This window comes from Coffea eugenioides, chromosome 2 (genome assembly GCF_003713205.1).
Source record: "Coffea eugenioides isolate CCC68of chromosome 2, Ceug_1.0, whole genome shotgun sequence".
Taxonomy (NCBI): Eukaryota; Viridiplantae; Streptophyta; class Magnoliopsida; order Gentianales; family Rubiaceae; genus Coffea; species Coffea eugenioides.
The window spans coordinates 79154669-79433070 of record NC_040036.1 but is presented as its reverse complement, the minus strand read 5'-3'; the positions used below and the strand labels follow the sequence as shown (position 1 = coordinate 79433070).

Sequence of the window (278402 nt, the reverse complement as noted above, 5' to 3'; positions counted from 1 at the left end):
TTCGAAACCTTTGTAACGTTGAAGTAAAGGTGTAAATTTGTGGAAGAAGAAAGTAAAGTCCGTTCAGCATCTGTCTCCTCGGGATTAAGCTGTTGTCTGCAGCAACTTGTGCTGCTATTTGCGGCTCATACGCACCAACTGCTGCAGCAACAGTGGTGCGGTGCATATCTGGATGCAGTTCCAGCGCCAGTGCAAGTGCCAGTGCGCTGCTGCTGGCGGACGAATATTTAAGTATATATATATATATTTTATCGATACGATAACTTGGCGGACGAATATTTAAGTACTTAAACCGATTGCTTTCATGACTTTGCTTTGCATATTGCGCCGTATTATCTTTTGAGTTTCCTAACGAGCACAAAAAGGGACTATTAAGGAAACACCTTTTTTTTTTTGGCATTTAGATTCCTAAATTCGCAATCACTAAACGCCTTTCCCGGACCATTGAACCGCAATTCTGTCTCTATCTTTGACTTTGCTTGTTGAGAATGTATGGTGCGATGCCAATTGCCATGCAATCTTCTTCCTTTTTCCTTCGGCTTGGTCCCATTTCTGGGCTTTTCAAGATGCCCCTCAGAGGGATTCCTCTACCATCCCACCATCTCTACCTTCCTGAAGGGACTACTACTTTTTGCCTTTTTAATGCAGCTATCTCTTTTTGTTTCTGTCGTCTCATTTGGCAATGGTATCACGAATTATTGATTAGTAACTGATTGAAATTTGATTTATTTGTTATGCCGACGTGCTTTCTTCCCTTGTCAGTTTCTTGGATGCCCTCCTAGTCCTAGCCAGCCGTTAGCCAATGCAAGGCCAAGAATATTGTACGACTGAAGAGGCTAACCTCTTGAAGACAGATGCTGCGTTCAGCCCTTCCGGTGCATTCTTTTACCTGAGAAGGCAACCGTCGTAAAAATTGCATACAGGACATTTCATAAATCAAGTTTATTTAGCAAGAGAATATCATCGAAATACTAACCCTTTTCCTCGTTATTACCATATCTTTTACAAATCCGAGTGAAGGATAGATTTGGGTTCAGCTCTTTACAGCCTAAAACTCTTTTTGTTTCTTTTCTTTTTAATTATGGACCTAGTACAATAGGTGCAGAAATTCTTGTTCAAACTTCCAAGCCCCCATGTCCTCACCTCCCTCCCTGCCCTTCCAATCTTATTTACTTTTCTCCTGATCTTACTGATAAAACAAAAATCACCTTGTGCATCACCATTAGCTGGTAAGGTGGATCGAGGCCTGTAGCTTGACAGCAAATTCAAACAGCACATGCAATTTAAATCCTCATTCAACCAACCATTCTACGCTGTCCTACAATCTTCTTGTACATGTATGCATACTATCAGTACTACTCGATGAGAAATGTGTACGGAGAGCAAGCTTTGTTGTTCAGCTCTCAGATACTTCAATTTGTAGACCATCTATTGCGGCCTGCAAACACTAGAACTACGGAGGGCACAGTTCCCTTTTCATTCTAAGAGGAAGGAGCTGTCAGACTGGTTGATTATAGTATTAACAGCTTTCGGTTTTATCTTATACCGTTTCATTCCAAAGCCAAATTCTAACAACCTGAATCGCATCACGTCAGAATTTCTTGTACCATAGGAATTAGTTGTTGTAATATCTCCTGTCCTCCTCCTTTTGTACTTTGATAGTAGGGGTTTGTATGCTCAACCGCAACATCAAGCGCAAATCCGTTGCTGCTAAAACAATAGGATAGAGTTGCGATCAGATGGAGATTAATCATTGCCTTGCCAAGTCAGCTCCAGTTTCTCAGCATAGCTTGATTAACATGGAGATTAATCACCCATCTGTCTAACATTCTCTGGTTTCGCAAAACTTTCCAGAGAATATGAGGTTGCGATCAGATGATAACTACAAAATCATACCAGCTTTCCTTTGATAACATGTATTCCAATAAAGGAAACACCAAGTGAGTCAAACTGGATGAGAGTTGGAGGACTCCTCCAGTCGATAAGAGAGCAAGACTAGTTCAATCAAACAGTTGGAGCTTGAGATGACAAACTGATTGCTTGATTTACACTATGCATCCAGTTCAAAGGATGACACTTACTGAGAAGCAAAATCCCAACTCGAAGCATTCATTTTTACAGACCGAATCATATACTACTAGAAGACTTCACTCCTAATAACGTCAACATACCTGAATTGGAATAACATTAGATTATATGGGCATATAAGTTGTGATACTAGATGGTGCTAGATATAACTCAGCAAGACCAAATAGTTCAAGGCCAGTTGGTGAACTCAACCGCTCTGAAGAGAATGTCAATTCCAGTGGGAATCTGCCAAATGAAGAGGATAACATTTAGGGAGTTGAGCGCAATATGAAGATTTCTGGCAGTTTCGTTCCCCTTCTGCATTGCAGGTACAAGGGATGCAGCTGCTGCCCATAGCACAGTTATCCCTATTGCAAGACAAAATCAAAACCCAAAGAGCTCAACTCTTGCAGCAGGAAACTTTTGAGCAAGTGCCCAGAAATGAAAAAAAAAAAAAAGGGTAAAGAGTGAAAGAATATGTTTTATCTGCACGAAAGCGCAAAGTTGAAGCTTTTTTTTTTTTTTTTTTGGGCAATTTACACCAAGTAGAAGATAGGTCACCGTTTTTACCTGCCCCTGCAAATAAATGGGGTCCCGGAAATAGCTTTCCAGTCCGAAACCAGGTGTTGACTGCTCCAAAAACCGACCCAAACACCCCAAATCCGAGTAGAAGGGAACCGGCATCGTAGTGCTTATCCCTGTATTGGCCTTTAATCAACTGCTTCCTTTCCTGAATTCAGAAAATGAACATTAATTAATACTATTTCCAATGACAAGCGAGTTGGCCCTTTGGTCGGTAGTCGTATCGCATATACTATACGCTTTGTGGTTTAGTAATCATACGATGACTAAATTGTGTGCGTGTGTGTGTTTCTTTAAAAAAAATAAATAAATAAAGAGAAGAAAGGGTTGGTGGGAGGCAGTAGTGTTTTTGATGGACCTCGGTGAGTTGCTGAATTTGGAGCTCAACAGGGGACGGCTGCGGGGGTTGAGGAGGAGGGGTGCCAGCCGGGGAGACTGGAACCTGCTGCACTTGCTTCTTGAGCTCGTTAATCTCAGTTTGTATGGTGCGGACTCGGCGCCATTGCCAGCCAAGATAACCGGCGTATAAGGTGTAAAGAAACAAACTAGCCATGACAAGGGGATGAACGAGAGCCATTGTCCTGCCTTCAAGAAGTCCAAAGTTCCCGTCAACTGCAACTGCATCCTGCAGTTCAACCCTCATCAAAGTCAGTTCAAGAAATGCTACCAAATTTGAAATTAATTACTACTGCAACAATTGTACTCCCTCCACTAGTATGCAGGTAAGCAGTAAACTCCTTCATTGTTTTTTTTTTTTTGGGGGTTTAAATCCATAAAATATAAAAGAAACGAATAAACTGATTGTAGCGCCGCCAATTCCTTTAGCCAAATGAAATCTGAAAGTTGTTTTAAATTGGGCTTACATGCCTTGAGGTCAAGAAAGAAAGGGAATGCAAGTGGGAGGAGAGGAAGGGCAGCTGATTTTAAAGTAGAAAGAACAGTTTGATGCAGGAGTTTTTGCGGGGAATGTTGTTGTTGAGAGAGTTGCGATGTTGTATTAGTAGTAGAAGTAGTGGTAATTGGGTCGGTGGCTGTGAGGGTGAATCTCAAGGAGGAGGATGGTCGGTGGTGGTGGTGGTGGTGGTTTGGTGCAGGAGGAAGCAGAGGGAGTTGAAGGAAGCAGAGTGTGGCTGCCATTCCCCAACGCCGGCCGGCCCCCAAATGCTGCTATTTGCCAGAGACCACTTCAATGCTAGAGCAGGAGACAAGAACGCAGAGGAGAAAGGATCCGTTCCGGAAGGGAGTGAGCGATCCACAGCACGACAGCACCACCATCATCCATATCCATGGATAAGCCACTACTCTTTTGCTATTGGCTGCCCAGCCAGACCCCCGCAGTTTGGTTGTAGCAGGCCCGCTCCTTTGGGTTTTCCCTGGGATTTGGGCCGATTTCTTGTCCTTATCGTATGGGTGTGAATTTGATTTAGATGAATGACATGACATCTAAGAGACAGTCAAATGAACGATAATAACTTTGCAAAGCAATTTGTATCATGACGTTAACTTTCCAGTCATGTTGCAGGGAGTTGAATAGCGATTTGGCGGCCCATTTCATTCAACATGTGTGTATTGGGACCGACCGATAGCAATTAATGGCCCAAATTGGCCTATATCAAATTTGACTTGAACAAGATGATTGCAAAATTTAAGTACGTCCTCAATTGCAGCAAGCAAGCAGAGCAACTTTAAGTATGAAATTCTGGGTTCAAGCTTCTCGTTTATATATATGTATCAGCTGTGGTCCGAGCATAATTAATTATATGCGAGATTCTAATTTTAATGGAGATCTCTTGACAGGCGGCTCGGCTGCAAGTGCAACGGAACACTTGAATAATCAACTACAGAAAGAACACTTGAAACGATCGAGCAATGCATCAAATGATCTCTCCTTTTCCCTCCAATATTCCCTTGTGAAGTAGTAGCAGTAGTAGAATCAATATACACAGACAGTTAAGTACAGCAACATGAAATTATTTAGCAAGAGCAAGAGGACGATTTCTTCATCTCACTGACTTCAAATTCTGCACTAGAAATGACATCAATTTTCAAACCCTTGAAGGAACCTTGGTCGGTGGCATTGGCTCTGATTCCGCCGGCGCCGCGGCTATCCAAACACTTCTTGGACACCGCGTTGTGTATCTCCTCGAGGAGCTTAAAGAATGCAGCGTCCACATTGTCACCGTTGAGTGCTGATGTCTCAAAGAATAACAGGCCCTGGTTTTCTGCGAACTCCACGGCGTCCTCCGCCGGCACGGTCCTCAAGTCCACGAGATCAGCTTTGTTTCCGACCAGCACGATGACGATGGAGTTATCTGCATGAGCCCTCAGTTCCTCCACCCATCTGGCTACATGATCAAATGACTGCCTTTTGGTAATGTCGTACACCAACATGGCCCCCAGCGCACCTCTGTAGTATGCACTCGTCACAGCTCGGTACCTGCAGTGTAGTGTAAATACTTACTATTGATTCAACTTCCTTCCCCGCTATTTAATTTACTTATACTGTGTTAATCTCTCGCTGCATTCGTCTATTGTTCAACTTCCATGAAAGCAGTATCCTCCACACAAGTTATACGTTCTTGATGGTTGATAAATGAGAGCGAAACCACCTTAATTAATTGCCAATTGCAAAGCACTGTCATCTCATGTAGTACTAGTAGTTGATTTTATAAAAATGGTTGTTGAAAGCATATAAGACTTCTCATAAGTAATAACTTCGTTAAGAAAGCAACCTAAATAATCAATTGCAGGGGTCTTTAAAAGAAAAAGGAAGCTGCAATCACAATCCACAAGCAACCTAGGACTTCTTTTGATTGATTTTCTAGCTTTTCTGAAGCAACTTAGAGTATGATGCTCGTGGATAAACTAATAATCACTATAGTTTAAGGGGATAAAACGATAATAACAATATAGTCGCATTATAAGAGAGAATGATATTTTTGTCCAAAATTTGTCAAACTGAGTTGATTTAACTATGGACGATAAAGTGACTAGTAAATTGAAAGCGGCACTGGTATCATAGTTTGAGTGGGTAAATTGATAATAACATGGTGATTTAATAAGGGGGTAAAGTGATAACAACCCATAAAACTATAGACTTTGAATGGCTTTCCATATCCCAACGTCTGGCATTCTTTGTTGCGTCAACAAAATAGCAGCTTTGATTGTTTGTTTTTCAGTAAAGAGGATATTATCAGATTATTTTTCTTTGTTTGGTAAAAGTTAAATTTTCATTGACATTGGAAATTGGGACAAGTAAAAATCTCTTGAGACAAATATGCAATCCATTGCATGTATGCTGTTTCACAGGTGAAACAAAATTTTCTTGTTTTCTTAGTTGGAGTGGAGATTGGGATAAAAGTATGCATTTCTCTAGAGAGCTCCAAACATATTATTATGTTGTACAGCAAAATGATTGAGGTTTGAGAGGGGGGAGGAATAAAATAGCGTTCTCGCGAGATTTAAAGTAAAGAAACAAACGCTCGAAATAAAATAAGCTGGTTTCTACTTTCTACCAGCAGCATATGATTTCACTGCTACGCTAGCTAGGATGTAGGATGAGATGCATGGTGAGCAATAATGGAGGCCAACCAATTTATGTACAGCCGTGGAGTCAATAATGTTGCCGAGTTAGGTGAAGGAGCAATTGGGATTTTTGTACAGAAAGCTTTTCTGTGACTAGTTGGATTCATAATTCTCATTTTGGGACCCAACTTTGGCTGGATTTATTTTAGTCGATTCACGCATTCATATATGTGCACATGTATAAGCTTGCTATATTACTACTCACCACAACATATATGATACTATATACAATTTTCCAGGGACATCACCAGCCATGATTTTGAATCCACAAGGAAGAAAACTACTACTACTCAGTAACCAAATCTTAATAAAAATATACTAACAGAGAAAAAATATGCTCTGTATCATAGCATAAAGCCATAAACTTGAAGTGATGATCATAGAAACAGAGAGATGAGAGAGGACTGTTAATTACATGTGGAGGGTAGGTAGTGATGGGGTACCTTTCTTGGCCAGCAGTATCCCAGATCTGGGCCTTGACGACTTTGGAGTTGATGTTGACAGTCCTGGTCTGGAACTCGACTCCAATGGTGGATTTGGAATCGAAGCAGAACTCATTCTTGGTAAACCTGGACAGTATCTGAGACTTGCCCACCGCAGAGTCTCCGATCACCACCACCTTGAACACATAGTCTACCTTTTCATTGATCTGATCTCCAACATTGTCGTCCTTCTTCACATGATCATGGCCACCCCTGCTACCTTCCGCGCCATTCTTCACCTCTTCCATTTTTCCCAATTCGCCTCTGCCGCACAGGACTCAACTGCAGTGGCAAGTCCTAATCAAGAGAGAGGCTGATGGACAAAATTAAGCTAGCTTCTGATCGAGTATTATATATATTTATATACGGAGTACCGTCTACTCGCTGGTCTTTTTTGCAGCGACTGCTAAGTGCTACCTACAATTATCTGAGCTTGGACGACAAGTACTGAGCCTGGTCACTATTGATCTCCGATCCTGGAGGAGGAGGAGGGGGTCAAGCTAGAACAAGTGAAGGTGAAGAAAGCTCTTTTATATGATGGACAATGAGCAAACTGACTTGAGAGTGAGTTTGGTAAGTTTCCATCATTATTATTAGTTGGAAAATGCACGTACGTGCCCAACCCACAAATAGCATGTGGGAGGAGGAGGATCAGAAGATAAATGATTGTCGTGATGCTGCTGTTTCTGTGTATCTTCTATCTAATAATAATAGAACTCCCAAAACTTCCTATTGATCAGTGCCCGGTGGCATATGGTAGTATTAGTACTAGGCTACTACTCTTTCTCTTATGGAGGGAATTAATTAAAAGTCGGGAGTTGGGAGTTGGGGCAAAGCATAAAGCAATGCATGGCCAAAGAGAAGAAGTACTACTACGCTACAACTACCTTTAAGTCCTTGACTAGGGACATATCCATGCCCTACGAGGCTGAAAAGTCGATTCGCTGTTACTTTGTGTATGGTAGGGAGCCCTACCTTAATTCCAGGCGAAATGCAAGGGAAAAATGATCATACCATAAAAGTACTCGCTCACACTAGATGTTATCATTCATGGATGGGGCTGTGCCCCCAAACATGTTCATGTTCACCTCATCTTTATCATTATTGAAGTTTAAAAAAAGAAGAAAGAAAGAAAGAGAGGTTGGTCGTCCACCAAGACCAGACATGGGACAGCCTGAGATGGACCCCCTTCTACTACTCTTTCCTTAAAGGGAGCCCTCTGGGATTGTTTTCTCGGGGTCCATCTTTATGCTACTCCATCTGCATACAAACGAGCTTGGAGGGAAAATCAAATACTCCAGTAGCAATGGCCAGTCAAAACGATCTGGTGATATTTATGCCTTTTTAGATTCATAAGCATTTGTTAGGCCTCTGGTTACAAGTACAATATACTCTATATATATATATATATATATATATATGTCTTTTTAGGTCAGTCGATATGTAATATGTGCATATAGCAACTCTGTTTACTAGTATCAGATCTCATCGCAAGTCTCTTTGATTATTAAAACATTCCACATTCGTCATGGCCGCTTGAAATAATTTTCTTAAAAGTCACCTGTTTCACAAAATGTGCTGAGACGGCCAGCAACCTTTGCACGCCTGCAAGGCAAGAACCGAGAAAAACATGCATTGTAGCACCAGGGAAAGCTAACAAGATTCGTTTCCCTTTCACACATTTTGCCGTCTGTGAATAAATTTCAACAAATCGGATTCAGTAGGAATTTGAACTCCCTTATCACATTCTCAGGCTGCAATTCCTTTAGTCTAAATCCGTGTTACCATTCTTCTGAAGAACTACATACTAATATCCTTCTTGCCTTCAATCTCTCTGTCTCGATCTCTGGTTGTAACAACTAACAAGATGAGCTTTTTTGTTTCTGTCACCCCCTCTGTTTCTGATTAAAATGATTAATTGAGCCCTCGGTTGGTGCTCGTAGACGCTTTCAGTCCCATACCCTTGTAAGAGGTGCCAGGTACATAGGCTCCTCCCATAGCCCCTTTCCAAATGAACCTAAAACTGGTCTAGCACTGTTGCCCTAGCTAAGACTATTTTGGTGAGAAGATCACACTACTGCCGTCCATTTCACCCAAATTTAAATTCTGTGATCGTTCTATGCTGGATGTCCTCCATCCCCGCAGCTCACGAGATGTGTCATCCTCAAGTCTTGGATGTGATCATTTTGCAAGTATCTTCAGATTATCCCGACAAGTAATCCTTCCTCTTTGCTCCCTCAGTAAAGAAAGTGTTACTACTAGGCTTATAGAAAAGTTCTGTTCTTGTACGATTTTCTTCGTAATCCATGACATAATTAATAGTGGTAGACTTTGTTGTCTAATCCAAGGGCTGGGGAACAGAATATTTATTTTTTTTTAAAAAAAATATTAGATTATATTTATTTTTCAATAAAGTTAATTAATTTTTTACAAATTATGTGTGGAAAAAAAATCAAAACCATTGAAGCTGGACGGAGGGAACAGAGAATTTTGTGGGTATACGAGTATGACCGTTGTTGTGGCTTTCTGCCTTGGTAAAACGCGGTTGGACGCTGTTATTAGCGGTTCGTTCGGACTTTGGACGTGATCAACTGACCATGGTAGGGTGAGTGCGGGGCCATGACTGAGGAGAGGGGTATTTTTCTGGGCAAAAACTTGGACAGATCTAGTTTTATAGATCATGTGATTCAAATTTTATCATACTATCAGTTCATGAATTGGCGAGATGATGCGGCAAAATTTGGACTACTAGCGGGTCTACTCAAGTATTTGCCATTTTCCTGTTTTTGCAGTGTTTAAAAGAGTTGAAAAGTATGTGCCCAGTAACCAAGGCGCATTTGCTGGGCTGTGTACTAAGAAATTCGTGGTTTGATAGCATTAAACAGGGGAGATAATTGCACTTTTGCTCCCAAATGTTTAGAACATGAATGCTTTTGGTTCCTAAAGCTTTAAAGAAAGTAAATGTAGTCTCAAATATTTTAATCTCTAAGCACATTTAGTCCTATTTATTGACACCTGCTGGAATCTTGTTTAGTGTTTAGTCCAGAAGTGTAAAAATTCGGTTGACTCAAAAAAAAGTAAGTTAAGGACTAATTACTCTCATAACTAGCATATGAGTTGTTAGTCATCTTTTATTACAGTTTAAGGCTAGCAATATTTTATTAATTTTTATTAATAAAATATTGTTATACATAAAAATTAATAAAAATATTTTATTAATTTTTTATATTATTGGAAACTCTGGCGATGAACATTGAAATTCGATCAAAACTTAAGTTAATTCGTCAAATATAACTTGAAATGATCATGTAAATGGTACTCCAATTGAATTACATCTCTCAAAAATCTAGAGTTTGAAAAGTGTATTAAATTATTTCAACTTTATATTATTGCATAAAAATAAAAGGGACTTAATTTCAAAAACGGAAAAAATATTTAAAATTGTTATAATATATTTGCACACGACACTCAACTCATAAACAATCTTTCATCAGTATGACCGTCCCTGCACGGTTGAGGGCCAATCTTGGCCCTGAGGCTGAGATTACACCATGTAACTCGATTTCCGCGCCAAGTGTGGGACCCACCACTATCTGTTGTGAAAATACATCCTGTGAAAAAAAAGTTACACGATGTACAAAGAAAGTTACATGGTGTTGATAATGACCAAAATTGACACGGACGGTTGCAGGTGCAACCGTCCGTGCCCCGAGTCCCACTCAAAGTCTCAAACATGACTTCCTACCCAAACCTCTCCTGCATTTTCCACTATCACAGGTTTAACCCCTTTTATTGGTAAATATACCGTTAGTCTAACCACGAGGACTTTCTTTTAGTAGTTTTAAGATCAAATTTTTTTTCCTAATTTTTCTAAACAATTAATGTGCAAATAGAATAGTCAAAATCTGAGACAATCTTATCAAAAACAAGACCTTTATAGGTTGTAGATTAGGAGTTCAAACTCAGTACTCTATAGTTAAAATAATTCATTTATATAACCCATTCAAGTTTCTCCTTTCCATTAGACTAAGATATATATAGTTGCTTTTGTTTGTTAAAAAAATTGCAAAACAAAGACCAAAAAAAAAAGAAGGACAAGTGACCAACTTCAGAAGTTTGAGTGTGATTACTTAGCTTTTAGTTAATTGACATTTAGATGGCATGAGAAATAGACCAATCCCATGAAGATTATTCAGACACTCCTTTTATTTTCTACACTACTGTTAAGAGGTAAGAATCACTTTATAGTTTTGGAGAATTTTAGACTATTTTCTCAAATTGTTTCCCTCAATGATAGCAGTGATTCATATATTAAATAATTCAAATTATTGTTAAATGTACGTATTTTACAATCTAACAGTAACTTTAATTTGAGAATATAAAACCAAAAAAATAGGAGAGCCTTCCATATTTTTTATGAGCATTTATGCGTCCTTTGTACATGCTTATCATTTGATCTATCAAATACTTAAAAAGAGGGGCTGTCTTCCTTCTAACTCTTTTATACAAGTCAATTCGATTCTCTCTTCCCTGTAGTTACTCCCATATCTCAATCCAACTATTAATATATAAAAAAAAAAAAAAAGCTTTATAAAAGAAGCAAGACAAAGTAGTACTAATCCATAATTTGCAGAGTTTCATATAAGTAGGAAAATTCGTCATTTTCGTCCTTAAAACTTTTTTACTATCAATTTATACAACTCAATTCGATTTTTTTTCTCTCTCTCTCTCGCTCTCCCGTAGTTTCTCCCATATCTCAATCCGACTATTAATATTTAAAAAAAAAAAAACTTTATGAAAGAAGCGAAACAAAGTAATACTAATTCATAATTCGTCATTTTTGTTCTTAAAACTTTTTCACTAGAACCAATTTAGTCCATAATAATTTTGTTGACTATTGCAGTCCTTCAAGTTTTATTTAGTGTCCAATCAAATCCTTTTGTGGCGGGGCTACGTATTTCGATATTTCCGTCACAAAAAGTAGGGGTATTATATATAGCTCCGTAAAAATTAAGAATATAAAAATAATGAACTAAGTTGGGGAGAAAAATCAAAGCTTCATTAAAATGGGGTGAAAATAAAAATTAACAATTTTTCAGACATCCCTGCAACAAAGCTTCTTCTTCCATTGATCTCTATTTCAGGCCTGTGGGCTAGCCGAAATTTTCCCACTTCTTCCCAGAAACAATGTCCAACGAACACGCCGTGCGATTTCCCTTGGTTGGAAGTGCAATGCTATTGTCACTGTTCTTACTTTTTTAAGGCCCCTTCGAAAGACTTCAAAGTTTCTGATTTCTTTTCGCAAATGATTGCTGCTATTTGCCCGGGAAGAAAATGGTGGTTGTAAACACTACCTACGCCATCCAAAAGATTTTGAAGTTTTTTGGATATTTTGAGATTATTGTAGTTAAAATTTTTTAAAAATTTGTTGCGGATAAACTTGACAAAAAATTTCGCTTCCGGTCATAGTTTAGAAGTTAAGAAGTGTTGGATACGGATTCGGATTTGGGAGAGATGTCCTTTTGGGTTTAATCCATCAAGGCGTCCTGCTCCGAATGTAGCTTTGCGGACTGATTCTTCTATCAGAAGACGAAGAACGGACCAAGTCTTGTTGCGCTTTTTTGGCTTTGATAGTAGAAAAAAAGCAGCGTGGCCGATTTCTGTCCTTAAGGTCTGTAACTTTGTTGGTACACTGTGAATTTGCGAGGATATAAAAGTATACTTTTAAAAGGTGAAGAATGAAAAAATTATTTTATAAATTGTGATCGATGTTTTAAACATTTTTCCTATCCTTTTTCTACATTACAGTTTTAAGCGCTTATCTGCCAGAATACCCTTAATTGGTGTTGGAAAGGAGATACAATGTGGTGACGAATGCCTACATTGAAACAGAAGATATAATTGGATTGAAATGTTTTGAAATAAAATAATTTGTTTCATAAATTCTAATTACCTTTTTATCTTCCCAATCATCTTTTTATCTCATATATATCACATCACAAAAAATGTTACAGTAATTATCTCAAATAAATCATCCAAACAAACTACTATCCAAACAAACTCTGATAATAAAAAATCATTAAGGGTGAAATTAATTTTAATGCAAAAGTTCAAGGACCAAATTGGCAAATTTCTCGCAGAAGTATTTGCAATTACTAGTACTAGAATAGACTGCCTGGAGGCCGGAGTACTGAGTTTCAGAGTAACTCTGTGTATTTAATGGAGTATTTGCATTACAATCTCAAGTCTGGTCCTGCCTCCCGGCAAATTAAAAGAAAAGGAAGACGAGGTTCTCTCCTTTGTTAGAGTTGGAAATTGGAGCACCACTTTCTACTCTTTTATATACCAAGTCTTGCTTCCTACTAGTTTCAGGAACAAATATATGCATATCCCATAAAAAAAAAAAAAAAACCTCCAGCGGGCATTCTTTTTCATGTATGTACTTTCTTGTAACCTTGTTTCAAGCAGATAATTGCTGGAGTTTTTGAGTACTAGCCCTGGAATTCTTGTTTAGGAGTTTCAAAGATCTGATCTTTCAGCCCTTAATAGCAAATGTTATCTTGTTAAGCCGTTTACTTCTGTTGACTATTTCTGCCGTGTGCTTACTCTGTTTTGCTTTGCTTGGTCCTTTATGTTTCTGCCTCTTGAGTAAATGCTTATTTTTCTGAATTTGCTTTCTTTTTGTACTTTCTTGATGCCCTGTTGTAGCTTTGTAATCTTTATTAGATGTTGTTGAATTCTCTTTCGTGGAGAGACAGAGAGAGAAACATGTACAAAAAAGGTTTTGAATTTGGCTGCACATAGAAATGGTCCTCTGTTTTCTCATCTGCAACGTAAACATGCATGTTATTGCATAAACAAATGCTATTTGTCTGATGGGCGTTTCTGAAAACTGGAATATAGGTTCTCCTAACAAAAAGAGTTGGGAATCGAGCTTTTAGATTCAGCTATCGACCAACTGGATGTAGTATAATGGTTTCCTGGAAACTTTGATTCTAAAGGGTGTTTAGTTGGTTGAAGGATGGTTCTTAATGCCATAACTATTACTCCATTTAGTTTTATTGGTTCAATCCAAATTTTGATTCTTGAGGGTCTTTAGTCTTTCTAAAGATGGTTCTTGATGCCATATCGAGTCCTCCTTTTGCTGATGTCCTATCTCAGACCATAGAGGGCATCATCGAGGTAGTACACACATCCAGATATGTTCTCATTGAGAACAAGAGTTTTGCTCAACTTTCATCTTACTTAGATCGGCTAATTCCCCTCCTTAAGGAGTTGAATCAGAAGGATGCCAGAGATTCTGAAGCATTGAAAATTTTGATTGAGGTTCTTAACCGTGAGACAAAGCTTGCACAGGAACTGATTACCGAGTGCAGCGAAAAAAACAAATTTTATCTCCTAATGAACTGCCGTTTGATAGCTAAGAGGATGCAAAATATTACTAGGGAGATAGGCCAAGCATTGTGCTGCATTCCCTTGGCCTCTCTTGATATCTCATCAGGAATTGAGGCAGAGATTACTCAACTAGTCAACAGTATGCATGCTGCAGAGTTTAGGGCTGCCGTAGTTGAAGAAAAGATTTTGGAGAGAATTGAGTTGGGTATACAGGAAAGGAATGTGGACCGCTCATATGCCAATAATTTATTGGTTTCCATAGCAGAGGCCATTGGAATTTCAACAGAACAAGCTGTATTGAAGAAGGAATTTGAGGAATTTAAAAAGGAGATAGAAAATGAAAGGTTGAGGAAAGATCATGCTGAAGCCATGCAGATGGAACAAATAATTGCTCTATTAGAAAGGGCAGATGCTGCAAGTACTCGTGAGGACAAAGAAAAGAAGTACTTCACAATAAGGAAATCCTTAGCTAGTCATCCATTTGAACCTCTCGAGGCATTTTGTTGCCCAATTACAAAAGAAGTAATGAAAGATCCGGTAGAGACTCCTTCTGGACATACATTTGAGAGGAGTGCAATAGAGAAGTGGTTGGCTGAAAAAAATTTCTGTCCCCTAACCTCAACTCCTTTAGACACCTCAATGTTGCGGCCTAACAAAACTTTGAGACAGTCCATTGAGGAATGGAGAGATAGAAATACCATGATCACTATAGCCTCTATGAAATCAAGACTGTCATCAGAAGAGGAAGGTGAGGTGCTTGATTGCCTGCAAGAGCTAAAGGACCTCTGTGAAAAAAGAGAAATACATCGGGAATGGGTTGTACTGGAGGACCATATACCAATGCTTGTTAAGCTTCTCAGTGCAAAAAGTCGAGAGATCATAAGTCGTTCTCTTCTCGTCCTTCATATCCTGGCAAAGGATAGTGATGAATGTAAGGTACTTTTTACTCTCTTTCTCATGAATCTGAATATCTGATGATGTTTTAGGATCATTACCTAGAAAATAGAACATTCATTTGTCTCTTCCAGTAGAGCATAGGTGTACTATTGTATCACTTGACTTCTTTATAATACTGTGTAGCTGTTTTAGCTCCTAAGAATTTGACCTGGACAGCCCATACTTGCTATTAGGAAACTTCTGTGCAACTCTGTATTGAAATGAATTTGTTATTAAACTAATAGTGGTTAGGATGTGCACTTAAATTTATCAAACTTATTGTGAGATAAAGCCTTGCACTCCGTAGTCAATATCATGACTTTGCATCAGTGATGTCTGTATTTTACTGGCTGGAATAATGTGTTTCTGTTTCAAACAACGCCCAATCAACGAGCTCTAGGTTGGATATATTGTACAGAACGTTATACATGGATTCCAATGGAATGTTATGCAGGAAAGTATAGTTAAAGTTGACAATGCAATGGAATCTATTGTTCGCTCCCTTGGACGTCGTATTGGGGTAGGGAAGTTGGCCGTGGGATTACTACTAGAACTGGCAAAGAGCGAGTCAATACGTGACTGCATTGGAGAGGTGCAGGGCTGCATATTTTATTTGGTGAATCTGACAAGAAGTGATGACAATCAAGCTTCCAGAGATGCAAGGGATGTGTTAAAAAATCTGTCATTCTCTGATGACAATGTTATACAAATGGTCAAGGCTAATTATTTCAAGTATCTGCTGCAACGTCTTTCTTCAGGTTCTTCTTTCACATAAGACCAGTCATTTTATGTTTGAAATTTTCTACAGCTATAGGACTGCTAGATATTTGTTCTGCTATTATTTGCAGTCACCGTGACGTTGCTTTTGCACAATTAGCTACTTTTTGACAAGTGAATATAGTCCAGATAACTAAAAGCAAGAGTAGCTTCAGCTTCTAAATAGTATTGTCATGAATCCTGAACCTTTACTGCAGTAGCCTTGTGTTTATGATCAACCTCATTTACAGCAGATTATTAACTAGGAAATATAGAAAATTGTATCCATCTGTCCAATGCAGAGGTCGTCTTCACCTGAGAGTTTAAAGAGTTAATCTGCCAGATTTGCCATTCTCTCAGCAGCAGGCAGACAGTATTTGGGTAATTTCAAAATCACAATTTGCAAGATATGTGCAAAAATACCAGAAGAGCAGGATTAGATCTTTAAAATAAAAATACCAGCAAAAATAATCAATTTAATTCATCCCGCGATAAAATGGATTGACGCTAGGAAGAAGACACAATGAAGAATATTTATTTTATTACTTCATGCATACTTCAAAATTGAGAAGAAATACATTACACTAAGAGGGAATAGTACCCCTGTGTTCACAACCTTAGCTCTATGTCTAGTTCTAAAGTCCAGTTAATTTGCTTAAGATGGATAAACAGTCAGCTGTTACTCTTGGGCCTTTTGAGCTGTTTAGGGAGTCCTTGTTTATGTTAACATTACCCTAATTAGGTTCTGGTTCTTGAATTAAGGTTGTTCGTGTAGCTTAAATGTTGACAATTGGTACATGTAGAACTGCAAGTTAATAATGTCTATGGATGTGGAACCAACAATTTTGGCACATAATAAGGAGGTCGTGCAGAAATATTAGCATGTGATCTTTGCCTGTCTTCTTTGTAACGCATGAAGCCCTTTCTCTGGGGGTTATGTGGTCATTATCTCCAATAGTGTACGTACTAAGAGAAGTCTCATATATTGTAGTTATAGCAATTATCACTGACTTAAGATCGCAAACTCAAACATCCTCCCCACCCTGGCCCCCCTCTACAGGATCAGATTATGTCAAGATGAGAATGGCAGCAACTCTTGGAGAGATGGAGTTTACTGATCATAACAAATCATCTCTGTTTGAGGAAGGTGTTTTGGATTCGCTACTTAACTTGGTTTCGCATGGTAATCTTGAAATGAAAATGGTAGCCGTTAAAGCCATTTTGAACCTCTCGAGCTTAACAAAGAATGGCCAGGAGATGATAAGACAAGGTGCAGTACGTCCACTGCTTGATATTCTTTATTGTCACACATCCCAACGAAACTTGTGTGAACTTGTAGCTGAAACTATCGTGCATCTTGCTCTATCAACTGTACGTCAAGATTCTTCAGAAATGGAGCTTTCCTTATTGGAATCCAACAAGGATATCCGCCAATTGTTTTCCTTGATTAACTTGACATGGCCTGCTGTACAACAGAGACTTCTCCAGGCCTTTTACACCATTTGCCAGTCTCCATCAGCAACTGCAGTCCAGGAACTGCTGAACGAGGTTAAGTTTGCTCTCAAAATCCTTTCACTGCATTCTCAGACTACTAAAAGACTTTAATGACAACATCATAAGTCAGAATCTATGTTTAGTGAATAGTTTTTAAACTTGCTTGTTCAAGTGGATAGTTTTCAAAGCTCTATACTTGGTCAACACTCACTAGTCTTGATAAAAACTGGCATTTATTTCCCCAGAATAGTATATCATCAGTTACATGAGAAATGAGCATTTGTAGACTGATTAATGAATGAAATATTTACAATTTGCTTGACGCGTTCTTAAATAAGATTTTGGAGAACAACTGCAGATAGTGTTAGATGCATTACAGTAAGTAGCAAAAGACATGGCTTGGGCATGTTTAACTGTTGTGTTTCTGATCATATAGTTTGCACTCACCAGATTTGGTGTGGTTTAGAGGGCTTAGCTTGAGTTTTAGGACACAGTATAGTATAAAATTGATCTATTCCTTCCAAGGAAATGAATTCCCTTAACACTAGAGTGCTTGGCAGATTTATGGGAGTTACATTGGAGGATGAGAATGATATCAGAATGTTTATGCACATGTCGTACTACTAACTTGATACATTTAGTTATGGTGTATCATGTCTTTTCGTGATGAGACACAGTTTCTCTTTTCAGGTATTCATATAGACATGTCTTTTGGTGAATTGATATATCTATGGATTTAATTTACACGACCACCAAGTGCTTTTTTATGAGAAATTCTTTCTTTGCGGTTTTGAAATGATATGTCTACTGATCAAAAGTTGTACGTTTAGGTGTCTTTTATCGACATCTTCCAGTAAAGATACTTCAATTAAAGACATAAGAATACGTAGGAATTGCTTCATATAAAAGACACGAGCAAACATACACTATAACATTCTTTACTTTGAAAAATCTTCCCACATGAAATTTCTCTGTAAGCTCATGTGTAAAACGTGATTTCGCTGATCTATAGTTTCTAAATACTTGGCAATGATCTTTTAAAGAAACTGACACACATAACCTCCGAAGTCTAACTTGTGATGAGTGAACCCATGCACAAGGTTTTTATTTTTTGCTTTGATGATCAAGGAATAACCTGCATAAAAAAATCTTTCCTGTATATTCTTTCGATTGCCCTCTTGAGAAGCAAAAATTTTTGGCACTCCAAACTTCTGGATATTTGATATTGGATGACTCTGCATTCTGTTTCTGTGATCCCATTGGCTTCATGCTATGTTTGTTGTCATGCACTATTACTCACAGTTATTAGCTATTAGTAACAACATTGGGTAATTTCTGCGTCTACTTTTAAGTGCAGAAGATTTAATGTATTTCATTACAGTAACAGCTACAAACATCATTTTATGGATGGTGGGTTTGAGCCTTCGAAATCCTAGAACCTTGTTAAGTTTCTACAAGGATTAATTCATTATCCAACCAACACTCGTCATCCCACTTCTCCTCGTCCTTCTCTTGCAGAAGTTAGTTTTAATAAGTTTGCATGTGATGATACCTGGGAAGAAGAGTCTTGTTACTTCTTGATCAACTGGTGTGGATTGGAGTCTCAATATTTTTATTTCTATACAGTGAATGGAGATTTGGACTTGTGATAGACTGCCAATCCTATATATGCTAATATTTCTCTTAATAATTTTCAGTGCTGTGCTGTGCAAATACTTGTTCAATTGTGTGAGCTCGATAATCATGAAGTGCGGGTGAACGTGGTTAAGCTATTATGTTGCCTGATCGAAAAATGTAATGAAGCTACAATTACTGAGCACGTGGGGCAGAAGACAGTTCAAACCTTGCTTAGAATCATTGAGGATTCTGAGAATGAAGAAGAAGTTGCTTCTGCATTGGGTATTATAGCTAACCTTCCCATGTCTACCCTGGTGTCTGATTGGCTGTTGGAGGGAGATGGTCTTCGTATAATGTTAAGATTCCTTCGTAGCAAAAAGCCAAATGGTCCCTGCAAGGATCAATTAATAGAGAATGCTGTGGGAGCCTTGTGTCATTTCACTGTTCCAGCAAATAGGATGTCACAGCAGAAAGCAGCTGAAGCTGATGTCATTCCGCTGTTGGTACAGTTGCTGGAGTCAGGAACCAGCTTGACAAAAAGACGAGCTGCCATTTCTCTTTCACAACTTTCTGAGAGCTCTAGTGATCTATGTCGGCCAATCCCAAAGCATCGCATGTTCTGGTGCTTCTCAGCTTTGCCAGAGGCAGGCTGCCCTGTTCATCGGGGAATATGTGCTGTAAGAACCTCATTTTGCCTTTTGGAGGCTGGTGCGGTGGGCCATTTGGTGAAGGTTCTTGGGGAGCCAGATCCTGGAGCATGTGAAGCTTCCTTGGATGCTCTACTTACTTTGGTTGAAGGTGATAGGCTACAAGGTGGTAGTAAGGTGCTGGATGAAGAGAGAGCCATACCCTCTATGATAAAATTACTGGGGAGTTCTTCTCCCAGATTGCAAGAAAAAATTCTCACTTCTTTGGAAAAGATTTTTCAAGTACTGGAGATCAAACAGAAGTATGGGCCCTCAGTTCAGATGTCTTTAGTTGATTTGACACAAAGGGGGAGTACCCAAATAAGGCCTTTGGCAGCCAGGATACTAGCTCAACTGAATGTGCTACACGAACTGCCCTCTTATTTCTAGCAGGAGCATAACCTACTTATCCTGATGAGTACAAAAGGTTTAGGAAATCAATCATCCCTAGCAAATTGCTTCATAACCAGGCAGAGGTTTCTGAAGTTGGTAGCAGGTCAGGCCACCACTCGTCATCTCTAGATAAAGATGGTCTTTTATTCATTTAGCAATAAGCGAGAGCAGCCATGGTTTGTTACGTTGGTTACCACCATTTAATCAGGCACAGAGAGTTGACGGGCATCTTATGTTTGATAGTTTAGTGTAAGCTAAGGCGGCTTTTCAGTCGTGGATGTATGCCGGCTATATATAACCGCTGACCTGAATGTCTCTTTCATGGCATCACAAGATATGAGTTGGGTCTAGTTTAACAGCTACCTCTGCTTGTTCCGTGCTTGAATTGTCAATAGAGAAAGTTCCCAAATTCCTGGAGTTCCCAAATTCCTGGAGGCCTTGAAGGAGATACTAGTAGTCATTTGTCAAGCTGGGGACTTTGGAAAATCTTGCCAACATTCTTTTACAATTGATCAAGTGCGTACGTGATTCTGTTGTATGGTGTATAGGTAACCAGTTAGTAGTTTAAAGAATACACTTCCTTCTTGTAGATTTTCGCAGAACCTGATAAAAAGGATACGTTTTATACTAGTGGAGACATGCCCAAAGACAAAAAAACAAATAGCAGTTGAAGTACCTGTGCTTTGATCATAAAGGAATAACGCCTGGCCTGCATACAAATCTCTTTCCTATTTTTTCTATCCTGTGCCCTCTTGGGCTGGTTTCAGAGATTGCTTACGTTTAGGGAGAAAAAGAAGAAGAAGAAAAAGGAAAAAAGGGCGCTCCTTTTATCGAACAGAATAGCAGCAAAAAGAAAATAACTTACAAGTAGAAGCTGTAAAGCCCAGCGCTCCAAAAGCCAACAGATACTTGTAAACTTTATAACCTCGATTCTTTGTCAATACTGCATTTTGTCCCGACTTTCTTATGAACCAGTTGAGATTGAGAGAAATACACGCCAACACTCTCCGAAACGGCACAGACTTCACCGCTTTTCTTGTAACCAAACTCGCAGAAACTCTCGATTTTTCCTACGCTCACAAACTGCTCGATACTATTCCCAACCCAACCGTGTTTCATTATAACAAGCTCATTCAAGCCTACTCCTCTCATGGCTCTCCTCGCCAATGCTTGTCTGTCTACGTCGCCATGCTACTCAGAGGCTTCATACCCAACGCCCACTCCTTCAATTTCCTCTTTAACGCCTGTACCAGTCTCTCTAATCCATTCCATCCCCAAGCGCTTCACGCCCATTTTGTCAAATGGGGTTTCGAATCGGATATTTACGCCTCAACCGCATTGGTGGACATGTATGCTAAACTGGGCCTGCTCAATTTAGCGCGAAAACAGTTTGATGGGATGCCCACAAGAGATGTGCCCACTTGGAACGCCTTGATCGCTGGTTACGCAAAGAGTGGGGATATGAGGGAAGCTTCTCGCTTGTTTTCTAATATGCCTTCCAGGAATGTGATTTCTTGGACGGCAATGATATCGGGCTACTCGCAGAATGGCGAGTACGCAGATGCATTGGCGTTGTATCTGGAAATGGAGAAAGAGAAAGGAGTGAAGCCCAACCAAGTGACCATAGCTAGTGTTCTTCCAGCTTGTGCAAATCTTGGAGCATTGGAAGTTGGGCAGAGGATTGAGGCCTATGCCAAGTCTAACGGTTACTTAAACAACATGTTTGTGTGCAATGCCATATTGGAAATGTATGCGAGGTGTGGTAGAATAGATTCAGCGATGAGATTATTTCATGAGATTGGGAGAAGAAGAGATTTGTGCTCTTGGAATACTATGATTATGGGTCTAGCTATCCATGGTAAATGCAGCGAGGCTCTGGACCTTTTCAACCAAATGTTGGTAAGTAAGAAGCTTTCTCTGAACCTTATACCTGGTCATCACCACATTTCCTGGTTTTTAATGATAGCATCTTGCTTATAACCAGCGACGAATATAGCTTTTTAACTGAGTTCAAGGCCGATCATTTTATCAAATGCACAAGAAATATTTCTTGTGCCCCAAAATCAATTACAGAGACATACTCGGTTATAGGACCAACTGCTACTTCCGAATCTTTCAGGCGGATATTCACATCTTTCCTGCCCTAATTGTAATTGCTGATGCAGGGGGAAGGCATTTCACCCGATGACGTCACATTTGTTGGGGCAATCTTGGCGTGCACACATGGCGGCATGGTTGCTAAAGGACGAGAACTCTTCGAGTCAATGGAGCAAAAATTTTCTGTCACTCCTAGACTGGAACATTATGGATGTATGGTTGATCTTTTAGGTCGTGCAGGAGAATTGCAAGAGGCTTATCATCTTATACGGAGCATGCCCATGAGGCCAGACTCTGTTATTTGGGGGACAATGCTGGGGGCATGCAGCTTTTACGGCAATGTGGAGCTGGGTGAGAAAGCAGCAGAGTCTCTCTTCGAGTTAGAACCTTGTAATCCAGGAAACTATGTGATTCTTTCTAATATTTATGCATCAGCAGGCAGATGGGATGGAGTTGCTAAGTTGAGGAAGCTAATGAAGAGCTCCCAAGTAACGAAAGCAGCAGGATACAGCTTCATGGAGGAAGGAGGCCAGCTCCATAGGTTCATTGTTGACGATAGATCTCATCCAAAGTGTGGTCAGATATATGCATTGTTGGATGATGTCCATGTAAAAATTAAGCTTCTTGGGCATACAACTGATATTGATTCTATTACTGAAGATACAGACGTAACACTATGACAGACGTTATTTGATATGTTTACGTACACCATGTTGAGAAATTGTGAAACCATGTTAGGTACAAAGTTAAGAGGAAATGCTGCAACGCATTATTGCCCATGGGGAGGGGATGAAATTTGTTGCTGATTGGTTCAGTGTAAACTACTGATATTTCTTGCCGTACTTCTACAACTACTGATATTTTTCATTCTAAAATTGAAGGGCGGAATCTGAAAATAGTCAAAGAAATATTTCTTCACTTGTAAACATGATTGTATACAGTTACCCTTGCCCCAAAATTTTTTTTTTAAAAAAAAGGCATTCAATACTTCTAACCCAGACTGTCATGCAGCCTTGACCTTTCTTCTCTGCGTTTTTCTCCTTCCCGCAAATTTGAGGAGTTCATCAATAAGGATTACAGGAGCTGATACCAAGAGAACAAGAAGCCATTCGTTAAAAGTCAGGGGAACTATTCCAAAAACGTCTGCCAACAAAGGAACATAGAGTATCAGGCAGTGTAGACCAAATGAGACTGACATGGCAAGCAGCAGCCAACAGTTTCTCCATGGAGGCATTTTGATCAAACTAGTATCTTCGGAGAGAGCGTTCAGAGAATTAAACATCTCAATTGCCACCAACACAGATAGGGACAAAGTCATGGCCTTCACTTTACCGACAGAGAAATAGTCACAAGGGTTTGAAAAAGTTATAACACGACCTCCAGCAACTGTAAATGGAGCAGCAACAAAATTTGACCATCCTGGGCACTCTCCCCAGTTGCGAAGCTGAGATAGTTCAACAAGCGTGTGCCCATCACTTACGAGGTTGATGCCCAAAAAGGAAGCACGAGTGTACCACAAAATGAAAATGCCGACAGTAGCTAATCCAACGTAAGACCCAATTACCTGCCAGTGAGAGGTGATTAATGAAATGCAGGTAACTTTCAATAATCTTTCTTTCCTTGCATGCAGATAATTTTGCAGACAGAATCTTGTCATACATCAGACACCACAGAACAATGTAAAATTAGATTATGCAAAAGAGGATAAGAGTTGCACAGAGGACAATTCAACCACTTCCTTTCAAACAGTGGCAACCCAGTTTAGCAGCATAACACTCTTTATCTCTTTCCTGTCTGCTTGAAGGGAAAATATACTGCATCGAGAGGGAAAAAATGTTAAAGAGGATAATGGCGAATACTAACCATGTAGCGGAACAACACCCAAGAGCTTATTAGAGCATCATTGCTCCTCCGCGGTGGTTTCTGCATTATGTCAACTTCAGCTGGGTTAAATCCAAGTGCTGTAGCAGGTGGACCGTCAGTAACCAAATTTACCCACAGCAACTGTACAGGTATCATACATTCTGGTATGCCAAGAGCAGCAGTCAAGAATATGGCTATCACCTCCCCAAAATTAGATGATATCATGTATCTGCAGTGAGAATTCGTTAAAATTCAACATTCAATATATTTAAACAGCTGATGTAAAAATGCGAATAACCTGATGAAAGCTTTCATATTGTTGTAAATTGAGCGACCCTCTGCAATGGCTGATACTATGGTACTGAAATTATCATCAGCAAGAACCATGTCCGATGCTTCTTTTGCAACCTAAAAGATCAATGATTTAGGCAGAACAAGAAAAAGGGCTAGTTACACTACTTCGACTTGCAGTAACTCAGAAATGTCTTAAGCATCCTCTTCTATCATTCAACCAAAAGTAATAACAGGTGAACCTGAGAACTTTGGAATAATACATGCTTAGCATGAAAATAATTAACTTGACAAGTGCATTAATGCAACAAGTGGGAAAAGTCAGCAGACGGAAAGTTAGTTAGAAGCTGTCAACAGTTATTCCATTGGTGACTAACCACACAGTTACTTGAAAATCAGAGTAAGTAGAGAGGGAAGGAAAGAAAAAATTATCTTTCCCGCTGTAAAAAAATGACCTCGTTCTCAATACAACACCTTATTGACCTATTCTCTCATTTTCTTATTTTTATTATACTCTTTATTGTCCTAATTCTTATTATTCTGTTGTCAGTCTTTTCTCTGATCTTTATTGTTCTTAACAGTTCACAATATTTTCTAAATCATTAAATGCATAAAAACAAGCAATACTAATTTACCTTTGACTAGATAATTAAATTTTTAGGATATGGATTGATGAATACAATAGAACTCTATAGTGGGAAAGAGCAATTACAAGTAGAAGTATAATCACTTACCTCTGTTCCGGTAACGCCCATTGCTATTCCAATATCTGCAAGTTTCAGCGCAGGAGCATCATTAACACCATCTCCAGTCATTGCAACAATCTCACCAATCTCTTTTAGCATCCGCACTATTTCTTGCTTGTGTCTAGGTTCTGCTCTAGAAAAAACCTTTCCTCCAGGTTCATTTAATATCTTCATTTGTTCCACAGATGAAAGTTCCATAAATTCTTTCCCACTAAAACTCCTCCCTGCAAGGTCATCATCCTCACTAAACAAGTGAATCTCGCGACAGATTGCCTCAGCAGTGGACTTGTTATCTCCAGTTATTACCATCACCTTGATACCAGCTCCTCGACAATCTTCAATTGCTTGGTGAACCTCCTCACGAGGAGGGTCCTGAAGATATACTTCTATTTAGAGGTACTAGCAAAAAAATCTGGGTTTTCCTTAAGCTGAAATTGCCTAAAGAATATTGAATCTACAAACAAGAGTCTTACCCTTAAACCAACAACTCCAACAAAAACTAGATTACTTTCTATCAAGGAGAAGCAGGAAGGATCGAGTAATTTCTTATATGCAGGATGACCCTCAGCATAATAGTCTGAAAGCTCTCCTAAGTCATCCTTGTATGCCATACCCAAGCACCGCAATCCCTTTGAACTCATCTCTGAGTGTCTCGAGAGCAGCAGTTGCCGACAAGGCTCATCAATTGGAACAATTGATCCATCTGCCAGCTGGATGTACAAGGTGCGTTCTAACAGACTCTCAACAGCACCCTATGTAAAGAATGTAGTTAATTGTAGAAGCATGAGACTATTATGATACCATGCAGAAGACATGAAGGGGAAAATAACAAAATAGCCTAGGAGATATGTTCTAAATGCTGAATGAATTGCATTACCATTGTAGTGAACCTGGTTGGGTCATATATTGAAAAACAGACAGCAGTTTTTGTTTATTCTTTGGTTGCTTCTCACAGGAAATGACACCGATAGCTGAAATTGATTTTTCTTGTTGCTTGTTAAACTATTAACTAATTGCTTAAACTGTTTCTCACACAGAGAAATGATGGCTGCAACTTAAAATTTCACATTTAGTCTACTCAACCATATGAAAGGTTTTGTCGATTGACTTAACCAATTATGCACAGCATTCAGTGCTTTCTTATGCTAAGTAGTTCAACGATGCAGAATGTAAAGATAAAATGATTGATGCCACAATGCAAATTGACAACAGATGGCTTAGAAAAAGTGCTGTAAATGAGTCTATCAAAACTCCAGCAGATGCCTAACTAGGAAAAAAGTTTGTAAGCAACTCTAACAATTTTTGAAGTTGTTATTATGAAGAACCAACTCCAGCAGACACGATGTTACCTTGACAAGAAGCCGATTACGCCCACATGGCTCCCGCACAATAACACTCATTGACTTACGTACACGATCGAACTCCAGAGTTGCAACTCTCTTTGATCTTCTTGTCCACCATTCACAGCAACCTGAGATTAACAGATATGTTACATTCACAGCTGCACATCACACTAAAATACTCAGTGGTAAATAAGAATTTGATTACCTAGCTTAACTGTGTTGTGATCAATCAAATAATTTGCTGCAAGCTGAGCATCGCGGATTTTGTTCCTTGCCTTACTGTCTGGGACTCCCATCTTTTCAACCAAGACTTTAAGAGCTGCCTCAGTTGGCAGCCCTGTCATTCTGTATAGCTGGCCATCAGAGTATATTCCTGCATCATTGCACAGTGCACAGACTTCTGCCAAGGCCTGCAAGTTCGCGTCCATATTATAGCAGTTCCAGTCAACTATTCCACCATCTTTAGGATCATAGGTTGTGCCTTCAACACTAAATATTCGAGAAATTGTAGTTTTTCCTCCAAGTGTGAAGAATTCTGTCACAGACATCTGGTTAGTAGTCAATGTGCCAGTTTTATCTGAACAAATCACAGTAGTGCATCCTAAAGTCTCCACGCTTGGAAGCTTCCGCACTATTGCATTCTTTTGTGCCATTTTTCTTGTACCAAGAGCAAGACAAGTAGTTATTACTGCTGGGAGACCTTCTGGGATAGCTGCGACTGCAAGGACAACAGCTATTTTGAAATAGTAGGTGCACTTCTCAAAAGAAAACCGGAAATTAGTAGGCCATCCATGCTTAATCTCCCATGTGAGAAAATATTTATAATTGACAGCCCACACAATGAGGCATACAATGCCAATTGCAGTTGTAAGCCTGTTCCCAAATTCGTCGAGCTTCTTCTTCAGAGGAGTGTCACTCTCTTCCAGTGAGGCCTCATGAATTTGTTTCTGTATCTTCCCGATTTCTGTGTGCATCCCAGTGTTAACCACAAGACAGATGCAGCTACCATTCACCACTGTTGTTCCAGCAAATACCATGTTCTCTTTGGCCTGCAGCTCACAGTCATCTAAGAATATAGGATCAGTGCCTTTCAGGACAGGCATTGCCTCCCCTGTCAAGGAGCTTTGCTCAACTCTTACTGTTGAGGTTTTCAAAGCTGCAACTCTCATGTCAGCAGGCACTTTATCACCAACTCGCAGTTCTACGATATCCCCTGGCACAAGTTCTTTAGCCGGCAAACCTGGCACTAGGTGTCCATCTCTGCGCACTTTGCACGAGTCGCATTGCATCTCCTTGAGGGCATCAAGAGCCCTTTCAGCATTGTTCTCTTGCCACACCCCTACAATGGCATTAAGAACTAAGATCAAGATAATCACAATTGGCTCTACATAGACCTCCAAGCCAGAATCTCCAGCCTCACTTCCATGCAGATAAGCCAGAATAAATGAAATGAAGGCTGCAATCAGTAGAATCTTGACAAGCGTATCATCAAACTGCTCCAGAACACACAACCATAGGGGCTTCCTCCTCTCCTTCTGGAGCTCATTCCAACCGTACTTCTCTAGCCGCTTCTCCACCTCATAAGTGCTCAATCCCTTGTCTATTTTCACTGAATACTCTTTCAGACATTGTTCAACAGGCCATGACCATGCATGAAATGGTTTCTCGTCTTCTGATGGATCCATCTAATTTCACTGGTCGTACCCGAGACAATTTAGACCAAATTCATGTCAATCCCACTGCAAAAGTTCTGAGTAAAGCACGTATTCAGCAAAAGAAAAGATGAAAATCCAATTCTGAATCTAATAAAACGAAGAGTTGCATTTAAATTCTGCTCGATCCGCTTTAGATAGCTAACTCCTAACGTGGGCCAGACAAATAAATACGCAAAATAGTAGTATCACTGGCCCAAACAAGTACACACTACACACTCAAAATGCAAGAATGAGTATGAATGCTCAAGCCAAACCACTGGAACTAATAAATGTGTCTCCATCTAAAATACTAGTATGAATCTACAACTGGAACTAATAAATTTGTCTCCATCTAAATTATGAATCTCAATAACTATTTATGACAAGCCCAACAAACTCTGTAACCGGAAATCCTCTCCAAAACAACACCCAAGGGAAAAAAAAAAAAAAAAAAGAGTAGCACTTTTAAAGTGCATGACTTTAACGTGTGATCTTACCGATATGATATGCAGAAAAGATTAAATTTTCAAAACACCCACATGAAGAAAGCTTGAAGTTCATTGGCAAAACCCAGTCATAATCTAAAAATAAGCCAGACAGTTAAGTGAGAATGAGGAAATGTAGCTTAAATGGGACAAAAAGTACATGGCTTTAAGACGAAGCAAGGAAGCACACTAGTTGAAAGACTCTTGGCAGTACCTAATTCCAAAGGAAAGACGAAAATTCCTGCTTAAAAAAGAGGGGCGACTGGGGAAAATTCCTGGTAAAAAGTTTTTGGTTCTTGACTGAGGCAAGGGACTTGGGAATCCTTCCAACATCAAAGGGGTCGTAGGAATTTTCCGCCAGTCTTGTCACTCCTGTTTTCGGGTTGTTTGTTTAATGTTTCTGCAGTTTTGCTTTTGACGGTTTACTATGAAGTAGAGATAACGGCCTTTTTTTTTCACTTTTAAATTTAAAGGAGGCAATCAGAGAACTTCTGCGAAAGCCCCCAAAACTATTTTTAAATAGCTAATTGCCTCGTTGACTCTTTGCTTTCTTTAACTAAAATTCTTATATTGGTTGACAGGATTTGGTTGATCCAATTCCAATCTCGTTCTCTCTTTAATTTTTTTTTTTTAAGTTCCATAATTATCCCCATTCCCCGGTTGTTTGGTTGTGTGTTGAAAACGCGTTTGCAGGAATAAACTTTTGCTTTGTGTGCTTTTAATATGTTTTGCTTTCTGTGTTGGGATTGTAATCATGGTTCAAAGTTGCGGTCGCGGTCTGGACCGTTCCACATCGATCTCGGCATATCGATCGCGGTCTCGACGAGACGCGAATTTTTGAAATATTTAATATTCTAAAAATTATAAAAAATATGATAAATAAAAATAATTAAAAAATTAGTAAAAATAATAAAAATTCGAGTTGACTCGGGATGACTCGGTAAGATTCGGCCGTTTCAACCCTTCACGGTGACGTCTCGGCGAGTCACGTATCTCGATATCGTTTCGTCGTAGTCTCGTCTCGGACTAGACCGAGACGGTGACGACTCGGCCGAGTCTTCGAACCATGATTGTAATTTGAAGGAATAAGCTTTTGATATAGGTTCTTTAATAATTTATTTTTAAAAAGAAAAAAAAAAGGTATGTTTGAACATGAAACAGGCTATAGTTTCTTTGGCAAAGTTAGAGTTTGAAAATTTTAAAGAGCATGATGGATGATCCCTTGAAATGTAAAAGGTGCATAAAGAGATTATAATGTGGGGCGTTCTACGGAATAATTTTTGGTATTATGATCATAAATATCAATTCACCACCGTTGAATATGTAAAAAGAAATAGCAATTCTTAGATGATTTTAGAAATTGAAATTATTGGTTGATATGGCAAGAATATATTGAATTATAATTATGAGTACGATATTCAAAGGGGATGATAGAAATTCCCTACGGTGGTATGTATAACATGTCCAGCAATTCTAACGAATTAAGGTGCAACTAATGCATCAATATCCTAATCAAACACGACAAATACTTGGATAGATTCAATCTATGTAAGTCATGTGGAGCAAATTTTACCGCATCATTTCACCAACCCAATAACTGAAGAAGATGTGGTAAAATTTAGTTCATTAGGTCTACCCAAATTTTTGTTCATTAGGTTTACCCAAGTTTTTGTCATCAAGTACCCATTTTATGAAGTCGTAGGTTTCCTTTCTTCTTTCTGGAAAGAATATAACAACAAAGTAAGAAAAGAAGAAAGAAAATGCATTATTTTTCCCCTGAATTGCTCCACGCTTACGGCTTACCATATAGTTTCCCAAAACAGCTCTCTAATTTTTGAGGGCGTCCTCCGATTAGGATCAACCCAAGAGACCAAAAAAAAACTGCGACGGACCTGCTCCCCACGGCTTCACAATTACTACTACTACTACTACCCTGCTTGGATTCCTATTTTTAGGATTTTTTTATAAAAAAAAATATATATTATAGTGATTTGATATATGTAAGGTAAAAATGTGATTGACAAATGTATTCACGAAAAGAGTAAAAAATTTTTAACAAAAAATCACAATCCAAGTAAAGCACTGATACCCAAAAAAGGAAAGAGACTGCACAAGAACTAGGAGCAAATTATTAGGCGAACTCTCCATAAAAAGGGATAATTCCAAAAACCTCATAATTTCACTAACCCCTCCTGAGATCTGGAAAAATACACTACTGATCTCCCCTGGCAGAAGAAGAGGCTTATTTGCTGACATCACCTAGCTTGAAATTACTCATGACCCCAACACATTATCTGAGATTAGAAATTAAAATATGAAAATTAAGTAATTATGGCACAAATAAACTAATTAACAGAATTATCTATCAATAGCATAAACAGTAATGTGAAAGATACAAAATGATGCCAATTTACTACACCAATTGGTGCTATTTCATGATTGATAGAACTTGACATGACCAGATTTCAACTGTATATAAGAAAGGCTCGAATAGAGTAAAGGAAGCACGGAGAAAGGAAATTAAAAGTATGTTCTTCTCGAGGGATTTTCCCGTCGGGTTAGAAACTAAAGAGATGACTTTTTGTATCAGAGTAATTTCACGAAAGTAAGTGGCTGAGAAAAGAGGTTGGAAAAATGCAAAATTGGAAGTTCTTTTTTGTGCAAAATTACAAAAGGCATACCTTAAATTGATGATTACGTCAAAATTATTCTAATCAAGTGTAATAAAAATTATATAAATTAGTTTGAACAGGATATGACGCAATTAGCAGGGTTTGGATCGATATGAATGCATATATAAGCATTTTGAACAATTGAAATTTGTTTACGTATAAACATATCCTCATACGTAAATTTTTTATTTTTCAAACGCATAGTCATATCATAACAATTTTTTTTTTTCGGTTGGGGGTGAGGGCGCTTCTTGGTGAGAATAAAGGATACCTACTAGCACAAGTGTATCTCTGACAAATTAAAGACACACTAGTGTGTCGGGATTCTTTTCTAACCTGTGCCTTTCCTTTCATTCGCGGTGGCCTTTAGTGCCCCAACAAATCTTTTGTGGAAGCAACAAAGACCTGCTACTCACTTAATTGCCTTTTCAAATTGTATGTTCACTACCAAAGTTCCAGGAAGGTTCCTCGCACCAGCCTCACCCGGCACCTGCACGCTCTGGCTCTCACCTGACTGACACCCCCTCACCTTCCCTTCCATACAGGGATTCGGCCCCAACACGCCCAAATCCCAATCGATTATAATTTAAAAAATTCGGTCCCTCTCAAACCAAAACATCATACACTTTACCCAATTTATATTGTCTGACCCACCCTACTAATTTCTAACTAATATACAGGAACCAGTTGGTTCTTACCGTAACTTGGGTACGCTAGAAGGAGAATTTCAATAATAAATGTTTTCTTCTGCCTTCAAATGGCAGCAGTGCAAGTTGAATTCCTCTCCAGTATATTTACTTGAAATTTGGCCCATGCGAATGATTTTTGGATCATGGAGTGTAATGACATGTGACCTCGGTCATGGACTGCAAAGTTGCTCAAATAAGTTGGTAATCATATGAGTGTAGCATTGTGAGAATTTGTGCTTTGGTTTTTTTTTTTTTTTTTTTTTAGATTTTTCTGCTGTTTGTGATTTAGAGAACAAGAAAAAACACCAGAAAATTATATGTCTTTATAATAACAAAAGAGATTCTAGATTAAAGATAATTTATTTCATGCTATCATATATATGCAAAAACACTAGCAAGAAATGTAAAGATTTTCTTCATCAGCTTATAAAAGACTTTAGCACCAAGCAAATTTATAAATTTATATATTACTCGCAATTTTAATAATTCTACAATTACCCATCTATATATAGGTATGGAAGAAAAATAATAAAAAAATCATTTTGATGATTTTATCTTTTTTCTTCATGTATCTACGTTATTCTATTAAAATTATAACCTTCTGATTATTTCATTTCTTCACAATGTAATCCAATAGTGCAACCATATTAAAAAAAAAAAAAGGAATATACTATTCCAACTTAACAGGAAAAAAAATTTATCGTATAATTTAATAGTTTTATACTATAAAAATTACATAGCTCAACAATCAATAAGTACTTCTTCAAAATTTAATAAAGCAGTTACATTTTTTAAACAACCATGTACATTTTTCCTTTTGACTACTAAAAACTAACAATAAATATAATATTTATGAAAAGATATACACATTGTTCTTTTTACTTTTAGACAGTAAATATATTGTCAACTCCAAAATTAGAAAACAATTTATACGCTAAACGTAGAAGCAAATGGGCACAAACAATTCGTTAAATTCTCTCAAAAATATGATTGCAATTAAATGCTTTCAGGTGGGTCGCACAGCCAATCTCAACTAGTATTAATTTAGAAAAACCACTATTTACCATAAACCCCAGGTGATGGCCTAAGCATCAGTAGGGGTGTTAATTGGATTTTTTGAGTCAGGATTTAACAAGTCCAAATTCGACTTACAAATTATGTGGATTTTTTGGGTTTCAAGCTCATATTAAAAGGTTCAAAATCAACTCACACTATTATATATGAGTTTTAAATTCAAATCAGGTTTAGCCAAAACTCATAATTAAATACATAATTATATTTAATATATATTTAAAAATGTCATTTGCATTCCATTTTTTGTTATTTGCACTCCCACACTTTGTTTTATCATATAATCCAATAAATGAAAACTATATAGTTAGAATGATAGTGGGAGGGAGATTAACAAAAATAGGAGTGCAAATGACATTTTCTTATATATTTTATAATTATGAATTAATACACATTTGTATATAAATTATTAATATTTTATGTCTTAATGTGTATAATTATAGATCATAGATATTATTATACATATTATATATATATAATTATACTTATATATGGGCTGAACTTTAATCGGGCCTAGGTCTAGTATCCCAAATTGGACTTATATTTAGCTCAAGCCCAATATTTAGGCCTAACCATTGTACATCCCAATTAAAATTTAACCTCAATAAACTTTTTTTCTAGCCGAATGGGCTGAGATCTGGCTGGTCTAACCCTATTGATTTAAGCACTAGCTTAATTGATGACACTCTGCACGCATGCCTCATCCTTAGTAACATATATACTAGGGGTGTGGACAAGTCAAACCGCTCACGTGTGGTTTGTGAGAGGCTTGGTCAAAAGTTTGGTTCGTACTCGATTTGATCGAGTTTGACCTCAAGTTCGAGTTTAAGTTACTCGTTCTGTGTAACAAGTTGAGTTTGAGTATCAGTAATGACTACTCGAATGCTCGACGAGCTTAATCGAGTATTTATATTATATATTTTAAGTATAAAATGACTATTATAGGTTTGTAGTTTAATAAATTTACATAAAGTAATGTTCAATAAAAAAAATGTGATAGATGGCAAAATGGTAATCTGATAAATCTAAAGTGTAAAAAATTTAAAACAAGAAAAGAAAAACTCGAGTCGAAACTCGAGTAACTTGAATTTGATAAGGCTTGCAGTTTACTCGATTTCAAACGAGTCGAGTTCGAACTTAATCTCCATTATGTTAAGTCAAGTTCAAACTCAAATTTATATGCTTGTTCGAATTTGAGCTCGACCTTGAGTAGCACTAATAATTATCGAATTCAAATTTGAGTTCGAGCATAGTGCTATTCAAGTTCGACTCGACTTGACAGTATCCCTAACATATACATTGCCACAATTCACACGCATTTGTAGTGTATAAAGGACCAGGACTTCGCAATTTTCCAATCTCACGAATTGCAGTTTGCAAAAAATGATATGTAAACACTAAAATAAAATTTAAAAAATGAAACAAAAATGTGTAGAAGAAGCACAACATGTTTTGGCACTATTTGAAAATTATATCCTACGATCAAGTTTACCCTTCAACTATCAAATCAAATTCATCCTTACAATTAACTACACCTTAAGATTCAAATCATGACTGTATAGGCCTGCTATCGATATAAAAGACAATTTGATAATCCTCATTTTTATCTAGTCGTATTTGGTGAGTGCCGAGTGGTGACTCTTAAATTATTTGCAATACTTAATTACTTTCGAATTTGTATACATATTAATCTGTAAAGGAATGTACATTCAATTTCCTTGTATCTTAATAATTAGGGATAATTTCAGATACCTCCCCTGAGGTTTCTGACAGTTTCACTCCCCTCCCCTGTGGTTTCAATAATACCACAAACCTCCATTGTCAGATTGTGAGGTCCCATTTCTTACATCATTGGCGCCAAAAAGACTTAAATACCCTCACAAGTTTGCTAATATTTCGTGATTATCTGGAAAAATTTAGTTAAGTTAGTTATAAACACAATTAATGTAATTAACAAAAAATTAGAGTCCTAACAACCAATATAGAAAGGGGCCTTCAGCAAAATGGCGCCAAACTTAGGCGCCATGGTCTGATTGACATAACAGCTTGATAGGCACGGTACATATAGAAGCAAGAAACTTACTTTGTTCCCGCCATTGTTGAGATATAGCAACTGAGGTTGATGGTTGGCAAACAAAGCTCTTGATTCTCGTTAAGAAAGGTCTTGGCAAACAAACTGAAGAGTCTCTTAGCTCATTAAGAAAAATTTACCAGGTAAGTGTTTAAGATATCGTACTCTGTTTCAATATGATATTGGCAGCTTATGATGATTTGGTTGTTGTTTGTGTAAGCTTGATACATGTTTGCTTATGATTTTCTGGTTTGTCATGTGACTTGGTTTGCTAAGCCTCTACCAGATTATGCTTACTTGATTCTAAATTTCTCGTCTGACTTGGGTTGTTTGATATAGTTAGATGCCAAACATCAGTACTTAGAAAACTTATGCTTGCTCTGTAACTTCAGCAACCAATGTTGCAAGATGGTTAATATTGTAGCTAATATTTTCTGTAACTTCAATAACTAATATTGTAACTTCAGTAACTTCAGTAGCTTATGATTGTCTATTGTAGGATGGTTATCACTGATGTTCATGATATTGTGCTCCATTTTATGGGAAGAAAAGTAAGAGTGGCTAAGGTAGATCCCAAGAGTTACTTGTAACTTTTTATGATTGTCTTACCGGAGGAAGGCAAATTGTCTCACAGTTCATGGCTGCTTGATACATTGCAGAGTTATTGTCGCTTTCTTGAATATTTTATCAATTCTTCTTTGCTGTTGTCTCCAACCTCAGCATCCCAGGCACAGCTGCTTGTGAAACCTGTTGCAGTTTGTCTGTCTATTGGGTTGTTTCCTGTTCCTAAGGACCCTGAAGTGTTTGTTCGTATGCTGCAGTCTCAGGCTTTGGATGCTATAGTTCCCATCTGGAATCACCCTTTGTTTCCAAATTGTAATCCAGTTTTTATAACTTCTATTATTTCACTAATCACTCATGCATATTCTGGTGTTGGTGATGTTAAACAAAATCGTAGTGGGTTGTTCGGGAATACAAACCAACGTTTGGTGGCTCCACCACCTGATGAAGCTACCATTGCTACCATTGTTGAGATGCAGTTCTCAAGAGCAAGAGCTGAGGAGGCATTAAGAAGAGTGGAAACTAATAGTGTCGAAATGGCTATGGAATGGTTATTTAGTCATGCTGAAGATCCTGTGCTGGAGGATGATGAATTGGCTCGTGCACTTGCTTTATCTCTAGGAAATTCCTCAGAAGCTTCTAAAGTCGATAACACTGAAAAATCAGTGGATGTTTTGGCAGAAGAGGAACAAATTAAGACCCCTTCTGTTGATGACATCCTTGCTGCAACAATGAAGTTGTTTCACAGTAGTGATTCAATGGCTTTCCAGTTGACAGATTTGCTTGTGACTCTTTGCAATAGGAACAAAGGAGAAGACCGTGATCGGGTGATTCCTTATCTTGTAAAGCAGGTAAAGCAGTGCCCCATGGAATTCTCAAAGGATAATAGTGCATTGTGCATGTTTCACATACTTTAGCATTGATTTTATCTGAAGATGAAAATGCTCGACAAATTGCTGTGCAGAGTGGCATTGTCCCATTGGCAATTGATATCTTGATGAACTTCAAAGCAAGGACTACTGCAGGAAATGAGATTTTGAGCCCGAAATGTATTAGTGCCTTATTTCTAATCCTGGATAATTTGTTGCAATCCAGGCCCTGAATCTCTCGTGAAAGTACAGAAGAGACTGCAGCAGGACTAATACCTGACTCATCAGAGGAACATGTTGCATCTCCAGTTCTGGAAGATGTTGCTGAGAAAAAATCCACTCCTCTTTTGCAGGATAAAGAAAGTAGCACCATCTTTGAGAAAACATTTGGAAAACCTACAGGCTTTTTGACGATGGAAGATTGTGGTAATGTATTGATTATTGCTTTTGACTTGATAAAACAACATGTACCAACTTTGGTTATGCAGGCCGTTCTTCAGTTATGTGCTCGCTTGACAAAACAACATGCTCTGCCAGAAAGAGCCGTAGCCTTCCATTTTGTTCACTACTGATGTTCAGACCTTAATGAATGCATTGGTCTCACTTACACCCCCTCAAGTTTCTTTCTCCTTAAATTCCCTGTTTTTTCTTCACATGAGATTAGTTCATTAATGCAAGATAATGAGGGCATTTGTGGTATACACTTGTTTCTCTCTCCAGCTACTAATTTTTTATTGTTTGTATTTTTAAATTGGGTCTATTTTGGCATTGCCTATCTAGTTTTAAGGGAGGTTTGTGATATTATTGAAACCACAGGGGAGGGGAGTGAAACTGTCAGAAACCTCAGGGGAGGTATCTGAAATTATCCCTAATAATTATACATTTCTATTTGCCTAAATTTGGATAGAAGATTATTTGAAAATTTTTTGAATAATATTCGAATATTTTTTTATATGATACATGTGAGCTAAAAAAGTAACTTCTTACTGACTTCACATTTTTGTTGCTGTATTCGTGATTAGGTTTCCAATGGTGTAGGTAAGGACTTTTTGACTTGCAAATATTCTAGGCCGGGGACGTTCTCTTCTTGATTTTCTTGGTAGAGATAATTGAGGACAATTATCTCGGTATTATTTACCTTCCCTTATCACGTTTATGAGGCAATTGAACACTTTATGTCTAGCTAGGCCTGAGCCAATGTTGAATATTCATGCAAAATAGTTGGGTATGCCAAGTTGTGATAAAATAGTTCACATGTCATCTAAGTAAAACGTGGATTTGTGGTTGATTTTGTTTATGTGTTATTTTGATGCTTTTAATGTACTTGATTACACTTAAACTATGTAAACAACAAGTCAAACGTGAAGAAAATCTTAATCCATTATAGTAGTCTAAAGATTGATTGGGGGAAAATAATTTGAATTTTAAGGAAAATAGTCGAACTTTGAATTTGTGGATGCAAGTCAAATACTACAAATTCAGAGAAGAACATACAGCTGCAACTTGCAAAATTAAGGCAAAAACGATAGGACTATTAATGGGTTGGACTAGCTTGAAGTTGACTCGTTCGGCCCTAAAGAAAAATAGTTGAGCCTACTATAATTCTGTGACGGGTAGAGTCTGGGTTTAAATTTGAAACCCAATTAAAACGTGAGTCAAACTTGAGTTTCTACAGGCTTAACTCGATTAAAGCCCGACCGATTATTATATATATTATTTATAGTTTGACATGATTATATATGTGCGTGTACACACACATATATATAGTTATATGTATATACATATACATAAGTATATAGTTATATGTATATACATATACATAGATATATATGTACACACATATACATACCCACATCCTGTAATGTATATAACTATAACTATATTATTTTTAAATATGTAATATACAATTAGACAATTAGTAATTAGTATTGGTTTTGAAGAGACTTAAATTCACTAAATAAATATGTTTAAAAAGAAAAAACTTTTGGTAGTTTATTAACTAATGAAGATTCAGTACGGTGAACAAATCCTTCTAGGAGCAAATTGAGAAGGCTATTGAGAAGTTCTAACATCTGTTGATCATGTTTTATTATTACTATTTTTCATGTGATTAAAAGAATTAGACATAATTATTGTTGGAAAACTTTTGATTGATGTACATTTAGTGATTTTTTTACTAATTTATGTGTAATTTTAATATTGTATATTACAAATTAACTTTACTACAAAATCATTATAGAAATTCTATCAAGAAAATTAAAGAGTAATAAATGAATTTATACTAAACTCGTATTAAACTCCAAGCCACGAATGTATTGTAAATAAAGTATGAGTTTCACATATATTAACTTAAGACTCATAGTTTGAAATCCAAGTGTCATACTAATTAGGTGAACAGAATCTAGACTCGTTAAAATCCGACTCTGATGGCACAATTGACAACCCTAAAAAACTGTTGTATTTGAAGGTTTTTTTTTTTGGTTGCCTGCCACGGTATCCAGAGCTTTGCCCTGACTAATCCGTTGGTCGACCCGGGTCGCACACCTGGCTGTGGTGGGTGAGTCTCCCAACAAGGGTAGCTGCATACGCCAGGTTTCGAACCCGAGACTTGTATTTGAAGGTTGATAGCTATATAATTGGTCAAAAAAATTTTAAGGCTCAAATCACTATACACTAGCATACAATGGGTTTTTTAAACGCAATATGCGAGACTCAAATAGACACGCTCTTCCGGGAGGATTGATATGAATTTGATAACTGTCCTAGCCCCTAACCTACACTTGCAAGTCTAAAGATAGGGCTTGCTGATGGCAGTAGAACGTTCTTGACCCGATCCCTTTGGTGTTGTTCAGTGGGTTGATTCTGAGGCATTTGGGCTTATGCTGTTCAGTTGGAGTCGGCCCATGCCTGCCAGTCCTGGCTATAAAATGGCCTCCCGTATACCCGTTTACCCCTTGGAAAGATTGTAATTGGTGAGGACCCTCTTCGATTCGGGAGGCTAGGGTTCTTTTTGGTTCCTCCTGTCCTCCATACCCCAAGCTCAAGGGTACTCTCTCTCTCTCTCTCTCTCTCTCTCTCGTTTTTTTTTTGCTGTTAAGAAAAAAGGGGAAAGAGTGATTTCTAATTCGTTCTTTGTTCTGAAGGAAAAAGGTAAATCTGGTCGGGAAAAAAAAAGGAAAAGGAAGATGAGGCCAGTGTTCTGTGGGAATTTTGAGTACGAGACTCGCCAGTCTGACTTGGAACGACTCTTCTCTAAATACGGAAGGGTTGAGCGCGTTGACATGAAATCTGGTAACTATTCTATATTCATCACCGATGTTTAGATATACATGTACTCAAGTGCGTTTTTTCCTCTAGTTTCAGTTGCTGCGCTAGTTCTCACATGACGTTGTTGATGTTCCTAGGATAGTATTTCATTTTCCAGAGTGGGTTGGTCGATTGTTTACAAGTATAAAACACATATGACCTTAGCTTTCCCCACGAGGGAGGATATCAATGGCTCGCATAAATGATGAGTTTGATTCCATGTAGTTAGATATTGAGGTTTATTTTTGTCCTTTTGCTCATTTGTTAAATACTAATCTCTAAATCCTTTTTCTCCTCCTCCATTTTAATTGGGGTGGCCGTGTTGCTGGGATTTTTTTTAGGTCATAAATGAATGCTTGAATATTTTTTTTTTCATTTTCAACGTTGCAGTAAATGATTAGTAATCAGCATGCTTTTTGGCCATTCTTGTCTTAAGGAAGGTTCACACTTGATTTATAGGTCAGCTCTTATTAGAGGGCAGCTCTTTGTTGCAATTGTTTGTTTGACCATTGATTATATGTAGTTGGAATGGATAACAAAGCCACAATAATCAAGTGAAGAGGGGAAAGAACAAGCTGCTTATGTTATATGCATATTAAAAAGATTTACAACTTTAGTGCAACCCGAACAGGAAAGCTAATAGTTCAGTCAACGTCACTTGAGTAGAATAATCAAACTGTCAAAAAAAAAAATAATTGGCAAAGGTATCCATGTTTAAGTGTTTGTTTTGACGCAGGAACGTCTACTAAGGAAAAGTGAGCTTCTTTCTTGGCTCGCCAACTTCTGTGCAATAACATTTCTAATGCAATGGAAACCTATCTACCTGCCTGCTCTCCTGATACTCAAGATGGAATCGTTGTATTTATTTCACTCCGATCACCTGTTACTCACTTACCTCTCTGCCTAAGTTGCCATTTTACAAGAATGGTCGTCATGGTGTCATCTATCAGTTCTTCATGCCTTGTCTACCACCACTATCATAAGGGGATCACTGAATTCTATCATGCCATGAGTCCCATATACTGATTTCGTGCTGTGAAAATGGTGAAGCATGCTTAGCAATCAGTACTCAGCCATGATACTATGGATATAAAATTTATTTTGCCCCCTTCTCACACCTTCATCATCATCATGATTTAGTTCTTCATGCAAGGCCTCTACATCCTTACTTTCATCAGCCCTTCACATATCTGCAGGTGTTGTACTAAATTTAATTCTTTTCCCAGGGAAAAGATCCCTGATTTTGCTGATGTAGCATTTTGTAAATGGGCCTATAAACATCGCAATTTATAATATTTTTACCTCTGAGTAATTTAATTTTATAATGTAGGGTTTGCATTTGTTTATTTTGAGGATGAGCGTGATGCTGAAGATGCTATCCGTGGCCTTGACAATGCGCCCTTTGGGTATGACAGACGCAGGCTTTCAGTGGAATGGGCTAAGGTGTTTCCCTATTTCCCCCCTCCTCCCCCCCCCCCCCCCAAAAAAAAAAGGGAAAAAGTTCGTCTCTGTGTGCATGCGCACATGTGTGCCAGCTATTCTTAGGCTAAGTGAGTGCCATATTGTGTATGTCATTTATGAATATGATCATGTTTATGCTTGGGCAGGGTGAACGTGGCAGACACCGAGATAGCTCTAGGCCAATGGTTAACCAGAGACCAACAAAAACCTTGTTTGTCATAAACTTTGATCCCATCCGCACTAGGATCCGTGACATTGAAAGGCACTTTGAACCTTATGGTAAGGTTCTTAACGTTCGCATCCGTCGCAACTTTGCATTTGTGCAGTTTGAGACTCAAGAAGATGCTACCAAAGCCTTGGAGTGTACACATATGAGGTTTGTGATATATGCATATTTACTTTTTTACCTTCACACCGGATGGTCTGGAAAATGAATTGGTTATAATTGATAGTTGGTTGTTTTTGTTGCCTGACAATCTGCATTGCCTTTGAATCTGCAGCAAGATATTGGACAGGGTGGTATCTGTTGAGTATGCTCTAAGGGATGATGGGGAGAGGGGTGACAGATATGACAGTCCTAGAAGAGACTATGGAGGGCGTGGGGGCAGTCCCTATAGGAGGTCACCAAGTCCTGTGTACCGAAGGGGTCGAGCAAGTCCTGATTATGGGCGTGTTCGCAGCCCTGTCTATGACAAGTACAATGGCCCTTATGAAAGGCGAAGGAGTCCCGAGCATGATAGGCACCGCAGGTTGGGTCCTTTCTGTTTTGCAATTTTCCCTTGGGTCAGTTTATGTGTTCTTTGATTTCATTGCAATTGTTGCTGGAATTCTTTTTTTATTCCTCAATTTTTTTGAACAGCAGGTCGCCTGTTCGGAGGTCAAGAACTTGAAAGGTATGAAGATGAGTGAGGGAGGGAAGACTTGAAAGTTTTTGTTTTTTGTAAATGCTGCCGTAGTTTCAGTTGCAACATGCAGGAGGATAGGCGTACTGAATTGGTGTATTTGGTTTAGAGCGTAGTTCACTCTGTCACTCTTTTTAAAATTTGCATTGGTTTGGATGGGATGATTTTGATATTTTAAAATTGGCTGTTATATGTGCTTTGCATTATCCTTTTCTTTGTGTATATCTAGCACATGATGTTTAGTCTAAAGATTATGTGTTGGAAATCTATAGTTTGGAATCGATCTGTTCCTAATGGTTGTGTATTTATGAAGAACTTGGTTGCGAATTTGATTTCGTAAGCGTGTCTTTTATTCATGAACAATGTCGACCGAGCTTGCCTGGCGTTTTTTTTTAAAAAAAAAAAAAAAATTTTGAGTTCTAATGCGAAAGAATATGCAACGGTGTAAGTTCAGTAGAATCGTACATTGTCGAATTATGAAACTTTGGAAGGGCCATCAACTCCAATTCGTCCAAAGGTGCACAAATCCGTTGGAATATGGCGGCATCTGAGCGGCCTAGCGACTCTAGTCTCCAATCAATCAGGAAGCCAAACCTACATAGCAACTGCAGTTATTTTTGTTTTAGTTTTAAAAAAAAATGCATCCACGCTGCGTCGTCTATGCAGTGCTATTGACTTTACCAATTACCATGTGTGAACGTCAATTAGTTAACACCATCAGGCATCATCTGGACTGGATTGTGAAGGAAGGAGGGACAAATTATGGAAATTACTAAACATTGCAAACCTGGATGGACAATTGTTTTTCATTTTTTCGACATCCGCTCTCCGCATTCGATATCACAATCATTTGTTACTCTCTTCGTCCCATTTTAATAATCTTGTATTTTTTTTTCATCTGTCCCAAATTGTAGTCCACTCTCCAATTGAAGAATGTAGTTGTATTTTAATTTTTCTAAAATATCCTTTATTCAATGTAAGTAGTTGTTACTATAGACCTACTCCATTTAATGAGAATTGATTCTTTTTTTACCATCAATTCAAGTTTTCATAAAGTTGTACCATATTTAATGTGAGAATATTTTAAAAAAATAGCAATCTAAATTTACTTTTCCAACAAAATTAACTACTTTTTCTTAAACTGTGTAAAAAAAGAAACAAATTATCAAAGTGGGACGGAGGGAGTATTAAAAAGAAAGAAAAAGAAAAGAAGACCTTTTTAAATAGAAGAAATTCAGAAAGTTGTTAAATTATCATGAACAACACAAGCTTCTGTTGTGAATGATTAAGGTGCATCATCATCATGGCGTATATAGTATAGGCCAAGGCAAATAGTACATACATGGAAGCAGCAGTAGCCAGTAGTAGGTAAATTAATCAAGTAAATGAATTTGAGTAGTTTGGAAGTTGCAGGAGACTAAGCGGAGGCGTGTCCCAGCTCTTGAGCAATTGCCTTGTCAAGCCAGGCCTCAGCATCTTGCATCATCCCCGGGCTAAGTCTGACCATGAGGATGCAGAACTCTGTCTGATTGAGGGCTCCATCTCCATCCAGGTCTCCTTCTTTCACCATAGCCTCTGCGTCCTCTCTGCTCAGTCCTTCCATGCCCAGGAGGGCACAGTTGTTGCGCAGGCTGGCCGATGTGATCAGGCCGCTTGTTGTGTCTGCCAGAAGCCCGAACCCTCCACAAAGTTCCCCCACAAACGTATCCACGTCTAGCTTTTCCGCCATCACAGGCAACAAGTCTTCATATTCGGTTGACTCCGTTATTCCCGAGTTGGTATTATTTTCCATTCCTCCTCTCGAAAGCCCTTCTTCAGTTTCTTCTTTCTTCAACGCATACAAAAAAAAAAAAAAAATCTTAGTTATTTTAGTTTGGTGACCCCCCCCCCCCCCACCACAAGTGTTGGACAATACTGCTGGCGGATAGCCTGAGGAAGAAGGGGAGTTTGTTGGAACTATTTAGTACTAGTACTACTTTATACTAGCAACATTTACAAAGAAAAAGGGGGAGGAGTTTGTCAAGGAATGGAGGAAAATTGGTGGAGGTGCTACGCAATCCAACTACTGTTGAGTTGAGCCTAAACAAATGACAGCAATGCGACTTCCACACACACACTGGTGGTTACTAGTAGTAACTAGTAAGGGGGCGGGGGAGGGACTGGGGAGGGGAGGACCATTCATTTATTCCAGTCGTTTTACTGAGAGGCTGCTGCTTGTGCTTGCGTGGACCGGGGCCACCGTCCAAAGTACTAGACTACTAGTTTTGTTTGTTTCGTACGTACGCTTTTTTTTTTTTTTTTTTTTTTTTTGCATAATTTCACAGTTTTAAGAGCAAAATTTTCTAAGAACGCTCCGAAAAGTAATAATAATTTCAATTGAAGTTGCTTGGTAAAATGATTTTTTATCATGGAGTAGTATGATTTTCCATAGCAGCAGCAGCAGTAGTTTAGCAGCGTATGATTTTATAGGTTTTCTGGGTTGGGGGTTGGCATTTTGTTCCCATTATGGTTTGTTTGGATTGTGAATTATTAGAGATATTTTTACCGTAGCATTTTTTGTGATGTGATGTATGTGAGATAAAAAAATAATTGAGAAGATAAAAATGTGTGTTGGAAATTGTAATGATGATGTAAGCAAATATATTTTAGCAAATAAATCGCAGTCCAAACAAACCTATTATTGTTTCTTTGTAGTATTGTATTTGTATGTACGTATGGCTGGGTTTCGAGGAAGGTGCTTTGGATTTTTGGAGTTTCCGGTAATTTGTCATCACTCAAAATGTGGAGTCGGAGTCAGGAGTCATGTGTCATGACGACAGCGTTTGCTTAATCAATCAATCAGGCGGCCGGAGTCGACTTTCGTGGAAGGTTCCTTTTTCTTCTCCCCAAACAGCCCGCACCAGATTCTTTGCAGCTTGCTTGTGTGCCAACCATCTACTATTAATGATATGCTCCTTGTTTTCCTCCTCGGAGCTGCCTGCTAAAATGTCATGGACGAGAAATTTACCCCATTGCTATTGAATATTATTGATTGTACCCCTCTATCTCTACCCCATCCGTACATATTTCATCCATCAAAGTTGGATACTACTGGTACTGTTTGGTTATCAAGATTTATTTTAAAATATATATATATATATCATACTTTGTTCTGCTTACATTTTATCGTTAGTTTCTTCCACTATTGACCAACATTTAATTTTGTCCAAAATAAATTCATGTTTTGGCGTTAAAATAAACTTAAAAGAGCTCCTTGTGGTATTCTAATCACACAAGTTCTACGGGCCTCGGTCCCTTTTCCTTGGAAATGAGAAATCAGAGAAGTAATTTTACGTCAAGTCAAAATTTAGGCAAGCACACACAGGTCAATAATACTCCAATAATTGATGGAAAAAAAAGAAATAAATAAAACTATTTCCACAAATAAAACACTCCATCATGTTGAAGGCAATTGTCATATAAAACTTGTACATTTGAGCAAAAAAACTCAATAATAGATGAAATTCAACCTCAATATCATATAGAGAATTTACTCGAAATGGATCGATTTTTTCATGGACGTGAAACATAAAAATTTTATTATAAAAAGAAAAAAGTCCAAATTTGAAAAACTATGGTGTCCGAAGTTCCAATTACGTCGGGTTTGTTTAGATTGTAAATTATTTGAGATATTTTTACTGTAACACTTTTTATGATGTGATGTATGTGAGATAAAAAGATAATTGGGAAGATAAAAATTGTATTGAAAATTGTAATGGTGATATAAGCAAATATATTTGGAAAAATAACCCACTATCCAAGCAAACCTATCATTTCTCTGGCGTTTTATATGAATAGGAACAAACAAATAAACAGATAGATAAATTTAGGGTTTATTTGGATTGAGATTATTTCAAATAAAATAATTTGCTTCACAAATTCTAATCACCTTTTTATTTTTTCAATCATTTTTTTATCTCACATACATCACATCACAAAAAGTGTTACAGTAATTATCTCAAATAAATCATTCAAATAAACTCCTATCCAAACAAACCCTTAGTTATGAAACACAAAAAAAAAGGGGAAAAAAAACCTACAGCTTGATCTTCTTCTCCCAATGCGTTGACTATTTCATTGATTAAATCCTATATTTCATGGACATTTGTAATTCAACTATATATATGTATGTGTGTGTGTGTGTGTATTGACATTATTAAAGAAAAGCAAGAAATTTACAGAAAAAAAAAGTTTAGGAAATTTAAATATGAGGATATTATTGATAATTTTTCACCTTTGATATTGACATATAGTCTCACTATTACTTTAAGGGTGTTAAGTGAGATTTTAAAAATTCAAGGAAGTTAAGTGATATTTTATAAAACTTTTGGGGAGGTTTCTGAAACTATCCCTTTTTTAAGAAAAACTTTGGTTAGCTTGCCGGCCAAGACTTTTTTTTTGGGTTATCCCGCCGGCTAAGACTTGACCGACATTGCCTTTAAAATATTTACTTGTAACAGCAATGCCATGGGGTTTGTTTGGATAGGGTATTATTTGAAATATTATTTGGAATAATTACTGTAACACTTTTTGTGATGTGATGTATGTGAAATAAAAAGGTGATTGGGAATATAAAAAGGTGGGTTGAAAAATGTGTTTATGATGCAAGCGAAATATTATTTGGGATAAATTTTGTATCCAAACACTCCCATTGCAGTCATGTGAGGTGATGTTTTCTGTTTGTTGCATGGTGACGGACGAGATTGACAGCACAATCAAAATTGCAGGACAATTACCCATTACCCATTCCCCACAATCAAAACGGTTCGAGTCAAACTCGAATCGAGCTCGAGCCGGCTCGAGTCAAACTCGAGTTCGAACTTGAGCTTAAAATATTAAGCTCGTTACGCTCGCAAGCTTGAGTATATATATATATATATATATATTTTTTATTTAATAATAAAAAGGGTTAAATGCAGAAAACACCCACGAACTTTCATGGAAGTTGCACAAAACACCCAGAAATATGTTTATAGGCATTTTGCACCCTGAAAAAATGACCGTTCATCCATTTCACGGTAAAACAAAACGCGTGGAAGCCACTTTCTGTCCGTTGAATTTGCTGACAGAATTGCCCTCTTTCCAGTGAATATAAATGAGAACAACCTACCATCCCTTCTCATTTTCCCCACTTGTATTTTCTCTTCTTCACAGATACACAATTTCTACTCATATGGAACACAGTCCAAATAGTTGCAGCTCAAGCAATGCACACCATGTAACAAACTTCAACTCAAGATGCAGGTGTGGAAAAAAAGCACCCGTACGCACTTCATGGACCATTCAAAATCCAGGAAGAAAATTCATAGGATGTTCCAATTATTCGGTAAATCCAAATCTCACATACAATTTCAGTGAACCAAAGGCAATAACAGCCACTTATTTTGGAATTTTGTTTTAAACAGAATAGTAATGCATGCGGGTATTTTAAATGGGTGGAACCTGAAACATGCAAAAAAGGAATGGAAATTGAGGAATATTTTCATGGCCGAATGGAAGAAATGCAAGCAAGGATTAACCATCTACAGCAACAGCATGAGCAATTACAAAGAGCATCTGAAAGAGTGAATGATGCAAGAGTTGCTACTATGCTTCAAAATGACCAGCTAGTGACCAAATGTGAAGAATTCAAAACTATAATCCGGTCATTGCAAGAAAAAATGGCCAAGTATAAAGGGGCTCTTAAAGAAAGGAGGAGGACTGACTCCAAAGGGAGGAAGCTGATATATGTAATTGTAGTGGTGCTTGTTGTAGTAGTAATTGCTATAATGAAAGAAAAGAAAAAGGAACAAATGTATTTTCTGCCATGAACACCATGTAACATGAATCATTCAAGTTAGTATAAAATTATGGTTTGTCATATAAGCTGGTTATATGAGAGAGAAAAAAAAAAGCAATGTGAAAAACATAATCAGCATAACAATGGAAACAGCAAAGGTAGTAACTTCATAAACTAGTCCATAGTTCATTGCATAAACTACCAGGAAGATCATCTTCCACTTTACTAATACAAAGTATGAAAATAGCATATCCTAGTGTTCAACCAAACAAAAAAAGACAATATCTGTTTTCTAAACCCTTCAAAAGCATGTTTCCATTACAAAAGAGGAACATATCCTTTACGGGCTATATTATCATCCTAACAGTTAGATGAACCTTCATTAGGTGGTATCCGAGAGTCTTGATGCACACGAGTCCTAGTGCTGGAAGATTGACTGGAGAACAATACATCACCAAATCTTGTTGAATGCCTTTGGATCTGGTACAAATAAAACAAGTTATTGGTGATGTATATTTACTTTATCTTGCCTATGAATTGTATATGAATTGCAGAACAATATATACCTGAGTAGTGGGTATACTACCCTCATTAGCATTGGTATTAGTGCTCAATTGTGAGCCTCCGGTCAGGGGGTCATTTGTCCACTAGTTACACATGACATTAGTTAGTTCAAATGCAGCTGAAATTAAGCAAAAGTGTTAAAAATACAGTTGAAATACTTACCATTTGAACTGTCCGGGTTTCAGAAGTGTTATGAGATTGCATGGCCATCCTTGCCACCTGTCATTAATGAGAAAGACATTAATACAAGTTAAAAATGAACCAGTTTGGAAATATATACATAATGTCTAAGATAATATTGAATCACCATATCAGATGGGATGAAATTTCTGCCATCAGACATGCCAATACCATTCCAATTTCCAAATCCAGAAAGCGGTGGAGGACATCCTGAAAATTCACCTCTCCCTCTTTTCCCTCTTGCCCCACCTCTAATTGAGGATTCCACTCCCCTACCATTACCTCTTCCCCTACCATTACCTCTGCCCCTTCTATTACCCCTTCCATTGCCACCAGTCATATTGACATTAGCATTCTGTGTGTCCACATTAACCGTTCTCGGTCTTCCACCAATATTTTTTGGAGGGGCTGTACCTCCTCCCCTTCTTGTTTGAGTGGCACTTTCATCCTACAAAAGTAACTAAATTAGTAAATAAACTAAGGAAGGAAATTATTAAACACAATTTAAGGCATCATACACAACCTGTCTTGGTTGCTTGCATGTCTTCTTATTATGACCAGGCATATTACAGTTGCTGCAGTGGGCTATAGTACCCTTTCTGGTTACCACATCATTATTCACAAGCTCATCTGCACTTTTTCTTCGTAGCTTTCTTGGTCTACCAGGTCTTCTCCTTAGTTTTGGTGGTTGAATAGGCAGGCCACTTGTTTGAACCCATAGACCCTCTTCTGGAATAGGAACTATCATACCCTTATAAGCTCTACAATAGTACTCTATACTATAATATGGATGGATAAGGTCTGCTGGTTCTCGATCAGAATCTATAATTGCTGCACATGCATGTACACAAGGAACACCAGTTATATCCCATTCTCTACAAGTACACGTTCTTGCATTCAGATTAACAACTTTGTGCCTTGCATAGCCTGTGATCTCCCATATGCCTTGACCAGCTTGAACAGCTTCATATTCCATTGCTCGTGCCTTAATTTCCTCCACTTTATCATGGATTCTTGGACAAATTTTTCCTTTGACCTTAGATATGAACTCTCTCTTTTCTTGGTAGCTACACATAATCAGTCTTCTAATTGCTTCAAACATAGATAAAATTGGCTCCTCCCTTGCCTCTTTAATATACTGGTTGAAGGATTCACTAACGTTGTTACTCAAAAGATCACATTTTGATCTTGGATTGAACATGCACCTTGACCAAAGATTAGCTGGAATAGCACTCAACCAGTCATAAGCTTCCCTATTAGCAACCTGGAGTTCTCTCATCTTTTGTGACCATCCATCTGTCTCATATGCTCGTGCAGCAGCCCACATGATATCCCTAAGTGCCTTGTCCTTAAACCTCAGTTTGAAATTGGCATACATATGCCTAACACAGAACCTATGTTCCACCCCAGGAAACAGCACATCAAATGTCTCAACCAGACCCTACAAAATAGCAACATCATCAATCAGATTTGGTTTAATTATAGCAGTAATAAACTCATATATGAATGTTGGAAAAATTTAATGGCAAGTTTACCTTTTGTCTGTCAGAAATGAACACCCAATTCATGTCAACTGGTGATCCAATATGAGTAGTCAGAAGTTCTAGAAACCAATGCCAGCTTTCCTTACATTCAGATTCCACGCATGCCATTGCTATAGGATACATCTGATTATTTCCATCCCTCCCAACAGCATGCATTAGATGTCCCCCAAGTCTTCCTTTGAGATGGCAAGCATCTAAACCTATAACTGGTCTGCAGCCACTTATAAAACCATCCTTTTGTGCCCCAAACATAACAAACATTCTCTGAAATATGGGATTGACAGATGTTGGAACAACTTCTGTCATAACATAGGCTGCAGAACCAGGATTTTTCAGCATAATAGTTGCACAATAATCTCTTAGTCTGGCATATTGTTTCTTATGATCCCCAAACATTTCAGATTGTGCATGTTTCTTGGCCCTATACACCTTCCATCTAGAAACTCTTAATTTGAACTTTCTTTTAATTGTCTTTCGAAATCCCTTAAGTTTCCAGTCAGGATCATCAGCCAATTCCTTTTTGAAGTGTTCAGCCAACCATCTTGAATTTGCACTAACATTCTTATAAGACCAAGGACATCTATGAGGGGTGCCTTTCAAGCTCTTCACCTGCATTGCTTTAGTTTTCCTATAATAACTCGCATATATTCTCCAACCACATTCTCTATTGCATATTGCAATGATTTTGTTACTATCATTCTTTTGGAACTTCAACTCAAAACCTATAAGGATGGAATACATTCGAATTGCCTTTCTAAACACATGTGTGGTTGGGAAAATGAGGCCTACCACAATTTTAGGATCAACCATGTCTCTTTCCTCATTAAATTCAGGAAATTGTTCTCTATTTTCATCATCAGAGGACTGAATGGCAGTTTCAAGTACTTCAGCATCAACAATATTTTCATGCTCAACAAACTTACCCTCTTTCCTAGCCTCAACAAAGGCTCTATAATCACCACTAATTAATTCAACATATTGTTGGTACTGTCCTAAGTTAATATTGCTATCCAGCCCACTAGTTACCTCAGTAGTATCATCACCAATATCACAGTTATCACTTAATGTGTCCCCATCTAAGAAATAATCAAAATCTGAGTCATATTCAGAAGATTGCTCACTTTCAGGTGTGTATGAGTTATCAGATTCTGTTTCTGATTCATTCACATCATGATCAACCTCTGGTTCAACATTATCATTCACCCCACCAACCCCTAAACCATCATTACCAGTCCCAACTCCCTGATTAGCATTTATATTGCTATTACCTACAGCTTCAACACCATCTTGCTGATTCCCATTATTATTTTCTACATCCCCATTATCATTTACCTCTCCAACATAGATATGAATGTATGGTTCATCCCTAAACATCCCAAACATATACATGACTGCTGCTTCACTATTGAGTAAGGAAAATTCATCATCCGGCATTTTAAAGCAAATTTGAGTGTTTATGGGCACGTTCAGTCCTTTTAGCAGCCCCCAGATCTCAAATCTCGACATATAATCTGGGTCAATATTATTGAAATGTTTTATATCCCCACCCACGTATGTTAGTCCTGGATTTTTTACAAAATGGCCCCCATAATGGACTTCGAATGAGAACATACTTTCCAACGGTGATGACCACACTGGTACGCGACAAAAAAACAATAAATCTGAGTGAGGGACCACAAAACCACCTTTATTGAACTTAATTAACATACTGTAATTAGCAATAATAAACTTAAAAGACACTACCAACACCGACCCATGCTCAACAGACTAGAATCTTGTAAAGAAACCTATAAACAACACAATTATTGCATGAAAATGACAGATAAGAAAATTTGGTCGCAATCAGCCCGACATGGAACGAACATAACGAGCACATGCAATATATATATTCCATCACAACCATACAAATACCCATTCTAAAACTAAAGCCCACTGCTTTGGGCATCCAGATCCATACAAAAAAGGGTAAAAAGTCGATTAAATACAGAAAAAATTAGGGCTTTGCATATTACCTGATTTGCTGAGATACTCTAAATATTCTACTTGTTTTTGGATTCTTCAGACCATTTTTTGCTTTTGCCCACTTCTAGTTACCCTCTGTAGTCATTCGGCTTTGGTTCTTCCTCGATCGCAAGAAAAAGGCAAAAAATTTGGCAAACTCAAGATCAGCTTTGCCTTGTACTTTCTGCCCGACACAATGGGTTTGGAGGAGAAGAAGGGTGATTTTGTCCGTTCAGTTATTATTTGAGGATAAAATTGTCATTTGAGTCCTAAAATAAACGGTGTGTAAATATCCGTTACTTTTCAGTGGACCTTGGGTGCGTTCTGCCTATAAACATATTTAGGGGTGTATTGTGCAACTCATATGAGAGTTCAGGTGGTTTTCTGCATTTAACCCAAATAAAAATACGTATATTATATTTATTTTTTTATTTTTTATTTTTATAGTAAAATTACGTATATATCCTTAATATTTTATTATTTATTAAAAAAAATATTATTTTATTTATTTTTTTAAAAATAAAATAATTATTTTTTATTTTTTTCGAGCTCGAGCTCGGCTCGACTTGATTCGAGTCGAGCTCGAGCTTGAAAATTGCCGGCAATCAAGTCGAGCTCGAGCTTGAAAATTGCCGGCTCGTCGAGCTCGAGCTCGAACTTGGTAAAATTCAGTCGAGACTCGGCTCGATTAGGTCAAAGCTCGGCTCGACTCGACTCGTTTGCAACCCTATCCACAACCAATCAACAGATGGTGGCTACTATTAATCACGTCACCTTGTACTATAACACTTACGTATACTGAATCCAAATGGATTGGTGGTAAAACAAAAAAAAATTAAAAAGGAGGAGAATCAACAAGCTCGGTAATCTTGGACTTGACAAGAACGGTTTTACCTAACTTGTACAAGTGGGGTTGCAACTCGTCTTCGCAATCCGAGCAATAAACGTCGCAAACCATATGATTGCCGGTGATCAGATGCCGATCTTGTGTAGGCCCTTCTTTTTTTTTCCGGAACGATTCTCATTAAATAGTAATCATAAACTGAGCTTTAAGTTTGGAGCAAAGGCCCCCAATTCTATACAAAGTGCTTAATAGCACATAGGATTGATTCATTCCTCATCATGTAAAATGCCTAAAGTATAATTACTAATTTTATTACTAACATGGTTAACATTTTTAGTCAAAAAACAAAAAAAAAAACACATGTGAAACAAAGCTTTCAAACTAAGTATATCCTCAACTAGAGTGTGCAGTTTGATGTTTGATGCACTTCTAGAATGGATTTGCTGGAGCAGTTGCTTATTGCAGCTCTGTACGATGATCTTCCTCCATCCTTTCACTGCTAGTTTTACTCATGGCTAACTTGATTGCCTCGGCTTCATCCAATTGTGGACAATTGTAACTTCTTTCATGCATTGTCCAAACTGCCACTATAACATCTCCTTCAATCATAACAGTCACTCCTATACCAACCTTATTGCTATCCGATCTCCTGTGTGTAGCAATATTCACTTTAACCACCTCTACATTCTCCACTCTTGTTTGTGCAGGCCCTTCCACTACGTTCTTAACATGCGAAAATAAGAATGCTTGACCTCCACCTCCTTATCCACGTCCACTGCCTACACACCTCGTATTGCGTCTAGAGAATTTCCTAATTGTTTCAAAGAGAAAGATAATTTTTAACTAGAAAGAATTTGGTTCATGATAGAGTCATGATCGAGGCTCTTGAGAAGACTGGAGATCGACAAACTCTAGTTCTAATTTCTTGTACGAGATCAAAAACAAAAGCGGGGCTATTCCCCTAGTTTGATTCCAATGCATAATTTAATAAGAGTGACAGTTCGGAAATAAGTTACCGAGTAGGAGAGTTAGGAAGTAGTTATCTCTAGGATTCAAGAAGTAGAGTATTTATAATAGAACATGAGAGGCGACTTTGGGGTTCGGATTGCATTATAGGTCTGTCGGTGCAGAAGTATAAGTCTCAAAAGCTTGTAAGGTGTCGTGTCAATTACTTCTTGTCGTAGTGTTCTTGGCTGACAAGACCTTTAAGCCACACGACCACTCCTCAGATTAGGAAATGTCCAGAAACGGTGATCATCTCAGGAAGATGGTCCTCCGTACTACAGTTCACATGTAGGATATCTATCCAGAAGTTTTCGCAATTCAATCATAGCTAATGGAATTATCAAAGATGTGATCTTTTCGAATTCTGTCGGCAACTCACCAGAGACCCGAGAAATAAAAAGAAAATATGTGTCAACAACAAGAATTTGGGAATTCCAGATGTGTTGATATCAATGATGACTCAAATCCATTTTAGTATCACGGCAATTTATCACACACTCTAACTCGACTACCTTATTATTAATCCAATTCCAACCCAAATCTTTTACTTACCCCAAGATGAGATGAATTTATCTCAATCAATCGAGAAAGAAGAGCCTCACTACTCTCACACAACACCAACTCATCAATTCAACAATTAACGAATCAACTGATCCTGGTGACACCCAACAAAATGAAAAGAAAAAAAAAAGAAAGAATAGAAAAGACTTTACCACGAAACTTTTGGAAACCCAAAAAAAATCTTGAAGTGCTAGGACGTTTCTATATTTGAAGCAGCAGTAGAGTGGTGATTCAACCAATGAGATGAGGTCATTTTTCTGATCCCTGGTTGTTGGACTGGACAGCAAAGCAAGGATGATAAAGAAAGAGAGTCTCTTCTCTTTTCGATGTGATTTTTTCGAAGTTATAGTACTAACCTTTGAAACTGCCCTAAACCCTGCCGCATCCTTCCACCATTATTCATCCTACATAATTCCGCTTGCGAAATTGGAGCTGAATGACCCTTCAAATTCTTTTCCAAATGGACATGCTCGTATCTTTTCCTTCCTTTCTTCCTTCCTTAAAATCTTAGAAAACAAATTTGGGTGGTGCATACTTAATATGAAAGGCGGAGAACTCCATTGCTATTAAACAGACTTAATAAAGACTCGACGGAATTAATATTTAATGGTAACTGCAGGATAGATTTTGGTGACGATCTTTGATGACGATGAATTGGGCAATCGGGCTGCCAATCTTCCTCGACTATCTTAAACTTTTCAAGAACGACTTTTCTTTCCTTGTTGCCCTTTCGTACTTCCATCCCAACACCTCTCCACAATCGGAGCAGCTAACATCGTCCACCGTGTGGAGGCTGGTGATCAGGTGTCAATCCTCTGTAGGCCCTGCAACAACGTTCCTAGCATGGGAAAACAAGAAAGCTCTGCCTTTCTTTGCCTGATTTATTAATGTACAATAATAAGAGGAGGAAAAAACCAATAACTAGCAATCATGTAGGCATGAATTAATAATCTGCACTGAAGCTCATCTACATCAAAAGCCTAAAATCCCCATCAAGAGGACTAACTATAAACTAATTACCTGAAAACATTTATACACATTAATATCATCGTGAAGAGCAGAGTCAACCTATTATAATATAGAATAGAATTAACAAAATCAAATATACATTATAATTAGAATTAACAGAGTCAACCTATGTGATGATATCCGCAATCTCCACATGCCAAAATAAACAGTATTGAGGATGCTCACCTCGGCGGTCCCTCTACAGCCGAGGTGACCTCATTTCATCCCTCACCCGAGCGCAGTCATGTCCTGAACATGACTCCGGAGCTCGGGCAGGTCCCTGGTCTGCTGCTCAGGTGACCTGTGCACCTCGGGCTTCCACCTCGGCTGCACGCTGATGATGTCAACGCACCTGACATCATCCGGGACCAATGCTTTATCTGAAAAGCACATTATGCTCTTAATGGCTACTGCGCAAGGTTCCCCGTCATCATGTCCAGGCGGCTACAGTGTCAAAGTCAGACCTCCTGGCAGGGAACAGAGTCGTAATGACCAGGACATGGGTCCCACCAGCGTGAGCCCTCCGTCCTACCTTCCGCTCACGCTCTATAAATACCCCTCATGTACTCCACACAAGTAAGCATACTGTTCATTCACATATACTATTGCTTTTCTCTCGTTCTCATACTAACTTGATCGTCGGAGTGATTCCAGGGGAGAAGTCCCGCCATCCACTTCGGATAAGCAAACACACTTCACTTCATCTGAGAAGTGATTGATTTAGGTCGGTCCAATTACCCACCAAAAATCACCTCTTTAAGAATCAAGTACCATATACGTACAAACAAAATCAGCTCAGCCGATGAACCCCATTCCTCGTGGTGGCACAGGTTCGAGTCTGGTTTCACATATCGCCTGGGTGCTCTTGGGGGCGGGGTACACAGGTACAGAGGGATTAGTCAGGTCCTTTACGGATTGACCCAGACACCCTCTGTGTTGATAAAAAAAAAAAAAAAAAAAGTACCATACACGCACAAAATACAAATATATCCTCTAGTTTTATTTATAGCCAGGACAGGATGCAAAAATGAATAGAATCGAGGACTGTACACGCATAAAGATATAAGTTCTTGAAGGAGGCGAGATCTAAATTCTAATGTAGGAGGTTCCAGTCCGCATATTCACAAGCCTGTGGAGATGGCTTTTCTCGGTACTGAAAACCACAATAAAAGAATTGAAAATACAAATTAAATGCATTCATTTTTTTTTTCCTTCAATGAACTTCTAATTTCTATTTTGTCGTCCATCTCTTCATGGTGGCTTCAATTGCCTCCTCCCTCATTTTAGATAGTTGTTGAAACCACTGCTGATGTTGCGCGTCGATTGCATCCAACTCTGTCTTTAACTTAGTCTCTTGACTCTTCTCCAGCAAGGACAAGGATGAAGAACAGCTTGTCAGATATGTATCTTCAGAAACTCTATTTACATCTGTGAAACTCATTCCAAGATTCTTTACAACTTCATTCCAAGCTACGTGTTTTAGACCATCCCAATCATTTTCCTGGATCTTACATTCGTCATAATACAATTCCGCAAAATCCATCTCAGAGGCCGGAGTGCTATAACCTTTAAAGGCCTCCTCACTAATATTATTGTAATCAAGAGATTCAGCAAAGTTCTCATTCTTATCTGAGGCATTCTCTCCCATTACCTCCGAAGTTATTGATCCACTGGATTCTTCACCATATAAGGCTGCAGGTTGTAGAAAGTCAAGTGCAGCGCCAGGTGACATATCACTTGGATTTGGATTGGTACACGAATTACCTTTATTAGCCATTGTACTCATTCGAATATTATCCATAGTATGATCGTCTGGCTTGAGTCCCACCTCGGCAGGAGAACCATTAGGAGTCGAAAACCTTTTACTTGCTGCGAAGTTGCGGCCAACCATTGAAATGCCTTCGTACGTGCTTCTTTCCCCGCTTGAATAATCATCAGACGAGGGTATCCAACTAGGTAAAATTCTCGAAATTAGATAGTCAATAAAGTCAGCAATAAAAGCTACATCATGATCTGCCAATGATAGTTGCTCCGCCATCTCTCCGGCGACAGAGAGCGCAGTGTCAGTATCAAGGTAGAAAAGAAAGTGTATGTTCTTGACCGGGCCTGTAGCTAAAAAAAAAAATAATAATAATAATGGAATCAAATAAATCGATTATATTGTACAAAACTAATACTACTAGTATAAAGCACTGGAAACAATAGTTAGGCAGGCAGTTAGTTACCATGCTGGTCTGCTATTCGCAAAGTCAACGAGATTGAGTTATCATCATTTTTCTTCCCCTTCAACCTGAATTCCTTGTTTTGATGCACCCGCTGAAATTCTAAAATAGCACCGTGCGGACTCTCAGCATTGGATTGAGTATACTCGGCATCCACATCCATAGAATGAGGTTCACAGCTCAATAAACCTGGTGATCTAGGAGTTTGGTTAGTTAACTTTATTGGATGCCGAAGGGGTTCTTTCATATTATCAGCTTCGAGAAATGGATCTTTAAGAAGCTCCTTAGCAGGCAACCTCCTAGACGCTGGAAGCAAGCATTTCTCAATGAACTCTTTGGCTTTGGTATCACTCACATTACCAAGAGAAGCTGGCTTAACGCCCTGAATTGAGCAAATTCCCATGGATGATTAAACTCACACACACACACGCACGTAAGACCTGATAATGGTATATACAAGACATCAAGTTGAATTGAACTTACAGAGGTAACTCTTTTAAAAATTTGAGCTGGATTTTTGCACTCAGCGTACGGATATTCCACAGTGACCATTTCCAGCATGCACATTCCGAATGAATATACATCAACTAACTCATTGTATTCCTCTTCGTAAACTTCTGGGGCCATAAATTCAGGGGTTCCTAATGAAAAAAAAAAAAAAAAACATAAAATGAGCTCGTTGAGAAGTTTAGGTTCTACTATTACAGAATATGTAGATGAAAGAGGTTGTCAGAATCAAACCTATAACACTCTTAGCAGTACCCCGCTGCAAAACAGTTGCCAGCCCAAGGTCACCAATTTTGACTTGCCCCTGATTTCCATTTACAAAAATGTTATCGCATTTCAAGTCTCGGTGAATGATTGGTGGATTCTGGCTGTGAAGATAGTCTAAACCTCGTAGAATCTGTCTTGCCCAATTCTTTATGGCCTTCGTATCAACACTTTTATGCCTCTTTCGATATCTATTAGCCAAAACACGTACAAATAACTAAAAGCGGCATCAATGTAGGAACAAATAAGCTAAAGTCATTCAAATAACTCACTGTCTCAGGCTCCCAGATGTGAACAATTCGGTGATCATGTTTACCGTCTTCTTCTTATCATCAATCCATGAATCATAAAACTTCATAATATTTTCATGTTTCAATTGTCTAAGTAGATGAACCTCAGAATATAGTTTCTCCAAATCTTCTGGAGATCTTAATACATCAGCAATCTTGATTCGGTTCCATGCAACTTCTATTCCATCTAGTTGGTCAAAGGCCTTGTAACTACAACAAAAAAAAAAAAAAAACATACAGAAATAGGCGCAATTAGAGAGTTCAGCTAATCAAAATTTTGTAAAACAAAAATAGTGTGCTTTATTTACAGTTTTTTGGTCAAGCAACAAATTGAGAGAAAGTTGCAAGATCATACACAGTCTTGAATGCCCCCTTGCCCAAGACCTCATTGTACTGCACAATAAGGTTAATAAAAACATAAATGTTTGATTAATTAAATAAGCAGACAAACTTAAAACTTTCATGTTTGTCACTAAAAATTATATGCAGCATCTTCCAAACAAGAACAAATAGATAAACTCGAATATAACAATTAATAATTTTTACTCGTTCCAAATCCATGTCCCCCAAATATTTGTGATAGAGTTTGTAATTACAAGAAGATCATTTCTTTTGAAAACAAATAAAAGTGTACTCAATCAACAGTTTACAAATTGCAGATGGCATGTTACAGATTTAAAATTAGTACAGACAAATGGCATATCAAAGGGAATGTATGGCACAAGAATCAGCATAAATTTCCGCATATCAGAGGAACATACGCCTACATTTTATACTAGTATAAAAATGTACCCGAAGGTATCGACCCCTAGGGTCTTTCTCCACATAGTCATGGAACTCAAGGTCAGGCAGCTCGTAGACGGTGTTGCCATTGGCTTTCTCGACATGGTGAAGGAGCTCAGGATTGGGCGCCTCATTAACGTTATTGCCATTGGCTTTGTCGACGTAATCAAGGAGAAGCTCATCAACGTTGCCATTGCCGTTTATATCCCAAAACAACTGATCATCTTCGTCAACAACACAAGACCCAATCACGGTCCCGTTCCTCCGTTCATTTTTATGCCCAGAAAGAGGTAATCCCAATCCAACAGCACCAGAACAACTCATCACAAACACCAAACAGACGGAAGACAAACAGACAACTAGAATAAACTGAAACTGAAAGAAGAAGAACGAAAAGCACGAGAACAACAGCATGAACGCGAACAGGAATAAGGAATACAGCCAACTAAACTTAGAACGAAAGATTAAAGAATGAGGCCTCCCTCCAGGGCGCCATTGCATTGGGTTACGTCGGAAAAGAATGCCGATTGCATGTGATTGAGTCGTCGTAGGTGGCAGCATCGACATCCGATATCCAAAACAGCATTAACTACTTCCGTAGCATCCGCAACACATACAAAATCAACAACATAAGACGACCTAGACAACCATGCATGTGTTGAGAAGATCTTCTTAAAGGAACACGAAGATTGTTTCCTTCCCAAAAACCCACTTTCCATTATCCTCTTCTTCTACTAATAATCTTGATTGACCCTTCTCTATAGCAACCAACGAACCTTTCATTTATGGTTTATCCTCTCTCCTACCATAATTGTACAACATATGTTACTTTTGTAGAAACAGTCAGTTCACACCCCCTTTAAAAGGAATGATAAAAGGGCTGTAGGGATATATGGATGGAGAAGATGAAGAAAGGAGGAGGGAAAAAAAAAGGAAGAAGAAAGGGGAAAAAAGGGATAATGTGTAAAGGTTGGGGTCCCGGGGGGGGGGGTGTGGGTTTGGAAGGTAGAGTGGAAAGGGGATTTCTTTTTTCTTTTTGTTATTTTTTGCTTTTTAGATGGGAAAGGGTAAGAAAAGGGGATGAGAAGGGGAGGAGGTTGATTTATTGGGAGGAAACCAAATGGAATGGTGCGATAGAGAAGGGTTGAACACACACTTGTGCGATGAGGTTTGTTAAATTCAAGCATTCAACGTGGATTTGATAGATAGACTAACAGAAACAAAAAAAACTTTGCTAGAAAAACAGGTAGAAGCATTTCTGAAGTTTCTGATTTGCATGGGAGGAAACTGTGATAAACTAACAAATCCAATCTCAGCTCAAGATTTGGGGCATCATCTCTTTTTCGGGTTTTATGGGTGACTTATCATTTAATCTTATTTGGGCATGGCAAGCGAATATACGCTGGTTATTTGCTTACGCGTGGCTGCTTAATGCTATAAAAGAAATTTAGGTGTACTCTAATTTACCTAAAAAAGAAAATGTGATACATAAAATAATTTTTTAATACGGGTATGCATAGGAAGTAAAAGAAGAATGATTTGGATCGCTTTCTATTTCTATAATCGTAATGTATTTATAATAAGTTTAGTCGATTAATCGTTTATTATTGTCAATGGTCAGGAAAAAGCATTTAAAATTAAGAAAGAAATGATGTTGGCAACATAAAGATGATAATTTGCAATTCAAGAAAAAAATGGCGTTGAAGTTGAGATGCCGTGTTAAAATAATAAAATACAGGAAAATAAGGAGATACCTCTCATTAGATGTTTAAAAAGAAGAAAAATGGACAGAGATATGCGGTGAGCGTGGATCGAACACGCGACCTTCAGATCTTCAGTCTGACGCTCTCCCAACTGAGCTATCCCCGCTCGATGCCTCTTCTAATAGGAGATCTCTTATTTAGAATAGAAGGCCCTCCTATGCCGGCGATGGTGTCGTCCCGTACGAGGTTATAACGTGAGTCTAACACAGTGAAGGTCTCCAGTTCAAGTCCGGGCGACGCTATATGTCGGGTCGGGACCACCTTTTGCTCTGTATTTTTTGGATTATCCATTCGTGTGTCGGGATTGGGATTATCCATTCACAAGTGAAGATGGTTCTGACTTCTGAGTTCTGACTTCTGATGTTGTAATAATTTATGAGAGTTTGTTTGTACTTGTGATATGGGCGGCGGCCAGAGAGAGCGCGGACGCCTGGGGAATCGCAGGTGGTTTCGAGTTCCACTCTCACCAACCGGCTAACTTTGGATCCGCTGTAGAAATCACAGGCAATAGTAGTTCCCTCCGCCTGGGATTAAATGATGGAAAGCAGGAGGGATGGGACTCAGACTAAGCGGAGGAGTAGAGGCAAAGCCAATCTGGAGACAACCTTGAGGAAGGCATGGTACCATCTCCGCCTCTCCGTCCGCCATCCCACCAGGGTTCCCACCTGGGACGCCATCGTCCTCACCGCCGCTAGCCCCCACCAGGCCCACCTCTACCATTGGCATCTCAATCGTGCCAAGCGCATTGGCCGCATTGCTCCCTCTACTCTCACCCTCGCCGTCCCCGACCCCCATGGCCACCGCATTGGCTCCGGCGCCGCCACCCTTCATGCCCTTCTCGCCCTCGCTCAACACTATTACACCCTCAATTCTCCGGTACTACTACTGCCCCAACTTCCACTCCCTGCATTATCAATATTTACTTGCTTAGTGTATCTTTCCAATTTCTGCTTACTCTTCTTCTGAGGTCTTTGTGTACCCGCTTCTGGATTTCGTAAACAACTCCGTCTTGCTGCTTTTTTTTTTTTTTTTTTAACTAATCCAATCCTATTTCTCAACAATCTTTGCTTTTTTGTTTTCCTTGCACGAGTTCTATGACACTGAAGTCGTGATCATAATGACTGATCCAATCTTTTCTGAATTTGCTCCAAAGAAATCATATTCCCACATTTTGCAAAGATGAAATCGTTCAGATTACTGGAAATTGGAAAAAATAGTGTTCATGGTTTGTTTTTTGGGGTTCGAAGTAGCAAGTTCCCCTATTACAGTACAATAAGCGGAAGATACATTACGCAAAAGCAGAGGCAAGGTAGTTGGTAGAAGTTTTTACTTATATTTCATATATTGCTGACTTTGTTTTGTCCCCATTGCAATATGCTCCTCCCGGAGTTATGTACCAAGATGTTTAGATTGGCACACTTGAATTTTAGAAAATTAGATTTTGTGTTTTGTGATGTGTCCTTGCAGCTGCACTTACCTATCTTTTGAGAGAGGATAGATTATGGAGAGGAAAACAAGATACCCTGATAAATTTGCTTGTGTAATACATGGATATGATATTGAAGAATTCTGTACAGTTATGATAGTTTATCTTTCAGAGAGAAGATGTCTTTTAGGACATTGTTGTGATCCTTAGTAGTATTTTCGCTGCTTTCTTGATTAAGTATATCAGGTGACGTCTGCAGGTAGAAATTACAACGAGCTCCAATTCTATATCCACTGAAACCAATGTAGGCTTAAAAGACGGAGTTCCTTCCTTGGCATTTGTTGAGTTGCTTGCCAAGAAGCATATCTTGTTGCTTCATGCTGGAGGTGACTCTAAAAGAGTCCCATGGGCGAATCCCATGGGAAAAATTTTCCTGCCACTTCCTTACCTGGCATCAGATGACCAGGACGGGCCAGTACCTCTGCTTTTTGATCATATACTTGCAATTGCTTCTTGTGCCAGACAAGCTTTCAAGAATGAAGGTTACTTTCTCATGTTTGTCATTATCACATAATCATTTAATGTGTGTCCTTGCTTGGAATCTGTATGGTTCTTGATGTTTGTTCCTTCTTGCTTCTATTAGAGCTTGATGTAGCCATGCTGACCATACCATTCTTTCAGGTGGATTACTCACCATGACAGGAGATGTTCTTCCTTGTTTTGATGCCAGCTCATTGGTTCTTCCTGATGATGCCTCCTGCATAGTCACTGTCCCCAATACTCTTGACATAGCATCCAACCATGGTGTTGTTGTAGCATCAAAATCTGTGATATCAGATGAAAACTTTGCCATCAGTTTAGTGGAGAATCTGCTTCAGAAACCTAGCTTAAAGGAGCTTGTTGACCATCAGGCAATTCTAGATGATGGCAGAACATTGCTGGATACAGGAATAATTGCAGTTCGTGGTAAAGCATGGATGGATCTTGTAAGACTTGCCTATTCCTCCCAACCAATGATCTCGGAGCTTTTGGAAAGCAAGAAAGAGGCAAGCCATGTCATTCATTAGCTGTGAAGATTTGATGGTTGCACCAACTTTTGCGCATAGCTGAGATGATTGCTTTTAATATTTTACAACTCTGTTTGCTGGATGTTTTATTTTGGCTAAAATCTTATCAGAACATTTTCCATTACTTGTCAAGTTGCTGACTTGTTATGCATACATAATTCTCAAAACATCATTTATTCTTCCACCACTGATACTCTGTCTGTTGTATGACATCGCTTCATTCTATTTTTACAATCCTTTTCTCTTCAAATTTTGATTGCTAAGTTTTGTTGCCAAATACAAGCAGCATCTAAAGAACACAATATCAGAGCCGACAGGCATTTATGTTGTTACGCAAAGTACTCCTCTCTGTGATACTTAGCTTGAGTGCTTCTATCATTCTAGTAGAGACACTTCATTATACGTTTCTCGTGAAGCTACTGCTCCAATTGTAATTCTTGGTTCTTTTTGCAGTCTAGCAAGTTCAACTTCTTAACTCTTGGTGTTTTAAATTTTGTTTACGTGTGCAGATGAGCTTATATGAAGATCTTGTGGCAGCTTGGGTACCGGGAAAGCATAAATGGTTGCAGATGCGCCCTCTTGGCGAAGAGCTTGTCCGCAAATTGGGAAAACAAAGCATGTTCAGCTACTGTGCTTGTAGGTTGAATCTTATTGAATATATCATGATGTTTGTAATGTTGTTAGTAATATACCAATATATTGTTCTTTATCATGTCACCTAACTTGTTTGAGTTTGAGAATTTGTCTTTAAAACATCTTGTTTGTGTTCATAGTGTATTTATTTAATGAAAGTGATGCATATCGGTCCTTTGGTGAAGCTCTTTGCATATTTTATTGTAGATGACCTCTTATTCCTGCATTTTGGAACTTCCAATGAAGTTTTGGATCACCTTAGTGAAACTGGTTCAAGGCTTGTTGGTCGAAGGCATTTAAGTTCCATCCCAGCAACCACAGTATCTGATATTGCTGCCTCGGCAATAATCCTTTCTACCCAAATAGCATCTGGTGTCTCTATAGGGGAAGATTCTATGGTATATGATTCCTGCATTTCACATGGGGTGCAGATTGGTTCACAATGTATAGTTGTTGGTGTGCATTTGCCAGCAGCTGACAGTCTGGTGGCAGAAGATTCATCCAAATTCTGTCTTCCAGATCGTCATTGCCTCTGGGAGGTTCCCTTGATAGGGTACACTGAAAAGGTTATTGTTTACTGTGGTCTCCATGATAACCCTAAAAATTCATTTCAAAAGGATGGGACTTTTTGTGGGAAACCCTGGAACAAGGTCTTAGGTGATTTAGGCCTTCAAGATACTGATCTCTGGAGCTCAGAAGGAACCCAGGAAAAATGTTTGTGGAATGCTAAAATATTCCCTATTCTTCCGTACTCTGGGATGCTCAAAATGGCAACATGGTTAATGGGCTTGGGCAACCCGGAAGATGAATCTTTGGAGTCACACTGGAGAAGGTCATCCCGTATCAGTTTGGAGGAGTTGCATAAATTAATTGACTTTTCATCTATGTGCTTAAGTTCTAGCAAACATCAAGCAGATATTGCAGCTGGAATTGTTACTGCTTGCCTTAATTTTGGCTTGCTTGGGCGCAATGTATCTCAGTTGTTTGAAGAAGTTCTGCAAAATGAAGGAGGTGGAGGGGATATGTGCAGAGAATTTCTTTCTTTGAGTCCCAATCTTCAGGCTCAAAATTCTCAGACCCTTCCCAAAAGCAGGGCATATCAGGTCCATGTCGATCTTCTCCGAGCATGCAATGATGAAAAGAAAGCATTAGAAGTGGAGAACGAAATTTGGGCTGCAGTTGCTGAAGAAACTGCTTCAGCAGTAAGATATGGCTTTAAAGGTAAAAGTAATCTTTTGACAAGTTAATTAGTGGAATTCAAATCAAATAATTATAGGTAAACCTGCAGTCAATTATACATTGTCCTGATCCACCGAGCAATGATCTGTAAGTGATCTAATAACTTCCAACAAAAAGACTGCTTACAAGAATTGCAATTGTATGTGTATGATCTGACTTTTTGTCTTTTTCTACCCAGAAAATCTCTTCGAATCCTCCAGTCAGTCCTCTAAGGAGGGGCAATGGGCTGATAACTTAAATGGTCATCCAGATCATTCTTTCTGCTCCAGGATAGTGAAGGTGGAGTTACCAGTCCGTGTGGATTTTGTTGGAGGTTGGAGTGATACACCTCCATGGAGTTTAGAACGTTCTGGTTGTGTCTTGAACATGGCAATTACATTGGAGGGATCTCTTCCTATTGGTACGGTCATAGAGACCACTAAAACAACAGGGATATCAATTACTGATGACTCTGGACACCACATACATATTGAAGAATTGTCCTCCATTGCACCACCTTTCGATAACAGCGATCGCTTTCGCCTTGTCAAATCGGCATTGCTTGTAACGAATATCATCAGTGGAAAAATCCCTCTCTGTACTGGCTTGAGAATCAGAACATGGGCAAATGTTCCTCGTGGTAGCGGTTTGGGGACTTCCAGCATCTTAGCAGCTGCTGTTGTTAAAGGACTTCTCCGAATAACTGATGAAGATGAAAGCAATGAAAATGTTGCCAGACTTGTTTTAGTGTTGGAACAGCTTATGGGCACAGGAGGTGGCTGGCAAGATCAAATTGGTGGACTATATCCTGGAATTAAGTGTACTTCCAGTTTTCCTGGAATACCATTGCGGCTTCAAGTCATTTCCCTCTTGCCTTCTCCTCAAATGATAGTAGAGTTGCAGCAACGACTTCTTGTGGTATTTACTGGTCAAGTAAGCAAACTGCTTCTTTCCTCTTTCTCTCTCTCTCTTTCTCTCTGTGATAGATATGATAGATATTTCTCGTGCAACTAAATTGCTGGTTCAGAATCTAGTTTAACCCTTTAACTAGAAGAACTGTAAGAATCTTTCAAGATTAGAGGAGAAAGTTATTGAGATTTCAATACTGTAGGGATCAATAATGCTTGGTCTGTGATTGTACTCTTAGTTTCAGTTGAGAAGTGCTTTAACATGATGTATCTTTTTCAGATGCAGCTGAAAGTCCTGATAAGTATAGAGGAAGAGATGAACCTATAATTTGGCATTTATTTTATCTGCTGTATGTTTTGCGAATTAAGTCATGGCTTGGTATTAATAATCTGCCACCTAATTATTGCTCTTGGATCTCAAGAAGATTGTGCTGTTACTGAGGATCGTTATTTTTCTGTCTCGCTGTACATGTCTAGTTCATTTTTGTGGGTTAGGACAACTTGCTCGTCAGTATTCCTTTGTAGATTATTTTCCATGCAAGAAATTTTTCACAACCTATGATTCCGATGGTGCTTTTCTAAGGTTACAGTTCACTGCCATGGATGTGCAGGTCCGACTTGCACACCAAGTGCTTCACAAAGTTGTGGCTCGGTACCTCAGACGGGATAATTTGCTAGTATCTAGCATCAAGCGCCTTGCTGAACTGGCAAAAATTGGGAGGGAAGCTCTGATGAACTGTGACATAGATGAGCTTGGAGATGTAATGATGGAAGCTTGGAGATTGCATCAGGAACTTGATCCATATTGCAGCAATGAACTCGTTGACAGGCTCTTTACATTTTCTGACCGCTATTGCCGTGGGTACAAGCTTATTGGTGCTGGAGGTGGTGGCTTTGCCTTGTTGCTGGCTAGAAATGCTGAATCTGCCAAGGAGCTCCGACGTACACTAGCTGAAGACTCCAGCTTCGATGTGAAGGTATACGATTGGGACATATTCTTACAAAGCTAATGGGAATGTAGCCTTATCTTCGTCTAAATTTTTTTTTTTTAAAGTTTTTGTATATGTGTAAATCGAGAGTGTATACACAGCCGTTGCACATCAATGGGGATATTTTGCCAAATGGCAAGTGATAGGAAGATTCACCCAAAAACTCCTCTATTTGCTTATCTTGTAGCAGTATAAATCGTACTTCGTAGCTTCATTTCAAGGTTAATGGAAGCATATCCTAGTGTTTGATTTCGAAAGCTTGCAGAACGATAATTTATTTTGGTCATTTATGTCCAAAACTGGATTTGCACATGGGAGCAGCTGAACCTTCAAGTTAGTGTGTGTTTACAAACTTGTAACAATTGAACCAAGTGAAGAATTACATTTTTTCTTGTGGAAACTTGTATGAGTGAAATGCTGTAAACAAAAATATGTTTGTTCATACTACAGCCTGCTACATAAATGACCATGAGTTGTCTACCACACTTCCAGAGCATGAAAATATGGGTTGGTAGGAATCATAAATATTACTAATGAGTAGCGACTTTGTAAGTTTTGGAACTGCAGATACGGTGTTCAGGAGGTAAGGCATGACTTTTCCAACCGGGGGGTACCGCAAGTTGGGGGCCAAGTTGCAAGTGAATTAAAGTTGCTTGCGAGCGCTTATGAGCCGGTCAATATTGAACTAGAGTTGAACTCAAACTAATTAAGTTGAGCTTGAACACAAAGAAATTCAGCTCGTTAGCTCGTGAGTCGTTCATTTATATATTCCTAATATTCTTAATAAAAATAATTATTTGTTAAGAAAAAATTACTATTTTATTTATTTTAAAAATATATATATAATTATTTTTATTTTTTTTAAGATCGAGTAGGTTTGAACTATATATAATAATTATTGAACCTGATTCGAATTTAAGGTCGAGTTCGAATTCAAATTTTTACATTAAGAGTTCATCGACTTTGAGCATAATAAAATTAAGTTGAGATTCAGCTCACTTAGATTAAAACTCGATTAGTTTGCTCCTCTGTCCTTCCCCCATTTTCCTCGGATACCTATCCATTGGACCATTGCCAAAGCAAGGAATCAAAGTCGGGGCATGCTGTTTGGGAAGGAAAAGAATTTTCTTTTTTGGGTGTTTTGGGGTTGGGAGGAAAGAAAAAGATGATGCTGAAAGCAAAGAAGTTGAAGAGACCAGACCAAACCAGCCAACCAAAGTACCAAAATTTTCTTAAACGCTCCCTGAACTCTTGAAAACGGTCGCATCCTCCTCTATAATACAATAGTCAAAAAAAAAAAAAGAAAAGAGAGATAATCAGTACTAGTACTCGTTGCACATTAAAAAAAAAAAAAGTGAACAAGCATGCACAGCACAAACGCCATCGTCATCATAATCATCATCACCAATGATTATTGATTTTATATGTTTCCAGCGGTACTGGTAACGGCAGTTGAGCAGATGCAGTGGTAGCCGAATCGTTGTCTTCCACGTCCAAAATTTCTTCTTCTTTGTCATTGTGGCATAAAAAGAAGCGGTTATTATTGTGTCACTTTGCCTCTTTTTTTTATTGTTTTTCTTTTCTTTTTTCCCCGGTTAATTTTCCCAGAGTGAAATTGACTTTTGCCCCAACAACTAGTAGCAGATTGCAAAACAGAGAGAGATGGGGTTGCTCACAAATAGAGTGGAGAGGACTGATATTAGGCCAGGTGATCATATCTACACTTACAGAGCTGTCTTTGCTTACTCCCATCATGGTAAGAAACAATGCATGTCCTCCTTCCTTCTTCTGCTTTTTTTTTTTTTTTTTGAAAAACAAAAAAATGTTTGAAAAAGGCACTCTGGAATCTCCTTGGGGGATGTTATAATTTGATTGGCCTTTTCTTTCGATTAATGCTTTTTGTTGTTAATCTGTTATTTTGGAAGTGGAATTTGTATTTTCAGTTCTGACTCCGTTGCTTGAATTTCCAAGGAACCAGAAAGGGGCAATCTTTGTATTAAAGATTGAAGCTTGGGTAGGACTGTCGTTTTGAAAAAAAGAAAAAAGAAAAAAAGGAATGTTTCCAACTTACAGCGGCTCAGGAATGCAAAAATTTATACTGGACCTTTCTTTCGAATATTTGGACAAATTAAATATTTTGTTGCTACGTTCTTATTCCTCCACTTTGACCAAGTTGTTATTCGTCCCAATTTCTCTACTTGAAGGAAGTTGTCGTAATTTGAACGTCTTCTTGTAGTTCAAAAATCTGACGATTTAAACTGAATAATCAAGATCAGGAATTTGGTTTTGGACATACGTTTTTGACTACGAGTCCTTGATGTGATGTGATTTCCCTTTCTGCTCTGCAGTTGACGAAAAGTTTTTTTTTTTTTGATGACGACGAAAAGCCAACTCAACGTTGAATTCTTGCCTAATACCTTTCCTCTGCAGGCATTTTCTAGTAGTTTTCCATTTTTACTGATTCGAGCTGAAATTAAGCGTTACTTGATTCTTATTTTTACCTGATAAAATCTACTTGAAAAAAAAAAGGAGATAAAATCAACTTCATTCCTGCAAAAAAGTTGAATAGGGCAGTACTTTAAGTCATATGCATATGTACACAGAACCTCATTTTTGAAGTTTTATCATGTGCTCTGAGTGCGAGTAGCGTCCTTTCGATGGTTGAGAATTTGAAATAAGTGGAGTAGTTCCCCTAAAATGAGCTAATTAGTTCCAGAGTGCTAATGATTAAATAACAGAAATGCAGATCAACAGCAGTACTGTCATCTCCTTTACCACGAATTCTTCGAAGCCTGAATTTGCAGCACGCTAATGATTAACAAGACAGAGACAGTACTGAGTCTAAAATCTTGTTGCGACTAAAGCAGTTTAAAATCTTGTTTCCTCGTGGGATCTATTTCCCTTGGTATGTGCAACAATGTGCTTTCTCTAGACATATCAATGCTAAATCCAGGTAATGGAGAGGCATGAAAGTATAGCTCGTTTATTCTCAACCTTAGTTTGTGATAAGCACCTTTGAGACATAAACCAAAAACAATTAATTTGTCACCACTTAGGGAATAGTTGCTTAAGGTGGAAATGCATTCCAGAAAGTAAGTGATAAACTTTGACACACTTGACGAGTTTTATGTTATTTTTGGAATGTTTCCCTCCTCAATGTGAGCTGCCATCTAAAAGCAGTAGCAATAGTGTCTTCAAAGAGCTGTGTGGCAAAGGGAATACAGGTTGTAGATTTTTGTGCCCATATTTGTGCGGTGTTCTGAGATACGTCGGGTTATCGAGCTAAACTGGGAGATCAAGAACTTCAAGAATCTCGAATTTCTCTTGATGCTGAGACCATCTATCTATTCTGCATGCTATATTCAATGTAGTGACATCATGTATTGTGGTCTTCTAAGCATATATCATAATGCAGGTATCTTTGTTGGTGGAAGCAAAGTGGTTCATTTTACCCGTGTCGAAACCTCTGACCATTCTGATGATGAAATGATAGCCCTCCCTTCATCCTGTCCAACATTTCCTGACTGTGGATTTAGGCAGCCAAAGAGTGGGGTAGTACTTACATGCCTTGATTGTTTCCTGCAGAATGGTTCCCTCTACTCCTTTGAGTATGGAGTAACTCCGTCTGTTTTTTTTGCCAAAGTAAGAGGAGGCACTTGCACAACTGCAGCATCTGACCCACCTGAAACGGTCATTCATCGGGCAATGTATCTTCTGCAGAATGGATTTGGGAATTATGACGTGTTTCAAAACAACTGTGAGGACTTTGCTCTATATTGCAAAACAGGCCTTCTGACAGTTGACAGTCTGGGGGTTGGAAGAAGTGGGCAAGCTTCTTCTGTTATTGGTGCTCCACTAGCGGCGCTGCTTTCCTCTCCTCTGAAACTGCTAATGCCAAGTCCTGTTGGTGTGGCGACAGTAACAGCTGGGATGTATTGTATGAGCAGGTATGCTACTGATATTGGTGTTCGCACAGATGTCATCAAGGTGGCAGTTGAGGACCTGGCTGTAAACCTTGGCTGGCCGGGCAGTAGGGCAGAGGTAGGAGCAGAAAGTGAGTTGTCTATTGAGCAAATTGCCCAGTGACTGCATTCTTCTCCTTTCACGTGCGATTTCAAGTAGAAACGTTGTGGTTGGGGCTAAATAGGATTTAAGGAACAAGATGAGTAGGAAGAATGTCGTGCTTCACTTCTTTCAAGTAGAAGTCTGTTTCAGAACTACCATATGCACGTTGGGATGTTAATGAATAATTCTTGCACTCTGAAGCAAAAGAACTTCTTGGTATTGGTTTGATTTGTCATCTTATTTTATTTTGATGAAAGCTTTATTTTCTGGAAAATTTCATCACTTTCTGAGACAGTATAGGAAATTGAGTTCGTGCTTCCATCTGGAAGTTACATGGCTAAGAGTTCAAAATTTAAGAGAAAATGACCTTAGTGGAGGATTTTCTGTTTGGAAGAACTCACAGAGATAGCAGCAGAGATATGCCTTATTAGTGAAGTCTTATCCCAAGTCTACTTGAGCTGAAGTCGATTGACAGTATACAACCAAGACAAACAAACTGTAGTAATCTCTGCATTCTAGTGTAATGTGCTCATGCCCGATTTTCACGTTGTCCTTCCTAGCTGCTCTGCTACTGCACTGTTATCTATATATCCTTCCTCCTTTATAGTACCTCCAATAGGGGTAGGACTATACTTAGATGACGATAACATAGTTGAAATTGAGGTTGTGAGGCAACGATATTTCTTAGAGTGGCAAACGTACATCATAAGTTCGTGCATTCTGATATAGGGTGTGAGAGAGAAAAGAAACAGTGAAGAAGGGAGGATGAGGATGGATCGACGACGCTGATGTATGTTGTATTATTGAATGTATATGTCTCTAGGTTACGTGCATGTCATTGCATGTTGTAGAATTTTTTGTGTCGAGACGTGGAAAAATATCAACCTTCAATGCCTCCAAAGTTAGAGTTGGGAAGACCCGATTAGGGTTATAAACTAATCGAATCGAATTCAACTTTAAGTTATCGGACTCTGATTTTAATCTTTTGAATTCGAACTTGAACTTGATTCGATTTAGTCAATAGGCTGGAGTTTGTTTTGATAGTTCAAAATTTTTATGTAAATTTTAATTTTTAATACTATTTTATATTAGTATTACATATATAATATTTATATAACAAAATAATAAATGTATGATCTTATATAAAATATTAATAAATATATTGAATGAAGATAAGTAGTAGCAATACCGAAAAAGAATGTGAAATTCATATATCGGGAATTGTGAATGATGGGCACTCTGCATGAATTAGACAAAATATTATTTTCCTTTTTCTTTAGTGGGAGGTTTTTTTTCATTGGGAAGGGGGGGGGGGGGAGAGACACAGAATGTAATCAGAATAGACACGTTGAAAAGTTAAGAAAAATATTACTCCCTCCGTCCCACTTTGATAGTTCTGTTTTCCTTTTTCATTTGTCCCAAATTGTAGTCCACTTTCCAATTAAAAAATGTAATTGTATTTTAATTTTTCTAAAATACCCTTATTCAATGTAAGTTGTTGTTACTATAAACCTATCTCATTTAATGAGAGTTGATTCCTTTTTTACCATCGATTCAAGTTCTCATAAAGTTGTACTATAATTAATGTGAGGGTATTTTAGAAAAATAGTTACCTAAATTGATCGTTCTAACAAAATTAACTACTTTTTCTTAAACTGTGTGAAAAAAAATCAGAACTATCAAAGTGGGACAGGAGAAGTATTAATGTTTCTCTCAGATCGAGCCACGCTCTAATCTATCGGCCCGGTTTTGGACAGATCACTGTTCGGTCCAAATGCACCTTCAACGATAAATGTCTCGGATCGTGCAAGATCGTGTCGTGGGAATTCCAACCGTAAAGGCCCAATTCCAGCTCATTTTAAAAAGATATAATTTGGCTTCATATGAATTATGGTCAAGATGAGCTTATGCCTAACTCTGAAGCTCAATTAAATTATGGGCTGCACTGGGTCCATGCTAGGCTTGATTTGAGTAAGGCCCACCTTTTAATACACAAATATTCTAATTACATTTATATAACACACATTTATTTTTTTAATTCTTACTAAAGCACACAAGAAATACAAAGGCATATTTTCGCGAAAAAAATTCGAGTTGGCAGATCCCAAGTATAACGTATAGCAACCAACATCAATAATTGGGCAAATATCACGCTGCTGGTCTCGGGCTCACATAAATGTTTCTTGGGCTGACCTCGTATTGTTGAAACCCAACTCATTGGACCAATTGACAGGCATAACTAAAAATCAATCTTTTTGTTTTTTTTTTTGTGGAATAAAATTGTTGAGGATATTATTTGAAACTCCTACATGGTTTAATTAGGAGTGGATACGGACTGGGTATCCGCTTTATATATCATTTGATTGACTTAACTCGCACTTTACGGGTCAGCTATTTTTTGATCCTTATCCATCCTGCATATAAGCAGGTATCCCGCTACCAGATATAGTTGAAAGACTATCAAGATTCAGGTCAATGGGCACTTGCCTCACTTTGCTTATCATTTTAATTTTTTAATATTAATTTATACTAATTCTATTTTGTATTTTACATACTCATATTTTATACTTATTTTTTTAATTTTGTATTTTATCTAAAGTCTAAACAAAATATACTTTTATTGATAAAGGGATTTAGCTAACAAGAAGAGTGTTTATATTTTACAAATGTGACAATAATTTAGAAAAGTGTCTAAAAATAGAAGGTGGCACAAATGTGAATGTATTTATTCACACAGTAATTTTGGTATAATTTAGACATATTAACTAGTGTTCATTAGGACTACTCGCTAAAGAAATGTTAAGTACTAGTTGTTTGAAGTGAAGGGAAAGTGAGTAGAATTTAGGGTGTAGCCATAAAAATTATTACATTGTCTTGAGAATTTTTATTTGCTTTTTCAATACAACAATTACAACTGCTCCTACATCAGATAAAGGGGAATGAGGATCAAATGAAGCCAAGAAATTGGCAAATGATGCATTTAGCGGACCGCCTGCCCAACTCTCGCCAGGACTCACTCACTCACTTCAAATATAATAGGTTATAATTTCAAGAGTAAAAGAAATACCAGTTTCCAACCTTGGAACATACATGTACTTTCATTTCTATTTCAAACATTCGTACAATTCCACATATATCAAAAGATATGAGTTTCAGATACATTCAGTTCTAATCGAGCACTAGCGTGAGTACAATCGTAAAATTCAAAACTACTAAACTACACTAACCTGTACCAGTCTCACGTCTCGCTCGTACCCCCTGTAAGGAAAACAAATGGCGTGGAATGAGCTAAAAGCCCAGTGAGGTTCCAAATAGCAAGTTGACCAATATTGAAAAGTACAAATATCACGTAGCAAAATAGCGAGCATATCAAGTTCATGAAAGTGAGCAATAACATTTCGAATAACAATCAATGTATAAGGATACAGATGGCTCTCAGGAGCCATTCTCCACGAACTTGATCAAAATTAACTGCAGTTGACCCTCCGTCAACTTTCACTATCTAAAGTCCAAGTAGATCCTTTTTTTTTTCTCAACACACTCCGACCAACTTACTCCCACCGGGCCCGTTCTTCTCACGAGAGGGTTTGGTATTACTCGAGTATACCTTTTTATAGCCTAGTCGAGGGATTCACCCAACGACGTCACAACAAGTGGTCACCAAGTCAGGATAAGAGGCCCTCCCACCCTAAGGTGTGGTACATTCCCCTGCCTGGTGGTTTAGTTGACGAGTCCACGCTCCAGTCAACAGTTGCAAGGTTTTGGTACTTGAGTTAGGATAAGAGGCCCTCCCACCCTCAGGTGTGGTACATTCCCCCACTTAGTACTTAGCTGGGGTTTCAGGGTTTTAGGTATTTGAGTTAGGATAAGAGGCCCTCCCACCCTCAGGTGTGGTACATTCCCCCACTCAATACTTAACTAGTGCAAGCAAGATATTTGAGGAAACATTTCAAGCAAATCATCACTCGAAAGGGCTAGTGCGATAAAGTACACACTGCCCACTTCGATGGATCAGAAAAATCACTTTTCAATTATCACATAACAAGTCAAGAAAGCACTTTAACAAGATAAACATAGAACAAGCAAGGACACTCACCAAAGATTTAGTGCTTGTCAAAATCACGTTCAGGTGTAACTCCTTGGTTGTAGTCCAAATCTGCGATACAATATCATTTAAAAGCTTGAAATCACTAGAGTTCGGAACTTCAGAGTTTCGCTTTAAACAGATCAAGTAAATGAAACTCGTTTAGATAGGATTCACGTTATGTATCAAACACTAGAAAATTCATGCTCGCTCTTTTGGTGTTGCTAAAGAAGCAACTAAAACTTTGGAATTCGCATTTGAGTCTAAAAGACGAAGAAAATATATTCCAAGTGGTCACCACTTTCATTTTTTCCAAAGGTATGAGTTTCGGCCAAATTTTAGCTTATATACCTTGACGAAAGAAGACTCGAATACCATAGACAATCCAAGTTCAATTCGACCTCAAATCTTCACTCAAACCGCGAGTACACACGCCTAACCTTCGAGTGAAAATGTGGGCAGCATGCCCTTTGTATTTAGCTATTTTCCAGTCATTTATGGCTTCATTAGTTTCCTCAACTCACCCCAATTCAGCATACAAGCAAGCTCAAAACAATAGCTATTCAACTAGACTCAATATTATCCACTTACAAGTCAATTCGAGCAGTGCAACCATCCAAATCAAAGCTAGAAGTTAGAAACTAGTTTTAAAGACAACTAGCCACACAGTAGGTTTGACATCTCTCGGCAGTCACAACTGAAGCTATGCTTATCGAATTGGGGTAAATTTTATGGCGTTTCGAAACTAAAACAGAGGCCTATATTTCCTATGAAAACACCAACACCCAGTTCTTGCATCTTCAAGGTCAAAATCGCAATCTCAGAGAAAACAGAAGACTGTCAGCTAATCTGGGTATTTGGGTAGTCAAGGGTATTTTAGTTATTTCATTAAATAAAGTGCTCCAATTGAGTTGAAATTTTACAGGTAACTAGCTAACTCAATTCCCTAAAACTTTCATGTTTTTAGCAAGAACTGATTTGTTCTTTATCATGGACGAATATGCAGTTCCAGTTGGGTCCAAAAACTGGGCAGAGTCACTAACCCTAGCTGAAATTCGTTAATCTTCACCAAAACTAGAGTATCATCCAATATAATTCAAGATTCAAGTCATCTATCCAATAAAATGTAACATAAGAGAGAGAATAAGAGTTTCTTAGCTTAATACCTTCAAGCTCAAACTAAGTCGAGTGCGATGAAGTACACTCTAGACTTAGAAGGCGAGGGACAATTGAAAACACTTCACAATGAATCACTTAGCAATATTCATAATACATACACATAAATAGTTAACACATAATTCGGAAAACACTCACCAAGGATTCAAATGACTACTCTCGAGTCTCAAGTTGATTTCCTGGTTCACGGCTACTTCCTAGTACAAGTTAATAAGTTCAAAGTAAATATATAATTTGTAGTCGATTATTTGTTATTCTTTTATTTAAACTTATTAAAATCAAGTTTGACCTTAAAATACAACCATAACATTCCCAATATTTATTTATCATTTTATTTTCGAAACTTATTGACTTTATTATTTTTAAACCATGAAATACCTATCTTCAAGTTTATAAACTTGTATAATGTTTAAACTAATATACTTTCTCAATCCAGTATTAATTATGGCTTATAGATACTCCATTTTCCCTTTTAAGACTAACTAAGCTCTAGGTTGTTTGTGAATTAAATTTTGTTTCACAACCTTAACTTCTCAAGTTTTATAGTCTCTTAAATATTATAAAAACTAATTTAAGTGATTAGGAGCTATTTCGTGTATATAGCTATAACAAATTACCTTAGAGTTTCTAAAACATTATATGAGTCTTAATCTCATTACCAATTCAACCATTCAACATAATTCAGCAATATTACTTTCAAATCCATTAGGTTTGGTAGCTCTAAAACAAGGTTAACGTACATATATAAATTTTAAGATCTTATAAAACATGTGAGCTAAGATTAAATCATTTCATTCTAATCTTAATAATTGAAGCTGATGGAACTTTTATTTCTTCCCTTTTAGACTGAACTAGACTCTAGTTTGCATGTTATTCCTATTTGTTCCACTTCACTAGCCCTTCGAGTTTTAAATTCCTTAAAGTATTCAAAACAAGGTTAAGATGCTACAATCGGATATATATATATATATATATTTATATGAATAGTTACAACAAACTATCTTAGAATTTTGTGCAAAAACTTCAAGGAAAGTTCATCTCTTCCCTGTTTTGGCCAACAAGTATAATTTCCAGCAATATCATTCAGATTGTTCAATAAATCTCCATCTTTTACTTGCTTGAAACACTAAACACGTAGCTCATAATTTGCCCACCCAAACTAGAACAAATAACACACAATTCCAGAACATAATCCCACCAAAAGTCTCAACTAATTCGGCCAGCAACACATTACAATTTCCAGCAGATAGCAATTTAACATATGGTGCTTTCTCCATAATTTTCTTCAGTTTTAACTCCAACTCATCATGCAAAAGATGATTCTCCAACTACAGAGTAAACTTGATCATTAACATAAAATTTTACAGCCAGAATGTCAAAGGAAAAACTGATCTGAAGTCTCTTTCTCTCTCTCGGTCAAGCTGTGACTGTTTTGGACAGCAATCAGTTTTTAAACAAGAAATTTCTCCATTAACTACTTCAGTTCCCATTCAACTCCAACATGCATGCTAAAACTAAAAAAAATTATGCAAGGTATTCAGCTTCAACGTAGGAATTTGGAACCCAAAATTCTGTCAAGAAAATTGGAAAATTTCCTTACTTCATCTCTTGGCTAGCTAGACAGAACCACCGGTTAATTCTTGCAAATTTTTCACTCAAGCTAACAACTCTGCACTAGTTACTCAGATAAGACAAGGAAATAACACATGGTTTGAGCTTCTAGCAGAAAGTTACTCCATACATTCGGTTACTAAGCTGCAAATTTCAGTTTCTTCCTCTCGGGTGAAGCTAGAAAAATTCCAGCATGTTTCGTCATGCGGTCTCAACCCAAAGTTCCACCTTTTCCCCAAGTTTTCTTCAACTAAACTTCCCAAAACATCAGAAGCCAACGTATTACATGAAAAACCTATCATTAGTTTCCAGTTTTACAATAATAACAGGCTGTAACTCAACATGCAAGCTCACGGTTCCCCAACTTCAGTCCAACTCCTATTTTACTTCCATATCAGAATTCCGCTCAGCTAAATCTTGTTATTCCTGGCTAAAACCCAACATGCAGCCCCTATTCTCAGTTATATTCAAGAAATAAAAGGGTGGTTACAGATTCTAACCTTTTCTCTCCTAAAGCTCGATAATTACAGATCACTTTCCTCTCCCTCAGCTCTGGCTCCTCCAACTCTTGCACCTGCTATTTTTTTTTCCCCCACTGATGTAGCTGATACGCGAAGTTGCCGACTGTTTTTCTCTTCTTACTCACTCGGTTATGGCTGGAAGGAACCAGAGATGCTCCTTCACTCTCACACTCTCTCACAGTTTCGGGTATGAAGAAAAAAGAAAGCTTCGTTCTCTGTTTTCTTTCTTTTGTTTCCTCTCGGTTGATGATACCAGAGTAGCTGATCACTCAAACTTCCTCTTCAGTCGGTGGTGATAATTCCAAAGCTCTCCACTCAGCTTCTACTTAGTTCTAGAACTCAGGTATCCAACTGGTCGCACGGTAAATTAGCTAGGATGAAGGGTTAGTTAGGTCATTTGATATCCACTTATTTGCTTACTAATGGCTGTGATTTTATTAACTCACACATTAACTCCCAACCTCATTTGTATTTCCTTAATCCATTAGATTCTCACACATTTGGTTTTATAGGAAATTCACTAGACATGCAACTCGTTCAACTATAATATATTCAAATCACACAAATTACGGTATGCATATCATATGTTTATTTGATTCATATAATTTTTTAATTTTAATTTTAATTTTAATTTTTTGACATCATTCTAGGATATTTCTAAATTCTCAATTTCTAGAATAATTAAATTTAGTCATTGAATTTGATCAATTATTTGTTATCTATAATATTTCAAATGACGAAATAAGCGCAATAATGGCTAAGTCTATTCAAGATTTTCTCGAGTTATCACATTCTTCCCTCCTTAAGAAAATTTCGTCCTCGAAATTTTACACTGTTAATCGTAAAAAGTTCCGAGTATTCTTTCCTTATTTTATCTTCCAATTTCCACGTCACTTCGTCTAATCATTCATGTTTCCACCAAAATCTTAACCAAAGAGATTTGTTTCTTAGCGTTTTCTCTTTCCAATTTAAGTGTTGTATCGGTTGTTTTCCCAAGTGTATAAAATTCAACTACTTTAGTTTACAATCCAACTGAGCGTTATACCGAATTAAACAATCTATAAGTAAGATAACATCATAACCTGACGTTTTCACTTAACGTTATCACTCCTTAAACTCTATAACTCTCACAACTAGTCTATGTACAAATGTGTAATAATCAATTATATGTGATTAATCATAACCCAGAAACACATTCATTCGATTTATATTATTACTACAAAATAGATTCATGATCAATTAAGTTACATCATATAACAAAGTCAATTACCACATATATGAAGCTCAGGTACCCTTAAGAAGTCAAACAAGTATTTTTAAGTACATTCAATATCCAAACATGGCAAAGTTCCGACTCAATCATCCCAACCTATTGGTTTCTATCCATAATAGAGCTGGTAGATCCCTGAAATTCCTACCTCTATTCACAACAGTTCAATTTTTTTTTATGCTCAAATATCCCAACATAGTCAAGATGACAATTGTTCAAGTGCATTTACTAATCCAATTACCCCATTAGTAACACTAATCAAAATTTCTTAGTAAATTATAGATCTACTGCGTCTAATATCAAATCAAATAATATGATCATTACTTAAGTACATCAATGGCTCTTAAGTATTCTAAATGATCTCAAACATTTCATACATTGGCTTTTCTAATAACCTAACAACTAGTTATCTTTATCCGATTGGACATTGCCCCAAATAATCCTCCAATAAAATTTAAGAAGCTACAATGTCATCGAGAACTCATCTCACATGGCAAATTCGTCAAACTTATCTCACCTCAATTTTGAAAACTCTCCTCAAGGTTTAGAGCTGTTCACAACTGCATAGTTCTTACTTAAACTACGATTTCACTCAAATTTTAAGTCTAAACCTATATTTTGGGCAAGAGATGGCATATATTCCATTTACCATTGAACGATTAGTAAAATTATTCATCTTAAAAACAGAATTGGCACTAATCTTCAAGATCTCACTATTGGCTCTTCACTTTTAACTTTCAAAAGCTAGACTTAGAATTTAGTTGAAGAAAACTTGGGGAAAAGGTGGAACTTTGGGTTGAGACCGTATGACGAAACATGCTGGAATTTTTTCAGCTTCACCCGAGAGGAAGAAACTGAAATTTGCAGCTTAGTAACCGAATGTATGGAGTAACTTTCTTCTAGAAGCTCAAACCATGTGTTATTTCCTTGTCTTATCTGAGTAACTAGTGCAGAGTTGTTAGCTTGAGTGAAAAATTTGCAAGAATTAACCGGTGGTTCTGTCTAGCTAGCCAAGAGATGAAGTAAGGAAATTTTCCAATTTTCTTGACAGAATTTTGGGTTCCAAATTCCTACGTTGAAGCTGAGTACCTTGCATAATTTTTTTTAGTTTTAGCATGCATGTTGGAGTTGAATGGGAACTGAAGTAGTTAATGGAGAAATTTCTTGTTTAAAAACTGATTGCTGTCCAAAACAGTCACAGCTTGACCGAGAGAGAGAAAGAGACTTCAGATCAGTTTTTCCTTTGACATTCTGGCTGTAAAATTTTATGTTAATGATCAAGTTTACTCTGTAGTTGGAGAATCATCTTTTGCATGATGAGTTGGAGTTAAAACTGAAGAAAATTATGGAGAAAGCACCATATGTTAAATTGCTATCTGCTGGAAATTGTAATGTGTTGCTGGCCGAATTAGTTGAGACTTTTGGTGGGATTATGTTCTGGAATTGTGTGTTATTTGTTCTAGTTTGGGTGGGCAAATTATGAGCTACGTGTTTAGTGTTTCAAGCAAGTAAAAGATGGAGATTTATTGAACAATCTGAATGATATTGCTGGAAATTATACTTGTTGGCCAAAACAGGGAAGAGATGAACTTTCCTTGAAGTTTTTGCACAAAATTCTAAGATAGTTTGTTGTAACTATTCATATAAATATATATATATATATATATCCGATTGTAGCATCTTAACCTTGTTTTGAATATTTTAAGGAATTTAAAACTCGAAGGGCTAGTGAAGTGGAACAAATAGGAATAACATGCAAACTAGAGTCTAGTTCAGTCTAAAAGGGAAGAAATAAAAGTTCCATCAGCTTCAATTATTAAGATTAGAATGAAATGATTTAATCTTAGCTCACATGTTTTATAAGATCTTAAAATTTATATATGTACGTTAACCTTGTTTTAGAGCTACCAAACCTAATGGATTTGAAAGTAATATTGCTGAATTATGTTGAATGGTTGAATTGGTAATGAGATTAAGACTCATATAATGTTTTAGAAACTCTAAGGTAATTTGTTATAGCTATATACACGAAATAGCTCCTAATCACTTAAATTAGTTTTTATAATATTTAAGAGACTATAAAACTTGAGAAGTTAAGGTTGTGAAACAAAATTTAATTCACAAACAACCTAGAGCTTAGTTAGTCTTAAAAGGGAAAATGGAGTATCTATAAGCCATAATTAATACTGGATTGAGAAAGTATATTAGTTTAAACATTATACAAGTTTATAAACTTGAAGATAGGTATTTCATGGTTTAAAAATAATAAAGTCAATAAGTTTCGAAAATAAAATGATAAATAAATATTGGGAATGTTATGGTTGTATTTTAAGGTCAAACTTGATTTTAATAAGTTTAAATAAAAGAATAACAAATAATCGACTACAAATTATATATTTACTTTGAACTTATTAACTTGTACTAGGAAGTAGCCGTGAACCAGGAAATCAACTTGAGACTCGAGAGTAGTCATTTGAATCCTTGGTGAGTGTTTTCCGAATTATGTGTTAACTATTTATGTGTATGTATTATGAATATTGCTAAGTGATTCATTGTGAAGTGTTTTCAATTGTCCCTCGCCTTCTAAGTCTAGAGTGTACTTCATCGCACTCGACTTAGTTTGAGCTTGAAGGTATTAAGCTAAGAAACTCTTATTCTCTCTCTTATGTTACATTTTATTGGATAGATGACTTGAATCTTGAATTATATTGGATGATACTCTAGTTTTGGTGAAGATTAACGAATTTCAGCTAGGGTTAGTGACTCTGCCCAGTTTTTGGACCCAACTGGAACTGCATATTCGTCCATGATAAAGAACAAATCAGTTCTTGCTAAAAACATGAAAGTTTTAGGGAATTGAGTTAGCTAGTTACCTGTAAAATTTCAACTCAATTGGAGCACTTTATTTAATGAAATAACTAAAATACCCTTGACTACCCAAATACCCAGATTAGCTGACAGTCTTCTGTTTTCTCTGAGATTGCGATTTTGACCTTGAAGATGCAAGAACTGGGTGTTGGTGTTTTCATAGGAAATATAGGCCTCTGTTTTAGTTTCGAAACGCCATAAAATTTACCCCAATTCGATAAGCATAGCTTCAGTTGTGACTGCCGAGAGATGTCAAACCTACTGTGTGGCTAGTTGTCTTTAAAACTAGTTTCTAACTTCTAGCTTTGATTTGGATGGTTGCACTGCTCGAATTGACTTGTAAGTGGATAATATTGAGTCTAGTTGAATAGCTATTGTTTTGAGCTTGCTTGTATGCTGAATTGGGGTGAGTTGAGGAAACTAATGAAGCCATAAATGACTGGAAAATAGCTAAATACAAAGGGCATGCTGCCCACATTTTCACTCGAAGGTTAGGCGTGTGTACTCGCGGTTTGAGTGAAGATTTGAGGTCGAATTGAACTTGGATTGTCTATGGTATTCGAGTCTTCTTTCGTCAAGGTATATAAGCTAAAATTTGGCCGAAACTCATACCTTTGGAAAAAATGAAAGTGGTGACCACTTGGAATATATTTTCTTCGTCTTTTAGACTCAAATGCGAATTCCAAAGTTTTAGTTGCTTCTTTAGCAACACCAAAAGAGCGAGCATGAATTTTCTAGTGTTTGATACATAACGTGAATCCTATCTAAACGAGTTTCATTTACTTGATCTGTTTAAAGCGAAACTCTGAAGTTCCGAACTCTAGTGATTTCAAGCTTTTAAATGATATTGTATCGCAGATTTGGACTACAACCAAGGAGTTACACCTGAACGTGATTTTGACAAGCACTAAATCTTTGGTGAGTGTCCTTGCTTGTTCTATGTTTATCTTGTTAAAGTGCTTTCTTGACTTGTTATGTGATAATTGAAAAGTGATTTTTCTGATCCATCGAAGTGGGCAGTGTGTACTTTATCGCACTAGCCCTTTCGAGTGATGATTTGCTTGAAATGTTTCCTCAAATATCTTGCTTGCACTAGTTAAGTATTGAGTGGGGGAATGTACCACACCTGAGGGTGGGAGGGCCTCTTATCCTAACTCAAATACCTAAAACCCTGAAACCCCAGCTAAGTACTAAGTGGGGGAATGTACCACACCTGAGGGTGGGAGGGCCTCTTATCCTAACTCAAGTACCAAAACCTTGCAACTGTTGACTGGAGCGTGGACTCGTCAACTAAACCACCAGGCAGGGGAATGTACCACACCTTAGGGTGGGAGGGCCTCTTATCCTGACTTGGTGACCACTTATTGTGACGTCGTTGGGTGAATCCCTCGACTAGGCTATAAAAAGGTATACTCGAGTAATACCAAACCCTCTCGTGAGAAGAACGGGCCCGGTGGGAGTAAGTTGGTCGGAGTGTGTTGAGAAAAAAAAAAGGATCTACTTGGACTTTAGATAGTGAAAGTTGACGGAGGGTCAACTGCAGTTAATTTTGATCAAGTTCGTGGAGAATGGCTCCTGAGAGCCATCTGTATCCTTATACATTGATTGTTATTCGAAGTGTTATTGCTCACTTTCAACTTAAATCTGAAAGAGAAAACGCTAAGAAACAAATCTCTTTGGTTAAGATTTTGGTGGAAACATGAATGATTAGACGAAGTGACGTGGAAATTGGAAGATAAAATAAGGAAAGAATACCCGTAACTTTTTACGATTAACAGTGTAAAATTTCGAGAACGAAATTTTCTTAAGGGGGGAAGAATGTGATAACTCGAGAAAATCTTGAATAGATTTAGCCATTATTGCGCTTATTTCGTCATTTGAAATATTATAGATAACAAATAATTGATCAAATTCAATGACTAAATTTAATTATTCTAGAAATTGAGAATTTAGAAATATCCTAGAATGATGTCAAAAAATTAAAATTAAAATTAAAATTAAAAAATTATATGAATCAAATAAACATATGATATGCATACCGTAATTTGTGTGATTTGAATATATTATAGTTGAACGAGTTGCATGTCTAGTGAATTTCCTATAAAACCAAATGTGTGAGAATCTAATGGATTAAGGAAATACAAATGAGGTTGGGAGTTAATGTGTGAGTTAATAAAATCACAGCCATTAGTAAGCAAATAAGTGGATATCAAATGACCTAACTAACCCTTCATCCTAGCTAATTTACCGTGCGACCAGTTGGATACCTGAGTTCTAGAACTAAGTAGAAGCTGAGTGGAGAGCTTTGGAATTATCACCACCGACTGAAGAGGAAGTTTGAGTGATCAGCTACTCTGGTATCATCAACCGAGAGGAAACAAAAGAAAGAAAACAGAGAACGAAGCTTTCTTTTTTCTTCATACCTGAAACTGTAAAAGAGAGTGAGAGTGAATGAGCATCTCTGGTTCCTTCCAGCCATAACCGAGTGAGTAAGAAGAGAAAAACAGTCGGCAACTTCGCGTATCAGCTACATCAGTGGGGGAAAAAAAAATAGCAGGTGCAAGAGTTGGAGGAGCCAGAGCTGAGGGAGAGGAAAGTGATCTGTAATTATCAAGCTTTAGGAGAGAAAAGATTTGGACTCCAACCAAGGAGTTACACCTGAACGTGATTTTGACAAGCACTAAATCTTTGGTGAGTGTCCTTGCTTGTTCTATATTTATCTTGTTAAAGTGCTTTCTTGACTTGTTATGTGATAATTGGAAAGTGGTTTTTCTGATCCATCGAAGAGGGCAGTGTGTACTTTATCGCACTAACCCTTTCGAGTGGTGATTTGCTTGAAATATTTCCTCGAATATCTTGCTTGCACTAGTTAAGTACTGAGTGGGGGAATGTACCACACCTGAGGGTGGGAGGGCCTCTTATCCTAACTCAAGTACCAAAAACCCTGAAACCCCAGCTAAGTACTGAGTGGGGGAATGTACCACACCTGAGGGTGGGAGGGCCTCTTATCTTAACTCAAGTACCAAAACCTTGCAACTGTTGACTGGAGCGTGGACTCGTCAACTAAACCACCAGGCAGGGGAATGTACCACACCTTAGGGTGGGAGGGCCTCTTATCCTGACTTGGTGACCACTTGTTGTGACGTCGTTGGGTGAATCCCTCGACTAGGCTATAAAAAGGTATACTCGAGTAATACCAAACCCTCTCATGAGAAGAACGGGCCCGGTGGGAGTAAGTTGGTCGGAGTGTGTTGAGAAAAAAAAAAAGGATCTATTTGGACTTTAGATAGTGAAAGTTGACGGAGGGTCAACTGCAGTTAATTTTGATCAAGTTCGTGGAGAATGGCTCCTGAGAGCCATCTGTATCCTTATACATTGATTGTTATTCGAAATGTTATTGCTCACTTTCATGAACTTGATATGCTCGCTATTTTGCTACGTGATATTTGTATTTTTCAATATTGATCAACTTGCTATTTGGAACCTCACTGGATTTTTAACTCATTCCACGCCATTTATTTTCCTTACAGGGGGTACGAGCGAGACGTGAGACTGGTACAAGCTAGCGTAGTATAGTAGTTTTGAATTTTACGATTGTACTCGCGCTAGTGCTCCATTAGAACTGAATGTATCTGAAACTCATATCTTTTGATATATGTGGAATTGTACGAATGTTTGAAATAGAAATGAAAGTACATGTATGTTCCAAGGTTGGAAACTGGTATTTCTTTTACTCTTGAGATTATAACCTATTATATTTGAAGTGAGTGAGTGAGTCCTGGCGAGAATTGGGCAGGCGATCCGCTAAACCCTGGGGTACGCCCTAGCACTTGACATGCATGCCGGGGATCTACACCTAGGAAGGGATTAATTAAGGGTGGCAATAGGGCGGTTCCCTCGTCCCATTGTCAAATAACTTCCCCCGACCCTACCCCATTTTTCTCGCGGAAAGTAATAAATCTATCATATTTAACAATTTACTCATCTACAGGGACAATTTTATCATTCATTCTATCTCAAAATATTCAATAAAGACACGCTTAAATGCTCAACCTTAGACCATTCAACAAGTTGCAAATACTAATAACTAAAGAAAATTAGTAACCTATCAATACCATGAAAATGACATTAAAATATTTGATTGAGATGTAATAGAATCAAGTCATGATTGTATACTCGTGATTATGTTATTAATTATATTATTAAATATAAAGAATTGAGTTATAACTAAATTATTATATTATGTATATATATATATGTATTATATATATCTATAAATTTAAACATATATATATATATATTTGTATGCGTGGGACAGGACGTAGGATGGAACGGGTGTATGTTGCCCCGCCCCGTCCAGGGGAGAATTTTCTCCCCCACCCCATTTCTACGTTGTGGGCACCTGCCCATATTGCCACCCTTGGGATTAATCCCTTTTCTTGGTGGTTATTAGGCTAGAACCCAATGGTTAGAGAATTTTTGTTTGCTGCGTCATTGACCAAACTAACACTCAACCCCCCATAAAAAAGCTTGATAGGAAATTCCCCATTTTGAATTTTACAAGCAAATACTTGGGGACAATGGCCAATTTCACTCCTAAACCATTTCGTTAATATCGATTTAGTTCCTAACTTTTAGCTCTAACTAATTTGATACTTGAACTTATCTTGAAGTTCTAATTAAGGATCTTCACCGTGGTATCATTATTTATAATCGTTTTGTTTCCTAATTGATCAACTAAAAAAAAGTATTATGAAAACGTTACTCATGGGATGGTAATAAAATAAATAAATCGTGAAAAAAATCAAGAGATAAAACTTTTAAATTGTGGGCATCCCTTTATAGTAAAAAAAAATGTCAAAGATGAATATGCAATCAAGTACAAGAAAATTGTCAAGGTATTCCCTCATACACTATATATATATAATAAACATGAAAAAAAAACAAAGGCATTTATTCCTTTGTATTTGCAATGCTAATTAAATTATTTTTAAAACAATAAATATTATCAAATTACTCTACGAACTTTTTGCAATTATCATCTATAACATAAAGGGACATAATATGACAAAGGAGAAGGAAATATCTAAGCCTTACATTTAGGGAGCCATAACATTCATTACGTCAGGCGCAGAAAAAGAAGAAAGGGAGAAAGCGAGAGAAGGTTAAGATGCCCACAAATCAGTTTAGAGGGTAGATGGCTCATCCTAACCATCCTTTCGTTCTAATTCTATAGCTTGGATTGATTGCAAGATTAGCCATAATATAGTGGGTCTTAGAAGACTAATTATAGCAGTATTACCCCAAAAGCGAAAATTGATCTGGGTTGCGGGGTCTGAGTAAAGAAGAAGAAAAAGAAGAAGAGGAGGGGTTGGTTTCGATGGCGAAGCTATACGTGAAGGCAGTGCCACCGGCGGATCTGAACCGGAATACGGAGTGGTTCACCTACCCGGGTGTATGGACCACCTACATATTGATCCTATTCTTCGCGTGGCTGCTGGTTCTCTCCATCTTCGGCTGCACTCCTGGCATGGCTTGGACTGTCGTCAATCTTTCCCACTTCGTCGTACGTTCTCTTTAGCATAATCATATATCTTATTTTATGCTCAAAGCCCACGTTAAAGATTCTCTCTCTTTTCCCTCTCGCATGTTTGTTTGATTGTTTTGTTTTTTTGGCTTATTTATTCAGGGCTTCTCCAGGTTCTTTATCGATTAATTGATCTGGTTGATCAAATATGTATGTATCTACTATATGTATTTAGAGTGTTGTATTTAATTGATATCAAACTTGCGTTGCTGTTGGACTGGTGTTAATTGATTAGGGCAGCTTCAGATTGACATCAGTATGGCCTTTGTTGCTGTTGGATTGGTGTTATTTGCTTATTGGTGACTTTATTACAGAAGAAATTATGCGCTTACCTTTTAGGATTCTCTTGAGCTGTTCATCGATTGATTAAAGGAAAGGGCTTTTTCCCCTTTTGGGAGGAGGGGAAGGGATCAATTGAGCTAATTTTAAGAATTTTGACACTATCGTAGCCATAAGACGGTTAGGAAAGTTCATTTTTTGGTGAAGCCAAAAGCTTGAGGATGGATACTAGCATTTCACTAGATGGGTTGCTGCATCTATAAGTGTTACGAAGCTTTTGATTGAGTGAAAAATGAGGCTTTGCTCCTTTCTTTCCAGTTCATGAGAACGTGCACATCTTTAATTGGGTCTATTTGGTACTCTTTGACTCTTGATTTCTTAGTTAGTTTTCACATTTTACTTGTGTGGATGGTGTAGAATTTGTGGCTGCAAGCAGTAAAACTACTTTACCACTCCCAGTACGTCACTTTGCCAATGTCTGAGGAGATATTCTTTGTTTAAATTTCACACAAAATATATGGTAGCTTGCAGTTTTTTGTACAATGCCCTCTTCTTATTTCTCACATCTATGTTTTCGTCTTCTGTTGCTTGTGGATTAACCTTATTTCCCCCATATCTACTGCTAAGATTGGTTTTCTCCCAATTTCTATGAATTTTGAACCCAAGAGTTGACTTGTTTTTCTTCCTGGTGTTGAGGTTCATGCACATCATTTTTTCTCTTCCAAAAGAAGAGAGGGGGGGGGGGGGGGGGCGTGAATTGTCACTAGTGTTTTCCATTTGCTTTTTTGTTGTGGTTCATTAATAATCTACGCATTAATATGCATGCCAATATGTTTCCCAATTCAGGTCACCTATCACTTTTTTCACTGGAAGAAAGGAACTCCATTTGCTGATGACCAGGGGATCTATAATGCATTGACTTGGTGGGAGCAGATTGACAATGGAAAACAGCTCACTCGGAATAGGAAGTTCCTAACAGTTGTACCAGTTGTCCTGTAAGTTCTCCTCCCCTCATTGTCTGGGTGTGTATGTATATGCATGGGAGTGGGTGGGTAATGTTGTCTGTTACTTGTCAATATGTCCAAATTGTTTTTTATGGCAGCATATATTTGGTTTGTAATGCACTTATCGAATTTCACTCTTGATTTCTGAAAACACGGGAAATTTATGATCTAACTGATTTGTAACCTATCAAAATTTGAACTAATAAACCACATATAGATGAACATGGAAAAGATGAACCAAAACTTTTGCCTCTTCTTATTGGCAATGTGGAGAGGAAGCATACCTAAGTAGTTGGAAAAAGATTGCAATTAAGGCTTCTTAGATCCCTTTACTGGATGATATTGTACACTGGATTTCTTTTATAGACTGAAAAGTTCTTTACGACTGTCCTGGACAACCTTTACCCTGATCTTCTAGCTTGTGGATTTTTTTTTGTTGGTAAATAATTACAAGTGCATATGGTCCAAGATGTTTTCTTTCAAATTTTTTTTCAAAAACTTAAACACCAATGGAGGAATTTATTCTACCGTGATTACTTGCTAACTTGTCTCACATAGGTGACTATATTTTTTAAGAGCAAAAAATTTTCCATTCTTGAGATAAAAACCCTCCATTCTGTGGTAAAAAAAAAAAAAAAGGAGTAGCAAAACAGGATACATGTATGCATGCATGCCTTATCAGTGTTATGCACAATAAATGTCAACAGTCCTTAATCTGTGCATGCATAGGGCAAGATGTAATATAAAAAAGATAAAAAGATAAACTTAATTTAAATTAGTTTGACTCTCTATGAGGGAAAGGATTCTGTAGGAAATGAGTATCTCAAGCTATATCTGTGCAGGCATCTATTGTGCATATACATAGGGAGGTATTAACAGAAATGAGAAGGCAGCAAAGGGGGCAGTCAATTGCATGTGTATTTTTTGATGTCTTCTGTTTTTCATAAAAACACAATTAGTCTGACATTTTAATTTTATCTTTTTATCTTCATCTTTTGCTTCCTCTTTTTTTCTTTTTCCTCTTCAACCCCTCTCTTTCTTTCCTGCAGATAAAAGTTCTCTTCTCTATGCCCCGTCTCTCCCTTGCTTGTTTCTTCTTCTCCTTCCCAAATGAACTACTTAATCCAAGTAAATCACCAGAAGATCCTAGAGTTGATCACCAACCACTCTCGATTAACCAATAAATTTAACAAAATTAAGATACAAACTGAATCAAGCCTGTATACACCAAAGATGTTATATCTTTCAAAATCACCAAACAGTCTAGGAGAGCAATATAGTGTTCAGTTAATCTATATTAGTGAGTGCCTCATATTTTAAGTCCTAAATTTGATGGTGCTATACAGATGTTGCAACATGCTAAATTGAGCAAGCATGGGGGTGAAGCTGGGTTTAAATTTAGGGTTTAGGGAGAAGAAGAGAGAAGGGGGGGGGGGGGGTGTTGAAGGACCAGGATGGGAGGAGAAGGATTGAGAGGAAGTGGGGAAAGGGGGGGAGAGTATTGAATGGGATGGTGTTTGGGAGCTATGGGGGAGGTTGCTGCGCTGTATATTTTACAGTGGAGGGGGACAGGTTGAGGATGGAGGGTGGGGATGAGCTATGGTTCCTGGGTGTTCAATGCAGAGGGGGGACCAGAGTGGAGTGGCAGTGAGTAGGTCATGTGGATTCTCTAGGTGTTGGAGTTGCCATTCTTCTTCTCAGTTATTTTGTTCATAGGAGTTGCATGTGCACAACCAAATGTTGTCAAAACAAGTAACACACTCACATTCTCTCTCTGTCTCTCTCTCACACACACAAAAAGGCACACATTCATTTTTCTGGTTTTGTTCTTGGCATCGCGTATCTGAAAATTTTGCAATAAATAGCACAAACTGAATATGTATGTCCTTTGGTTGTCACATTTTGTAAAGCAATACAAAAGTAAATAAAGAAACACATGAGACAGCTCTTTGTTATGCGGGTTTAAATTTACTCTGCAATATGAAGTCATAAGATTATAAGCTTTATGTTGGGCAACTAGACTTTGGCAATACCTAACTTCTGTTGAATGGTATGTGGTCATACTTGCTGAGTTCTTCTGGAAATTTTATTTTTTCTTTTAATGAGGATGGTAAATGTTTAGGAAATGTATGAATTTGTAGATTGGGATAAGAAGGGACTGGAGTCTTCACTATTTCCTGGTTAGAAAGTGCAAATCCTTTTATTTATTTATTTATTCAATTTTTTGAGACAGTCCATGTCAACTTTGTAGCACAGATTTTGTGTATTCCTTCTGGTGGTTTGAACCAGATTCATGATCTGGCTTGTGATGATGCTGTTGCTCTCCTTCTTGTTTAGTTTATTTGGTTTTTTAGATTATATGGATTGCAGCTTATGAGCATGGATTTGGTATGGTATGCAGGTACTTGATAGCTTCACACACAACTGACTACCAGAATCCAATGCTTTTCTTCAACACTGTTGCGGTGCTTGTGCTAGTGGTTGCCAAGTTCCCCAACATGCACAAGGTTCGTATATTTGGAATCAATGGGGAGGAGTGAGATGGGAAAACAAACTAAAAGAACTGCTTGGATTACACTGAATATAAGCCCGTGTTCCTTCCTCGTCCTGCAGAAGGGTTCTTGATGTACAGAGGTCAGAACTGGAAAGGATATTTTGCTCATGTAGCATTTTTTGTGTCTTAAACTGCTTTTGTATGCCTTTGGAGATTGAAGCAATAAATGTATCGAGTAATCTCTGTATAGCAGTAGTGTTATTGTGATGTCCAAGAGTACAATATTTTGTTTGTATTTCATATGGTTCTCTCGATAATTATGTCTCTTTCAATCTCTTTGACTTATAGCTGGAAAATGAATGGACAAGCAAGTGAAAATATGAATCCTTGCTGGGTCTGACGTCTGAGGTAAGACGAAGGTTTTTAAATTAGCTCTGCCCTGCCTTTACTAGCATATTTAAATTGATCCATGCATAATGTTACTGTGAAATTTCCATCAGAACTACGCGGTACTCTCAATCTGTGGTTGTATGTATTGTATCGCGGGCACTTATGGAAGAGTCTAAGCTGCTAAAACATTAGCGTATTCAATCGACAGACGAAAGCAGGGTCATTCTCACAGAATGAATTTATCCTGGTACTAGACTACCAACAGGATATATATATATATATATGTATATATAGACACACACACACACAAAATAACCAAATGGCTGGGCTCAAGAGTCATTCGTGGAGATGGTGATATTCCTCAGCCCCAGCCCCAGACTACCTGCACACCAATGTTTGAGGTCCCCTCCCCCCCCAAAAAGTCCCATCACCACCGCAAGGCGCAAGAATTGTCAGACTTTTCTATGCGTTTCTTTGAATAATAATAATGGGTGCTGGATGGATAACATGCAAAGTTATGATTAGTAGTCATGCCGCGGCTCTCACTGCTATTTTTTTATATGTACTCCCCCCCATCCCCCTCCCCGGGTCTTTTAAATGGATTTTGATGACCCGACACTGTCAATTCAACTCGGAAAAAAATACTACTACTACTTGTGAATCTACGTTTCATTTCACAGGTAGCATTCGTAGGTTGATGGATTTTAACTACGTACGTATGTATGTATGTATGTATTTTGGGGTAAGTAATATGGCATGCAATGATCATGATTAACTTTCGCCATCAATACAAGAAAGAGCCTTAATTGACCTCCTCCGTACTTAGGTGGACATGGAGACGGATTAGGTGGATTTGGTAGAGTTGAGGCAGGTAAAATGTTATTTCTTTTTTATTTTTTTTAATATTCGCAATTTGTTAATGATAATCATCATCGTTAATTAAGCTCTGTGAAATTTATCCGCAGTCGTCTCACTACTGTTTACTAGGTACTAGCAGGCACAGGAGTTAACGTGTCAACCAGCTTAGCATTTTATTCAAACTGATTTGAAAGCAGGATCCAGAGTACGGGCGTCCCTATCCCTATCCCTATCATCAGCGCCGTAGCCTCTTTGAACAAATTACTCAGCAGCTTGTACAAACAAACAAGAAGAGTTTAATTTCCTAGTTGTGGCAGTAATTAATTTCCTGCCTCATGATAAATATACACAAAATTTGCGAAGACCGACGCTCTGGGATACAAATCTGAAGCCTGCTAATGACTGTATATATAACAGCTTTCAAAAAATCACTGCTCTAATCAACATATATTGCAGTTTATGTTCTTTTTTAGTTAGTTTGCATCTTTGCTTGTGAATGAATCGTATTTTGCAGCCCTTATACATATGCATGTATCATCTCATTCAACGATTAGCACAGCAATTAAGCAAATGTTGGTGTCACTCCTCCTCTACAATAATGCGTCTACACAAAATAGCTCTGGAAACTCTTCTTGACTGTCATATTATTCAACAAATCACAGAGACAAATGTCTCCTGCTGTGAGTGGTAGGTACGGTCAACTGCTTGAACAGCTTGGTGCCCTGCCCCCCCCTCTTCTTCTGGAGAGAATTCACAGCATCAGGACAAATGGCATTGGCTACCCCGTAGGCCCTGGATAGAATTCTGGTTCATTCCTTCTTACCTGCTCACCAAAAGAAAGATATTACAATGTGTGAACTCTCCTTCATGAATATCCGCATTTTCGACCGAACCCCGGGACGGGACCCTAATTGATTAAATGATCACAAACCAATTATCGAGGTGCTACATAAATCATTGTGCCCTATAAATAAAGCTGTCTATAGCAAGTGTTCAATGATCACTTAATAGTAGCATTTACGACATTAAACTTGTCATTTAAATGTATAAACTCACATTTATTATTATTATTTTTTGTTTAATGCTGCTATTTTTCAGAAAAATTAACATCTAATATCTCACTTGGTGCATGAGTGTCAAATGAACAATTCAATTGTTAGGCAAACCCTATAACTTACCGTGAGAGAATTAATGCAACAACGTCGTATGAAGTAGCAATCCCTAGAATCCAATCTAGTCAAGCTAACGCTTCAATCAGCTTGTTTCATTTACATTTTATAAAAAAAAAAAAAAAAATTCCTGATAGCTTAACACAGCCGGAAGGGTCACATTAAGTACATTACATTGAAATGAGAAGAAGAAATTGCATAGGTGAATATGTTAGTTCTGAACAACTCCAAATTCGTAACTAAACCAAAAGAAAAGGGAAAGTACCAAAAAGAAAGGAAAAAAAAAAGGGAGGATCAAAAAAAAAAAAATCTTGTTACTAAAGAGAAAGTATTAGTAGCCCCAGATGGAAGAAGGAAGAGACTCCGCATCTGATTTGTCCTTGGATCACTACCTTTACATCCATGATCCCCCACCCAACATTCCATTCCAATATCCACTTGAATCTGATTGTCCCTTATTCTGATCGACTGCACTTGTGCTTGTACCTTGTTTGACTGCTCCAAAAGGAAACATTAGTCGCCCACCATTTTCTTGGATCCCGCTAGGAGCATTAACAAACCTATTTCCAAGCCCATGATGATCAACAGAAAAACTGACGCCAGCTGCTGGCTTCAAATCTTGGAATTGAAACCCTTGAGCGTTATAGAGAGCATTTAGGTCCACAGCTGGGATCGTACTTGTGATGAAGGAATTCATCCCCCTCGAAACAATTCCTGTCCTTAGAAACTCTAGGGCGGCGAATGGAGCTGAGGATGCAGAAGATGAAGACTTTAGCTGATTGCAGCCGCTGACATCAACTTTGGGTAGTTCAAATATTTTAGAAGCATGACCATGATAATCTTGTGAAGCTGGGAAACCTAGGTTAAGGTCTTGGCCTTGAGGATGGATCTTAGGGTTTTGAGAAGCGAAGTGAGTGATGGTCGGAGGGTTCAGATCAGGATGTTTGTGGGATGAAGTATTAGTAGTAGTAGATCTTTTGTTTTTCCTTGAGCCTCCTCCAACTGGAACATTCCTCAGAGTTCCACCTTCAGTCCAATACCTTCTGCAGGTCTTACAGAAGTATCTTGGTTGAGTAAGGCTATAGTTGTTGTAATAGCAGAACTTGGTATTAGTTGAATGACACCGTGGACAATTCAGGGCTTGATCCTTTTGTGGCCTAACCTTTCTTTCCTGCACCACTGGCCTGGAGCATGGACTGGAAGCTATCTCACCCATACTTTTCAACCCTCCAATCTCCTAACAAAAGCATGAAAGCCAGAGATTTACAAGATCAAATTTGGTGCTAGAGGATCAATCAACAGTTTGGAAAAAAAATAAAAAATTTAAACTAGCTGACAAATTAAAATAAACAAACTTTCACTTTGGAAAGTTATTTGAATCAAAGGAGAAACAAGCAATAATAACGAAGAATAACTTTTCCCAGTTCCCTTTTATCGGTTAGCACACATGCAAAAAGGAGAAGAAAGAAAAAGTGCAGTCCTTTCATGTATAAAGAACATAATTAATCTTCAATCTCAGCAGAAAAGCTAGCAAAGTTTAAAATGAAAAAATTGGTCCTGTTGCAACCGTCATTTGTGATCTTGAACATCATTTCAACAAAGCGTAATCCACTAAGGCTCTCAAAAAAAAAAAAAAAAAAGTGGGAAACCTTCCAAGTGAACCCTAAAACTCATAATACTGGATTTGAAAGTATTTACATACTTATTCGGAGCAAGTAAACATGGAGATCAAGTGCTTCTACCAACCTGAGTCCATTGATTAGTTGTATCCATGAATTGAGAGGAAAAAAAAAGGTCACCAATAAAAAAGCAACCTTATGAGATGGAGAAAATTTCAGCCCCTTTGTCTGCAGCTGTCCTTGATGATACAAGAAAGAATGTTTTAGAGCTGTTTGTGTGTTGGTCCTTTTAGTGTTGGCTTACTTTATGCGATGATGGAAGGAAAAGAGGGATGATGGATGTGTGTTTGTTTTGACTATACTCATATTAAAAGCAGGATATTTTAGTGTCATTTCCCTGTTTGAACTTTTGTCTGATATTCAATTAGAAAGCTCTGTGTATCTAATCTTTTTTTAAACTTCGTGAGTGGAATTCTGAATTGTCTCTCCGATGGTGGGTTTCGCCTTTTTGACCCTATAATGGGGGAACTCTCGATTCTAATTGCTCTCTCGTCGACAGTAGTTCAATTGCATTCTTACAATCCTTTCATTTGAGTCTTGAGTTGGTTGGCTTTCTGGAATTTATATGATCATCTACTCATATGATGAACTGGTTTTTTAAACTCCAGACGATCCTCCGAATTTGCTGAAATGACATGGACCAACAAATATTTTACTTGCCTGCTGGAATATATGTGCACCTTTTGCATGAATCTCGACAATTTAGAAGATGTCGTTCAATCTTGCAAAATAATTCAAGCAGAATTTTTTTTTCTTTTTTTTGGGGGGGGGAGTAGAATGATATGTCACCAACAAACTTCACCAACTGGGATTGTTTGCATGTGTACCATTGTCGTCCATGTTTCTAGTTTGTGATGTTAGCCCTCTATAAGTACGTAGGAAAACCTTTTTAGGGTCACCAAAGATTTGCTTTTTCTGGTTTCTTTCGAATCTATGTTGCTTAATTCTCAAGAACAATTTTGCCTTTTGGTCTTTCTTTCTCCCCTAAAGCTAGCCGTCTTCAACTCCTCAGGGAATTATTCGGAAAAAGACAATGGACTTCTCACCAACCACATCCTTCCACCATCATTATGCCATTCTTCGTATCTGATTGCCTGTAATTAACCGTGGCATTCTGCCTGAGGTACAACTGGGTAGACTGTGCTCGTCCAAACTCCACACGTATACAATCTCTTTTTTGCTTGCAGATTGATGCTATGTCTTCGTACATTTCTAGGTTCAAACTAACTTTGAACGTACGATGCAGCAGCATAGTATTAATTCCACCCCACCCTACCATAAAAATTAAAAAAAAAAAAAAAACCCCCATCCCAAGCTAAGTACTAGTATATTCCACACTTTGTCAGGTTAGCTAGCTTTTTTGTGCTATTTAATACATGACATGAGGCTTTCATGCAGGAATTAGTACATTATTTTACAGTTACACAAATGCCTGAAGTAAAGTAATCAAGAGAAGGAAAGGGCAAGGTTTATGCCCCATATACATATATATATATATATATATTTACCATATATGCTTGACCTCTAAAGCTCCTAAACCTTCTTTAGTTATAATTAATAGTACCTTCTTTAGTTTCAAGAAAACCTTCTACACAGAAGCGGAATGAAGATAGATTGAAGTTAGACAGGTCTGCTCCCAATAAAATGCTTCCAAATTCATCCCTTTTTCTTTCTTCCCTCCGGCCTCCACCACCCTCGTTCCTTTGTGCCCTATTTTAAGTTTTTGAGATTAACGAGGAAAAAATCCGATGAGCTGACTATATATCTTGTTGCCTCAATTTGTCTTAGTCAATAATCAATATTGATGTTGTTAATATTAGTCCTTTTTTTTTTGTTGACTTAATGTACTTGTAGTCGGATTCACTTAAAAAGTAGATGTAGATATGTTTAAATTCTCAGCATGTTAGCCTGTCACTGATGTATTTTTTGTCCGCGGTAACTAATGGATTTTTTTTTTGTTTTTTTTGGGGAGGAGGGGGGGTGTGCGAAGTTATATATTTACCCCTTCCATTGTGTAATAATCTTTGCAACATACCTTGAGTTTTATGTCAAAAGAAAAAAGAGGGAACAAAAATCTTTCCTCAACTGTAAGAAGTTTAGTTTTTTGTAAAGGGAAAAGTGTAATAGTTATTATTATTTTTTAAAGTAAGGAAATGGTGAATTTAAAAAATAGGAAGGGGGAGAAAATGTGAATTCAGGATTTTCAATTTCTGGAGCCTCCACTCTAATAACTAGATCAAGGCATTCATTCTCTACAAAAGTGTAATGAGTTTATAATGAACTGAGCGTTTGGATAGCAAATTATCTCAAATAATATTTCGCTTGCATCATAAACGCATTTTTCAACTCACTTTTTTATATTTCCAACTCACTTTTTTATCTCACATACATCACATCATAAAAAGTGTTACGGTAATTATTTCAAATGATATTTCAAATAATACTCTATCCAAAGGTTTAATTGATGAGGCCTTAGACGAGGAACATGGGTTAGCCATGTCATAGCTGGATCAATAGCCATGCATGTAAAAAGTCAGGCAGTGACTCCATTTTTCATTATTTGCACTTTCATCATTTACTTTAACATATAATCTAATAAATGAAAATTATATGAATAAAATGAAAGTAAGAACGTGATTAATTGATAAAAAAAAAAGGAGAAATGCAAATAGAATTTCTCAAAAAAAAAAAAAGCGGATAAATATTACTCATAATGGATGCAGAACTTTTTGAAGAAACGACCACAGGGACCCCTCGCATAGATGCCAATTAGGATGAACTGAAGAAGACTTGTAAACAGAAGAAAATTTTAGTGCGTGATAGGGAGACTAGAGAGAGAGAGAGGCCGACAACGGGATTTATGGTAGGACCCAAAAGAGTTGCTAAATCCTAAATGGAGGGGAGAAATTGTCTTCCTTTTCTATGATTGAGATTTGAGACCTCCTCTTGTCTATATCCCCTGCTAAAACAAAAAAAATTTATTTTTTTTCGGTAGAAAGAAGTCTTCCAGGAAATAGCCAAAAGTCCTCCCCATATCTCAGTGGCATTCATTGATTAGTACTTTTAGTACAAAGTAGGAATGAAGGAATTCCACGTTTTCTGCTACACTACAGTCTACACTTCTAAGCTCCGGTGCGCGTAACGCTTGCTTTCTAGTTACCGCCTGGCCCCAACTGCTGGGGAACCCAAAAAAAAAATTAAATAAATAAATAACTCGTAGCTTGGAAAATGTATACCCCACGAGATTGGTATTTTTGAGATTTTTTTTCCCCATAGGAAACCAGCAACAGCGCAACTCTTTTTTTTATTTATTTTGACATGTACTATGTGTGAAATAAAGGTGTTTGAGAGATATAAAGAGAATACTTCTAATTTTTTTTTTTTTAAAAAAAACCCAACAAAATTTTGTTTTCCGAAAGAGTAGCAATTCAAACGAGGCCTTACAAATGTTTTATCCATTTTTTTTGGGGTCAAATCTTCCGTTGCTATATCTCAAGATTGGGCTGCAAATCAGGAAACAAAATGTATTTCCGATTTACTACTAACAAGCATGGAATCCAAAGAAGCATGTTTCACTATGCTCTCTGCCCACCAAAACTGCATTTTTTTTTGTCGCAACGATAATATTTGTATAACCTATTGTAACCTAATCTAAAAGGAAGGAAGCAGACGGAATTTTTCTGTCGAAAAAAGCCACAATTAAGTGGCAAAGTGAAACCCACCTAGACTTAAATGTCTCGGTGACCACCAAGAAACTGCATATTAGTAGCATTAATAGATAGATCAAAGGTGCCATACTATCTAAGCCCTTTGCTCCAAAGTCATGGCAATTACAGCTGGCCACTAGTTTAATTACAAGCAAATTTAAATTGGTTGATAAAATGGAATTCGCCCACATTCTTTTTCGGAAAAGAAGTTCAATACGGTGAGCTTTGCAGAAGCCGAGTCCGGCTCGGTAATTCATTGGATCAAATTTACTAGCACCAAGTTTTACAAGTCCAAATCGTTGTAGACCAGCCCATATCAGACACCTGACCTCAAGTTTCCATTGCGACGTAGTCGCGATATCATATATGCATAATCCATGCAAGTTTGTTAACTCGCTTTCTCTACATATGCTTTTTTCAGAATAGTTTCATGGAACCTAACACTAGGGTCCGCCCCGTTCACGAAAACGAAAATTTCTTTCTACTACTTAGTTTTTTTTTTGGGGGGGGGGGGGGGGGGGGGAGGGGGGGTTGGGGGTTGTTAATTTTATATTTTATATAATTTTAAGGGTTAAATACAGTAAACCTCCTTATGTATTCGCTGGAAAAAAAAAAACAAATATTGTCTGTATTGTACCTTAATTCATTCCTCTGCTAACTTTACATATTGAATTCCTTTTTTTTGGGTTCAAGAGAAGACTCCTAACTTTACAAATGGAAAGGCAAAGCATTGAGAGTTGAATCATAAATATCAAACATCATAGGTACTGTAATTCTAAAAGTTATGCACATACAGATGCTCGATCTTTAATTTGTATATTATGAGGAATTAGAATAAAAATACCTTCAAATATAAGGTTAAAGAGATATAATAATGATGATCATAGCAACAAAAAAAAAAAAAGTGGCTAAGTATCGTCCGTAAGTGTAACATTCCTATTTTCCATCTAGTATATCAAAGAAAATCGAATTGGAATAAAAAAATTTTTTTGTTTTTTTTGGATAACTTCCACGACTAACAGAAGGAAAAGCCCAATGCAAAATATTGGCCCAATGAAGTAGATTCTAGGTGTCTGTGAGACGGAAGCTTCCTAATTCATTGGTATGGGCTTATGCTTGTGGGAAGCGGTGTCGTTTTCAGGATGTCCCTCCGTTCCGGTTCCGGTTCCGGTTTCCTGGTTTTAGCTAAAGCGGCCAGCCCGTCTTTTTCTTGGCCACGGGGCCAACCGGGCTCTCCTCCGTTTACGTGTTCTCATGTCCCTAGTACGCAAACGCATGATTTAGAAGCGATGCATCAAAATAATCAGAGCAAAAACAGCCAGAGCCAGCCTGTGTAAATCCTGTAAAGTTGCCGCCGGAGAATGGGAAGCTCAGCAACGGCTCCATGGAAGCAGCTTCTTTTAAATGCCCTCCAATCAAATTCCCACCTCAAGCACTCCTCCTATTTTCAACTTGTATGGCTCAGCAGCAGCAGCTTATGATTCCCCCTTTTCCTCTTTATTTTTGGTTTCTCGGGTTATCTGTATTGGTGAAAGGTTTTCACTACTCTCTCTTCTTTTTGACGTAAATTCAGGCAACAGTAGGGAATAACGGCAGGCCCTCAAATCGAACTGTTGTTTTCAGAGGATTCCAAGACGACAGTGATAAGATTCAGATGAACACTGATTCCCGAACTCGAAAGGTTCTCTCTCTCTCTCTCATTAGCTTTCTTTTTAGTGATTTCCTCTTCCTTTCTCTCTCTCTCTCTGTATTGTATCCGTGCGTTTTAGGTGGATTGGGTGAAATTGCGCTGTTTTTGAATCACCTCTTTCTAGCTTCCCAAATGACATTTACCAAGTAAAGACAGTAACTTTGGATAATCTGCTGTTCCTTCAATATCTTTTTTTTTTTTTTTTTGGGGTGCGTTTTCCGTGGGCTGGGTGAAATGGGCGGTTTTGCCTAATCCTGCTTCTTCATGACATTTTTGAAGTTATAACCAGATGTTCGTTTTTGGAATACTACTTATGTTGCTCTTTACTTAAAAGTAATGCAGATTGAAGATCTCAAGCATTGCCCTTTTGCTGAGGTATCGTTGGACTACTTATTTACTGCTAGTAGTATTTGCTCTGAAGGCAAATAGGTTTGTTATTTATAAGAAGATTTACCTTGGCTCAGTAATTTGGAAGAAGTGCTGAAATTGGAGTGCTACGAAGAGTTTGTTTCTTCTTTTTAAAGCTTTATACCACAAAAAGCTCTTTTTACCAATATAAATGAAAAGAATTAAAGAAAAAATTGCTGGCAGTCCAGATTTTTTTTGTTGTTTTATTATGTTTTCTGGAGATTGGATGATTCTGATTGTTGGTAAACTGGATAGATTTGCTGGTATTTCACTGACACCTGGGAGCAATTCCGCATTAACGGGAAAGTGGATATTATTGATGGAAATAGTGCTGACCCTCTAAAATTACAGGTACTGTTGAGTAGTCTCCTGGTCTCATGTGCCTTTTAGCTTGCTCTCACTTGCTGTTGCTGGTCTGTGAATTCGTGAATGTTCTAACTTTGTGTCTGTAATTTGTAGTTTTGTTTCCTGAAGAATGAATTATACAACCGGAAACCAATGAGATGACATTATGACTTAAAGGATGCATAAATACGTGGGATGATAGATATTTTCAATTCTGATTGACAAACTTTGAACATATTGTGAAATCTATGAAAGGTGTTTGTTTTGTGTTGTTGGGGTGGGGGGGGGGGGGAAGCTTTACCAAGTACCAGTACCTATGATGCTTCAGAAGCCTGATTTTGTCTGGAATCCTTGCCACTGTCGTTTGGTTTTAGCAACTGGTTAGGTATGAAAGTTCAAGTCAAGTATTCTCATGGCCAATGATGGCATCCCCTTCAAGATGTATGTCTTTTTGGTTTTTGTTTTTCATGTTAAGGATTTCATTTTTTGTCAATTCACCCAAATTCCAGTTTAATTTAGACAAACACATTTCCCTTGCTGGTGAGCAGTTGTCTGTTTAACGTGCTCAATATGTGCAGCTAATGTCTATATTTTCTGTTTTGGTACTTCTGAGACTTATTGTGCTTACAGTTTCAGAGTATTACATTACAAGTTGTTTAGAGAGCTTTTTCTGTGTTATTGAAAATACAAGTTGTTTAGAGAGCTTTTTCTGTGTTATTGATGTTAGCTTTCTCAATAAACAAATGGATTTCTTGGTAAAGTGGGTGCATCAGCAATACATTTCTCTATATTACTAAACTTGGAGAATTATATTGTTCCTGAGATTTCAATATAAACAATGCAGCACAGAGAGAAAGCTTGGTTTGCTAGTTCGCTTAGATCAAGACTTCAGTATTTGGGACCTACTCCTGGACTTCCTTCTCTCAATGAAGAATTATCTGAAAAAACCTCTTTAGACCCTTCTACTGGTCCTGTTGGTGCATTTTGCTTACTTCTTCTGGACCCTGACCAGGTTTAAATCTTCTTGGGACTGTCCCTCATCTTAAGACAAATTACTGCCCTCCCTAAATTTGTGATGTTGGTCTTGCTTACAGGTTGATTATCTAAATTTAAAGAGTAATGAAAGGCAATCTTTTACATCTACAAGGACTGGGAGTGGGGAAAAGTTCTGGACTTCAGATAAAGTCAATCCATAGTGTCGTCTTGTGATTCCATGGTTTATGCTGAACCTTAGCTAATTTCAAAGCTTATTATTTGTAATAAAATTTCATCCATCCACAGTTGTGAACCCCTTGTGAATTTTGCTAGTTTTCTTGAAGATAAATAAAAGAGGATCATCACTCGTTGTATATGATTTATAAGTTATGTCAGAACTCTTGCCCGCAAACTATAAAATTTGACCTTGCGTACCTTTATCTGGTGAAAGCCACTGGAAGTCCCTTGTTGTTAGAAGTCTTTTGCTCTTGACTCAGGCATTGATAAAAAAGCAACTGGGAGTTTCGCTGATGCTAGTCAAAGAAATGTAGCAGTAGTTGGAACCCTCCCGTGGAAAGCATCTTGTTCAAATGAGTATCTCAACCATTTTCCAACAATGGGCTGGAACAACCCAGGCATATTCATTCCTCGAAGTTTAGGAACATTTTTAGTTTCTCTAGCGATGCCGTGGAATACTCATTTGAGCAAGAGGCCTTACCAAGGAAGGGATTGCATCACGGCTCTGTTTCTGTGCGTCTCTTTGGGGGCTGAGCAGGGACAAAGGGTATATTTATGCCCAGCCTTTTTTGTGCATCTCATATAGTGGAACCTGATGCCATCTTGATAGTTGGTTGTACCAGACTTTGGTCTCCTTCAAGTTGTTAGATGCCACTCTTTCTGAAGTCTGTCTATTTTCAGTTTTGAAAGTAAAATTTGCCCGATAGTTGAACAAGTGTTTTATTAATATAACTAAGGTTTTGACAACTTATTTAATGCCTGTTTTGTCTTAAACTAATATCTAATAAACAATTTGTTGTACTATCACTGTGTTGATGATGAGCGTTGCACAGTAAAGCTTATAGTAACTCTTAGTCAGCGCTTCTCTAAATTCTCAATCTCATGACCACAAAATATAGATGCCATCAGTCTGAATGCTGACTTACTAGTATCCTTCTATCTGCTGGCTTTTATGTTAATGACTCCTAAAGTTGTGTAGTATCGGCCATCTGTCACAAAAAAGCTTTGGGAACTAGAGGAGTTGCAGGTCTCAAAATTCTTGAGGTAAGTCCATATCCACATCCTTGAATGAGCTACGTCAATTCTGTTTGTGGTGCATGTCATAGGGATGTCAACATCTTGTCTGTTAAAATTTTCCCTGATATTGTTCAAGTTGAAAATATAAACCAGCTAACTGGTAGCTAATGTGATGAGATTCTACCCACCATTCAAAATAAGCAGCCTTCTTGGAATGATGGTGGGAAGTGGGATTGAAAGCATTGAACCTTTCTGACACGGCCCCCCTCCCCCCCCCCCCCAAAACAACAAAAAAAGGGGTTGTTAGGAAGCAGTATTAGCAATTCTCTTTTATCAATGTTGAGGTGGATGTGTTTTGTCGCTAGCTATGAGTCATTATGGTGTCTTCTCGAATTTGCAATTCAGGAAAGAAATGGTCCCTAGATGGACTGTTTGGTCTGCCCATAATCTTGAATTAACGAAATTAGAGTTAGCAGTATGAGTGAACCTTGTGCGTAGCACAAGACGATGAATCAGACCCTCGCCGCTTTTCTTTCTTTTTTGTTGGTTTCATATTTGTGTTAATTAAGAATTTAAGATCTCACGCCCCAGGTCAAACCTTGCTTTGTAAAATCCAAAACAAAAACAACTCTAAATACCCAAAAATATCCAGACGTGTTTGCAAGATTAATCCAATTCAACATTTAAAATTAATGGATTCAAATTTTAACATATTTACACGTGTTTGATAATCAAAATTTGAACATCTGAATTAATGAGCACTGAATTTTTTAGATAAAATTTGGTTCTAAAAATAATTGATAAGTTCACTTAATGTGATATTACTCAAATATATTAGATTTAGTACATAATAATTCAATAAGTTAATAGATTTAAACTTCTATTCGCATTGGGTGATAAGGGTCGGAGAAGGGTAATTACTCATGCTTAAAATCAACGTTCTTAAGATCGACCAAAGAGTCGGGCGGAAGGGGGGAGCTCTCCATTCCTGGTTCTCCGGTAGCTGGATCCTCCGAAACCACAAGAATCCTTAGTTAGAATGAGATTCCAAGTTAACACAGCACCTTTTTGAATGATATTTTGAGAAGAGTTGCTCTTTGGAGAGCACGGTGAGATGAAAGTCGTAACGCACCCTTAGACCAGACTTGAATTCGCTAACGAAAAGAAAAGAAATCACCTTTACATTGTATGGTCTCTTACCATGAAAAATAATAGTAATTCAGTAATTGGAGTGTCATTATTATAAATGCAGCTTGCTTTGACATTTTCCTTTTCTAAGGTTACTTTCCAACTGCTTTTGTAAAATCTGAGTTATAATGCACGAGGCAAGGACATCCCTGGGTTCTACCTACTTTAGTACAGACGGCACTGGGTATCTAATCTTATTGGAAGAGAAAACGCAGATTTGGCCAAGGTTTTTTTGGGGGGCATATTGGAACGTTCCAAATAAAGGCTGCCGCATGCTACAATGATTCTTGCACAGCTGATACCAGAGCACATGCCCCATATTACATGCAAAAGGCAACAAAATCTAAGGATTTTGACAAAAGCAACGGTGATGAGTTTTTATTTCGTCAAACTGTTTCTTTACACCAAATTATGATGTCCCGAAAAAGGAAAAAGGAAAAAAAAAAAAAAACCCACGTCTATGGCACACTTGCATGGATCAAAAGAATCTCCTCAGTAGTTCTGGCTGGAAAATAAGATCAGAGAAAGCATCCAATGTTTTATGATCTATCACGGCTTTGCTTAAATCAGCCTCTTTTCACTAGCACCGGGGCAGGTCTGCCGGAGGATGGGGGAGGGTCTGCAGCGGTCCTTGCCCGTTTTTCACGATAAACACCACAGACAAGCCCCATGACAAATGTATCTCCAAATGGCAATGCATGAACCAAACCCCTGCAGTAACATTTTAGTATCCAAATTTAATATCCAAATTCTTTAGGCTTTTTTTTATTTTTAAGAAATGAAAAACTAAAAAGGTACACGAGTTGTTAATCAATGCCCTGATGCCATTCTATTGTTAGTAATAACGTGCAGAGACATACCTGGATTGTCTGCAAGGAATCTAACAGCGGCCCAGCCACCCACTGGAACTCCTATCGTGTTCAAGTACGGCGGATCCACCAAATTGAAATTTGCTGTGTCTGGATTATAGTTTCCGGTGCCATATCCTATAACGTGGAAGCTAAAGCCATGAAGGTGAATTGGGTGGTTTTCAGTGGTGACCGTTCCTGTGTCCTGCAAGATCAGTTGAACTCGAGTCCCGTATTCAAGGACATAAGTCCTACTTCCATTCAATGAGTTAGTATCCACGGGGGCATTATTAGGAGCTCCATTCACAAAATCATAGAATTTAAAGGGCGCCCCGGGAAAATCTTCGGTGAAATAGCCATTAATCTTCCTGTAGTAAGCTTCCAAAAGCGAAATGTTAGGCTTAATAAAACTTATGTTGTTCATGGAAGCAGCCATAACGCCACCGTTGAGGCCTTGGCAATTCTGCTGTGGATTCCTTGAAGTGCACTTTTGGACGTTCAATCCAATTGTAATGAACAGATTCTGGTCAATCTCCTTAGGAACGCTCGGGGTTCCGCTCAAGCTCCTCAGCCCATCCATGACCGTTTTAACAGCAAGGTTGTCGTTAAACGTTGGGACGGGAGCCGGTGACGAGAGGCTATTGGGCAGGGCACCCAGGTACTGGAAGTAGGCGGTTGAGGTTATAGTTTGAAATGGGACGTTTCTTGCAGACATATAAGGGCCCATGGCCATGGAGTACTTCGCTATAGGTTGATTAGCGGTGACCAGAACGTTAAGGGTCTGGCCAGGTCCAAGCATAACGTGGTCGGTGGTGAAGGGCTTTGTGTACTCAGCATCGGCTTCGACTATTGTTAATTTGTGATTTGCAATGGCAAAGAAGTGCTCCGTGTTCAGTGATGCGCTGATTAACCTCAACAGGTACGTCTTCCCAGGAACCACGTCAATTTTGTAAACATCTGCTAAAAAAAAAAAATATCATGACCCCCCCCCCCCTCTCCATCATTAATATAATTACATTAATTACGTATGATCAGAAGATTAGATAGCCTCAAATCTTGACTTTCTCCAAGATCATGCATGCAGAGGAAAATTTCAATGATAGTAATAGTTTGCCTATATCATGACAGCACGGGTGTTTATGTTTTTTTTATTTTTTATTTTCATTTCCTGGAAGACTTAATAATAGTTATTTTACAAGGGGGGCGACTAAGGCTAGTGCCAATTAATTAGAGTAGGATATTTTAATCGCAGTCCATTGGTAACAGCTGTTGGTGATGCAGTGTGTGTGTGTATATATATATATATATGTATAATGTATGTATGCATTCCTCTTCCTCTACATATCTACATATGTTGCTCCTTCAAATATCATTTGAGCTTTTTACCAAGTCCATCGCATGCAATGTTCACAGAATTTGGTGCGACACTGTCGCTACGGGTTATCATATGGTGTAGCAAAATACCAGAAAAGTATTCCCCAAAGCTAATGAATGCCTTTTATTCTTTTATTTTTCCATTTTAGGGATCATACATAATTGCATATGCATAATTACCATTGGTGGAGCAATTATAGTTAGGCCCCGGATGGCCATTGATCGTGTAGGCATCCGCTGGTGGTGGGCCTCCCCCGCTTGCGATAACCGACTGCTCCAGTTGCACCAAGTCTCTCAGCCAAAACTCCCCTGAACATTTTCATGACAAAAGCCTCTGATCATCACACAGAACTCTGCGTGTGTGTGTCTGTGTGTATATATATATATATATGGTTTAAGTAAAACAATAATTAGGATATATATACATATTGTACGTACCCAGGAGAATGATGTGCTCTTCGTAAGGGTAGATGAAAGGATAGGGTACCCCAGTCTTAGGGTAGACCACAATGGCACCATAGACGGTGCCCCGGAGCCAAGAGACGTGAGCATGCCATAATAAGGTGCCCTTTTGCTGCACCAGAGTGAACTCGTACGTGAATGTCTGTCCTGATTGAATGGGGCACTGTGTTATGTAAGAAGGGCCATCTGACCAACATGATAACCTTTGCCGGACACCATGCCTGAAATCAAGAAACCAGGTAATAGCTTAATACGTATGACTTAATGCATGCATGATTGGTGATTACATTAATCCAATCATCAACTACAACAGCTAACACATGTATACTATCATCATTCGGATTTATAATCACAACGTTAAGGATCAGTTGATAATATGAAGCTCAGCCAATCTCGTACGTGCTTATAAGCAATTAATCGGGTCTGTTAATGATGCATGGATAGCACATGATGATGAAGAATATATATTACCAGTGTATTGTGGCATTATAGGGTGTTTCGTTGGTAACCCTGACGATTACTCTATCATCTTCTTGTGCATAAATAACCGGTCCAGGAAACATTCCGTTTATTGTCACTATATCCCAAGTGTTACACAACTTCTCGATTTTTGTTGTTTGGACCTGATTCATTATAGGGAGGGAGAAAACAAAAAAAAGACAATAAATTCACTGAAAACATCATCAAGAAATGAATCAGCGATTGATTGAACATGCATGATCAAAGATTTCGTAAAAAAACACAAAAGAAAGAGAGAGCAATATATAACCTTGAAGTCATAGGACCTTGTTGATCTGCCTCCCGGCCATCGTGCGATAAAGCCCATAACACTCATTCTATGAGCATTCATGATCAGCAAGTTTAGCCATAGGTACAAAATGCCTGAAGTAGCCAGCTGGTTTGCCATCTGTGAGTAGAGTTACTAGATACTCACTTGTTCTTATGTTTGTGTGGGAGCTAGCTAGCTAGGAAGAAGTGCGGAGTAGAAGTGGTCGAGAACGGTCTTTTAAATGTAGTTATTGATAGACAGAAAATTGTTTAATGGCCCAAGAAGAAGAAGGAGAAGGAGAAGGAAGTTAGAAAAGCCTTGTCAAGGCCTTCCATACATATTGTGTTTGTCAGCTTCCATGATTCATTGATTCCTCTAACACGGATTTGTAATAATAAGTTGTTGGGGGGGCGTGTTTGTAGAATATTGTGGTCGAACCAATGTAGGGTACCGATTGGCACAGTAGCTAGCTTTCTTTCTTTCTTTCTTTATCTCTGTGATTCAAAATCTTCAACGCTTTCCCTATTACATGAAATCATGTAATCTTGACCTGTGCATGCTCCCGCTGGCATAAACAAAAACCCAAAAAGAAAAAAAAGGAGATAGAGACCGGCAATGGCACGGTAGTATTAAAAAGGTGGATTTGGAACGCATGTAGCACCTGCTTTTGAAGACTACAACATTGTCTTCGACCCACTCCCAACAACTTCTTGCCCTACTCCTCCATGCAAATACTACGCAACTTGCACGTACTTGTCAGTGTGGATTATACTATATATATCCTGCAAAGTTCATAGATCATGACTGAGTCAGTATTCTTGAAATAATTTTAGTGCTTTTTTCGTAGATCATGACTTTAAAATGTTGAACTTTTTAACTGGCAATACTTATGATATACTTGACTACTTCAGGACGCTGTTCAAGAAAGCATGCAAGAGGAGAATTTAGGTTATGGCAAATGTGAAACATTCAGCTAGTTGATTTAGCTGGCGGTTATGCTGCTCCAAAAGAACATCACTGTGTGCTACTGTCATTTATGACAAAGGGGATACCCAAAAAGAAGAAGAAATAAAAAGTGTGGCCTTTGTTTTGCTTTTGTTCAACACCCTTTTACTCCATGCACAAACAGAGAGATGTGCACGCCTTGGCAATTCCCTACCTTTTCCAGGGCCATAATAAGCTAGGAAAGACCTATTCATTCTGTCCACCGGAACATCACAGGTGGTGGTAGCCAGTACTTAACTGCTAGAATCCGTTTATTGTTACTTTTGTTCATTTGGTACCCTGTGCTTAAATTAAAGCAGCAGCCTACTTGACTATTAATGAACAATTTAATCCGTGGTGATCAGGATGGAATGTCAATTTTTTTTTTTCAGTAATGCCAACTACAGAATAAAATTTCAATTGGGAACCATCAGCGTCAGTGGACTTTTACAAACTCTAGATAGCAAATAAATTACAGGTTTTTCCACCGTCAACTTTTAGTGTAGTTTGGAAAGTGCAGGCCTATTGAGTTTTACGTTCCCTGCGAAGAAGTCTATGCAAGTCTGGTATGAAAATTTTTAAATTTTAATCCAGACTCCAGAAAAAGGGAAATTTTTAACCAGACATAAAATTAACAATTGTTCCCATTACATGATATGCAGTGTGGGATTTCATGGTTACTTCAGGAAAAAGAGTTAGAAACAGCTAATCCTCTTCACGCATGAGAAAGAGTTATTCCAAGTTGAGATCAGAACAAGTCTAACAAATGTCTATCTAATCATTACAAAATAGCAAGTGCAGATGACGCTTTCTAGATAAGCTTTTCTCCAGATTTGACTTGAGCTAATTTTATTCTCTCAATACTTACTTCCACAGTTCTTTAAATTTTAATCCTGTCAATTTGTGCAAGGTGATATTAATTTATTGTCACTTTGCAAACTCAATAACTTCTTTCCATTTAAGTAATCAAGAAGAACAACAAATTAACACAATAAAGCTCTTTCAAAAGGTCAGTTGATATGCGATTCACAGACCAACAAAAACGATAGATAGATACAGTATGAGCTGAGTTTATGCCGGCCGCCATATACAACAAATTTCAGGTATTCTATTTCACAAGCAAAGACTGAAGTCTATATCTATCAGTATCAGAATCTCAGACTCTGATGCCATGCGTTTTTTTTGTTTTTTTTTTTCAATTCAGGTTTGGCGTGCGATTTTCTCAAGCTCAAATGACACTCACTATACATATACCTACCTATACTATACTATACATGCAGACACACACATTTATATATTTGCATGTCTACGAGGAGTACTGAAACTTCAGCTAGAAAGATTGACCTGTGTGCAATTTAAATACTGCAAAGATTGCTAAACAATAACTAACTCGTTTGAATTTTGATACTTAAGAACCAAAAAAAGTATATAAATACAGAGTAAGGGCTTTGACTTCTTCAAAATTAATTGGGATTTTGTTTATATTGAACCGCAAGACGAATAGTAGTGTTACACTCAACGAATTTATCTTAGGGTTAATTATGCCTTTTCACGCAAAAACAATTGATTTCTAATTAATTTGAAAAAAATGTGCCACAAATTGACAGTATAAGGTACATAATGCAATTTACAGGCTTAAAAGAATTAGCCAAGTTTTAAAAAAAAAAATTTAAAAATTTGATGCATGCCCAAATAGTTTCGAGTCTAATGAGCAATCTACAAATTACAATAGCTCAAAAATTGTGGATTTGGGAACATAGGCCGTTGGACTGAGCTCAAACCACTTAGATCCATCCAGTGGTTCAACTACAATTGGAATACTCATACTTACTGTTGCGATTGGGGATGTAATTGAATCGAATTGCTCGGAAGCAACTTGGTCGACAACTTGACGATAGAGTTCAAGTCAAGTTTGAGCAACTCAATAAGGGGCCGTGAATCGAGTTCGAGTCTTGTATTCTAAGGCTCGTTGAGCCTTATCGAATATTTGATTGTTTTATCGAGTACGTCGGCAAGTTCTGTTTTATAGCATAGATTCTCAATTCGGTCTTCCTCATAGATTTGTTACTGTTAGGAGCGGGTAATTGGGTCAGGAATTGGGAGATCGAGTCAGCAATTAAGGGAAATTGGGAGCATGGAACGATGTCGTTCCAATTAATAGGGTTTGAATTAGGTATGGCGGTTAGTGGTTGAGTCAGAGGAATGTATTAAAGGTGGGGCCCACTTGTGTACAGTCAGACAAGAATAACGGAATTAGTTGCTTCCCTCTCATTTCTGATTTCTCTCTCTCTCTCTCTCTCTCTCTCTCTCGCATTCCCTCTCAGTCATCTTCTTTCCTTCGCCCTGTATACAATCCAAATTGCATGATTACTACTTCAGATCTTAACAATTGGTATCAGAGCCTTAGATCCTTGGAGCGCGAGCAAAATCCATGGCAGAAGGTACGAGATTCAGGACATTGGAAAAACAAGTAAAGAGGCAGGAAATCAAGCTCCAAGAACTGATGGAATCTCTACTTTCGCATCAATCAGAACAACAACAGCTTAAGAACAATTTGAAAATGGAATTGGAAGAAAACAACAAGAGAATGGAGGATCTGCTGTCAGGAATGGAACAGAATTTCAGCAAGTCACTGGATCAGACGTTCAATGCGCTGCTATCCAGGATGACTCCTGCGAAGGACAAGATTGCAGACAGAGGGGAAGGAATTATGGTGGATCAGACGCCAATTCTTCCTACACCGCCAGCTTATTAGAGATTGCAACCTGAAGGAGAACAATAGAATGCCTGCAAAAGAGATTGGAGTAAGTACCAACTTCCTAAACCACCTAAGATAGACTTGCAACTGTTTAGTGGGGAAAATCCTAGGGAGTGGTTGCGCAAATGTGACAAATACTTCATGAACTAACAAATTCTGGATAACCAAAAGGTTGAAATCATAGAAATGTACCTAGATAGGAAGGCTGATAAGTGGTTCCAAGGTATTAAACTTGAAAGACCTGGATTGAGTTGGACAGAATTTGGAGATCTGTTATGCAAAAGATTCACAGACAATATTTGCAAGGATATAGTGGAGGAATTTAATAAGTTGCAACAGGAAGACAGTGTGAAAGAATATTAGGAGAAGTTCGAAGAATTGAAACCATTGATATAGGTTAAGAATAGGAATTTGGATGAGAATTACTTCATTTCTAGCTTCATTAGTGGCTTAAAAGAGGAGATCAAACCTATGATTCGAATGCTGAAACCTGCTACATTGACTGAGGCTTTTGAGTTGTCTCAGTGACAAGAGTACTCACTCAAAGTGCAGAATAATAACTCCAAACAATCTGGAGAGAATAGATTTGGATTGTCAAGGGAAATTACATCAGCTATAGACAGCAACACCTACAAGGTTCCTGTCAATAATACCCCTAAGACCCCTAGGTTCAGTAACAGGTTGTAGGAGGACACTAAGGACATGAAGAAGATTTCAGCACAAGAACTGCAGTTTAGAAGAAGTAAGGGACTGTGTTTCAAGTGTGGAGAAAAATATGGCATAGACCACCAGTGTAAGTTAAGGCATGTAAACTGTATGATACTAGAGGATGAAAAGGATGCGACTTTTGAAAATGCAATAGGTGAGCAGGATGAACAGACAGGGAATCCAAGACAAACTATGGAACTGTCCTTGCATGCATTGTCTGAATCCCTGAGAAGGAAAACAATTACATTGACAGGCATCCTAGATGGTGAGAAAGTTTTTATTCTGGTAGACACTGAAAGTTCAGACAGTTATATCAACAGTGAGATGGTAATTGGGATGGATATTACTTACAGACAGATTGAGCAGCCATTTTCTGTCATAATGGGAAATGGAAGCACTGTGACCAGCAATGCTATCTATCCTAATGTGCACTGAAAAATCAATCAACATAGTTTCAGATTCGATTTGAAGGTGATGGAGTTAGAAGGATGGGACATAATTTTGGGGGTAGACTGGATGACATACTTTAGCCGTATCACATTTGACTTCCAACAACTCAGGATATCCCTGCACAGTGAAGGAAATGAAATCCACTTGCATGGACAAGCAGAGGACTGTGATATGGATTTAATCAGAGGAAAGGATCTGAGAACTTTCATAGAGTATAAAAAGCAAATGTGCATGGCATTGAATTGTAAAAATGAGACAGAAGAATAGGCAGCGGCTATTCTACAGGAAGTCATGAAATTGCTTCAAGACTATGATGATGTGTTTCAAACTCCAAACTCTTTGCCCCCTAACAGAAGTGTTGATCATAAGATCCACCTCAAAAATGAGGCACAGCCTTTCAAATTGAAGCCTTACAAGTGCCCCCACTGTCACAAGGAGGAAACAGAGAAACAGGTGACAGAAATGCTTCAAAAATGAATAGTCAAGTACAGCAACAACCCTTTTGTCTTCCCTGTATTGTTGGTTAAAAAGAAAGAAGGGACTTGACGTTTTTGTGTGGATTACAGAAAGTTAAATGAAATGACCATCAAGGACAGGTTTCCAATTCCCAACGTAGATGAACTGCTGGATGAGTTAGTTGGTTCTGTCTACAAAAAAAAATTGGATCTCACAGCAGGGTACCATCAGATCAGAGTTAAGCCTCAAGACACTTTCAAGACAACTTTTCAGACTCACTGTGGACATTTCGAATTCCTGGTCATGCCCTTTGGACTCACTAATGCACCAGCAACCTTCCAATCACTAATGAATCAGGTGTTCCAACCCTCTATGAGAAGGTTTGTATTGGTCTTCTTTGACGATATTCTGGTATATAGTCCTACCATGGATACTCATATCCAACACTTAAGGGTTGTATTTGAGGTTCTGAGGAAGCATCAACTTTATGTGAAGAGATCTAAGTGTGCATTTGCTCAGAAGAAGGTTGACTACTTAGGGCATACTATCACAGATAGGGGTGTTAGCATGGACTATTCAAAAATCAGTAGCATTCTACAGTGGCCTATACCTCAGTCAGTAAAGGAGTGGAGGGGTTTCCTTGGGCTTACAGGATACTACAGGAGGTTTATCAAGCACTATGGTCTGGTGTGTAAACCACTCACTGAGTTATTAAAGAAGGACAACTTCAAATGGAGCAGTCAAGCTCAAGATTCATTTGAACACTTAAAAAGGTTGATGTGCTCAGCTCCAGTTCTCCAATTACCAGACTTTAAAAAGCCTTTTGTTGTGAAGACAGATGTTAGTGGGGGAGGGATTGGAGCTGTCTTAATGCAAGAAGGACACCCCCATTGCCTTCCTGAGTAAAGCATTTTCAATCAAAAACTTGGGACTCTCAGTTTATGAAAAGGAGCTCCTAGCTCTAGTAATGGCTGTCACTAAATGGAGGCATTATCTAGTGTGGAATCATTTCATTATAAGAACTAATCATCAGTCACTGAAGTATCTTTTGGATTAGAAGCTTAACACTGCTATTCAGCATAAATGGATGACTAAGCTCTTGGGGTTGGACTATAAGATAGAATATAAGAAAGGAGCTGAAAATTTGGTAGCAGATGCCTTGTCCAGGAGGCATGAACCTGCACACCAGAAGGAGCTGGGATCCTGCTTAGCTGTCATATCTGTTAAACCTGGTTGGATGGAGGAATTGCAGAAGAGCTATGAAGGTGACTCGCAATGCCAAGATATTATGAGCCAACTAGTATTAGACCCCAATGCACATGCTGAATACAGCCTGCTTGATGGAATTCTGAAGTATCAAGGAATGATCTATGTAGGAGGTGCCAACAACATTAGGAGCCAACTGATTCAGACCTTGCATGACTCTGCCATAGGAAGGCACTCAGGTCAGAGGAACTGCTGGCAGAAGCTCAAGTCCTTGTTCTATTGGCCTGGAATGAAGCAGGAAGTAATTGCACATGTGCAGAACTGTGATATTTGCCAAACGAATAAAACTGAGCATGTTCCTTATCCTGGATTGTTACAACCAATTCCTATTCCTAAACAAGTATGGCTTCACATTACTATGGACTTTATTGAGAAACTGCCTAAGTCTCAAGGGTATGATACTGTCCTGGTAGTGATTAACAGATTTACCAAGTTTGGACACTTCATCAGGCTCACTCATCCCTTCACAGCTAAGACAGTTGCTCAGATTTTCCTAGACCATATCTACAGGATGCATGGGTTACCAGAGTCTATCATCACTGATAGAGACAAAGTGTTCACCAGTGTGTTCTGGAAGGAGCTCTTCAAATTAGTGGGAGTGGACCTTCACTATTCATCATCTTATCACCCTCAAACTGACGGTCAGAGTAAAAGGTTAAACCAATGTGTAGAAAGTTATCTGAGATGCATGACTGGTGAACTACCCTCACAGTGGAGTAAGTGGCTATCACTAGCAGAATGGTGGTACAATTTCACTTACCATTCTAGCCTGAACATGACCACTTTTGAAGCTGTGTTTGGATACAAACCTACACCACTGCCATTAGGTCCATATCTAGACTCAGTGGTACCTACAGTGTCTGATATGGTCCAAGAGAGAAGTCAGATTTCAAGTTGCATCAAATAACATCTTGCAAAGGCTTAACAGAGAATAAAACACTATGCGGATTAGCACAGAACTGAGAGGAGTTTTTTTGAAGGGGATTGGGTGTTCTTGAAATTGCAACCTTATAGACAGCAAACTGTAGCTGTAAGGAAATGTCTCAAATTGGCTGCCAAGTATTACGAACCATTCCAGGTAGAGGAGAAAGTTGGTACAGTAGCCTAAAACTACCAGCAGATGCAAGAATCCACCATGTGTTCCATGTCTCTCTACTTAAAAAAAAGCTTGGACCACTGCAATGCAGCTCTCCTAAGTTACCAGAGTTGAACGAATGTGATCAATGTCCATTGAAACCAGAGGCTATATTGAAGCGAAGAGCCATCATGCGTGAAAGAAGGTCTGTCATCCAATTCCTGATCAAATGGAATCACTTGAGTTATGATGAAGCTTCGTGGGAGGACAAGACATTCATTGAGAACCAGTTTCCTGAATTCCAGACTTGAGGACAAGTCTATTTTCGCGGGGAAGGAATTGTCAGAAGCGGGTAATTGGGAAATCGGGTCAGCAATTAAGGGAAATTGGGAGCATGGAATGATGTCGTTCCAATTAATAGGGTTTGAATTAGGTATGGCGGTTAGTGGCTGAGTCAGAGGAATGTATTAAATGTGGGGCCCACTTGTGTACAGTTAGACAAGAATAACAGAATTAGTTGCTTCCCTCTCATTTCTGATTTCTCTCTCTCTCTCTCTCTCTCAGTCATCTTCTTTCCTTCGCCCTGTTTACAATCCAAATTGCATGATTACTGCTTCAGATCTTAACAGTTACATACCCTTTATGTCGCAAGTCCGCGACCAATGATGACACGGAAGGCGACAATTCATGCTTTGGGAGTTCATGACAGAAGAAAGAAACAGAAAGATCATCTTGGCATTAAGTTTCTTCTTCCAGGGCAATCATGACGTTTCATTCTTGTTTTTCTTTCAACAGCAGCAAGAAACACACACACACTAATTAAGAATGACGTTTCATTCTTGTGTAAACATCAATTATGAAGACGGATTTCAAAGCTGTGGAAGCACTTTGAGATTTACAGAAGGTGAAATGTTCTCTGCAGTTAACTACACACTCCTCTTAAGAGGAACAGGCACCGTAGTCTTCCATTTCTCCGCAATATTCACCTTTTGCTTAAAAACCAAATTAAGGTGACATGAACCTTGATGTTTAGGCTTGGCTTTAGTTCAATCTATCGGCCACTTATCCATTTTCTCAAACCACCTCCTATGATCAGGACTCAGGAGGAGTTGGGAATGCTTACACATTAGCCAAAATATATGCAATACTTCACTCAACATGTGACTCTTGATTTGAGAATGAGAAATGCAATGTGGAAACATCGAAGAATTGAGACATCATTTTCTCCAGATGAGATATCTAAATTACGTCCAAAACTCACAGCCACAGGCATGCCTTGAACTACAACTGATTCTCAACAACTTAATCGCCAACATCAAGAAGCTCCAAGGTGAGCAGGAGAAACTTCTCTAGCCAAACTAAGAAGTGGGAAACACAAATTTACGTGTAATCAACATCTCTACTAAACCCATCATGGCAATCAGAACCAGAGAAGGTAGAAGGCAAGAGGGTTAAAATGCGCAAATATTCCTAATCAATTTTTGGTAACATCACGAATGTAAGAGTAATCGGAACAATCTTGTGGCTAAAAAGTGACACAGTAGAAGCTTTTATTCACAGAATTCTGAATTTTCTCAAGTATATATAATGAACAAAAAATGGAAATGCATCAGGCAACCCAATAGCAAACACGCAAGTTGATGAATCTTTCATGTGTTGATGTTTAACTTATATCTAGCCCCGCACTTGATCCAGCCTCCCAAAAAAGCATTGTGTCCAATATTCCCTCTGGGTTATTTTAAGCGGTTTCAGTTCAGCCCATTCTATTAAGTTCTGAAAAATATTTCAACTTTGTTGGCAGTCCTTCAACTGTAGAGTGAAAGAATCTAAAGTTCACTACATTTGGCTGCATGCTGTTCTCTAGGTCCATGTCATCCAAACTTCAAGAGCAAGATAGAAGATTGTGCAAAATGCCTTCTAAAATAGAAGACTGTAATGAATGCATCACCACATTCATTAAACATCAAGTGAAGGAAACAAGAAAAGAGTCACCATTGACATTAATACATTCACAGCAGAAGGATTAAAATGAGTTGACATTTCAATACATTCTGATCCAGTTTTAAATTATGTAAACTTTGCTTCAGAAAATGAAGAAGGCAAAAGTTATGTGCAGAAGCTTAGACCACTAGAAACGATCAAGAATGTTCCATATCTATCAGTGGACTAGTAGAATGAGAATGGAAGAATTATATCTCAGATGAAGAATTGAATCTCAGTTTCATACTAATGTACAATCCAATGAGCACTTTTTCTTCAAATAGCATCAGAGAACCATCATACCAGAGCATTGTTGACAGAAATTTTTAAGTAAGGAATTGAGAATGCTGAAATGCATTAGGGATACTTCTCCGCAATCACAATTTGCATTCTTAACACTGTTCTCAGCGAACAGGCTAACATACTTATCTAAACTGAGAGGTTTTGTATTTTCTGAGGGAACCTGAATGGTTCTTTATTTATTTATTCCTGTCATAAGGACTGAATAAGCTAGCACGTCATTCATAACGAAGCTGAATTCAACCACAGGAGTAAAAGAGCTTGAAAGCAATTAAAATAAAGAGCAATAAGGGCTCCATAAATTGCTGCTCCAGACAACCTTAATAAAGCAACTTTTGAAGAAGGCGAACCAAACAAAGCTCGACTGCTAAGATGTAACTTTAATTCTTTACATCTTGTATGACATCTGTATGCATATAATATGGCCTTTCTTCTCAAAACAACAATTAAGCAAATATTAGAAAAAGGGGCGGATGTTCTCATCTGTTCATCTTAACACTAACAAGGACTAAGACAAAATTATGCAGACAATAAGCCAAGCCAAATCATCCGCAAGCTTAATGTCATCTATTATCAACAGCTTATAGAGATTAGATTATAGAGACATAAAGAACCATCATTAGTAAGTAGTTGATTAAATGGATATGTATAATAAAAAAAAAAAAAGTAAAAGGTAATAACAGGAACAATGGGCAAAAGGTCTGAACTTTTATTGAGCAGAAATTACATGTTGCAGGCATGATCATTACCAATATTAACAGAAAGCCACATCCTTCTAAGCTCGTAGTCCTCTCAGAGCAAAAAGAAAAAGAGCAGAGGGGTCCGAATCCCACTGATGATGAACGGAAAAGAAAATTTTAAAAAAAAAAAGGATTTTTTTCTTCTACCTTTTTACAATCGAAACAAAAGCATTAAACGCTTTGGTACAAGGCAATGGATTTTCCGGGTTTGTTGGCCCAAATAGTCAAGCGGCGGTGGAGGTAGGGTGGTGGTGGTGGAGAGAAGCAGGATCGTCGAAGGAGATGGGTTTTGTGAGGATGAGGGGGCGGTCCTTGGCCTCTTCAAAATCGTCATCATCGCCGTCGTCATGGGAGGTGCTGAGGTTGATGCAGGAGCAGCGTTCCAGTGATGCGAAGAACGCCGAGGCTACGCTGTTCCCGACCCAATTCGCCATCCTATCCAGCTTTTCGCAATTCATAAACCCGCAATTGCTTTGCACCGTTGGATTCGCCGACATTCTACTACCTTGAAATTTGAGTATTTTTCCACCAAAATAACACTTCTTTTACTTGAATTTTTTCTTCCTGTAACCAGAGGAGAGAGTGGTAAAAAGGATGTTTCCTGGGGAGCCGGGAAGAATAAAGGAAAAGGCAGAGATGACTGGCTGTTGTAAGTTAATGATCTTTAGGTTATCGAAGGAAGGAAAGAGGGAGATTTTATGAGGAGGTGAAGGAGACAAAGGTGGGAATCCAATTCTCTCTTTATGCTCTGTAACGGAATGTATTTGGAGGACGTTTCCCGTAAAATAATACGAGTAGTACGCTCTTTCTCGTTTGAAAAATATAAAAAATAATTAACGATTTTTAAAAAAAAAAAAAAATCTTTTTCAGGAAAACAAAAGTGCTGCTTTTTAAGTTTCCTTCAAAATTTTATGTACACCGTGTATAAAGAGGATAAAGAAAATATTTAACAGCTGAACACAACCGAATGATCAGGGGATATGCCCTGCATTTGGAGCTAGGATTCCAACAGTAAAGGAAACATGCGTTGCTTGATTATGCTCTTTTCCTTTCAACGGATGATAGAGGTAGGATAAAGGATATGGCCCCTTCTCCACTTCGTCTTCAGTGTTTCCTTCTCCTCAATACCCCTCTATCATAACGTCGGTGGCCTGGAATACTTGGAAGGAGTGTGTTGCCGCCTAGTTCCAGTAATTTGCTTGATACCTCCCTGTCTTTGCATCTTTTGCAAGTGGTTGGCTAAGTTGATTCATGACTAATCCAACGACATTCACACACAATTTTCACGCCACAAATCCATGATTCATGCAACTGTTTTTATTTTTATTTTTTAACCCACTTGGATACCTGTCTGTTAGGGCAAAACATAAAAAAGTCCAGTGAACACCAACCAAGGAATAATATAACCTACAACAAACAACCGTGTTAGGCACGGGTACTAGATAGTCATATATATATATATATATATATAGAATAGACATGGCATGGAATCAAACACTACTAGATACAGATTATACTGAACATAAACGACTGCTAAAATTCATGTGAAAGCAGCAAATTCTAAAGCCAAAGATGTAGTTTCTGAAACACTCCTGTGAGTTTTTCAGAAAGCATTAGCAAAACTGCAGAAGTTTCAGATGCAGCAAATAGGCTCATGCTCTTCTTCATTCAAAATTCAAGCACGCTACTACATTTAACCCCCGTAGACGGGGTCAGAATTCAATTGTATGCCAAATTCTACAGCTCTGCGTTCTAAGTTCGCAAAATAGTAAAAACAAGCCTCTCGTACCCCATTCCAAAACTCTGCTGAGCGAAACAATAACTATCCAAAGAGATGCAGATAGTTGACAATTTAAGAAGACCATGAGGCAGACCGATTGAGACTTGGTTGAGCAATTTTTCTGCGAAACAATAACTATCCAAAGAGATGCAGATAGTTGACAATCTAAGAGGACCATGAGGCAGACCGATTGAGCCTTGGTTGAGCAATTTTTTTGTCTTCCTCTAAAGAGATAAATCGGAGATTGGAAGGGTTCTCTATCATAAGCTTCGCCACCAGGTACCCAGAAATGCTCCAAGTTTGGTACTTTCTTGCCTGTTTACCAACAAAGTGCCCAGTCTTACCATCATAGTACTCGGGCCAGCCATCCCTGGCAAGGCGCTGTTCTGCCAGCTCTATTGCCTTTTTGGCAATTTGAGGCCTTCCTGTTTTGATGCATGCTGCTGTAAGTAGCCATAGCAGAACTGCACAAAAGCATATCAGTGGTTAAGAAAAAATACAAGTAATTCCAATTACTATGTTCTCCAGTGTCATGCCTCTCAAGTTGACCAAATGTGTGTAATCTACATATTCAGTCTTTTCACATACTTCAACAATTGTAAGATTGTCTTACCACCCTCAATTGTAAGAACTGAACCAAATGCAAATAGTAACCATCACACTCCATTGTTGGAGATGAGTTAAATCTAGGGAACGAGTTTCACTGACATATAAACCATGAAAATAATACTCTCAACCAAGTGACTTTTATGATTTATCATCATCTCAGGATTTGGAGAGACCGTGGACAACTGACTAACCTGGCCAAGATCCACCATTGTGGTAACTCCAACGCGTGTTCTTGGGATCACATCCAGTAACAATCTTCCACTGGTGGCCCTCGAGTGCAGGATATGAAATTTTCAGAGGCATATCACCGATCAATTCACTCCAGCGCTCTTCAATTAAGTCCATGATAGCTGTTGCCTGTGCTGGGGTTGCTAAAGAGCTTAAAATAGCAATACAGTTTCCAACTAGGAACCACCTGAAGTCCATGCGTGATGGGCTGAGATTACCAATGAAATAGCCTCCTCGAAGTGGCATGAAATCAAACACCCAGTCTGGGATAGATTCAGGAATGACATTAAATTTGTTGACAGCAGTGTGGGAATACTCCTCAGTCTTGTAACGATAAATGTTATTCAGCTGTATGAAGTCAAGCCAATAATACTTTTGGATATGGTAGCTCAAAGCAGTGATACGCTTGTCTATGCGTTCGATCAATTCCTTGTTACCATGTTCCGGGATAAGCAACTGTCGAGCACACCTCAGCGCAAAAAAGAAAAGCGCCTGGATCTCGATTGGATATCCGTACATCCCCTAGTCCAAAAGCAATTGACGCATGTTGGATTACCGAGGCAACATAAGAAACTATGTGAAATTTAAAACTGAATTTGAGTAATAAGCAAGCAGTGGATTACAAAACTCCTGAGTAACCTCTTCAAAGTTGAAAGTAAATTACTAACTTGATGGTGAAGCAGTCTGGTAAACTGAATGTATCAACCAGCACAATTTTATACTTGGACATTCACATGACCGGCAGTACAAACTGAGACAGCGTCAAATTAATCCAGTACACGAGCTAAACTAATCATCATTAACTCTATAGGGCATGTCACAAGCGTGAAGGCACTAGAATTAATTCAAACAAGATTGGAGCAATATATATTATGGAAACTCCATAATATATACAGCATCAGACGATTCCGATAAAAAGTTAGTAAAGACAGCAAAATATATGGGAATGCAAGCTTACCATCCTTCTATCAATCATGCAGCATCCATCAGCGCATAAGAGTGTTGGGAATGTATCAAAGCCATCAGCAAGGCAAAGGTTGAGAATCAATTTCATTCCTCTCTGGGCAGCAGGCGATTCAGCAAGGCTATGATTGCCTGTGCATTTTGTGTATGACTTCAACAATATGATCCACCAAAACCCAGAATCTACGGGTGCCACCCTTCCAATTGCAGTGCCACCGAAGTCTGGTTCCAAAACATCCTTTTGGAGACCTGGCTTGTACTGAACTTTGAAGCTGGCGGGCATGACTCCCTGTCCAAGAGTAAAGTTGTCAATCCTTTTCTCCCAGTTACCTTGCAGGTGGAGAGTCTTTAGCAGGAAATTCTTCACCATATCTAAACCTTCCTTTGACGGTTTCATCAGGCATGCCAACCCACTGGGAATAAAATCTCTGACAAAAACCTGCAGTTAGAAAAAAAAAAAAACAAAAACAAAAACCCAACCACCGAGAATGAATTAAATTAGAAATGTACACGTCAACAAACATTAATCAGATCTCTGTGCGTTGCTTTCTTGAGGACCGATTTCTTACATACACATATGGTACCTTTGTACGACTAAAATTTTGAACGCACTGGATAAAAAAATAAAATTGAACACATTTTGACTACTATCGATTGTACAGAGTTATTTATGCATGACGTGTTCATGAAAATATATAGAGCTAGTCAATTATATCCCTAAAGATAAATGTTAAAAAGATAAAAGTGAATATATACTAATATACACAGAGACAGAAATCTGTGTCTACATCTAAACCATTGTGTACTAGAACTCTGAATAATTCTAGCTAATACAACAAGATATGAAAGGCAAATAATCAAGAAACATATTTATGATGTAAATATTTTCATATGGAAACGGAGAATGTCATCATCATGATAAACATATTTGCGATCTCATTGGATGCATTACATCTCAAAATTATGATGTTATTTTTCGCTACACTAAAGAACATACATACATATATATAAACACAGAGATATTTACATTGACTAAAAGAAAAAAAGGAAAAGGAAAAAAGCTTGTATATGGAGAAATGTATTCGTGTAAAACCTGATTGTAGTTCAAGGCATCCGCACTAGGATCGAGAGCAGCGAGAGTGCCAACGGGCTTGTCCTTGTAGTAAACGAAGGACTTGTAAAATCTCTCCCACGCTTCTCCCATTATCCACGGCGAAACGTTATCATTCTGATCAGCCTCCGACTTGGCAAGGCTCTCCAGGCTTGATCCTACACTTGGCGACGGCTTTAACCCCGACGTCGGCCTTCCATTCCCAGCGCTCATCATAACGACTGTAGAAGTGAACTGGTTGGCGTCACCTCCAGCTGTAGCATTCTCAGGACTACTTCCGCCCTGCATCTTCACCTTCTTCTTCACTTTCTCCTTTGCTTGACCGCCGAAAACAACTGCCGCAGAAAGTGGCTGTTCGTCGGGCTCGGAAGTTACATCGTCGATAGCGTCAGTAACGGCGTCTTCGAAGGACATTGCGGCGTTAGTCTGGATGAAGTTGAGTTGTTTAATATCCGGCCGGGTAACATCGTCGGAGAGTAAAGGCGTGCTCGTCGTTGAAGTTGAATATCTCATTTCAGAGAGCGAAATCAATTTTGCGCGCTGTCTCTGTGTGAAGCGAGAGAGAGCAAGGGGGGGGAAGTTTTTATACCATATGGGAATGGGGGTAGCGCGTTAGTGAGCGAGGAGCGAGGACAGCTGTGCCACTGTGTGTCTGTGTGAGGCGGGAGGGGAATATGTGTGTTTTTCTGGTTTTCGGTTAAGCAGGGAATCTGAGTGGGGACTGAGATACGAATTGACTATACTATCCACCAGAGGTACTGGTATTAACGACTACACCACGGCCACTTATAGCTGTAGTGAAAACGACAAAAAAGGATACATTCGGGAATGAAAGCAAGCATGCATACTTTTGGCATTTCCGTTTGAAAATAAGTACTGTAGTGCGGAGTAGCTCAGTAGCAGGGCAGGTGCACGGTGGAGTGGTGGCGCTGCTGACTGATACAAGTTGCTTAGTAGGGATTGGAAATGGAAATTGGATTCGATACGACAAGCGCAACTTTGAACAACCAACAAATACTACAAAGTCTCCATACAACTCAACTCTACTTTGAGAGAGTTTGTAATTAGCCATTTTTAAAAAGCTTTCATCCCTTTTATGATTTTTTTTGATCAATTTGTTCACTCTAACATACGTGAGATTGTTTGCGTCCAAAAATTGTTCTCGAACGCCATATGAGGCAAGTGATATTGCGTACGGTTTGCCTTGGATACAATTTGTGATGTGGTGGTTTTTTTTATTAATTTAATATACATTCACATAATTTTATTATGTTTCATGACAATTTTATTATATTTTATGATTACAAAAATCATGTAAGTATACATCAAATTATAAAAAAAGATACAATAATCATATTAATCGCTGCCAAATCCAACCATATCTCCTCCAAAGCTAAATATAGGAGAGTGGAGATGTTTACAAGCTGGCCCTCTATTACTGCTAAGGGTGCTATCGAGTTAAGTTGAACTCAAGTGGTACCATGCTCGAATTCGAATTCGATCACTATCAGTGTCACCCGAGTTAGATCGAGTATATAAATTTGAGGCCGAACTCGATTTAATATAATGGAAATCAAGTTCAAACTCGACTCATTTAATTTCGAGTAAATTGCAAGCCTTATCAAACTCGAGCTATTCAATCTTGAGCTCATTTTTCTTTTCTTTTTTTTATTTTTTATATTTTAGATTTATTAGATAACCATTTTGCCATCCATTACTTTTTTTACTGAACATTACTTCATGTAAATTTATTAAAAAACAAATCCATAATAGTCATTCCATAATTAAAATATATAATATATAAATAACATAAATACTCGATTAAGCTCATCGAGTACTTGAGTATTTACTTTTGATGCTCGAATTCGACTCGTTACACGTAACGAGCAGTAGCAACTTGAGCTCGAGTCAAGTTTTTTATCAAGCCGCTCAGCAATTACTCACGAGTGACTTGGCTTGATAGCATCCCTATTTACTACTACATGGCAATACGCTAACTCAATGCGTTAACGAGCAGATTATTCCACTGACATATGCCACCTGTAACCATGCAACTTCATCCACCAATTAAGAGCCTGAATTGTTGTCCACCTGAAATTGAGCAAAAATAGTAAGTGACATTATTATGAAGGAGAAAAGAAATACTTCCCTCATGCCATTCAAATAATGTTAAACTTTCTATTTTTGGAAGAAAGTCAAAACATTTTTTAATTTCTCCTTCCAATATAGGGCCTGTTTGGAACCTGAGTTTTTTGGAAGTTTGTCTAAAACTTTACTATAGTGCACTGTAGAAGTTTTTGAAAAAATTTTGTAGAAATTTTTTGTAAGATGAAAAACATTTTTGTAGAAATTTTTGTAAGGTGAAAAATTTTGGAGAAGTTTTTGTGAAGTGAAAAACTTTTTTTTCCTTTTCTTTTTTTTCTTTCTTTTTCTCTTTCTCTTTCTTTTTCTTTTTCTTTCTTTCCTTTTTCTTTTCTTTCCTCTCTTCTTCTTCCTCTTCCTTTTTCTTCTTCTTCTTTCTTTCTTTCTTTCCTCCCCGTTACCTCCCAGTAGCCGCCACCTCCCGCCACCCCTCTCCTCCCTTTCTCCTTCTCCTCCCTTCTGCCCTTCGCCCGCCACTGATCCCTTTCCACCATCCCTTTCCTCCCTCCTCTGCGCCACCCCCTTGGGCCGCCACCTTCCCACTCCCTCCCGCCCCCCCCCTCTGCCCCGCCCCCTCCCCCTGCCACCCCATGCCTTTCCCCATGCACCCCTCCCCCGCCACCCCCTGCCTTTTCCCCAGCTTCTCCCTAGCGTGACCTCTCCCCGCCCCCTGCCCTTTCCCCAATGTGCGCCTTCTCCACAACCATCAACAAGCCAAGCGCATCTCCGCAGGATGGGAGACGAAACGGCGGTGGTGGTTGAGACCGGCGGTGGTGGTGGGTTGGGATGGGGGGTGGAAGAAGAAAAAAAGGGAAGAGAAATTTTTTTGTGTGTTTTGGATATTTTTTGTGTGTAGGTAAAAAACTTTGAGAAATTTTTTGGGGTTCCTGTAGCAAAAGTTGTTAAAAAACTAGTAGCTAAAAAACTTGGTAAAAAACTAGGGTGCCAAACAGGCCCTTATATAGTCTCTTCCTTTAATCACATGTATGTTACCATTCAAATTCAAATTTTGACATTGTGAGGATAATATTAGAAAGAGAGACGTAAATATCACAATTAAACCATTATTTTTAATAAATTAGATTTTCAAAATAATTGGGACGAAAGGAATACCTTCAAGCATATATTTGTTTAACGTGTTAAGGAATTTATAAGAGATGAAAAGAAAAGCTGACAAACCTAAAGTTATTCAAAGTTTAACGGGTAAAACAAAAAATACAGTAGTAAGATTTACTTCCAGTGAAATGGATTTGTAAGTATATAAGTTTATTGTCAAAATAACTATTCTTTCAAAATATATATCCAAAGTAACATAATTTTAAAATTTATTACCTTTATAATTATTTTTTTGCCACTTAGACTGCATATGTGCTGTGATGGATATAGAAGCACCCTCCATTTTTCTTTTCCATTTAATATCTTCACCATTTTTCTCTCCAGGTATTCTTGCATTTCTTTCTTTCATTATCTTTCTCTTATCAAACGGCCCCATTTGGAACCTGAGTTTTTTGAAAATTTATCTAAAATTTTACTGTAGTGCACTGTAAAAGTTTTTGGAAAAATTTTTTAAGATGAAAAACTTTTTTTTTCCTTTTCTTTTTTTTTTCTTTTTCTTTCTTTCCTTTTTCTTTTCTTTCCTCTCTTCTTCCTTCCCCCTCCCCCTTCTCCATTACCTCTGCCACCCCAGCAGCCATGGTCCTATCAATTTTTTTTTTCTTTCTTTTTCTCTTTCTTTCCTCTCTTCTTCTTCCTTCCCCCTCCCTCTTCCCTCCTCCGTCACCTCTGCCTCGATGAAGAACTAGCAACCTGCATGCCCAAATTTTTTTTTTCTTTTTTTCTTCTCCTCTTCTCCCTCTTTGCTCCCCCTTTACTCTCCTTCACCCTCCCCTCTCCCTCCCGAAGCTAGAGAACCAGCAGTGGAAGTTTTTTCATTTTTTTTTTTTGTTTTCTCTCCCTCTCTTCTCCATCTCCCTCTCCCCCATCTCCCTCTCCCCCTTTGCTCAATCTGGTCGCGAACCAATCGCGGACCAAATTGCAGTTAGGGAAGGGGGAGGTGGCCAGGAGAGAGGGGGAGAGAGAAGGGAAAGAGAGAGAGAGAGGGAGAGAGAGAAAGAAAGGAAAAAAAAAAAGGGGAACGCCGGCGCGGGAATAGGTGGCCGGCGCCGAAAGCGGCGGTGGAGGTGGTGGCCGGCGATGAATATGTGGTGGGGGAGAAAGAAGAAGAAAAGATGAAGTTTTTTGTGTATTAGATATTTTGAAGTGTGTATGTTAAAAAATTTGTTAAGTTTTTTTGGGTTCCCGTAGTTAAAATTGTTAAATAACTAGTAGCTAAAAAACTTGGTCAAAAAACTCGATTCCAAACCGGCCCTACGTAAGTCTAAGAAGCCAATATTTATATTAACAACATCTAAAAAGTATTCTTCTTGAGTTGATAATTTCAAGACAATTGAAGATTATTCTCTTGTCTTTTCAAGAAGTAGGAAAGATAACATAAACAAATATAATAGTTTTGAAGTTTTTGTAATTGCATAAAATTTTCGTTGCAATATTTGTATTGTTAAAATTTATTTGTTGAAAAATTATATGTAATAGGTTTGATACATTTAGAAAAATTCAGAGACCAATGATAGCAAGATCAATAATGTTAGAATTTATTTTAAATAATTATATAAAAGTTATGCAATTTTCTTGTGCCTCTATAATAAAAAATTTTGAAGATTATTCTCTTGTCTTTTCAAGAAGTAGGAAAGATAACATAAACAAATATAATAGTTTTGAAGTTTTTGTAATTGCATAAAATTTTCGTTGCAATATTTGTATTGTTAAAATTTATTTGTTGAAAAATTATATGTAATAGGTTTGATACATTTAGAAAAATTCAGAGACCAATGATAGCAAGATCAATAATGTTAGAATTTATTTTAAATAATTATATAAAAGTTATGCAATTTTCTTGTGCCTCTATAATAAAAAATTTTAAAATTTTAATTCATGTTAGAAACTATAAAACTAGATTAGAATTTTTCTTTCTTGTTATCCTACATGGCAATCAGAATAACTATATGTCAACAATAACATCATTATGGGAATAAAATTTGAAAGTGAATCATATTGAGAATATTTTTTAGTAAGAGCATTATTTTTGCCAAAAACTCGTAAGTACACGATCTATATTAATTTAAATATTTCAATACATTTAACTACACATGCTTGTTCATTAAAATTGCATACTTTTACTCAATAAAGAATGCTCGTTGATACAAGAGTAATCTAGTCAATTAACAATAAATTCATTAACTATTTTATTAAGTAAATAGTGACCATTCTTCATTCATAAACCTTTCAAAACTCACACCCTCTTATGAATACTGACCCATTCAATTGGAGTTTTTGAAGAAATGTCGATATAATGTATGCGAGATAAAAAGATAATTAAAAATATCTCAAGAGAATATTTTAAAAAATTTTCATAGAAAACTCACAATCCATATGATGCCTAAGTATTCTTATTTTCCACATATATTTCCGGTATAAACTGTTTTTGTTAGGCATTCCTAGCATAAACCATTATGGCTTCCTATTAATATCCAATGTGTGCAAATAATTTGGTCACGCTTTTTTATAAGTAATTGGTTCTAATATTATTAACTTCAAGTCTTTGTACTTAACAAAAGGGTAAAATATCAAAAAACTCTCTGTGTTTTGACAAATATTCAGTTTAATTCCCTCTGGTTTAGAAACATATACTATAACTCTTTGTGATTTCGACTAAATTAAAAATTGAACATAAAGCATCTAATCTAATGGTTGTGTATGAAATGTTAACGTTGCCCCCACTATACGTGAGATGCTTTCCATATAATTTTTAATTTAGTTGAAATTACAGGGAGTTATAGTACAGTTTTTTAAATCAGAGAGAGTTAAATTGAATATTCAACAAACTATAGGAACTTCATTTATATAGGGGCAATAACCATGAAATTGGATGCTTTTCATCCAATTTTTAATTTAGTTGAAATCACATAGAGTTATATTATACGTTTCCAAACCATAAGGAGTTAAATTAAACATTTAATAAATCACAAGGTGCTTTTTGGTATTTTACCCTTAACAAAAAGCCAAACCATAAACATACTATGGATAGAAAATTGTCTAATTTGCAACTAAAATATTTTTTTCGAGGAAACTAAAATTGCACACAAATGAGTATGCATGCCTTATTAACAAGTAAATATTTACGTGAGTACATGCTTCCTATTACCCCTCATTTTGGTACATGAGAATATCAAAAATAAAAATTTATTTCCACTCTCGATATGTTCAACCAAATACGGAAGGGAAAAAATTATTATTCCAGGGTCTAGTGCACAAGTTAGAATGAAATATTAAGTCATTTTTAATATTTAGTATAATCAATATTTTGATGTCGAAATGAAATACAGTAAATACGAGTAAAAAAAAATAATACGAGTTTGACTTCTTTACCTTGGATTACTTTATAGGACATAATATATTTAAATACTTTTTGGTTTATTTGTTCTACATGCTATTTGTCTATTTATGTGAAATTTTGATAATTTTTACTTTAACCATGGGCGAGGTTTGATATCAAAATTCTTTAATTGTAATACTTGATTTGTTTTAATATTTAGATTTTTATATTAGAGTTTTGCATCCTCTAGCAAGTATAATTAGCAACGTAAAAGCTAGAGTTTTGCATCCTCTAACAAATACAATTAGCAATGTAAATTATAATTACATAAACTCATACGATCAATAATTTATAGTTTAATAAAAAATTATTGCACAATTGTTCAAAATTCAAAGGATCAAGTATTTTAAAACATTTGTTTCCTAATAATTTTAAACGCAAGAAAATAATTTATTATGAAAAATTATATTCAAATATTAACTAAGTTTACAAATAGTCCAGGTGATACCTATGCTATATATATAAAGTTTGAAAAAGGGGTTTGGAGTTAATATTAGAGTTAACATTTATTGTCACTTTGTAAATTTTCATTTTAACCCTTATAAAAATTACTTTTATTTTAACTATATATAATTATTCATGAATACTTTTACTTTTAATTATTTAAATATATGTTTTCAACATAATTACATTATAACTATCAATATAAAATTATTTTATAAAAAATATTTAAAAGATTAAAGCTTGCTTCAATAATAAAATTTTTATTTAAAATATATGACCATAAATATTGCAATTAACTTGTATGAGGGTGAAAGAAGAACATTTTACGAAAAATATATTTCCTATTTAAATGATCAAATATTAGAATGGAATGAATAATTTAGAAAGGCTCAGGCCAGTCGGGGGATAGAGGAGTGCCTCTTGCAGGTGCTCATACACACCGACCACCATGGCAGAGAACGGCGCAGCCACCAATTCTTCGTCTCCCCCACTATTTGATATTGCCCACCACTTACCTCTCCGTCTAATTAGATCGGAGATCATCCCTCCGGCCCCGAATCTAACCAATTCAGCATCCGGACCGGCTATTGACTGGTTATACGACTTCGCCGGCTACACATGGATCGCCTACGGAGCATCTTCTCTCTTAGTCATCTCTCACTTCCCCAATCCACTTTCCCACTCCGAGACCCTCATCGGTCCAATTTTCCGCCAGGTCTTCCAGCTCTCCATCGACGGCACGGGCATTGTATCAGCAGTCTCTTGGTCCCCTGCTACACCTTCCGCTGGTGACCTAGCTGCGGCATTGGATAATTGCATTGGAGTATTCTCTTATAATTCCGATATTCCTCCTTCTAATAGTAAGTTCAAATGTTGATTCTAATGTCGCTTGTAGAATTATTCGGATGTTTTCATGTTTCGTATCTTGAAATTGCAGTTTGTTGTTTAAATTGGTTTGGAGACCAAATATGTTTTGTGAATATGCTACTTATAGTAGAGAGTTACGGAGAGAAATCCAGATTTTATTGTCCTCTCTAGCTTAGATCGTGAATAGTCCATTGAAACATACGGGGTAACGCTTTCTACCTTCTGACTAGCTGGTTATCTGAAGCGGAGACTTAATTGATTTGACATGAAGACTCCTTGCTTTTATTTAGTGTAATTGGATTTTAGGACAATGAATGCCATAGTTTTAGTTACTGAGATCTGAAACGTCTCCTTGTTGACCTTTCTAGCTGGGGCTAGACAACATTTACCTTATTTTTCCGTTTATTTGTTCTTTAACTTTATGAAGTTGCATCAAAAAATGGAGACCTGAGGGACACTGCAAATTGTGTTGTCAAGTATCCTCTTACGTGCTATGATGATCTGATCTCTAGAATAACTAGTAATGAGTAAAAGCATTTACGATTGGAGTTAGTGGATTCTATCTGTTGGAATTTCTGCTGCAGAATACTGGTTCATGCAACCCGATAATCGGATGCCTTATCCTCCATTAATAATTAACTACTTTGGTTTTATTGTATGGCACCTTGCTTTGACTATTCCCAATTTTTTGGTCAACCGTGTCTTGCTCCCTTGATTGTGAGTATGAACTTCTTTACTGATATTCAGGTTCTTTTTGTTGGAGCCAGAGTGCAATTCTTGTACAATCTACCAAGGCAGAGGTGATACAATGGACTGTTTCAGGAGATGGGATAATTGTAGGAGGCATTGAGATAGTCTTATGGAGAAAGAGAGAGAAATCCTGGGAAAGGGCTTGGAAATTCAAGCGAACAGTGCCTCACACTCTTGTTTCTGCTAGCTGGTCAATTGAAGGACCTCTGGCAACAGCTCCTTTTGGTAAATTGCAGGTCGGAATTTTGTCTTCTCCAGTAAATGAGGCATGCAATTCTGTTGCGGTGAATTTTGGCCATGGAGATTCCAAATTTTTTCAATCTGAGCTTCGTCATCCATTGCCAATATCGATGATCCAATGGAGACCATCAACTGGAAGACCACTAAATGGAGATGTCAGACAACCACCAAGGTTGATGTTATTAACAAGCTGTTTTGATGGCAGTGTGAGACTATGGAGTCAGAGTGATGATGGGAAGGTCAAAAAAGGTGGCAAGGACAGCTGTGATCATGCAATGACAAAGTTATCCTTTCGAGTTGTTGCTGTAATTGAGGTAAACCAAGCACTCAATGGAACTTTAGGCTCCACTGTATTTGTCACTTGGGCTACTGAAATCGACAGTATTGCTCGCCCCCAGTTTTTCTCCCCTGATTGTCAATACAATAAGACTGGCTATTGTGAATGGTTAATTGGGTTTGGTCCTCAATTAACAGTTACCCTCTGGGCTATTCACTGTCTTGATGAATTTTCTCCACTGAGATTTCCCCGGGTCACATTATGGAAAAGACAAGAATTAATCAGTCCTCAAGTGGGATCTGGAGGATTGCTACTCAATAAAGTATTCATCAAGAGAAATAAAATGTTTACCCCACCAACAATGTGTTCTTTGCTTCAAGTATTACCCTGTAATTCTCTGGCTCTTTTGCACTCACATTCACAAGCATCACCTGATGCACAAGATAGATCTACAAATAATTGTTACGATAAAGACTTATTATCATCCTGTGCCTCCGGAATTCTGGATATTGATAGTCACACTGGGACTATATTAAAGGTTGTAGTTCATCCTTATCTATTCGAAGCTGGACTTGCTGCTTCTTTGGATACAAATGGACTGCTTCTCTTTTGGTCACTTTCCACTGCTTCTAATGGTGTTGCTGGCTTGCGGACATTGAATCCCTCATGCAAACTTTATAGGAGAAGTGTTTTTTCTGAAACTCATGCAAAGTGCACTAGTTTGGCATGGGCACCTGCTATCTTCAATGAGGTTCGGGTTCTTGTCATGGGGCATGCTGGAGGTATTGATTGCTTTATAGTAAAGGTTATGGACAATGAAGAAGACAAAATTGCTGTCCACCGTTTATGTACAATCCAATATGGCAGTCAAGACTTTGATAGAGGGCCAACTACTCTTAGTTCAATTCCTGTGCTTTCAGCCTGTAATAGAACATCTGTTTCTGGTAGTTTTATGGTAATAGCTGTATGGAAGAACAGTTTTCAGGCTTTGTCATGGAACATAACAATCCATCATTGTGATTTGTTGAGAAACTGTTTCGAGTGCGGTTGCAACATTGGTGATACTACTGAGAACAATTTGTGGACATTTGAGAGTGATTTTTCTGAAACGAGATACTTCATTTCTATTCATCCTTACTCATCCATACTTCCTGCTCCATATGACGAGGATATGATTTCAAGTTTTGCGGTGGTCCATCCTAGTAACTTTTTCTCATTTGAAGAACAAGGATGGAGTTCTGCTGATGAATTTAGCCCCAGCTACTCCACATATCACATGGTCACAGGTTGTAGTGATGGTACTGTAAAACTATGGAGAAGTTTGCCTGCAAATTTATCCAGTCCAAAATCACTCTGGGATCTTGTTGGTGTGATTGCTGCACATCAAGGCCCAGTTTTGGCTATATCGCCTAGTGTTTGTGGACAAAAGATTGCAACTGTCTCCCATGCGGGATGCTTAAGTAGTGCAAGTACTGTACATGTATGGGAATGTGTGCACTTTGGGACTGGTGGCAAGTTTATACTAGAGGATACAATATGTTTTGAGGGAGAAGTTGTTGCTTTGAATTGGTTGATGCTGGGCGATGGCCATTTATTATTGGGTGTCTGCTCACAAAATGAACTTAAGATCTATGCTCAAAGACGCTGTGGAGGACAGGATAGTTTGAAGTCAGAAGAACATGTTGAAGGAAATATTTGGGTTTGTATTGCGGTAACTTCTAAATATCCTGTTATTCAGGACTTCTTTTGGGGACCCAAAGCTACTGTCGGGGTTTTACACCATGACTATTTTTCTCTCTTCAGTCCTTTCTCACTCTTGGATAAAAAGAATCTGCTGTTTTGTTGCCCAAAAAGTACTCATCCTTCCATTTTGAATGATGGTTGCAATGAGTATTTGCTCCCTGCTGTTTTCATTGATTCTGACATTTGTGGTACTGAAGGATCATCAGTTGAGGACTGTGGTCAACAACTCAAACCCCGGCCTTCTGTGAATATGATTGCAGAAGATAATCTCCTCCCATTCTTAGATGTGGAGAGGAGTAAACAGAACTTGAAATTTGATTCTCTCATTAATTTTTGGAGCTTATCAGAAGTATCACAGAAGCTGGGAGGATCTCTATCTGCTTTTCATCCTGAGGCACTTCTTCTGAACATAAGTAAAGGTATTAACGAGTTTATCATAGTTGGACATATTCTGTATCTCTGTTGATCTCATTTGTCCAATGATTATACCATTGAAGATCTAGAAAATGATTATAGGCTTGATGATCACAAAGAATGGGCTACTGGCAAATCTGCTATTTTAGTGACAAATTCACAGATAGAATTCCTTGCACTGTTCCATAATAGTTGGACCTGAAGTTGAGTTAATAGTGACAAGTTTTAGTTGTGTATCTCTATTGGTTCAGCTTTTCTGTTCCCATGACTGAGTTTTCGTATGCAAACTTTTTCTGATTATTATATGTTCTGTGCATTAATTTTAGATGTTGTAATTTGATGGCTGCTTAACAAGTAGTTGAAGTTGATAACTTGCATGTCCTTGTCTGTTTCATGCTTATTTTCTCCATCTGAAATGTGAAAATCATATCTTACAGAATGCAGATCATTGATGTGCATAAAGAGTTTGATGGATATCTTGTTTCAACAGGTTTACTTCAGCAACAGCAAATAAGTTGAAAATTTGATCCATGGTTCAATTTCTGAACTTGATTTGGTAGAAACATTCATAAGCTGACTTCAAAGATTGTTTAACATGCTCTGTTTTCCTGACTGTTATAGTTTTTAGAGCCTTCTTATCTTTTTCGGAATGGGTTGGGGTGGAGGGTTGGATTTTGTCAGTGCTATATTCTTTATTCCTGCTCATGCAATATCTGAATGTTGGACTGCTGTGGTTATGTTTTACCTCTTTTTCCTATTCTTGCAAAATTTTATTTCCCATACAGCTTACTTCCTTTTGTTACCCGCTGGCTTTTACTTCTTTGCTTAACATGGCCTGCTACGTACCTAATATATTGTACTGTCATTTGTTAATCCTCACTTCCATTCTTATTTGTTGGTTCACTTTGTGTCATAAATAACCATGACTTCATAAATTCCTCCAGGTAACTGGAAACGGGCATATGTGACTTTGCAGTATGTTCTTGAGAACATTGCATCCGCTAAAATACATGGGAAAATGTATTGCTTTGGGAAAGGTGGCCATGTTGTTTCTCAGGTTCCTTTGTCAAATTATCTTGAAGGGCTGCTTTTTTCAAGCTCAGGTGATAAATCATTTCAGCAGAATGGAGCAGCAGATAGCATTGCATCATCTTCCCAGTTTCAGAAAGGAGCCTTTGCATTTGGCTCCAGTTGGGCCCAGAGTGCTAATGCACTCCCCTCATTTTCAGTGAGATCTGAACCTACAGACTTCGTTGATGTTCTGGGAAAGCTGTATGAGTCTGCTGGCATAACCAATACTGAAAAGATGCAGATGCATGCTATCATTGATATCCTGCAAGAAGTTATTAATCACCACACTGTTTCTGTTTATGGAAGCCTCGATGAACCTGGTCGAAGGTATTTTTTTTTTTTTGAAAAAAATTAATATCTTGGAGTTACAGGAACTTGACTTTAATTCCAAGAGAGGCTTGTGTTACTAGAGGTTGTATAATGAACTGTTTGTTTGTCTGCTACTGAATTATATGTTCTTTTTTGGGCAAATTCCGCTATTAGATTGTAATGTGGTAAATGGATTGCTGTCAAATCACTGTCAGTTACCATTTGCCGATTACTTGGAGACTCTTGAAAGTAGAAATTATGTAACATTTCTTTCAAATAAAAGTTGAGGTGAATCACCGTTGTTCTGCTCTGCCCCTCTGTCTCTGTCTCTGTCTCTGTCTCTCTCTCTCCCTTTCCCTCTCTCTCTGTCTCTCTCTCTCTCTTCAGGGCTGGTTTGGGTGGTTGGATGTTCTGCCTGGGTGTCTAGGTAATCTCAAAAAATTGCCAAATTGTGCTTTCCTGGTGTTGTTGCATCCTCCTAGGTTCTTAAAGATGGAAATAACTGCAATATATCTAGTTAAGCTAATATAGTTCTTGTTGCTCAATGATTTCTTTTCTGCATCATTTGCTTGGTATGACTTAACTCTTTGACCTATAATTCCATTTCTGTTATATTCAATAGCATTGTTATGTTTTTGTTGACACTGTTTCTCCCTCTTTGCAAGGTTTTGGGTTGCAGTGAGGTTTCAACTGCAATATTTTGCAAAGATATATGGTAGGTTACCTTTGGCAGGAGAGTTAGTTGTTTCATCAGAGCAGATTGGATGGGCCTTTCACTCAGATTGTGAAGAAAACTTGTTTGATTCTCTTTTATCTAACGAGCCATCTTGGCAAGAAATGCGTGATGTTGGTGTTGGATATTGGTATACAAACACATCACAATTGAGATTGAAGGTACCATCTGTAGCTAATCCTACTATCTCTGTTTAATGACATGTTTCTTTTTGCTCTGGATGCATGTACATCGGCATGAACTGATTCCAATAAACACACAAAGTTATTTAGTTATGTAAAACTTTCCAGGTGAAATAAGTATATTTAGCTGTGAGTTGCCTTTTCTTTAGAAAGTTATAAACTTTATTGCTGTGTAGCTTTGTTGAGAGTAAGAGTCAAAGATTAGCTTTTGCAGTCGTTATTTGCTATGAAGAGAAAGTTGTAGTACAAGATTTATTTGGTGCTGCATGAGGTTGGTATGGACATTGTGTTCCAGATGTAAGCTTTTTTGTGTTAAACTAGTTCTAGTGGTGATTTGTGAAAAACTCACTGCATTCATCTTGGGATCCTCTACCCTTCAAAGGATTTGCGAAGCAATTTAAATATAAAAATGCAGACACGTTAATTGAAGATTTTCAATTACAAAATGTAAAAAGAGAATTCTAAGAGAACTGATGTGCAAAAAAACAAAAAGAAGCACTCTTGACAAGGAAAATAAAGTGTCATGTTGGACTAAGGTGATGGAGGTTTGTTTTAATTTCTGTTGTTTATTTGTGTATTTGTTGACACTACCCACTCTTATTGGGGTGGTTGTGAGCTACCGGGAATGTTGGAAATGGTAAATGTATCCTTTGGCATCCTTTCAGAAAGTAGTTTTTGTTGAATGAAGATTTGTGATATTTGCTATTGTCAATCTTTGGTCGATTCATTAACTGATGATGCTTAGTGTCTTGTCATGGGAGATATGTATATATCTCTACCATATATAAAGGAAGAGGAGGGGGCTTGGTGTAAATTGTTTTTTGTCACTTCTTGTATTTCCTCTTGTATCCTCCCATTGACAAGCTAACTAGTACCACCATCTTCCTTGGGGGAAAAAATACTCAAAATTAATGGTCAAAGAAACCTCCAATAACTCCCCCCCCCCTTTCTCTTCCGCAAAAGAAAAAACTTGTATCATTTTCCCAGTAGAATACATGATTGCTAATTATTTTTTTCTTATAATTTGCTCACACATACGGTGTGCCTTTCCCACTAGTGTACGTTATGCATGTACAATCTCTTTGTTTAGGAGGTTTAATATCTTGATTGATTGCTTTATTATTAGGTTTTCATGATTGATGCTATTTTTGCAAAATACAGTAGTACGTTATGTTCAGTTCAATGACGCAAAGTAGTAGTAGAATGTATTGCTTTTCTTTCTTCAGCAATCTGTTCTATTGTTATAGATGGAAAAGCTGGCCAGACAACAGTATTTGAAAGCTAAAGATCCCAAGGCTTGTATACTTCTTTACATAGCATTGAATAGGATTCAAGTTCTGGCTGGCCTTTTTAAAATGAGCAAGGACGAAAAGGACAAGCCTCTGGTGGGGTTTCTTTCACGCAATTTCCAGGTAATACTTATGTTGTAATTTTTTTGCTCAACTTCGAAGCACTTTTCAATAAAATGATTCTGAACAAGGGAAAAAGTCAAAACTAAAAGTTTAAGCATTCAAGTCTTGGGTTTGTATTTAGTGAAGTACGTGATCCTTTCCTTTTGATGGGTTTTAATGCTAGCTTTCTATGGACTGGATCCAAACCTAACCAAGAAATTAAGGGTAGGGTACAGTTACTTTATTTTCAGTACTGCAGTTGCCAAAACTGAAGCATATATGTCCAATGTTGGTGGAGGCTCTAGTTTCTTTTCATGATTGGATATTAAAAGACGTGTCTCTATTTTGAGGAAAGACTATAAGATTTTAAAAAATCAGAATATGTAAATAGTTTTACTACTTTGTCTCTTCCTTACTTGATGTTGAATTTTTTGGTTGTCCCTATGATATGTGTTCCCCTTCCACCCAACCCCCACAAAAAAAAAAAAAATCCTAGAGCCTTAATGTATTACTGATTGGCCTGTATCATCTATATTGGAGATTAATTGTTGATGGTTTTTAAGAACTAGAAAAGGTGGAAACAAGAAAATGCTTTTGTCATATTAAATTTCCATTATCTGCGATGTAGTTGGGGATGAAGTTATTTTTCAAATTTTATTATATGCAAGTAGAATTGATGGTAAAACGAGATCTGTTTCATCAGTAGTAAATACTGTTTTCTCCTTAATATATTCTTACTTACCAAAAAAAAACTATTTTTCCTTATTTTGGAAATGCCTGTTGGAATATTCGATTTGTGAATATTTTTTCAATATACAATAACATTTCTTGTTGTTTGTGTTTTTGGGCGAAGGTTGATCATAGTTATGGGGTTTGGTTACCCTTTATACCTTATCCTCCTCAACTGTAAGTAGTGCAAGAGAATTAGTAAACTTAGCTATTTTGTTGAGCTGGTTCAACCAGCCAGGGGGTCAGCCATTTGCAAATGGACTAGTTCATGCACACCTCTTGCTTTTGCAACTTCCATTGTGATGAGTGGCTTTTCTCCACCATTCTGTTTGGATCATTACTAAATTATCTTGACTCAGTTTTTTCTCTCCTCAACCTACTTAGGCAATCATGGAAAAAGTGATACATTTTAACCATGGAAGTTAGAATACTTCAAACTTTGTGGAGTATCTCACGGGCTGTCGATAACACTAGGGGTTTTCATTGTCTTTGCAGAACTTGAAATTCTTATATTCCACCTAAATAGCCACTTATGAAGTAAACTTTGTCGCGTTTTGTTAAGTTACTTAAACCCTGCTAGTTAGTTACTTTTTCTTCTTTTACTATTTTTAAACTCTTATCTGCACCAACTCACTGTTATAGGATGAAAAGAATAGGGCAGCTGCTTTGAAAAATGCTTATGTTTTAATGGGAAAACATCAGCTGGAGCTTGCTATTGCTTTTTTTTTGCTTGGAGGGGATACATATTCAGCAGTGAATGTCTGTGCAAAAAACCTTGGGGATGAACAACTTGCTTTGGTAATTTGTCGTCTTGTTGAGGGGTATGGTGGACCATTAGAGCATCAACTTATTTCAAAAATCATCCTCCCATCTGCAGTTTCAAGAGGTGATTACTGGCTCGCAAGTCTTTTTGAGGTACTAGTTCATCCATATTGATGGGTTCTAATGGTGTTATTATTACTGGAGCCTCATTTCCATTTTCTCTATTGTTGGCAGTGGATATTAGGAAATTATACAAAAGCATATCTTTCAATGTTTGGTGACCAGACAAGTTTAATAAACAAGGAGTCAGCTGTCTCAACTAGTAAGAAGTCTCTTCTGGACCCAAGTATTGGTCAGTACTGCCTGATGTTGGCAAACAAGACAAACATGAAGAACGCCATTGGGGAGCAAAAAGCGGCAGTTCTCAGTCGGTGGGCAGTATTGATAAGTGCTATTGCATTAAGCAGATGCGGGTTGCCTGTAAGTAATCCTTGTGTGTTAAATTATGCTTTCACATTTAGACCTGCTGGTGTCACCTGGAAACTTTTTTGCGTGGGAATGTTACTGCAATAACTGTATAGCTTAGGAAAATTTTGTCCCCTTTAGAACAAGTCTCATCATTTCCCAGTGCTTTCGCTGACCATTTTGAAGCTGAGTATCTATGTTCCTTGTTTCCACATTCAGTTTCAACTTATAGTGCCTGGAGTGGATGCTAGTTGAGTAACTTGATGCTTCTGAATCCCGAGAGCAAGATGTTTAAACCTCTTGGTGTGATTATTCACTATTCATTGTTTACTAATCAAATGGCCCTTTAATATCTAATCTGGATCACTGTTGTTGTTACAAGCTTCCCGTCCCTTCCAATCAGAAATAGTTCATACTGGTGAGCATCTAACTATCACAAGCATTTTGTTGGTACTACCTCTATCACCTACTCTGTTAGTATGACCTGACTGTAATGACTCAGGTTCATAGTTCTAGTGCACCATATTGTTGAGACCATACCGCTGATTTAAGTTGTGCACTCATAAAATACTAAGAATACACCCCCCGAATCACAACACAAAAATGGGGTAAAATAAAAGAGCAGGCCACCTCTTCTACCTGATATTATTGTTTGTGGGTGCTAGAAAGCTGCTGGGAATAGTTGTTCTTTAGCTAATTTATTGTATCGTGGAGGTTAGATGAATGAAGAACTGCAACAGTGTTGTTGTTGTATGTGTATTTTTGTTTATGTACAATATGGGTTTCCATATGTTTAATTCTGGTGACCAATTTTGTTATCATTTGAAGCTTGAAGCGTTGGAGTGCCTTTCATCATGTCGCAATGCTTTAGGTGCGCAAAATCAAGGAACTGTGTTAGAGAACGGTGATGTTGAGCTTCTGAATCAAGTTCTGGAGCTATCCCCAGTTGGAGATTCCTCAAACTGGACATTTTGTGATCTGGCTAAGCAGAAAGAATTACTTGCAAAATCAGATTTGGCTATGCAGTACCTGTCACAATTGTTAAAGGAACATCCAAGCTGGGGGGATATTATGGTACCGTTTGGTGGATGTAATTATATGGAGTCTGCTTATGAAGAATACAAGAGATCTGTTGAAAATTTTTATGGAAAATTAACGGTGACATTGGAATATTTCCAGCAGAAGTTCTCCTTGAATCCTTTCCATCTCATTGACAAGGTATCTAGTTGCCGATGATAAAATCATATTCTCTGCTGACTTCTTCACTTGTTCTGTATGAGCTTACTAATTATGTTTTTCTTCTGATCTTCTTTTACAGATCGTATTATTCTTGCATAACAATGGCCTTCAATATATTGGATACCACATATTTCGTGTGTGTGGCTCCAGATTCCTATCACCAGAACAATCATGTAGATTTGATGCTTTCCTTTCTCACCCGCACAAGCTACTTTTTAGGATGACTGAAGAAGTCTTGACAGTATCAAGATTTATTGTTTCCAGTAGCTTAAGTTGCTCTCATTTGAAAGTGTCTTCCACCAAGAGTGGAATTGCTACTGAAACTTGTTCTCACTTGTTGGTAGCTTTGGAGTTTTATCAATGGAATCTCATACGGTCATTACAGTGCATTAGAGCCACACTGAAGTTGTTTTTTGGCTCATCAACTGAAGATATCCTGCATATGCCTTTGACAGTTATTGACTTAGCTGAATACTATGTCTATTTTGCATCTTCCTGGAGCCAAATGAACTTGAGTCATCTTGCTCTGATCTCGAAGCCTATTTTAAAGAGATTTAGTCAAGAAGATACTCCTCAGGAGATCTTAAAGGACGTAAACAAAATTCTTTCTGAGATTAGAAAGATTTTGGCTGATGAGTTACCATTGAATGATATCGGAGCTTTTGAAATCAACGAAGAGATGCAACATGAACAAGCTGGAGATATCTTAGTAAAGATACCTGAAGATGATAGATGGCTAGTTATTGTCGTGTCTTTTTGGGGCCAAATTTCTAGTTTTCTTAAGCATCTGCTTGATTTGCTCATCGAAGTACTTGAAGAAAGCTCTTCTGTTCAATCTCCAAGGGGGTTCCCCCTCCCGACAGTGCCAACTTTATCTGTAGTTGGAGCTGATGGGAAAGATGTACAATTACCAACTGCTGTTTTACCATTTTCCAAGCTATTGGATGTAACATGTTCACATATTTCTTTTTATTGTGCAAAACAATTAGCTTCATACTTGCTGCTGAAAGGAGATACAAGAATTACAACCATACTTTTAAGCACAGAAAAAGATTATTCTGAATCTTTTTCCCAATCCAAGTACTTTAGTCAAAGAGTTGACACTGTAGATATGTGGGAGAATGAAGCTGATTTATCACCACATGAGATTTTCTGGCATATCTGTGCTGATCCGAAAATATTTCCTGGTTTTGTGAGAGAAAATTTGAAGTGGTTTGAGTGCATTAAAAAGAAGTCTTCCAGAGGCTGGGTTGATGTGTATGTAAGTATTCTGAGGGAATACGAGGGTGGGGAAATTGATCGAGAAGATGATAGACTTGGAAGTCCTTGTAAAGCTGCTGGATCACCTGTTGCATGTCTGACCCCAAATGAGCATCCCTTCATTGCTTCTGGGGGAAAAGACACAGAGAAAGTTGTTCCTTTTAATACTCCTGCAGAAATATATAAGAGAAGTGGAGAACTTTTGGAGGTTTGTGCCTTTTTTTCCCTCGCCCTTTGTCTTTTACGTCACAAAGTATATGATTCATAACCAGAAATTTTGTTGACCATCCCTGAAAGACTGTTACTGAACTGAATGATGTCTAATCTCCTATGTTGGGCAGGCTTTGTGCATCAACTCCATTGATCAGCGTCAAGCTGCTCTTGCCACCAATAGGAAGGTACCACAGACCCTCTACAAGCTGCTTTACCTTTTTTTATGCTGACATATTCTGAGAATCTTATTATAATTTGTTATTTCTTTTATTACCTCCCCAGATGTTTTGCCCAAGTTTTGGTTTGCACTTGCAAAAGTGTGAGCTATATTGTATTTAATTAGAGATGCAGCTTTCAAAATGATTATAATTTGAACTCCTCAAAGAGAGCTTTTCTAATTTTTAACAAAATAAACATTTCCAATCTGTGAAATACAACAGACAGAAAGACCTATCTTTGGGAAAAATATCATGCCCTTTAACGTGGCAGCTGCTAATTAATCAGAAGACATCATGCAAGGAAAAACTGTGTTGTAGGGGGGGGCTGGTAAATAAGCTGTCTGAAGTATCCTTGATTTCTGGGGTCGTGGACCATCTGTGCAAAGAGACCATTTATAGCTTGAAGAAGAGATTGTTTGGCATCAATACTCACCAGAGTTGCATTATTGAGATATTCAGAATCTTTTTGTGGTGCCTAGTATATACAAGTGAACCAAGCCTTTGGGCAGGCTCACTTCGTAGAAAAGCTTGTTCTATCTTGCTATTTCAATAGTTCATTTTGGACTTGCCACACTTGGCTTGGAAGCTAAAAAGCACAAAATCTTCATGAACATCTTGATGACGGTTGGAATTATTATAGTGCCTAAGCTCCAACATTAACGATTCATGTAACTATGCGAAATGTTTCATGAGTAGTCTAAAATGATGGATTGAATTTCAGATCTTGATCATGTGATATGCTGGAATACAGCAGCGGGTTACTTGTTTTCTGTTGTGTTATACCGTCTAATTCGTATTATGTTCAGCCTATATTACACTCCCAAATGTTACTGATTTTAAGAATGCGTTAAATGCTTTTAGACGATTTTAAATGCTTTCTGGATAATTCTTGAAGTTTTCTCAACTATGTTATTCAGGTAGGCCCTTTTGTTTGAACATGGACTAGGGGGTTGTTGGCCCTTTCTTGATCTATATCTACTAATCTTCTTTCTTTAATTTGAATATGAGTTTTCTTCATGAGAAAGCTCAAGGGTTTTTTTGGGGATTTTACGGAAGTAGTGCGTTAGTATCTAAGGTTTGGTCAAAAACTGATAAGATAATTGACCGTCAATGAAGCCACATAGTGACTCCGGGAAAAGTTAGTACTTTGAACCTCTGCTTGTACAGATGCACAGGTTTGTTACTCCGTAAAGAAGTGTCTCCCAGTGTTGTAATTGAATGAATTGGCTGTTTTTTATTTCGTTTAGACATAAATACAAGTGAGAGGGGAATGTCCTCAGAATTTAGAACATAATCTGCCATGAGATAATAGCTGGTAATTAAGTTTTTCAGTGCTGCTGCTTTTTAGTAAGTAGATTTGCTTTTACTTGCAATTCTGAACTGTTATTTCTTAATCTGAGTGTTTAATCTGTCCAAATCTTCATTTACTTTATTCTTTTGTGGTATAAGAAATGCCTATCTTTAAATTTAGGGGATAATATGCTTCAACTTGGAAGATGGGCTACCTTGTGGAGATGAATCTAAATATGTCTGGGCAGATGCTGACTGGCCCCACAATGGGTGGGCCGGATCTGAGTCTACTCCTGTCCCAACATGTGTTTATCCTGGAGTTGGTCTTGGAAGCAGAAAGGGAGCTCGCCTTGGGTTAGGCGGCGCAACTGTTGGTGCTGGCCTTTTTGCAGAGTCAGGTAAAGAGCTAAAGGATGGTGGAGCATTTGGACTTCCGGGTTATTCTGGCATGGTTGGATCCAGCCTTGGATGGGGGGTTCAGGCAGATTTTGAACAATTCGTTGATCCAATTCCTACTGTTGGAAGTGTGAATGCCAGTTCATTCTCAACTCATCCTTCAAGGCCACTCTTCCTGGTTGGTTCCAGCAACACGCATGTATATTTATGGGAGGTAAATGTCTTCTACCAAGAGTTGGTGTCTATGAATAATCTGGCTTGCTTTATCTTAATTTTAGGTTTGCGTTACCATCATATCAATTGGTGAAGAGTAGGCACCACAAGCCATATATTGCTCTAATGTTAAATGGCCTCCAGTTCCTGTAAAATGTTTTAAGTATATTTTTAGTCTAGGAGGATAGTTGTTGCAGTGCTGAGTGTAGGGTGTACAATCCTGTCCTCTACCTGACTTACAAAGTAAGCAAGAATTGGCTTATATGATTCCTTCATCTTCCATGTCTGGACTTGTCAATGAGTGATACTTGTCCAAGCTCCTTTATTCATACAACAGATCTTTTATATACCTTCATTATGTTGAGCCTTTTTGTATCTATCCTATCAAAATTTTGCTCAGGATCTTTAGAGAATTACACAATTAAAAAGCCCATGATCATCAGGATCTGTTAAAGCTTTGTCAGTGGACTTTCAGGTGACCAATTCCTGCATTAGTCGAGAATAGGCCCTTATTGAACTAATTTGCACTAGTTAATACTCTATTGCTTCATATCCAAGGATTAGAGATTTGGAAATAGCACATTTTTCTTATATGTGCTTAACGTCCTAGATATTAGAAGTTTTCATTTTTGATTCATCTTTTGGAAATTTGTTTTTCTTTTCCCCTTCTGCATAATTTGTAAAAGGTTGTATAAATTGTGATGATCAGTTTGGTAAGGATAGAGCAACTGCTACATATGGGGTGCTTCCTGCTGCAAATGTTCCTCCACCGTATGCCCTTGCATCCATCTCTGCTGTAAGGTTTGACCACTGTGGACACAGATTTGTGACTGCTGCACAAGATGGAACTGTTTGCACATGGCAGCTAGAAGTTGGAGGAAGGAGCAATGTTGGTCCAACAGAATCCTCTATCTGCTTTGACAATCATACATCGTAAGCACGCTAAGTGGATGTTTGTTAAGAAAAATCAGTTGTTTTTTTTTTTCATTTATTCTATGTAAGTAGCAGAGTTCTATATCCTTCCTTGAGTCAGAATCTTTTTAGGCAGTAGTTACCTCTCATAGGAACATGAGATTGTCATAGTTTATCATGATGAGTTGCAGATCTTTGATGATATCAAAGGTTGGTCTTGCTTCCTGAAAATAATGCCTGGTTCATGCAATAACTTTGAAAAGTATGAAGATTAAGTTTTCAAAACCAAATGAATAAAAAACATAAATATGTCGATATTTGGAAAAGAAAAGTATGGGACACTGCCTGTAGGAAACTGAAGGGAAGAGAAAGAAAAGAAAATCTATCTTGTCATGATGTTTCCTTGATAATGGAAATTAAAAAATTAAAATGTTAATATAGCATCTGGAAGCTGAATGCAGAAGGAAAGAAAGTAAAAAGTGAAGTTGATTTCGAAGTATTTCTAGTAGGTTTATAAGATGGCCTTCCCTTTTCTTTCATTTCTTCCCAAGTATGTTCAAAAGAAGCTCAACTTTGGATAATATAATCTATCTATTGTTTTTCCACCATCAATGAAAAACATGGAGCACTGAATCTCTCTATTCTTCTTCTTTTTCTTTTCTTTTCATTTGTTTCAAAGCATAGTGTCAACAAGTTGTGTGCACTTCCTTTGCCTCATGCCTTGACAGGTAGTTTTAGATTTGAGATCTACCCTGGAAATGCAATTCATATCTGTGATTCTTTTCATGTAGACATTTGGTAAACACTTACCATCTATCTTTGCAGGGATGTCACTTATGTTACTCCTAGTGGGTCAATCATTGCGGCAGCTGGGTATAGCTCTACTGGCATCAATGTGGTTATTTGGGATACACTTGCTCCGACAGCTACTTCACGGGCTTCTATAATGTGTCATGAAGGTTTTTTACCTATTGAATTTTTAATTTAGTTGGAAAAAATCATTTTTGAAGTGTTTTTTTTAATTTTTAAATCTTAATGTGTTGGCCCCATTCATAAAAGCATGTGCAAATTATAATACTCCTCTTGAAGGATTACGAGCGTAACAAGAATGTCTTTCTGGAGAAGATTTGTATTATATGCTGCAGAAATTAAGGGGAGGTTGGCTGTAGTTCTAGGAGCAAGAGAAGAGGTCCTTTTACTATCATTAAACTGAGACGAAGGTCAGTTGAGGATATATGCGGTTCAGTATGCTTCCATGATTGAATTAGAGGGAAAACTGACTATCAGTACCCCAAAAGCCATTCAGTTGGTGGAGTGCATGAAGTCTTTGAGCATCTTTCCTCTTTCATTTGCCATGGATAAGTTGATACTTTAGTGTGAAAGAGGACCCTTGTTGATTGCAAAAACATCCAATTAACTCTTAGTGAATATTCAGTAAGAAGTAAGCGAAGTTCACTTATCCATTACATTAGGGTGACTCGAGAAAGCTTGAAAGGGAATTCGGAGAGCCCTTGATATTGTCTAAGTTCATATTCTGTATCCTGGCGGAGTTGTAAGGCATGCTAGTGCTTGTATGGTAGGCTATCTGAATGTTAGTTGTACTGAATGCTTCCTGCCCTTCTGCAGAGTTTTTTACTCTTACTGATGGTAATTTGTGCATCCTGCTCGCTATCAACAGTTGTTCCATCAAGCATTGCTATGGACAGTAGATGCATGCTTGAGAGCTAAATGCATTCGTTAAGGAAATCAAATTGGTAGAAAGGAATTTGATGTATTTTAAAACAAGAAACCATAAAATGGAAGACAATAACAAAAGGAGCTCACCTTCTGGTAAAATAGAAATCAGTATCTCTCAGCTTTCTGTCTGCTCTCTGTGTGACTTTTTCTTCTGCCGAATATCTACTCTCAATTTGCATATTTTGACATGCATTAGAAAAACTTAATTTCATTCTTCCATAGCGATTTATGCTTAATATGTAAAGTTGATGATGACATGCATGCTAAAAAAAGTATGGAAATTGTGCGATTTTAGGTGGTGCACGCTCCCTTTCTGTCTTTGATCATAATCTTGGAAGTGGTTCTGTTTCTCCCCTTATTGTCACGGGTGGAAAAGCTGGTGATGTTGGACTGCATGACTTCCGCTACATAGCTACTGGAAGGACAAAGAAGCACAAGCATACAGACAACATTGAGCAAAATGTCAATCTGTCTTCCACTGAAGACATGCACAACAAAACTGGAGACCAGAACAGAAATGGGATGCTCTGGTATATACCAAAGGCACATGCAGGTACTGTAGATGTTTGTATAATTTCTCCCAGTGAATGTTATATCATCTTCTGACTTGGATTCTCTTGTAAAGCGAGCGTGACCAAAATATCTACCATCCCAAATACAAGTTATTTCCTGACGGGAAGCAAGGATGGAGATGTAAAACTCTGGGATGCCAAGAGGGCCAGATTAGTATTTCATTGGCCAAGATTGCATGAAAGGCACACTTTTCTGCAACCAAGCTCCCGTGGTTTTGGAGGAGTTTTTCGGGTAATTCTTTAACATGGTCTAAGCTTTTCTTCTGGAAGTCAATCTAGTGACTTGCAAGTTGTGATCATAAAGTGAAGCGACATTTGATCCTGTTTTGCAGGCGGCTGTTACTGATATTCAAGTTGTTTCTCATGGTTTCCTTACATGTGGTGGAGATGGTACCGTAAAGTTGATTAAGCTGAAAGATTTTTCTCACTTCTGAAAAGGTAACATGGTTCCCCTGGAGGAATTGTAAAATAAAGTTTTGACAAGAAAGTCTTTGCTGTTGAAGAAATGTTGCAGTATTGAACGTCTGTTTTAGAACTAAGACGAATACCCTTGTTGGGCACCTCTGAAGTGGAGTTCCTTCTTGCTCCAAAAATGATATGTATATTCGTATCAGGTAGCCCTTCATCAGTTTCATCTGTTTGAAGTCATCCGTCCATGAAATTGGCCTTGGGGTTTGAGCCCATGTACATGCGTTTTTTGTTTCATGTGGTATATAGCCTAAATAGTACTAAATGGTGATTTCCTCTTGTTAGATATGTAATGTATAGTTGCATGTACAGAGATACCTGTACGTTGAGCAACCGCTTCAAATTTTGTAGATGTATTACTTGTGTATGGGCTAGAACCTAGACTGACGCTTCTTTTGAATTCAGATAAGGTTCGAACTCTCGACTTACAATTTATAAAGGGATTCAGTTCATATTTGGTGGTCACTTGAGTTGAAGCTCAGTGCTTTGTTTTCCTTTCAATATTGTTTAGGTGTTTTCTTGCGTTTACAGCACCGGAGGGAGTTGGCAGTGTCTTTACCTTCTGAGGCACCTTTGACTCTGGGGTAGTTATATTGGTCCTTTTTTTTTTCGGTAAAAGTCATGTTTACTAGTGCACACACAGTTGAGTACAAAATGCATGGCATAATCCGGAAACGGTGGTGGTGGCCAACTGGGGCTTACTCTCCAGATGGGAAAGTAGAACATGAGTCAAAATATAATTGTAATCTGATGTTATTTTATTTAAAATTGACAATTCTTTTTTACTGCTAGAATTTTGTTTGCTCGGAGAACCCACAATACAGTAAGCTGATGTATTCCATCCTGAGTGTATCATGTATGAGGTGTCCGTATATGTCATTCAGAATTCAGGATTTGGGGTAGTAGCGGATAAACAAGTGGGAGAAAATGCACATTAACTTGATAAAAGGCCAAACACTACACGTCAAAGAAATCCGCGCTCGTCCCTCAAAGTCTAATCCGAAAATTAAACAACTTTTAGGCCTTATTTGAATTACAATTTTTCATCAACAAATTTTTATATTTTTTCATCTGATGATGGTCCACCTTCCTCTCAGGAGGAGTATCATTTTATTAGCCAGCCAAAAAAGGTTCTACTCTGCAATATTTATATATTGTGCCGAACTTTGGCGAAGGGGGTCATCTTGTCAGCTGAGTTCAGCTTGGAAGTGACACGTACAAAGCAGTCCAGAGCTGAAGAAGCTTTAATTGTTGCGGCCTTCTTCCACGTAGCCGTCAATTTCGTGGGAGATGCGCCCCACCTAATTTGACACGATTTTGATGCGAACATAATTGATAATTGAATTGGTATAAAATTCATTATATTAGCCCCTGAGGTCGGCTCGGCTGGTTTTGGGGTTGCTTCGTTAGATTCTGGCACCGTGTGATTGCAGTTCGATTTTTTTATCGTCTTGTATATCTTGGAAAGCGGGTGCACAAGCGCAGAAAAATTAATCCGAAAGAAATACTCTCTGTGATGACCAAAAAATAAATAAATAAATAAAATTCATTATATTAAAGACATGTTAATTTACATTCAAATTGTACCGGTTTAAACGATGAACGGAGTTGGACAGAAGCTCAACTACTTAAGAGGCTCGATCCCAATTTGGTCCTATTTTTACTATGGGCTCCCACTGTTTAGTGTTCTCCTCCTGCTCCCAGTTTTCTTCCCTAATCCTCTTCCTTATCCTTTTAACCCACTCTCCTTTCTTTGGTCGGTATTGCCGACCTTTTTTCTGACAATTTTATCATTCTCCAGAGACAAATTGAACAAACTCATTAGCGACAGCGACAGCGACACCTCCCATCCAAAACCGATAATGTCAAAGACGGATAAACCGATAATTTTCACATCAACCCGCAACTAATCACTATCACAGGACTCTTTTTTTGGTTATCAATTTTTTTAAAAAAGTGCATGCCTACGGTGTACGTCCTCCTCCTCATCGATCAAAAATATACATTTGCATCTAGCTTGGATTTGATCCAATTGTGGCTCATTAATAAAAATTGTTGACTTCGACTTCCTACTAGTTCCTATCTGAGTCCATCTTTTGACGGCTAAAGTAAGCTTCTTCATTAACGCAATTGCATTGCACTGGTATGTTTGCGTTTGATGCAAGCAACACACTCAAATATAATAAACACACACGCATATATACATATATATATGTATATGGGGTTATTACGCATAAGATAAGTGTAATCCAGATTGATTAAAACCAGAGGATAAAGGGAATATTAAAATGCTTTTGCTTCTCAGAAAATGCAGCATGAGCAGCTGAAAGTTGTGATCCGAGAAGAAATTAGTAGTAAAAGCATCAGAAAAGGGAAGGGAGATGGCATGAAATTATGCGACTAGCGAAGGACCACTTAATTACTATTGAGGACTCAGCCCAGGATTGATGGACACATATTGCCTTTGTTTTAAAACTCGGATCGGACCGTTCGATCGAACCGGGCATCGGCCAAGTATCAGGTCCGAGTCATGCTTAAAAACTGGATAAGTAAAAATCCGGTCAAATATTAGGTTGGACCGAAAAAACCGGATTTTTTCGGTTCAAACAGCATTTTAAAAAAAAACTCAAATTTTTTCAATATTATGTTTTGATCCCTAGATTGTTAAAAATTATTAATATACCTCAAATATTTCATACTTTATCAATATTTTCTTAAAGTTTGATATTATTTTTCAATTAAGTCCATAATTTTAATTCTAAACTTGTTAATACTCATTAAATAAAATACCTAATAACATGTAAATTGTTACTTGATTGTTCTAAGTTTTTTGTATTTTCTTGTTAAATATATTTAAAACATAAAATATATATGAATATAAATTTATTAATATTTACATGTTATTAGGTATTTTACATATAATATTTTAATTTTTAAATAATTTTTATTTAAGACGTGATTCGGTTCAATCCCTATCAAATTCGGTTGAATTCATTAACCCTTGACCCCTGAAGTTGACCGAGTCGATATCCGGTTCGGTTCTAAAAACATAGCATATTGCTTACCTTCTTCTTCCTAGTCCTAATCCTAATCGCTTTTCCTTTCCTTTTACTAGTCTCTAGTAATTACCACTTGGACCCCACAAATTTCCATTAGAAACTTATTTAAAGCAAAAAAAAAAAAAAAACCCAATACGATGAATTTAACTTCTGCCCTTTTCTCCAAAAGATATATCCAGATTAGAGATGTCCTCCTTGGCAAACAACATACAATGTCACATGGATAGATATAGGTGAGGAACCAAAACGAGGGACAAGTCATCGTTTTGAGCCCAATGGAAGAAGAACAAAGGGGGACTGCGCAAATTAAACAAAATTTTTTGAACAAACAAAAAAAAAAACCCGATAACTGAAAAACAAAAAACTGAAAAAGAGGTCCTCCCTCACTCACTTTCCCTCTTACTCTCAGACAGCGAGAAGATAGAGGAGAGGGAAATATCGTTGCTTGTCTTTTGGACTGGAAACAAAGAAAACTGCTGCTCCATTATCAATTGAGATCCAAACCCACTTCCCCCTTTTTTTTCCTCCTCTTTAACTTTTGATTCAATCATTTCCGCTCTTTCATCTCTCTCGCTCAGGTCTCTTTTTCTTTCCATATTTATATTCCCCCCTACATGTATATACGTACATCACTCTCTGCCTGCCTATGTGACACATGCACACATACATACATACATGCTAAATATGTAATAATTTTTTTTGTCCCTTTCTGTTTACCAATAAAAGTTTGTCTGATTACAGTGGTTAAATTCTTTTGACATCTTTTTTGGGTTTTGGGGATTTGCTGTTAGATTCCTTGGGCTGATGATGTTATGTGGTTCTTGAGGTTATCTGGTTTATTGATTGTAGTATCAGTTTTGGTTTCTAAATTGGTTCATAATTTTTTTTCCCTTTGGGGGGTAAAGGTGAGGCTAGGTGTACTTGCAAGATATTACCTTTCTTCTTTCCCCTTGTGTTGTTAGCTTTTTGTGATGATTTATCTTTGAATTGGTTGTTTAAATCTACTGGTCTTGCAATTGTTTTAAGTTTTTGTCTGAACAAGTAATGCACCTCCATGTATGCTTTCCTCTACAGATTTAAATAATCCAACTGTAATTTCTCTCAGATTTGATTAACTTGCAGAACTGACAAAAGGACACTTGGGCCATCTATTTCAGCCTTTTTCTAAGGATTCTCATGTTTTGTTTGCTGGATGGTTCTTCAAACTGTTTGGCTTGTGGTTTTCTACCTCAGTTTGTAGTTTTGGTGCTAACTTAATAGACTAGGAAGTTGCTTTAATAGCATTCTGTGCACTAGCTTTTCAAGTTCTTACCGGAAAAAAAATAAAGGTAAAATCTTTTTAAGTGCTTTTTGAGACTTGCAACATATTAGAGTTGCTTGGGTAAAGTTAAAACCTTTGGGGATAAGGGATGTCATAATTGGATCTGCAGTTTTGGTTTCGTTAATCCAAATGTCATGGTGGATGTTTTTGACCTCCTTCAAATCCTGGAGGAAGAACAAATATTCACTCTTTATGTCGCATCCTTAATGAGGTGATCTGGAGGGCATAATCCACTACTTTATTTCTGTTTCTCATTTTGCATATTGGCTTTAATTTTTCTTCTCTATTGCTAAGAGGGTTTGTTGACATAATTTCTGTGGAATTTGTTCTTTGGTAATGACTTTATTGGTTAAGAAGTTGGGCATGAATATTAGAAAGAAGTTTAGATGAAGAGCAATCAAATTTAGTTGTTGAATGCTGCAAAGACTTCTTTTGCAAATGATGTGAAAAAGTTGGTAACTGTATTTGTCAATGCTGTTTGGTGGGTTTACATCTGTACTTATTTAGAAATTTCTGTTAAGTTTGAGATCAGGGAAAGGAATTAATTTATGATAGTTTAGATCAGTGCTGAATTACGTTGATTTTGTGTTTTATTTATTCTACATGCTAGTGGTTTCTTCTATGCACATAAATATCATAAGACTTGCTTTTGTTTCATGGGTGTACATTACACACTTAGTGGAAGAATCATCAATTATGACAGTTTAGCTTGTTATCTTAGAGCATAACATTTTTCTGAGAGAGTATTATTTTAGGTGGTAATATGCACTGAGGAATGGGGGAGTGATGGCAGTTGCAGAAGCAAGGGCTGCTTGGCAGAGAACGGTTAATCGCTGCTTGGTCCAAGAAGATGCTAAACGAGCTCCTAAATTAGCTTACTGCCCACTAGCGTCACCCTTTGTCAGAGAGGTTGAAGTGGGACCTGCAAATGCTGTTGAGGCACAGGACATTTCCAGTGTAGCTTTCCCCCCTTTCAATCGGAGCACTTCATTTTCTAATTTGTCGCCAAACTCAAAATGGTGGCTGCAGCTTCCATCAAATTATTGGCATCAAAGGGGTTTAACAGATGAACAATTAAACTGCACAGATTCAGAAATGGAAACTTTCCATGGTCGTACAAGCTCAGCCCTTAAAATGCCAGAAAGTGAGGATGGCAGTGCATTGTTTTATGACTCGATAGAGACTGAATCTTTTGTTGATTCTGATTTAAGAATCCTTAGCACTGGTCTAAAGAAGGATACTGAAGTCGGAGACAAGGACTTGACACCTATGAATAAGCTGAATCCCCAATGTTCTCCTAAGCTTGAGGATGTAGGGGATTTGTATGAAAGAGCAGAGATAGGTACATATGGTTGTACAGTTTCCAAGAAAAAAAATGAACTGTTTCCTGATTCTGAATCGCCTTGGATTGGAGATGAGAAAATTGGGCCATGGTGGCGCACAGCTGACCAAGATGAACTGGCTTTATTGGTTTCACGGGGGTCTTTTGGACTTATTGAAAATTGTGATCTTCCCCAGCCTCAGAACACGTGTGTTGAGAGGGAAGCTTTTGTTGATCTATGCTGTTTTGATCATGATAGGGCTTGTATCTCTCCTACAGATCCAAAACATCCTGGATGTCATCATGATTTAATTGTCCATAAGCAGAGTAGCATTGCATCGCAAAGTGATTGTCAAAAACAGCGGTTGTCAGTTGATGAACAATTGCAGTGTTCTACTATTACATCATTAAGGTAATACCTACAGTTTCTTCTGATTCTCTGATGTGCAGTAGTTGATTTTTTGTCATGGTCAACTAAGGTTATAAAGAAATCTTAGTTGTGCATAATGGTTTTAAGAGGGCTAAAACTGCTTTGCCCATTTGAGAAGTTTTTCAATCCCCTTCTTGGCCATAGTTTAAAGTTTTATATAGATGAACGTAGTCCAACTTGTCAATATTACATGCAAGTCTTGAGGGTAGGCTGAGATGCAAGGAAACTGTGTGAAAATTCAGCAAATTTAAATAGGCTGATGCTTACTTGAAGTCTTTTTTTTTTTTTTTGGGCCTTCAACAATGTATGGCTTTCTGTTTACCCTTCCTGTTTACGTTCTTTTTCAATTGACATTTGGCCCTCAACCTTTTATATCTCCATCTATTTTCTGTGTGCATGCTTCTATCTGTTGACACAGTGGAAAAAAACATATATAAGTATTTTAAATAAGCATGAGCAGAATTCAATTATTTTGTGATGCTTAAGTGTACTGGGTGTGATCACTTGCTGGTGTTGAACAAGGATTGGGGACTACATTACCTTAGCTGTGAGGGCCATATGAGAAGATGATGGTATTGGTGGGCATGATATATCTGATACCCGTGTAGACACAAATTCCATCAACAAATGGTGAATAAGAAGAAAAGTAGAGAACAGCTGCTCTGACTTCTTCAAACTGCAATTTTGGGCCATGAATAATTATTTCTAATTAGTGGTATAGGCATGATTTAGATAATTGGATTGAGAAAAAAGAAACAAAAGAGAAGATGAAAGTAAAAGGATGACAAGAAGTTATTGGAAGTTACAAATATGGTATTTCCTTTTGTTCGGTAGTTTCTGTGGTAGTGTTAAGAGTACTGCAGAAGTATGGTGAATGATTAGATGTACATATTTTGGATGGAGCAGTATGAACATACATGTTGTTTGGAATGGAAACATGGATGTGGGTAAAGTATAGGTGGGCAGTTCTTGATAAACATTTTTTTTTTTTTGGTTGGTAAAAGGTTGTACTGTTTACCCTTTGTAATAAGGACAAAAAAGATAATCCAATAAGTTGACAGAAATGTGAACACCACAACCCCTCTCGGGTTTTATATGTAGTAAGATTTTGTTTACGGTGCTAATGGAGATAAGCTTCGAATGATCTATTGTACGATTGTGCTTATTGCTTGTTGTTTCATATGACCTGGGAGTCCTGTGGTATGTGTGTGCATCTCACCGTGAAACTGACTAAAAAGCGTTAGCTCTTAGAAGCTGATGTCTTTTGTAGAGCAGTCTAGGATGCAGTGCTTTTTTTTTTTTGGTTCTGTCAATGCTCATTTAGAACTCATTTTGTGCTAATTGTCGACGTAAACAATAGGCACATTAAATATATGCCACGCTTTGTCTGTTGGTAGCAGGTTATTGATGAAACTACTGAAGGTTCCTGGGACCATTAAATGAAAGGACCCTTTGCTCTTAAAAGTTAGAAATTGTATCATTTTTGTATATGTGCATTGTTAAAGTGATGGCTTGGAGAGCTAAAAACTCATGCATGTATCTGTTTTAGTTGTCCTCCTTCCACATTAGTTGCTGATACTGCATCTCCTGAAACAGAGATAGCTCAAATCAAGATGCTATACTTAGAAGCATTGCATCTGATAGCGATTCCAGTAAGGCTCAACTACTGGAAGCTCTGCGCCATTCTCAAACACGTGCAAGAGAAGCTGAGAAGGCTGCAAAGCAAGCATATGCAGAGAAAGAGCATGTAGTCAAGCTTGTTTTCAAACAGGCATCTCAACTATTTGCTTACAAGCAGTGGTTTCAACTTATGCAACTAGAGAATCTCTGCTATCAGATTAAAAACAACAAAGGCCAGCCAATTTCAACTCTTTTTCCTGTCATGTTGCCCTGGGTGCCTCAGAAGACCAGAAAATTGCGGAAGAATTGGCAGAAAGCCGCCAGGGGAAAAAGGGCCAAGAGGGGACGTCCTAGAAGTGACATAAGCAGATATGCAGTAGTTTTTGCATTAGGATTGAGTCTTGTTGGTGCTGGTTTACTCTTGGGATGGACTGTTGGGTGGATGTTACCGACATTTTGAGTATACGGGGTGGTGTGGTATATCCAATTTTTCCTTCTTGGTGAGTCAATGTGATGATTGGTTTACGCTAGGGTTGATTGCATGACATTTCACCTCCTGCTGTATCTATCCATGTATTTAGGGTACTCATCTTTAGCTTTGATGAACTCTTGCAGAGTTTGTGCACGTGAATTGATGGATGTTCCGTGTATATATGTATAGATGAGCATATTCTGCCTTGTCATGCTTGTGTTGCTTTAGGTCTGCTTCTTTCGACGATTAATTCTCAATTATGTGCCAGAAATGAGCCTGAGTAGTTTTTTGGGCTATAAGAAAGTGTCACGGAAACGCTCGTTTGCCTGACCTAATATCTGCATGTCTCTACTTCACTCTGTGTCCTTTATTGCTCTGGAATGCTCCAGTAAATGAAAGCTGGATCGTTTCCTGAACAAAAGGACAGTCCATGATTACATGGATCAAAAGAGTAAAAAGGGAGAGAGATTGGAGAACGGAGGAGCAAAAACAAAGAGGTAGAAGGGAGCCTTAAATGCTGTGGTATTTTATTGCCATTGTTGTACTTTGAGCAGTTGCACATTGCACGAGACCTCATTAGCAAATGTTTTCTCTGATACTCCTTCCATTATAGGGAATGTTTTGCATTATAATTCCAGTTATTCTAGCAAGTGGATGATGGGTGTTAAAATCTTGAGCACTCACAGCATGAAAGCGCTGTCCTAACTCCTAATACTTTGGCACCCCCTTTTCTGCAAAAAAGTTTTAGACAAACATTAACATTTTTTCTAAAATAATTACAATAAAATTTTAGACAAATACCCACAAACACATCATCTAAATGGACTCATAATAAATCAACATGGATAATAAATTCACGAGTCCTTTTAAGGCCGCATTTACCGATGAAGTGGAAGATCTTGGGCCAGCCCAAGAAATAGTGGATTGAGTGACATCAGCCCATCATCGCCAAACTATCAACGGTTAAGCTCTGATGTCGTCTGGCTCGTATCAATATCGGAAAGAGTTCCGAAGGACCAGAGGCAAGAAAACAGAGAGGGAGAAAGGAGAAAGCAGCAGCAGAAGAAGATGCCGGTGATGGAGAAGCTGAAAATGTTCGTGGTCCAAGAGCCCGTCGTTGCCGCATCTTGCCTCATCGGCGGCATTGGTATACCTATATTCCTACTACTCTTCAGCCTTGCTTCTCTCTCTAGACCTGATTTTTTTTTGTTTTAAATTTCTGACCCTCTGAAAATTAAATTTCCCTGGACTCTATGCTACAAATTCATTAATTGCTCGGTGCTGTACTATGTTAGTTCAATTTACGTGATTTGATTTGATTTGATAAAAGTTGAAGACCATGAGATAATTGAATCTGTTTATTTTAGTACACGATTACTATTATTTCTTACTGTCTGTGGGCTTGCGAATTAGGAGATGAAGTACGTCAATTTGACATTTTTTTTAAATTTTGAAAAAGTTTTGATTTTTCTTAGGCAGATAATGGGAGGAAGGCATTTCAACGTGAGGCAGCTTTGCAATTGCATAGTTCAAACTCTCAGAAACCTAGACTCTTGGAATTATTGCTAGTAACCCAGACTTATTGAAATATTTTAAAAGAAAACTGCTAGTTTTGATGCAATCTCATAGAGTCCTGCTTGATTTTCAACTTTCATTTATGTGAATTTTGGACGTGGGAAGGGAACAGATCATGTATTGTGCTGCGTTCTGCCTATGTCTCATCAATAGGGTACTTGGCAAAGTGCTCTTCATCATCTAACTTGATAACATTGAATGATTGATCAAAAGGGAGATATGCCAAAGATTTTGAATGATTGCATTTTAAAAATATAAGATTCAGCCATGAAAAAGTATTGAGATAGTTTTAAGTTTGGTAACACTATACGTTTCAAGGTTTTCTGGTGCCCGTTTTGTGGAAAACAAAAATGAGTAGGACTGGGAAAGGAGGAGAGGTGTGACTTTATTAACAAGTGATATAGCAGCTCAAAGGAGGTGAAATCGACAATTCGATTCTTCTTCATTGGCTTGAGAATTATGCTAAATTTATGGTCTAGTTGATCATGTGGCATATATCTTAGAGTTGTGGAATGTTATTAGATGACTTAAGGGTGCCTTTATGTCACCTTGGATCAAAGTGTAAGACATTTTTGTTATTCATTTTATGAATGAAATTATAAAAACGTTGTCAGTTGTTGAGATTCTATAGTTGTGAAATTGCAGTTTTCTTTTTCCACTGTAGCTCAGCTTTCAAAGGAGATTTGTAATAGCATATTTTTGCATTCATCTGTGGAAGATCTCAAAATTTTGATCCATGCAAAACTAGTGCAATTTTGTTTGGCATCACTTTAAGTGCGATTGTTAATAATCAGAAGATGCCTCCACAAATGTATAGATCTTGGAGAATCTAGCAAGCACGATATTTGAAACAGTTCTCCATCATTCCCCTCTTCCCCTTGGTTGGAGAACTTTTTTCTTTGACTTTCCTCCTTTTTGTAAACAGAGTAGACAACTTGATCTTACATGTCTTGATGTCTGAAAAATCTCAGGTCTCTTTCTTCCAGCAGTGGTGAGGCCTATACTAGACTCCTTTGAATCATCGAAGCAGGTCCCTCAACCTGTTTTGAGTGATGTAAGCATTAAAGTTTGAGTCTTACTACCTATCCCTCAATATGCTGAATTGTCTGATTACTTTCACCTTTGAATGTTATTTGTTTCCCTCGTGGTATATGCGGTCTTACTTTGAATTCCCGTTGCTAGAACATGAAGATTTTGTTTTTAAACACTTTCAAACTTTTATATTATAACTATTTTGCCAACACTTATCCTCTAAATTAGCTATTCGTTTGATGTACACTTAGTCGCAGCTGCTTTTGGACTAGTATGTGAGGTTCAAATGTTGGTGAAGTTTCCTAATCACATTTGTCTTCCTTCGCATTTTAGACAGTTGAACTGGTCAAACAGCGTACATGGTTCTCTATGTTTCGGGTGGACATGGAGCTTGGGCAATTGGGAGGGCTTGGCAGATGTGTTCCCCTGTCATAATAATTTGGAAGTTTTCCTAGTGCCCCCTCTGGGCTTCTTTAGAAGCCCTTTTCAAATAATCTGGGCCCCTGAGATTCTTTTGAAAGACATACTTTCCTTTGACTCTCAAGTGATTTTGAAACCCTGATGAAAACCTAGAAAAAGCATGTAATGATTTATACACAAAACGGACTGACTGCTAGTCTCACCCTCTTAAGTTGGACTCATTTATTTATTTGTTTGTTTGGTCTTCTTCTTTGCAGGTGGTTGCTGGTATGACTGGTAAAAAGTAAGGTCCGTCTGGGTGATGGATAATGTCAACGGTTTCTTGTAATGTCTTAATGCAATTATAAATCTTTAATAAGGTCCAGAATTTTTTAATTTTTGTCTCTAATTATGAACTGTTTTGTACTGAAATTGAGCTTGATCATACTAGCTAGGCGTGTTGCTTGGACATGCTCTGTCTTGTCTCCTTGGCTTTCTGTCCTTTCAAAATCTTTAGTTAGTATCCTGCATGTCATGTTTACTGATGCATTCTTTATTATCTTTGATTTTTGGCAATTTTGATGAATTTTGTTGCTTAATGTGACCATATTTTAGGGTTACTGTCATCAAGGTTAGAGGATTAGGCATGTATACAATTTTATGCATGTCAGGGGCCAGCATAAAGCAGAACTCTTGCATTTAGTATAAAGCTTGGGAGGTATTAATCGATCCCTTGTCTGTAGTTACAAGATAGAGATCTAGATCTTTCTAGGCATTTCTAAGCTGCGCCATGCAAAAGTTGGTTGTTTTATTTGGAGTAGGAGCACAATTGGTCTAGTTTTAGTAGACTCTTGTGGCGTAAAGTTTGGTTTGCTTCTGAAGTTAAAGGAGGAAACATTCTTTTGCATGAATCAAGTGGTCGTACCCAGGATCAGGATGGTAAAAGATAAGTTGAAATTGATTTTTGTCGTTTGCCTTTCTTCTGCATCTCGGAATGGGTATTGGATGAACCTCAAATCTTGGATTTCAAGATAGAATAGAACAAGGGAATGGCCTTTCCTCTGTGACCTTTAACCCTTGGATTTCGAGGTGATTCATCTAAGCTGGGAGTTCGAGTCTAGGACAATCTGGCTGTTGGTGTAGGCATGAAGTTTTCCATAACATTTTTTTTTTTCTTTTGGCCTTTTTGACGCTCCTGCTGGCGTTGTATTATTTTGGATATTTTACAATCTAGGTTTGAGCAAAGGCGTCTTTCACAGTAACAGCCAAATGCTTGTGGGAAAAACCGAACACAAAAAAGCGACAGGAAAATGGGGTAAACTGAACCACGAATCGCCTTCACGAGAAGTTATGTATGATTACTTACAAAACTAGCAGTGGGATTCTGCAGTAGTACATAAATAAATAAATAATTTGATTCGTTTGTGTCTGCTTAATACGTCGGAGTCTAGAATTACTGCACTGCATGTAGGAGCTACAGCAAAGCCATAATAACACACGTTCCTCAGATTGAGGAACTTCGACATCAAGACTATCCCTAGGCATGCAGAAGTTAATTTTACATTGCACGATATCCATAGGCAAAGTAAACTACAGAACTCCTTTCTTTGATTTTCTGCTCTTCCACGGAAGCACTTGCTTAAATCCCTCGTACACTGCAGCCTACAGGAAAGACGGAGGAGTACGAATCATGAACCGTGCATGTTCAGAGTAAATATGTTATATCTGCTTATATTTTGGGTAAACATTACAAACAATGGGAATGAAATATTTTTCGTAGCTCTGGGGGACCAGAAAGAAATCATCTGGAGAATAACAACCTTTAATTGATTCTTTCCTAGGCTTTTAAGAAGCTCAATCGATGGAAGGATGTGATTTTTTTTTTTTGCTTTTTTGGCATTCAAAGGGGTTTAAATCTTTCGTACGTATATACATATTGGCGGAATGAGATTCAAATGGTTCCGACGTTGGCGCAACTAATTCCTTCCGTGGCGTACTAAAAGATTGCGGGCAACCCAAGAAAAGGAGAATTTACGTACAGTGGCCAGATCCTCCTCCAGCATACTCCATACGCCTCGCCACAGACGACAGACCTGGCCGCTGTACTACATTAACAGGAAGACAAACCTTCTTGAACGACCCACCCGTGCAACAGACGATCGAAGTAAATTAGAGAGACTCAACTGACTGGGTCAAGACGGTAGCCACCGGATTTTGGTTTCAGGACATATGATATGAGGGGTACAGTCAACACTCGAGGGTGTGTGCGTTGATCAAAATAAGGTCCCACTCCCACCATCTCTCTCATGATGATGGCATTAAGCCATTTTGCAATGAAACTGATTTAACACACACACACACACGCCCAAGGCCAGCTAATTCTAAAGCCCCACCGGCCACAGTGGGCGAACTATTGAAATTTCCAAGTCCGGGATTAGCATAACGGATAAGATGGGCTGTGACATGGCTTTTACTTATAAAGTAGTATTCTATTAAATCGAGGACCATTCCAAGGTTAAACTCGTCACCTACGCGGCCAGCCCCACCCTCCCCTCACCACCATCATGGATTGTACAACATTGTAGTTGTGGACAGGAAGCCGCCTACCTACCCCTTTAATGAACTTGGACTTTTTAGTTGCCACACACTACTTCTACTATTTAGCAAGTCCTAGCATTCTTTCCCTTTGTTAAATGCAATTAAAGACACTTTAATCGCATGCGGCAACAAATCTTCGACTGCCTAATCATTAGGGTTTCATCTAAGCTATTCAATCAAATGTAGTCATGATCAGCCCGATAGCTAAACAGTTTATACATTCCATAGCCCGTATGCTGTTAAAAAGGGGAGGAAAGTCAGGTTTTTTTTTTTTTTTTTTGCAACAAATTTGAGTGATTTCCACCGAAAAAGTAATGAACTTTGTTAGTGAATTTAGCCACGCAGCCAGTCAAAAGCTGCACAATCCAAATGATAGAAAGTAGTAATCGCAGTATTATAACTAGCTGGTAATTGAGAACTTACCCAAAATTGAGACTTGGCTTGAGAGAGACTTGAAAAGCTTCCATTTCTTCTTATTCTCCCAATCTTAACCCTGGGAATATTGCCATCATCACTTCCAGCGTCTGCACCATCTCCTGAGACTGAAGATGGATGGACGAAGCTACAACTTCCCCCAGCTTCCCTCTTTCCAGACCTAAATTTAGGTGTCTTTTGCCTCCAGGAACCGAAGAGTCCTCTTCCCTTGTGCAGTTTCTTGCCAAGTACCATACTACTGAGTTGACCTCTCTCGGGACTCTTACTGCTACTACTGTCAAATGACCCTTGTCGCTCCCTGAAGAATCTGAATGAGGATGAGGTGAACTTAGGCCTGCCCAACACATAAGGGCCCTCCAGCACTGTGGTGGGGGAGGGTGTTTTTGTAATCTTGCTGGGCTCCAAGAATAGCCTAGGGGGCAGGTCTAAGCACCTGGGGGACTCTGTGGTGGTGCTGGTGGGAAGAGTGATGAGAGCGGTGCAGGGTCTAGGTTTTCCGGGCTCTTCCTCCCACCTAAATGGAACTGAAGCTGAGGTGTATAGAGGTGGGGTTAGCATACCTGAATGCTCAGGTGATTGCACGGTTGCCATTGAGAATAGAGGAAGCTTTGGTGTGGAACTGGTATCAGGTTCCATGGCAACCTGTTAGGATGGCCAGGGCTTAAAGGTGTGGGTTGAGACTTGTGGATATGATGGAGGAACGGAGAGGTTGATGGTCTTGCAAAAGAAATATGCAAATGGCTTTAGAACTTGGGAGGAGGAGAGAGTACTCTCGAGTTAAAAACAGCAGAAAGAAAAAGTATGACAAGTCTTTTTTTTGGACTGTGGAACGCATGGAAAAGAGAACAGCTTGCTCTTTAGATTTTAGATCAGATGTGATTTCTAGTGCATCCTACTGTTTTCACTTTTTAGACTTGGAAGAGTGCCAGCCCAGGGTCTTGTACAAAGAAAACATGGCATGCAGCTGCCGTATCCTCTTGGCTATATATGCTTCCTTGCGGAGGACCTTTCACCATTAGTAGTGGGGTACCTATTTCTTTTTGTTTCTTCGAGTAATTGGTGGAATAGCTCGCTCTTTCATGACTTTTCATTCCTCATCTGTAAGCCTAGGCTATATCACTAATCACTCCATGTCGTGTATTTATTGTTTGTCAATAGAGTGACCTTTCAACTATATGGATTTTGGCATACATGATGGATTTTGTTTCCTAAACTTCCAATTCCAACAGTTGAGCTTAAACTATTGCTTTTTCAAAAAAAAAAAACTATTGCTTTGCCTATAATTCTAATTACTAGAAGGAAGGGAAAAAGATGCTTCGCTAAAGGACAATTTGTTACTTAAGTGGTTCAACAAAATCTCTAAAATCTTATGCTTATTTGGAAAAAAATATCACTTCCACCCTGTAAGCAACTAGAGATGATAATGAATAGAATAGGGTAAAACTTGATACTCATAAACAGTCATTCTGATGATTAATCCTATTAGGGTTTGAAAAGAGGTTCTTAGATGTAAAATCATTTATTTTTAAAAAAAATTTATTTAGTAGAAATTCGCTTTTGTAATCCATGGGATACTGCAAGCAAAACATCAATTTACTCCCTAAACTTCATTATGGGTCAGTTTTAGTCCCTCAATTATTTTAACAAAATCGAAGTATGAGCCAATTTAATCCCTCAACTATTTTACTTAAGTCCAAACAGTCCATCATGTATATTTGCATAACTAGTTTAGTCCTTCTTATTTGGGTGATCAATTTAATTTATCACCTTTCACTTTCAGCGTCGACAATCTAACCGGAACTCTTATTAAAACAATAGAAAAGCATACATTTGTCGAGAAATCGGCAAAGAAATTAGATTATATGGAAAGTGAGTTTGTTTTAGCTTTAATTCCCAAAAGGGTGATCATAATATTAGCCCATTTTTTTTCAGTTTTTCGCATACTCCTATTGCGTTATTTTCCTTTTCTCCATTTAATAGACTGAGCTTGATCTATGTGAAATTTTTTTTAGGGCACCAGCTCGGTTTTTTTTGCTCTTCATAAGAAGATCTATTTTTGTTGCTTTCTATATGATTCAATTTCCGGTAAATATTCATTTTCTATTTTTAATAAGGGCAGTGTCCAGAATTCCTATTTTTAATCGACTGGCTCGTAAGAAAGTTTAGGGACTATTTTGAGAATTAGTAAAATAGTTTAGGGACTAAATCAGCAGTGGTGTTTTAGTCGGACACAGCAGTGCATTGGATTCTAGAGGCATTTGCATATTCAATAGTTTAATGCTCCAGGTTGTGGGTTAATCAAATTTTTTGTCCAGTACTAATAATAATAATATAACGCTCGATTCAACTGTCTCACAATTTTTTTTAGCATATTAGTACTAATAATATGCATCCGTTTTTGCATGTTGAAGATAATTCAACACATAACCCGTTTGACTCAAATACTGCTAGTATTCCTTCAAAAATAAAAAAATAAAAAATACTGCTAGTATTTATTTGTCTGGAATGAGAATGAATAGTTAATCAGTAGTTAGCTCATAATTGTGTACCAAATCTCATTCCTAGTAAAAAACTCACACCTTGCTTTGGGTTGCGGTTGTATTGAACCAGATACTACTGTCCTACTCCTGCCTCTAATTCTCTATATATAATATGAGTCAGCCCTGCCTGCTACTATGGTTGATTGTCCAAGATGAGTACGAAGTCAAAAGAAAACAAATTAGCAGTAGGACTAAAACTTAGTTGTCATACATGGCTCCTCAACCATCACTTTGACACTTCCACGCAAATTTCACGTCATAGATTAGATTATATAAATATTATCATTATAAAAAAATATATATATAAAATTAAAAGAAAATAAATTAATAGTAGGATTGAGGTTTTCTTTTTACATGAAAATTTGTTGTCATACATGGCTCCTCAACCATCACTTCAACGCAAATTTCACGGAAAAGATGGGATTATATAAATATTATCATTGTCAAAAAAAATATAAAATCAAAAAAGAAAAACAAATTAATAGTAGGACTACCGCTTTGTTGTCAAACCATCACTTCAACACAAATTTCGTCTGTGTCTGTTCTAGCAAAGAGTTTTGATGAGCGTATACCATTGTCCAACAATTAATAATATTAGTTGCATTTGGTTTCTAAGTTGAAAGAATCATTTAGCCATTTGATTATTGCTGTACTTTGAATTTCCTGTTAAATGTTTTTTTGGCCCCCTGAGCCACATATGCCCATCTTCAGTCTTTTAAATTAAAGGAACATTAAAGAGCCACAGCAGCAAAGTAAACAGAAAAAAGCAAACATGTGTTTGTGTGTGATTTTTTTAACTATTTTCTTGCCGGGCCGTTCCATCTTTATTTGAATCATGGGACTAAAAATTTGTACTGCTAATCTTATACACTAGCATTAAAAACCCTTTTATGTTGTGTAGCTGTGCCTGTGAATAGAGTGGTGTAACTTGTAAATGGTGGCCAAATAGTATGTCCGTAGCAAGAGTCATTCTAGGTTCTAAGTTACTTCTCCTCTCCCGTGTTTGACATTGCTCGAGAGTCATCTAGAATCGCCTAGTTGTATCAGTTTGGAACACGACCACCACGATTTGATCTCAGAATTGCTTTTGGCTTTTGGCTTTCGGCATTGCAAAAAAGAAGAAGATGTGCAGCAAAATTATTGTCAAATAGTTAAGCAGAAAAAGTGATTTATTGGAAGATCGTTAGATGTGCTATAAATTGATCAAAATATGGAAGAATTTAGACAGCTGAACTACCTTCAATACTGGTGGGGATGGATCTTTTAGTGTGAGCAGGGGGAGTACTCATTTATCTTGGTGCAAATTCCTGCCAGTCGGATAAGATAATGAGGTGGTTAAGTTGATTTTGATATGGACTTTGTCCGCATCTTCTGCTAGTGGAAAATTGCCATATGCACAAAGTTAGCTAACAATCATTGTCAGCTTTGATTTTGGAACGCAGAAGACCAAGAGGAAAAGCACCAGAAAAAAGTGACTAATATTTTAGAAAGGTCAGAGCATGTACACACACTACGTGGTTTCATGCATTTACGGATGGCTTCCAAGCAAATGTACTCACTGACATGACATGGGCCGAGGCCAGCCAGAGATGGCACACCCCTTTCGTTCGTTGTGGTATTTGCTTTGATTACTTTTATGATGCTATTCATATTGTTTTTCCAATTGTCGGCAACCAACCACCGTGTTCCTCCTCCTCCTCTGTATTGTGAAGAATACTCTACCAGTATAACGGCCCCTACGGCTCATGAGAAATTCTTCTATGTTTGCCCATTACATGAGCTGACAAAATCTCCATTGGGCCACGTCCTAAGAAGTCCTCCACCTGTCCTACATGTATTTACAGGATGGGAAAAGCCACAGGGAATGACATGATGATCATACTTGCCAAATGCCGACCCCAACAAGACAAAAGTTAAATTCCTAGAGACTATGATTACCATCCATACAGAAACATAGGGATTCCCCCCTCCCTCTTTAACAGGGATTTTACTGCTTTAGCTTTGTGGAGCAGACATGATGTCAACCTAAAAGCAGAAGCACAATATATATATATATATATATATGGTCCCGTTACTATCCTACTAGCTTCTCCTCAATGGGATATGCACGGTAACATCAGCAACCCAAAAAAATCATCATTCATGTGGAGGATAGAGACTGGATGCTTATAGCATTACAACCAAGAGAAATGATAGAACTCAACCTCTTACTCCAATCAAAATTCACCTATGCATACTCCGCTCAGGAACAACAAGCACTGTGACTGGCAAATCAATGTCTCTGCATAAACCATCTCTCCATTTCTCAGCGTTCTCTACAGTGATGAAGTTGAGAGATTATGAAGAAGCATTGTGCGGATATATCTCCTGCAGAGTATGAGGGAGGTTCAAAACAATCTCTGCGTAAGCTGAAGGGAGCAAAGGAAAGCATGTCAGCGTGTTAGCATATTAATCCTCCAGAAACGCAGTTTAACACACAACTATATATAAGTCTGCTTCAACGGGACCCCAACTTAGATCCCTTCACCACAACCAAAGGATTTCAATTAAAGCACTTGATTAACAGAGAAACCAAGAACGTGTCAGAAACGAAACCACGTTTCCAGTCGGCAACAAATCCCGTGAATCAAGAATAGCAATTTTTGGTGCAAATTAAGTGTACAAACAGCTACATATCTAATACTTCTAAAGCATGCCAAGTTTATTCTTCAAAATAATACAGCAGAACCAGTGGCAATTCCAGAACTTCTACGAGAGCGCGGAATAACAATTCTACAATCATACAGGAATTCTAGATCAGTTTTCCAACTGGAATCTGTCGTTAAAAAGTATATGTCGACGAAATCTACAGAGGACTGCTCATGGCGCTCAGGATACATAAGAAAAACAGTAACTGTAGATTTTCAACCTGATTAACACTAGAGTATGCAGCTGGCTAACAAGTGAGATGGGAGATATTTAACTAGGAATCCAAATTATGGGCTCAATTCATGTAAGCTAATTATCACTGTGCGCCACTGAGCAGGAATAACATGGACTAAGCATACATTGAAACTGGTTATATTTCAATTTCTGTGATACATTTTATTGTTCAGGTTAGGACACTATAAATGGTTTTGGTTCGCAAAGCATTTTAATTTTCAATTATATGTGCAAAAGTAGATGTATCCCTTTTTCCAGGCTGTGCATCTTGAACATACTTTTCACATCCAAAATAGCAAATTCATGTCTTACCATTCAAGCTTTGTGAAAAAAAAACCATATAAACCATTAAAAGAAGAATTAAGCATAGGACAATTGTTTGATGATGATCAATGACAGGTGAGAACCGAAAACCAAAGATTTTACAACAATGATACCCATGCAATGTTGAAGAAGGAAAGTTCCTTCTCTGAATAAAATCGAAAGAAAAGCCTCTCAATGCATCACTAATGCAAATTATACAATATGGCTAAATCTCTATTGACTTAATACCTTCAGGTAAACTCATGGTTCGTAAAGCATCCTCTGCATAAGACAGCCTTTCTGGAATGGTTTTACTCCCTAATGGTCCGCCTCCCTTCTTGTTCATGAAATTCCTGTGCATTGGCCATGCCAGGACACTGACTCCAGTTGGAAGTATAGAGACAAGATCTGCATATCTAAGACTTACTGTCACCTTACTGCAGAAAAAGACCACGTTTTTGCAGTTATTTATGCATTCAACAAATTATCTGTTTAAACTACTAATAAACAATTATTTTGCCATTACACCTATGACCAGCCCTTTTTTTTTAATCATCATTACAAAACAAAACCAAAATCATAGGCAGAAAGCTGAATCCACCTACCAATCATAATCGTCAAGCAAAAATTCAACCATGTGGTACGGAAGACTATGGTAAAGTTCTTTGATTTGATTTCCGTATAATTCCTTGATAAGGCGAACCTGAAAACCACAAGAAAAGGGAGCTGGAAATAGACCAAACTGATTTCAAAAATGTATCACAAGAAATGGGAAGATAATAACATGTTAAATTCAGGAAATTTCCATTTAATATCACTGAAATACGTGGCAGCATTCCAACCATCCAAACAGACAATAGGTGGTAAATATCAAGTAATCAGCCTTCTATAGAACTGTCATTGTTGCACAACCATGCGCATAAATATTATCTCTCCATCATGAAAAGGACTTTCGTACAAATCTAACTTTTAAAGGTTAAGAATTTCACATGCTCAAAATTTGCAGGAGAATAATAAATTTGCAAGATTGTCCTTTGACTTTTGAAATATGTTCTGGTGCCCAGTTCAATACTAATAGGAAAAGTGGGATTAAAATAATCTTGAATCTAATTAAGTAAATTTGGAACAAGCATAGACAGAGATGGGGTTCTTTTTCAGGGACAGGTAATGAAACAAATATAGCTACTTGAGCATGTCTTATGTAGGCTTCACAGAGCCATGGTATGTCTGAACCAAATAGCAACTTAAACTACGTACATGCTTGATCCAAGTATGAGTCAGAAACTCCAATTTAGAGAGAATTCTGCAAAACTCTTGTAGCATTATCCAATATCTGTGACTATCTAAACATCAAGACCAACATTCCACAAACTTTCTTCTGTTACGCATCATACCTGTTCACGCCTATCAACATAGGCCTGCAATAGATCTCCTACATGATCTATGAATTTCTGGAGGTAAAATGCAGAAAGCTACATTAAAACAAAATCAGACAGGAAATATTAATGTGAAAAATCAAAAGCTATAAATATCACCATCGCATTTGAAGAGAGAAACTCATTTTCAGCTTCACGTATTGGTAGGAAAAAAGGTACTGTATGCTCAAGGACAGTCATCTTTTCAAGAAATGACTTGCTTTCAAGCACACAGTGGAACAATTCACAGGGTTCTCCTGCAATATTGCAAAACCAGATGCATTGCTTTTTACTTAATTGCTATTTGGAGAACTACGTGATATATTGACAACCTAGTTTAAAATCAAAGAGAATGAAAAGCAAAGCTAAAAGTTCCAATATACAACATACAAAATGGCACCAAATCTAAAACGGCAATGTATAAGAGATCCTTCACAACAATAAAAAACCACATCACCCTAGTCAGAGACATCCATTCTGCTTCAAGATACAAATAGACACCTTAAAGACTACGGAAAATTTTCTAAAGCTACAATAAATCATAGCTGCAATTGTTTTTTCCAGTGCTCAATTCGTTATCTCTTTGTTATTCAATCAACCTAAATGCACTTTATGTGGCTTCCATTTTCCCCAAAAATGATTTCATCTGCAGGCAAGAAACTACACATAGATGGCAACAAATATCAACATAGTCAAGTACGATCATTTCCTCAACAATGTATCGCAACACAAGACAAAACAGCTACATATATAATCATGGAACAGAATACATGTTTCTGACACCAATGTTCAGTGATGAATTTCCAAATTTACCTGCAAATGTTGTCTCATACTGTATGCCGATCCTTGCTCCTTCCAAACAACAGATAATCTGCTCAATAAACAAAATATGGCACAATTCTGTAAAACTATGAGAAATTATAGATTTGAACAATTTGCATCAATGGCTCATTAGTCTTTTAAGTAAAAAGCCCAAATATTGTTCGCTCTTGAATGCTTAATTTTACAAAAAGGTTTCGGGGATCAGAATATGTATGAATACAAAGATATTCTTACACATCTACTTGAACAAGAAAACTATGTGAGAGGCAAATGTATACAGGGAATAGAGTCCTAATCCAGTGCACAAAGTGCGACAAAGTTCTACAAAGGGATCGCAGATAAATACCTGCAAAACTACAACTGAAAAAGATAGATAACTTTACAATACTTCTTCTTTCTAGTGCTGTTATGTAGGTCATAAGCAACAACGCGCCCAAGTTATATTTCAATACTCTTAAACATCTAAATTGAAATTATTTAAGTAAATTACCAGCTTGAGTATATATATTCACTGGCCAGAATATACCTTGTTTGCAACTTTGTAAGTGATTTTATCATGAAAAGGAAGACCATGCAACATGCTTGTATCCCCTGGCAATTGCATTGCCTTTCTTTCAGCCTCCATATGAACCTGATGCAATTTAGGACCTCTTCACGTGAGTATCAGTCAATATAACATGCAGTATGAAAGCTGAAAACAAGATGACAGGGTATCTACCCCAAACAGGAAAAGCAAGTTATACAGCAGACTATTAGCTAGAACCAGCAAAATTTGCCACTTTACTACATTTAGCACCAGTCATGTTAAGCAGACATCCTTTCAACTACTAGGCAGTGAGTCTGTTTGCAAGCAGAAGAATTCTACTAGAAGTACTTGAAAGAGCTTTGATTTCAGGAATAGCACTTTATTAATGTTGAAAATTAAATATACCAAAAAAAAAAGCACTAAACCATGAAATTCTCAATTTATATCTATCTCCTTCTTTAACTAAAAGATAAAAGCACTAGCCGATGGCTTCATAATAGAAGAATATTAAGCACAGGGTTGTAAAGAAAAGATATAATATTTCAAACAGAACAGTTATATCACCACTGCCCAAGAAAAGCCCAAGGTTACAAGTCATGTGGAATTTGAAACAGCATACCCGCTCCCTTATTGTAGCCAATAATCCATCATTCCACTGCTCACCATCTAAAGAAATTTCTGCATAGTAAAAAGCTTCTTGAAAAAGGAATGTATAATATAGAACTTACAAGAAAAATATCCATCCTCATAAAAGTTTTGAAGCTGGTGGAGGGACAAATTGAAGAACAGAGGCTATACAGAAAAGGAGGAAAAGGATGGACACATTTTCCAAAAAAGTATTTTATGCACAACCAAACAGAGCCTCAATCGTCAAAATATGGAACATGTGATAACCTAACAGTTAATGCGATTTACTGAGAAGAGGAGAAAAGTCAAGATAGATACTATCAACAATCCCAAATTTGTCATGTAACAGATAATGACACTAGTAAAGCAAGTGCAAATCTTATAATTATTAGATATAAATGTAGAAGTTAAAAGCACTATTAGCAGTTTCTTTGAAGTACCAAAAAAAATATCACCAACTTCAGCTATATCAAGGGTTACATGCAAACATACCTTGAGTTTGAGAAGCAATAGCAGCTTCAAATTCTCTCTGCAAACGCTCAAATATCATCTTATCAGAGTCCCTGATATAACAGAAGGGTTGACAATTTTACTTTCCAATATAGCAATTTACAAGTAGCTTGTGCTACGTGTAGACTTTGATTCTAGCCAGGGACTGCAAACAGTAATCAGACAAGAAAACAACTACTGCATGTGTAACTAATTCTGCCCTAAAAAATTTTAACAGTCGATAAGTTCTAGCCAGGGACTGCAGTAACCATAATATTCCCTCATATCTCAGCCCACTTCAATGTCACCTCTAAGAAACTTTTCCAGAACAATTATAACAAATGTTATTAAAGCACGTCTATCTTTCAGAAGTATGATAGTAACATTTAAAACCTACTAGCAACATGACACTGTATGCATGTGCAAACGTTTGAAAGCCACTTCCCATTTAACCTTTGACTTTTTTTTCCGAGCGCATTGTATGGTTTGGCGATTGCTTTTTCCAATGGCTTCATATTTCCATTCTTAAGCTTTGTTTATCAGATTTTATTCCTTCATGTAACTTAAAGACCAAATGTGATGCATTGCATGGAAATGGAAACGATATCAAGATGCAGAGAAAAACTTAAAATGAAATAAATTCCTTGATCAAATTCTGATACTTCCATATTTTCCATCATTTTACTCACTTCAGATACTGTTAGCATCCAAGTGCTCTTGGGTTTGTAAACCAAAAATTTCAATTCAAACTGAAGCTTTTGATAGTGATATCAGAGCCATTGACGCTGGTAATCATATTCTCAAATCAAGTTTGACTTTAAGGGAATGATGTTAATGTCTTGGACAGAATTACTCCTAGTGAAAACTCCCCAAGCTATGTTTTGCGTGAGACAGTCATCATAACATGAGGAGTAAGAATCATCGTACCACTCAAAACATTGACCCCCCAAGATAACACGTTGGAACAGCAAGTACAACAGCTGCTGGACTAGTCCAGAATTAATCAGAATCTAGGAGAAAGCTGCCCTTTCTGTATGCGGTAAAATGCAAACAATTTCAAGGAAAGGACCTCAATTCAGAGCAGCAGGCTATTTGCTTCCAGGTCATTAAGCACAAGGCTTATGAGGCTGGGCATTTTAAGTTGTGTCTACAACCTTTAATCATCATTCTCTATTAAATTTAAGTCAACTAACGTAGTATACGTGCAGAATTGCATATGGACAGCTGAAATATATATATGTATATATATATATATCAAAAGGCAAAGAATTCTAGCAATATCCTATCTACCAAAATTTTTTAAGCCTAAGTTTCTAGGACTGAAGATGTCTACCTTGCATGGAGATTTTTATACATCAAGATATGTTAATTAGCACATAATGTTTTTCTTAATTATGATATAAGTATATAAATTTATCCCAACCTTCCAGTAGTAGAACGACCAGTAAACAACACCTATAATACTGCTTCTCTCTTCAAATATAAAGCACATTTAGTAAGATAGGAGAAAATTCTATCTTCTGATTCCCAGCTTGAAGCTAATTATTTTTCTTATGAATAAGGATGAATTCAAACAAAAAGCTCAAAAAGAGACGTACAGTTACAACTTGGAAAAAAATACTGAATAGTAAAAAAAAATGATAAACTCCAAAAACATTACCTAGACAGGCGTTCTGCTAATTCTCCATGCCTTTTAAGCACATTTGAGACTCCAAGAAGAAAAATGCATTCCAATTTCAGAACTATGTCAAACAAACTACTACTAAGACAGTAAGACGCAAAAGAAAAAAAATAAAGAAAGAAAATTCAATGTAAAACATTTACATCTAGCCCGAGTCATCTCCAAGTGATTATCCTCCTCTTGCAGAAAATTCTACAATACAGACAAATAAAAAGGAAATTAAGAAAACAATAAATTATCTGAGTTAAAAGACTGGCAAGGTGTAACAGTAAAAAAAAATATGAATAAGCAGGCTGGATGTAGGTGGAGCTAAATGGTTGAAAGGAAAAATTGGTCCATATATAGTTAAGAATCAACATGTAAGTTTTCATGAACAGTTTACTTTTTCTATGCTCATCTCCACACCCTCTTCCCAGAAACCCACCCATGCACCATCCCCAAAACAAGTCTGTAGTTCGCAGAACACACCCACCCTCCCCAGCTCCAGAACAAGGAAAAAGATTCTTGCCTTCATTTAGCCATCTAACTAGACTGTCAGTTACCCCCTAGTTGACGACCTCAAGACATATAAGACTGTCTAACTTTGAGCATGACCCACATATGATTGGATTTCCTTTTCTTCATAGGTTTCTCCTTCCCTTTCCTGTACCCTCCAACCTCCTGCCCAACTGCAACATGCAATCCTCTCTTATGTGCTAAAAAAGACTAAGATGGGATTTTCAACTCTGTTGTAATAAAATTTGGGAGTGTTTGGATAGCACTATTATCGCAAATAATATTTCGCTTGCATCATAAACACATTTCCCAACCCACCTTTTTATCTCACATACATCACATCACAAAAAGTGCTACAGTAATTATTCCAATAATATTTCAAATAATACCCTATCCTTATTAAACTATTTTATTTTCATAGCATTACAGATTTCTAGTCACTACATATGAAGATGAGGAAAAAGCAACAGTACTTCTCTGCCAAATAAAACAGTTAACAACCATGGTACTCTACAAATTAGAAGGTAAAAAAAAAAAGAACTTTTCCTTACATTCTTTCTCATTTTTCAAGTTTACTCCAGGCAATCTCAGGCGTGATTTCAACGCACTTTGCTCATTCCTATCAGGGACAACCCACCACAGGGAAATTTTTCTTATCCTGCAAACCACTAATAGAGAAGATGTTAAGCTAGGCTGCTTTATACTGCTAATGAATCACCATTTTGCTCCATTATGCTTATTGCGTAAGTGAGAGGGGCTGAAAAATGGTATCCTTGTGGTTATCACAGCCAGTGCTTATTTTCTCTTCCATTTTATTAGCTCTTATAAACTATCAATACATGATAAATTCTGTGAATTCACAAAACGGCCAAATAAAGTAGCTAATCCAAGTAGATTAAGAAATAAACAATGATGGATCTTTTGGTGAACAACGAAGAAGAGAGTGTCATTCTACATGCAATTCAAGTAGACAAAACCACCACTCTATCTTTCTCAAACAATAAACTTCAATCATTGACGCTGACATCAGAGATTCTCACACTAAACACCCATTCCATTGGCTGCTTAACCCGTGGTGAACATTCACAAAATTCAGAATCTATTTTGTTTAAAAAGGAAGGAAAAAAGCAAAAAAAAAGATGGGTTTTTGCTTAACTAACACAGAACTCAATCAGATGAAAATTCAAGAACTCGCCAGCTATCTCCAATTTAAAGGGCAGCTGCCTAACTCAATCCAAATGCTTGGCAACATGATCTTGTTGCTAGCATATACACTCAGTTAATTCAGCATTACAAATTCCGCAAACAGAATAAAGAATAATATACGAAACTTTTATCTTTCGAATTCCCTCCCCACCCCCCCAAAAAAAAACAAATAGAAAAGGTAAAAGAAATTTAAATGTAAAATCTAGAAGCACTTTCAATTAAGATACCACAGGAACCCTGATAAAGAAAGCTGAAATACAGGCGGCATTTGGTTGGAAATTCTTAAAATTCTTGAAATCAAAACAAAGTTCCAATCTTTTTCAGTTTTTAACTAGATGGCTTGCAAGAAGAGAACAACTAAAAAGCTGCTTCAATTATTACATCTCCCAAATTCACCCAAATTAGTAAGTTTGAAGAAAATAAGTAGAGCTGAAGAAAAAAATAGACAAATAAGTAGAGCTGTACATAAACATAAAGGCTTAAACTATTTCGCCCCCGCCAATAAGAAAACCTTGCAAGGTATAAATTGCTAAAAATATGTGCAGAAATTAACAAACTTACAGGGACTGAAAAATCTCCCTAGCTTATGGCTGAACTACTATCACAATCTGTCCAACCTTTAGTCGCGTCTGGGCCGACCTGTAGAGTTAATAAGAAGCTTCCCTCTTTCTTTCTCTTAAATTAAACGAGAGACGAGGAAGTTTTTATTTTCATCTTTTCTTGCTTTTTTAAATACCCAAAAAGGGAGAAGGGGTGGAGAATAGAAAGATAAATAAGATGATGGAAAACCAACCTTAGTCTTGTTTGGATCAAGGTTTGTAAAATCGGGATCCTACGTAAGATCGATTTTAATTTTACAGAATCGGATCGTAAGATCCCACCAAAAGCTTCTAAATTTACTAAATTAATAAATTTCAGATTCATATACCATTTTGTACATTCTAAAAGATATCAAATAAATAAGTTATTCATAAATGTATAGCATTTTTTACTTACTGTCTGATAAGTAATAAATATATAGCATTTTTCTTTTCACAATTATAGCCATTGCAAAGTAATACTATGAGAAAAGCCAGGCTAAATGTTGATTTGAGCTGAAAATTTAGAAAAAATTAGATTTTTCAAACTTGTTAACAAAAAGTTCAAAAGCAACCCATCTTTCTGGTCTAAATAAGAAAATCTGGGCAATTAATGCACCTTTCTAACTTAAGAACAAAAATAAAGGTCAGGAAATCATAAGTTCGGGTGACACCCAATACTTTTCAGCTGAAGGAATGTGCTTAGCTATTGCAATCAATAGTAAGCAAACAATAATCTATGTGAGCTGAAGCGCTCTGTGTTTTAATTGCAAATTTCACTTGATGACATTTAGACAAATCAACGTTATAAACAGGTAGGCAAATCAAAATCATGTTGTTGAAACTGAAAAGATCCAATCGGACAATTGAAAAAATCCAAAAACAAAAACAAAAAAAAGAAGAACAAAGAAAACAGTGTCAAATTAGGACATTCAAAACCAGAATAGTAAGTGCAAACCTGTGTAGAATCTGAATCAAATTTTTCCCGTTGTTCAGATGTTGGTACTCGGTATTTGGTAGAACCCACAGCGATATCGTCTTGTTGGTTGGAGTGCAGCAGTGGAGAATAAGTGAAAACTGAAAAATGAAGGTTGAAATGAAAAATGAAGAAACGAGTCAACGACAGATAACTGAGTAGAGGAGAAGAATAAGAGCTTTTTTGACTTTTTTGAGGCAAAAATTGTTAAAAAATTACAATTAAAAGCTGCAATTCTTTGATAAATCACAAACCTACCACAAATGTTTTCATTCACTTGCAAAACGGAGTCTCGTATTTCACAAATTTGCAAAAAATTGTAGGATCGTAAGATCCTACACGATCCTACTACGATCCTACGCGATTCTATGTAGATTAATACAATTTGCGACTCTGAATACGATTCGGATTGATTTTGGTTATCCGAATCGTAGGATCCTACGATCCGGATCGCGATTTTGACAACACTGGTTTGGATTGCAATTTTTTGAAATTTTTATAGGAAATGTATCGTAGTATTTTAATATATATAGAATATTAAGAAATTTTAAAAACATAATCATAAAAAATATAGAAATTTTTTTAATGAAATATCCCTCACCAAACTAGTCATTTGGTAGTGGAAAAAAACCAAAAGGGAACAAACATCTCCAGCCTTTGACCTTGAAAACATAGGGCAATATAGTCCGCATGGGCAAAGAGTCATTTTATTTGGTTTTACTTTTTTTTTAAGGAATTTTTTACAAAAAAAAACGTAAATTTTTGCTGCATTTTTCAGCTTAGGAAATAGGAATAGTGCAGTAGATGCATGGCCTTCAGTAATTTTTGAGTAATTGGAAATTGTCCAACCCCAAATTTTGAAAGAAAGAGTGTAGTATAGACAACAAATCTTTACCCGAATTGCACCACACACGTATTACTAGAAGGAAGAATGAAATATTTGATGGCGGAATGTTTGGATTGCATTTTTCATGGAAAAATTACTGTAACGATTTGATGTATGTAAGGGAAAAAGGTAATAGGTAAATGTGATCACGGAAAACGACGTAATTTTCCGACGGAAAAGGCAATCCAAACAAGGCCTCCTATCCAATCTAGGCTATAAACCAAATAGAGTAGGACTTAACCTTTTCTTTCTTGCTCAAAACTCAAAAAGGTACCTTTTATTTTTTTTTTTAACAAAAAAAAGTACCTTTTAGTTTGTCCCCCTCAAACTATATGCCAAATTTCACTTTAATTCTTAAACTTCAAAATGAAACACTTAAATCCTTAAACTACAAAATCCATCCTACTTTACTGTAGTTTTTGACAGAATGCATAAAACATAACAAAATAGTTGCTTTAGTTCTTATTATAATTAAAGTTAGCCAACCCTAATAGGGACATAAATGTAATTTTATGATTTTCAAATAAAAAATTTTACACCTAACAAAAAACCCATTTTTGGTTAATTTTTTCCTTTTTTTAATTTTCCTTTCCTTTTTTATCCCTTTGTAGTAATTTTTTTTCCTCTTTTTTTATTTTATTCTTATGATTATTCTTTCCTTTTTTATTTTCAATGGCTTCTCGTTCTATCTTGCTTTGTTTTTAGCAGAGTTTTTTAATAATAAAAAAGCAACTCGTATCAATACCTTCAAGTTATAAAAGTAAAAAAAACCACTGATTTCGCTCGGGTAACTCAAACTCAAATGTAAATGTTGCATAACGACTGATTTCGCCAGCAGGAAAATGGTTCGACACAAGAAGCTGATATGCATATTCTGTACTGATGATAATTCAAGCCCACGAAGATTACTCTTTTGCGAAATATCTTCTCTGATCCACTTCTTTAAATAACATAAAAAGTATACCAAAAAACTACCAACTGGTTGATCCTAATTATTTTCTATAAGAGAATAAGCTTGAGAAACACCTAATCAAACAAAGCTGAATCCCATGTCTTCATCACTCTCTTCCTTGGCCGCCTCCTTCTTCTCCTCAGCGGCGGCAGGGGTAGCACCACCACCGCCGACAGGAGCCGCAGCGCCACCGCCACAGCTAAAATTGACGATAAGATCTTCGATGTTCCTCTTCTTGCAAAGCTTGGCAAAGAGACTAGGCCAGTAGGATTCCACGATCAAATTCGCAGCCTTCACCAATGTAGCAATCTTCTCTGCAGTGACATGGATGCCATCGTCGTAAAGAATCCAAGAAGTGTAGATGCAGGCGAGCTCTCTGACCAACATCTTTATCCTTGATGATAAAATTGATCACCTGAGAAAGTGCAAACGGGGTCGGGGATTAGGCAGGCCTTAAAGTTTGGGACGGTATCCTCCGACGTTGCCTCTCCCATTTCTTTGAACACTAGATAGCAGTAGGGTCGGTATGGTTCGGGTATCCGTCCCGTCTATCATTGTACTGATCCAACCCGCACCTTGCGAGTAAACTATTTTTTGTCTCTTATCCATCTCACATATTAGCAGGTACCCCGTTATAGGATACCCGTTAAAATAGGATCGGATCAGCGGATATCCGTCATGTCCTACTTATTATTTAAAAAAATAATTTATACTAATTTAATTTTACATTTTACAGATTCATAAAAAATTTAATAAAGATTTTTTTCTCAAAAAAGTCCCCTACTAAGAAACAAACGTGCAAATAGAATACAAAAAAAATTAAAAAGAATTCAATATCAATAAAAATTTAAAAATAAGTAACATATTTTTTAAAATATATGTTCTACATTAGTTAAATTCTTTTCTATAAAATATAAGATCATGACCTTTACAAATGAGTTTTATAAATAAACTATAGTCTCTTATATTTGTAATATAATTTGTTCAATGAAATTGCTTATTTAGTTTTAAAAATATTATTTTATAGTATGAGTATAAAAATAAATATATATATGCGGGGCGGGTTTTTATAGTGCTCGTGGGTTTTTAATTGTGTGACCCTAACCTGCCCCATATTTTAACGGGTACCCAACCCTCTATTGACCCGATCAAATAATACAGATCGGGTGTACTAATTTTTGAATCGGATCGAATCGAATATGTCAAATTTTCAAGTTTGCGGATAATTTTGCTCACCCCTCAATAATAGTGATATCTTCACCATCCCCTCCTCTTGCGAAAATGAAAACCCATGAATATTGCCTTCTCCACCACCATCCCCACCACCCTCCTCTAACCCCTGCCACCCTCTCTCCCTCCTCCCCCTCTTTCTTGGAAGGAAGGAAGAGAGTGAGTGGGAGTGAGAAGGTAGGAGAAGAGAGAGGAATGGAGGGAGGAAGGGAGGGTGGCGGGGGAAGAGGAGAGAGGCAGTGGTGAGAATGGTGAAGAGTTTGCAGCAAAAGAAAATGGCTTGGAAAGAGAAGGGAAAAGGCAATGGAAAAAATAAAAAGTGTCACAAAAGTTTTGGATTTTATGAAATTATGTTTATGTCCCTGTTGGATTTGGTTAACTTTTAATTATAATAACAACTAACAGAATTGGGAACTATTTCATTAGATTTTGTGCATTCCATCAAAAATTGGAATAAAGTGGGGTGGATTTATAGTTTAAGATTTATATGTTTCATTTTAAAATTTAGGAATTGAAGTGAGATTCTGCCTATAGTTTGAAGAGACAAAGTAGAATTTACCCTGACAAAACTTTTCTATTGCAGTGTGGCAAAATGGTGAGCTCCAATTCAGAGCAGCATTTGAGAGAGAGAGAAAGAGAGAGAAGGATGTATCATTCTGGTGTCATTTAATAATTCCAGTTTTGTTTTATAACCTGAAAACATTCCGTTAGTTTGTTGATTATCCGCCAACATAACCACCAGCCTTTGAGTTGGTGGCCACCATCAAGCTTTTAAGGCTTGGTTGAGTGGGAGGCACCACCAATTGCTACATTATAATGTGGATTTGCTTCAAAAAATTCAGGCGTGTGCGCAGTGCACCCGTTTGGTCTGGTAGTGATTCAGTCCCCTCCGAATTATCCCTAAACTTCCTTAGGTCCATCCCCTCCCCTAGTGTAGGATAAATTAAAATATATTACAGTTGTTGTCTCCGAAAAAGAAAAATTATCCGCCAACATGACCTCGTTCGAGTCCCATCTGCCTCACTCCAGCACGTTAATCATTTTTCATCTTTTAACCATTTTTTCCTATTTTGAACTTTCAAACCCCAAGGGAAAATTAAGAATAAGATGATGAGGAGAATGAAAATTTATAACAAGGTAATAGTTTTGACAAATTTGGCATTAGAAAAATGTTACTCCTATCTAACAATTATATGCACAGTTATTAAGTTCACCTCGATCTAGTCCGACAATTGAACTATACAACCCAATGAGCAAGCCACTAAATAAGGCGGGATTCCTAATTTGATCAAATAAGGATTTGACCCAATCACGCCTACTTTTTTTTTAACAACTAAATGTTCCTTTAGATTAATTTGTTTGCATTTTTCTTTTTTTAATAACTAAATGTTCCTTCATGCTGCTAATTCCTTGAAACTAAACAAAAATAAATTTGTTTTATCTCTGATTACATAGTCTATTATGTGAAAGAACAATAAAATGCAATTAAATCTTTTTATCATAGGTTTAGAATATATCTTTCAAAGTACATTAATTATTATTTAAAAGTACTTTATTTAAAAAATTTTATGTGCACTAAAATTATTATTATGAAATTGCAAATATTATTCTATTAACCCACTAGCTGATTCATCTACCTACCGTCCATTTCAAATGGTCCCTTTGTCCGGGTCCTTTTCCAGGTTTGGTTTAACACCTATGATGATGATATGAGTTAATATGTTTTTCCAAATCACATAAATGCTAAACAACAATATTCAAAGAGCTGCTTTGGGTCTCTGGCGCTTCGCCCTCTTCAGTAATATTTCTTTCTTGCAAAAATGACAATAAATCCACATTCTGATTCTACCCTCCAACATAACATCATAGTTCAATGTAAGTTTTGTTTGGATTTGGACATATTTGCCAGATAGAAATGTGGTAATGGTGGCGCCTTCAGTCTCTTATGAGTGGCCATTTTCATGCAGTTTTGATAGTGAATTTGTGATCTACTTTCTGAGCCAGAGATTTAGACTTTGGAAGGTGCATGCTTTCTGGATGGTAATGGGGGTATTCTAATATATTCCTCATTGTTCAGTAGTATTTTTTTTTCCCCATAACCAGATTTGCCAAAACTTTCGCCCTACTTACTAATGAATTATCTTCTCAATTCCCTAATTCCTATTTTTCCCAACATAGACATGGTTATTTTTTTCTCTTCCCCTTTCTTTTTTCTGACATAGCAGGGAGAGTTCCTGAATTGTCAAAATGTAGGGTAGTATATTAACTACAGTCCACTCAAAACAGACCAACTTTGAAAAACACATCCCCAGGAAATCGGTATGGACAGCTAAAGGAGATCAGCTTTGTTACAAAAAGCTCGAATCTTGATGTTCTGAAAAGAGAAAAAAGAACAGCAGTAAAATAGTGCAAAATCATTATTTTCCTTCCTTTTCACCCGATATCAAGCAACGGAGAGACCAACCCTTTTGCTAATTATGTAAGATTATTAGATTACCCAGGAAACTAGAACGGAAAAAGAAATTTTGATACAGAATCATGGATCTCTAAATTTCTGCCTCAGAGACTGCAACAGTTCGTACTAGGCTCACATGCATGTAAACCATTTTAACAGTTGAGGACCACTGCCCTGGAACTCGGAGAGATACATAAGCCCAAATTGGTACAGATCCTAGTACAGAGCAAATAAGTGGATAATGGACATAGGGGGCCATATTATGTCTGGCCCTCCTCGCTTGAATGCTGGAGATCAAGACGAGGAATTCTTCACATATCACTACCAAGTTACATACAAATATACATTCATAATTTGCCTGCACAGTGCATAAAATCTTACATAGCAAGCGCGCGGCCGCGCACATACATATTCCAGCTACCAACTGGAATTGTTTTGCCATCAAAAGATAGATGTATAAATTGTAACTTGTGGATCAAAAACATGGCAAGAAGACATATTCACATTTACCAAAACCAACCTTCAAATTTCTTTAATACAACATAGTTTAAGTCTAGACTCCGTCAAAACCAGTCACTTGGTTGGCTTGCACACCCTCCCAACTCCAAAAAACCTGAGCACTAAAGATATACCTGCCTATGTTCCATGAAACACTCTTGCAAGTTCCACCTCCAAGATACACAATACAAAACTAAAGACGCAGATGATTAGCTCTAAGATATACAATACAAAACTAAAGAAGACGATGACATTACTTCAAGATTCCAGCTTTAGCTCCGAATCTAAGCTCTGTACTGTCCCTTCACCATCCAGAGTTAATAAAGGGAATTTGTCTCCTGTATTCATCTTCTTCACTTCCTCGCTCGAGTATATAAAGATCTTCCTAACCATCTTGCAAAATTCTCTGTTGGTGGGTGGGGGGGGGGGGAAGAGGAGGAATTAGTACGTTAAAAAGAAACCTCTTTTACTTTTCAAGGAAATGGTTGGTGAAAATTGTTAAGTTACTCACTGCCACGGATCATCACCCACAAGCATCATATCACCCTCATCATCAGTGTAGACAACCGCCCATTTGTTTCGGGGACTAAGCTCCCCCTCAAGCTCAAACATTTTTTCCAGCTCACTTATAAGGTCATGATAACTTTCCAAGGCAGTCAAATCAACAGCCCGCCCAACAGCAACCCCTTGCATTTGCACCTGATGATAGACAAAAATTAAACACTGTTAAAGGGCTACATCTAATATTAAATGACGACGGTGAAAATCATCTGGCTAAACCTTTGTTCGGGTTCTTGTAGTTGTGGAACAACCCTGTCGGTTAGTTGCATCTTTTGGTGACACCTCTGATTGGCCCAGTTTCATCTCATTGCAAGACTTCAGAACATCTCCATCAGATATGCCAACTGGAGGCTCAGCATCATTAGCACCATTTGGTACAACTGTAGAAGGTCCGTCCTTATCCAGCAGAGAGAGATTTTTTGAGTTGCTTCTTAAATCAATGCCAAATAATCTGCAACTTGACGAATTCTCCAGCCTTTTGAACCTTTCAACTTGGCCAAGTACATGGCCGTTACTTGCCCTTGATGACATAGGAGAATCATAGTCACAAAGAGGTGATTTTGCAGATACATTTTCCTGGTTTAATGAGCCATTAGCAAGTGGACGAGGCCAAGTTCCACGAGAAGAGAAGCTAGAACCAGAGCAGATGTTGCTGTTAAGATTTTTCGGCTTAGGTGGCCAGAAAGATTGATCATCCGTGCTTTGGACTTCAGTAATGTTGTCATAGTGGCTTAATTCAAGCAATTGAGTTGCTTCCGGACACCAGAAAGGAGAAGCAGCAGCAATGGCTCTATTTTCTATGTATCCGACACAAATTATTACTATACAAGTCAAACATGGTACATTTCAAAACAACATAAAGGCCAAAGATGTTTATACCAGAGGTTGGAAGATCAAGGGGCCTAGGTCTTTTGCTATTTGGTACTGGTTGGGCAGCAACATCTGCTGATGAAACAACTGCAAATGGCTCTATTTCCCAAGGAGAGACCCTCTCTGGCCTCTTAATTGATGCTGGTTCATCCCATTGAATCTAATACGGCGCAATATTTGGAAGACATTCATAAACAATCTATGACATAAAAGACATAAGAATGAGATGAAAGAATCAAAAGCCACCGCCAACCTTCAATGAACGCCACGGAGAATCTGGCCACTGTGGAGATACCTCTTCTAGACCAACTATAGTGCCTGTGAACCTGACAAACATGATCCTTGAGATTAAGGTTCATGAGTTAGAATCCTCTCCTAACACAAACACAAAATGTATCAACAAACCTCTTCTCAGGAGAATCTTCGCCTTCAAATTTCATTTTAAAGCGCATGCCCAATGAAAATCCGTGACTTACAGCCGCTAGATATTTGTTTAATCCAATGATAAATTGGCTTGTCCTGATAAATATTGCACAACTTAAGAAATAAAACCTAAATCCTAGAAATAGGGTACATATGCATGGTAGAAAAAATAGTGTATGTGTACCTTGGCTTGTAGTACACGACAAACAAGGTTTGAGTTATAATGGCATGTGATGCAGTTGCAAGCACTCCAAGATGCATGCTTTGGCTTGAAATGACAGATTGAGGTATCGGGCTTTGCTGCCGGGCAAGACGGCGAATGCCAACGCGCAATTCCCCATTACTACCCCTACAATAAAATGTAAACCAACAATTGAGCAAACACCTAAAAGCATCCATAACCAGAAAGTGTAACTAAAGTTGAGAACATGGTTTACCTAAGGAAAACAAATGCATCGCCAGCAACTAATCTCTTGGAAGTTACAAATGTGCTCCATCCAGTTGTAAGTAGATGTCTCCGAGGTTGGCCTGCTCATCCATGAATACAAGGAAACTTAAGAATTCAATTTCAGTTGATACTGAGCATCACCATTAAGACGTGCCCTCCTTATTTAATTTTTTTTTTTGTAGCTTTAATGGGGGAAAAAATGGCCAAGTGAAAAAAGAATCTGCAATATTATGCTACGAGAAACACAGAACACTTGCCCCTGAATATATGTTTAAATCGCCATTCATAACCATGAAGGTCTTTCGCAACCAAGTCCTGGCTTGGAGTTGCTTGAGTCATATCCTGAAAGTAACCAAAGACAACTTCAATTTTCAGGGACAGGCCCATTTATTTGGAAAGTCAAATTTCAATTTGTACGCAAAACATTTGGTAATTGGAGCAGCATATGTCTATCAACCAGTTGAGCTTGTCATGCAATCCGTAAAAATTTAGTAGAATTAAACTGAGGATGAGTGAAATAGAAAAGAGGAAGGAAAATTACCAGTTGAGGTAAACATTCAGTGGCATGTTTGCGGAGAACAGAGAAACCACCATGCGTACTAGTATCAGATGCTGTTAATATCTTACAAAATGAGTAAATGGTCGGTTTTGGCGGATCAGGAGTGCATGGGTCAGGACTCGAAGGTTCCTGTTCCTGCAAATGCATGGACAGTAGGGCACACAGTCATTCAAATGATGGTCACAAGGTATGGAAGATAAAGCAGACAAATCACCGAGAAGATCGATAGCCAGCATGAAGCAACTAAACTACTAAAATAAGCATACACCATAAGCCCAATCAAGTTAGAAGTCCTTATTATAAACAACAAAAGCAAATAAAAAATGCTTACATTTACTTCAGGATGTAATGTTATCTGAGCATAGACTTCGTCTGTCTCTGCTTCTGCCTATAAAGCGAAGAATGAGAGATAAGCAGGTTAAAATGAAAAATGTGCGGGAAAGTGTTCCTCAAAGACAGATCAGAACTGGAAAAGGTGGAATACGTACCAGCAACTGAACATTAACTACTTTACAGAGGATCTTAGAAGGTAGATTGAACTGTGGAATTTGTTGATTCAATTCCTGATTCATTGATGCCTCCAACTGAAGAAGAAACAGACCGCACGGTGCTACAGTGAATGAGAAATTGTAGCAAAAGAAACTAAAAAGTGTTCGGTGGATTGAAGGAAAAGGAAAATAGAAAAGGAGATCAGAGGGGACGGGAAAGCGCACTTGCTCCATGTGACCCTGCGGAAAGTAGAAAACTCTCTCGCCAGCGCGAGGAACATCAACAAGGGGTCCTGCACAAGCCTTCCATAGCTCTGTATACATGTCATCTCCTTGGCCTACCAAAGATAGAATCAGATGATTAAAGCAAACAATAAATTCATGAGCCGCTCGAGTGCCCAGAAATTAAGTAAACAAATAGGCTTATTCTCCTTTTAACTATTTCGTCCCCTTAGCTCCTTCTCATCAGAAGCCAAACAGACGACCAATATTGACACAATTTTTGGTTTTTTAAGGAACATAAGGGGGTAGTTCACCAGACATACGGGTTTTTCCAATGAAACAACAGTTTTGCTTATCAAGTATCCCTCATCCTTCATTTGCTTGAGCGAACAATTTAAAGGCTTAGAAACGGAGAAACAAAGAAAGAACAAAAACCACAGTAAACAGCCCAGAGGATTCCAAGCTTTGCCATTATGTCCTGCCATGAAATGAAGGCGTACATGCTCACTAGGTAGAGCCCGCCCCATTGATTTTCCTCAGGTAGATAAGACTATTTGGTGTCATTTTCCAGATGAAACACTAAAATTCGGAAAAACCTACGTTTAAATTAAAAAAATGAAAAAAAAAACAACATTGATATTGTGTCACCTGTATCACGAGCGGGCAGAGCGTGAGAGGGAGCAGACGAGGCACCACCTCTGAACCCATCAACATGAGCCATCGAAAACCCACACAAGTATTTTATACCCAGAGCTCAGAGAGCAGTAGCAAAACTAATAGTCGTAAAGAAGAGTTTGAAGAATAAGCCTGGGAGCAGTGAGGAGGAGGAGGACGAGGAGGAGGGAGTAGTAACAAAGAGAAACAAAAAGGAAGGAAAAGATTGGGCCGGGTAGCTTGAAGTTGAAGAAGAAAACAGGTGGTGGGGGCCGGGGGGGGGGGGAAGGCTTGGTCACGCAGTTGAGCCAACCCAAACCCATTTTACCATCGTCATCATATTCATCATCAAAGAGCAAAAATCCAAACAAAACCCCTCTCCTCCTCCGTTATCTTCATTCATTACCAAAACACAACACTGCTACTGCTACCGCTGCTGCTGCTGCTACCGGTTGTATGGTACAATAATATATTATATTGTGTGGTAATAAGCTGAGGAGGAGTGGTGGAGAGGAGTCAGGCGTCAGGAGGAGGAGAAAGAAGGCGGCTGCTTTGCAGGAGGAGTAACAGTAGTGTAGTTTATTTCCAAGTGTAACGAGCGACTGGGCGAGGGAAGTGTAAACTACTACGTTAGAGAGACCAAAAAAAAATGATCAGCAATTCCACTTTCTTCTTTTTTCTTTTTTTTTTGGTTTTTTTCTCTTCCTCCTTTCACTTTTCAGTTACAAGTTACAACTTACAACAACAAGAGCCTCTCTCTCTCTCTCTCTCTCTCTCTCTCTGTGAAGGCTTTGATTACCTGCTGTCTTCTTATCAAAGCTGATATGATATCAAATCAAACATAAAACCATTTTTGTCCATCAGAAGATCATCAAAAATAATTAAAGAAAAGAAAACCGCTTGTGCTGCTGCAGCAAATAGCAATAGCTGCACCATCATCATCAACAGGAGACGTTACTTACCACTAGCAGTAGTCTAATACCACTAATTGCCCCTCCCACCAAATCCCCAAAACCATTCTCCTCTTTTCGTTTGTTTGGTTTTTTTTTTTTAAAAAAAAAAACACTTTCCTCCTCTGATCTCCAATCCCCCACCTCCCTCCCCACCCCCTTCTCTCTCTCTCTCTCTGTAGTCTTTACTTACTTACAGAGTAGTACTATATAGGAGCAGGTCAGTTTGTCGTGGCTCCACTTGAGTGCAATGTGCGTGTGCATCAATCACTCTCCACAGTCTCAAGCACATACGTACTCTATACTACATTACTACTAGGAGTAATGTATGAAACCGAATTCAATATTATTGCCCAACAGGACAGGAATCCACACTTGTTACATCAGTGTAGTGTTTTGCCATTGAAGAATTCTAGTACCATCCTTTAACGACACTGTCGAGCACATATTCTTCTTCTTCATGTCTCATAATTGGGTTTTCAGAACTGCCAACTGCAGAAAATACTTTGATTTACATAACAATCAAATAAGGAAAAAACCTGTGAATGTCATCATGCATTCCCTTACCTTTTTTATTTTAGTGTACTAGCGAGAAGATGGGCAAGCGAGGGCGAGAATCAAACTGGGACATTACTTTCTAGGGATAATTTCAGAAACCTCCCTTGGGGTTTTTGACAGTTTAACTGTCTTCCCTGAGGTTCTAAAAATAAACATCAACTTCCCTTGAAAATAAACATCAACTTCCCTTGAAATCAATTTTCCTGTAACAATTTTGCCTAGGGAAAAAAATATATATATCAAGCGTGCGCAGATTTATATATGCCAAAAGTGCCCCTCCACTATTATACGAGTTAGATTGAATATTTGATCTAACTTGTTAATTTACTTTAGGGCCATTACAAACACAAGGTCAATAAAAATTTTCCATCATTCATAACAAAAAATAACAACTTTCAAAAATTAACAGAACAATTTTTTTTCATATCTTAAGATTTTTGCTATCAGTACAATTATATAAAAAAAAAAATTAGACCAACTGAAACCTCTTTATATTTGATTCCCTTTATTTATCAAGCACATAAATTGAAAAAAGGATGCCTAGTATTTGATCCATTTTTAGATGCCATATTAGATTTTCTTTTTTACATTTCAAATTATGGTTAATTTAGTTTGCAAACAGCTTAATTATTTCTCGTGTCTAAATCCTTTAATTCATCAACTGCATTACATCTGATTTCTTTTATTTGTCGAGAATATATAAATTAAACAAAATGAACCTAATATTGGCTCTATTTTTAGACAACAAATTAATTAACTTTTTACAATCCAAATTATGGTCAACGTAGTTAGCAAACATTTAACTCTTTTCCTTCACATATATGTGTAATTATCCTAAATTATAAGGGTAATAGAGTCATTTAGTCATTAGTGATGTAAGAGTTGGGCTCCAAATGACTGATAGGAGGGGAGGTAAGTGAAAATTTTAAAATCTCATGGAAGGACAGTGAAATTATCAGTACTTTCTAACGTCTGCTAAGAAAATGAATTTGATTCCGTAGGACACTGGGGCAAAATTGGGAGGACATTCGCGAACATGGGACTTGGAGTTTGACGACGTTATAACGAAGACTCCTTCTGTTCACGTCCATTTCATTGTCTGCAATCTGGCGGGCAGGGCTCTGTAGTCTGTACCAGAGTAAACACGCAGAAGACTGTATGTAGTGGTATACAGGTCTAACGTTGACTGTACAAGCTAAAGTAGACTAGTATTAGTCCTATAGGCTATAGCTCTACTCCTATTTCTTTTAATTCATTCTCATATAGTACTTTTATGCTGTTGGGCAGATGCTGGGAACGGGATTACTTTTTTTTTTTTTTTGGTTTATATAATCACCTGATGATTCTTTGAGCCAAGCCCCTAAATGTCTAACGATTTATTATTATTATTATTATTTTGTTTTCGTTTGACATGCGTCATACTGGGAAAAGAAAAAGATCTGATTTTCTTTTTATGAGTTTTAAGTGGGATGAAAAAAAAAAAGAATTAGAGAGATGAATTAGGACAATAAAAATTTTTAATCACATCATTGAAATTTTTAAATTGTTCTATAATTAGGACAATAAAAAGAAGAAAAAAAATGTAATCATGAAAGCAAGGACAGTCTCGAGAAATTTATGAAATAGTATTAATATTAATAAGGGAGCTGGAGTCCATGTAATTCAAGAAATTGAACTACTTCGACAAAATTCAAAAATTATGGTGTGTTTGGATTGCTATTTTTCAAAAAAAAAATTTTACGTTTTTCGTGAACACATTTTTAATTATCTTTTTATATCATATATATCAAATCGTTACAGTAATTTTTGTAAAAAAAAATCTAAAAAAATGTAATCCAAACAAGGCCTTAGTGTCATGCATTTCCAGATTCTCTATCCACATAAAATGTTGTTTCTATTTAGTTTGACTAGTTCATAAAACAAACTTAGGTCAACTTGTACCGAATCAACAAGTTTGAGTCAAGTACCACCGAACGCAGCGGGTGCGTTCACTCCTAAGTAGAATACCATCAACTTTTCTTTTTGTATTTTTATTTTTTCCGCTTGCATAAGCCGTTAATTATCCGGGGACAGATTTGCGGCGTGTGTTCAACACCCCCCACAACTGCGGCTAGGGGAATTAAGTACTCTTTAAATACTGTACTGCGCAGACCGCAGAGCTCCCTCCTCAGACTATCAGACTCTGCCCCAATTTGTTAGAGCAGTACAGGTCATCATTTTGCCTCATTATTCATAGCCCACGTGGTTTTTGCCACAACGGTTGAGACGTATCAACATCCCTACTGTTCCTATCACGCTCGTTTTAATGTTGGACGCCCTGGACATGTTCCTGTCCTACTGCCCATCAACCTCAAGGCAAGAAGAAATTTTGCCCCTCCCGCTCTCCCCGAGCCAAATTGGGTTTGATTTAATTTTATTAAACAATTCAAATTCAAGTTCGAACTCAATCTTAAATTAGATTCATGATGTGAAATTTAGAATTCGTGTTTAATCTCAAGTTCGAACTCCCATGTCCAGATTCTCATTCTGTAATCGCCAGGAATCGAACAACATTTCATATTTGTTTTTGACTAAGTAATTTTTGAAAATCAATGTACCCATCTCTAGTCGAACAAATTTTAATACCAAAACATAAGAGTTAAATCACACCCTTGCAGATGAGAATGTCTGAAGTTTAAAGATCTTTATTATCGTGAGCTAGGATTTGTGATCTCCTTTTAGGCTCCGGTGAAAAATTTATGATGGGCGTCCCTTTGAAGTGTATGAATACAAAGTAATTAATGATCTTGAAGTTGTGTAGTTTCTATAGATAAACATATAGATGACCTTGGAAATGAGATTTCTCCGTGTATATATACCAGGCAAGTAACGCGAGCAGATAATTTCTGTCAAAAGGATGATATTTGATAACCCTTGAATCTTGTGTCAAAAATATTTTTGTACCACAAAAAATGCATGGGTTTGCCTTATTTATATATACCAATACACCCACACACATATATCCAATCCAAGTAGGGATGCAAATGAATCAAACCGTTTACAACAAGTAGATTCGGTCAAAACTTAACTCAAGATCGAACCAATTAAATCGAGCTATATATTGAACTCGATCAAGCATAGAAAAAGTGAACTCCGCGAATCGATTCAAATGTATGTTTATTCACTACAGAAAAAATTGGTAATGCCTCCTCGCAGATTCTTAAACAAAAAGAAAACGTAGTTTCATGTTCCAAAAATTTAGCGATTTTAATTCCTCATGAAAGTTACTCCATAAAGTTTAAGTAATTGAGACCTGGCACCAAGACTTCCACTCAGAATGCTGCAGCAGCAGCAGCAGCTAATTAATTCATCAAAGTGGTGGCTAGGGATGAGAGATATGTACGTATTCAGTGTTTCAATTGCGGACGACAGATGATTTGAACAAGTACTAATTAATACTCAGCTCATGATCCGGTTCCGGCCGGCCAAACCTAATTTCATTTCAGGTGCGTAAAATGGAGCATGTATTAACGCCCAACAGTACACGAATGTTGGTTCGACTTTGTCCTGCATGGTTTTGCATGCAAATATATATATATATATATATATTTTTGTTCAACAATCAGCGTAATGATAAGTTGATGGACGCGCTTTCGAACATAAGCAACACAAAAAGTAATTGTTGAATTTCAAGACCATCAAGCGATACAAGTTATTGTTGTTGTATAGAAAAGCAGCAAGAATAGGGCTGGGGACAATAATAATATTACTGTTCATGTTCCTGCTGCTGCATGCATGCAGATGTTGTCCAGTACCGTATTGGGGAGTAACAGACGTACTAGTTTTGTCTGTGCAGTGCTGCGAAAGCAATTCAATTCAATTCAATTCGACCTGCAAAACACTACTAATCAAATGCTATGTTATACATACTAGTAGCACTGCACTCTGCAGAAGTATAGTAGTAGTTGACATGTTTAGTTAGAGGATGGAAGATGTTAGTAGATGAGATATGAGAGTGCGAATTATATACATAGTAGTTTTTTTTTTTTTTTTGAAACAACGATCCTTGCAACTTTGAAGGGACAAGTTGACGTGCATATTTATATACTATTTAGATTATTAGTAGGAGTATTTTTCTTTCTACCATATATATTTTTATATATAGTTGCCTAAGTAGTTTATTCCCCCCCCCCCCCGGGCCTGTTGCCCGCACGAATGGGAATAATTTTGTGTTGTTAAAGTGCTGTGGTGGATTCCAAATCATTCTCCTAACTCTACCATTCATAAACATATATAATAGAGTGTATCTATTTATTTATGGCTGAGGTTTTGGACGCCCTTAATTCAGGCTGTTATGTTTCACTTATGTTGGACAAGAAAAGGTACAGAATGCAACCTCAAGTCAATTACCCCTCCCCTCCCCTCCCCACCCCCGGGGGTGGGGGGGTCACTTTTATCTACTTATTTATTTCATATCATATATAAGCTCGTGAAATTTTGGAAGATTGTAGTAAGTAACAGGATGCTATTATTGTAGAACGTCAAATGAATGAAGGCGTCATTTTGGGCTCGATCGGAAGTCTTATCTCTTCCTCTTTTCCTTTTTCAAGAAACAAATAGTACATAGCATGTGCCCATTCTCATCCCCATGTTTATATATGTTAGCTAGTCGAACAGGATTTTCATTTTTTTGAATTTGTTTTTTGAAGGGAATATATGCACCACCACATTCAAATAGAGATAAAAAGGTAAAGGGTACTGAAATTCTTATCCCAGAGAAAGGTCAAAAGTAAGGAAAACTCACTCTCCGATCCATCCCTTTTGTACAACGATTGAATCTGTAAGTGAGCGCAAATCAGACTATGAGTATAAAAGTGGTAGTGGTTGGATCGATCAGTCTTGGGCAGCTTCTTTGATGTGTTTAAACTCTTTCTCAAGAGTAATGAGTAATTAAAATCAGTCTTGCGCAAAAGATTTAAGTAATTAATTAATACTCTCTAACCCGCCTGTTTAAAACTTGACTGATTACCAAATACGAAAATTTTCCACTTAGAAACGGATGCTTAACTTTCTTGTTTGCTTGCTTGCATACCCTTGTCCAAGAGTTGTTCATCTGATCATGTGGCTTCGATTAGGACAGACCAATTATGTTCGAGTTGTACAATAATAATGATTTTCTTTGCAAACTTGTTGTAATGTCAAGTAGTACGATCGATGTAGCAGTCAACTAGCTAACTACGAGTAGTTAGTTGCATATAATTAAGTGGTAAATGGTGTTAATTGAGTTAATTATAGGGCTAAGTACGTAACCGGTGGCTCCAAAGGCTTTGAAAACTCATGTATATGATGCCTCTACTAATCACACACACCCACCAAAGATTAAGAACAATGAATGCTTTAAGCTGAATTGGACTTATCGAAAGATCTTATCCCTGATGGATGATTTCAAGATTCCATTTGGATTAGAAGATCTTATGCCCTTCACTTTGTTAAAATCCAGATATTGGAGGACCATTTGGTGGCAATTGCATACAAAGATCGCTCCTCTTGTCCTACTAGTAATTTTCATAAGATTCCGGTCCCCACCCCCCCCAACCTAGCCAATTTAGTAGCAGTAATTACAATTCATTAAACAAATTTTGCAGACCACTATCTAGGTATCTCAGAATCTTCTAAATTCCCTCCCATTACTTTAATTGGGGGGTGGTTACAATTAATTTAATGCCCATTTCCACACTGGACCCCCTTAATCTAACATGAGAAGGGATGGCCTCTTTCTCTTTGTGAAGGCCGTAATTATTATCGTGCATTAGTTTTTGCCCCAACTAATTAATTCTTCACCTAACATTCTCCTAGTATTAACTCAGGAACAGCTGGAACAGTCTTGGGTTGGGAGAAAATGCAAAGCACCTCGGTTGTAGCTGCGACTGTGAAGCGTCATTTGGCAAAAAAGCAGCATTATGGATGGATGGATGGATTCGCTATTAGACTCCTGGTCTATTATTATATGTTTGTTTATGTTGGAACCCACACGTGTCAGTATAGTGGAAGTCAGGCAGTTTTGCAAGACGGAATTTGTGTCTCAACAATGACGGAATTTGTCTATTTTACTACCTTTTCTTTAATGGATTAACAAAATAAAAGTGCAAAGAAGAAGAAGGTCTTATTTTGATTTAAACCAAAAAAGGGTTAACATTAGGGCATGAAACTGATTCCCAAATTAAAAGAAGAGAGAGAGAGAGAGAGGCGAAAGGTCCACGGCCTCCCATTGGCTTAGTGGCTAGTGGAAGTATGTGGAGCTTCTGTAGCTTGAATGCAAAATGAATATGGTATTTGTCAAGGTCAATGAGACTCTCAGTTTTACTTATGCAGGTGCATATTAAATCATAAAATATAACAAAATTACATGAATCTACATCTAATCATAAAAAGGAATACAATAACTGCACCAATTGATCCAAAGAGGTGACTGATTTATAGATTATCAGTGTAGGTTGTACAACAGTTATTTTATATAATATAATAATATATTTTAAATTATAAAAATACTAAAATTTTTAAGTTGACAGTTCAACTAACGGTTTTTTCTTGATACGGTGGTTGACCGCTGAGTCGATTAACGAATTCGTTGCTTGACCTACCGATGTTATTAGTTACCTAGCCCGGGCTCTATGACCGGTTCACTTGATTGACCAGTACAGCCTTGGGTTGGGCCAGATTTTATAACTATGATTCCAAAACCGATTACTCCATGCGAACAGTTTAACCAATGAGCGATTTGAGAGGAGGGTCTCACTCCCACCCCCTCAAGTTAGTAGTACGAAATATCCCTCTCCCCTTTCTCCCACATCGGTCTAGTGAGGGTTGAGTGATGAGAGTTTAAGTCCCTTGGTCCAACTTGAAAGTCAGCAATTGCCTTTTGAGTTGGGTTGAGGATTAAGGTTTAAAAATTTCTTCCTCTCTATTGTTGGAAAGAAACAAAAGTCATGGAGAGTGATAATAGCTAGCGTCAGTCTGAGTGTTTCCCTCTCCCCTTTCTCCCACATCGGTCCAGTGAGGGTTAAGTGATGAGAGTTTAAGTCCCTTGATCCAACTTGAGAGTCAGCAATTGACTTTTGAGTTGGGTTGAGGATTAAGGTTTAAAAATTTCTTCCTCTTTATTGAGGATTAAGGTTTAAAAATTTCTTCCTCTCTATTGTTGGAAAGAAACAAGAGTCATGGAGAGTGGTAATAGCTAGCGTCAGTCTGAGTGTTTCCCTCTCCCCTTTCTCCCACATCGGTCCAGTGAGGGTTGAGTGATGAGAGTTTAAGTCCCTTGATCCAACTTGAAAGTCAGCAGTTGCCTTTTGAGTTGGGTTGAAGATTAAGATTTAAAAATTTCATCATCTCTATTGTTGGAAAAAAAAGTTAGTAGTACGAAATATCAAATTTTATCGGTCTCTGACGGCATTACAGCTATTGATTACGAGCGCATCAATCCATGGCCGCCTGCAAACAAAGGGCCCAAGAATACATATGGAGAAATGACAGACTACTACTTCTCTGTTGTTGTGTTCTTGCAAACGAACGGCCCAAAGTGGACTTCACTGTTCTCTTATCCGCTCGTACTCTTGGGCTGTTTCTTTTAGTGTTCCTCCTAACTTGCCTATGTGCCTCTTTTTTTTCAAAAAAAAAAAAAGGGAATTTTATGAATAGTTATACGTGCAAGGAAACTTTTCTCTTAATATGGCAATTGCAATATGTACGAAACAAACAAGCGAATTTGACACAGAATTAAGTTTACGGCATGTGCGTTGGAACCTTCGCACGGTCTTTGAGCAGGTTGGACCTATGGCTACCCCAAATAGACGCTTAGAATAGCATGCATGCACATGCACGTAGTCCTACTCCAACCGCAGCTCATTCCAAAGAAAAAGAGTAGGATCCGTATACCCCACGACCTTTCACTAGAACTTTCCCTGTGGCGCATGGAGCCAACATGTGTCAAATGGCGAAGACAAATTGTACACAGGAATTGTCCAATTTGTGCAACATCCAATGTCGGTCCAATTTGTGCAAACATCCAATGTCGCTCGAGGGATGCACCAAAAACCATGTACCATAACCCATTCATCTGTAAAAAATTTATTAACCTGCAAGTGCGTTAGTCGTAACTAATACAAGTCTACAAGTTCCAAGTCTCCATTTCACTCCCCATACTTCAAATTTTCTCCAATGCGTCACAGTAGTCGGAAATTACTGATTACCCCAACACCAATTATGTGTAAAACCTCAACAGCAAAAATACCTAAAATACACATTCAGCGAGTGCAAATACATAGAAATTATAGCAACTCAAGACTCCCACAGGCTCTTCCCCCAGTGACCTAACAATACAACCGAATGAAAATGCCGAAGGCCAGCATCAAAATTTGGAAGCAAAATTTAAATGCCAACACAAGTACGTATCATTTTCTGACTATGATGTGAAATGTGCTCAACAAGCATCTGGACAGCATGAAAAAAACAAAAAAACAGCAGCATTGATCACCACATCACGGGAAGCCAGAAAATCCCAGACTTCATGGCTGATTCAATAGCTTATCCATATCAGTCTGGCCGGTAGATGAAGCAATGGACATTGCAACACAACCACGAGCCAGAAAAAGCCCAAATTATAGATTGAACCTATAACTCGTTGTACCAGTCAATAAAATGCAAAAGTCCTGCTCACTTCAATATGCAACACTGAATAACACGAACCCAGAGATCTGCGACAAGAAACCGCATTTTCAAAATCAGACCAATGATGTTTAAGTTGGCAAAACATGATAGAAATGCGCATCCAATCACATAGTTTCAACAATCAGGCATTGACATGGAGTCTTAATTGTTGCAGTGTTTACCAGCATCAAGAGGAATATAGAAAGTAAGAAAGAGAACATGGAGGTTAAATGTGGGACTCATTTCATGGCGCACCTTGAACATAATTTATGCCATAACTTTGAGCATTTTCTATCAGCCTCTTTTCAGGCAATACAAATTCTAAAAGATGAATATACGGAAGTTGCTCCCACTACACAAGTAACAAACAGAAGCAACAATAATCTCCACAATTAAGGCCAAATTAAATATCATTTTTTGGTAAAAGAACATCAGGATTCTCATCAAAGCATAACTCATAATATTAACACACAATATATAAAGACAGAGTGTACAAGAGCAAAGGCCTCCAAAACGACTATCTTCATATAATACACCCCAAATACTTTTCAGCAGCAGATAACAATAAAACATGCATAAGCACAGCATTGTTCATCTTGGTTCCACAAATGTCATTATACACACAGAAGAAGATCAAAAAGCATATTCAACCACACTCCCTATCAACTTATCAAGCAATACATAAGCAGAAATTAAAATAACAAGAAGAAAGATCATTCATCAAATGTACAGAGTAATTACTATCCTCATCAAGTACCTCCACAGTTTCAATACAAAAACAAAGACATTTCGTGTATCTGATTAACAGATGCACTAGTGGAAGGCATACCATGAGACAGCTTCTTCTTCAAACTAATGAGACATTATATGTGTTGCAAAGCTGCAGCAATGCAGCTTGATTAGATTGCTCAAGAAATTGACCAATGACTGGGGGATACATTCCAGGGGAAGCACCACAAAGATTAGCCAAAGACCCAACCAAAAATTGCTTTGGATCCTTAATTTCCTTGAGAGGATCATCCTCTTTTTTCCCAACATTGTAAAGATGGACAAAGGTAGCATTATAGCCCGTAGTCTCACCAAAATCAGGAATATCAGGTTCATCATCCACTCTATCCTCCTCAGGTCGTGAAAGAAGTGTCACAATGCTGTCCAGCAGTTTACCCCAAGTCTTAGAATCCAAATTATCTGGAGATTGACAGATAAGTTTGGTTGAAGCAACTGAAGTGAGCTTTAGCTCAAGGGAACCTGTGATCAGCTTGAGGTTTGGTACCCAGAACTGCTCCAAAATTGTACGAAATATGTCTGGCTGAACTGCATTTATTGTATCCACAAGGGTTTGAGAACCATATTTGACCAGAAAAAGAGACATAAATATTATCAGATTCTTAACAAACTTCACTGTTTTGCTGGAACTCAACCTGTTAAACAGTATAACCCAAATCTGCTGTACAAACGGAAAGATTACGTCATATGCAACATTCTCAATCACTGTATTCAGCACATAAAATCCTTGATCATCGGTGCTAGGAGATGAAACAAGTCTGGAGAATATCCCAAGCACACTTTCCAATCTTTCCTTCTGAATCATGTCAAGAGGTGACTTTCGAAGGAAAGCCTGGAGCAAACGAACAAGAGCTGGAACATTTGCTGACTTCTTCCATGAGTCAGGTAAAAGAAGGATCTTGAATATCTCAACATAATTATCAGGCACGAGAGTTAACTCCACAAGCTGAGCCAACAGCTGGAATGCATAAGGAAAAAATTCATTGATGTCTCTGGCCAAGATGAATTGAAGGCAAGGGAAAAGGCTGGCTTCAAATGCAGAAATGAGAGAAGGGTCCTTCTCGGAAGCCCGTCTAATAAGAACAGCCACAGATTCAAAAAGATAGTGGTTAAACACAGGATTCTTGGGGTTTTCGCAGACTCTATTGAGAACTGTTGTCAGCCCATTGATGCAAGGTAAAGCAACCTCACGAGAGATTTCAGCAACTCCAAGAACTCGCATGATACACTTCATAACATACTGATTCTCCTCAGATTCTGGCTTCTGCAAGGCACTAAAAACATTTGTCATCAAGACCAACAAAAATGGACTGATATCTGAGGATGTGTACCTTGGTCTAGCCCCTTCATCTTTGACCAGCAAGAGTTTCTCAATGCAGCTTGCCGCATACGAGTGAACTACATTTGCCTCTGCATTAAGGAACCGGACTACATCTGGAAGCAATGCCAGCGCAATAGGTTTTGATATCTGGTTCCTAAACATGGTGAAGAACTTCAGAGCTCCTGCTTTCAACATAGGGAATGCATTGACATCCTGACTTTGCATCTCAGGAACAATTACAGAACCAAAAAAGCTCTCGACATTAACTAGATCAGTAGAAAATGAAGTCCCGCCCGCTTTTCTGTTGGCAAGGGAAGTAACCAAATAGATAGCACAATCCTTTTGTTTCCAATTTGCAGCTGGATTCTCATTTAACAAACCCAAACAACTGTTGATCTGAAGGGAGACCTTCTCAGTGACCTTTTCCTTGTAATGCAAGGCAATTCCCTTGAGGAGTTCACAGGCAATCCTCCTCCTAGTATCAAGATCACTCCCTTCCATATCCCTCCTTATGAACTCCACATAATTCATCTCAAACAACTCCTCATCCTCATCCCTCAACATTACATTGGGTAAAACTATACTCTGACAAATCTGTTGCAAGATATCATCCCTTGCAAATAGAGTATGATGTACACTTGTGCTGACAGTTGTGAGGAACTTAATGGCAGTCACCGTTAGCTGTTCCCTGCTAGAAGAGGCAGATGCGACAAGAAGAAGACCCCAAACAGCCTCCACAAAACCACTCAAATACCCTTGGAACAACTCCTCCTCTTTCTCCATATAAAGACTGATATTCTCACAGACTGCAGAGCGCAGCGCATCAACAAGCGCCAGCCCATCACCGCTGCTATCCTCGAGAGCAGGATATGTAACGGTGAGATACTTCTTAAACTCAACCATCCACTCGCTCATGTGATCCTCAAAAAACTCGGGCAACTCTTGAAAATTCAGAGAGTAAAAAATCCTACAACACAACCTCTGAGATTCTATGTAGGGCCTGAGGGTAGCTGCATTGGCAGCACCCGAAGCCACGGCATGATCAATCAAACTAGCCGTCCTTTGAAACAAATCCAACAAGGGTTTGGCAAAATTATCAAGACAATACTTTAAATCCAGAAGCAAATCATTGGTTTTATACTGAAAACGAAACTTCTTAAACAAAGAATTCAGCGTAGCTAACACGCCATTAACAGAGACATAATCATTCGCCAGGCTTAGTTTATCAACACTCGCCACAAGCTCAGGTAATAGAGTAGGCCACGCTTTCGGAAAATCGTGCTTGCCGATAACGGCCAGAGCTTCACTGAGCTGGGATTGAATTCTAGGGGAAGAATTGACCATCAAAGAGACGACGAGGGTTTTAATCTGCTCCTTTTCGGGGTCGGGAATCGGGGTAAGGATTTGGGCGTCACCGTGGGAGGGAGGAGGCGGGGACCAACGGGACTTGAGGTGATTCTTAAAAGTGACAGCAGCGGCTTGGCGGATCTGGTCGTCGACGGAGGGCTCGGCGACGAGGCGGAGGACGGCGAGGCCGTAGTTGGGTTTGTCGGCGGCATCGGAGAGAGCGGACTCGGCACGGCGACGGGGTTCGGGGAGTGGGGAGAGAGTGTTAAGGAAGCATTCCGATAGGAATTGCAGGGTTTGTGGACTCCATTCCATGTTCAATTCTTGTACGTAAGCTAGGGTTTTACAGAGACTTTTGCGAATGCGTGCAACGGAAACCTATAAAAAAAAATCTAGGGTTTCTTTTTTAAGTCTAACACTATGTAATACTAAAACGAGTTTAAAAAGAGAGGGAGAAAGAGAGTTACCTCTGCACTGCAGAAGGGCCACTGTTCCACACACCACAACTAAGAGCAGCAGCACCAGTCTTTTTTTTTTTTTTTTAATTATTTATTAGACGTGAGTGAGAGAGAGTTTGAACGACAAAGGGAGGAGGGAGGGATTTTTGTTGAAATAAAAGAGACTAATTGTTGGGCCTGCGGAGAGCTTTCTTTTCTTTTATTGGTGAATGAAACTAATCGTCCGTCGATCTCGAACATATGGGTATGGGTTCAGAGAGACAGGTCCTGGTCCTGTATCATGGTTTGACCCGCTGAGCCTTTTTCCTTTTCATTTTTGGCCCATTTTCATTCACTGTTACAACAACTATTCTGTTCTCACTTGAGGTTACTTTTTTTCGTGTGCAGCAGCAGTCACAAAGACAAGACAATTTGGGCATCACGGAACAGGAGGTTTGCCTGTAAAGGACAATTTGGGTCCGTGGTTGTAGTCCCAGTTGAGCCACGCAGGGATCGAAACTACCGTGGCTGGTGATGCTTGGGGCAGGCCGCTCCCAGCCCGCTGTGGGATTAGTTGGGCCGTACGGTATTACCAGTTCATGGGCCCAAATACCCACCACAATGATGCCAAAAAAAAAATTCGATCAAAGTTGTTCATAATCAATTGAGCCTGTTTAGCAAACAAGTTTTGGGCCAAATTTGTTTTTTATTAAGTTTTTTAACAACTTTAACCACAATAATTTCAAGAAAAAACTTCTCAAAATTTTTAAACGATACACTTCAAAATATCCAAAAACTTATACACTTCAAAAAATTTTCCTACAACTTCTACAGTAAAATTTTGTAAGTTACAGTAAAATTTTGGACAGACACTTAAAAAATTTATTTGCCAAACGGGGACATTATTCTTGGGACAGGCTTCTGAAACTGAAAGGCCAGTGTTTGAGTTAGTCCAGACTGCACACTCTCGCCACCCAACCTCAAATTAATACTAGAACCACTTAAGCAACAAGTAAGTAGGAAAACGCCCAGCCCAAAGACATTATTAAACCACTCTACTGTTAAGAGTGTTGGGGGTTCGAGTCGATTAAGACCCTTACCACTACTATTAAACCATCCTCCCGATCTCTATCCAACAAGATACCGGAACATCAAATATTGTGTAAGAAAAATCCATCTTACAATGAATTTCCAATTGTTAATTTCCTAGCAATTTGTTTATTCTAATTAATCTTCAAATAGTAGTAATCAAAAGGTGTACAATTCTCATATACCACTTCGAGTCTGGCAAAGCTGATTCCAGCTTATACTTATCATTAATTCAGGCTTAATTTTCTTCCTTTTCCATCCATCATCACAAATTCCTTCCGACGATTTCTAGTGAAGCTGGTCGGAACCTTATTGCTACTAGTTAGCAGATTCAGATTCAACTACTCAGACGGAGGAGGAGGAGGATATTATATGTATTACATAGATATGGCTTTGAGAGAAAAAAAAAAACTACAAGAAGGCAATAATATTCATGTCACTTAAATATTGAAGAAGAGCAAGTAAATGCATCATCGAGTAGATAATAGATATATACAGTAGTAGTAGAAATGGAGCATTAGTTAATCACAATCTGAAGCTTTAATTGAATGAGGAAGTTAAAACTGTAACACCAAGTAATTAATACTAGTTGCAGGAGGAGTGTTGTATTAACTATTATGTACGGTCATACGGCCGCGGACGTACAACTAGTACATGCAATTACACAGTCCGTCGGGGGCTCGGTCATCTTCATCCAACTGGAATCATTCCATCGGCGACGTGGCAATATCGCCGGAAAACATCCCTGAACATGATGATAACGATGATGAAGCACTCCAGTAGCGTAACTCCCACACATAATCCCTCCTCACAGTTACGCTGGTACTGTTATCATTCTCCCCCGGCCAAGCTTCAATGAGCTCCGGCAGCTCTATGTCCCGCCAAAAATCATCACTCCCACTCCCATCGTCGCCGATATGAGCTGCAGTAGTAGTAGCGGTAGTGCTACTACTACCACACATAGTAGTAGTCTTTTTTCCTTCTGCCATCGCCACTCTTGCGGCCAATGAGGCTGCTGCCTGAATATCTCGAGCCGTGGTGGTTAATGGCCGCGGCAGCAGCTGGATGTCGTCGGGGAAATTCAGTTGGGCCTTGGGTCCTTTCAGACAATATGCGGCCACGTCGTATGCCCTTGCTGCCATCTCTGGGCTTGGGAAAGAACCCAGCCATATCCGTGATTTCTTTCGCGGTTCTCGAATTTCCGACACCCATTTGCCCCACCGCCGTTTGCGGACCCCTCGAAAGACCGGATGCCGTGTGCCCCCACTGGCAGCACTACTACTGCTGGTATCACTTCTTCTGCTGATGGCGGCTGTGGGGGTGGTGGCGGTGGTGGTTGAGCCGGAGGAAGAAGGGGCTAGGTCATCTTCATTAATGCATGGCGGCGCCGGTGGTTGCTGTAGGAGCATCTCCATTATTAACCAACAATTAAACCAAAGCTTAGCTAGCTGGGCATGCAACCAATACATAAAATCTATCGCGGCTCTGTATTTATGCTTGCAGTGTGTCTTACCATTCACCTTTTTCTTAAATCTGACAAAAACGCCCTTTTCCATTAATTATTCATTTATTTATTTTGCATGAGCTGGCACTCGTGCGTAAGACTAGGATTATCACTCACATCGTGTAAGTGTGAGAATGTAAAATTAGTCACTTGGGCATGGTACCAAGTTTTGAACAATTTACATGGTTCTATTTAACTATTTTTAAGTTTGAAAATGCCATATTGAGTTATCTTTATAATTCCAAAATAGGAATGGCAGCGAGTTGAATACCTTTAAAAATCTCTCTTATTAAATCCTAACTCGCATGTACATTGTATAAAGATAAATATGTGTGTCAACTGAATACAAACTAAGAGGATAAATAGCTATTATAGAGGTATTAATTCTTTGATACACGCACATATGAAACAAATTGTGTGTGTGCGCTCGCGCGGACATGTGTATGGAATATCGAGTATTGAGTATTCAATTTTTAGAAAATATCTTACCAAATTCTATCGGGTTATCCATCAGTAACTCCTTATTAATACGTCTAACGGATTACCCATCTATCGTCTAATTGAAACACCCACAAGGATAGAGTTTTACTCTACCCGTTGCCATACCTATGCCAAACAACGATAATTAACCATCTACGTGCTTCACCCTTTTTCTGAATTCATCAAGCATATTTTCCAACGTCTCCATTTAATTCTAAGTAGTGTCGTGAAATCCTGAAAGTATCTAGTGTGGAATTAATCAATGAATTGACAATAGGGTGAAAAGCGAGTAACCATTGGCACATAGACATATGTCACGTTCTTTATTGCTCTAGATTTCACAAAATCTGAATATAGAAGCTGATTATGAAGAATAATCCGAATCAGCAAAAAGTTACTCTTTGAGTGATTATAGATTTTAACTTTTATGGTCATTTAAAAATTTATAATTAGAATACAAAACTGATTGAGAATATAAAAAAAAAAAACTGATTATCCAAAATTAGAATATATAATCAGTCTAAAATAAATAATTGAAAACAAGCCTAAAGTTTAGATAATGAAAGTACAATTTTCCAACACTAACAGGTGTATATAATACAACACACTCCAAGGTACCAATCCTCAACTTATCATGTAACCAAATCAAAAAAAAAAAATCCTACAAGAAATTGACTGGGTTACCATGTAGTAGACGGCCGTCAAAATTTAGACGAGTGATGAAGGAGGATTTCCATTTCTTTTCTCTTTTTCTTTTTTTTTGTTTGCTTGTCCCCTTTTTTGGAACAAAGAGACTGAGAGAGCACGCATTAATTTTAAATCAAAATAAGAAGTAGGATAAAAAAAAAATAGAGAATAAATATCGTCATGTACATGTACGGCTCAGTGCCCGCAATGGTTCGAGTCCCATAGTTATCGTGTTCGGGAGATGGAGCCTCTCCTCCCAGGTCGGAGTGGGATTAGTCGGACCCCGCAAGGATTGACCCGGACACCCACTCCGTAAGCAAAAAAAAAAAAAAAAAAAAATGTACGGCCTTTGTGATGGAAGGTCACAAGTCACCCAAAAATTTCTCACCAATTGTGACCATAATAATTAGTTCTTGTATGTATAGGTACCCGCGTGCTCGGATAGCGATTGATTATTAATTTTTGTTTTCTGGGAAATCGGCCTTCGTGCATTATCATGAGGGCTCTCAACGCTTAAAGCTTCTCGGGGTCCCTTGGGCCGTAAAGCTTCACATGTGTAGGCCTTACACGAGATATTAATGACCAGCTCCATTTTTTTTTTTCCTTCTTTCCTTTTTGTTTTTGTGTTTTTTGGTGGGATTGAATGATTGATTATATTGCGCACACCAACGTTTGCAGCTGTTAGGTGGTCCTATGTTTTCATGGCTTGCAAGTACTACTACTGCTATATATATATCTAGATTGAGCATGCAAAATCACTTGAAGAGATCTGATCTTCTTCAACGCCGCAATCGCACTGAGTTTTGAAAATCGAATTTATCCAAGTTTTGACTGCAAAAACTTTGTCTCTCAGGGTCCGTTTGTTTCGGGTGAAAATATTTTCCAGGAAAATATTTTCCTAATTTCCCGTGTTTGGTTGCACAAAAGTTACTGAAAACATTTTCCTATGTAAAATATTTTCACTCATCTTATGGAAAACAACTTCCCTTCCCAACTTCCTGAAGTTGTTTTCCGAAATGCATGCATCTTGCCTGTAGTATGTTCCAAACTTACTGAAATCATCTTGCAGTATGTTCTTTTTTTTTTTTAGTGTAAACAGGAAGACTCGAACCCAAGACCTCTTCCTTACACTCCCTCCCCCGTACCACCCAACCCTCCCCCTAGTATATTCAAAATAAAAAAAAAACCTCATCCTGCTCATCCTATGCTAGTAATTAATTATGTATAATAGGGACATTCTTTTCTAGAGAAACTTTCAGCAGTGAGAGTGCAAGATATATGTCACAATAAGCATTGCATGTGATTGATATTTGACACTAAATGGCCAGCAATTTATTTATTTGCTTAAGGAAATATTTTTATTCATATATACCTTTCTTCAAGATTTTTTAAAGTTAAACAATGAGATAAATTTTCTTATTTTGCATGGGAAGAAGTATGTAGTTATAATGTGTAGAAAGTAAAGATAGAGATAAAAGTGAAAATATTTCAAAAGTTAAACAAACATCAGAAAAATGAAGTAAGAAAATATTTTCAATAAGCTAACCAAACACCTGAAAATGATAAAAGGGAAATGATTTTCATGAAAAATTACTTCAACGGAAAATATTTTCCCAAGGAAAACATTTTACTTCCAACCAAACAGACCCTCAATCCAAAAACTTTTCCTGAACAAGCAAAAAACGATTCTATTGTTACCAAATTTGTTCGAGAAACTCGTACCTTTTTATATATATATATATAGTAATCAACTAACTTTTCCACAACTATACTCCTTTTTGGCGCATTCTCATTTGCACCTTCAATTAGTTAGATTTGTTCCTAAAATTTTTCAAAGAGCTTTCTTAAAGTCAGTTTTAGAACAACTAGCTAGAAGTCCATCACCAACTTTAGCTAGCGTCGTTTCTTGAATAAAAAAAATGATTCCAATGGTAAAAGACTGAATGGAAATAAAGGCCCCGTTATGGGAACTGTGGTATGCATGGCATGGTCCAACGTGTCTTCTTCTGCAACTTTGCTCTGCATTATTTTTGGGTGGATTCTTCTGAGACTAGAATAGCAAAAAGAACATGGATGGATTGAAGAATTGAAGGAGGCAGCTCTTGACAATTAAGTTCTGTTTTATTCCTTGTACGAAAAGATTCTAATGCATTAACGCTGTTTGTCATAGCTGTTCACTACTCTAGCTTCTGTGAAAATTGTATACAACGAGCAGGTACGTACTTCCAATTCATGAGTTTGGGGCAGTAGTTAACGTTGAGATTATACTGCAGAGACGTGATGCAACATACGTTTATTATACGCATAAATTTTGTTCGTATATATCAGTTCAATGTGTGTTCATGAGTGTATATAAATTACGAAACAAATACACAATAATAAACTGTCAACCATAGCCATCCCCAATCCCAAAGCCCGAAACCCAACCCCCCCGCGGCCTCTTCTCTTGTCTTGTGGAGGCCGTGGAAGTATTGGTGGTGGCAAGAATTGCAGGAGAAAGGAGAGGACAGAAGGGAAGGCATGAGTTTATTGACTCCACTCGATCTATCCCTTTCAATTCAGAGTCGGTCCTCAACCCCAAATACGTGCCTAGCTACCACGTCGTCCATCGTTCTCTCCTGCACAGTAATTCTTTTAAGACCACATGTGCATTATCTTTATCAAGCACTTGCTGTGCTGCTGCAGTTTATAACTGCGTAGGCATAACATCATGTACTCGGACGGGACCTGCTTTCAGAAAACAAAATACTAATAAAATGACAAAATTAGGAGGTTAAGGGTTAGGAAGCAATTCTTGGGTTAATTATGATGAAGGTCCTTGAACATTTTGAAAATATCTGTTTGTTTCGATCATGCAGTGCTTAATGCTTAGCGTATATAATGGGAGCCATACTGTTACCAAATCGGCCGGCAGGCTGTTGGGACTGGAACTTTAATTCATACAGTACCATCTTTGTAAGTTTCAAACCTGATTCATACAGTGCAGCTAGTAGAGAATCTGGTGGCGGAAGAAGAATTTTGAGCCACAGCCAGATGCGATCGAACTTTTGTTAACAACCGCGGGGTTCCAGAGGGAGGGAGGGCCCACTGGTTTCGTTTCATAACATAAGCCAAGCTGTCGGGCTAGAAAATGACAAAATTGTTTTCCGCACATTTCCTAAAGAGTTGCTGAGCAAGTTTTGGCCCACTCACTAATTTAATGCAAGCCTTGTTCATCTACAACATTCAAGAGCGGGCCTTCCTTGTACCCTTTCACTTTAGCCCATCAAAGTCCCAAATCTTTAGTACTACTGCTGAATGATTTTTTTCTTTGTTTTTGTTTTTAATTCTTAATTTTCAATTTTCTTGCAAGCAACACTATATATAGTTACCTGATTTTTGCCAGGCCTGATTAGTAATTTCCCTTCAGGCTTCGACCACAACAAAAGTTTCCGTCCTGAATGATGAATATCAAACCAACTTTCATTGCTCGTAGTGAAAGAGCAAAATGGGAGAGAAAAATGATACCTACAACTTACAGCGATCCAAAACAGTACAACTTATCGGAAGAATTCGCTAAACTTTTTTTCTCTTTTTTATATAAAAAAAAATGGTTGCGCGCATGCGAATTCCTTGGAAGAATTTGCTAAATGTTTATACATTTTATTTGAAGATAAATTAGGATGACTCAGGCACCTAACTACCTGCAATGAATTCACGAGTCAATTTTTTCATCAACCAAAAGAAAAAGAGCGCAGACACGTACAGTATTGACTCCATGCTCTCTAGAATTACTGTTCAGGTCTCAAGATCACCAGCTCCAGTATCTCGAGCAAAACTGAGAATGAATTTCACGTTGTTCTTATATGTACTAGTATTGATGTGCATGATCAGTTGTTCTTGTCGGCAATGATTTTTTTAGGTTTTTTTCCCCGGCGGACTCCGTACATCAAGTTCTCTCTGTACCAAACATATTCAATTCAATCCATATATTCATGTCATCTTCAATTCCCCAATGCTCGTACAACAGAAAGCAAAAAGTAGTACATTTCATCAGAAGCGCTGTATACATAGAGGCATCAGGTTCCCGCGGCTGATAAGAACATAAGAGGAGGACCACCTCCCCCGGCCCCCTTGCTCCTTCCGTCGTACTTCAAGTTACAGGGTTTCACAAATCATACATTATTAGACTGATTGAGATATTTTGGCTCCTCTTGGTCGATCACAAGAACGCTAGCCATTCAGAATCCAATACAGATATATTAGCGATTAAAGGTCTCTGTTTCGTGTGTTTAGTTAAGCCAGGATTATCCCATTCTCAAAAAGTTCTAATATATGTGTGTGTGTGAGCGTGCAACAATTTTTTTTTTTATACATTAGATTGCGATGAATATGTCGAGATCGTGATCCGAACAGGGTATCGACTAAGGTTCCGAACTGACCTGCAATGAGTCGAACAGCGAGACTAGCTCCCCGTTGTGACTCTAACGCTCAAGTCAGTTGGGAGGTAAGAAGGAATAAAGGAATGACAGGATTGTCTATTGTACCTTTTTTGGTTCTTTCATTCATTATTTAGAGAGCTCTTTAGAATAGTCATGAAGGAGTCCGAAGTTATCCCTCTACCTACCTGTAGTAGTTATCCCATTCTCGAATATGAGTCCTACTAGGTTACTAGAAGCGGAGTCCCTCTTGAACTCTCCCTCTGGCCTTATTGTCGGCAATGATTTTTTTAGGTTTTTTTCCCCGGCGGACTCCGTACATCAAGTTCTCTCTGTACCAAACATATTCAATTCAATCCATATATTCATGTCATCTTCAATTCCCCAATGCTCGTACAACAGAAAGCAAAAAGTAGTACATTTCATCAGAAGCGCTGTATACATAGAGGCATCAGGTTCCCGCGGCTGATAAGAACATAAGAGGAGGACCACCTCCCCCGGCCCCCTTGCTCCTTCCGTCGTACTTCAAGTTACAGGGTTTCACAAATCATACATTATTAGACTGATTGAGATATTTTGGCTCCTCTTGGTCGATCACAAGAACGCTAGCCATTCAGAATCCAATACAGATATATTAGCGATTAAAGGTCTCTGTTTCGTGTGTTTAGTTAAGCCAGGATTATCCCATTCTCAAAAAGTTCTAATATATGTGTGTGTGTGAGCGTGCAACAATTTTTTTTTTTATACATTAGATTGCGATGAATATGTCGAGATCGCGATCCGAACAGGGTATCGACTAAGGTTCCGAACTGACCTGCAATGAGTCGAACAGCGAGACTAGCTCCCTGTCGTGACTCTAACGCTCAAGTCAGTTGGGAGGTAAGAAGGAATAAAGGAATGACAGGATTGTCTATTGTACCTTTTTTGGTTCTTTCATTCATTATTTAGAGAGCTCTTTAGGATAGTCATGAAGGAGTCCGAAGTTATCCCTCTACCTGTAGTAGTAGTTATCCCATTCTCGAACGTGAGTCCTACTAAATTACTAGAAGCGGAGTCTCTCTTGAACTCTCCCTCTGGCCTTATCCCGCAGAATCACGAACTCTCCCTTAAGCTATTCAGTTCGGCTTGGAGAAGAGTTCAGGGTGAGGACTGAACAGACTCATCTGTTGGGCCGAACAGGATTGGTAGAACACACGTGTCTGTGGAGGATTGGCTCCTCTGTAGTCGGCAACAACTAGTCTAACCTTTTCCAGCCAACAAGACCTAAAAAAATCGACGGGACTGAACAATTGAAGCAAAATATGTTGAAAAGTTCTGATCTTTTAAGAAATCTACAATGAAAGATACGTCAGTTGCATGTGGTGCAGATGGATTCATGTACGTGGCTTTTGTGGGTGTGAAGTTTCAACCTTGAACTATTCTGCCACAAAAAAAATTCCTTGTCTACTTTGGCAAACTATCGTGTCTGGCATTGAAGGTTGGGTAAGCAATCACAATCTGTGGTGGGAGCCTGCTAACCGTCCAAAACCAAGTGTTAGGCCGGATCACTGGGGGCCTGCGCTTGCTCAATATGGCCTTTCGACAGGCCTCGGACAGTCACCCTGCCGCAAACAATGGCAATTTAATGATTTATGAATTTTTATATTTAGTCATGGAAAAAGATAGGAGTATCCTATACGACGACAAAAAGAGAGTGTATAAAGATGAATCCATGCGATAGGAAGAAAGTGAAGGACAAGACCAGTAAAGAAGTATACCTGGAGGGGCATCCTTACATTTATTTTAAAAAAAAAAAAAAATTGGGATGAAGTTTAATATTTTCAAGGATACAAGTTAAAAACTTTAATCTTTGGATGGTATATAAAAGGATTTCTAAAATCTTGAGGGGGTCAAAGTGTAATTTTTATTTTCTAAAGGGATATTTTTAATTATACAATAAAAGAAAACATTTAATTATACAATAAAAAAAAACGCAATGGAAAATCTTTTTCCTTTAATTATTATTTGCCCCACGGTCAAAATATTTCCTTTTAGGGCCGTGTCTCATTCGGAGTTGATTGAAGCCCACACCATTGGGAACACTGCAGTGACGGAGCTAGCTGGTTATTGGGACAGGAATTTGACCAATTAAAAAAAATGGTTTCCATTATAAGTTCCGCCCATTCAGTCTGACTGAAAAGCCTGGCCCTCCTCACCCAAGTCCCTGAGGTTACAAGACGCACTTCAGAGGCTTTAAAAAGAGGGCAAGAGTTTTTTTTTTTTTTTTTTTTTTTTTTTGTGGGGTGGGAGGGGGATTGGGACTTGGGAGGGGGCTAGACAACTGTTGTCAGATTTTGTTGTCGTGGGTGGGCTCAACTGAACCAAAGAGATAACTTCCATTTCTGTGGGCTAAACTGCAAATTCAACGGACCAGTTAAATCGCAATATGCCTTCTGTTCACACCACTTAGTAAGAGTTGTCCACATTCACAAGGGGATACATCATACAGATGAGCGATATGTGAAAGAAGGTTATATTTATAACATTAAGAGATTAAGGAAAAAATGAAAAAAATAAAAAGATTAAGAGGTTAATTAGAGAAGGTGCTTACAAATAAAATACCAACAAGCATGTAGACCTTGTCTTCTCTTTCTAGTTAAACCTTAATTAGTACTAGCATTCGGCATGGTGGAGACCTTGGTTTTTACTCATTTAGGAAGAGGCAAAACAAGAAGCCAACAAAGTCTAACACAAAACGTGAGGAGAAGTTTTATGACACTACCCATGGCTTGACTTGACAGATATTTCAACCATTTAATGATTAGCTTCACCAAATAATCACATGCCTGAGTGATCTTTAACATAATTAATTAATAGTGTATAAAATCTAAATCCAGTTTAGTTTAGACTTTGAAGGAAGGCCCATTATTGCTTTAAAAAGAAAAAAAAAAGAAAGGGAAAATACATAGGTCTGTCACATAATTAGTGCTGTTAATCGAGCCGAGCCGAGCCGAGTATTTGATTCTTGAACTCGACTTGTGCCTCTATCGAATCAAATTCGAGCTTGCTCGACTAAGTGGATGGCCTTGAGCATGCTCGAGATCCGCTTGATGATTGAGACTTGTGGCTCAAAAGTTGAACTCGAGTTCGACTCGTTTATCACATATGAGCCGAGTTCGCACGAAGTCGAATTTGAGCTCGAATGCCACAATTCAATCACACTCGTTTTATGAAATGACATATATGCCATTTTTTATCGAGTTCAAGTGAGCTGTTCGAATAACAAACAATTCGAACTAATTCGACTCGTTAATTAATCAAGTATATCTCTAATTCGAACTCGACTCATTTGCTAAAATTAACGAGTTCAATTCAAATATTATCGAACCAAGTCTATTCGAGCTTTCAAACCACTCATTTCGTTTAACAGCACGAGTCACATTTGATGTTGACGGATACCTAAAATAGGCTGGATCGGTCCCCAACTTTTATTTTTATTTTTTTTCACAAATAACAACTGTTGAGTTTGAATTGGTCGTTAGAAACAAGATTAATTTGCAGAAGCGCCAAGCCCTCATCTAACATACGGAACCTATCAGCTTAAAACCAAAACGAGCTTCTTAACTTGTTTTTAGTTAAAAGCAATAATAGTACTAAAATAACTACTAGTAGTATATATAACCAAAAAAAAAAAAAAAAACGGAGAGAGAAAGAAACTAATAAGCAAAAAATAATGACTTGATTCATGTAATTAATTAATAAGCAATGTATTGAGTTATCGAAGTTGATCAAAATTGCGTCCATCGTTTTTCACGAGCGCATAATTGGTCCTTCATTGTCATTTTCCCTGCAGAGGTGCATGCAAGACGAAATCATTTAATATCACGAGAGTTAAACAGTGATTAAGCAAATAAGACTGCAAGAACCAAACAAAATTCAATCGCCCATGTTAGCGAAGGAAATTTAATACTACAACCTTTTCGCGCATTCACAGTTGCCTTGATTGCGACCGCAGGGGCCTGGTGCGTTGAGGACTTGAAACACCCAACAAACACTAAAAACACATTTAAAAACTCCTCTAATAAAAGTAAAACCTCGCGAAGGAAGAAACAAAGACTTCTTTTTTTGCCCTTTTGGTTCATTAACCAGAGCGTGGTCAACAATTCTCACGTTAAAGAAGAAGAAAAGTCTCCAACACCAACGTGATGGGGCTTTTTTAATTTTTAAACATGTAGAGTATATACAAAGAAATATCACGTAATCTTGCTCATCTGTAATTATGAAGCGTTTTTTTTTCCATTTATAGTAAGAGAATGGTGGAATTTAAAAAATAAAACGAAAAATTTATTTATTTGGGTACACTAACCTGCAGCAATCAGGTTAGTATGTTATAAAGGTTATTCAAACATAGGGGAGTACAAATTAAGTTTGTCCAACCCCAGAGGATACTATCTAGGGAAAAAAATAAAAAATCCCCTTGTGTTAAGTTTAATATACAAAAAAGTCCCCCGTGATTTCAAAACGTATAACGCGACATCTCATGTTTTGAACTAAGGTCCCGTTTGGCAAGTGAGTTTTTTGGATATTTGTCTAAAACTTTATTGTAACTTACCGTAGAAGTTTTTAAAAAAATTTTTGAAGTGTGTTTTTTTTATAAATATTTTGAAGTGTATAATTTAAAAACTTTAAGAACTTTTTTTAGGTTATTGTAGCTAAGGTTTTTAAAAAACTTGTAGCAGACAAACTTGACAAAAAACTTGTCTGCCAAACAAGACCTAAATTGTAAAGGTGATGGAATCCGTTAAACTTAAGGGAAATGACTTATTGAAACTTTAAAAAAAATTATACCTAATTTTTAACAAATATATCTGTTCTACCCCTTAACCCTCAATTTTCTTTCTTTAAAGAATAAAATAAATGGTTTTATTGAGTTGTCTTTTGCTTAATTACATCATGGTATTTTTGTCATTTCATCCATTTGCGTTAAGTTTAACGGATTCCATCATCTTTATAATTTAATTCAAAGCATGAAGTCTCGTGTTATACGTTTTGAAATTACGGGAAGCTTTTCTGTATATTAGATTGAGCACGTGACTTTTTTTATTTTTTATTGATGATTCTAAGAAGAGTTTTCTCAACATTTAGGGTCTCCAATGATAGGAACTAAAACACTACATATATTTGATCATGGGCGTTATTAAGAAAACCTTTCTATCTTCGCCGCATAATTTTCGATTAAGAAAACCTTAGCCACATGAATTACGATTGTTTGACAATCCTGCCCGTGAAGCTATGAGGTCCAGCCGGTTCCGTTACGGATCAGAAATTCGTGCTTATAGAAGTTCTAGATGGAGTAGTATTGCGGTGCAACCTCTGTGAAATGAAATTTCGGGTGGGCGGGGACCACCACTGGTGGAGACCCGGTCCAATCCAAGGGAGCACGTGAACGGTGTGATTCGTGTTCCTTTTTTTTTTTCCCTTTTTTTTTCTCCTAACCAAGGGAGAGTTTACTGACTATAGACGCAACAAAACGGGGCTACTTAAGCCCAAAGCGTCTTTTCGACCCCGGCAAAAAAAAAAATTATAAAAAAAATAAAAATCCCAAAGTGTCTGCACTCTGCACCGAGAATCGGCCTAATCCCACTTGGACGCTCATCAGTGCATCCCCGATCCACTTTTAGACGGACACCCTCCCTAGGGGTGATTCGTCTTCCGACTAGGATTGTGAACGGAGTCGGATCAATTTGAGATATCCTCGTTCAGTTCGAAAAAATATCTAATAAGCTCGTTATTCCAGTGAGTCGATCTGCGATTGGGTCTAAAAAATATATTTGAATTAAATATGAATTCAACTTGGGTCTCATTAAACTCAAAATTATTATAGGTCCGACCCTTTAATTACTTAAATATATAATGATATATTTATTATTTATATTTTAATATTATATATTCAAATATATTATTACTAAATACTAATATATATAAATTACAAAATACAAAAATACATCTGAAACTTCTCTATTAATTTTTTTGAGATCCAATTTTGGTAATGCATAGTTGAAACTCTAATTTTTCTTATTGATTGAGTAAATTTTTATGTTGGTATAATACTGATCGATTTCTTTTTGGTCTAGAAACACAAATCATCAAGCATGTTTAGATTTAAATTACAAGGCTATGAAGAAGTTCCAACATTTGAAGATGTACTGGCTCATCACCGCATGTTTTATTACTATTTTTTCATGTATTTTGAACAGATTATATATAAATTTGTTGAAAATTTTTTATCTATGTAATTTTTAAGAACTATTAGTTGCTCATGTTTAATTTTAATGTTATAGTCATGTGAATGTTAAATTAATTTTACAATTTAATAGTTATAGTAATTATATTAAGAAAATTGAGAAGTAATAAATGAATTTGGACTAAACCCGAATAAAGATAAAAGTTGAATATTTTGTGAGTTGGGTATGATCTTCACATCTATTAACCCGAAACTCATTGCCCGGAACCGGAATCATTACAAATTAAATGAGTCAGCTCATATGGTTCGATTGACAGGCCGACCTAAAATTTTGATAAAAACAAATAAGGTCCCGATGTTTGGCACTTAGTACAGTTTTAGTTTTCAAAGTTTGCACAAATACAAATTTGTTCCCTAATGTTTCAAATTTGAAGTAGGTTTAGGACAATTTATGGATATTTTTGAATATTTACAAAAATCAGTCAGATATTTGTTAAATTAATTTCTTTTTTATAAAGAAGCAAAACGGCAGCTGATTGGAGGAAGATTGGGTTAAAAAGTAAGATGTAAGGGGTTGTAAATAAAATGTCTTAGATTCGAGACTTCTCACGTACCGAAAAAAAAAATGTAGTTAGTTGTGAACAATGAGAAGAACTCACGTGATGGCAAATGAGTAACTAATTAACTAAGAAATAAAAAAAGAAATTTGTTAAATTATATGTAAAAATTTGAGCTTTAGGATTTTTCAAAAGCGATGAGAGACAGAAAGTGAAAAAAAGTTTTGGATCAATGAATTGCATAATCTAATTAGTCTCAATTTTATAGTTTAACATAGATTTCTTTTTTTTTATTCCTTTTGTGCTGGATTAATTAGCACGTGAGTTATCAGTCCTTAATCTTATTGTCTAAAGTAAACCATTATTTTAATTCTTAGTTTTTAAATTCAAATTAATTGACACATGATTGCATATGACTAAAATTTGTCATTAATTGAGAAAAATTCTTCAGATGTCCTAAATATACCTTAAATTAGATACAATGCGGACCAAATTTATTTTTGCTAAAATTTTAGGCAGTAAAACTTCACAATTGCTAAATATTGGAGATCAAATTTGTTTTTACTATAACTTTAAAAAATTAAAACCGGACACGTGTTAAATATCGGAGACTAAAACTAGGTTTTTTTTTTTTTTCCTTTTTGTAGATATTAGGGTAACTCAAAATCGCTTACCAAATTCAGACATCCAATTGACTTCGAACTTAAAATCATTTCCCAAAATCTTTATGTTCTTCTTCTTAGTAATAGAGTATTGAACATTATCTTCACAGTCGTGAAAATTGGAATTGGAAGATTCAAAAACGGAAACGGGGTATCATGAATTGCACGTGATAACATTGAAAGGTGGTGGCACGATTGTGCAAGAGAATGGACATTGGATGATAATATGCAAAGGCCAAAATGGAAGCCAGGCCGCTTATCCATCACGCGTTTTGGGCGGTTCCCGCTCAGGCATGCGTTCACTTCCAGCAATAATTCTCCTCCAATCTTCAGATGTTACACGTTGTTTATTGCAGTCTTTGCCACGTGGGTTTTGCTTTTGGTGCTTTTCTCACGCGTGTTTAACTAATCCTTCACGAATCACGACTGCCTTGTCTCGATCTATTAAGCTATCAGAAGAAGAGCAACTATTTCTCACTTTGCCCCTTGAAGTTTTATTGAGTCTCATTTTCCCCTCGCATTTGTACGTTATGCTTATTAGTTTGAGAGCATTCTTCCCAGAAACAACAATAATATGCAGTGAAAAGCATGTGCTCAAACGTCGCCTCATATATGAGTTATAGTTAATTTGAGAGCTTGAAATACTAGTCAAAAACCTAGGTAAGGACCAAATTTGATCAATATGAATTTATAAGGGACGTAAAATTATACTTTTAAAAGTGAGGGACGAAAAAAGTCATTTTATAAAAGTAATACACAATGACTCAAAAAACATCTTATCCATACAATATATCAAAAAATTCAAAAAATTTTCATAGTAAAAATTTTTCATATATACTGCTACGGTAAAATTTTTCAAAAATACCTCAAAAAACAGTTAATCCAGACGAAGACACAGTTATTGAAGACGTTCTTGTTTGATAAGTGCGTTAAATACGTAAAATCAATGAATTAAGTACTTATACTATTAAGTTTGTATGATAGCATAAAAGAAAAAAAGTTTTTATGATAACAAATTTATGCTATCTCTTGAGACATAAAGAACTAGTATTTAATTTGCTCACAAATGAAAATTATATCACTTAACTTATTAAATGTTAATAAATTCATACTTTTAGACACGCATGCTTTCTCTCTTGCAAAGACGATAAACACGGACACTTTCACAAGTACACGCTAAATAAATAAATAAATATATATATATATATATTCTCTCTCTTTCTCATATAGACACACGATTTTTCCCTAACACACGCTTTCAAACATAATTTCTCTCTTATAAAACGCTAAACACGGTTTTATCACATAAACGCATTTTCATATCTGTAGTTTATCAATATTAAATAAAAATATTTTCAATAATTTGTCTCCTAGCACACACTTAAAAACATTTTCCATAATAGTAGTTTATCAATATTTAAAAAAGCATAGTTAATATAAAAGTAAAGATCTTTTGATCGCTATTTTTGGGAGTTTTTGTAAAAAAATGGTCTGTAACAATTTGATATATATGTGAGATAAAAAAGTAATTAGGAAAGCATTTACAGAAAATGTAATTTTTTTTTTGGGTGAAAAATCACAATCCAAACATGGTTGATTATAATATTTTTATTTCAGTATTCAAATTCCATTAATTATCAATCAAACATTTATGATTTCATGAGCGTCAGCAAATTTATATCTCAGCGCTTAAATTTTAATCTTACTAAATGCCCCTTTAGTGCCCTTTTCTGTCTCCCCATCTAAAAATTTTAAAGAAAAAAATTGATAAAAAAAAGGGGCTATGTAAAAGCAAGGCGATTGGAATCCAAAACTTTATAGGAGGAGCACAGTGAAAAGGTATTTGAGTCAAAGAAACGTAGCAGAGGCAGGAGGCAGAAGGAGGGCTGGCTAATGCCTAATGGCTGTGTTCCGTGAACCGGAAAAGTAGCGGAAGGCTCGTGAATCACACGTGAAACAAATATGTAGCTGTGGTGTAAGAAGCACGTGACGCGCCATTTATTAGCCCCCCCCCCCTCCCTTTTCCGCTAATTTTAGATTACCTTTTTGCACTGTGCTAACGTGTTTAGCGTGTGGCATAACTTAGATGAACTACGTACGTCGTCTTGTGCGTCACGCCATTTTCCTTTTTCTTTTTTTTCCCCTCGGGGCTGCACACACTACCGTGTTTTTTATCCGTCGGTACCGCAACATCAAACGCCAACTTCCACTCTCAGCCGCTTAATCATTATTTAAATTCTCAAAAATTAGACCGACAAAGGGAAGGGAATTTATAAATAACTTATTAGCATACACAAAATTTTCCCCTTCAATTCAACGTGAAGAAACTAGAATTATTGAATCTTAAGTCAGTCAAATCAATCTTCCAGATACACAAAAAAAAAAAAAAGTTTAAAAGCATTGGAAATTATAAATTTCATGAGAGTTTGACTTGCTTCTTACCTAACATCGTCATGTGCAAAGTAGACTTGGAAGGAAACTCGTGACCTAACATCATGATTAATGTGTTTGAACGGAGGATTATTTGGCCAAATTTATTTACTTATATCACCATTACAATTTTCAATACATTTTTTTATCTCACATACATCACATCGCAAAAAGTAATACAGTAATTATTCCAAATAATATTAATATTTCAAATAATCTCCTATCCAAACACATAATAGCTCAATTTTATTCGCTCTGCCGCATTGAGAGTTAAGTTAACCCCGTAGCAGGGAGTTAATCCAGATTAATTAAATAAATCCATGGAGTGGCAATTTTTTGATTTGATTTTTACTTTTTTTTTAAAAGTACATATTTTTGGGGTTGCTGTGGGGGGGGGAGCATTCTAATCTTAGATGCCACTCAACCAAGGATCATGGTGTCCAATAAAAGGCTGTAATTAATTGTCCTTCAAGTCGGGCATCATTCTCTAATTCTCGCAACTTTTTTGGTTCCTAGGATTTACTTTTTCCCTTTATCTTTTTTAAAAGTCATCGATATGAGCAACCTTCGATTGGTTTTAGGATTTTGCCAGACGTGTCACTTCGTAGAGCTTCCTTCCTTCCCCAAAAGATTTAAGAAATTAAATTGAAGGTGTTACTAGACTGGTACAGCACTTTAAAATACATAGTATAGTAATAAAGGAAAAGCAAACCACTTTATAATTTATATCGTGACCCTCCTGCTTATTGCAATTTACAACAACGCGACCAAATGAGAATGTGAAAAGTGAATGATGAGTTTCACCACATTAGACTTGATAATGCGAATCAGATGATGAAGGACGAGTGAGTAGTTTGTTTTAATGTCATCACATCCTTCGTTCAAAGTATATATGTGAAACGTCGAAAACGGAATTAATTATTTTAGGAAAAAATCATCCGTGCCATTAGGGTACTTGGAAGCTGTACGATTCCGCGTTCTTCAGATTTATTTATATTCACATCTATCTATCTTTCTTTCTTATTATTAAATAATAAAGAAGCAAATCCAAAAGAGGACCCAAACCTCATGCTTTTCTATATTTTATTTTTATTTTTTAAAACCCCTCGATAATGTCAAACTCCTTTCATTTTCAACCTAACCACGGTTAACTTTTCAACCCCTAATCAGAACTCTCGACTAGCTTTGCAGTAGCGGCTAAGACACACGTCGGACCAATACAGTTGAGATTTAGACAAACGATTCTCCAGAAAAATTACATCTTCACTCCAATCCCAGAATTCCCCCAACCCCCCAGAAAAAGAAAAGAAAAAAAAAACCGTTCTTTTGTACTGCCCAGCTATTTTAGTAGGAGAAGTGGTATTTATTATTGGTAGAATAGAGAGCTTCTGGCTTTGGCTTGTGAAACAGGTGGTCGTTTGTTTTCCGGAAAAGGGAGCGAGTTTTTGTATTTCTTTTTTATAAAATTCCTCCACTTGAGTTCTCAATCTCACTTTCCTGGATAAATCTTCACTGCAGAAGCAGAGTTGGGTTTCTCTACTTCTGGTGTGTATCCATTTTTCCTTATCATCTACCAGTGCTTTTTTTTTCCCCCTATCTGTAAGCATGCATATATTTTAGCCTTAGGCAGTGGTAAATATTGTGGGGTTTTCTTGATTTTAGCTAGTATGCTTAAAAAAAAGCCGAGCTTTCGAGATCTGAAACTCAAGCTATGGCCAATTCCGGCATTAAGGTAATAAAAGCTAATATGAATTTGTCTTGAATTGGATTTTTCAGCTGTTGAATGCTTTGAATTTCAACGTGCCTGTTGAGAAGATTCTTCTATTTTTCATTTTTTCCAGTATTTGGCTGTTTTTCTTGGTTTTTCTCCTTCTTTCTCCTCTCTCTCTCTATCTCCCCCCCCCTCTTTTTTTCTTTTTTAGTCGTTTGGGTATTGAAATTTGGAGTCTTTTCTGGTAGGAGGGGTGGTTAAAATTGGAGATGAAATTTGAGGTCGGTATGGGGGGATTGATTTGGAATGATGAAGATAAAACTGTGGTGGCGGCTGTTTTGGGGACTAAGGCTTTTGATTACCTGTTCTCGAGCTCCCTTTCTGCTGAAGGTTCATTGATGGCAATGGGGAATGATGAGAATTTACAGAATAAGCTTTCAGATCTCGTGGAACATCCCAACTCCTCGAATTTTAGTTGGAATTATGCGATTTTCTGGCAAATTTCCCGGTCCAAGTCCGGTGACTTGGTCCTAGGATGGGGAGATGGGTGTTGTAGAGAGCCTAGGGAAGGGGAGGAGTCCGAAGTTACCCGAATCCTTAATCTTCGCCTCGAGGACGAGACTCAACAGAGGATGAGAAAAAGAGTTCTTCAGAAACTGCACACTTGCTTTGGGGGAAGTGACGAGGATAGTTATGCTTTTGGATTGGATAGGGTTACTGATACTGAAATGTTCTTCCTTGCCTCCATGTATTTCTCCTTCCCGCGAGGAGAAGGTGGTCCGGGGAAGTCCTTTGGATCTGGGAAGCATTTGTGGGTATCAGATGCACTCAAGTCTTCTGCAGATTATTGTGTGAGGTCATTCCTTGCAAAGTCTGCCGGGATGCAGACTTTAGTTTTGATTCCAACTGATGTCGGAGTAGTTGAATTAGGCTCAGTTAGATCAATCCCGGAAAGTCTGGAGCTCATGCAATCAGTAAGATCTTCTTTCTCGTCGTTTTCGTCTTTCATCAGGGCCAAACAAGCAGCAGCTGTGGTTATGGGAGCTGACAAGAAAGATGGTAATGCGCCTTGTCCGAATTTGGGCATTGGAGAGCGGCCAGATGGGATTCCTAAGATATTCGGGCAAGATTTGAACCCAGGTAATCCCCAATCTCGGGAAAAACTTGCTATTAGGAAGCCAAATGAAGAGCACTGGGATGGTTATCCTAATGGAAACAGAATTGCGTTTCCAAGCCCTCGAAATGGTATTCACGGTGCAACGTGGACGACTTTCAGTCACGTAAAGCCAGGGAATGGCGCAGAACTTTACAGTCCTCAGACACAAACAAGCAAGTTACAAGGACTTGTTAATGGCTCCGGTGATGAATTTCGGCTTGGCAACTTTCAGCATCAGAAACCAACACAGATGCAAATTGACTTCACTGGAGCAACCTCCAGGCCTGTAATTTCGAGGCCTCTTTGTGTGGACTCTGAACACTCAGATGTTGAGGCCTCATGTAAGGAAGACGTTTCAGTTCTAGGCGATGAAAAGAGGCCTAGGAAGCGAGGCCGAAAGCCTGCCAATGGTAGAGAAGAGCCCCTTAATCATGTAGAGGCAGAGAGGCAGCGGCGAGAAAAGCTGAATCAACGGTTCTATGCATTACGAGCCGTTGTGCCTAATATTTCCAAAATGGACAAAGCTTCCCTATTGGGAGATGCCATTGCTTACATAACAGAGCTACAAAAGAAGCTCAAGGACATGGAATCAGAGAGGGACAAATTCGGTAGTGCCTCCAGAGATGCATTGCCTTCAGAAGCTAGCCCAAGCTCTGACGTTCAAAGCCTAGTTCCTGAGATTGACATTCAAGGTGCCCATGATAAAGTCATTGTGAAGGTGAGCTGCCCTTTGGACACCCATCCTGCATCCAGAGTCATCCACGGATTGAAAGAAGCGGGGGTTAATGTCATCGAGTCTAAGCTAGCAGCAGGGAATGACAAAGTGTTTCACACATTTGTTGTGAAGCCTCAAGGATCAGAGCAGTTGACAAAGGACAAGTTGATAGCAGCAATTTCGCGCAGCTGCGAATCGACCTCCTTGCAGGCATTGTGATCAGTTGGGTAAATGATAGCATCACATTTGACATAGTCATTAGGTATAAAATGTAGTGAGCACCCTTTTGAAAAGCTTCTGCAGAGATTTTGGTATACAGCAGTTCAAGCTAGAAATAGAGAAATAATTTAGCTTTTAACTGTGTAGGATATTATTTTCGTTTTTGTGTGTTTGTTTATAGTATACATCGTCTGTGATAAGTGAATTTACAAGATGAATTATGTTCTAGAATGTATTGGTCCTATAAATTAGTTGTTTTTCAATTGGATTATATATAGTTCATCTTCTTTAATATTCGATTTAACTGTGCAAATGACTGCAGTGATGCGCTAGTTATTTTCATTAGCTCAGCAGTGCTTTTTGTTTCTGAAGAAGCAGGAGGAGGTAGGTGAGGAAAACGAAATTCATAAACAGGGAGCCGGTTCTCCTTGATTTTGTTTCCTCTTACGGTTTTTTTTCTACCCACCCAATATTGGAGTGGCATCTCCTCCTACGATTAAAATGGGAGGAGCACTGCTTTGAGGATGAAACTGCTCTTTTCTTCTCTTCTCTTTCGGGTAAAAATGGGAATGGGGCCTGTTGGTTTGGTTACGCAGATGAAATGCTGTACAACTTTATCTAAACTTGTCATCTATGTATATACTGGAGTGGTAGAGCTGGGGGGTATGGAAAATGGAGCTGACGTGGTTCAAACCTGAAAGAGAGATTATTCTGTGTTTTTCTTGGTTGCACATTTGCTTGGCGGTAGGCTGGTAGTGGTAAAGTAATGAGTATAGCCCAGATTGCTGAATGGACGTGAGATCGGAAAGGGTCCATTTCCACATTATTATTGTTTCTCCTTGTTTAGGTAAATTTGAGGTATCTTTGTCGGATCCAGAATGAACGAACGAACGCCCTGCCGCACTGTGACTGACTGTGCGGAAGGCAAAAGATAGTAAAGCACACAAAAAAGTAACAGAACCGATTCTGCACGGTAGATAAGTGGTTAAACTTTTGACTCAACCCCCCCCCCCCCCCCTTCTTCTCTCCCTCCGGCCCCAGGAGAGAAAAAAAAAAGATCTAATTACTGAGCAGTAGTAATTCTTTTTTTCTTTTTTTTTGTTTGTTTTATCGAGACGACAATTGTATAACTTATCTATTCTAAACTACTGGAGAGAGGAGTCTAAAGAGGTTTTGTATTGAGAGCTAGTAAGTACACAAACTTTACTAGACCAAGAGAGTGCAGTAGTAATTCATTGCTCAGTTTCATAAAGAGGTTTTGCATTAACAGTACACAAATTTTACTAGATCAAGGGAATGCAATAGTAATTCACTGCCCAGTTTCATAAAAAGGTTTTGTATTAAGGGCTAGTAAGTACACAAATTTTACTAGATCAAGAGAGTGCAGTAGTAATTCAGTGGCTCAGTTTCAAGAAGATGTAAGAGGAAAAGTATGAATGAGATTGAAAGTGGGTGTAGGAAGTGAAGTAGATGTGTCTATAAAATGGGATGGGGATGCTGAGCCTGAGGGGTACATAAAGAAGAAGCCCGTGGAAAATGCGTGTGAACTGTGTTAGGTTAGTAGTAGTAGTACTTAATAATGCTAGGAGCAGCAGTACCGCAGAGTGGAATTCGCGTGAATTGGATGGAGTATTCAATAATAATAATAATTGAAAAGGATGGAAAATTTGGCCATTTGGAGCAGTGATTGTGATTGTGATCGTGATTGGTGATGATGCAGTGTGGAATGGCGTCCTGCGTAACGCTCAACCACCGGTTTCAGTTTTCAAGTTTCACCCGCGCCAGCTGCGTGTGAATGTGGTCAATCAAATACGACATCCCTTGTCTGCGTCTCCATTTTTGATGCGTTTAAGGAGAAAAGGTGTGGCAGTGGATAAAAACATGTGACCGAAAATTGGATAATAATAATAATATTTACTACAGCAAAGGCCTAGTCGTCTTTTTCCTATTTGCTTTTGTTTTGCATTCTAGTAGAGTACCTTTTAGCTTTTCTGGCCATACTTCTCTGTCTCCACTCTAATTTTCAACACTTGTACGTGCATTCGAGTTTTCAGTGCAATCGCTTCTATGCAGCAAAGGCCTCCCACCGCTTTTTCTATTTTTCTTTTTCTTGTTTTTCTTTTTAAAAGAGTCTGGGTGCGTTCGATTTTCATCGTTATAGAGAAAGCATGTGCCCAAAAGTATTATTAGTACAAATTTATCGACAGCGACACTCTTTTTTCTTTTTTTTTTTGTCGACACAGGGGTGTCCGGATCAATCCTTACGGGGCCCGACTAATCCCCTGCTGTCCGGTAGAGGAGGCCCCACTCCACACTGAACACGTTAACAGCGGGACTCGAATATATAATTTTTCTTCTTTTATTGAGAAAGTCGGTTACTATTACGTTCATTTGGTCCAAACACCAAAGGAAGAGGAAGGAAATGGAGGTGGAGGACTTAAAAGAGGGCAAATAGAGACCAACCTCCATTTAATAAAACCAAAAAAAAGAAAAGAAAAGGGGAGTGTGTATTAGACGGACCGACACTGTGAGGGGCATGCATGTGCTTCTTGGCAAAGACAAACTAGAAAAAGGCCGAAGCATGATCCAGTAGTTGTGAAAAAAGCCTAATGGTATAAAATATACGTCCACAAAATGCTATCCTCTCGCGGGCCCTGTTCAGCAATGATAATACACAACTAATTGATGGGGAAAGATAATATGAAATGAGCATCTATCCATACATTATTGTTTTTTTTTTTTTTTTTGGTAAAGTAGACTTAGAGAATCATCATGTGGTCATTGGTCTAATTCCATTTAACCTAGCATTTGTGTGTGTTAAACATGCACATACGTATGGTAGCATCAACCACGTTCAACTCGAGGACCACCTAGAAATTGAATGGAAAGAAAACCAATCCCCAACTAACTTTCTTTTAGCAGGTCGGTCGCGAGCACGCCTTCATTCATTGACCTTGAGTTGGAAATATTTTCCGGATTCTCGCAAATGGAAAACCAACCCCTACTTTTTCAAGTAGGGATTAAAAGATGAATCAAACTATTTAATATTTAAATCAATACTAGAATTCGTTTGAGATTCGATGAAAGTTCGTTCAAGTTCGGTTTAATAAAATAAATAAATTAAATTTAAACAAAAATTTAAACGCATTAAAATAATCAAATGAGCTTGAACATTAGGATGTTTGATTGATTGGACTCATTTATACCCCTAACTCCAAGGCTTAAACGAGCTAAACCCCACCCTGGCACCTGTAAAACATTGCAGCATGTAACGCATATTTTGGCCTCGATTCGAGTTTTATTTTCAACGAGTCGGAGCTCAAATTTAAACAATAATTAAGGTTCAATTAGAATATTGAATTGAATTCAAGTTCACATATATTTGACTTGTTATCTTATATACATTTACTATTGACATATTTTAAGGCTCGAATAATCTTTTTATTTTTTTTATTTAAATATCTATTGATATTTTACACAAAATTGTACATTTATTATTTTATTATATCAAATTATATACATATTTTTTTTATTGATAAAATGACACTAAAATTTTAAAAAAATTAAATGAAATTTTGAGCTCTTGTATCAAAATTAAGTTTTAAACGAGTATAATATTCAAGTTTGAGCCCAAAGATTCGAATTTTAAAATTTGATTCAATTCGACTTGTTCACAACCCTAATCTCTATTCTTTATTTTAGCTTTCTGTTACTTGGCTTCAATTACAGAATTAAAGGGCAAAAAAAAATCTCATCAGTGTTCTCATTTCACAGGCCTAGAAAATTGCAATGGGAATTGCATCATGATCTACCCCTAGTACTACTTCCCGAAGGAGATGCAAAAATTGTCATTAACCTCCTGCAGCAGCCGCAAGAAGTCAAGAAGACTTCTCTTCCACCGGTGCTTTAATGGCAGAACTTCGGAGCAACTATCTTTTTTTTTTTTTTAGGGGAGCGGGGGCGGCTTCTTGAACAGACCGATCTTGTAGATTTAGTGACATAGGTTTTGCCACATTTTCAATATTTGAGTTGGTGAGATGGTGTCCATTGAGCTCCCTTCCAGTCAACAATTGTCTGGACAGTGAAATTTAGTGAATCCCCATTTAACTGGTTGATTTTCAAGCGTTGTTGAAAAGAGATGATGTACTCAAATTTTGCCAGTAAATTTATATAAATCAGATCTACTTAAGTATTTACTATTTAGCATACATCACATACAATTTATTTTAAATAATTTTTAAAATAATCTCCGATCCAAACACGGGGGTTTCGATTAGCAATTGGCACACGAAATATCCCAAGATTCACTTAAATTGGTAAGGTCATTAATGAGATTCCTAGTTTGACTATTAATCCCATTCCATTCTCTTTACGAGGCATAAAGTTTTCCTTTGAATCATAAAAAAGGAAAAATACAAATAAAACTAAAAATTGAAAAACAAACAAACGGAATCGTGATTAATGGGATGAAGGATATTTTCTCGTAATGCTTCTTTAATCAGCACGTGCTCGGAATGCTGTTAGGTCAGACTCATCGTTTTTGGTGATTGGCTTTTTTAATAAAAGGAAGGCATCAGTCGGTCAACGCGTGTTTTGAGCGACCTTCGATATTCATGTGAACGTGACTTCTTGTTTTAAAAAAAGAAAAAAAAAAAGAATCTCGCCATGTTCAGTGATCATCATCGTGAGGTGTACTGCTCTCAGAATTTCAGAGTGTTTAAAATCCAATTCAGAATTGTCAAAGGTCAAAAGCCATACATTGACAAAGATCTGGGATCACAGGCCCACATTAAATTTTCTCCACACCATATATTAGGTCCTCATTAGTGTTACATTTTTCTAATACGTAATTTGGCCTTTTTTGGGTTGAAGATTGGTTATTTGATTGGTCATCAGTGAGGGTGGCAAGCAATAGATACGAGTGTCACTAACTTTGGTACTCATTCCCCCCTTCTTACTCATTTGCCAAACACCTTCTTAGATTAAGAGTTTTTTTTTTTTTTTTTCCCCAAATTTTTAGCAAGGAAAGAGTGGGATCTACAAAACGCAGAATTAGAGCAGGGAGCTTTAGATTATCTAATTGCAGCACATTTTAAAATAGAGGATTTTAGTGAACCCATATTACATTAAAATGCAGAAAAATTTATAGTGCTGTAGCTATAATTATGAGCAAGCTAATGATTAGGGTTGGCTAAGCAAATTTATCATTGGGGTTGGTCTAGTGATTAGCGGAGAACTTTTGAAAATTTTCTCATGTCAAGTTTAAGGTTCAAGTCTTGAGTTTGATAGTTTGGGAATGATTGTTTGAGGAGAGGAAGTAGGGTGTAAAAAAAAAAAAAAAAGAGTTCTGAGCAAATTATTGAAAATACAACCTTTTTTTTTGCCTTTTTGTCTCGTTTTATATTTCTAAATTTCTATTTTGATTTATACAATAATACTTCTAATGGCTTAAAAGTAGAAAACAAATAAAGCCCACTTTTGAATTGTTTTCTTTACGCAATTTTCAAGAAAAAAAACATACTCCCTCTGTCTCATAAGGACAGGCCTATTTATTTTTTCACACAAATTAAGAAATTTAGTTAATGTAGTTACAACAATTATTTTTTGTTTATACTTTTCTCAAATACCTTTTATTAAGATTAGATCATTCATTCAAAATAAGAGACATATATTACTATATCTTTAAAAAATGATAAATCTAGTTATTAGTGATGTGTTTAATATTCCAAGTAGAATAATTAATTAATGGAGTAGTGCATTTGCTAAAAACTATGTACATTAAATATGGGTATTTTAGTAAAATAACAAACTAATTACTCTTTTAACAAAGAAATAGGCCTATAATTTGGAACAAACACACCAGGAAAGTGAGCCTAACTTTATGAAACGAATTAAAAATCAAACAGGCCAAGTAGGTCTACACAAATATGAATCGACATGGGGCACTGAATTTGATTTTTATGGGAGTACATTAGATTACAACTCTAAATTAGAAGCTGATTTGAAGATATCCTCAAGTTATATGCCAAACTGAGACATCAAAACAAGCTTGTCATCGGCAGATTGACTAATCCCTGACAAACATGAAGCAAAAGAAACTTGGTTGATTTGCAGTGTTCTTATCACCCAATGCATAATCTCATTTCAAAAAGCCATGGCAAGATGCCACAAACCACCAGAAACCCTCTACCTTTTCTGTCTTTTCTTCTAATCAAGGAGGCTAACACCGCAATCACATGCAGGGGGTTTTGGCAAAATTTCTTGCATGGATGTTACCCAGCCTATCCCAAATTAGGTGCTTAGGCTAATGGTTGCTTCGTTCCCTCATTGGAACAAAACGAATTTCATTGGCTTACCATAAAACCTTGAGTATATTTATTGGTAGTTAACTAATCTTGAAACTTTTCCTCCACTTTAGCAGCTGTAACATTTGGGATAATTTCATTTTCCTTTCCATTGCTCTGTCCATGACTTTCGAATTTCTTTTCGGGACAGTATTTAGAAATATGCCCCTCCTTACCACACGAGTAGCATAGCCTCTTCGTCTCTTTTTTCCTCAGACCAGACTTGTTTTGAACTTTTGAGCAGTCCATGAAAGCATTTCTTGAAAAACTTTCTTGATTACGCTGATAACGCGCCTCCTCTTCGACCTCCAGACGATGCAGCAATGCAGTGAGCGATAAAAATTCCTCTTGCATCAATTTTGCACGGTACTCTTTCCAAGAAGGGGGAAGTTTTGAGATTATGACGCTAGCATGAAAATTTTCATCCATCCAGATTCCTGAAGCCATGATAGTAGCTAAAATCCTTTGAAGTTCGTGAGTCTGCTCCAAAACAGAAACACCATCAACCATCTGAAATTGGATATATTTGTTGACCTGGGACCTTATTGTTCCAAAATCCTCGTTGTAAACTGATTCAAGTTCTTCCCAAAGCTCTTTAGCACTGCAACCTTTCTTTGAGTACTGATTGAAGAGATTGTCTGATAGGGAGTTCAAAATGTAGTGGCGGCATATGTACTCATCATCAACCCATTTCTGTACTGCAGCTTTGGCTTGATATTTTTCCTCAAAACTCATTGATTCTGCAGAAATGCTCGGACAGGGGTCCTTGAGAACATGTGCAACCTTCAATTGCTTAAGGAAGAACTCCATCTGATGCGCCCAACAATGGTAATTCTTTCCGTCTAAACGGGTGGTCATGATCGGAACAAGACTTTGAGGGAAACTGGCAACCGAATGCTGTGGCATGTGTCCTCCAGGAGCAAAGGCAGATGTAGCAGCTGAATCCACTCGAGGATGGTATCTCTGATTCAATGTCTGTCCTTGAGAGCTGGGAGTGGCCACTGAGTGATTTACATCCAAACCATCATGTTTCCACTCACCGTCTCCCTGGCTTTGATGGTCCATCACACCAAAAGAATTTACTTGAACCAATTCAGTTTGTAATGATTGTCGTCCATTAGGGATGGCCATCCAATTGTTTGTCCCCAATGCAACACTGTTTCTTTCTCCAACTTCTCTTTGAGGATCAACTGCATCAGCACAATTTGATATATCTGTTTCCATTTTGTTTTTATCATCAGGAAAAATATCTTGAGAAGTGATGTCACCCACCAAGAGATCTACAGCTGACTGCTTTTCACCAACTGCTAACCTACAATTTTTTCCATTACACAAACTCATTAATAGACAAAGCAAATGTTTGTTGACATTGAATCTTATCATTGGATGACATAATACATAAAAATTTAATTTGGGGCAGGGAAGCAGAACACATTCACAAAAAGATTGAATATTATCTCCAATGCAGTGCAGATCTTAAAACAAATTGACAACTTTAAATCCCAAAAAAAATTATCAATAATAAAAACAAATATCGTTGCTAAGTTCAGGGCCAGGCGAGGGCTCCTAGAGTCCTCCCTGCTGCCAGGTTCAGGGTTTGAGTCCTGGGCCTGGCAGTTGGGGTGGGAAGCATGTGGAGAGGGGTGGGAGGAAAAAAATAAAAAGACAAGAAAGTTATTGTTGCTAAGTTCAATGAAAAAAAGGAAGGCCACCTTGTTTGTGATGTCATCTTTGCAATCGCTTCCTCTATGGCAGGGAAGCTACTCCTGAATAATGACCATTGCCTACCTGTCAAACTAATTCCTGGATTCAAAGTACACTTAATTATCAGTACCAGCCAAAGGAGTAACGGTTATGAAAAAAGCACTTCAATTGAAGGAAAATTCATCATTTCTACAAGATTTAATATGCTTTAGTTTCTCAGCAAATATCATAGAAAACCATAATCCAAAGATTTCCAAATCCAGATAGGTGCTTCAGATGAAATACTGTCTGCAATTATGTATCTTTTAACCACTTTTTAGTTCCCAGCCAAAGCATAGTGCACCACTCCTCTGTCTTCACAGAAAGCATTATGAAGAGATACCCTTAACAAATTACAAAAATTATATACCCTCCTAAGTGCAATTGCAAAATTCATAGGAAAACATAATCCTAGCCTGTTTGACTTAACATGTGCAAATGCATATCAAAATTTGTGGTACGAAGGATAGAAAAAATAGCAAGAGAACGTAACTGAAAAAAAACATTTGACAAAACAAATGTGCAAGAGAGAAACGAGAAATGAGATGCTTGACAGCTTAAGAGCCATGGTGCAATATGACATACAACATCTCAGGTGCCACTGATACCACTTAAGAAAAACAGGTTAGAGATGTGCTATGTCAGTGCCACCTTGTAAAGGTATGCTTAACTTTTTCCAACCCAGCTACAATTTCTTAAGAGAAGAAATGGACATGCAAAATGAGTTTGGAAGCTGTAGAGGCAGAACTTCCATGCTAGGGCATTTAGTTGGACAAAGAAAAGAAAAAGTTACCAGGAAGGCAAATACTTGGGTAGACCTGGTCTATGGCCCCACCCGTAGACCGAGTGACCCAGAATTTGCTACGTTATCAATGCGAATTTAATACTTAGAAGCCAAAAATTTTCCCATCTCTCTACCCACCATCCCGATCCACAACAACACCGACTGAATCAAGAAGTTCTTCTCTCAAGGCTTCTGGCATCCCTCCCATGCCTTCCATTCTTACTCCTGATGGTAAACATCCCAACCAAGTAGTATACTAAATATACAAAGAACCAACTACTCTTTTTTTTTATGGTCTTTATAACATCAACCAATTTTGCCTTCGAATCAGGCTTACATATGCAGAGCTAAGCCATTCAAAGTTGGAATTCATTCTTAAAATCATATGAGAAAGGAGACAGAATGAAAAAAAGTCTAACAAAAGAACTGGGGGCAGAAAATTTTGGGAGAAGAGAGGAAGAAAATCCATCAGTCACATCTTTCATTTGATTTCTAGATCTACTTAAAGAAATTATAAGTCTTGCATTTTTGGACGACATGAGAAACTATAAAGTAAGTGATGGGACTAGGTTAAACTCTTGCATGACATGACAAGACAAATAGAATTTGTTTGTTTGTTTGGCGATCTAGGTTAGTTGAAATAAATTTTAGGAATAGCCTAGCCCGGTTTTTTGCCCATTCCCAGCTCCTAGATTCCCAACACATGTTGCCCATTCTTTCCAATTTAGCAAATGGGAAGCCTTTGCAAAAGCTTTAGCAAATGGGAAGATTACCCTTAGCCTTTACCTTTAAACAAAAAAAAAAAAAACTTAAGGCTGCACGGCAGGCCTGGTTGTTGCAATTATTGGCCAACTATTGGCTACCGTGCTGACTAAGCATGGTAGCCTTGTCTTTTTTTTTTTTTTTTTTAAAAATGTGGGTATGAGAACATGCATTTGTCGGAACAACATTTCACCAAAATTTTTTTCCAGCTATAATCTAAGGAATTAGCCGAATAACCGAGAAGATGATGTGGCACATTTTTTATCACTCGGTCTACAGGTGGGGTCGTAGACTGAGTCTACCCAAGTTTTTGCCTACCAGGAAAGACCTGCACAAGGTTGTCTTGGCAAATATAAAAAACCACCTGACATCACCCGGGTGACTAGCAGATAACAAGAAGCTTTTTATGTCCTTCAGGTTATACAGTATAACAAACCATCCAAGAACTACTTGTCAAGGTTAGCAACACTTAAGAACAGGATACCTACCAAGATGCGGAAGCATATAAAAAAACCTAATATTTAGGTTGAGACGGGCCAAGAAACTCTATGTGAATTTGAACAGAGGGTACCATTTGTCTAGTAGAGAGACAATCTACTTTCTTTCTTGGACTGAACTGATAGCTTTAGCTTTCCCATTATATATTGTTTTCTAGCCTCAAAAAAATAAATAAAAAAAAACAACTAGAGTCTTACAAGTGCTTGCTTTACATCCAGGTGTTAGTCAGAGCTAGAATTGATATAATGCAGGGGTATCTTTCAGCATGTGTCACCTTCTACAAACGCAGCCTGAGTGACCATTGGTTTAAACTCACTCAGAGTGTTGCACTCATGGCCATGCCCATCCCCAATAGGCAGTAGGCACATGCCACACACACACACACACACACAGCTTTCTTAACACTGTCACTAAAACCTTCCAAAAATTTGAAATGCTCAAGGCTTCCACCTAAATAATGCCTGTAGAATCTTGTAAGTTATATTCTTCACCGGAAAAGAATTGAAACCCACTTTGGTCCTCCAATGTTCAACTCAGATGTCAAGGAGAACAATCAATCATTGCTTGTGCAAATTTCTAAAGTTAATGTAACAGATTTAGAAACTAGTGTAGGCCGCCCATGATTAACTCAATTTTAAATCTATGCCCCCGGAGACTCTGATATAGTTTTTCTGACAAATATATCTAATGTCAAAAGATGGTAAGAAGACAATAAAAACATTACCTTTGCCAGAAAATAATTGCTTCCCATCTTTTTCAAGGTAATCCCGAATTGAAACCAAGCATTTCCCTCTAAAATCATGAACTGCCACACTCCTCTTGTCTGATAACTAAGTGCAAAACATATATGTGTTAATGAGAAAAGAAACATTTTAAACTGAAGAATAAAAAGCTACAAGTTAGATGCAGATGGTATGTTGCTCCCCAACTATCCTTTGGCTTCAAATCAGATGACAGATTTTGTCACCCTGGTTCTCGTGGCGAACTTGCATTCTCGTCCTTGTTTCATGTGATAACCCACAATTTACAATGCATACCATGACTTACACGCATATCTACTCACAGTGTCTTTTAAATTCATTGCCCAGTAAATTGAGACTTTTCTTTTTCAATCCTATCTCCGTTGACATATACATATATCGTGTGCATTGGTATTATTGGGAAATTAGAAAAGTAAATTGAGTGCCCTAAAAGAGAAAAAATCGACAAGTAAACCAAATAAGATTCAAGCAAAAACTCAAAAAAGAAACGGAAAAACATATAGAAAAAAATCTAGCTAGTAATCAAGTATAACAAGTAAAGCAACTCCCAGCTCCTTGCTTGTTGATAGCATTCGAAAACAAATCAGACTTCCGTACATGACATATTATAGTAGCATAAGAATAACCCGCAGTCAGCAAAAAACTAATCAAGCTGTGAACTTTTTCCAATGACATCCAAGCTGTCAATTTTCGACACTTCAATCCAAAAGCAAGAATTCAATCTGAAGTAAATAATGGGAAAAAGAAAAAATGCACAAACAAAGAAAACCCGGCAGCTATATCCAAATCCAACTTACTTTGCAAATAACTCTCCCAGTACTGCAACTAGGTAATTCTTGGTCATCTTTATTCTTTTGTGGCACAGAAACCTTGCGGGCGTTGTTGCTGTTGACATCATCCAACATTGTTGTAGCTGTTGAGAGCAGGAAGGATTCCAGAGCTTGTCTGACGAGACATTTGTGGGCCAAGTCAGAGAGGTCGGTGGACAGCTGGTGGGCTGCGGCTGACCGGACGGAGTACTCGGTGGCCGTTTCCAAGTCGGCATTTTTGAGGATGTTCACGACTGTTTCTTCGATTTTCCGGCGTTTGCTGGTTGGGATGATTTCTTGTTCCATTTTGGTGTCACTTGCCAAGCGAGAATTATGTTTAATAAGTCTTTCAAAGCGGGCTTGGATTGAGAAAAAAAGTTAGTCAGTTTGGGAAATTAATGGTTGGGCATTTGGAGATTTCATGCATCAATTGCGCCAAAAGAGGGAAACAGCTTTTCGATGCTGCTTAGGGATTTCCGATTTGGCACTAAGAAAGCGTTATTCATTAGAAGCACTGCGCTAAGGAAAAGAGGAGGCGCAAGGGAAAAACTTAAGGTTCCACCGAGATTTGAACTCGGGTTACTGGATTCAGAGTCCAATGTCCTAACCGCTAGACCATGGAACCATTTCTGATGGAAGCTTTTCTCGCATTCTCATATATAGTATAATCTTCCCCACAAGGATTTTTCTGAAGAGTCGTTTATTTACCCATTAATATACTAGCTAGACACTAGTCGACTAACTACCTTTTGTGCCTTTTGACCAAAAAAAAAAAACTAACTTTTGTGCTAAACTACTAATAAAATATAACGATGTAACTCTGCAGTAAACAAAGCGTAGCAATGTATGATGATTCTTTTGTTGCTAAGAAGATTTTAGCCTAGTGATCAAAGTTGAGATATAAGAAATTAAAAGTTTCGAATTTTCAGATATAAATCTCCTATTTCCCTTCCCATTTCTTAAAATCCCCTTCCTCTATTAAAGGAAGTATAAAAAAATGCGTTTGTTTATGCTAAAATTTAGTTCAACCTAAATTGATGTTGTATGGTCTATCTTCAACTTGAATATGATCCGAGCTTTATCCTTAAAAAGAAGTTTCGATGCTTAAATCAGCATAACCTTTTGGAGAGAGAATTCTGAAGAGATGAAGTTTTTATATTGAGAGAAACTCTCAAGATTCACTAATTGATCAAAAGATAATGAATAATGACCACATAAAAAAAACTTTGCTTTTTTTTTCTGTTATATACAAATATAGTGATAACGAATTTTTCTCATTGCGAGACACATTAAAATTTAATATAAGTTTCCAAATGAAAATTTTAAAAAAAAAAAAAAAAAAAAAAGGGACTTGACGGACCTGTGCTGTATCTTCACTCCTGAAATAATACTTGGGTCAGGGCCCAATAATTTTTAAGAGTAAAATCCAAATGACTTATTTTGGGTCAAACAGCCCTACCAAGTTTGCTAAGTTGTATTCAACAATTTTTTCAAAGAAAGGATTACTCCTGCAATCCATGCCAATCAACCTTCCAATATTGAGGGAGAGGATCACTGTATGGTGTCAGCACGTCGTGTCACTTTTTAAAGTTTCTAATCCACCATTAATTATATGGACAAATATGATTTCATGGCGTATTGGAATCACCATAGCCGAGGGCCCAAGGCCAAGGCCAGGCCTTGATGCCATCGCTTCCTCGTCTCTACAACTCTTGAATTAGATTATGATTTCGGTTAAGGAGCACTCTTTAGGATTTAAACGTTAATTTTTTTAAATAAGAGTGAGATTAACTCGAAAAAAGTATTTAAATGAAGGGATAATAAGTGTGAGTGTGTTAATAAATTAGGTGTAATTTATGTGTCTTAGAGAATGGGGGCACTTGTTTTTTGTTAAAAAAAAAAAAAATTCCTTATAATATAACTATGTAACTCAATAGTATAAATCAAATAATATTGCCACTATTCATATTTCAATGTCTGAGCAATTCTTTCTTTGAATAGACAAGATTACCCCTTTTAAATCCAAATGCAATCTTGATTTGAGAAGGGTAAGCGTGATAATTTACTTTAATGTTTGCTGTGGCATTAAAATGTGAACATCAGCCATCTTTTAATCCTCCCATTTTAGATAAGGAATTTAGCAAGAGCACCTCCAATAACAACATCCTGAAATTGTCATAACAATATCGTACCCTCTTCAACGTACTTACTTAGAGACACTCAGGTTAGTTAATCGTGCATCAAAAGTTGTAACACATATATTGAAGTTATAATTCTAATTTATGAAAAGAAGAGTTTTAGTGAAAGTAGTACCTAAGATATATACGCACGTCATGTTAATTAAAATGGTATAAAGTAATGAGTCTGGTTGGATAAAAGATTATTTGAAAATTTATTTTTGAAATAAATATTATATTATTTTTTCACGATGTGAAATATGGGAGTTAAGAATGTACTAAAAAAAACAACGTTATCAAAAACATATTATTGAAAACATGTTCGAAATGTTGTTAATGTTCCTCACAAGCTCTCTCGTTGCCAAGGGGCTAATTACTCTGAATATGGTCGAAAAAAAAACTTCGAACATCTATCGCTCTGACATGGGTCTGTTGCAAATCTATGGCTGCCGGGCTGACACAAAAGTCAGTCAAAATTTTTTTTTCAGTCTGGCACCGACAGAGTCTGGCAGCGGAAAAATCTGTTTTTTTTAAAAAAAGTTGTCTGTTACCAGGCTGACAAGGTCCGGTAGCTGACAACTTCTGCAAAAGAGTGCCCGGCAGCCAGTCAAACTTAAAAAAAAAAAAAAAATTTTGCAAACTTGTTAACATTATTAAAATAGGGTTAATTCCACTTTGTCCCCCCAAACTTTGGACGATTACCCACTTAAGTCCCTAAACTTCAAAATGGGACACTTAAGTCCCTAAACTTATAAATACCTCCCACTTAAGGAAAATTGTTAACAAATCCTGAATGCCGTTGGTTGTCGAAGTGTCCCATTTTATAAGGGTTTAGGGATTAAAGTGTCCCATTTTATAAGTTTAGAGACTTAAGTGGGAGGTATTTATAAGTTTAGGGACTTAAGTGTCCCATTTTGAAGTTTAGGGACTTAAGTTGATAATCGTCCAAAGTTTGGGGGGACAAAGTGGAATTAACCCATTAAAATATGACCAGTATTGACCACTGGTTTAAAGCTATTCTTTGTAATTCGATTCAATTTTTGTCTCTTTTTATACAAGGAGAAAGCTGCTGGCGCCCATAAACCATAAGAAGCAAGAAATCAGGTCGACGCCTTTTGCTCATCCTTCTGAGGCATGCGAGGTGTTTGTTAGTTTGACTGAAAGAAACCGAAACCCTTTCAAGAGAAGTCCTCCTGATATGTAGTACTACAAAATTTTATTTTATTTTTTTAAAAAGAAAGAAGGAAAGAAAAGCTTTTGGGTCACAAGAATTGGTGGCATATTTATAAATTGTCAAGCGAGTAACTTCTTTCATCGCCAGAATTATTAGCAGTCAAGAATGCAATCTCTGAAAGACATAGTACCAGCAGCGGAGAACAATATAAACGCCAGGTTCATCTTGTTGGAGAAAGGGAAGGCGACGATAGAAGGGCAAAAGAAGACATGCTTGGCCCTGGTAGCCGACGAGACTGCGGCAGTGCACTTTGAGCTGTGGGGGGAGGAGTGCGATGCATTTGAGGGCGGTGACATTCTGAGTTTGCGTAATGGGATATTCTCGTACAACCGGAACAACAACCTTGTGCTGAGGGCTGGCAAGCGAGGACAGGTTCAAAAGGTAGGAGAGTTTAGCATGGCTTTTGTTGAAACGCCCAATATGAGCGAGATACGCTGGCTGCCGCCGCCTCATAGTTCTTCTTCTACTGCTGCTGCTAATGCCTATGTCCAGGATGCCGTCGTTTCCCCCCACTCCCGTATTTTTCCTCCAATCTAACTGAGGAGTTTTGTTTTACTAGTACTTACTTTGACGACTTTTCAATTTTAAGCCCTGGATTGAATCTTGAATTAGCTATATGATGCTTCCGCATACCCGGTTCAGTAGTCCATTTGCATGCTTGAATACTCGAGAGTTGGTAGTTGCAGTAATCTATTGATCTTTTCTATGTTTTGGTTTTGATTATTGTTGAGCAATGGTTACTTGGATGCCGATTCTTCTTACAATTCCAACAGACCTTGGGATTGAATTGAGTGAGTTAATTATTTTAGGCTCATTGTGCAATGTCTCAACTCTAGGTTGCCGTTCATCTCCAAGCCAGCGTTTAACCATGCAAAATTTTTTTTTTAAAGTTAGACTGGCTGCCGGGCTGAGAGTGCCCGGAAGCCAGCTTTTTTGCAGAAGTTGTCGGCAACCGGGCTGACAACTTTAAAAAAAAAAAAAAGATTTTTCTGCTGCCGGGAAGCGGTGTCAGACTAAAAAAAAAAAATTTGACTGACTTTTGGACACAGTCCGGCAGTCATAGATTTGCAAGCCTTGCCAAGGGAAGGATATGATGTAAATATCTATCTTGTTCTTTTGTAGCACATTCCCATGCTGCAGAGCAAACATGTACTCGTCATCCTTGACATTTTTCAACGGAAGAATCCACTTTGTTGTACCACGGAGAAACCTCTTTTTCTTGTTCCTCCCCTTTTTAATGAAGTCCTGTTCTTTTGCAAAACAAAGGTTCAAGCATCAAGGCGTTGAAGGGAATGGAAAAGCGCTCCGCGTCGACACCACCCACTGCAAAAGTGGCCATGACAATGAGCTTTGTCTTTTTACCAGGATTTCGCTTTAAAATTTCCTGCGATTTAAGCATACAAAATGGCTTCTTGCTTCCAAAACCCTCCAAGCCCAGTTCCAGACTTTGATGGATGGCAGGCCAGCGTGGTACCAACCAGCAATATTCTCGAATTTATTTATACCAGTAAATGTTGCAAGTTTGTGCAAATTAACAAAATTCGTTTCAATTAACATGAAATCTTGGAGATCGACCAGGCGTGATGAAGTTTGTTTTTGCTTTCAGACCAGGCATGAGATTACGATTGCTTTTCAATTAGCTATGGGATAACCGTGATCAGCATTAGAATTTCTTTCTTTTTTTCTTTTTGTTTTTTGGCCTAATTGTGGTGATTTTACCCTTAAAATTGAGGTTATAGATGAAGGAGACTACAGACATGATACTCCAGTAGTTCGTGTTAACACCACAGAGGCTTTATATCTTGTATTAATACCATTTGATATACTCAGCCTCAGGACTCAAACACGGTAACGAGAATGTAAGAAAAATGTTGGCTCATTATGCTTGCTTGAGTTAGCAGTAGATGACAGATATAACTAACTTTAGCTAATGGGTCGCAGCTAAACAAAATAATTTTAAAAAAATTAGCAAAAAAAAAAAATTATAAAATATAAATTTGCGAGTTAGACTCGACCAAAACTATTCATATCGAAAACTTTTCAGTGATTCGACCAATTTCTCGGCAATTCATATATCTCCGAATCATCTCGTTCCGATGATAGGCTCGGCCAAGTCGTCCGATACTTTGAACCATGGTACTTCCAATGGATAACGGTGCGGTGCAGTAGTAGAAGTTTGGGGATTTTTGGTCCCAGAAAGTCTGCGCACTTAATGGCAGCCGTCAGCAACGCTGGGCATTTATTTCTTGTACTATCCGTTATTTCTTGTGCTTAAGCTTTTTGGTACGCATTTAATTCTCTTTCAGGAGTTGGTTGAGCTCTTGATTCTACCAACGGCTTGTTCAGTTCTCTCCTGCTGTGGAAATTCCTTTCTTTCCCGTAAGAGGCAACTGGTTTCATGACCCTTATTCTCTTGAAGCTCCACGACTTTGAAATTTGTCAAATAATTTCACTCTTCACAGAAGCAAATCCATCCGCGGATCCAATTCTGGGGACATTATCAACTTAAGCAGATCCTTCCTCACACTTGAGCAGATACAAAGGCGGATCCGGTGCTTGGAGCAGGAAACATTCTGGACTGATTCCGTGTAAGGATCCTGAACCCAGAATTTGGAGACACGACTGGGGAGTGCTCAAGCTAGGATCCGCGCGCGGATCTTTAGTCAGTTTCAAGTCTCAAAGACGTCTTCCATTTACACAACTGGAGTGGTCAATACAACAAAATTAAAATTACTCATATAATACTTGATCTATTATTACCGGTCATATTTTTCTTTTGTGTTTTTTTCTTGAGAGAGAGAGCATTAGTCAGAAGCTTGATAAAATAATAATATTTTGCATGAGTTGTGCAAAATGCAGAAGGATCCGGAAAAGGTTTACGCGTTTGTATATTGTAGTAATTATCTGCACGAGCGAGTGCGGAGGCTAATGAGGAAAGGAAATCACGGGTGCTGCCCCAACCACCAACCCCCATTCCCATCCCTGTCCTGTAGCTTCATAAAATCATAATTGATGGCCCGACGTCAAGACATCTACGATTGAAAAGCCGAAGCAGCGGCTACTTAAAATAGAGAGATTAGAGAGTTGTACAATGTACTTTACTGCCATATACTACTACTAAGCATGACTGTCAAAAGGATCCAGTCATCTCGAGTTTGGCCTATTTGGTTCGAAAAAAACCCAATGGATCTTACCTTTAGTTAAGTTGGGTTAAATTTGGATCTAAATATTAGGTTGGAATTAAATGTGAATCAAGTTTGAGTGTTATTATCCTCAAATCCGATATAGATCCGGTCCTTTAATTTACATATATATATATATATATATATGTATATATATTCAGATTTGATATATACATTTAATTATGTATCTAAATATATGATACTAATACTTTATATTTATGAGTTATGTGTCAAAATATATTAATGTATGTAAGATGTATTAAATATAAAAAAATTATGTCAAAAGAAGAATGACAAATCTTAATACAAGCAAATTGAGAACTTTTGAAGATATATTGATCGTTTATCATGTTTTATTATTATTTTTCATATACTTTAAACTAATTGGATATATTATTGTTGAAAATTCTTGATTTATATACTTTTTAATGAATTGTTACTAGTTTGTGTATAGTTTTAATGTCGTGGTCTTTGTGGATGTTGAATTAACTTTAGAAGTTAATAGTTTTAGTAATTATATTAAGAAAATTTAGGAGCACTACGCAAGTTTGAGCTACATCCAAATTAGGCATACAACTCGAATATTTTGTGAGTCAAGTATAAGTTTCACATTTTTCAACTCGAAACTCATAATCCAAAACTCAAAATAGCATTAACTACATAAGTCGAGTTTTTAAGCCTAAATTTGTTAAAACCCAACTCATATGGGCTAATTAATAGGCCTACTACTAAGTTATAAACTACTAGTAACTTATAAAGCGCCGCTGCCATTACTCTTTTGAACTATATCACTATTATTAATTTACCTCCTAATGTATCTTTTAGTCACTTTATTCTCATAAGAAATTCAACTCATTATGTCAACGAATTTTGTACAAAATACTTTTTTATTTTATAGCATTACTATATTTTTGTTATCATTTTATCCCTTGACATTATAGTCATACAATCGCTTTACTCCCTAAAATTATTTTTTAGACATTTTACCCAATCATTAATTTAACCAATGTGTTTAAAAAATTTTAAATGTATTTACCTTTTTAATATATAATTAAAAATAAAAATTTTGAAATGATTATTCTTCTTTCTTTTTTACTCTAATAGTTTCAAAACACAAAAATTTTAAAAAAAATCAAATTTTTTTTTCACATTTATTAATACTACGAAAAGAAAAATAGATAGGAGAGAATGAGACAGAAAATTAGATTTTGCAAAAAAAAAAAAAGAAAAAAAAATTAATATTATCGTATTACTTTAATATCGCTAAGACTAAGATTGGAATTGAGTGGTAAACAAAGAAATAAAGTAATTTTAAAATAATAAAATAATAAAATTCTTTCTTATTTGTATTTAAAAAAAAGAATTGATCTCTCTCTCTATCTCCCCTTCTCTTTCTTCCCCCTATCTCTCTATTTTTTTCAATATTAATAAGATTGTGAAGAAGAAAGAAATTGATGCTTTGACTTTTTTTTTTTATACTAAAATAGAGAAGAGCCAATCTAAATTTTTATTGTTTTTATTATACAAATGAGAGGATACTTTCTGCTAAATTTTTTTAACTTGTTAAATTAGTTTGATGGTAAGATAAATTATTTAAAAAATAACTCTAAGGGGTAAATTTTAAGGGTTAAAAAATATTTTTTTCACTTGAATTAACAAACTCATTTAAATTTGAACATTAGTTTTGGAGGCAAAGTAATTAAAAAGTAACAATCCAAACTTCTCTGTCGGATATATGTCTTTTTTTCTTTTTTTCCATTTTTTTAACCATAAGTCTGTCAAATATGTGTTTTCTTCTTAAAGCAATCATTAGGAGAGTAACACCTGGCTTCAACAATATGAAGTTGACTACACCAAGTCACCAACGACCACTTGAATTCTGGCTCACCGTCTGTCCCCAACTATGCGAGGTCAGTGTAACTAATACTGCTAGTGGAGGATAAAGCAGTCCCCATTTTATACAGTGGTTTACTTTTCGGGATAATTTAAAAAACCTCTCTTGAGATTTCTGATAAATTTGCTGCTGTCTCTTGAGGTTTTAGAAATTTTACTTATCTCCCTTATAAATTATTTGGGACCTATTAGGCCACTACTTACCTCATGGATGGTCAAATAACGTTATTATCCTTACAACTTAAGAAAAATTACATATTTATATGGAGATAAATAATTGAGTCATTTGTACTAAATTAATCATGATTTGGAATATAAAAAATTTAAAAATTTTGAATACTAAAATTTATGATGATAATTTTTAACATTTTAATATTTTTTTATCTATATTTTAGTAGTTCTTATAATTTCTTCCCCCAAAAAAGATTAAAATTTCTATTGAGATACTATTATTTCATAAATTATTCATAAGAATAACAAGACGAACATGAAAATACACAAAAAAAAGGATAAAGTATTAAAATTTGTTTGCATTTGGATTTTATTAAGTTGTGAATAAAATATAACTACAAGTAATCTATTCTTTCCTTTCTTCTCCAAAATATTTTGTGTTTCTATTCTTTTCTTTGTATATGTAATCCAAACATGATGATTAGAAATAATTTTCTCTACTTGATTTATTTGTTTTTCCATTAAAACCATACCCTTCTATTAATCCAAACATTGCCTAAGAGTTTTTTTTTTTAATTACAAATGATGGCAATTTTTTGTTAATAATGTGAAATAATGGACCCCATAAGTTAAAGAAATAATTCAAAAAAATAACAGATTTTTAGCATATTTTATATTTTTAATCATTATCAATCTATTGTGATGTTTTTTTCTTGATGAGGCTCTACTTTGTCTTGTTCAATTCGTGTTCAAAATCTTTCAAATTCTAATACTAAGAATTTAGGAATTTTACGCATAAATCTTGATTCCAAATTAACAAGTTTTTCTCTTTAATACTTTGATTTTACTATTTTACGTAGTTCTATCAAAAATAGTCATTGTTACTAAATTTTATTGTGCTCATGTTAAAGTTTAGTCTTTATTTTCTATTTTTAACTAATATTTGCTTTTGATTCTAAGTCAACCAACGAGTAATAATTTGAAGGGTACTTTTAGTATGAAATATTTTTCTCACTTTTGAAATCATTTTTTTATTATTGATTTTTTTTTTTGAATTGAGTTAGTTTGTTACAATAACATATTAGTTTTAAGGAAGATTAATGAAATTTTTAAAACCTCAAGAAAATGCAGTGAAATTGAAATTGTCAAAAACCTTAGGGGATGTTTATGAAATATTTTGTTTGGATTGCTTCATATTTCCCCAATTTTATTTGCTTACATCATCTTTACAATTTCCAACACACCTTTTTATCTTCCCAATATCTTTTTATCTCACATACATCACATCACAAAAAGTGCTACAGTAAAAATATCTCAAATAATCCCAAATAACTTACAATCCAAACAGACGTTGCCCGGATGAACAATCAATAATGCATCTCTCTACCGAACTAAATCGAGTGTCTCTCTCTAGACAGCTTTCAATTACTCCTGCGTTTCACATCCCATTTTCCTTTCAATCCCACATAGATGATTTGAAATATTAAGTGTGTTTGAACAGGGTTTATTTGAAATATTATTTAAAATAATTATTATAGTAGTATAATTTTGTGATGTGATATATATTATATAAAAAAATTTAATTAAAAAGATAACAAATGTCTGTTAAAAAATAACTGAGAATCCCCACGCCCCTACTATACTGTACTGTACTAGCATATTCGAGTGCTTTGTACCGGTAGTTTAATCCTAAGCAGCAGATGCCTCCAAACTAAAGCCGCTTTTTCCCTTCAACTTTAAACAACGCACCAGTACTGGAAACCTGGAAATAGCCCCATTCCCAACCCCCCGTCCACACCATCCCGGTGGGGCTCTGCACCATAAATAAGCACGAAACCCCACTCAACTCATGCTCACTGCCCCTTCGTGCCACCACTGCTACAGCTTGGCTAGCTGATATTTATTCGACCACACCTCCTCTGCCCTTTTTCTCCACTCTCTCTATCTCAAAATTCAAAAAAGGAATGAGTACTCCCACCATTGCCCTTTCCCTTCTCCTCCTCCTCTTCTCCACTTTCCTCACCTCCACCTCCACCTCCACCCCCACCCATAAGCTAGACTGCCAAACCTTTATCCCCAACTCTCTTCCAAAACCAACCCAGTCTCTCTCCTGGACCTCCGACGGTGAACCTCAAACCATTCTCTCCCAAGAAACTGCAGCCGGTACAGAATTCCAGTCCAACAATTTCTCCCTGGAATTGCACCACGTGGATGCACTCTCCCTCTCGCCCCATGCCTCCCCTGAGTCCCTCTTCAATCTCCGCCTCCAACGCGACGCCCTCAGAGCCAAATCCATCTCCGACATGGCCTCAAGGCGTCGGCCTCGGCCGCATGAACTTCAGCAGCTCTGTCATTTCCGGTCTCTCGCAGGGCAGCGGCGAGTACTTCACGCGCCTTGGGATTGGGACCCCTCCCAAGTACTCCTATATGGTGCTGGACACCGGTAGCGACGTCGTCTGGATCCAGTGCTCCCCCTGTAAGAAATGTTACACCCAAACCGACCCCGTTTTTGACCCTTCTCATTCTTCCTCCTTCGTTGGCGTCACCTGTGCCTCCCCTCTCTGCCGCCGTCTCGACTCGCCCGGCTGCAACAACCGCCAGAAGTGCCTGTACCAGGTTTCCTACGGCGACGGTTCCTTCACCTTCGGCGAGTTCTCCACGGAGACCTTAACTTTCCGCCGAGTGCGCGTCAACAACGTCGGCCTCGGCTGCGGCCACGACAACGAAGGCTTGTTCATTGGAGCCGCCGGCTTGTTGGGCCTCGGACGGGGTAAATTGTCTTTCCCGAGTCAAGCGGGCAGGCGGTTCGGCCGGAAATTCTCGTATTGCTTGGTGGACCGGTCCTCTTCCTCCAGACCGTCCTCCGTTGTTTTTGGGGAATCCTCGGTTTCCCGAACTTCCGTTTTTACCCCTCTGCTAACCAACCCCAAGCTCGACACCTTCTATTACGTGGGGCTGAACGGGATTAGCGTTGGCGGGGCTCGGGTCCCGGGCATTACCGAATCCCACTTCAAGTTAGACGCCGCAGGGAACGGAGGGGTGATTGTGGACTCGGGCACATCGGTTACCCGGTTGACCCGACCAGCATATATAGCTCTGCGGGATGCGTTCCGGGCCGGAGCTTCGAATCTGAGGCGGGCCCCAGATTTCTCGTTGTTCGACACATGTTTCGATCTCTCGGGGAAGACGGAGGTGAAGGTGCCGACGGTGGTGCTGCACTTCAACGGAGCAGACGTGTCGCTGCCGGCATCGAATTATTTGATTCCGGTGGATGGCAACGGGAGGTTCTGCTTTGCATTTGCGGGGACAATAAGCGGGTTGTCCATAATCGGGAACATTCAGCAGCAGGGTTTCAGGGTGTCGTTCGATTTGGCGGGTTCAAGGGTCGGGTTTGCTCCGCGCGGGTGTGCTTGATTTGCGGAGTTAGCGGGGTAGTTTTGGGAATATGGAGAAAACTCTTGTTTTCCTTTACTTTTCCTTCCTTATTATTATTTTCTTCTTCTAATTATGTGTGAAAGAAAAAGGACCCAAAAAAAAAGAAAAAAGAGGGCCTATAGCCTCTTTAGACTTCCCAAGAACCAAAACCGTTGAGTAGCAGATAGCTGCAGTTAAGGTGGTGGACCTGGTTGCAGAGCAGAGGAAGTTCACATGTTGTTTGTTGTGTTATGAGATGTTGTTAGTAGGAACAAGGAACCTGATGATGGTTTAACTCAAATTGTCATTTGGAGTATGTGAATGAATCCCACCCAGAAGAGAAGATACGTCCTGGTATCTATGTCAGTCCGACAAGACGGCGTGGGCACCGGGCAGCCGCAGGTTTTTCTTGTTTTATTCGCATCTCTCCATAAGATTTGGTACCTAGCGTCTGTGACCTCCTGCAAGCAGTCAGTCTGTATCAGCTTATCTTTGCTTGAGGATTTATTTACGTGATCCCGAATGAAATGATTTTTTATCGGTTAAATCGAGCTTAAAATTCCTGAAAACAGGTGCAAGTGATTTGATCGTACTAGCCATTGTGCAAATTTTTTAAAAATATTTTATCAGGCAAAGAAGAAGAAGATACATTGCAAGTAGTGCATGTTGAAACTTGAACGTACGTACGTATATTGGTTGTATTTGTACCCGAAGATGCAACACAAGACATATTATTGAAAAATGAGGCGATGCTAGAGTACGGTATTATTTGTGGAATGCGGATGCTAGTACATTTTAAATACTCCTAGTAGATATCTATCACGCATTAAGATGCTACTAGCAGCAGTGGTATTTACCACTGCTATTTGCACCAGCTACTATTATTGGCTTTTAAAGACCGTGGCTGATGGTGGTTGGAGAGATAGTAGCATTATTAGTTCTACCGATTTCCTGAGTATCGACGGATAGTATCATTTATTATCTCTTTTTTGGTGGGGGTAAGAAAGACGAGGACAACATGCGTTACTAAATAAACTAGGAGTCAACAAAACGAGGCAAAGCAAAACCTCTACAATCCAATTCACGAAGAAGAGGAGAAATTTTCACTGGTCTAGAAGTAAACAAAAATAAATGTCTTGATTAGCTTCTGCTCCCTTTTTTGCCAAAAAAAAAAAAATCAGCACATTGGTTGGCTTATCTATAGATATGCTCAAAGCTTTAATTGATTGGAAGCCTTCCATCCATAATAGTCTCTCAGTCGCACACAAGTGCACCTTGACTCGCACACAAGTCGGGTTTGATATGGGGACTGGGAAATCAAGAGGGTATAAGAATGAGGAAAGTGCAAAAGCTGCTTTGGCTGAGAAGGTGAAATTTGTTGATGGTTTTTGACTGGTTTGCAAAATGGTGTCGAGGAAAAGGGAGAAAAGTAATAGGAACCCAATGGGTTTGGTGGAAGGCAATGAAAAGTAATAGGAACCCAAGAGAAAAGTAATAGGAACCCAATGGGTTTGGTGGAGGCATTGCCTTCGCCTCTGAGAACGTCGGTTTTGCTTGTAAAACCATAGATTAACTAATGCTTTTCGATTTTGTCCTTAAAATTATGTCCACGTGAGAGAGGTATGTTATTTTTAATCACAAAAATAAGTAAATACGAACATTATGATCAAAATGACTTATAATTTATATATGTTATGAATTATTCTGACTGATTTTAAACGTTAGGGATTAAATTTTTTTTTTTAAATGTTAGAAACCAATTTGTCAAATTTCCCTTACAACATAGTGCAAAATTCATCTTGGACTAATTTTCTTTTGGGTAGAATTGTTTCTTGACTTTCATTTTCATGGCACTTTGTTTTGAGAAGAAGATCATTATCCGAGTCATAGTAGTGAAACGTACGGTCACCCATCACCCTCCATTTGCTACAGAAATCTAAACCAAAAAAAAACAAGGAGGAGGAGGAGGAGGAGGAGATCCTGGCTGGCCTGGAAAACATCAATCAATAGAATCTCTGCACTTTGGTACGTACTGTACTGGCTCCGTTAATACGTCCAAGACTCCAAGGATGGATTGAATAACACATGGAAATCTCGGTTTCATCCGCATCAAACAAAATAATATATAATTGACGATCAAAAAGTATTTGCAACTTCTGCTTTAACTTTACTAATAATTCCTTAAAAGTATATTTCCTCTTTTGTGATTATGTGGATTAGGTAAGCATCCATGTGCGCGTGACGTCACATAGCAAACAACTGATTCATGTTTTACTTCTACAAACTTTTTTTTTTTTTTTTTTTTTTTTGTGGAACTGCATGCTTCGTCATTATAATTCTTTTTCCCCTTACACTTGTCTATAGATTATTATAGAAATCCCTTACCATATGAAATTTATTTCATTTAAGAAAAATATCATTTTCACTCCCATTTTTATTAATCAATCACACTCTGAATATCATTTGTTTTTAGTGTACGTAATCTAGATGCTTCGAATGCGAAAAATCTAACTTATATCATTTTTTTAGTGTAAGTGACATGATTTGAATCTCAAATATCTCACTTATATTTTCTCAATCGAACAACCTAATCAATCCCTCTTCCTCACTTTCAGTGTTATTTTAATCGTATAATTTTTATTTATTAAATTATATGATAAATAAATAATGAGAATACAAATAACACAAAAAAAAATTGGAGTTGACATAAACATTTCACTAATTTGGTGCCTCTAATTAGGAGTGAGGTCACGTCACAGGTGAGGAATTAGAAGGTTGAGGTTGAACCGCACTTTGCGGTGGTTTTCCCTTTGTGAAATGGCAAAATTTACGCTCTGACAGGAGAGGGGCACATGGGGGGCGGGGCCAGGGGAGTTGTACGGTGCTTTTATTGGATTTGAGATACAGTCAATGACGTTAACCTTGGTTGGTCTTGCTCGTGGACCCCAGTAATCTTTTTCCTGTCACGTTATATATTCCCTATATCCAACCTTTCGGTGATTTTCGCTGGGGATAATTTCAGAAACTACCTTGAGGTTTCTAACAATTTCACTTGATTCCTTTCAGGTTTGAATAATTATAGTGGCCTCCTTGGTCAAATAAAATGACTACAATGTACTCCACCTAATTAGTTAAATTCATGACGGGGCATATACAGTCGGGAAAAAAAAATTCAACTACTAAGTTGAGCCTTTTTCCTGCCTTCCATTCTCAAGCAACAGCCACCATTCTTCCAATTTTCACTTTCATCTTCCATCTTCTTCGTACTCTTTTATTTCCTCCCATAATCACCTTTTTATTTTCACCGATCATTGTCCTCCGTTGCTAACAATTGCAATTAATTTTTCATCACCTCCAATGCCTATTCCTTTCTTTCTTTATTATATGTCAATAATGTTAGACCCTCTTCCCTTTCTCCAATATCTTTATATTTTAAAGAATTTAGCAAATTGAAATTTGCCACATCAATAAGGTATTGATAGTAGATTTCATTTTCAAACTAGAGGGAAATGAAGTGCATAGCTGTGACTTAGGGAAAAAAGTTAAAATTGATAGCTGAAAGTGGATGAGGAGTATTATGTCTGTTAAGCAGAAAGTTATTCTAGAATGTTAAGAACTGCATTTTGTTTCTCTCTTTTTATTTCTACGACAATTGATTGTGATTTTTTTTTTGTTTTGTAAAGGTAGAATTCTCTATTTCTAGGTGTTGGTAATAATGATGAATTATACTCTTTAAGTTTGGGGTGTTGCTCTTATTGTTGGTCTTGATGGTTGTGAACTGTATTATTTGCGGGCGTTGGAATCCCAGTTTGGTGTTTGCAATTAGTTGTTAATGGAGCGTTGATTTTAGTTAAGAAAATTAGCTAGCAATTGTTTTTTGTGGTGGAAATTAGTTGATTTATATTGGAAGAATTATGGCACTAGAGGTGGGGGATTTTGGGGCTACCAAAAATAGTTATGATTTGCACAGACGGTCGATTCGAGTTAGATGACTAATTCTGGATTGTGATGAGTAAACTTTTTTTTTTTCTTTTCTACAAGAAGGTATTTTAGGATATTTGATTAAAAAAAGGCATATTACGCCTATGTTGTAATACAAACAATAAAAACAAGGGAGGTAGATGTTATTTTTTGAATTTGAGGGGAGCTCTGTACAATTATGATAAATCTTAAGGGAGCTTTCTAAAGTTATCCTCTTTTTGCTGATTTAAATTTGTTCTTAACAATGATGATCCCCTTTTTTTTTTCTCTTTTCTTTTTTAATTAAAAATTTTTTAATTTTCTTCTAGGAAGAGAATGGTAAAATTTAAGAGGCAAAAAGGGGACAGGGGACTAGAATCTGAAATCTTTTAATTTCTAAATTAAATTATAATGCAATACTCGAATTGTCAATTTATCACTACTTTTACTTTGTAACTTAAACTAACAGTTATGACAATTTTTAATACTCTACATTATCAAGCTGCGAGGCATATTGGCCAACAATTTCTTTTTTGTTTAGAAAATTGTTTTCCATTTTGGGGTAGAAATTGTTTCTCTTTATTTATTTTGGTAAGTGGATGAGCAATCTAGTAGGAAATCACAGGTAGGACCAATGATATTAGACTCGTGATAAGAGTGTGAATGCCTGGACGCGTTTATTTGCATCTTCCATGTGAACAATGGATGATTGATTTGCTGACTCATAACTACAAAAGGCCAACATGGGTTTGTTGTTGTGATAGGAGACGTTGGAGCACCATCACATGATCAAATGCTTGCAAGAAAACTAAATAATTTTTTTTTTGTTTTTAGAAAAAAAGTAAAAAAAATCTCTCAGAAGTGAAGAAGATATTATTGATCTAGTGATTAAAGTTAAAAATTCAGGATTTAAATATAGGTCTGGGTTTCAAATTTCTCCTCTCTCTCTCTCTATATATATATATATATATTTAATCTCACTCTTTTATCTACTAGAGAAAAATTGAAAAAGACTAGAAGAAAAATAAAATAAAGAGATAGGAACATAGATGGATCTCTTTTTTTTTTTTTTTGTCATCACTGTGAGTATCCGGATTTACACCCGACTAATTCCACAGCGCTCCAGCAGAGCGGGCCCGACCGATGCTGAAGAAGATAACAACTGGATCTCACTGTACACATAGATGGATCTCACTGTACATGAATATCAATAATGATGTGTTGCTATTTCTCGTGGCACCAAATTCTGCAATGGCAATCCAAGAACATATTATTTTATTGTGATTTATCTATGAAAAACGGTGCACATGCACCATCTGGCAAGCATGTCAGTGTGATGAATTTCTTTACTCTTCCAAGTATGTTTCAGGTTGACCAAAACATTTCATCTTCATCATTAATATATAGTTTTTTCTTATTATGCGGAAGCATGTTTTCCCATTGTAAACCTAAAATACCAACCACCTCAACACCTCGAGGAGGATGAGAAACATATATTATTTATTCATTATTGTCACGGGTTTGTATTACCGATGATGAAACATTTTATTCCTTCCGTGCAATTACTATCTGGTAGTACCAACATTCCTTTGGGCCTAGGCCTGCCGTTTCCCATTGGGCCACACATTTCATGATAACAGACATTAGGGCTCGGGTTCACAGGTATTAGGCTCCCATGCGATTTGTCTTTTTCTTAGGCCCCGATGGTGTTGCGGTGCTTTTGGTTAGGTGTTAAAAGTTTTTTTAAAAGAGTTTGGTGAACGTTATCCCATAAAATTAGGAGTAGAATTTTTGGTGTTAAAAATGATTTTAGCAATAGTTCAAATATGGTGATTTAAGAGTAGCTTTTGTGATTTAAAAAATAAAACATCAAATTTAACCAATCTTATCCTATATTATGAACCAAATAAAAAGATAAACACTTTTCAAAAATTTCAAATTACACATTATCCAATACAATAAGTACTTATTGAACTATGTCTCCACACAATATATTTAAAATAATTTAAGTAGTTAATTAGTACTTTTATTAAAAGCTCTACTAGAAAAGTACTTTTTAATAAGCTACCGCAACCCCAAACGGGCTCTTAATCCACCAATATTGTGAAAATTGTGTGAAACCAGAACAATCGCCTTGATCTTGCCATAAAGGAGCTAAATTGAGACATTCAGCGTTCATTTCTTATTTGATGTGTTGAATTAACTTAAAATTTGTGTCTTAGTTCCTGGAATGTTAAAAACGAAATTTCAGCTACTGGAACAAAAGAGCAAGTTGATTCCAAGTAAAATATTGATTCGGTTATGTGTCAATTACAAGTTTATCGAGTCAAACGTGAAGATATTTTAGTTTTAATTTGATAGTTGGCTTGATCTTGTTGAGCTAATTTGAATCCGAATATACTCTGCTATTGGTATGGAGGTTTTTGAGACACTCAAAAAACGAAAGTGCACTCTGTACTTCACACTCATGATTCATGCATGGATTTTTCAATCTTTTCAGCATAGGCGGTGTAGGGATGCAGAAGATTCAAACTACTTGCTTGAGCTCACGAGTAGTAGATCGATTAACAGTTTCACTTTTGCTTGATATCGATCGCTACTCGTTTGAGTTCATGAATCGAGTCCGAACTCTAAACTCTAGTACTCGAAAGTAGACTCTACGAGCTCATTCGAGTAATTGCATTTTTTAATTAAATTATTAATATTACAAAATTTTAGTAACAAAGCATTTGGCTGCACTGCAAGAATGGATCTCTGTCCTCGTAAGAGTGGAAAGAGCAGATGATAGGTTCTGAGTCAACACACTGAAGGAGTTGATTGATAGTCGAAATCACCTTGAATCGGCGAAGAGAAGAAGCGAAGATTCAGGTTGTGCTCATCCTGAAATTACGACTTCTGAGGAAGAAAATTTTTGGGAAGATGGTCCACTGGAATTATTTGCAAATGTTTTATCGAAGGGAAAAACAGTGAGTTATGTGTTGCATCCACTTCCAAACCGGGATGTATTGGCTAATCAGAGGGGTTTGGAACTTGAAACTCATTGGGTAGGGTACAGTGTAGACTTTGATGCAGTATTTCCAGCAGGAAGAAGAAATTGCTGAGTTGAATGCTCAGGCACATGATTAGAGAGAGGACCCCATTGAGATACACCCATGTCGGGCCCCTTTGAGGAAGGGGGGTCTTTGTTCGAGAAAAGACTCGAGAGTTTGTCCATTTCATGGACCAGTCATCCCTGGAGGTGACGTAGGAAAACGAATCAATCTGAACCCAGATCTTGAATTGGGGTGTATCAACCACTTGGTGGCGGAGATGATTCCTGATTTAGTCGAGCAGTTAGTAAAACAGACTGAGAAATGTTCGTGAGAGAGACAAATAAGCAGCTAAGAAGAGACAGCATGACAAGCAGGATTTGAAAAGAGCAAAGCTTGCGAAAGTTCAAGAACACAATGAAGCAGTTCTACAGGATGCTGCACTCGCTTCAGCTTCAAGATCTTCATACATTGCTCAGGATAGCCAGTGGTTCAAGATCTTTGGCTACAAACAACAGAGACACCCTCGCATCAAGGCTAAAAAGGAAAGAAACTACTAAAGCCAGGCTAGCTCAGAAGCTACCGAGTGCCTGTGCTAAGGATGCTAAATTAAGACAATTAACTGGGAAGAGGAGTCAAATTACAGGCAAGCATTTCCGAACCAATGGTAGATGAAAAGACTTATTTTGATAACGGTGAGTTCAGCAAATGATTCACAAAGAAGGAAATCCCTTGGATCTGGTGTCATATTCAATGGAATGTAATGATTCTTGACGGATTTTTTAGTTTATCTAGATGGGATATAATCTTTCTTTTCACTGTTTTTTTTTTCCCTTCATTTTGTAACCTCGGCGGGTTTAATTGGTGAGCTTAAAGTTGGTTAGAATAAGCTGGTGTGAATGGTTTTTTTGGATGAACAAAATTCTGGACAAACATCTAACCTAAAATAGGAATCATTCTTAAACAAACGTTGTGTGATTTTGGTCCTCCAGGCTCCAACCGCCACAAACCACGGTGGTTCTTGCTGAGCAGGAATGAGTGTGTCAAAATTTTAGGTACCGACCTGCATGATTTTGGCCATGATAGGATATTGTGGTACTTCATAATCGTCCTTCCCTGCGCCCTTTACCCCACTTTCGACAATGCATGTATTATCTTATCTTCTCGAGTATTATATTCAATAAACAGCTTGGAAAACTCTCTTCTGTTTTTCTCAAATTGAGCAGAAGATTATTATGGTGCTGCAGCTGCTTTTCGAGACGATAACCTCAGTCCAGCCTGCACAGCTTTCAGCTTTCTTTATTGAAAAGAAAGTCCAACACAACAGAGGATTACTAGTTAAGTACTATTGGTTTAGCTGATGATCAAGTCCAATAATACAAGCAGAGAACTTTGATTAATGGCTTACAGGTTGAACTGCAAATTGTGATCAGTGGGAGGATGACGTAACATTCCTCCTCAATGATTAGCCCATTACAAGCAATGAATTGATTTGATCGATGCTTCTGTATGTTGTTTGTGGTTCTGTAGGCTGTAGTGGACCTTTTGCTTTGAAGTAACTTTTAAACTAAGCCATCATTTATGCCACTTTGACCCCTACTTTTCTATCTGCAATTAAATCATATACGCACAAACAGGTCTCTCATTCATAAACCACAGTAGTAGATAAAGAAGGCACTATTCAGTTAGTCTATGCATGTTGTGAAACAGTAATCTTTTATCTTGTCCGCCATGATAAATCTTGTTCTATGAATCATCTTCTTCTTTTTTTTTTTTCCCTTTTTTCGTACCGCACTAGGCTCCAAACCTTTAAACTGCAAGACAACTTCGATTATGTCATATTGGATGCAATTTCATTCTCATTTCCTTTTTTTTTTTTTTTGTGGGTAGGTACTAGTGAATTTGTTTGGATAAGAGTTTATTTGGATGATTTATTTGAAATAATTACTGTAATATTTTTTGTGATGTGATGCATGTGAGATAAAAAAGGTGATTGAAATTTGTGAAGTAAATTATTTTACTTTAAATCTTGTTTGTTCAAACACATCCACTTTTTGTGATGTGATGTATGTAAGATAAAAAGTATGTTTTATAATCTCCAAGAAAATACAAAATCACAGCCAACAAGCAAAGTATAGAGTTCTATGACATAAACTTCTCGATAAAATCACAAACTTCTCGATGAAGACACCTTTCAAGGATAAACATCCTCCAAAGTATAGAGTTCTATGACATAATCATCAACAAACATGGATCATCTTGCTTCTATATCCACAAATCATTTCCAATTTTATAGAAAAGGAGAAAGTTAGTGTCACGCAACAAGCAAGACTTGAGCGAGATTAACTACTACTAACTACCAGTATTAATTGAGATTTACCGTACCCTTATTTATCCATATAGAGTAGCATTTTTTTTTCTTCCTTTTGGGAAGTTATATTTTGGATAATTTCTGAACACAATAGATCTACACTTACTCTATATTAGGGAAGGGGACATGAAAAGACCTAAAGAAAACTCGAAGAAAACTAAACCACCGCCGGTCCAGACTAATTTCTACGCACTCGCTGACCACGTTCCAGAAAAACATATTAGTCTCTATAACATAATTTAGGATTTATCGTTCAGGAGACTGTTGCATATATAGCTACATAGAGGAGTCAATTTTCAATTCCATATATAGTAAGACGTAGTATATGGAAAACATGGAAGTTATTTACATTTACATTTCCATTTTCTAAATGCAGAACAAATTCTACCAATGCTATTTATACTGGTTTCTGAGGCTCTGTGCAACTGAATGAATCTCCACCGTATTTCATTTTACGGTTGTTTGGCAAAGTTTTACAGTACCACATAGGAGAAAACAAACGCAAGAGCAATTTCAAAATTTAAACAGTCATTCGAAAAATAAGGAAAATTGGAAACGAGACGAGTTTTTTAAAGTTTAAACCACCTTGGAAGTCTGCTTAAAATATAGCACTAGTTAGTCCCTAATGTCATCTACCCCTCGCATCTCCAAACCGCTCTGGCAAAAGTGAGAGCCACCCCCCGCTCCCGATGTTTGGAGAGGCAGAAGAATAAGAAAAAAAAAAATCCCCCAATCAAAAAAAAGAAAGCATTATACTCTCTCTCCTTGTTTCCTTTTCTTCATCCTTGAAGAGATCAAAACCTGAAACAATTTGACCACCGCATTCTGCATATTCAAGCCCCATTACAGCCCCAGAACACATACTAATTGCTAGTATTATCCCTTTTTTTCTTTTAAATAAAACTGTTAGTAGTAATTGTTTCAGGTTTGTACATAATTGTTCCCTTTTTTTTTTTTTAATTTTTGTTTCTCGTTGAAGATTTGGGTTTTATGAATGGAATCAGATAGCATTGAATGCATAACATCTTCAGATGGAATTGTTGATGAGGATGAGATCCACCCCCACCCCCACCCTTCTTCTCATTTGAACATTCATTCCCAGTTTTCATCCTCTACAAAATCATCCCACAACATCAATCTCATCAACAATAATAACATCATCAACAACCAAAATGCTGGGGTCCTGATTCCTTCCTCTCCCAGTGTCCATGAGCTCCTTGAATGCCCCGTTTGTACCAATTCTATGTACCCTCCAATCCATCAGGTCTGTTATTTTCTCTATTCAGATTATGGGTTTGCACTATTTTGCTCTTTAGCCGTAATTCCCTCAAATTCATTTCAAAGGTTGGATCTTTATTCCTCATGGGTTAACTGATGCAAGATCGCCTTTTTTTTTTTGCTTTTAATTGATTGTTCTGCTTTCTTTTTTCAAACTGTTGGATGATAGGGATTTGTGGTCCGTTTCATGATTCCGTTATATCCAATATGTGCACAGTATTATGTTAATTGTGTTTTGTTTGCTCTTCAATGATTCTTGTCAAGTTGGTGGAAATGATTGGGATGCATTCTTGGGTAATTTTGGTGGGTTATGAAATAAAGTTGGGTTTTTTGTAGAAAGGGCATTACTGGTTGAATAGATTTAACTGAGGTTTCCGAGTTGCCCTGCTTTATTGTTATCCGTTAGTTTGAGGATCTAGACATGCTAATTTGGGCTGTTATATGATACTAGAGGTTTCTGAAACTTATAAGAAACTTAGGTTTGCCTTTTTGTTTCTGATTGAATTTGTTGGTGTCAAATGGTCTGAGTTGAAAAGCATTCAAAGGAGCAAGATGTGTGTTGTTGTGGAAACTGGATATTGTACGTGGTGGCTCTTAATTCTTTTTCTCTGCACAGTCCTCCTTTATGTGCTACAGGTCGGAAGTCTATGCAGCAAATTGCACGATATATTGCTTGTCCTTCAGAAGTTTCTGTTTATGTGATCTAAATTCAAAATGAAAATTTCAATGACGCACTTTAACTTTACATTTTGTGGATAAAATTAGGTTCAGATGAAGGGAAAACAATTTAGGTTTTTTTGTTGGAAAATTGTGTTTATGGCACTTATGTTGTATATTCTGTCTTATGGCTCTTCTATAAGATTTTTGCTTTATTGGAACTTGGACTAAATTAATGTGTACTGAGCAGCATAGAGTATTAAGCTAAGTTGTCTGCCTCTTTCTTGATCAATGACATTTTTGGAATGTCAAGAAATGATCTGATAGGAAAATAATGACCAAAGGGATCAAAAGGCATACAGGGGAAAACTCCTATAGAGAAAGTGGGAAAGAAACTTCTAATTACTTTATTGGCATTAAGAAAAAAAAAGGACAAGGAGAATACTGTACAGGGACCAGGCTTGGGAAGGGGTGTAGTGGAAGAACAAAGTGTACGAGGTTATTCAATAGTTGCTGTTTCTCTTCTTTGTGGCGTAAACAAGAAGAAAAGAGGCTGTAAAAATTCAAAAAGCACGAGATAAAGGGGAATTTTGTTGGCATTGTATCTTCTATTATTTCTTGCTTGGTTTAAGGAAAACGTGGGGGATCAAAATTTTGTTTGTCCTAATTTCTTGTTTTGATAGCAGAATGAAACATTTTATGTTGGTGTAACTTCTACATCCGAAGAGTTAGCTTAAGCAAGTTTCATTCACCTACTGCCTTCAAGGCACAAAGCAAAAACCATGGGATATGCAGGATCTGAATTTAGTCTATGGAACTAATGTGGCTCAGAATCTTTTTCTATCTATAACTTGTGCTGTTTAAAATCTTACCCATGTGTGAGTACCCAATATATTTTATCCTGTTGGTTTAGTGGTGTTTGCTTATATTTCTCTGTCAAGCACCAGGGATCTTCTTTTGATTTGCATAATTGTTACATCCTCTTTCTTTTTCTTATCAAACATGATCTGTGGTAATTTTCCTTAAATTATCATTGTCAACTCATAAAATTGTAGCTTCAAATAAGATTTTATTTTGAATTATCCAGCAGTAGTTGGGGGCTTAGACACCTTAAGTGTGTATTTCCAAGTAATGATAAAAGCATCCTAGGTTCTATTGGTGGAATCTTTTCTTTATTATTGTTGATCTTTGGTTGAACTTGGAAGTTATTGCTTCAATTATCCAGCATTACTTTGAAGTCAGGGATTTAATATTTCGAGAGCTGGGATAATCTCTTACTCTCAGCTATAATTTTGCAGCTTTATTTTTGAATAACGTCATATATGTGATTGTACATGATGTATCTCTATAAAGGGTTATTTTCCATATTAAAGATATTTTTATTGGAAACTAAATAAATATCGTTTCTTTGGTTAGTGGAAACTCTGTTGCCCGATTCTTAGACTCTTTCTTCTTCTTTTGCCTTTCTTCCTTCCTCTGAGTTTTACTTTTTCTAGCCAAACTCCCTTAATTCTTTCCTCTCCTTCTCGATCATTTTTCTATGCATATGTGAGAAGGGAATAATCAAGTAGAAGAGTAGACCGCATGCCGCGCTTCTGCTGTCCTCTTCCACTCCCAATCTTTTCCTCCACCACGATCAATACTGAACTGCCACTGTACAAGCCCTTATCAGGAGTAAGAGTAAACCCTTATTAATAAACAATGATGCCAACAAAAAGAAATTGCAGGGTTAGTATAAAAAAGGAGGTTATCAAGAAGTCAATGGTTACAAAACTAAAACTAGTATTACTAGTGTTGGGCCTTGGTGGCTGCACATCAAAAAGTGAATGGACTGTTTGGTTGGAAGATTTGGAGAAGAGACAGGAGGAGAAGGAGAGGGAAGAGTGGAGAACAGGAGAGGAGGAAATTTCGGAATAAAAGAAAAATAGTTGCAGACAAAGGAGTTGATACTAGAGTTTATACTCACTTTCTCAGGAGTAGTTTTCTCTATATTCAGGATATGAACAAAATCAACAAATATCTTTAATCTAAAAAAAATCATAAACCGTATACGTACATACACCTTAGAATAGTACGTCTTGTGGTAAAGTATTTGAAAGTTAAATAAAACTACTTCACTATGGAATTTTGCCCATGAGATAATGTACCATTGACTCTCTAAATTTAGTGGATATATTACATTTGATTACTCCTGAGTTGGTCAGATTAACTAAAGATACATCCTCATGAAAGCAATCGATGAATGTGAGTGCATGTGTAAGTACTTTGACTGCTAGAAGCATTTTAGACCCTCTAGTGGCATTTTGAACTGTTAATAATGCTCCACCATTTTCATTTATCTTGGAGCTGTTTGTTACATGTTTCATGTCAGTTCTCGAGTTATTTTTCTGAGAGTTGCTTGAATTGTTTCAATCTCTCTAACTAAATCTCTATTTAGTATTTAATCTATTGAAAGTGATTTGTTTTAATCTATTTACAATTTTCATAGCATCTTAACTGTTTCTTCCAGAAAGATCAGGTTTTCCCTTTTTTATCATTGCATGGCATTCTCTTTAACATGCTTTTTAAGCAAATGCATTGTTGTTTACTGCAGTGCCACAATGGGCATACGCTCTGTTCCACCTGTAAAGTGAGGGTACATAATCGCTGTCCAACATGTAGGCAGGAGCTTGGTGACATAAGATGTTTAGCACTAGAGAAGGTGGCTGAATCACTTGAACTACCGTGCAAGTATTGCTCCCTTGGATGCCCTGAGATCTTCCCTTATTACAGTAAATTGAAACATGAGGCTGTGTGTAATTTTAGACCTTACAACTGTCCATATGCTGGTTCAGAGTGCTCAGTTCTTGGTGATATTCCTCACCTAGTTGCGCATCTGCGAGATGATCACAAGGTGGACATGCACTCTGGCTGCACTTTTAATCACCGTTATGTCAAATCTAATCCTCGAGAAGTAGAAAATGCTACATGGATGCTAACTGTAAGTGATTTCCTTTCTGTATTCTTTCCTTAAATATTGCTTCCAAACAAATTTGGACTTTATGGTGGATATTGAATATTTAGTTGTAACTTATGGGTTAAACCTTGGAGCCAGCTGTACTCTGATTTAGTTAAGTTCATGAGAATACTTTGTTATTATCATATGTAGGTCATCGTGTTATGCAGAACCTATTCATTTCAGACTTCCTTTCTCTGTTATGCTCATGTTTTTTCCGCTGCTCCTTTAGAAGAGCTCTTGTTTCTATGATTTCAGTGCTTAGTAGTTAATAACTGCCCAGTGTTTCCAAAGAATATCTGCCCCCACCACCTCTTCCCCTTTTCTTTAAAAAAGAAAGATAAGGCCTAAGGGAACCAAATGCTCATTATGTAGCAGTGACTTCAAAAGAATTTGGCCAAGGACTGCATTTTGCTTCCCTTTACTGGTGAGTGATGAGTATGCTCTATACTGTGTTCCTTTTCAGGTTTTTAATTGTTTCAGCCACTACTTCTGCCTGCATTTTGAAGCTTTTCAACTTGGCATGGCTCCTGTTTATATGGCGTTTCTTCGATTTATGGGAGATGAGATGCAAGCTCGGAACTTCAGCTACAGCTTGGAGGTTGGAGGCAATGGCCGGAAACTCACCTGGGAGGGCACTCCTAGAAGCATTAGAGACAGTCACAAGAAAGTCAGGGACAGCCATGATGGTCTGATTATACAGCGCAACATGGCTCTGTTCTTTTCTGGTGGAGACAGGAAAGAGCTCAAGCTACGTGTAACGGGGCGAATATGGAAGGAACAGCAGAATCCAGAAAACGGGGCATGCATACCTAATCTCTGTAGTTAAAATTACTCCCAGTACACTAATCTATCTGTACCTTTGCTGATTTTTTTTCTTTCTCACGTTATATGTGCCTTGAGATGTCCAAAATCATTGAATATGTGCATCAATTGGCCGGAGTTGATTAATAAACTCTCTCGCTTTCTTGGAATTGTTGCTTATATTTTTTACAATCAAATTTAAGATGAGAGTTGCTAAAGAACAAGCCTTGTTCCTTGTCAGGAATGATGGGAGTATTTCTATTTCTATTTCTGTTGTGTGTGTTTTACGCATGCATGCAAGAATGGGCATTTTCACGGAATCATGCTTTTTTCAATTGCACGGCTAAATTGTTTGAACTTTTATTTTTTCTTTTATTTGTTTTTCAAAGGTTATTGTTCAACAGTGATTTTTTTTTTTTTTTTTTTAAAATTTACCCCATAATTGGAAGTTAGATGCTGACAGACTTTTTCCAATATTATCTACCAATGGCAATTGCAGAGGAGGGTGCTTCGTGTAAATTGAGGAAAGAAGCGATGTGCAAGATTGTCATGTTCCAAATAATTGGATAAAATGCAAAATATTATTGAAAAAAATGAAGGAAAATTAATAAAAAAAAAAGAAACGATAGAATGCAAATGAATTCGCATTTTGTATTCAGTAAGTATGCCGCTTGATAAGGAATGAAAAACATTAATTTTATTATGGTTTCTAACCTGTCTTCCCTTCCCATCTTCCCCATCTTCCCCATCTTCCCTTCCCATTAGAAGATGGCCATGGATGGGGCAAAATCTTCATTTCGAGGATTTTAGTCGTCCAAATAATCATTGTCTAACTGATCAAGAAAATCCCATCCAGATGTGGTTTTCAATTTCCCAACATTTGGGAGCAGACCATGAATACAATTCCCTGTTAGAATCCCAGAATCAGTTCGACGTCCGTCGCCCGCACTAGTTAAAAAATACTAAAAAATAACAAAAAAAAGAAAAGAAATGGATGCAGTTAATTTAAGGTACAATTCTAATTCGTGGCGTCTTCAAACAATTTTTTTTTTAAAAAAAAAGGGAAAAAGAAAAAACGAAAAATACAGTCTCAAGCTATCTGCAAAATAATAATAATAATGATGATGAACCATTTGCACGGGGTTTTATTAGGAGTTTATGCACTTTTTCCCCCTATCGTCCAACAAGAATGTGAACTACTTAATACTTTCATCCATGGATCTTCTCAATCGCTCCACAACCTCGAGCAATCATCTACTCTCCCCACCACTACCAACTAGTGATAGTATTTTCTCTCCCAATTTTCCCTTCAAATCATGGAAGAAGAAGACCCGTTCATCAAGGCTCTCAATACCCAACTCCAAGAAATTCCCTCTTTCCCCAATATACTCACCCCTCTCTTCGCACTCAAGACTCAAACTTTGTGCTCGACTTCGCCGCCCCTCCAACCGCCAAAACTATCTGAGGAAAAAGCTCACTCAGCACAAACAGGTCAGTCCCAATTCTGATTCTCAGAACGCTGCTACTAGTCCTGATGCTGCTAATCCTCCTGGGAATATCATCAGAGGAACTGAATTGGAATCAAAATCAAAACTTTTGGGTGGGAACGTGTTCTGGGATAAGCTAGAGGATTGGGTTGAGCAGTATAAGAAGGATGTTGAGTTTTGGGGTATAGGGACTGGTCCTATTTTTACTATTTTTCAAGATTCTGAGGCTAAGGTTGAAAGGGTTGCTGTTAACGAGGATGAGATTTTCCGAAGAAGTGGGGTCGACCCTTTGTTGTATATGGAGGGAAATGTGAAGGATTTTACTGAATTAGTGAATGAGAGAGTTTCTCGTGCAAAATTTGTGGCTAGAGAATTGGAGAATGGCAAAGATGTGCTTCCCGGGAATAGTTCTGTGGTAAAGTTTGTTGCTTCAGAAGCAAAATCTGACCTTGTTAATATGATTCAGGGAGTTAGTCTAAGACCTGTTCTGCAAACGAAATTGCCCACGGTTGGAATCACAGTGGCATGTTGTGTCTTTGTAATCCTGGCTTTCAAGCGATTGTTTACAATCAAGGAAGGTAAGCTGGAGTACACGAGGTCTGAGAAAGAAATGATGAGGAGAAAATTAAAAGCTAGATTGGAGAAAGAGAAGACAAGGAAAGGCATGTTGGAAGTAATTCAGGATTCCACAGAGCCAGTAACTGCTTCTATTGAGCGGCCTCAGCTTGATAAGCAAGAACTAATGAACAGCATTTTGAAAGCGGGGGAATCAAATGACACTCCTGTCTCACCCAACTACGTGGTGGTTAGTGAGGATAACTTATCTGTGGATGTTGATCATAAAGTTCCGGAAACCAGAGCTCTGGCGAGGCAAGTGCGAGAAAGTGAAAAAGGGGATTCTTTACCTGATAATAGTGATGCAAAAGATCATCAGACTTTTAATGTATTGTCCAATGGAGAGGAAATAAATCAGAAGCATGGATTTGCCAATAGGTCTCAAGTGGAGCATCCTGATGGATATGAAGGAAAAGCAAGGGATGGTAGTGGAACTAGTGAGCATACATCTTTGTCTGAAGATTTGGAAGATGAGAGTGGGCCTAACACTGATGACGCTTCAACTGAAAATGCATGGACTCAATCCAGTCAACTCATAAGCAAGAAATTCCTAGATGGCAGTGACAGGCCTGTGATAGAAAAGGATGTCACTAACTTAGATTTGCATTCATTTGATGCAGTGCAAGACTCTGAACAATCCAAGACTTCCAACGATCATTTGAACAAAGCTAGTCATAGTTCTGTTGCAAGGAAGTTTAGGGTGATAAAATCTGTTAAAGAAGCAAGAGAATACCTCGCAAAAAAGCATGACGATATAGGGTCAACTTTTGAACATGAAGCAAGAACTGAGGAACGGGTTCACCCTTTTTTGACTGAGTTAGACCAGAAGGAAAGAGATGTAGATACAAGCCAGAGGTCAGATGGAAGTGAAAGACCACCCCACACTTCCACTTTGACCAAGATCCATGATTCTATCTGTACACCTGAGATATCTTCTTCAAGAAGAACAGAATATCTTCCAACCATCGGTAGACATCCCAAGATTGTGGAAGGAGGTCAACAACTAAAGGATGATCTTGGAACCATGAGACTTTCAGAAACTGAATCATCTGCAGCAAAGTTACCTAAAGAGACGGAAACAGACATTGTCATGAGCCAGGAAGAGCAAGATGACAGCAAACCTTTTCCTCTTTCTGATTCCATTGAATCTTTAGATTTTTCAGTTACTTGTGTAGACTCAATCTTTGGAGGAAACCAGAAAACTCCAGCCAAGGAGCATAGTAGCAAGGATGTTAAAGAACCAAAAGGAGAGGTTAATCTTCAGTTGCCTGGAAATCCATCTGGTGAAGAAAGCAAAGGCAGAAATTGGAAGCTGGCTTCATCAGTGAATAAGGAGAACTGGCTAGAGGAGAACTTCCATGAAATTGAACCCATTGTTAAAAAGATTGGAGTTGGCTTTAGAGACAACTATATGATGGCAAAGGCCAGGACAAATGATGATGTGAACTTAAAGGCAGACATGGGTCAACTTATGCCTGGTGAAGATGGCAATGAACTTGAATGGATGAAAAATGAAAGGCTGAGAGAAATCGTGTTTAAAGTTCGTGAAAATGAAATGGCTGGAAGAGATCCATTTCATCTAATGGATGATGAAGATAAAATTGCATTCTATAGTGGTCTTGAGAAGAAAGTTGAGCAAGAGAATGCTAAGTTAGCGAATCTGCATGAATGGGTCCACTCAAATATTGAGAACCTTGATTATGGACGAGGTAATAAATTCTTTGTCAGTTTTTCTGTTCAGTTCTTAGCTCTTAGATACGGAGCTAAGAATCTGAAGTAAAGCACTCATAACTTTGAGAAAGTATTGAGGTGGCCTATTACATTACTTCTGTCTATTGCTTAAATAAGTTAGACTCCAACTGTTTTCCTGGCAACATTAGCCGACCTCTCTCTCTCTAATTGGGGGTGTAGGGGTTTTGTCGGAATGAGGGTTGGGCAATGTTTGAATTTTTTATGAATTTGGAGTTGCAGTTTCATCGGAGTAGCGTGCTAACGTTTTTTCCTAGATTTTATAAGCATGAAAAATGTACCTGAGAATAAGTCCTCCCTAGAGCTTCTTTCGGTGTTTTTTTTTTTGTCGAAACGTGTTAGTTTTATAAATCATCACAAAAGCTATACAGTAATTGGACAAGGGTACAAAGGGACAACTGTCCTATATTTCTTTCGGTAAAGCTATACAGTAATTCTTTCGGTGTTCATCTTGTTTTTCTTTGCCCTATATTTCTCTTATGTTGGAATTAGTGTTATTTTTAAAACTTATGAACAAGCTTCAATGGATCTGCCACTGCTCTGAGTTTGTAGTATCTGTCTGAGATTCTATGGAAGTTTTCGTCTGTTTTTGACTGGTTTTTCATGTTTGTGCATTTTTTTCCCTTCAAAATAATTGCACAACAAAAGATCTGATATTTTTATCCTTTTTTATAGATGGCATTAGCCTGTATGATCCACCAGAGAAAATTATACCTCGGTGGAGAGGGCCCCCTGTGGAAAAAATTCCTGAGTTTTTGAAAAATTCCTCAGCTCAACGGAAAGAACTTGTTCCTGACAATGTTAGGAAGTCAAATATCACAAAGCAAAATGAGGAAGACTCTCTTCAGCTATCAAAAGAATCTTCATCAGGTGAAGCCTCGGCATTGTGTAATGAATATACAAAGCCTCAAAAAAAGACTCCCAAAACTCCCAGGACAGTTGTCGAAGGGAGTGATGGCTCTGTTAGAGCTGGCAAAAAATCAGGCAAAGAGTACTGGCAACACACGAGGAAATGGTCTCAGGGGTTTCTAGAGTCTTACAATGCAGAAACAGATCCAGAAGTCAAAGCCATTATGAGGGATATGGGGAAGGACTTGGACCGATGGATTACTGAGAAAGAAATAAAGGAAGCAGCTGATTTGATGGATAAATTGCCTGAAAGGGGTCAAGAGTTAATTAAAGAAAAACTCAATAAGGTTAAAAGAGAAATGGAAGTATTTGGTCCACAGGCTGTTGTGAGCAAGTATCGTGAATATGCTGATGAAAAGGAAGAGGATTACTTGTGGTGGCTGGATCTACCCTATGTACTGGTAAATTGTGCAATAAATCTCTTCTACGTGATAAAAGTGTTGGTGGTCTTATGTTTAAATGTCAACTGTGGTGAATTTTTTAAATATAATTTTTTTGTTTTCTGAATAATGTGGTTTTCCCTATGTGGTTTGTAGTGTATCGAACTATACACAGAGCAAGAGGGGGAGCAGAAAATAGGATTATATTCGTTAGAGATGGCTGCTGATCTTGAATTGGATCCTAAGCAGTATCATGTGATTGCTTTTGAAGATGCTGGCGATTGCAAAAATATGTGCTACATTATTCAGGCACATATGGAAATGCTTGGAAACGGGAATGCCTTCGTTGTTGCACGACCGCCTAAGGTAAATGGTGCCTGCGTGTATTTATATCACTATGCTTTTGCAAATTTTATGTTAAAATTACTTGCAATATATTGTACTTCGATTGGCTGTAAGTGAGAAAATCAAGGTGACTCAAGGAGGCTACTCAAGGATATTTCTAAACAACGGTAGCTATTATTTCTGAACCGGGAGAGGTTGTTTAGTTCAGGGGAGCAATCAGTTGTCTCTTCCTGAAGTAATTGAAGAATCTGATTCAGGGTTTACCTTGGATAGAGAGGATGGTGAAAGTAAATACATCTAGGCAGTGCATGTTGCCTGATTAGTTTGGTGAACTAAAGCAAAGCTATTGGGCTTCAGCAATGCTTGAATGATTATACTCGAGTAATAGTACTTAAATTGTTAGAGAAAATCAAGGTTTAATGGACGTTCTTACTCTGCTGAATCTCATATATTTTCTGTACTGCTACTGGACGACTTTGTTCTGTGACTGTGTAAAGATTTTCAGTAACGATAAATCTCGAAAGTTATCGTTGTTATTCAAATAGGCAACCCTCTCATTCCCGCCCTGACTGTTGCTAACTGTGTGCAGGATGCTTTTCGGGAAGCCAAATCCAATGGATTTGGTGTATCTGTCATCAGAAAAGGGGAGGTGCAGCTCAATGTGGATCAATCACTGGAAGAAGTAGAAGAATTAATTGCCGAAATTGGAAGTAAGATATATCATGATAAGATCATGCAGGAACGCTCTGTGGATATCAACGGCCTAATGAAAGGGGTATTTGGTGTGAAGAAACGTGTCAGAAGGTAAACTTGGTCTCCTGCAGGCCTGTACAAAAGTGCAGCATGCTTCTTTTTGGCTCTACAGCAAATTTAAATATGTTGTGGATGAGTACGACCATTTTTGTGTTTGTTTTTTTCCCACCTCCTTTTACCGGTTTGTATGTTATAATCTCGCTCTTGTTGTGAACCAGGAAGAGGTCGAGGAGGAAGCTGAAAAAACCTACCAGCTCCTTGTAACTCTTGATCCCACAAAGTTGGATGGTTTCCACTTTTTCCAGTTCAGAGGGAGGGAGTTTTGAGTTACGGATTGGACCCTTGGCATGTGCATGTTCTACTTTCTGAAGCTGAATTTGGAAAGTCAATTTGCGGCTGGTCAAGCTCGAAGTTTTTCTTGGCCATTGGTTATTACAGTGCTGATGTTAGACGTTTGAACTGAATTGGATGTAGAAATTGTATCTTGAAGCCTCCCTCATTCAGCCACCTCTTACAGCTGCAATGTGATGAAAAAAGAAGGAAATAAGCATTGCACTCCTTCAAATTCCTTTCATGTTTGTTTACTTTTCGCAATTGGCTACAAGAGGATGGGATGGGATGGGAGGATTTATTATCATACCATACCAATCCTTGCTTAAACTCCATGTTAGGAATGCATTAACAATTCTTGGAAATTTTTTTTGTAGATACAAAACCCAGTAGCTGCTGCTCCTAAAATTTACAAATTGCAATACTACCTCTCTCCTTCGCTAGTTAGGTACACCTCACACCGAAAGTGCAGAGTTTTCTTTCCCTTTTGGCGGTGCACTTTCTAATTGGATGCATTTACAGCACAAACACCATAACAAATGTTACCTTACCTACTAGGCTTGGCTTGGCCTAGCCATTTTACTCAATCTTACTAGTACTACGTTAAATAAAGAAAATAAAATAAAATAAAAAAAGAAAGCCAGCATCATCAGCAGTGGAAACCCAAGACAGAACCGCGGGTGACCTCAATCACCACTCCACACCTCACCCCGGTGTCCACCCTGTGGGTGAACACCTTCAGCACCCGCACCCTCCCTTCCAGCTTCATCCTCGTCTCTATCTCCATGGTGGGGCCTGCCACCATGGGCCCCACCGACCCCCCACCACCAGCGGCGGCGGCGGCAGCTTGGTTGTCACCAACTCTTGCTGCCACAGCAGGCGGCAAAGGGTAAGACTGAACGTTGAACTTAGCAGACATGTGCTGGGCCCGGCCGCCCTGGATCTTGCCGGCGGGAATGAACACCAGGCCGACGGGCTGCCCGGAATAGACCAGCTGCAGGGAGCTGTCGTAATGGGTGAACTCGTCCCGGTTGGGGTTGGTGACGGTCACGTACTGGAAGAAGGTGAAGTTGACGGTGCCGTTGGAAGCGGAGAAAGTGGGGAACTGGACAGCGTCCACGGCTATCTTGGGAGCTTTGGGCTTAAGAAGCAAGAAGTAAGCGACAACAGCCCCGGCGGCGAGGATGAGAAGGAAAACTGTGGCCACTATACAAGAAGCTAAATTAGTACGGCCTTTGCTGCTGGACTTAGATCTAGGAGCATAAGGGTCGTGCATCATGGTGGTCGAGGCTTGGGAGTACGTGTTCCTCTCTCTCCCTCTCTTGATGACTGTTCAGTATGTTTTCGAGCGAGAAAAAGCTCTTAAGAGAATATAGGAAGGATTTGGTGAGAAAGAAAAAACTAAAAAAGGGCTGGGTGGATGGGAGAAAAAGGGGAGAGAGAGAGAGAGGAGGGGGGGGGAAGGAGAGAACTGGAGAAGGGGGATAATCTCAGTCTAGTAAGCTTTAAATCTACTGCCGCTGAGATGAGATACCGCTGTACAATCTCTTGCTTTGTATTTTGTCTGACGTCAAAGATTGTTGTGTTCATCATGTTACCTGTTGGGTGGGAGTGGGAGGATTAGGATATTTCAGGAATGCTGACTGTGCTCTCTCTTTATTGTAGGACTAAGCTTGCTGTCTAAGGGTTCTGGTTGCATCGAGCGCGTTTATTTATGGGTGAGGAACACCGGTTTCTTGGCACGCTTTTTTGGTTTTGGAGTTGTTGTCGGAAGCTTAAGCTAATCATAGGAATTTGAGTCAGAGATACGTTTGGGATAATTGTGTTTGAAGTGAATTGGGTACCAAGTCACGGATTTAAGGAAGAGAGCGTTAAACAAGGAAGCGGACTAAATCAAACGCCTAACAGGTCAGGTATGGTTGTGAAGTCCCATACCCTCGTCCTCCCCATGCAAACTCCATTCGCATAAGAATTAAGACACCAATCAAACATCAAATCAAACTCCTCCCTATGCAAATCATATCAATGAGGGGGGAAAAAAAAAACTGATGCTCAAGTTTAAGATCATAAATCACAGAATATAAAGGGAGGTGTCCTAAAAATTCTGCATTAACTCTTTCAAGAAACTAGAGCCTGTCTACACCCACTAAGGGTCATCTCCAGTTTAACTGATGAAAGATTTGGAATTTAAAAAGAATTTAAAGCAAATTTTCACTTGAAATTGAGCCACGAGAACCCACTACCAACGTACCACTATTTACCGTTATTGTTATTCATATATGCACATACCCTCACATATGTGCCGACTTCTTCAATGCACCACAGACCTACACGATTTCATTGAGGCAGCGATCCATAATAGCGGACAACAGAAAGCTGCCAACCGTCTCATCATTTCCTTCTTATCTACACGCATATGACGTGTCATTATTGCAAATTTGCATTTTGGAACCATTCGGAAGCCTCGGGAAGGAACGAGCTGTTTCCTTCTCCCGGAGACTTGGGGGCTAAGTGAGAATGGTCATTCCGGCTCGATTTAACCGAGGTCATACCCTCGCTTCGGAATAATAGACCCATCTGTCACGACCACCTCGGCCTCACCTAGCATCGCGACGACCGAGGTATTCCTACCATCCCGCAGTCACCTCGGCACAGTGTTATGGTCAACCATAGCCGGGGTTCTAGCAAAGAAACCGAAGACCGAACAGTAGACATGACCCCTGACACTGTATCCTGTCCTGACTCTGTCTACTACTCTGACACTGCCGAGAGTGGTCCCGTCAAGGTGATACACTGTCTCAATCAAATGTCTAGGGAAATGGATCCCACTGTCCTTCCCTCCAAATTGTCTGTTATAAATAGCAGAATGTCCCGCTGAGAAAGGGGATGAATCTCTGGTAACTAAAGCTTACTCTCTTCCACATAATTCTTTTATACCTCACTCCGAACTAACTTAATCTTCGGAGAAAAATCGGGGGACTTAGCCCCACTTCTAACCATCTAAGCAGGTGATTTTAGTGTCCTACCTCTTCGAGCAAAGGTATACTCCAGCTTATCCGAGGCAATCCATCGGTCCAAAAATCACCTCTTCACCTTCCAAACACCCCGGCAGCCTTTGAGAAAAGTTTCCAGCCTAAGCCCGGCAGCTTAACATTTTAAAAAAATATATATATTCAAGCAGGTTGTTAGGCTAACAATCTTAACAGCCTTTTAGAAAAATTCCTAGCTGGCTGCTGAAAAAAATTTTTTGCTTGCCTATCAAGCTAATTAGCACGGTAGGCATAGTTCTATATCATTTTCCTGTGAAATCAATATTCATGATTTTTTTTTCAACAATAAACAAAGGAATTAGTGGATATAACGCACTTATAAATAGTAGAAATGCATATTATTCTATCCTCTTTTTCAACACTTGATACAAAGGGAAAAAAATCGTGGCACAACAATTATTATTATTTTTTGTTTTCAATGCAATTCTTGATTTTTGATCTTTCTCTCTCTCTCTTAGTGTTTTGAAAATCAAATTGGACAGGCCGGTTCGATCAGTTGAACCGCGAACCAGCCATAGTACCGGTCTGGTTCTATACTAGAGTTGACTTTATCAGAAAATTGGTCAACCCCGTTAAAACCGGTGAACCGGCAATTTCCAGTTTTCAACATTCCCCTCTTTTTTTTTTTTAAGTTTTGCAAAATACAGCTACCAAGGTTCAAACTACCTTTGTGATATAAGACAATGTAGTAACCATTGTACCACCACATTCTATTAGTCTTTTTTGATAACTTATTTATATAGAACAAACATCCATCTTTCTTTTCTCCATTTTTCTTACAAAATCTCATTCTCTCATTACTCTTTCTTTTTAATCTTCAACTCTAATATCGTTTTTCTTTGAATTTGTCTGTTTGTCTCTAAATCATTCAAGACATATAATATTTAAACATATCAATGTCCCTAACATAATAATACAAATTGTTGTACACTTAAGAATACAAATCCTGTTAAATTTTATCTCCATAACTACATTTTTTCAGATAGAGAAAAACATCCCTCTTATTTTACATGATAAGGGGAAAAAAAAATTATTAGTGAAAATTAAACTATAAAAATATTACCAAAGTTCAATACATTTCAGCTTATACAATTGAAGTTGAAAGGAAAACTGCCGGACTTAGTCAAGTTGAAAAAAAAAAAACCTACCTAGCAAGTTGTGGGGCTGACAGCCCGTTAGCCTTTTACAAAAGTTGCCAACGTAAGTCGGTAGCCCAACATTGGCCGACAACCCGGCAGCATTTAGAAAAATTCCCAACTCTTGGCAGCCCAACATTTTAAAAAAAAATTTGCCTTGCCTAGCAGTCATAGTTCTATACCACTCTCGTATCAGGTTAATATTCTCGATTTTTTTTTGCAATAAACAAAAGAATTAGCTGAATATAATGTTCTTATAAATAGTAGAAATGCATATTATTCTATTCCCTCTTTCAATACTTAATATAAAGGGAAAAAATTGTGGCACAACAATTTTTGTTGTTTTGAATGCGATTTTTTATTTTTTATTTGTCTCTCTCTCTCTCTCGATATAATTAAGCTAATAAATCCTAAATGTGTTTCATTTTCTCTTTAAATTACTAAAATGTATGTCTTCAAACTAAAATATTGCATTTAAGATAGAAAAAAAATATGATTTTTAGCATTTACTTCAACATACTTTTGTACTTTGTAATATATAATTCAAAGCTGATGATAAGTTATAAATTTAAAATACAAGCACCAGCAGATTTAGATATATAGTAAAACTTTTATAAATTAATAATTTTGGGACCATGCAAATTTTATTAATTTAAAGAGGTATTAATTAACCAATAAATTACTAAATTTATTAATCTGTTGAATGTACTTACGATTCAAAGAAAAACTCATTTAATCAACTAAAATTTTATTTTATTTTATAAAAATATAAATTATTTTATTAATAAAAGGAGTTAAAAGTCTTAGGATTATAAATCCATATCTATTTGATTTGTAAGTATAATTTAATTGGATAAAAATTTGGATGATCTTCAAATATTAAGTTGGTCAACTTTTAACCCTCCAACTATTAAGTACATCCCTTTGCACCTTTAAACTTGTAAAATGGTATATCCTCACCCTTTTGGCTAGAGATAATTTTAGAAACCTCTCTTGCAGTTTACATTAATAGCATTTAGGATCTCTAAAGTTTCAAAATTATCACTAACCTCCCATAAAACTATACCTTTGTAATAATCTCACTCTCGTATTATTAAAAAATTCTTAAAATAATCTGTTACCGAGAGAGATATATTTTTCTCCCAATTCTACCCTTTTGTATTGTTTTATTATCCCTTAGCATGATCGTGGGATGACGGGAGAACCGCAAAGTTCTTTTCCAATTACACAGTAGTACACAGTACATTTGTGAGACATCAATTAGAACTAGGCTGGTCTCGTTTGTATTTGGAGGTTGATGCAACTGATGAAATATTTTTTTTCCATTTCAATCTCCATTTTAAATAGTTAAGCGTAAATTATCTAAACTGACCAATTACCTCCTCCAACTAGAAAATACAATTTAATCATGTGATACAGATGTTAATCACTGCACAAGATTAGTGTCCTTGAGGGCTCTCAAAATATCTACTGATTTGTTGGCCTTTTGTAAAGAGCCAATTGTGATCACGAGACACTTGTCAAACCGCTAATTATTGTGCATTCCACACCTACCTCCTTGAGAAAGAACAAACGAGACCAGCCTGGTTCGAATTGACGTCTCACAAATGTACTGTGTACTACTGTGTAATTGGAAAAGAACTTAGCGGTTTTCCCATCATCCCATGATCAAGCTAAGGGATAATATCAAAAACCATCCTCAAGGTTTCTGATAATTACATTTAAATACCCTCAAATATAGAACATTACACTGCTCTGCCATTTTAGGTATTAGGTAGATGTGATGCGACCGAATGTACCATCGGTAGCTTCCAAATGACCAAGGGTGTTTTACGGGAGATTAGTGATATTACAAAGGATGAGATTATTACAAACGTGTATATAGTTTTACCAAGGGTGTTTTTATCAAAAACCATGAATTGTTTGTTCCTAATCTGAATTGTTTAACCTCTTGGCCTCACAGATGTTTCTACCTAAATCGTCTAGAATGTTGGCGTGGCATTTGTGCCATTAACTTTCGGACTTTTTGTTGTAAATACTGACTTCTCTAGTGGATATTAATACATTGATTGTATATATTTTTGAAATGCAGGTGTGGAGCAATGGTAGAGTGCATTCCCCATTTCATAGCGTAACTGTGAAGGGAAAAGAAAAGGTATTCTATTGCACAATTTTCCTATTGCAAGAAATTGGTAGAGTCACCAACAGAGCGGGTTGACGATGAGGGTCGGAAAACTCAAAATTCACTGGTGGCCTATTGCGGCGTCTAAAACACCAGACGCATCGATTTTTAAAATTCCGACCATGCAGCCGGAAAGCAATCCGGAACAAGATGAATGATGCAAAATCTTGAACAAATGGATTGATTAACTTGTTTAGTTAATTGAAGTCATGTGCACCTTCTGTCCTTTAAGAATTTCTTCTGTTTTTTTTCCCCTGAGAAGCGGTGCATCAAGGCATTTGCTTTCGGCAAAGCTCAGACGAGCGTTGTGCATTTTCTATTTATTGAATTTTGTTTGGACAGTGAATTATCCGTTAACACTGTTTTAATGAGATATATATAAAATAAAAATATAGTTAAAAAATATGTTACCGATGCAATTAAACAAAGTTTGGCAAATAATCTACCACCAATCAAAAGTATTTGGAGGTTGACGCGGCGGCTGATGAGACTTTTTTTCGCAGTTCAATCTCAGTTATCTAGACTGACCCCTGACTTCCTCCAACTAGAAATAAAACTGAATCATGAGATACAGATGTTAATCGCTGAACAACATTAGTGTCCTTCCAAAAGAAAAAAAAATTGTGAGCTCTCAAAATATCTACTTATTCTGTGGCCTTAAGTTAAAAAAGCCAAGTATGACGAGACAATTGTCAAACTGCTGATTAATGTACATTGCATCCCTATCTCATTGAGAAAGAAAAGAACGAGACCAGCCTGGTTCGAGTTGACGTCTCACAAATTCGCTGTGGAAAGAACTTGGTAGTAGTCTCACAAAGAACTTACCAGTACAATGTAATTGATGTACGCCAAACTCGTT

At 37.6% G+C, this 278402-nt stretch overlaps 32 protein-coding genes, 2 non-coding genes and 1 pseudogene across 58 annotated transcripts; 15 read left to right on the top strand and 20 right to left on the bottom strand.

The window, feature by feature from the left end:
- Positions 1-1879: 1879 nt before the first annotated feature.
- Positions 1880-3964, bottom strand: LOC113761666. Its single transcript, XM_027304750.1, has 4 exons — positions 3517-3964; positions 3008-3274; positions 2638-2797; positions 1880-2435 (listed from the first exon to the last, which is right to left on the bottom strand). Exons 1-4 carry the CDS (start codon positions 3784-3786, stop codon positions 2257-2259), a joined length of 876 nt encoding a protein of 291 aa, XP_027160551.1. The 5' UTR covers positions 3787-3964; the 3' UTR covers positions 1880-2256.
- Positions 3965-4519: 555 nt separating this feature from the next.
- On the bottom strand, positions 4520-7496 carry LOC113761667 (ras-related protein RABA3). The gene is made up of 2 exons (XM_027304751.1): positions 6678-7496; positions 4520-5086 (listed from the first exon to the last, which is right to left on the bottom strand). Exons 1-2 carry the CDS (start codon positions 6962-6964, stop codon positions 4624-4626), a joined length of 750 nt encoding a protein of 249 aa, XP_027160552.1. The 5' UTR covers positions 6965-7496; the 3' UTR covers positions 4520-4623.
- A 5440-nt stretch (positions 7497-12936) lies between these two features.
- LOC113763968 (U-box domain-containing protein 44-like) lies at positions 12937-20668 on the top strand. Of its 2 annotated transcripts, XM_027307974.1 has the most exons (5): positions 12937-13151; positions 13620-15047; positions 15502-15805; positions 16864-17351; positions 18995-20668. In XM_027307974.1, the coding sequence occupies exons 2-5, from the start codon at positions 13827-13829 to the stop codon at positions 19988-19990; spliced, it is 3009 nt and encodes a 1002-aa protein (XP_027163775.1). In that variant the 5' UTR covers positions 12937-13151; positions 13620-13826; the 3' UTR covers positions 19991-20668. The 2 variants fall into 2 exon arrangements, with proteins under 2 accessions (XP_027163775.1, XP_027163774.1); XM_027307973.1 differs by having other exon boundaries at positions 12937-15047.
- A 127-nt stretch (positions 20669-20795) lies between these two features.
- LOC113763969 (pentatricopeptide repeat-containing protein At5g08510-like) lies at positions 20796-22838 on the top strand. Its single transcript, XM_027307975.1, has 2 exons — positions 20796-21892; positions 22159-22838. The coding sequence occupies exons 1-2, from the start codon at positions 20960-20962 to the stop codon at positions 22768-22770; spliced, it is 1545 nt and encodes a 514-aa protein (XP_027163776.1). The 5' UTR covers positions 20796-20959; the 3' UTR covers positions 22771-22838.
- Positions 22839-22936: 98 nt separating this feature from the next.
- LOC113763967 (calcium-transporting ATPase, endoplasmic reticulum-type) lies at positions 22937-28888 on the bottom strand. Of its 3 annotated transcripts, XM_027307972.1 has the most exons (9): positions 28525-28707; positions 26539-28083; positions 26340-26461; positions 25464-25742; positions 24979-25362; positions 24252-24361; positions 23954-24182; positions 23287-23654; positions 22937-23173 (listed from the first exon to the last, which is right to left on the bottom strand). In XM_027307972.1, exons 2-9 carry the CDS (start codon positions 28016-28018, stop codon positions 23155-23157), a joined length of 2991 nt encoding a protein of 996 aa, XP_027163773.1. In that variant the 5' UTR covers positions 28019-28083; positions 28525-28707; the 3' UTR covers positions 22937-23154. The 3 variants fall into 3 exon arrangements, with proteins under 3 accessions (XP_027163773.1, XP_027163772.1, XP_027163770.1); XM_027307971.1 differs by lacking the exon at positions 28525-28707 and adding an exon at positions 28727-28888 and having other exon boundaries at positions 22937-23654; XM_027307969.1 differs by having other exon boundaries at positions 22937-23654; positions 28525-28705.
- Positions 28889-39408: 10520 nt separating this feature from the next.
- LOC113762633 (serine/arginine-rich splicing factor RS31) lies at positions 39409-42383 on the top strand. 3 transcript variants are annotated; one of them, XM_027306171.1, is made up of 6 exons: positions 39409-39491; positions 39593-39736; positions 41082-41194; positions 41359-41588; positions 41713-41961; positions 42072-42383. In XM_027306171.1, the coding sequence occupies exons 2-6, from the start codon at positions 39631-39633 to the stop codon at positions 42100-42102; spliced, it is 729 nt and encodes a 242-aa protein (XP_027161972.1). In that variant the 5' UTR covers positions 39409-39491; positions 39593-39630; the 3' UTR covers positions 42103-42383. The 3 variants fall into 3 exon arrangements, with proteins under 3 accessions (XP_027161972.1, XP_027161974.1, XP_027161971.1); XM_027306173.1 differs by having other exon boundaries at positions 39415-39491; positions 39589-39736; positions 42075-42383; XM_027306170.1 differs by having other exon boundaries at positions 39415-39491; positions 39589-39736.
- A 947-nt stretch (positions 42384-43330) lies between these two features.
- On the bottom strand, positions 43331-44257 carry LOC113761061 (calcium-binding protein KIC). The gene has a single exon (XM_027303878.1). It carries the CDS (start codon positions 43904-43906, stop codon positions 43532-43534), a length of 375 nt encoding a protein of 124 aa, XP_027159679.1. The 5' UTR covers positions 43907-44257; the 3' UTR covers positions 43331-43531.
- A 3410-nt stretch (positions 44258-47667) lies between these two features.
- On the bottom strand, positions 47668-51654 carry LOC113760363. Its single transcript, XM_027302912.1, has 6 exons — positions 50212-51654; positions 49200-50117; positions 48804-49124; positions 48659-48715; positions 48499-48579; positions 47668-47709 (listed from the first exon to the last, which is right to left on the bottom strand). The coding sequence occupies exons 1-6, from the start codon at positions 51652-51654 to the stop codon at positions 47668-47670; spliced, it is 2862 nt and encodes a 953-aa protein (XP_027158713.1).
- A 5198-nt stretch (positions 51655-56852) lies between these two features.
- LOC113763337 lies at positions 56853-59005 on the bottom strand (annotated as a pseudogene).
- A 2496-nt stretch (positions 59006-61501) lies between these two features.
- TRNAF-GAA lies at positions 61502-61574 on the bottom strand. Its single transcript has one exon. It is a non-coding gene; the product is annotated as a tRNA-Phe (tRNA).
- A 138-nt stretch (positions 61575-61712) lies between these two features.
- On the top strand, positions 61713-67966 carry LOC113762492 (bifunctional fucokinase/fucose pyrophosphorylase). Its single transcript, XM_027305965.1, has 7 exons — positions 61713-62344; positions 63154-63436; positions 63576-63940; positions 64471-64597; positions 64802-65815; positions 66012-66745; positions 67332-67966. The coding sequence occupies exons 1-7, from the start codon at positions 62003-62005 to the stop codon at positions 67728-67730; spliced, it is 3264 nt and encodes a 1087-aa protein (XP_027161766.1). The 5' UTR covers positions 61713-62002; the 3' UTR covers positions 67731-67966.
- Positions 67967-68938: 972 nt separating this feature from the next.
- LOC113761835 lies at positions 68939-72048 on the top strand. 2 transcript variants are annotated; one of them, XM_027304987.1, is made up of 3 exons: positions 68939-69245; positions 69354-69465; positions 71125-72048. In XM_027304987.1, the coding sequence occupies exons 2-3, from the start codon at positions 69372-69374 to the stop codon at positions 71793-71795; spliced, it is 765 nt and encodes a 254-aa protein (XP_027160788.1). In that variant the 5' UTR covers positions 68939-69245; positions 69354-69371; the 3' UTR covers positions 71796-72048. The 2 variants fall into 2 exon arrangements, with proteins under 2 accessions (XP_027160788.1, XP_027160787.1); XM_027304986.1 differs by having other exon boundaries at positions 68940-69465.
- Positions 72049-88418: 16370 nt separating this feature from the next.
- On the top strand, positions 88419-93099 carry LOC113760966 (ORM1-like protein 2). The gene is made up of 3 exons (XM_027303738.1): positions 88419-88870; positions 90017-90165; positions 92576-93099. The coding sequence occupies exons 1-3, from the start codon at positions 88685-88687 to the stop codon at positions 92712-92714; spliced, it is 474 nt and encodes a 157-aa protein (XP_027159539.1). The 5' UTR covers positions 88419-88684; the 3' UTR covers positions 92715-93099.
- A 1564-nt stretch (positions 93100-94663) lies between these two features.
- On the bottom strand, positions 94664-96927 carry LOC113763655 (dof zinc finger protein DOF2.5). 2 transcript variants are annotated; one of them, XM_027307537.1, is made up of 3 exons: positions 96832-96927; positions 95478-96322; positions 94664-94739 (listed from the first exon to the last, which is right to left on the bottom strand). In XM_027307537.1, the coding sequence occupies exons 1-2, from the start codon at positions 96856-96858 to the stop codon at positions 95480-95482; spliced, it is 870 nt and encodes a 289-aa protein (XP_027163338.1). In that variant the 5' UTR covers positions 96859-96927; the 3' UTR covers positions 94664-94739; positions 95478-95479. The 2 variants fall into 2 exon arrangements, with proteins under 2 accessions (XP_027163338.1, XP_027163337.1); XM_027307536.1 differs by lacking the exon at positions 94664-94739 and having other exon boundaries at positions 95252-96322.
- Positions 96928-101669: 4742 nt separating this feature from the next.
- Positions 101670-104284, top strand: LOC113762120 (pyridoxine/pyridoxamine 5'-phosphate oxidase 2). 2 transcript variants are annotated; one of them, XM_027305406.1, is made up of 6 exons: positions 101672-101925; positions 102045-102152; positions 102504-102536; positions 102825-102920; positions 103759-103926; positions 104009-104284. In XM_027305406.1, exons 1-6 carry the CDS (start codon positions 101833-101835, stop codon positions 104108-104110), a joined length of 600 nt encoding a protein of 199 aa, XP_027161207.1. In that variant the 5' UTR covers positions 101672-101832; the 3' UTR covers positions 104111-104284. The 2 variants fall into 2 exon arrangements, with proteins under 2 accessions (XP_027161208.1, XP_027161207.1); XM_027305407.1 differs by lacking the exon at positions 102504-102536 and having other exon boundaries at positions 101670-101925.
- Positions 104285-106788: 2504 nt separating this feature from the next.
- Positions 106789-109929, bottom strand: LOC113763797 (laccase-6). The gene is made up of 6 exons (XM_027307740.1): positions 109785-109929; positions 109487-109638; positions 108992-109236; positions 108734-108862; positions 107192-108136; positions 106789-107042 (listed from the first exon to the last, which is right to left on the bottom strand). The coding sequence occupies exons 1-6, from the start codon at positions 109920-109922 to the stop codon at positions 106912-106914; spliced, it is 1740 nt and encodes a 579-aa protein (XP_027163541.1). The 5' UTR covers positions 109923-109929; the 3' UTR covers positions 106789-106911.
- A 10521-nt stretch (positions 109930-120450) lies between these two features.
- Positions 120451-121249, bottom strand: LOC113762592. The gene has a single exon (XM_027306106.1). It carries the CDS (start codon positions 120996-120998, stop codon positions 120726-120728), a length of 273 nt encoding a protein of 90 aa, XP_027161907.1. The 5' UTR covers positions 120999-121249; the 3' UTR covers positions 120451-120725.
- Positions 121250-122446: 1197 nt separating this feature from the next.
- LOC113760361 (probable alkaline/neutral invertase F) lies at positions 122447-125705 on the bottom strand. Its single transcript, XM_027302909.1, has 4 exons — positions 125175-125705; positions 124077-124520; positions 123082-123640; positions 122447-122745 (listed from the first exon to the last, which is right to left on the bottom strand). The coding sequence occupies exons 1-4, from the start codon at positions 125703-125705 to the stop codon at positions 122447-122449; spliced, it is 1833 nt and encodes a 610-aa protein (XP_027158710.1).
- Positions 125706-132697: 6992 nt separating this feature from the next.
- On the top strand, positions 132698-151067 carry LOC113761280. Its single transcript, XM_027304191.1, has 16 exons — positions 132698-133130; positions 133885-136566; positions 137506-137959; positions 138607-138835; positions 140104-140268; positions 141619-141891; positions 141973-142218; positions 143032-143421; positions 143522-144910; positions 145044-145100; positions 146605-147033; positions 147742-147965; positions 148770-148903; positions 149977-150234; positions 150307-150485; positions 150586-151067. The coding sequence occupies exons 1-16, from the start codon at positions 132719-132721 to the stop codon at positions 150685-150687; spliced, it is 7623 nt and encodes a 2540-aa protein (XP_027159992.1). The 5' UTR covers positions 132698-132718; the 3' UTR covers positions 150688-151067.
- Positions 151068-154150: 3083 nt separating this feature from the next.
- LOC113761424 lies at positions 154151-159155 on the top strand. Of its 4 annotated transcripts, none has more exons than XM_027304404.1 (4): positions 154151-154358; positions 154903-154971; positions 155857-156834; positions 158449-159155. In XM_027304404.1, exons 3-4 carry the CDS (start codon positions 155888-155890, stop codon positions 158930-158932), a joined length of 1431 nt encoding a protein of 476 aa, XP_027160205.1. In that variant the 5' UTR covers positions 154151-154358; positions 154903-154971; positions 155857-155887; the 3' UTR covers positions 158933-159155. The 4 variants fall into 4 exon arrangements, with proteins under 4 accessions (XP_027160205.1, XP_027160204.1, XP_027160203.1 ...); XM_027304403.1 differs by having other exon boundaries at positions 154886-154971; XM_027304402.1 differs by lacking the exon at positions 154903-154971 and having other exon boundaries at positions 154152-154358.
- Positions 159156-159932: 777 nt separating this feature from the next.
- Positions 159933-162491, top strand: LOC113762025. The gene is made up of 3 exons (XM_027305261.1): positions 159933-160091; positions 161491-161573; positions 162229-162491. The coding sequence occupies exons 1-3, from the start codon at positions 160013-160015 to the stop codon at positions 162256-162258; spliced, it is 192 nt and encodes a 63-aa protein (XP_027161062.1). The 5' UTR covers positions 159933-160012; the 3' UTR covers positions 162259-162491.
- A 775-nt stretch (positions 162492-163266) lies between these two features.
- Positions 163267-166076, bottom strand: LOC113763175 (uncharacterized protein At4g00950). Its single transcript, XM_027306914.1, has 2 exons — positions 164972-166076; positions 163267-163612 (listed from the first exon to the last, which is right to left on the bottom strand). Exons 1-2 carry the CDS (start codon positions 165617-165619, stop codon positions 163541-163543), a joined length of 720 nt encoding a protein of 239 aa, XP_027162715.1. The 5' UTR covers positions 165620-166076; the 3' UTR covers positions 163267-163540.
- Positions 166077-169388: 3312 nt separating this feature from the next.
- On the bottom strand, positions 169389-179637 carry LOC113763107. Of its 12 annotated transcripts, none has more exons than XM_027306822.1 (13): positions 179546-179637; positions 177355-177461; positions 176452-176500; positions 176288-176369; positions 174631-174701; positions 174131-174189; positions 173512-173616; positions 172977-173034; positions 172284-172420; positions 172143-172199; positions 171354-171451; positions 170998-171185; positions 169389-169931 (listed from the first exon to the last, which is right to left on the bottom strand). In XM_027306822.1, exons 2-13 carry the CDS (start codon positions 177364-177366, stop codon positions 169861-169863), a joined length of 987 nt encoding a protein of 328 aa, XP_027162623.1. In that variant the 5' UTR covers positions 177367-177461; positions 179546-179637; the 3' UTR covers positions 169389-169860. The 12 variants fall into 12 exon arrangements, with proteins under 12 accessions (XP_027162623.1, XP_027162625.1, XP_027162624.1 ...); XM_027306824.1 differs by lacking the exon at positions 179546-179637 and adding an exon at positions 178571-178692 and having other exon boundaries at positions 170998-171156; positions 171354-171474; XM_027306823.1 differs by lacking the exon at positions 179546-179637 and adding an exon at positions 178627-178690.
- Positions 179638-181314: 1677 nt separating this feature from the next.
- Positions 181315-181886, bottom strand: LOC113763665 (60S acidic ribosomal protein P1-like). The gene has a single exon (XM_027307553.1). The coding sequence runs from the start codon at positions 181786-181788 to the stop codon at positions 181480-181482; it is 309 nt and encodes a 102-aa protein (XP_027163354.1). The 5' UTR covers positions 181789-181886; the 3' UTR covers positions 181315-181479.
- A 3705-nt stretch (positions 181887-185591) lies between these two features.
- On the bottom strand, positions 185592-190414 carry LOC113764181 (auxin response factor 11). The gene is made up of 14 exons (XM_027308262.1): positions 189804-190414; positions 189159-189271; positions 188934-189029; positions 188777-188833; positions 188428-188580; positions 188144-188228; positions 187876-187966; positions 187623-187787; positions 187421-187534; positions 187269-187341; positions 187025-187175; positions 186365-186942; positions 186096-186283; positions 185592-185990 (listed from the first exon to the last, which is right to left on the bottom strand). Exons 1-14 carry the CDS (start codon positions 189874-189876, stop codon positions 185843-185845), a joined length of 2085 nt encoding a protein of 694 aa, XP_027164063.1. The 5' UTR covers positions 189877-190414; the 3' UTR covers positions 185592-185842.
- Positions 190415-199553: 9139 nt separating this feature from the next.
- On the bottom strand, positions 199554-203984 carry LOC113760673 (exportin-2). 2 transcript variants are annotated; one of them, XM_027303348.1, is made up of 3 exons: positions 203921-203984; positions 200829-203831; positions 199554-200046 (listed from the first exon to the last, which is right to left on the bottom strand). In XM_027303348.1, the coding sequence occupies exon 2, from the start codon at positions 203766-203768 to the stop codon at positions 200847-200849; it is 2922 nt and encodes a 973-aa protein (XP_027159149.1). In that variant the 5' UTR covers positions 203769-203831; positions 203921-203984; the 3' UTR covers positions 199554-200046; positions 200829-200846. The 2 variants fall into 2 exon arrangements, with proteins under 2 accessions (XP_027159149.1, XP_027159150.1); XM_027303349.1 differs by having other exon boundaries at positions 200829-203845; positions 203921-203939.
- A 1480-nt stretch (positions 203985-205464) lies between these two features.
- LOC113762740 (ethylene-responsive transcription factor ERF023-like) lies at positions 205465-206427 on the bottom strand. The gene has a single exon (XM_027306314.1). The coding sequence runs from the start codon at positions 206392-206394 to the stop codon at positions 205684-205686; it is 711 nt and encodes a 236-aa protein (XP_027162115.1). The 5' UTR covers positions 206395-206427; the 3' UTR covers positions 205465-205683.
- A 16819-nt stretch (positions 206428-223246) lies between these two features.
- Positions 223247-226004, top strand: LOC113761358 (transcription factor bHLH13). 2 transcript variants are annotated; one of them, XM_027304317.1, is made up of 2 exons: positions 223247-223485; positions 223900-226004. In XM_027304317.1, the coding sequence occupies exon 2, from the start codon at positions 223921-223923 to the stop codon at positions 225739-225741; it is 1821 nt and encodes a 606-aa protein (XP_027160118.1). In that variant the 5' UTR covers positions 223247-223485; positions 223900-223920; the 3' UTR covers positions 225742-226004. The 2 variants fall into 2 exon arrangements, with proteins under 2 accessions (XP_027160118.1, XP_027160117.1); XM_027304316.1 differs by having other exon boundaries at positions 223247-223672.
- Positions 226005-231659: 5655 nt separating this feature from the next.
- On the bottom strand, positions 231660-237954 carry LOC113760471. The gene is made up of 4 exons (XM_027303052.1): positions 237431-237954; positions 236597-236702; positions 233798-233888; positions 231660-233397 (listed from the first exon to the last, which is right to left on the bottom strand). The coding sequence occupies exons 1-4, from the start codon at positions 237746-237748 to the stop codon at positions 232131-232133; spliced, it is 1782 nt and encodes a 593-aa protein (XP_027158853.1). The 5' UTR covers positions 237749-237954; the 3' UTR covers positions 231660-232130.
- A 41-nt stretch (positions 237955-237995) lies between these two features.
- On the bottom strand, positions 237996-238067 carry TRNAQ-CUG. The gene has a single exon. It is a non-coding gene; the product is annotated as a tRNA-Gln (tRNA).
- Positions 238068-240701: 2634 nt separating this feature from the next.
- Positions 240702-241571, top strand: LOC113763031 (SOSS complex subunit B homolog). The gene has a single exon (XM_027306713.1). It carries the CDS (start codon positions 240959-240961, stop codon positions 241388-241390), a length of 432 nt encoding a protein of 143 aa, XP_027162514.1. The 5' UTR covers positions 240702-240958; the 3' UTR covers positions 241391-241571.
- Positions 241572-247849: 6278 nt separating this feature from the next.
- LOC113763923 (aspartyl protease family protein 2-like) lies at positions 247850-250065 on the top strand. The gene is given in 2 exon segments (XM_027307920.1): positions 247850-248432; positions 248434-250065. Coding segments are annotated over 2 exon segments (1449 nt in total). The 5' UTR covers positions 247850-248063; the 3' UTR covers positions 249514-250065.
- A 9454-nt stretch (positions 250066-259519) lies between these two features.
- On the top strand, positions 259520-264787 carry LOC113761963 (E3 ubiquitin-protein ligase SINAT5-like). The gene is made up of 3 exons (XM_027305173.1): positions 259520-260137; positions 263402-263788; positions 264270-264787. The coding sequence occupies exons 1-3, from the start codon at positions 259868-259870 to the stop codon at positions 264630-264632; spliced, it is 1020 nt and encodes a 339-aa protein (XP_027160974.1). The 5' UTR covers positions 259520-259867; the 3' UTR covers positions 264633-264787.
- Positions 264788-265760: 973 nt separating this feature from the next.
- On the top strand, positions 265761-271419 carry LOC113761962. The gene is made up of 5 exons (XM_027305172.1): positions 265761-268418; positions 269134-269768; positions 269904-270113; positions 270682-270896; positions 271064-271419. The coding sequence occupies exons 1-5, from the start codon at positions 265766-265768 to the stop codon at positions 271107-271109; spliced, it is 3759 nt and encodes a 1252-aa protein (XP_027160973.1). The 5' UTR covers positions 265761-265765; the 3' UTR covers positions 271110-271419.
- On the bottom strand, positions 271371-272618 carry LOC113761965. The gene has a single exon (XM_027305175.1). It carries the CDS (start codon positions 272452-272454, stop codon positions 271825-271827), a length of 630 nt encoding a protein of 209 aa, XP_027160976.1. The 5' UTR covers positions 272455-272618; the 3' UTR covers positions 271371-271824.
- Between the last annotated feature and the right edge of the window lie 5784 nt (positions 272619-278402).

Bases quoted from the DNA above. Each gene is read 5' to 3' on its own strand.
- LOC113761666 (XM_027304750.1), bottom strand. From the start codon at position 3,786: ATGGCAGCCACACTCTGCTTCCTTCAACTCCCTCTGCTTCCTCCTGCA. The intron at 3,275-3,516 runs GCATGTAAGCCC...GTTGAACTGCAG, and splicing joins CTTTCTTTCTTGACCTCAAG to GATGCAGTTGCAGTTGACGG. The intron at 2,436-2,637 runs GTAAAAACGGTG...GTCTTGCAATAG, and splicing joins CCATTTATTTGCAGGGGCAG to GGATAACTGTGCTATGGGCA.
- LOC113761667 (XM_027304751.1), bottom strand. From the start codon at position 6,964: ATGGAAGAGGTGAAGAATGGCGCGGAAGGTAGCAGGGGTGGCCATGAT. The intron at 5,087-6,677 runs GTACCCCATCAC...ACTACACTGCAG, and splicing joins GATACTGCTGGCCAAGAAAG to GTACCGAGCTGTGACGAGTG.
- LOC113763968 (XM_027307974.1), top strand. From the start codon at position 13,827: ATGGTTCTTGATGCCATATCGAGTCCTCCTTTTGCTGATGTCCTATCT. The intron at 15,048-15,501 runs GTACTTTTTACT...AATGTTATGCAG, and splicing joins AGGATAGTGATGAATGTAAG to GAAAGTATAGTTAAAGTTGA. The intron at 15,806-16,863 runs GTTCTTCTTTCA...CCCCCTCTACAG, and splicing joins GCTGCAACGTCTTTCTTCAG to GATCAGATTATGTCAAGATG.
- LOC113763969 (XM_027307975.1), top strand. From the start codon at position 20,960: ATGAACCAGTTGAGATTGAGAGAAATACACGCCAACACTCTCCGAAAC. The intron at 21,893-22,158 runs GTAAGTAAGAAG...TTGCTGATGCAG, and splicing joins ACCTTTTCAACCAAATGTTG to GGGGAAGGCATTTCACCCGA.
- LOC113763967 (XM_027307971.1), bottom strand. From the start codon at position 28,018: ATGGATCCATCAGAAGACGAGAAACCATTTCATGCATGGTCATGGCCT. The intron at 25,363-25,463 runs GTAAGACTCTTG...GTATATCTTCAG, and splicing joins TTGGAGTTGTTGGTTTAAGG to GACCCTCCTCGTGAGGAGGT. The intron at 24,362-24,978 runs GTAAGTGATTAT...TTGATCTTTTAG, and splicing joins TGGGCGTTACCGGAACAGAG to GTTGCAAAAGAAGCATCGGA.
- LOC113762633 (XM_027306171.1), top strand. From the start codon at position 39,631: ATGAGGCCAGTGTTCTGTGGGAATTTTGAGTACGAGACTCGCCAGTCT. The intron at 39,737-41,081 runs GTAACTATTCTA...TTTATAATGTAG, and splicing joins GCGCGTTGACATGAAATCTG to GGTTTGCATTTGTTTATTTT. The intron at 41,589-41,712 runs GTTTGTGATATA...TTGAATCTGCAG, and splicing joins TTGGAGTGTACACATATGAG to CAAGATATTGGACAGGGTGG.
- LOC113761061 (XM_027303878.1), bottom strand. From the start codon at position 43,906: ATGGAAAATAATACCAACTCGGGAATAACGGAGTCAACCGAATATGAA.
- LOC113760363 (XM_027302912.1), bottom strand. From the start codon at position 51,654: ATGCCGGATGATGAATTTTCCTTACTCAATAGTGAAGCAGCAGTCATG. The intron at 50,118-50,211 runs GTAAACTTGCCA...GCTATTTTGTAG, and splicing joins TCATTTCTGACAGACAAAAG to GGTCTGGTTGAGACATTTGA. The intron at 48,580-48,658 runs GTAAGTATTTCA...ATGTGTAACTAG, and splicing joins AAACCCGGACAGTTCAAATG to TGGACAAATGACCCCCTGAC.
- LOC113762492 (XM_027305965.1), top strand. From the start codon at position 62,003: ATGATGGAAAGCAGGAGGGATGGGACTCAGACTAAGCGGAGGAGTAGA. The intron at 63,437-63,575 runs GTTACTTTCTCA...CCATTCTTTCAG, and splicing joins ACAAGCTTTCAAGAATGAAG to GTGGATTACTCACCATGACA. The intron at 63,941-64,470 runs GCAAGCCATGTC...TTACGTGTGCAG, and splicing joins TTTTGGAAAGCAAGAAAGAG to ATGAGCTTATATGAAGATCT.
- LOC113761835 (XM_027304987.1), top strand. From the start codon at position 69,372: ATGGGGTTGCTCACAAATAGAGTGGAGAGGACTGATATTAGGCCAGGT. The intron at 69,466-71,124 runs GTAAGAAACAAT...ATCATAATGCAG, and splicing joins CTTTGCTTACTCCCATCATG to GTATCTTTGTTGGTGGAAGC.
- LOC113760966 (XM_027303738.1), top strand. From the start codon at position 88,685: ATGGCGAAGCTATACGTGAAGGCAGTGCCACCGGCGGATCTGAACCGG. The intron at 88,871-90,016 runs GTACGTTCTCTT...TTCCCAATTCAG, and splicing joins TCAATCTTTCCCACTTCGTC to GTCACCTATCACTTTTTTCA. The intron at 90,166-92,575 runs GTAAGTTCTCCT...TATGGTATGCAG, and splicing joins ACAGTTGTACCAGTTGTCCT to GTACTTGATAGCTTCACACA.
- LOC113763655 (XM_027307537.1), bottom strand. From the start codon at position 96,858: ATGGATACAACTAATCAATGGACTCAG. The intron at 96,323-96,831 runs GTTGGTAGAAGC...TGCTTTTGTTAG, and splicing joins CAACTAATCAATGGACTCAG to GAGATTGGAGGGTTGAAAAG.
- LOC113762120 (XM_027305406.1), top strand. From the start codon at position 101,833: ATGGGAAGCTCAGCAACGGCTCCATGGAAGCAGCTTCTTTTAAATGCC. The intron at 101,926-102,044 runs GTATGGCTCAGC...ACGTAAATTCAG, and splicing joins ACTCCTCCTATTTTCAACTT to GCAACAGTAGGGAATAACGG. The intron at 102,537-102,824 runs GTATCGTTGGAC...TAAACTGGATAG, and splicing joins AGCATTGCCCTTTTGCTGAG to ATTTGCTGGTATTTCACTGA.
- LOC113763797 (XM_027307740.1), bottom strand. From the start codon at position 109,922: ATGGCAAACCAGCTGGCTACTTCAGGCATTTTGTACCTATGGCTAAAC. The intron at 109,639-109,784 runs GTTATATATTGC...ATAATGAATCAG, and splicing joins CAAGGTCCTATGACTTCAAG to GTCCAAACAACAAAAATCGA. The intron at 107,043-107,191 runs GTATGTCTCTGC...ATGTTACTGCAG, and splicing joins ATTCCTTGCAGACAATCCAG to GGGTTTGGTTCATGCATTGC.
- LOC113762592 (XM_027306106.1), bottom strand. From the start codon at position 120,998: ATGTCGGCGAATCCAACGGTGCAAAGCAATTGCGGGTTTATGAATTGC.
- LOC113760361 (XM_027302909.1), bottom strand. From the start codon at position 125,705: ATGAGATATTCAACTTCAACGACGAGCACGCCTTTACTCTCCGACGAT. The intron at 123,641-124,076 runs GTAAGCTTGCAT...CTTTTGGACTAG, and splicing joins GCATGATTGATAGAAGGATG to GGGATGTACGGATATCCAAT. The intron at 122,746-123,081 runs GTTAGTCAGTTG...GCTTTTGTGCAG, and splicing joins CAATGGTGGATCTTGGCCAG to TTCTGCTATGGCTACTTACA.
- LOC113761280 (XM_027304191.1), top strand. From the start codon at position 132,719: ATGGCAGAGAACGGCGCAGCCACCAATTCTTCGTCTCCCCCACTATTT. The intron at 136,567-137,505 runs GTATTAACGAGT...AAATTCCTCCAG, and splicing joins TCTTCTGAACATAAGTAAAG to GTAACTGGAAACGGGCATAT. The intron at 142,219-143,031 runs GTAAGTAATCCT...TATCATTTGAAG, and splicing joins TAAGCAGATGCGGGTTGCCT to CTTGAAGCGTTGGAGTGCCT.
- LOC113761424 (XM_027304404.1), top strand. From the start codon at position 155,888: ATGGCAGTTGCAGAAGCAAGGGCTGCTTGGCAGAGAACGGTTAATCGC. The intron at 156,835-158,448 runs GTAATACCTACA...CTCCTGAAACAG, and splicing joins TCTACTATTACATCATTAAG to AGATAGCTCAAATCAAGATG.
- LOC113762025 (XM_027305261.1), top strand. From the start codon at position 160,013: ATGCCGGTGATGGAGAAGCTGAAAATGTTCGTGGTCCAAGAGCCCGTC. The intron at 160,092-161,490 runs GTATACCTATAT...GAAAAATCTCAG, and splicing joins TTGCCTCATCGGCGGCATTG to GTCTCTTTCTTCCAGCAGTG. The intron at 161,574-162,228 runs GTAAGCATTAAA...TCTTCTTTGCAG, and splicing joins CTCAACCTGTTTTGAGTGAT to GTGGTTGCTGGTATGACTGG.
- LOC113763175 (XM_027306914.1), bottom strand. From the start codon at position 165,619: ATGGAACCTGATACCAGTTCCACACCAAAGCTTCCTCTATTCTCAATG. The intron at 163,613-164,971 runs GTAAGTTCTCAA...TCTTTCCTGTAG, and splicing joins AAGCCAAGTCTCAATTTTGG to GCTGCAGTGTACGAGGGATT.
- LOC113763107 (XM_027306822.1), bottom strand. The intron at 173,617-174,130 runs GTATGCTGTTTC...AAATTGCATCAG, and splicing joins TGGCTACAATAAGGGAGCGG to GTTCATATGGAGGCTGAAAG. The intron at 171,186-171,353 runs GTAGGTGGATTC...CTTTTTCTGCAG, and splicing joins TTGCTTGACGATTATGATTG to TAAGGTGACAGTAAGTCTTA.
- LOC113763665 (XM_027307553.1), bottom strand. From the start codon at position 181,788: ATGTTGGTCAGAGAGCTCGCCTGCATCTACACTTCTTGGATTCTTTAC.
- LOC113764181 (XM_027308262.1), bottom strand. From the start codon at position 189,876: ATGGCTCATGTTGATGGGTTCAGAGGTGGTGCCTCGTCTGCTCCCTCT. The intron at 187,788-187,875 runs GTAAACCATGTT...ATTTTATTGTAG, and splicing joins GATGCATTTGTTTTCCTTAG to GGGTAGTAATGGGGAATTGC. The intron at 186,943-187,024 runs GTATAAACATCT...TCGGATACATAG, and splicing joins CCTTGATCTTCCAACCTCTG to AAAATAGAGCCATTGCTGCT.
- LOC113760673 (XM_027303348.1), bottom strand. From the start codon at position 203,768: ATGGAATGGAGTCCACAAACCCTGCAATTCCTATCGGAATGCTTCCTT.
- LOC113762740 (XM_027306314.1), bottom strand. From the start codon at position 206,394: ATGGAGATGCTCCTACAGCAACCACCGGCGCCGCCATGCATTAATGAA.
- LOC113761358 (XM_027304316.1), top strand. From the start codon at position 223,652: ATGGCCAATTCCGGCATTAAG. The intron at 223,673-223,899 runs GTAATAAAAGCT...CTTTTCTGGTAG, and splicing joins TGGCCAATTCCGGCATTAAG to GAGGGGTGGTTAAAATTGGA.
- LOC113760471 (XM_027303052.1), bottom strand. From the start codon at position 237,748: ATGGAACAAGAAATCATCCCAACCAGCAAACGCCGGAAAATCGAAGAA. The intron at 236,703-237,430 runs GTAAGTTGGATT...TTTTGCACTTAG, and splicing joins CTGGGAGAGTTATTTGCAAA to TTATCAGACAAGAGGAGTGT. The intron at 233,398-233,797 runs GTGGCCTTCCTT...AAAAAATTGTAG, and splicing joins AAGATGACATCACAAACAAG to GTTAGCAGTTGGTGAAAAGC.
- LOC113763031 (XM_027306713.1), top strand. From the start codon at position 240,959: ATGCAATCTCTGAAAGACATAGTACCAGCAGCGGAGAACAATATAAAC.
- LOC113761963 (XM_027305173.1), top strand. From the start codon at position 259,868: ATGGAATCAGATAGCATTGAATGCATAACATCTTCAGATGGAATTGTT. The intron at 260,138-263,401 runs GTCTGTTATTTT...TGTTTACTGCAG, and splicing joins TGTACCCTCCAATCCATCAG to TGCCACAATGGGCATACGCT. The intron at 263,789-264,269 runs GTAAGTGATTTC...GTTCCTTTTCAG, and splicing joins ATGCTACATGGATGCTAACT to GTTTTTAATTGTTTCAGCCA.
- LOC113761962 (XM_027305172.1), top strand. From the start codon at position 265,766: ATGCACTTTTTCCCCCTATCGTCCAACAAGAATGTGAACTACTTAATA. The intron at 268,419-269,133 runs GTAATAAATTCT...CCTTTTTTATAG, and splicing joins GAACCTTGATTATGGACGAG to ATGGCATTAGCCTGTATGAT. The intron at 270,114-270,681 runs GTAAATGGTGCC...AACTGTGTGCAG, and splicing joins TTGTTGCACGACCGCCTAAG to GATGCTTTTCGGGAAGCCAA.
- LOC113761965 (XM_027305175.1), bottom strand. From the start codon at position 272,454: ATGATGCACGACCCTTATGCTCCTAGATCTAAGTCCAGCAGCAAAGGC.